At 37.5% G+C, this 258,689-nt stretch overlaps 1 protein-coding gene and 1 non-coding gene across 4 annotated transcripts; both read left to right on the plus strand.

Annotated features, from left to right (window-relative positions):
• The first annotated feature begins 64,777 nt into the window (after positions 1–64,777).
• TRNAV-AAC (transfer RNA valine (anticodon AAC)) lies at positions 64,778–64,850 on the plus strand. The gene has a single exon. It is a non-coding gene; the product is annotated as a tRNA-Val (tRNA).
• A 31,290-nt stretch (positions 64,851–96,140) lies between these two features.
• Positions 96,141–236,354, plus strand: RORB (RAR related orphan receptor B). Of its 3 annotated transcripts, none has more exons than XM_050329313.1 (10): positions 96,141–96,566; positions 193,953–194,038; positions 198,455–198,596; positions 201,531–201,932; positions 217,624–217,745; positions 218,964–219,096; positions 220,862–220,969; positions 221,882–221,992; positions 226,321–226,433; positions 226,899–236,354. In XM_050329313.1, the coding sequence occupies exons 1-10, from the start codon at positions 96,560–96,562 to the stop codon at positions 227,052–227,054; spliced, it is 1,380 nt and encodes a 459-aa protein (XP_050185270.1). In that variant the 5' UTR covers positions 96,141–96,559; the 3' UTR covers positions 227,055–236,354. The 3 variants fall into 3 exon arrangements, with proteins under 3 accessions (XP_050185270.1, XP_050185272.1, XP_050185273.1); XM_050329315.1 differs by having other exon boundaries at positions 96,474–96,566; positions 198,466–198,596; XM_050329316.1 differs by lacking the exon at positions 96,141–96,566 and adding an exon at positions 126,786–126,840 and having other exon boundaries at positions 198,466–198,596.
• The last annotated feature ends 22,335 nt before the right edge of the window (positions 236,355–258,689 follow it).

Consider the following 258,689-nt stretch of genomic DNA (forward strand, 5'->3'; position numbering starts at 1 on the left):
TAGAAAAATTAAAATGCTCTAAACAACTTTTCTTTAGCTTTGAAATATATTCTGCCAATTTCTTTAGCAGTATTTCTGATAGATGTGTCTTGTCCCAAAAGTTGTGAATGGGTTTATAGAGGTTTTACTTAATATACAGATTAAAGATTTTACTTAATATACAGATTACAGATTCTTGATTTGACTGATCATCTTGTTTCTTACTCATTTCCATTTCAGTTTATCTCAAAATTGCCCTTATACTGTGAAGATTTTAAAAACTGATGTTATTTAGGCTAGACTTATCCTAATTAGTTAAGAAAGTACTGTATTTGGGAATTTCATCTTACATAAATCAGCTAAACTTCAATAATCAATCATCTCCTAAGCTCATCTCAACTAGTAAGCTTTAAAATACAGATCACTCTTGACTTTCTCAGAACGCTTTTTTTCAGTGCATCACAAATAAAGATGCTGTAAAAGCTCATATTATAGTTAAAATTCAGTTGCCAGACAAGTGTGCATCCAATATAAGTATGTTAATGATCATCTTGTGTGTGTAAGTAATGATTCAAGTGTTCCACTGGGATTTTACATAAACATATGGCTGAACGGTCTTCTACTCATGCAGCAAACTGACGAGAAGTGCTCCTATTTGTTATTAAATATAAGCAGGTATTGTTATGCACTAAGACAGGAGGCAGATTGCTTTCCACCACTGCCTTTCACCACACAAGAAAGCAGGAAAACAGCAAGTGCCTTTCAGCTCACCTGTCTGTTAAACAGAAAAGCTGGAGTCTAAACATCCTGATGTCTCATAAGACACTAAGAAGCGTCTAAACCAATTAACAGGAACCTCCAGCTGGTGCCTTTACTAATTCTAGTCCAGACTCTAGCTGTCTATACTGGAAGTAACAGAGAAAATCCCACAAGCCTGTTAAGTGCCTTCTGTGGAGGTCAGCAATACCTCCCATACCACACAGACATTTTGATGAGCTATTGCAATAAGTAAAAGACCATGTAGACCACTGAAGCTGGAATATATATTCCTTGACCTCCACCCTCCAAGGGACCCTAGTATCAATGGGGGAAGAACTTTTTTCCCATGGTTTCTGCCTCTAGCTATATAAGCAACATTAATCACAATCCAAGTAAAAGCATGACTTTCCTGGAGCTATAATCTATACCTGGTAAAAAACTCCATCTGACTTGTGAAATTATTAAGATGATGAATATATCATTTCCTTGGCTTTTTTAAAAGATATTTCTTACTGAGTGGATGTGCATGGAACACAAAATCCCCAAGAACTATGAAATATGGAAAAAACGTTTCCCTTTTTTTACTTATTGACTATCTCTTTTTCTTTCAGAAATGGATCACAGCATAGGTACTCATATCATTGTAACTAGGTGATCTGTAGTGGTTGCTATCACGGTGTTGAGCTGGATGATTTACTATAGAACCCAAGACTTGAAGGAACCATTCTGTCCCCTTCGCCCTTTTTCATTTCTCTTGTTCTTAGTTATGGCTTGTGCATTATTCATGGTGACCTTTCAACCAGAAAGCTTCTGCTACCAGATTTGTAAATAGAACATATACTATCTGCAGCAAGGAACATTTGGGCCAATAATTTTTAACCTAAGAAGTTTATAAGGTGCTTGAATATGGTCAATATAAAACTGTTCTGCTGAAGTAGTTTTCTGCATGAGAACTATAGTCCAGGTTTTCAAACCATTGTCTACCTATCACTTCCATCACGTCTGAGTAATCCTAAGAATACTGTAGATTTTCTGTATAAATGACACAAAAAGCCATGTTCTTCTAGCTGGCTCCGTTCCTTTTCCCAGCTTGAGTTTTATCTTTATTTTTTACTTGCATGCTCTCACCTCTGTGAGTACCTAATGTGCATTTTAATGTGTCAAATCTTCTGTAAATTGACTGAGGCCAGGGACAGGGGGAGGACAGGAGGAGCAAAGAGAGAAGCAGGAGAATGGAACCATATGCAAATAGTATGCAAATAGTAGGAAGCACATTTGTTTCCAGTAGTTTCCATGAGAAAATTGTACCTACTGGGAGTCTTTACTTTCATTATTAATATATTATGAATACCTATTCTTTGGCTCTGTTACCAGAAATAGATTTGTAAGTTGTTGTATGTTTCATACAGTTCTTGCAGGATTTTGTCTGTAATAATGCAGACATTAATTGTCATTTAATTAAAAGGTGCCAATACCATGTAAAGAACACTTTATAGTCTTGAACCTCAAAACAGATGTATGGTTTGGAGTGTTTTCCAGAAACAAAATACTTTCTTTTTTCCGTAGATTGTAATTATAAGAATTGTATCTAAATACAAACTGCATGAAGAACTACATTAGACCCTTCATTTCCTATTAGCCTAAAATCTTTGCTGCCAAAAATATTTTAAGGAATTTGCAATGAGAAGAATCCTAGACCTTCAACAACACTTGACAGTTTTGAATCTACTGACTTTGAACAGGAATGAGATCTACAAAAACATTTCTCTAAGCTTTCATTAAGGTACCTCCGCAAACAAATGACTACCATCTTACCCACGATTAAATGTGTTTTTCCAAATGCTTTGTATTTTACCAGGTTCACCATGCATTTTAGAGGAGAAAAAATGGAACATGTGCATTGCTTTACTCCGCAGAGTGGTAAATAATTAATGAAAAGTAATGCAGAGTATAGCTTCTCTGTGTCTTAAAAATACTTAAGGTCCTAAAGTGACTGATTTCATTGGATAAATTAAATTATATGTCACATTTACAAGAAGAAATTACAGGACTGGACAAGGCACAGAACAAATGTTTAGTGATAATAATCAGGGAAAGAGGTTAGGAGGTGTGTAATATTTTGCTGTCCTGTGATAGTTATTGTGGACTATATCAACACACACACACAAACATTTTTTTCTCTCTCTCTTATTTAAGTTTACATATCCATTCTTATTGAATTTACAGCACCTCTGTTTAAAAGTATATGAAGCTGTGCAACGGATCTATCTTGAAATTTCACCATGTCTGAACAGCTTAACTGATGGCAGGTTGACAATTCTTTATGAATCAGGTTTTGATAATGCTTTCATGTTTCTGGTTTATGATGCCATCAAAGCTATCTTTTGTGGTATCACTAGTAGAGGTATTCTCGAGATAACCCAAACAGCAATTCCATGTAGATTTCAATGTCAGCATAAATTCCTGTATTACTAAACTTATATGAAATATTAACAGTGTTGTTTACATTTTCAAATACATATTTAGTGTGAATAAGTATGGTAAATCCCTTAGGCCAACAAAAATGTCCATTCTTTGAAAGTCAGAGGAAATTCAATTATACTTTAGGAATGTGATTCTGAGGCACAATTCATTAACCGGAAAATTACGAGTTTGATGGTAGTGTTCTAGATCAAGTAGATATCTATATGAAAAAGCTCAGATTTTCAAAATGCTCAGCACCTAACTGTTCTCTTAAAGATTTTCAAATCAGGTCATGCAGTCTAAACCTGGAGCCAAATGTGCACTGTAATGTCACATATATATATATATGCTTGTCATTGTCATATATATATATATATATATTTATCTCCTGATATCTGAAGAAAAATAAAAAGCCTTATAACATAGAACTAAAAACTATTCCATGGTGGTTTATCCTGATAAGAATAGGAAAAGTTAGTTGTTGTACCTGATATTTGTCTTCCTATCAAGTAACGTGGGATTAACATATTTGTTTTAAGGAAGTTTTTTGTACAGTCTCAATATTTTGTCTTCTTTACTAGACTGATATCAGAAGACTGATTAAGTGTCATGCATAACAAGATGATCTCATGTTTAATGAAAAAAAAGGTTTTGAACAATGAGTCCCTTTTACTGCCAAAGCTGTTTTCTCCACTGGTTTCATGAAAAATATGAATGAGAGAATGAGAGCAGTCTGGATAACAATATTGCCCCGGTCTTGGTGGAATAAATGCACGAGTTGCAGAGATATATAAAGTAGCAGTTGCAGCTGTACAAGGCACTACACTCACTGAAAATCAAGAGGTCAGCATGAACAAAGTTCTGCTGTTAGTCTGTTCCTGCTGCAAGTGATGGGAATTCTGGCCTCAGTCCAATAGACCACTGAAATGCATGCTTAATTTTGAGATTGTGAGTAACTCCACTGATTGCAATGACCTTCTAAGAAAGGGTCTTGGTGCATACCATAGAAAATAAAAATTAATAGCATGGTAATCTCCACTGGATAACCATTCCTTAAAAAAAATCCACCGTATTTTAAATCCAAATTGTTTAAAAACCTTCAGTTGAGAAAAGAGAATATGCATAAATTAGCTATACTTTAGCCAACAGAAAGCACTGTTTTAAATCAGTGGAGCTTCCTCAATGTTGTGTATGGAAGGAATTGCTCTAATTAACTAATCAGCAGAAATATGGGGTTTCTACACAAGAAAAAAGGAAATCTCCCATTTTTAACCTGTAAATCCAGCAGGTTTTGTTGTTATTGAAGCTGAGAATTTAAAAAACCTGTTCTAAAGAGTAGATATTATAAAGTGTTAAAACACCTTTAGACTACAATGAAGATATGGTGGGGTAGAATCAACTGTAAAATTATGAGACTATGAGTTAAGTTTTATGAGGAAAAAACCTTATACTTTGTACTTCTGTAGAATGTTATTCAAATCCTGAGGAAACATGTTTTTGTCAACACAATGACAGAAATGCAGAATTATAGTTGCTTTAATTAATTGTCACCTGTCAAATATTTAATAGGAAAAAAAAGACATTCATATGGTATCCTAGAGAGAAAAAGATATCTTTTTTTCCATTTTCTATGCATTCTGATAATTAAACTGTATCATGTGGCCCTAGAAAAAGGCTTAAAATTACTCTCAGAAAACTTAACTTGAAAACAATGGATTCAACATATGTCTCTTAGTGACATTGCTACTGTAACTTAAATTGAGGAACTTGCCCCATATTGGATGAGAGAAGTGTGAATAACGAGAAAGTACCACATCCTGTATCTTGTCATTCTCACTTATGTTACGTGGCATAGCTCAGTATTCCATAATAACTGGTTTTATTAGCACTTAAGCCATTTTTGTATTCTTACTTTCAGAGCAGTTGATTTATTTCCAAGATTTATAGTATTTTTAAAAAGAAAGGACTTGCAAATATACTTTATCATAATTTCAAGCTTAAAAGTTTTCAGTGAACAGGTGATTGTCCTAAAATCTAGTAAAACCCCTGAAGCATTCATATTCTGAAGTGTTCATATTCTAAAGTGTTTGTACTACCTCCTTTAACAGAACTATCTCAGTCAAGGGAAATCTTCACTTAAACTGAGTAGTTACCTTTAAGGTCACTGATGACTCATTTGATGACTCCTCATTTGTTGTAAGCATAATTTATGTATTTTAATAATACCACACAAAGCCTCTACATGACACCATAACATAAACTATAAAATTTACATATACTCTTTGTTATTAAATCCTTGTAATCTTACATATAACTGAGACCTGTATTATATTCTTTTCTCCAAGTCTGACAAATAGCACTTTATGCTGAAGACTCTTCATCTAATTTCTGTCAGGAAGGAAAAAAGGCTCAGAGGAAAAAAAATAATAATATTTGCAGACATGTTATATGTAAAATAGAATTCATGGTATAAGACTATTTGTTATGGAAGCCTATGCTCTTCAGAAAAGATACATTATTCCAAGGACTCCAATTTTACTTTACTGATTTTTTACAAAACTGTAGGTGAAGAAATTACAATAATCTGAAAGTGGCGTGGAAAAGGTAATGATTATTGAGGTCAGAGACAAGGGATGAGTATAAGTTTTCCCCAGAACAAGCAACAGCTGTTCAAGAGGTTCTCTTTCAGCTCAGATTGTAGAATCTGAATAGAGTCCATCAAAAACAAATTTTGGAACTTATCTTGATGGGTTTTTTAATAGAGATAAAAAGTAGATGTACTATGATACACAGGAAGAACTGGAAGATCTTGAGGGACATAATATATATATAAATATATAGAGAGAGACTAATGAGAACCACTATTATAAATTGTATATACATAATATAGGAATGAGAAAGTGAGAGAAAGAGAAAAATATAACTGGCATGACCAAGATTTTACAATAATTCACCTAAATAATTAAATGAAAGGTGAATGTCATCAGAAAAGATGCATTATGCAGTATATTGCCAGCAGAACAACTAGTTGGTTTAATACTGCAGAGACTGGAGTACACATCTTTAGAGCATCTACTGTACAGCCAGAGAAAGATCCAGACATCAACAAAAAGACAATTGAGTCCCACAAAGAAGACTAAATGAATCAGGTTATATTATTCTAGAAACTGTAGATTTATTATGGCACATTATTAGTAGCCTTATTGCACAAATAACATGAAAGGAAAGCAAATATTTTAGACAATAGCCATCTGAATTTTGTAACAAAAAATATTTTTTCCTCTTGAGGTCACACAGGCAAGGAATCAGTAGGATTCTGTCTACCAAAGGAGTTCTAAAAGATATTTTCAATACAAATTGCAGGATTTAAAAAAAAAAATACGCAAAGCATAGCAATGTTATGACTAAGATCATATGTCTGCTAGAAAACAATACTGAAGATCTACCTTGGGGGTTTGGGGAAAAATTCCTTCTCTGGTGCTTCTTGGAAGAAAAGGTTCTTATACCAAAAAAAAGAAAAAAATATCAGATTTTCAGGTATGGAAAGTCAAGCTATATAAGTGTTTCTCTGCACCTATTTAAAAATCACAACTTTTTTGCAGACATTATGCATAAAATGTATGACAATGCTTGACAATGCTGAAATTATCAAGACATAGTTTCATAGTCCTTATTGCATGTATCCATTTAAAACAGCATGAAGGCTGTCTTATTTAAACTGGGAGTGGAGTGTTTGTGTACAGAGGTGCATTACCTTCTCTACACTTTTTTTTTTTCCCATGAAAGCATGTAATGTGCTCTGCAATCTGTGAAATCAGTATGTGATGCTCATTGCTGAAGACTGTGATTTATAATGTACACTGCTTTAGAAATCATTAAATAATTCCTAATTCACTCTGTGGTGAATTAGCTCAGAGAGATTATTTGGAATCTTTTGACTTTAGTGTGAAACTTAGAAATAGATTCACTTGAATATGGGAAATAATTTTCACTAAACACTGAGGTATGATATGAGGCCACTGGAGTATATCTTGGAAACTGAGAGCTAACAATGGGAGATTACATGTTTCTGTCTCAACCCAAATACTTACTTGAAAACAGGTTGGCATCCAAGATGCACAGTTGTAACTGTTCTCTATTCAATCAGTACCTTTTTTTAGCTTTCCTCATTATGAAAAAAAATTGCTCTGGCATATCTCAGGATGTTTTGTTATATACAGAGAAAATTCATTCAACTAAACCAAGGCGTAGACAGAGACAAAACTTAGTGCTGATGGAGACCTCTGTAAATACATTTTGGGAATTCCACATATGCTATGCAATCTTTTTCAAGTGTCATTTCCAAACTGAAAGAGTTACTATGCCTTCTGGTTCCTGTTATGACATCCTTTGAATAAATTCTCAAATTTAGGTTCAAGATATTTTGACATGATTGGGAAAATGAACAGATACAAAATGTGACACTAAGAAAAAGCGACTTCTGTAGTGCGTAGTAATATATGACAATGGGAACGTTCTTCTATTTTGATATCTAAAAATAACAAAAATGACAATAGCAAGATGAGGTTAGCAAAGAAATAGAATAAATCAAAATGCTTTTGCTCTGCTCTCGTCTCTAACTTGTCTCTAATTTTCTTATCACTCTAATTTTTCCTGTTATCTCATGAGAGACTAGTCACTGCACTTACTACCAAAATAATCAACATATTTTCTGAAATATGGAGGGGTTTAGAAAGCAACCATGAATTTACTTCATAGGCCCCTTCGCTGTCCAAGCACTGCTGCAAGTGATCTAGACTTAGAGGTCATGCTTTTTGTAACGCCAGAAGAGGTGGTGTCACAGCTACAGATGTGGGGGAGATGGGAAGTTGCAGAAGCTGAAGTCAGACATTAAAATGAAGGCCAAAAAATGCATATCTGTGTAAAGGAAGGCTACCTTCCAGTGTAGTTTCACTATTTTGTGCCAGATGAGACTGGCACAAAACTTAAAGGATGTATCTTAACTAAGGATGGAATGGGTAGAAGGGGAAAGGCAAAACAGTACTTCACAAGGCTAATGTTAGAATCTGAATAATTCTTTCAATTCTCCTGTTCTCCTTTCCTCTCTCTCATTTGTTGAGGGAAAAGGAGGAAGCTGAAGTGTGAAGCAAAGAACAGTGGTTGAATTGAATTCAGGAATACATGATGCATTTTTGTTCCTATAAATATAAAATAATTTTAAATTTACACAACTTTCGTTTTGTGCTTAAATAAAGTGCTGTTCCAATTGCCAGGTTTCAATGTACAAGTTGATGTCTGGCTGACAAGACTGAAGTTAAGAATCTGACTTGAGTCACTTATTTCCATACAGTATAATCTCAAATTGGATGTTAAAGAATGAGAGCAAGAGATGACTAAGTAGTATTTCATTAACTGGGTCTTCAGTCCCTCTCTGTGGCAGCAAAAAATGTTACCTTTCATATCAAATTATTTGATTGCATTTCACCTTACTGGGAACAGAATACTTATTGTATTGGTCAAAGTTACGAAAAGAGATAGTAGAAAAATCTATCTGTGAAATGAGACAGAAATGAGACAGCTCTTGAAATGAGACAGATTTTTGCCATCTTTTTTTTTTTTTTTTTTTTTTTTTTTTTTTTTGTTGATGCTGTGTAATTCACGACATCTAGATCCATTTAAAAATATTCAGTCTGCAGCTTCATCTGCTAAGGATAGTTTTCAGACTCAGAGCTAAATTGCTGAGCAGTGCTAAGGGATGGAAAATCATTGACCCTGGAGAGAAGCTCTTGTCTGCAGGAATGGGTGTACTTCATCACGGATGCAGTATGGTTCTGGGTGAGTTTCAACACGCAAGTCACCTGACAACCTGTGAGCTAAAGCAGAGAGGCCTGTGCTTGGATGTCAAGATTGCTATCCAAAGCTTCTCAAGTCAGAGGTAAGACCACTGAAAGACATCATCTGAACTGCGTAAATACACTCAGCATGTGATCCATTATTTTTTTAATTTAAACAGATATTATTTGTACAGTTAATGAGAAATCCTTCCCAAAATACTAACATTATGAATGCTACAATTCCTTTTATTGTGTACAGACAATCAATAATGGATGCGCTCAGATCTGAATCAAATGAGATGATGCACTGCTTCCCCAGGAAGCTTATGCTCTAGTTGAAATACAAAGTATTTCAGGCACAGACAGTACATGGTGTGCCAGTACAAGGTGTTCTGAGGTAAAGTAGGAGCTGACCTGTTCCCCTTGTTCTAGCTCTGATAGATATTCTCTGTGTACCTTCTAATTTCCTCATTTGTACCGAGTGTCAAAGCAAAGCGAGAATGGTCGTTCATTCTTCTTTTTTAATTATAGAGCCATAAGAATTATCTCAGTTGCAGGGAGAGGATGAGGTGTGGCTGATCAGCATGTTACTGCAGAAAACAGCATGGCTATATGCATCCCTATCCAAGCATTTAACTGCATGCCAAAATTCTAACTGCAATACATGAATGGTGGTTTTAAACACAGGTTTGGAACATGGAGGACACTCTCAGCTTCATTTTAGAAATTTTGAGATCTCATTAAATTCAAAAGAGATGTGTAAGTTAAGATAATATGGCAAGTGCATACAGCATTTGAATGAAAATATGTACATGGTACTTTTTGAATTTTTATAATTTACGATTTCACACATCCTTAATACATTTTATGAATAAAACATTGGTGCTTGGGAGCAGGGGGGCATTTTTGGGGGGACTCAAGCATGGGAAAATATAAGACATCTTCCACAACTTTGTTTTATCCAGAGGTCTCCAAGATGCCTAGCAAAAAAGATAACCTTTATTAAAGACAACACTAACAACATTCTTTATTTTCATCTAACCTAATATTGTGACTGATACTAGGATAAGCTTCTTGACTGTATCTTGAAAATATATTCGTAATGACAAACTAGTGTGACACTGCACAGATCCTGCCATTCATCATTTGTTTTAATATAAAGTGTTAAAATTGCACTATAGAGACTGGTTCTAGTTCTTCTACCAGAATAAGGGGAACAAAATATGTCAGAAATGGAAATAGTAAACTCTCTCCTTATTAGTTTCAAAAAATTATATGCTTTTTCAATTTAGGAGGAGACATATATAGAAGTTGTAAGTCCCTGTAAAAGTGTGCTTTCAGTTGGATCTCGATAGAGCTTGTGCTTCTTTGTGAATGAAACCTCCCAAGGAAAAAAACCCACCAAGCAAAACAAGTTGCAGTTATACAACATATATTTTTGGCTAAAATGATGTGAGGTGAGAATGCTGCTTCAATTACAGGCAGTAAAAAATAACTTTGCAAAATCACACAGGAAGTCCTTATTCGACACCTTGCTTTGCTCTTTCCATTTCTTTGAGTAAATCTGACGTTATAAGCATAACTGATTCTCTGAGGAGCTCTTAAATAATTTAAAGATGCTGAGCCTCATATTCTAAAGGCAAAAGATGCTGACATTATTTTAAATTAGGTTATTTATACTTAAAATGTCTTGAAGTGCATTTTGGGGAAATGAAGTTTTGCTACCCGTGCTTTTTCTGGGAGATACTATGTGCAGAACAATACAGACACTGCAGGTAGAATTATGTCCACATACACTTTTTGTATGTTTTGAAAAATATTATTAAGCACAATACTCTCTTTTTCAAAGATGAGCTTGAAATATCTGTGTTACCTTCTGGAAATGTACTAGGTCACATAGGTTTTTTTGCAAGTGATCGTAGCCGATAAAAGGCAGACAGTGTTCATATCAAGTTTTATGAATAATTAAAAATATACACCAGGTAAAATTGTACACTGGTCTTTTTGAGAGATGTTTTGAACTCATTGAAAGTCCAATTTGGCTTTTTTTTTTTTGTACATACACAGTACCATTATTGTTATTTTTTCTTCTAACTTTTAATTCTTTATGGTATTTGCCGCAAGCAGCTGGCCTCTGTCTTACTCCCCTACGTTGCTCTCAGATGTCCTTCAAGTCATAAACCAAGTGAGAATGTGTAAAGAAAAGATGCATGGATAAACAAAATTTCCTCTTTAAAATATGGGGAACACTGAGACAAAGAGTTGACACTTACATGACTTGCTTGTGAAGTTTATTTTTATCTTCTTATGGCTGTTTGGTAATACTAGTTTAACAAGCAGAACCAAATAAACCCTTAGTTTCCCTGAATCCCTGAATCAAACCAAAACCAAAAGTGACCCCAAACTGTTCTGACTGCACTGCTTGCTAAAGCCTAATGCATTCTGGGATTGGGCATTTGCCAGTTAGCTTATTGATCATGTCTGATAGTGCAGACATGATCAATAATGCCAAAAGTCATGTATCTCCATATCAAATGCCATTGCATCATCTATGAAGCCCTAGAGAGGAAAGCATACTACAAAAGCAGCATACTATGCTGCCTCACATTTGGATATTAGCTCAAAATAAGGAGCTTTTAAAATCACAGCAAAGTCAGCATTACTGTATTTGCCATCAGATTTTGTAGCCATTGGAGTTTACCTGATCTGCAATTTCAAGCTTTGCTCTGAAATTTGAACAGCTAAAACTGTCTTGTCTTTTATTGTAAAGTGGTACAACTCTCCTGTGTTCAATGCCTGAATAGGAAAGACAGAGGAAATATGTCTACCAGTTTAGTTTTCACTTTGCAGACATCCCAGGAGAGAGGACAAATTCAATGTTAACATAAATTCATCTGTAACATTATGAAATAGTGTAATTAATGTCCTATTTGGCCACAGAACTTTGGGAAATGAAATTCAGGGAGTAGCAAAGACTTCTCCTGAGCAGTGTAGTTGCTCTGCACCTCTTCATCAGTCCTCGAGATACCTTACCTGATGGCCAACCTTGATGCTGGGTATGACTAGCAAGAAATGCAAACTAGGTATCAGAGAGAAGGAGATGGAGCTCAACATCGCTTTGAGTCTTTGATAGTACCCCATCCATATTTCATCAATTTAATCATTTCTCTTGCACATTTCAGTGCAATCAAAATCCAGTATTCTCAAAGATGGTAAAACGCAAACAACCAAAGAACTAGGAGTACATCCCTGTTAATGAAGTTGGCAGACAAGGTAATGGGATTCTAGATGACCCTAATGACTGTTGTCACTTATTAAACAGTTTGAAGAAGAGAATTACTTCCATCACAGCAACAAATATGCCATGCCTGTTGCACGCTGGCTAGACTTGGACTAAACAGATTAAAGAAGCCCTAGGATTAAAGGTTGCAAGCTCAGTGACCTGTAAACTGCAACTTTCTGAAGTTATCCAAAAGGAACTTCCACTCTGGTCAGTGCAGCAGAGCTGCAATTATAATTTCTTGAATGAAACTCCCTTTTTTGTTGTGAGTAGGCAAATACCTCATACACATGGTCACACACAAGAGTACACACACAAAAACAGCATTATCAAAGGAAGACATTCATCCTGCATACACCATCTGGCAAAATGGAATGGAAAGCGATCTGCGCTTCTGCATAAGACTGAACTTAAGATGGAGATTGTCTAATCAAGAGGTAATGCTGAAAATTTGGCTGCAAGTCTTGGAAGTCTAGGCGGGAAGGACAAAAAAGAAACTATTGAACATTTTTGTATTTGTTAGAGTCAGTATCACAGATAGGAATAAAAAAAAATATTGTTGCCTTAGGCATGCTTTCAGTGTTTTTTACACTCAACATTTATTTTGTCATTTTCTGCCTGGGTCATTGAGCTGGTTTGTCTCTAATGGTTCACTAAGCTTTGACTACTGTAGAGATGATGGTAATTTATTTTACTGTAGTGATGTCCTGGACTGGAGCATATGATGGTTCTTTCAAAGTACCAAATAAGGTAAATATCAGTTTCTCAGCTGAGATTTATTCCTGGATTAAAAAAATCACAGCACTGTTAAGTGGAAGATACCAGTTGAGGAGGACAAGAGATACCAGTTTATTCAGGTATTTATGGTCTGTTTTGGATATTTGGTGTTTCAGATATCTTGACTTGAGATTTAAGTCATGTGTAAAATGCAGAGATATATCTGAGTTGGAATTAAAATGCAGACAAAATGTTATTTGAAGCCAGGGAGTTGTGGAGACTCCATTCCTGGAGATATTCAAAAGTCACTTGGACATGGCCCTGGGAAACCAGCTCTCATTTGCCCTACTTGAGCAGTAGGGCTGGACCAGGTGATTTATAGAGATTCCTTCGAATATCAAAGATCCTGTAATTCTGTCTCTCAGTAGTCAGATGTTGAGGTTGGTTGTGAGGATCGGAACACAATGCAAATACAGATCACTGAGGTGGCACTGTGTGTTGTTACCATGAAGCAAAGACCTTTTCAAATATTACCTGATTTTAAGGGCAGCAATAGACCAGACAATACCTTGAGACTCTGTTGAAAGTACAGAAGTGTACTTTGGTGGGTTTTTTGCCATTGACATCATTAAAGATCTCATATAGCAAGTAATTTAAATAAAATTACCTTCTGGTGATGCTGAAATCATGGGGTAAGTAACACAGAGAATTTCAGTATTCTTGCAACTCATCTCATTTTTCATTCTGCTCTAGCCAATTCACATACACATAGTCTTATCCCCATTCAATTAATTATTTAATTAATATTGCTTTTTCTCATAATGATCAAAAGTCTTTTCTCTTCCTACAATAAGTAGAAGTAGGATAAATTTTCAGCTAAAGTTGTTGTCTAATATTATATATTGTTGAGGAAGTTTTTTTGTGCCCTACAGCTGTCCACTATCCTAGGCCCACTGACTGTTTTTAGGCTCCAATTTTTATAAACCATACTTTTTTTGTGGAGGAATTATTGAAAGGCATAAGATTAATCAGCTGAAGAGAGCTAATTTGTAAATCATTGCTTCAAAAGATATTTTTAACACATTACAAGTGTTAAAATATGTTTCCTTTAAAATTAGTATGATAGTTAATATTGTTGATTTTGGATAATATGTTTCAAAATATTTGGTATAAGTTGTCCCAAACAAACAAAAAGGTCTCCTAGAGTAAGTAAGTCCTAATACAGTCAACTTCAAAAGAAAATTCCAGCTACAGCAATTTCAAGAGCTACACCAAAAACATTACTGTGAATATGTAGCCTATTAGTAAATATTATTGTATTGTTATTGTACCAAAATGCATTTCCTACCTTAATTGAGTAAAATTGTTCTAAAGGAAAGGTAATAGCAAGTCAGTTATCTTAATCCCAAAATCCCCAGAGAAACCATGAAAGTATACAGGAATAAATGGAATAACATTAATACCTACTTTTGCTATCTTTTGCCTTTTTCCAGCCCACTTCGCTACTATTCCAGATGCTATCATGATGGGTTTGGAGGACATAATTTCTGCCCTTGTGGCATTTAAGCCTTTTGTTTTTACAAAAGAGAAGTTAAAATTGGGAGGTTATATTTCCTTGTTTTGAATTTAGAAGTAAAATTTTAAAAGTGAAATGGGCAGAATGAATGAGTTTTAAAGTTGTAATGGTGTTGACACTAGACCATCAGAGATAATCTTGAAAAATCTCAAAAATAAAATATATTTGAAGTTAAATTTCTCTCATTTCTTTCATTTTTAAGTTCAGCTTTCGTCTTAAAGATTTATTGCTCATTAATTAAATGATTTGTGCAATGATACATTTTTTCTGCTCAAACAGGAGTGAATTTCAATAGTTGGTACACCACAATCATGCAAATTTATTGCTTTTCATATTCATAAACCCTACACCTAACATATCCAGCTTCACAGTCTCACTAACAGACCTCAAGGGTGTACAACTAAAAAAGAAGGCATAGTCAGCAACTACATTACACGACTTTTTTTTTCTTAAGAAACTCTTGGAAAAGTTTCAAAAATTTTAGGAGAGCAAATTATTTCTGCCAAGGGCAGGAACAAAGTTTGTAGTCTTCTTAAATACTGACAGAAACAAATTCTTAGTGCTTTTTGTCTTCCTGTAGAGAAGTGAGATGACAGCTTGGCTAGTGCTTTGAAATGGTTGCCAGCACCAGTGTAATACACAAAGATGGTTTTTACTGTTCTTTCTCTTCTCTGTTCTTTCTTTATGTCATTTCTGATTTACTTGGAATCAAATCTTGGTCCTAGTGAGTTTTCACAGTGATTTAAAAGAAATCAGATATTGTCCCATAGTTTTTCAATACATGATTCAGTAAAAGAGAACAACAATTAATTGTCTGATTAGTAAATGCCACTGTACCCTATTCCAAGCCCACTGAAGCCAATTTGCTCATTGACTTCTACAGCCACTGAGCAAGGCCATACATTTGAATTCATCATACAGACTACAAAAAAATATAGATTAGATACCTAAAGACTAACATCCCTTGCACACAAAATAGTGCCAAAGAAAGGGCTCTAAAGTTAGAAACAGAAAAAAAAAAAAAGTAAACAAACTATATCCAACACAAACTAATTTTTTTCTTTCAAAAAACCCAGGCTGTCATTTACAATATTAATTAATACACCTAGTAGTTCCTAGACTGAGTTACAGCATTTAGCCACATGCAAATCAAGTTCTCCAGAACTCCTAAAGACCACAAATGATCACAAAGCTCTGATAAGACCAAGTGGACATATGACTGAATTTGTGTTTTCCAGTCAAAAACAGTGAAGAAGTTTCAAAGTTAGGGCTTGACCTCAAATAAATCAATCATCTCCTCCTGCAAAGACTCTTTCACTGTTCACATCCTTCTGGATCAGATGAAATAATGTTTTGCTTCTAGGGATATGACAAATCATCCTCCATGGAAGATTCTGTCACGTTTCTCATAAGCTTGACATCCCACAAATGAAAAGCTAGGTGCTATATAGGGTTTTTTTTTATCAGCGTTGTCTCTTTCAAACTTGTGTAGGTGTAAAATAGAACACCTGAAAGGAAAGTCAAGCCCTGGAACAGCAAAGCAGTATCATTTTGCTCACTGCTGTTTTTCTTCTGTGCAGTATTCCAGTGGTGATAGCTCTTGTACTCACTCTGAATGAAAATGACAAAGCATTCTATATGCTTTGGGCTTTGTACTTTAGGGGAACACAGCCTTTTTTCTATATTAGACTTCTGACACACACAGCTGCTTCCAGCTGCAGAGGCAAAACATATATGTTGTGCTGGTTGCTTCTGTCACGTAACTTGATCTATTGAATATATGTGGTACAGTTACACAGTGCTGTGTTGAAAGGTTGATGCAATCTAAGGCAGATAAATAAAGGAGTGTGAGCTGGGAATTTTCTGAACTGCTCATAGTGACCACGAACCATAAGATTGAGTACTGAGTGTAAATAAGATGCTGATCTGTTGTCGATACTCACCCTCCCCATCTACTGACTGGCTTTATGGAAAAACAGCACATTTCAACTATAACAAATTCTCCCACTTCCTTGCTTGCTGCTTCAAATTGTCAGACAAAGAAGGCGGGGGAATGTTTTCCACATTAAAAAAATATTAAAAATACTCAGTATTTTCAAGAAATTATGCATCTAGATCCTGGTGCTTGGTTGGGAGTAAAATTTTGTCAATCATCTGTCTATCTTCATAATGCAGCAGGGTGGTCCTATGAAAAATGGGTTTATAAAATACAGAAAGTCATTGAAATTAAATCTTTTTTTTCTTTTTAAATATTTATCATTTATATATATATTGGAAAATAAAACCACAACAATCTCCTGGTGTAATGTAATAATTATAAAGCTCCTTTCTCCCTGCACACACATGCATGCATATATACATATATAGCGAGAAACATTTAGAGCTCTGATTTTCAAAAAATTCCATTTACTTTCCAGCAAATAATTCTATTCCAGAATAATTCTTCTAAGGCATCCAGAATTTACTTTTATAATCAGAGGTACTGAGCAATAAATTTGTTGGAGATCAAATGCGTTCAGCTACATGAAAAAGACTGTGATATAAACTTATTAAGGCATTACATGAAAGTGCTAGAGAAGTACTCCAATTTAAAAAGGGACCAGACAAAACACAAAATTATCTCCTTGCTTCCAGGTAGAGTGGAAGGTGTGAATGTCAAGATGAATGTGACAAAATGTTCTACTTCTCCAACAAATTGAATAGGGTATACAAAAATCTGGTGTCTTTTTTCTCTTTTTGCATGGGATGAACAAATATATACAAATTGTTAATGAGTGCCAATATTTTTACCATAAGGCCATGTGACCTACATGGACCATTTGTTTTGTCTCTCATTATTTATTTTATTACTGATATCAGTACATGCATGGCCTGGAAATGAATATCAGCTTTATCTGGACAGATATAAAGCTTGTTTTCATCATGGCTGCCTTCTGTAACAGTCAATGTCCTCTATCCCATTTCAGTGACATGCCTTCACTCTGGAAATCATTGGCCCTTTATCCAGATTACTCAGTTTCAGGGTTATACATCCAGTGTTTTTGGAAGGACTAGACTGTTGCTGTTATTTCCCACTTAAAATAGTCTCCATTAATTACCACAAATATTCTCTGTATGATATCATTGCAAATGTCACCCAAAATAGTTTACACCTCACATTTATATGTGGGCTGATTTTAGAAACGTTTGCAAAACAGACACAAAGGTGAACTTGATACCACCCCTGCTGCTTTATTATTTGCTCTTAAAATTAATCTAACAAAAATATTCATAGAATCATGGAATCATTAAAGTTGGAAAATATCTCCAAGATCATCAAGTCCAATATATATTTCATTTGTATGTTTTTGGTTTTATCATTTCTTTCATTCTCTTAAGACATCACCCAGATTTTGCTGGTAATAGTAATCTAATGGAGTTCAGATACAGCAGTTTCAATAGTCCACTGCTTCCTATGGAAAGAAGAAAAAGAAAAAAAGCAGGGGAGTTTGGGAAATCCTGCAGTTCCTGCATAACTTCTCGATTGTGGAGCTCCATACATTTCAAGTTAATCACTTTCAGAGTTATCCATTTTGCTTTTAAAAACTAGGATAACATGTAGAATGCACAGCCCAGTGTTCTGAAAATTTAAATTCGCAGGCTAGGGAGAAACCGAGCCCTGACACAGATTTTCTGTATCACTTTGGCCAAATAACTCATCCATGTGCCTACAGCTTTCTATTCAAACAAAAGCCTTACACTGAATCAACAGGAATATGTCATCATACTTGAGAAATGGCCTTAATCTTCCTTTGTACCTGTTTTTCATCTCCAAAATGGGGATTAGCAACCCATCCCTAACTACTTTCACTGTCTCTCCTATAGGGCATATCATTTGAACATAGTAATACACCGTCACCCCTAGCTCTCTTTACATGCCAGTGATCCCACAAAGACTCGAAGGTGAAGTAAGCTCTAAGGTGATTTAAATATAAGGTGAATGAAGTGGCAATGGCGAACCTGCATACAAGTAAACTTGTCCTTGGATACTAATTAATATGAGTGAAGATATTCTTATCAGGGATGCAGTAGTATAGGTACTTACAATAGACTGTTTTCATCAAAAATTAGGGAATGGAAAAACTTTAGAGAGCAAGAAGTGTTTGATGCTCAATGACTGTTATAGTAAGTAAATTGAACTCAGTGATCATCAGAGTTCATAATAGGCTGGAAGATTAGATATACCTCATGCATATAGCTAGGATTAAATACCTGTCTAGAGGTATTTAACATCATTTGGTAAAGCTATCCTACATCACTTTAAAAGATTTTTTTCTCATCTTGTTTTTATTCCATACTCCTTCCATTAAAGTTTTCTGCAGTTTTTGTTTTTCTGTCCTTTTCATTGGTTACATAATTGTGCAGTGCATTCTGATTTAAAATGTTCTTTGAAAGTAGGAGCATAAGAATCACTTCTAACTTATCTGCATCAGACCAGCCATTTGAGGGTATTCAACCAGCTCAAAAAACAAGTAATTTTTAGCAGAATATCTCCTTGGTTCCATCATCAACTTGCAACTGCTAGACCTTGTTAGACAGATGATAATAAAATTATGAATGTGTCATGCCTCTAAGGCCACTAGTGGTCATACAGTACATGGGTACACTCAGTAAAATAATGGCAAACACTTCTGTGGACAACTTCGTTCTCTGAAAAGTCTTCTATCTAAGTGAAGAAATACTTTTGTTTTTAATGTGAACTCTTATTACAATAAATTGCCTTCTAGTCGCACAGATCTTTCATTAGAAGTTGCCAAACTGTGAGAACATTAGGAATCAAAAATCAAGGACAAAGAGAGAACATACTCTGAAAATAAAACCATGAGTTCTAAGGGTTTTTCTGTTTTGGATCGCATATCTAACAGAATGCTGTACTGCAGCTAGGCTAAAGTTAATCAGCTCTCATAATCTGTCTCACAAACTCCAACCACACACAGTGCAACTTAATTGGGATGTTAAATTAGGAACTGGTTATCTGTACTACATAATGAATCTATTATGAATTTCACATCATTCTCCCATCCAAAATTAGCTCAAAATATCATAATAGATTTTATTAACTCCATGCATTCCATGTGTGGGTTTGAGTCAAGGCAGTGGGGGAGAGTCTACTTTTTATAGAAGTCCTTATTAAAACCTGGACAGCATTACATGAAATTGATTGTCCCACTTGAGTCCAGTCTAGTCTTGTAACAAGTATATGCTGGGGTAAGGGAACTTAAAAGGTTGCACAAAGGATATAGAGATATATATTTCTCTTAAAGTTGGCTGCTTGCATCCTGAAAGAGGCAGAGATCATGACCTTTGAAATCAAAACCAGAATATTAATGAATAAAGTATTAATCTTCTTACAAAAACTTACAACTCCATTTTAAATTAAGTAATTAATTCACTTAAAATAACTTTCCATTAGTTCTTCTCTGACACTTGAAATTCCATGTTTGCATGCTAATAGTGACAAAGATTTCCAAATATAAGGGATACAATTAGGCACCATCATGCTAAAGTAGATTTGTGGCTTTTCCAGTTTGAAGAGTTTGTCAAGTAGAAAATATTAACTAGTGAAGTCAAGGTATTTGTTTGAGCTGTGACAGACATGATATCAATGTCTTTCATTCCCATCAAGAAAAAGGAATTCCACACAAAACATTTTCAAGGACTTAGGGTGTTCCTTGGGTAGTTTTTACCTAGAAAAATCTTACTCATCCATTGGACACACCAGCAAACTTCTGGCTACCTTGTTGTATGGTTGTTACGGAAAGAAAGAGAGAGACTAACTCTTTCAGTTATTTCAGGCTGACTAAGAAATCTACCCTTTGAATGCTACAAATAAAAACACTGAGATAAGGAAGAAAGGAGAAAGCATATTTTTTCTCTCTCCAAACTTCTTTACATACATACATACTTGCATATTAAAGTCTGCTATTTAGACATTCAGATCTCGGAGTTTCATTTTTCTATACCAGTGGTCATTTCAATTCAATTTATTAGACATTTTCATTAGCTTTTCTTTAAGGACCACTTCTAAGTGGTTTGAGAAGACAAAAACATTGGTAATATGGGAGAGGGTATACACAAATGACAGAGTAGCACAAAAACAGAGTTAATTTCATCACTGACTATCACTCTGCTAGAGTTGTATTAAGCATGCATTTGGCAAAACATAGCTAAGGATCAAGGAGATGAGATGAAAAAATATCTAGTAGTAACTAGATTCAAATCTTAAACAACACCTTAAGGGCTGAGTGTCAGAGCTTTTGTGAGTGCCACAATTTCAATATTGCATCCCTAGCAATAAAGCTGAGATAATTAAAAAAAAAAAAAAAAAATTTTTTTCCAATTTATTGCTAGACTATCACTCCAAAAGCAAATCAAATTCTCATCTCATTCATTTGAAATCAACTTATGTGTTGTACTGGGAACAAATCTCTTAAACTGCCCATTATTTGCTACAAATTTTCACCTCTCCATATTTTCCAAGATTCTGTCTACATGCAAATATTTTTCAATATTTGGCAATATTTTTCAATTGATGCTTATAATAATTATGAGACTACTATACTATAGCTGGAATAAAGTTGACAGTTATGTGCTTTATCTTTAGTAGTGGACAGTACGTCTCCAAAATCATGCTGTTTCACACTGTGGTGAAAAACAGTCTCTCTTCCTGAGGAAAGAAAGTGAGCTAGCACAGAAACTATATAAATGTTGTAATAATTGCACTGTCTTATAAATCTTCTGAAGTGTGGCATTTTGTTTGTAATACTGCATGCTCATTGCTGACTGAATTTATGTAGATAATCTGACTGCAGATTCACAGATGTTGTGCCATGTCTTGGTATTAACCAAAGAGGAGTATGAATAAGAAAGAGCCCCATATTAAAACGGAGGATCACAGAAATAATTCTGAATATTCTTGAGATATTTGTTAAATAGATGGTAGACAGCCCTTACAGTAGTCAATATAATGGTGAAATACACCCAGCAAAAACACCTTTCTGGTGTTGTCTTCTAAGCTGCAGAAGTAGCTCAACCAGAAGTGTGCCCAGGTTTTAGTGATGCTACTGAAATTAGAACTCTATGTTTGGGGAAATCATTCCTGTTGGATAGCACAGAAGAGTGCAAACTACAAAATTATTCAAATACTCTTCATCCTTCAGTTTTTAGAGGAGTTTTCCAGTGTTTCTTTGAGATAAACTGAGAGTAATCGCTACAAATAAAGTGTTTCCCCATAATTCTCCAACACTAAGGTAGAAAATACACTGAATGCTGCAGATGCTGAAAGTAAAAGTAACCTCTAGCTATGTAGGGACAAGTTTTATTACTGAAGTAACATAACTGCTTAGTACAAAAAATAATGACAGATGGCAAACAGAAATTTAGGAGAAAGGTCTCTCACAACCACCAAGGGAAGGATGCAAGTCTTGGACTCGTAAGGATATTTATTGATCAGAACACCACTGCATTAAAAGACAACCAAGACTGTAAAGTAAAGCAAGAAAACATTTAGAAGTGCTAGATTAAAGTGGCATTACTATTAATTTATCTGTATTGGTTTGCATGGCACAGTTTTGGTACTGGAGAGCAACAGGGTTGGTTTCTATCAGTAGTTTGTGAAGAACTGCAGCCCTTGGGAAGGATTTATAATGGAGAAGTCCATATCAGACTATCTTCTGTGGGATTAACCCAAATTTGGAGCAGGAAAAAGTGTGAGGAGTCCTCCCTCTGAGGAGGAAGAAGCACCAGAGACAGATAGATAGCATATGATGAACAAAGAGTAGCCCCAGTTCCCCATCCCCCTGCACTGCTGGTGGGGAAGTGGGAGAGAACCAGGAATAAAGTTAAGCCTGGTAAGAAGAGAGGGGTGGGGGTTTGGTTTTAGATTTTTTTTTCTTTGTTTAACTTCTCATTACTCTTCTCTGATTTGAACGGTAATAGATTAAATTAATTTCCTCAAGTCATGTGTGTTTTGCTCATGATGGTATTTGGTGAGTTGCTCTCTCCCTGTCCTTATCTCAACCCCTGAGCCTTTCATTAGGTTTTCTACCCAGATGAATTGAGGAGTGACAGAGTGGTTCTGGTGGGCACCTGTCGTTCAGCTAGGGTCAACCCATCAGATCATCTTCATGTGTGTGCCTTAATCACATGATTATATGCTATCTTTTTTCTCCAGACTCTAGCTTCATTCAGCACTCACAGCTCAGTTGCAAAGTCTCTGACGACTGTCTTCAAACTGAAGACATTTTTTAAAAATATGTTGTGCTTCCATTGTGTGTGAAAGCATGTTTTCCCCATATTTTAGAAAATAATAATAATGGCCAGTCTTCGCGAGTGAAGATCCGGGGAAGGTCTTTCCACCTTCCAGCCTGCGCATTGGATTTTTTAGGTGAGACACAGTGTGCGCGGAACTGAGCCCACCCTTTAATCCTAAGGTTCATCTGCCAGGGCCAAGCGAGCTTGGACGGTGGCAGTGAGGTCCTTAGGACGTAGGTGGGTTGCCTTTAAGGGCTAACGAGCCCCACCTGCCCGGGATTTTAGAAAATACTCTTGCACAAAGTGCCTATCTGTAATCTTTCTTGACCCAGTTCTGAAGATGGACTTCCTATGCAGTTTGTCTTTTTTCAGTAGCTGAATGTCTGTTCTTAAATGAAGTGAAGCATATATTTGTTCCTTTGACAAATCTTCCAAAAACAAGTGTGGCTTGTTACTGAACAATATATTTAAAAAAAAAAAAAAAGCGACAGAGGAAAAAAAAGAAGAAAATTAAGCATTTGAGTCTGAATTTACCAGTTAACATTTGGCAAATTCAAAAACATTTATAAACCAATCATGAAACAGCAATTCTAAACTTAATTACTGTTAGGAATTCCAGCTGTACGATAATTATCTACTGCATGTGGAATTGAGCATAAAGCTTTTTAGGTAAGGTGGAAAGCCTGTGAAACAGTGTTGTGAACACAAGAAGTATATGTGTGTTCCACAGAGAGTAGATAGATACTTGAGAAATGCACCTGTTGAGGTCTGTTAAACAGGTGAAATAAATGGCTATAAAGAAAACATCTAGATTAAAAATATCCTGAGAGAGCATTAGCTGGGAGAGAATTGCATTTTCTCACCTTGCTCTAACTCCTTCCCAGGTCTCTAGTTAACTTTTTGTCTTCAGACTAGACTATTCTCCTATTTTTGCCATCTCTTTGCAATAGCATTACCTGCATATTGGGCAGAGCAGAGCCCAGAGGGGTTGTCATTGTCACCCAGAGGTTGTCCAGGCCAGCACTGAGAATGGCATACTGCAGATGCTGAGTTACAACTCTGGTGCCCTTCTTGACCCCAGACGTGTTCTATCCATCTGGAGGTTATCCATCTTTAGGAAATTAATCATTCTGAATGCTCACACCTGGACACTGTCACCACCAGTTCCCTTGTGTGTGATTAGGATCTTAGCCCTTGCAGAGCAAATTGTGTATATTAGTCACAAGAAGGGGAACACAGCTTGGAAAGACTCTTAAGCCTCACCTCCTCACCATGACACATTGCTTTACCTCTGTGTCTTAACTCCTTTTACATAATAACTATGGTGCTAGTCTGTATTGATCTGAACCAGGAGCTGTCATGTTGCTGGTAGCAAAGACAGGCTTAATAAACTCCTGCTTCAGGGAAATGGTTCCAGCCCCAGCAGGAACTGTGCGAGGAAATAAAGGCAAGACAAGTAATATTCACGTGTGGACAGAAAAATCTAGGATGTTCCAGAGTTTCCTTTCATATTCCCACCATCAGATGGAAAACAAAGAGTCTGAAGTGGCTGGCTACTTTTCTGAGTGCTTCTAAACAGTTTTATGCATTTTATTTCTTAGACAGTTTAGTGGTGGTGCAGAACACCTTGACCATTCCAAAATAGATTAGATACTTGGACATGCTTTAGTCAGGAAAAAAAATACAGCCCAAATCTGATATATTTCAACCTACACATACAGAAATAATCACAGCAAATGTTATTCTAAATACCCTAGAGTGGCTATAGCTCTCCAGTTACAGGCACTTTGGGAAACTTACTTGCTATATGAAGGGAATTTTGAGAGAAGAAACTTGAAGATCAGCAGGACAAAAAGAGGAGAATTACAAGTAAAAGTTGACAAGTTGATTGTATATAGTTTGACTGAACAAGTGCCAAAGAGTAAAAATAAAAAAAAATATGATCACTTGATGTTGTGACTACTATCACAGAACTGAAGTTGTTATCCACAGCTGTTAGAACACCTAATTTAGGGGTAGTAGAATAAAGCTTAGAAAAAGATCAGGAAGCCTACTCTGGAAGTGACATCAGGTGGATTGCAGGTCTCCTAGAGTTATTAGGAGAGGTTTCAGCACAGAAATAATTTAATATTTAACTGGCAAGGTTCTCTAGAATTCTGTCATCTTGTATTAACACAGAGAGAGGCTGGATAATCTTACAGAGCTTTCTTCAGTACGTTAATGTAGGATAATATAGGATTATATTTTTTCCTTTCATCAGGTACTTCTTGAAGCAAGTTCCATAAGGAAACAATGGCTGTGGAACTCTTCTTTTGAACCTTCTATGGAATTCTTCTGTTTAAAATTCACTCTCCTCTTGTACATTAAATTTCACCCTGCTATGTACTACACATATTTTTCCTATGTTGTAACAAAGTCTGTGTTTGATGTAGTCTAACCAAATACCTCTTTCAAGTGTTAAAGTAAAACTTACACAGCATACAAGGCTTCATATGTGTTGTTTCTGAAAGACACTGGTAGAACTATATGATGACAACCAGAAAGACAGAAAGATAATGCAGGACATTTATTTTGTAAATTTCCTCTCTGATAGCAAGAGAAAATCTGACTTTACTGCAGAAGAAATGACTGTTCCTGTCTCTTGTGTGCTTAGCCACAGTTCGAATTTACCACAAGGTCCAAACTCAGAGGTCACTTGTAACAATATTTGACAAGTCAATTAGTTAGACCTCACTGCTAAGAGAGCAAACTCTTTGCCATCTCACACACCTTTCCCAGACTTTCTTCTTCAAGCTTTCAAGCAGGCACTAATTTTCACTGCATCTGTAGGGCAGAGAATGCATCAGAACATTGTCCAGAAGCAGTAACATTTAAGGGCCCCTGCAGTTTGGTTGCAGCTTTTTCTGTGAAAAGTAGGAATTAGCTTTAGCAATCTGAAGGGTAACTCCACTGCAATAAGCAAAATTATGCAAGTTTTGTGAGACTTTTCATGTTAAATCAACATTTTATTCAATAATAAGTTGCTTTATAGGATGTTTTCTCAAGGTAGACAGTGTTTAGATTTTCTATTTTAATAGATTGTGAGAAAAAGTCTTCAAGACACTGAAGCAGAAATTACAACATAATGTTTCACTAAATTCTTTTAAAATTGTATGCAGCATCCTGATTTAGGCATGCTTTGGGTGAAACAGGTATTCTGGTTAGGACACTCAAAGCCTAGAATCTATACCTATGCTCTGAATTCCACAGATCTCAGGATATGACACATCCAGTTTTCCACACATGCATTTTGCACGTGATGTTGGGTTGGTTTTTTTTGTTTAAACTTTGAAGTTTCTGTAAATTTCATTTTACATGACCCTATCTAACCCAACTCAAAGAGAATCCATCCCTCTGTCATGAAGTCCTAGAAGATTAAAATAGCCAATGTAATTTTAATTATTGAAACAATAAATGATATTTATGACTGAATGACTGAAATGACTGAAATGACTGAAAAAGCCAAATTTCTATATCAGTGCATTATGTGCAAAATCTTGAAGTTTTCACAGGAATCTAATTATAATTATGACAGTTAATATCAAGTAATACCATTTACTTTAGCATCAACCACACCATGGTACTTGGTACCAGCATTTCTGAACAGCTTTACAGTGATGTGGATAGAAAGTATCACAAACTTTCATGACGTTTCATGACAGAGATATGCATATAGTACAACAGCCTTTCTCCTTTCAAAGAGAAAGAGTTTGAAATTCTCTTCAAAAGAGGAGAACATACTGAAAAATATGTCAAAGGTAAGCACAAAACCCAAATGGGTCAATATCTAATGTTCTAGATGAAGTAAGTATGGGGATAGTGAGATCAACACATTGATTATGAATCTTGCAGTCCCCTTGGAAGTGGTCAATAACACCTGGTGTGACAGTGTTAGGATTCTACATCTGAATCTTTGTGGGTTTTTTTTAAACACATTCCAACTAATTAGCTAAAACTTAGGTTCCTTATAATTAATGAAACATGGACTGTGAAGTGTTCCCTAGAAAGCTGAAACTGTGAACCTCTCTTAAGCTTTCTTCTGTTTTGCCCATGGTTCTTCATCTACTGTTTTGCTGGGTTACTGTTAGACACAGAGAGAAAGAGTTATTTGTGAGAGAGTGTCATCCCTGAGGATGGCCATACTGGACTTGTAGAGCATTCAGAACTGTAATTGCTGCATAGCCATGCACAATTTGATGTAAACAAAGCATTTTAGTTCAGGGTGCCTGGGTACACTTCTCTCTGTAACAGTAGGATGTATTCTGGGCTATTCCAAATCTTCAGCTTATGTGATCAGTAAAGCTGCATTTGTTCATCAAAGCTATGCCAATTTAGTTGACACTGAGTAAGGAGTCCTAAACGTTTGGAGGATTTGTCTTAATAATTTGATGATCAAAACACTCATTGATTCTACACAGTAGGTAAAGAAACTGCTATTAAGCACATCTTGCATTAGGCAGCATTGCCTTTGCATGAATACCATTTGGAGAAGGTCAAAGCTATTCCAGAGTGTATATGTTTCCTGAGAAAGGGCATCCCAACAATATATTAATACATAGTCTGGATCATGATGAATCAATGCAGTAATTTCACTATTGTGAGCCTGCACAATAGCGAAATTAGTGGGCGAATGATACATAAATCAACAGATGGGGCCTCACAACATTCATGCTCTTACTCTCTCAACATGATCTCCACTGAATTTCCCTTACTTATTGTCATCACTTTCAACACTGTGTGATGTTTTGTCTATTGTAACTAACCAAAAAGTGTTTTGTTAAAAATAGTCCTCTCCAGACTATAACACAACAAACACATCATCAGTTTCTGACTGAGGAAAAATTCATAGATTACAGTTTGTTGATTTTGGCCACACAGCAGTAATTCTGATGGTTTGGCAATTGGTTGTCAGCACTGAAATGTCTGTGGTGTAGAGCTCTGTGCAACTTTGTTCAAGCCGTATCTTGATGAGATGAATTCTAATGAATCCCTCCTCTACAGGCTGAGGCTTAATCCCTATTCAGAAGGGATTAGTATTCAAATTTATCCTAGAATCAAGAGTGATTAGCAGTCCACCACAAACAGTATGTCATGGACTATTCACTGGAAAGCTTGTGACATTTCTCGTTTATTTCTCAATTTTTATGATATTCTTACAGTTAGTAGGGTGGCCTTTCTTGCTGTTGTCATTTGCCATTAGAAATTATTGATTAAAATGTTGTAAGGGGCTGGTGGGGGAAATTTCAAGACTGACTGCACTGTGTAACACTTAGCAGCTGTATGCAAATTACAAGAAAAGTTCTTCATTTCCTGGGGGAAGGTCAATACAAAATCTGGTTGGGTGCATTGGCTCAGTAGATGTAGTTTTGATCCTGCCTGTCTAAAGAAGTTTCTGATGGGACATTTGATCACAGTCATGCGCTACAGTGGCAGGCTTGTAATGGAGCATTTGACTGAAGAAGTCTTGCAGATGGATGGCATGAGTAGTCATTCAAAGCACTTCTTAAGTTCCTCTCTTAAAAAAGCGGAGCTAGGTTTCTTCCAAAACTTAGATAAGTTTGAATCACCTGAAGGATTAGACAGGACTAGTTCGAGGAAAACAGGAAAAGTAATACAGTTAAGTAAGTGACCCATCAATCAATTCAAACTGGGAGTGGTTGCTGCTGTGAGTCAATTAGTTCCCAAGCTCAGAATAACCATTTTTAAGTGAAATTTTGTCACAGGAAACTGTATTGTCTAATGATCTCATAACGGACTCCAAGATTTTAGATGTGCATTTCAAAAGCACCTTTCTGTTTCTTCCTTTTCCTCCACAGTCTATATATAAAAAAAAAGTACAAAAAATATTTCAGGTTATCTTATAGGGGGTTTGGAATACAAATAAGATTAATATTTCTTCCATTTCTGTTAAAAATATAAAAGGTATACTGTTTTATTACATAGTTGTTACAATTTGTTTTCCTTGTAGTTTGATTCAAAGACCACTAAAGTCTTTCTTTAATCTCAGTGTTGTGTCAGATTTAGTACTTAAGAATGTTGAAGGAGAAGCAGAAGAATGAGGAAGGTTTTTAGGTCAGCAAAAATGACAAGGGACCTGATAAGTTATTGGATAAAAAAAGAACAATGATATTGGGAATACGTAAAACAACAACCCAGTATTTATCATTTGCATATTGATGCTATCAAGCAATTGTTTGATTCCATTCATTCTCCCGCATACCAGCATGTAGACAACCAGTAGGGGCCCAATATCTTATGGATGTATGAAACATTTGATATAAATAAAAATTGTGAGCAAGGGACAGTAAGGCAGGGCATAGAAGCATTAATGGTTGTCCCTCTCCACTTAAGCTGGAAGTTGTCATCTGTAAAGCAGCATGTGATGCTGCTTTACAATTTCTTATACATAGCTTTGGGGTTGTGATGTTTCCTAATCTCAGATGTTAGGTGAATATAAATTCTTTGTCACCCATCACCACATTTTTAGGAGTTTCTGTCATGCTGGTGTTGTGCTTATAGAAGCAGTAAGGAGTTAACGGAAGGCTTAAATTGTCAAATGTGTCACATAAGTACCTTAAAAATGTAGTTTGCACATATATACTTAGTTTTTACAGACTCTTAAATTAGATATAGGTCATGGTCAAAGTGAACTGCAATTTATGTACAGAGAAGGAAATCATGTTCTTAGGAGATGCAAAAACTAGGTTACTCCTTTGTTGCAATGAGTTTCAGCTCATTTTGGGATCTTTTCTGTTAAAATATTAGTGCTTTGAGGGCAACAGAGTACAGAGAGTCAGATTCTGCACCGTTGTAAATTAATTTACCTCAGCCAAGCATCAGTATCATCAGCTGGCAATACCACCTCTGCATACCGCTGATTAGACTGAAGGAAATAGGACAGCCAGGCAAATTGAAAAGCCATAAAAAAGAAGAGAAAAGCTCTAGGTGCTGTGACTTTCCTATTATAGGTAACTATACTGCATCAAATCCCTGGTCACACCAAGGCCAAAGCCAAATAATTGTGGATTAGGTGTGTCCCCTCCCCCTGTATAGTCTCCAGTAGCAGCCTCACTTGAAAGCTATGTTTAGTTAAATAAGAAATATTGTACAGCTTATGTTGGAGCTCTGGAGCTATACCCTACCACTAGCAAACAATCATTTCATACCTCAGAACATAGAATCAGATTATATTATTTCCTTAGTTTCCTGAATGTTACCTTCAGGTCATGAAAAGTTCTCCCAAAAATCAGCTAAGATATGAGTATTTCAAAATAAGATTTAATTTATGGAAGATTCCTGCTTAAGAAAAAAAAAAAAAAAAAAAGGAGAAAACAAGGAATGCAAATGACTGAAGAAATATAATTAGCTTGGAAAACACTCTAACACTCTGAAAAGAAATGAAAAATGGAATTTTAGTTGGAAGTAACTGCCCGTCAAGAGTAAAAACAGTTTAATAGACCTCAGGAAAAAAAAGAAAAAAAGGACTGAATCACTCACAGTCACTTGTCTTACTGTGAACAAGGACATAGCTCACCTACCCAATAAAGATGAGCTTTATCTTTGTCTGCTGTAAGACAATACAGTTTGAAAAATCAGTGTGGCCCACTAGTGTTAATTGTCACCATCTTCATGAACTCCAGCAGAAACAGGTTTTTTAACCCATGTCAACACACACATCACTGATAAGACTACTCTAGAAGCCCTAACAAGTGAGAAGGATGAGAACAAGCATATCCCTATAGCAAGAGGTGGGTAGGGAACTCTGGTAACAGAAGAGACCTCTGAGATCATCAAGTTCAACCCCTGATCCAACCCCACTGTGGTTACTAGATCATGGCACTCAGTGCCACATCCAGCCTCACCTTAAAAACCTCCAGGGACGGTGAATCCACCATCTCTCTGGGCAGGCCATTCCAATGCCTGATCACTCTCTCTGTAAAGAATTTCTTTCCAGTATCCAACCTAAACCTCCCCTGGCAGAGCTTAAGCTGTGCCCTCGTGTCCTACTGCTGATTGCCTGGGAGAAGAGATCGAACTGGCTACAACCTCCTATAAAGTAGTTGTAGAAAGTGATGAGGTCACCCCTGAGCCTCCTCTTCTACAGACGAAACAACCCCAGCTCCCTCAGCCTCTCCTCATAGGATTTGTGCTCAACTGCCTTCACCAGCCTCATTGTTCTTCTCTGGACCTGTTCCAGCACCTCAATGTCCTTCCTCAACTGAGGGGCCCAGAATATGGTGAATGAAAGAATAAGGAAGAAGAAGGAGATCTCTAAGTCATTTTTGAAACCTGCTTTTTGACTGCAGTCTATGCACTGGGCTAAAACTATCACTCCTGACTGGTTAGATCACTTAGCAGCTTCATCTTTCTCACTGGAGCCTCATACATGGCAAAATACCATCCAAATGCGTGTTGTACTATTGTTTTGTTAAAAAAAAAACCACCAAAAATAATGTGCTGTCCTGTGTGCCCTCAAAGTATTCTTTGTCCAGGTAGAGTGTGTCAGAAAATCATAGAATCATAGAATGATAGAACACGCTGAGTTGGAAGGGACCCACATGGATCAACGAGTCTAACTCTTGGCCCTGCACAGGGCACCCCAAGAATTCCACCATGTATCTGAGGGCATTGTCCAAGCGCATCTGGAACTCTGTCAAGCTTTGTTCAGTGACCACTTCCCTGGGGAGGCTGTTTCAGTGCCCAACTACCCTCTGGTTGACAAATCTTTTCCTGATATCCAATCTAAACCTTCCCCAGCTCAGCTTCCTGCTGTCTCCTGTCACTTTTCAGAAAAAAGAAGAGATCAGAACCTGCCCCTCCTCTTCCCCTCAAGAGGATGTTGAAGATTGCAAGGAGATCTCCTCTCAGTCTCCTCCAAACTGAACAAATCAAATGACCTCTGCTGCTCCTCATAAAGCTTCCCGTCCAGACCCTTAACCATTTTTATTGTCCTCCTTTAGTCACTCTCTAATAAGGTAATAAATATATTTCCTATATTGTGCAGAGCAGAGCTGGACAATCCCCTCCCTTGACCAGCTAGCTTCGCTTTATCTGATTCTCCCCAGGACATGGTTGGCCCTCCTGGCCGCCAGAGCACTATTGTCTCATATTCAACTTTCTATCAACCAACAACCCCAGGTCCCCTTCTGTGGGGCTACTCCCTAGCCTCTCACTCCCTAGGCTATACCCACAACTAGGGTTGCCCTATCCCAGGTGTAGAATTAGGCAGAACCTTTATAAAATTCATATGGTTGGTGATTGGCCACCTCTCTAATTTGTCAAGGTCTCTCTACAGGGCCTCTCTACCCTCAAAACTTTGAGTTGACAGCTCATCCCAATTTAGTGTCCTCTGCAAACTTACTCAGTATTCCTTCAACTACTGCATGCAAATCTCTAATGAAGATGTTGAAGACATCTGAGGCTGAGGATAGAGCCCCACAGAACCCCACTAGTGAAGCTTCTCTCCTCTGCTGCAATGATTTTATTTTCATTTATAGTGTTTCTGGATACATAAAAAACCTAGAATCAAATAATCATAAAATGATTTAGCTACATTCCTTTACTGTGTAATTATTGATTAATTATTGATTAATCTTAGTTGCTAAAAGTCAATATAGCTAAAAAGGGAAGTAAAGGAAAAGTTTATAGGAAAGTTTATAACTGAAAATGAGAAAAATCTTTATAATTGTAAATTGCATCACTTAGGTAGTTAAAAAACTAGCTACTCTGAGACAGACTGGGAAGGGGAGACTGAAAGATTGTGTGTGTCAAACTCTGCAACATTGGTTACGATTCAACCAGAAAGTTTACTGCAATAACGTCTTCTGTGCTCTTATGTTCACGTGGTTCAAGTGGTAATCTTGTTCATTGCACAAGTAATACTGATTGTATCACAGATGCCTCACAGTATTTGGAGTAAATTTCCAAGGTTTTGCTTACATTACATCCTGATGGTGCTGCAGCTTGCTATACTATTGCTAGCTGCTATGGATTATACTGTTTCTATCTCCTGACCAGGTATTGATAGAATTTCCTCTATGTAATTAATGAATGAGGAGATAAAAATACTCCACCTGCTGCAGCACTCATGAAAACTGAATTAATGAGTAAGGAAGAAAGGGAAAAGGAGTCTCAAGACTTCATTGTACTGAGCAAGTAAGATCAGTTGCTTATTTGCCTCAGCTCCTAATGATGCTGTTTGCAAATGAGTTGGTTGCTTCCTCAATTAGACCACTAGCAGACAGCCAATGCAGAGAAAATTATGCATTACTATGATAATCACTGTATACCGTTAAAAAAAAATCCTGTCTGTCATTAAGACTGTGATCTCAGGGAAAAAGCTTCATACTCAATACTCCTCTGTGTAGTATTCAAGAACCATAAACTGCCTATTAAGATACACAGTGGAATAAAAGCATTCATGAGAGTTTTGTAGGTTGTATAGATTGGTATAATTGACATATAATTCCAGTATTTTTTGGTTTTAATATGAAGGAAAATCTTTATTATATTAAGCAGTTTACTTTAACAACTGTAAACTTAGATCTAAGCTTTGTTACTCTAGTAAGATGTTGAGAAAGTTTCTCAGACTTTATTTCAAATGTTAGTATTCTTTATTTGAAACATGTTATATGCAATCACTTCTTGACTTAAAATTAGATCCATTAATTCTCCCTGTTTTGTTTAAATGAATGTGAATCTTAGCAATCCAAATCTAAACAGAATCCATGAGTAGTTTATCAAACAAACAAGCAATCACGTGTCCTCTCTAAATAGGTAAGCCTTTCAGCATACTCTGCAAAGTACTTGAACTGTGGACCTAGAGGGAAATCCAGAGGAATATCCAGAAGAAGTCCAGAAGATAGTGATTGAAAATGTAGTTACCATTTCCGTTACTTATAGAAGGAATGTGTCTCAGCAGCCAGGTGGATGGAAATGTAAAGACTTTTACATTTTAAACTCTCCCATTTTAAAACTAGTTTAGCAACTTTTTTTTTCAAGATCCACAGAATTCTGAAGACAGTTTTGCAGCTGATTTTTTGAACTAACACTTGCAGTTTTCAGTGAACAGTCAGGAACTGACATCTGCAAGCGAGAGTTCTCACACTCAGCTACTGACTGCCAGCAGTCTTTCCACTTTCATTTCCATGGAAACTGGGCAAGGAAAGGTTGTTGGGTTTTGGGGGGGGGTTTGTTTGTGGGGTTTTGGGGTTTTTTGTGTTTGCTTTGTTTTTGGGATTTTTTTTAATTCTTATTTTTATTTACCCAACCACTTAACTTGCAAGGATGAGTATTAGCCCAGAGCATCCAAGAGAGTTCATATATGACTGGTGCTTTTAGCAGACAGAGTCTAAAGCTTCCTCAAGATCTCAAGTTCATTGACTGGAGTTCTCTGTTGTGACATTTTTATCCTTTTTGGTTTTGTCTCAAAAGCTTTGGTGTTTCAGTAGCAGTGTTGCTCCTAAGGTGCGTAATTAGCAGAGGGCTGGTAGAAGGATGTCGATTTCTTCTGTAGAGCTCTATACCCTATTTCTAAACTCTAACCACTGAATCTGTCCTTGTTCCCTGCAGTTAATAGCTGAACATCACTGAAGACCCAGGTCCTGATTCTGAATTAATTTTTTTCTTATTCAGCCTATGCAGTCATATGTCTTCACTGAATCGAATTAACTAGTCCTAGATTTACCTGAAAATTTGATTCAGATTAATTCCATTTAACAAACATGAATGTCAGCGAGTACTTTGGAAACCATTGTACCGTAGCATTTTGTAGTCTTCTCAATGACATTACTGAAACTGCCCAAACATAATATTACTACAAGTTCTAGAAACCCACCCACTATAACCAAATTTACCTCCATGAATCTATTTAGTTTTGCACAACAGTGTTTGAAAAAAAGAAATTTTCTAAAAAAGAAGAGTTATCCACTTTCTTAACAGCCTTTGTGACAGTGTTGGATCTCATTAGTTTACTGTTTTCAGCAGCCTAAGATATTAAAAAATTCCAAAAGTGGCTGGATTAATCAGATGTCGCTGAATACGATAAGATGAATAATGAAAAAAGCAACCAAGAACCTATGGAAGTATTCTGATGATTGGTAATAAGAAGTTTAGCAATTATTTGATCATATTGTGAATAATTAAAAAAAATGGAAATTTATTCAGGAAAAATGTCAAAATTTGTGTTATGAATAATTCATTATGAATAATTCATCCATCTCTACACTATATAGAAATGTTCTTGGTATTCTGCACATACATTTATACCATTACTTTAAAGTTTCATTTCCAGTGGCTCCAGGCAGTGTTTAGCAGCTGAATAAATCCAGGATGCCAGCAACCTGCCAATGCAAACCAGAAGACCTAACAAACAATGCTTGCTGGTGACAGTCCAATTGACACATTCACCATACTAGGCCAGTCTATCATGGGTGCACAAAAACTGTTGAATGTGCTCCCTTTTCAATGCTGGTTGTTGGAGTCTTCAGGGAGGGCTTCAGGCATAAGTAGTCACTACATTTGTGAAATTGTATCCCCTGTTCACATGCAGAAACATTTCTAAGATACCATTCTCCCCAACTTTGTCCTGCAGGATTGTTATTTCCCTCCCTGGGAGACATCTCACTGTCTGTATCACATTGAATTCAAAAGGCCCTTGTTATACATCCTGCCTCGTCTGTTTTTTTGAGCTGCTCCTGAAAACTCGGAGACCAGAAAGCCACCTGCAATTCAGGAACGTGCTGTATGCAGTCTTTTCAAAGATGAGTTTCCCATTCATTACTAAAACCCATCATGCTCTTCTTTGGTATAGTATACTGTGGGCTCCCATATAATCATTAGCTATATTTTCTTGGAAAAGAAAATAATATTTCTGAGTTGCTTTACATTTGCTGCACCAGCTTTCACAGCTCCTATTCTAGGGAAGCTGTAACTTGAATGCCTCTTTGGACAACAGTTGTGACCTTAAAGTCCACTAAAAATATTTTTACTTCAGCCTATTAGTTTCATTACTATTTCTAATCTACACATTGCTGCACACAGTAGTGTAAAACATCACAAGTTTTTTCTTTATAAGAAAACATCTAGGTTAGCACATGTAGTGCATACAGAGATTCTTTTCTAGATGCAGAACAGCAGATAACAGAATTCTACAAATATTTCCGTTCTACACCAGTTTTGATGTTTCAATGATAGTTCAGTGATTTGAATAATTGTATTTTAGAAGGAAGAAAGTACGGTCATTTTTAATTCCTTTTTCAAAAATGTAACCTGCACTGGTGCTGTTCTCTATCAGATTTCCCTTTTATGTAATTTTGTAAGTTTATTGTGATAGCATTCAAAAGGCTGTGCCTGAAAAGTTCTATAACATATGGCATATATTTAACATTGCTTGTGAATTAAAAATAACAGCCTGCCATCTGCCATTCTGAGCAGATTTTATCAAAGTTCTAAATGAAAAGCTCAACAATGTGAATTTTGTCAATTAAAATATGAAACACTCAGGTTCATGACAGGGTAAAAGTGTTCAGACTTACCTTACTTGAACTTGAATCACTAACAGCTTAGCCTCAATGTTTGAGTACTCACTTTGCAGAGGAATAAAACATCATGCTAAGCATAAGATCAAGTCATGTTTTTAGAAAATATAAGCTTCATAAGTCTGCCAATTGCCTGTTGGTTTATCATGTATGAACTATTTGAAAAAGTGTAATATTAGTAATTTTCATTTATTCTAATTAAATAAATTAATTAAATAATTTCTATAAAATGTCATAAAATCTTTTCAGTAGCTATTAGCTGATAGGTCTGTAGTTTTTGCTCTAATAGAGAAATACAGTATCAGCAATACCCCCAGTTTTCTCTACTTATTGAAGTTACAGTTACTAGTAACTGAGCATTGACTCATTTTTGGCTCCACATTGTTTTATTTGTTTTGGGTTTTTTTTTTTCTAAGCATGTAGATGTTTTTCCCTTTTGTGGTTTTGTGGGTTTTTTGGTGGGTTTTTTTGTTGTTTGTTTTTTGTTTTTTTTTTTTGGTTTGGTTTGGTTCTTTTAACTAGGTAAAAAAAAATCCATTTTAAAATAGAAAGTCAAAACATTTCATTTTGAAAATGTTAACAAGAAAGACCAACACTTTAGAAAGAAATCTCCCACTCCTTAATCTCATTAAACTTTTGGGGTAAAATTACGCATTAACTTGTCAAAAGATGTAATGTTAGCCTAGTTAATACTGCCTGCCTGTAGTATTCTGTGTTTTTGTGACCTTCTGACTTGATTATTGCAACTTTTTACCTGAACTACTTTCAAATGGGGTGCCAGCACTTGACAAGAGAGAGTAGTTTCGGAGTTTTGTCTCCACCACCAATGGGAACCTGTTCAATCTAGAATACAACTTGAAATACACACTGGAACAGTGCATGGTAATAGGACCAAAATTTCATAGCTACTATCAGCTCAGCTCTGGATGTGTTTTCTGTTGGATGTAAATCCTTTTTCATTTTCACACTGACTCCTTAAATTCTTTGCTCATTTTTTAAATTGACTAAGCTTTTCGATAAATTGAGAAGAGAGGGAGGAAGCAGCACCTTTTGTTTCTACTTTTAATATGAAACAGTACTTCAGATGTCATTGTGATACTGTACAGTATCCGAAAGAGTACATAACATCAAAAAGTTGTGTCACTAAGAAGAGAGAAGCTGGTCAATGTTTCAGTCAGTTGCTCCATCCTTTACTCATCTATGATATCATATCATACAGAAAGTTACTAATTCAAGTGAAATCAAATAAATTGCGTATATGGGTGTTGTTAACTGAACTTTGTCACCTTTAATTGCCCTGAACTGTCATATACTTTCTAAAAGAGGGATTCAAGAGCAATGTCTGGAATCTGATTGCTACAAAAAAGTATCCAGTGTTGGGGAATCCACCACTTCCCTGGGGAGATCATTCAAAATCGCTGATTGTTCTGATTGTGAAAAATTTTCCTTTTTTGTCCAATCAGAATTCCCCCAGGAGTAGCTTGTATCCATTACCTCTCATCTTTTTCATGTGACTCGTTGTGAAAAGAGACTCTAGATAAGTTAATTTAAATTCAATGCTCAGTTTGCTTTCAGCATTTTTAGTAAAACTTCAGTGACTTCAAAGAATGTAATAAAATTAGGTTATTATAAAACAACTGTAAGCAAGTTCCAGATTTTACACAGAAAACCTGGGTTACCTTTTTGAGCAGCATCATGAAGTAGGGAGTACTGTGTTGCAACTCACATATGACCTAGTCAACTCTACCTTAAACAAGTCAATATAGATTTTATTTTGATTTAGGTAGGAAAGTGTTGGAGGAATAGTTATGATTGATCAGCTTAAGGAAAATAAAAGTTTTATATTCTTTCAACACATAGAGCACAGAGCATGACTCCAAATCATTGGATAAAAACACAACTTCTTCATAAAAATGAGTTTTCTCTCAGTGAAGGTGCATTGGCATCAGAAGGTGTCTGGTGATGAAAATCTTTGAATCAGTTACTGCAAGACAGGAAAAAATGGCTTTTCAAAAATGAAGAAGTAATTCAAAATTCACCCTCAAAACTGAGGGAAAAGAAAAGAAGATAAGAATAAATAGGAAGACCTTTTATCAGACACTCCAGAAAGCTCATACAGCTGCAGGAGCTGTGATTCCCCCCTTACACACTCTTTTGGAATACATTTTGATAAATGTATTGGATCAAAATCACAGCTAGATTTTTTGTCAAATTACTGCCTGTCTGTGATCACTGAAGCCTGACTGGAATTTAGACTGTGAAGGAGGACTTGAGATAAGACTATCAAATAATCATCTCAGGTCTCAGGAGAAGTAAACAAGGCCCAGGGGCTGGTGGAGAAGAAGAGGTTTAGTTGTGTAATGATGAAATCTCTCCACACCAAACCAACACACACGCTCCAGGAAGACCATGTATACACAGGACATTCATGTGAGAGGCAGCTGAGAAAGGGTCATAAACCATCAAACCACCCAAAACGTCCCCCCAAGTCATTCCTGAGGCCTTCCACCACCAGAGGACTGCATATGATCCAAGTGAGGAAACAAATCCAGACCCTGTCACAAGAGAGTGAAAAGACTTCCCCCATCCCCAGGGGAGGTGCCTGGCATCTTCCAAATGAATATTAGTCCACTGGACTGTATGTTTTGGGGGACCCTCACTACCAAGTAAACCAGAAGAACCAGACAGATGGGATGCCACCAGGTTCCATGGAATGGTAATACATTCTCTATTTTAAGCTCTCTCTGCCACTTTCTTTCTTCCCCACATTTTTTTTTGCTATTTCTTTCTCTCTCTCTTTCTCTTCCTCACATTTACCATTAAATAAAACCCATACTATTGACTTTGGTGTCTGCTCTTGTTTGTACCTAAATTCAGGCAGAGGTATTTCTAATAATTTTAATAACTGGATCATAACACTGTTCCAGTGCTCTGACACCCCCAATGTAAAAAGATTCTTCCTCATGTTGAGGTAAAATTTCTTATGTTTTAGTTTATGCCCATTGCTCCTTATCTTGCCATTGGGCACCACTGCAGGGTCTGGCAACATCCTCTTGGCACCCAACTATGAGATATTTTTATGGATTAATGAGATTCCTCCTCAGTCTTCTCTTTTCTAAACTAAAAAGGCCTAGCTTCCATAAAAGAGATACTTCAAACCCCTAATTATTTTTATGGCCCTCCACTGGTCCCTCTCCAACAACTCCTTGTCTTTCTTCTGCTGAGGACTGTGTCCAGTCCGGAACTGGACACAGCACTCCCAGGGTGGCCTCACTAGGGCCAAGTAGAGGAAGAAGATGCCCTCCCTCAACCTGATGGCCACACTGTTCCCACGGCAACTCCTGGCCACAGGGGCACACTGCTGGCTTATGGTAAACTTGTCACCCACCAAGACTTCCAGGTTCTGCTAGTAGGTCAGCTCCAACCTGTACTGGTACTTGGGGTACTTGGTACTCCCCAGGTGCAGGACCCTACACTTGCCTTTTTTGAACCTCACTAAGTTTCTATCCAGCCAATTTTCTACTCTATCAAGGACCTGCTGAATGGCAGTACAGCCTTCAGTTTTGTATCAGCAGGCTTGCTGCTGAAGGTACACTCTATCCCTTCATCCAGGTCACTGATAAACATGATAAACAACATTTGAGACTTAACAAACTCTTTTAATCTCATCATCTTTTCAAGATATACTTTTAATATGGCAATTTAAAAGGCCATATCAGTTGCAATGATGCTTCCCACACTAAGGTATATGGGCAAAGTTTTGGTGGTAAAGGTTCTGGAGTTATACTATGAACCTGTAGAAACAGCAACACCAATTGTGTGCTGAAATAGGTCCCCCCCAAAGGGAGCTGAGAGAGGTTCATTTTCTTTGTTGGTTTCAAAAGTAAAGGCAAATATTACAGAATTAAGGTATTGTTTAAGAGGGTCATGGTCAGGTTTGTTTTTTTTTTATTTACAGGGTTTTCTTTCTTGCTTCTTTATTCAGAATGTTGCTACATTTCAGAATGTCCTCTGCTATGGGGTTGAAAAGGAACCCTCCACAGGCACCTTTTTTTGAATCACATTGAAATTTAAATATACTTGACATTAATTGCTTATTAGTTTGGATATAGAGAAACAAAAAAAAAAATCACAGAGGGAATCCTAACTCACAATGCACCTGTAGGTAAAAGAACAAAAGTACCTATTTTTAGAAAAGAACAATATAAAAAATCCCAAACAAACTAAAACAAAAACCTCCAACCAAATAACCCAGCTTTGGCAATCAGAAGCAAAAGGTTCAATTTTCATCATAGTAATTTTTGGGAACATATCCATTAAAAAAAAAAAAGAGATGAGTTAATAAATTCAGGTGGTCTTGAATCATCACTAAGTGCTTGTTTTGGGCTCCAGCATTTGTCAAACAGCTCTGCTAACAGCTCTTTCCCTTTTTCATGTCTAGTGTGTTGACTTCAGACTACCTTGAGATAGTGGCTCTTGGGTAGTCCTCACTGAAAATTCCAGCCTATCATCTCTGGCAGCAATAAATGGTTAAACCACAAAATACTTTCCAGGATGAATTAAACTCTGTTGCCTATTACCAGAAACAAGTTGAGATAACTATATTTCTCGTAATTCGAAAAGTGAACAATATGGAGAAAAGAAAGAACTCAGAGAATGAGTTATCAATATCCAATGTTTGTTCTTACTCTGTCCAGAGGCTACTAACCAATAAAAATGATTTGTCAATGCTAAATTCTAAATGGTGGATCCCAAAACCAATAGGCCCTAAAGACAAGAGATCTAACAATAAATTACGTGTAAATTCATATATAGTGAAATATCTCGATAGTCCTCTCCACTTTCCTTCTGCTCTATAGAAGAATGTTTAGAATTTATCTGGAGAAGGATTTATGCATTTCTCTGAATGGAGATGTTAGCATTCCAGTGATCCTGACTCTTTCTTTAGCTAGTTACTCTGCAAGTGAATTCACAAAATGTCATTCAATCACTGCAAGGACATAAAATCTGTTTCTTGAACCTGCAGGTAGTAGAAATGGAGTACAACAGGTATGGCCTGCTGCTTATAGCAGTTCTCCCAAACACAAAGAGCCATCCAGCTTGACTGCTGCCATTAGTGGGACAGCACCTGGAGATGTAATTTACAAGAAGTCAAACACACTCCCATCCTTTCTGTTTCCCTGGTGGTGCCTTTGCCTCCCCTATAGCAAAAGCAGCTCCCATCACATACCAGCCCCTTAGTCTGAGATGACAGAATTCAGTCATCTCTCCAGAACAAAAATGCTAAACTTACCATGAATCTTAATCATCAAACACTTTGCATTCAAGTATTTAAATGTAGTAGGTAATGACAGTTTATTAATACATTACAAAATCAAAGTAATTATTTTTGAAATGTTAAGATTTTTACTTTTTTCAAGAAAATTAAAAAAATTATTCATTTTTTACTGTTCTGGTCTCATTTTTGCAGCAGCCAGTATGTTCCCAGAAAAATGTTTTATTCATTTTTATTTAATTAAATTACACTTTAGAGGAGGAAATGCTTGCTGAAAAAAAATTTTCACTGAATCCTAGGAAGACACAATGAAAAACCTTGGATTCAATAACAAATCAGCAAAGCCTAACTTCCTGTATATGTAAAACCAGCAAGCCTCAAAAGTAGATTTCCTTTTAAGGCAAGAGATTGCTGATTATTACTATTAGAATTTTGTCAAAACAAGCCTAATTCCTACCAGTGCTAATGATTGGTACCTATAGCCTTATGAGAAGCACAGCATAGTGCCAGTTATCCCACCTCTCAGCAGCTTTATAGTGTCCATGGCCCAGCAGTACTTTGCAGCGTTAGGCATGCTGTGCCTGAGACGCATCTCTGTAACTGCACAGAAAATCTAGGAGTGGTGAGATATGACAGGTGGGTGACTCCAAACTGAAAAATCTATACTGGAAGACAAAGATATGAAAAGATGTCAGAACTCTTAAAGAGAAAGAGTAGTAGAAACCACTGTGTCACCACCTACTCTTAGTGTGATAGTAGGATATGCTATTAGTTGTATCACATAGGCTGTTCTCTGTAATTCACCTGGTCCAAAATAAGAGGTTGTTGTGGTTTTTGTTTGTTTGTTTATTTTTTGTTTTGGGGGGGGGTTTTTGGATCTATACACTGTGGCATTGCAAAGGGACTTCTGAGAAGATTTACTTGCTTTAAATCCTGTAGCCACTCTGAAACAGTTTGTCATCAAGAGATCGGTTGCTAGCAATAGTGACAGATGTTGTTTGAGTTTGACTGGTTAAATTGTTCTCTCTCTCTGAAGCAAAGTTTCCATTAAAAGACATAAAAGTTTCCCTAAAAAATGCATCTTACATTGCTAATAGGTACATAGGTTTTAAATAGCATTTTTCCTTGTATTTATTTCACATAAATTTCTGCCAACTAAATTATTTTTCCTTTGTATGATATAAAAATGATATGTTGATAAGGAACATGTTTTTTTGAAGGAAAATAAATCTTTTCCCTGAGTAGTTTAAAAATATCATTCAGTATTTTCTACTGTTTAACAGTGGTGAGACTACCACAGGTTGAACTAATAAAACTGTAAACCAAGGGTTCTGGACAAGTTTAAGAATTAATGATTTCCCTTTTGAGCATCTGTTCTGATCTGCTTAGATGCAAAGAGGAACCAGGTTCTAAAACATTCCCATAAGCAAGATTAAGGAACAAATGAGGCCAGATGCTGGATCCCAAAATGGTAATTCAACTTTATTTTGTAACACAAAAGAACAGAGAGAAAGAAGGAAGATAGAAAAGTAGGAAAAACTAAGGGTAACGGCTAAAAGCACAGGACAGGAGTTACCACTATCATGAAGTGCTGCTGGCTTGCAAGCTGGTAGATCTCCATGGGGCTTCTTCCCTGGTGGCCTTCTAGCCTCGGAGGAACGAACCGAACCAGCAGGGGAACAGGCTGGCAGCAGCTCCCACAGCAGTCCTCCAACAGCCCCCTCAGCAGTCCCCAGGCACAACCTTAAATCATCTTCCTGTGGGAGCCCCCAGGTGCCCACTGGCCAGTTCCCAGTATCCGAGCAAAGGTTGCCTGGTACTAAGATGGGCCCTGAGGGTCCATTGGCTGGTTGCCCAATCTCCAAGCAAGATCTGCCTGGCCTACCTTATTTGGGAGAGTAAGTCCTTGCCATGTTCTTGACTGTAACAATCTTTTTATCTTTTTTGCTCCTCTGCCTGTCTCTGATGGCTTTCTAAGTGCCTCCTGGAGTTTTTGCAAGTAGCTCGACTCCTATAGCAGCCTAGCTGTGTCATCAAGGCTTTTTAGCTCCATGCTCGAGACAATGGCCAAGCAGATTCCATCTTGCAATCAGTTCATTACAATATCTGCTCCAAAAGCTAACAGACTGGCGTGAGTAATTGCTGGTTTATGCAGTATGTGAAGACAAGAAGGCTTTAGCAGGAGATGTAGAAGTCCTCTGCTATATCATTCAGTATAGTTTTTGTGCGTTGCAAGAAAAATGAGGGATATATTAAGATTTACCCCAGGCACTGAAAATTACTGGACTTCTTATCCATATAAACAAGTCTGCCATATAACTCTTGTAGCTAACATCTAAGACATGTTGTGTTAGGACTTGGTAGCATAGTGTTGCACAGAGATAAACGTAACCCATACTGATGATGCTGGAATAAAAGAAATTAGATTCTTAAGTCCCCTTAACTGTTCTTGTTAAATTAAATTTTAGTTTACAATTCTCCTTCTAGAAGCTAAAATAAGTTGGGTTTTTTATTTAGTTCCTACACAAAACTTTCTGTTATATCAATTAAAATAACGAACAGCCAGTAGAAGAATAAATCAATTTGTAAATGTTTTTCCTAGAAATGTATTTACCTATTTGATGCTGCTGGTGACCAGAGATAGCCAGAATCTAACCCACAGAAATTATGTTGAGGTATGCTTCAGTATAAAATTGCACAGTAATTGTAATTCCAGATTCTGTTGCTGGTTTTCTGTACAGGTGACATGTAATGCATTTCATTTTCCTTGCTGACATAATCTTCATACTCCTGTAGGTCTCAGTTGTTTTGTACGCCCCAGTAAGGAATAACAGGTGACCTTACAGTGTTACCAGTACCATTAATATACCCCAACAAAATCACATACAAAATATGCCTTCTTGTACAAGAAAACAGCTTGAAACACAAACATAATGTAATATCTTTGAAGGCTAAAATTTATTACATTTGTTGGAGAACAAATCAATAACATGAGGATGTTACCAAAAAGCTGTGTTTGTATCTGTTTAAAATTCAGCAATATGTTGCTGATGGACTCAGACCAGTGGAAATTTTTTTACAGAAATATCCACCATGGGCTTTTAATGTGACTTTAGAATGGCAGTACAATAACCCTATGATCTGTGGTGGGTATCTGACTTTAAGTGCCAAAAGAAATATATAATGGACATGACAGACAAATACAGTGTATTTCAGTCAAGTCATGATGTAGGATTGATTTACTACAGAACACAGAAGCAGTGCCAGTGGTTGAAGATCAGAAAAGATTCATACTGGACACTTGAGGCTTTTGAATTTTTTTGTGTTTTCTGTGTTTTTCTAACACAGTTTTTCTGTGTTAAAGAGCTCCTGTGAGAAGGAGGAGGCATGTCTGACTCAAAGGGGGAAATAAAAGTGTCTGTTTTGAGGTTTATTGAAATATTTCTCTTTTGTAAGACAGTGTCACTTTGGTATTTGCCAAAAAAACCTCAAAAGTCAAAGAATCACAGAATCATAGAATATCCCAATTTAGGAGGGACTCAAAAGAAGGGAGAGATGCCTGCCCCTCCAGTTCCCCTCACAAGGAAGTTGTAGCCTGCAATGAGGTCTCCCCTCAGTCTCCTCCAGGTTGAACAAATCAAGTGACCTCAGCGGCTCCTCATACGGCTTCCCCTCCAGACCCTTCCCCATCCTCACTGCCCTCCTTTGAGTGCTCACTAATAGCTTTACATCTTTCTTATATTGTGATGCCCAAAACTGCACACATTATTCAAGGTGAGACCATACCAGTGCAGAGCGGAGAGGGACAATCACCTCCCTGGTTTGAATGAAGATGATTTGCTTGATGTGCTTCAGAACACAATTGGCCCTCCTGGCTGCCAGGGCACTGCTGACTCATATTCAACTTGCCATCAACCAAGACCCCCAGGACCCCTTCCACAGTGCTGCTTTCCAGCATCTCATTCTCCAGTCTGTACAAACATCCAGGGTTGCCCAATCCCAGGTGCAGAATTTGGGACTTCCCCTTATCTCTAATTTGTTGACATCTCTCTACAGGGCCTCTCTGCCTTCAAGGGAGTCAACAGCTTCTTCCAATTTTATGTCATCTCCAAACTTGCTATCAGTTGTCTGGCCCTCTGGTTCCAGAACCTCAGACCTGTTGTAGAAAGTACCAGCCCTACCTGCCAAGTTCTGAGAAAGAGAAGGAACCTTCCTCCTTATATGTGAAGTGATCTGATTCCAGCCTTCATCTTTAACAGACCCTTGACCAACTGTCATTGACTAATTACTCTGCAGGCTTCTGAATCCATTGCTTTTGCACTACCATGGAGGTTCAAGACTCCCAAGAATCTTGAGACTGTAGCATCTCTGAAAATGATCATTTTATCTCTTTCTCATTTGCTCAAATACTACGTAGCCTGTTCAGTTCTTCCTATAGTTCCTTCATCTGGCAACACAGCTCCTCAACCACAGCTCTTTGCTCTTCCTTACCAGCTACTGAGTCTGTTTACTGCCACTGGTGGGTGCTCCCAGACCCAGAGGGGAACCCTTCCTGCTCATCCTGCCTGTGCAAACTGCTGTACCAACTGCTGTGCCACACCCTCACTGACATGCCATGCCCCTGTTTGTCTGCTCCTGTTAGCTTTGCTCCAAGTAGCTTGTGCTCCCTGGAGCCATTTAAAACTCCATTGGTTGCTCCGGCACCACCCTCTCCTCGCCTGGTTGGCTGCCAAGGGCTTCTGGGTTGTGGCAAGGCATAGAGGCTGTTGCACATGTTTCTGAACTCATGAACTCTCCTGTACAGCTGGATCTCACTCCATGGACTTCCCTATTTATTCAGCTTTGGCTCAGAGCAGTGTCATTTAATTGACAAATACAGTTTCCCCAACAGATTTTTCCCTTTGCAAGACAATGCCCTAGTCAAAAGAGGAATCATTCTGGGGTTTTTGCAGTAACTGGACAGATTATTGTACAGAAAATAAGACCACAAATGTAACTAGTGGAAACATTCATGTGAGGGGCTTGCTTCCCAAGTCATGAAGACACTACATAATGCCTCTGCAGTATTTCAGAGCATCCCTGGAATATTGCTTCACAACTAGTATTTCCAGATTTTTTTGTAGGAGCAAAGCAGAGATTTCCTGTTCATGCTATTGTGGATAGCTGCATTCTCTGTTCTTCCCCTGTATTTCAATCCAGGAAATATGAATTTAGATTTTACTCACATTCAAACATAAGTAATTTTAGTAGGGACAACCACAGATTTTTACTATAATTTCACAAAATTCCTTTGTTAATAATAGTAACAAAGCAAGAAACTTCCTAGCAGATCTGCAGCTTAACAATAAAGAAGTAGTAGGATGCAATTGCCCAGGCTGATCAGTGTGTCCTACTCTGTACACTGAAAAAACCAAAAACTCTTCTGTAATTCTCCAGAGGGCTCTTCATGGCAATGGATACCTTACCAATGAAAACAAAAGACACTGATGTGAAAAGATCCCTCCTTTATATTCAGTCTCAGTTCTGGTCCTTCCTTGGCACTTTGGCTGCACTCCAAAGGTTATATACAGTAAATATTGATCTCACTGCAAATTTAGAAACAACAGTTTGTAATCAGCTAATGATTCTAATTTTCTTTCTTTTTATTTTTTAATTATTTAGTTGAAGGGCTTTTTCCGTGACATAAAGAAGAATAAATCTCCTTTAGAGTTCTTCTGTGTTCCTTTGGAAACTGCAAGAAGTAACTTCTCTGCAAAATCAGTTGTGTCATCTATTATCTTGTTTCATGCTATTTTCATGAGCATCTTCTGATCCCTTTTTTGCCTAATGTGGAGACTTTGACAGTGTCAGTAGTGACACTGTAGAGGACCATAAGCAATTTCTAGATTTTATGAGAGTAATTTGTTTCTGTTGTGACAATATAATCCCTACTGTAGAGGAAATGGGGAATAGAGAATGGTATCACATTTATAATAGTATCGTGATTTATAGGGGCATGTGTGCAATCTCTAGTAAACTGGGACACGCCTTTCTTTGACTGAAAAGACAGATCTGTATCCTGTCATGCTAATACACGGCTCTAGATGTGTAGCTTAATGAAGCAGAAGTGTATTGTGGGGTTTTAGATCACTGTGGGGATTGTTTTGTTTTATCAGTGACTCTAGAACTTGTGAAGAGCTTCTTCACAGTTGTGAAGAGCTTTTTTCCTTTTATTAGCAACTTCATCTTTTTGTGTATTGCAACCTGCCTTTCCAAGAATTTTCATTTCTATGGAAAAGCACAACATTAGGCCAAAAACTAGTGTGGCAAAGCGCTATTCTTTAGTGTGGAATTCACTTTTCTTACATGGAGATGAATTCTTGTATTCTTGTGATACCTTCATGGTCCCATACCTGTTGGCATTAAATGTTATGCCCTTTTACTAACACAGTAGCAGGCTGTGCTGTGCTTGTCCTTTTGTGCACTGAGTGCCTCACTGACTTTGCCTGGGCACCTTCTTGTGACAGGCTGTGTGCAAGGGCTCATAATGTGACCTCCAACAAATACCAGTAAAATTAGAAGTGACAGAAGCATGAGTGGAATGGGGCATAGTGTGTGTTCAAAATAGTAGTAGAATGCTGGCAATTTTTGAAGGGAAATGTGAAGAAATCAGAGCTCCCTCTGCTCCCTCTGCACCTAGACCACTGGGTCATGTTTGCCATTTGATTCATCTAAGCAAGCTCACACAACTCGGCTGACAGTCACAGTTCAATTATGTTTGTTTTTCTGCTAGCACTGGTGACTTATGTCACTACCGCAACAAAAGGAGAGCTTCATTGAAGTCAAGAGGCACAGCATGTGATTTTTACAGGAATTGGTGATGGTAACCTAACTACATTTGTGTTCTTAATAAAGCCAACCATTTTAGAAACAGACAGGAGACCTATAGGTCAGAGGATGTGTGCTTCAGCTTTGTATATTGCAGTACTTGCCATTTCCTTCGAAATAAGATAGAATGGTGAAGTGACCCAAGTAAATAAGAGTCAATGAACCTTTTAGTTTGTTCATTTCTTTTCGTGATCTGAGCTTTTCCTCATGTACAAGTGTCCTAATTTCAGTCAAGGAAGGCAGAGCTTGGAGCCTTGTGGGTATGTCTACGCTGTTGTTCTTCATCACCCACGTCATCACCGTGGGGAGGAATTGAGATTCTCATTTCCAATAAGAAGGAGGCATGGCTTTGTGTGGAGGACAAAAAAGGGGGCTCACAGAGGGTCTGCAGCCATTTTGTCCTTTTCCTAGGGGAGTAAGAGGTGAATGGAGCCATGAGGTAATGCTGGTCCCAACCAGAGTGTTTGTCCACCATTGTTTTTTCATTGTCTCCAGCGTGGGGGAAAAATGTAGACATAGAGGGTTCGGGGGCCATTTTGTTCTTTGTCTCAGGGGACTGCACTGTGCCTGGTCAGGTTGGATCAGTTAATCAGTGAGCATCTTTTGTATGTAAATAATCCTTTTTTTGTATGTAAATCATCCTCTTTTTGTATACTTGTGTTATTAATATTGTTGCTGTTACTGTTCAATGCTTTATCATCTCATTACTATTTCCAGCAAATCGTTCTTATCTCAACTCTGGATCTCTGCCTTTTGTCCCTCTCACCGGAGGAGTGGGGGAATCTAAGCTGCTGTGCGGGGCTTAATTTCCAACGGGGTTTAAACCACAACAACATATTAAATTTGTCTCCTAAACTTGATTTGAGGTGGTTCTCTGCCCAGTTCTTGACTGCATAAGAAATGTATAGAAATGAACATTGGTCTGTCTAGCTTTCAGGCAAAGAAAACATCCTGTTGTTTTAAAGTGAGGCTATACATTTGATTAGTTTGCATGTCATCCACTGATTTCATAATTGAGAATGCATCAGTTAATACCAATTTCTTAGACAAATAACAGTCTTAGTGTTCTCTAACTGGATGTCACCTGCTAAGGTACAAAGCTTTGGCTAAAGTTCTCTCTGTATTAGTTATAAAGCAGAAAAACATATGCAACACTCATGGTAACAGAAAGCAAACTGAGTTTATTGTTTTCATTGTTGAATACAACTGAGCAACATGAAATATTAAATAATTTAAAAATCAGAACCAGAATTAAAAACTTTTGCTACTTTATGACAGTTTAAACCTCAATAAATATAATTGTGTTTACTTTTGCACAATTATTGGTCCAACCACATCTATAGTCTATCATATAAAAATGTTTTACATCTACTGAGGACATTTTCACCAAGTGTACAGAAGACAGTGATGATATCTTATCCCTCCAAATACCGTACCTATTCAATGTGTTATCAATAAAAGGCTGAAGTGTTCTTTTGGAAAGCATTGTAGCAAACACACAGACAGCACCACCAAAAGATTTGTCCTTAAACAATAATTTAATACAAAGTCTATTTGTCTTTAAACTAAACTAAATTTCCATACAGAGAATTATTTCCTTCAACCACATTTCAAAGTAGGGGACTAACCTGATCACTCCAGGTCATTTCCCAGAAGGAAGGCTTTTGTACGTCCAACTGAGTGGCAGATAAAGAGTAGGAAAATTTCTACCTGTAGGTTTATGTTGGCCTTAAAGTGTCCTTAAGGCTTTAAAAATTTTGCCTGTAAGACAAGACTAAGTAATGTAGTTTCATTTTAAAGAAATAGTATGTAAATAAACAGGGAAACTATTTGTTGCTATAAATGTGATCAAACAGATGATCTGAAGGACTGGTGAGATGAAACAGAAGTTAAAATGGTTACTTCTCTAGAGAAAGTATCTCTTTAGAGAAAAGAGCACTTTAGAATATAAGAAGTATTTAACTTCATAGATTCTTCAGCTTCAAGCAGAAGTTGAATTTAATTTCATTGATTTCATTCTAAATGTTCGTGATATCTAGAAGACATTAAGCAAGCCATGTCAACAGCTCCATCTTCATGTCTGAGAGTCTGGGGATTTTCAATTTATGGTTTCAATCCTTTTCTGAAATACTTTCTTAAATGGTCCAGATTTGTTTTCTAATTGTGCTTTTCATGTATAAGCTGGAATTTTTCATTTTAATGAATTTGAGCTGTAAAGACAACAAACCCAGCAAATAATATGATGAACATTTTGAAAGGATCTGGGGACTTTTTTAACCTCATTTAAAGTCTTTTTCTTATGCAAGGTGTTATGTCAATATTAAGCCATAAATGAAATGCTTGGTGAAGTTATCAGCACAGTATATACCTGAGTCTATTAGGAACTGCTGGAACTGCTGTAAATTCAGAGTTACTTGCTGAGTTTTGACACCTAAACATATGGTTATTTTCTGATCTCAGATTGTCTATCCAGCAAACAGAAACATCTCCCCTAAGCTAAACTGGCCAAAATAACAGGCTAACAATTTGAAGTTTGTGACCTCAACAAAAACACACACACAAAAAAATTCAAAAAAAAAATCAAAACAAACAAAAACCACAAAAACCACCAACCAAACAAACAAACAAAAAAACCAGCTCTTCTCTGGATTAAAACGATATTGAATACTGGTATTTGATTTGATAACATTTGCAGATGACACCAAGTTGGGGAGGTAGTGCTGATCTGCTGGAAGGCAGCAGAATTCTGCAGAGGGACCTGAGCAGTTTGGATAGATGGGCTGAATCCAATTATATCTTCCTGCAGAGAAGATGGTTCCAAGAGTGTTGGTTGATATTAAGGATCACTTCCTCCAGGCTCAAGAACAATACATCCCGATGAGGAAGAAATCAAGCAAAGGGGACAAGAGTCATGTGTGGATGAACACAGAACTCCTGTCATTACTCAAGTTAAGCAGGAACTATACAGAAGATGGAAGCAGAGTCAGGCCAGTTGGAAAGAATATAGAGAGGTTGTCAGACTAAGTAGAAATGAGAAAGGGAAGGCCAAGACTTACCTGAAATTAAATCTGGTCATGCACGTCAAGGAGAACAAGAAGGGCTTTTCCAAGTACATCGATAATAAAAGGAAAACAATGGATAATGTGGGCCCCTTACTTACCAGGGAGGACCCTGGTAAGAGATGATGTGGAGAAGGTAGAGTTACTGATTGCCTTCTTTGCATCCATCTTCACTGACAAGATCATCCCATAGGAATCTCTGACCCAGGAGACTCTTAGTCAAGATGGATTGGGTTAGAGATCACCTAGGAAAACCTGGTATCCACAAGTCCATGGGCCCTGACAGGATGCATCCATGAGTGCTGAGAATGCTGGTGGACATCATAGTGACACTGCACACCACCATCTTTGAAAGATTTTGGGGATCAGGAGTGGTGTCTTAGTTTAGCAAGACACAAATGTCCACCAAGGAGGGTGTGGGGGCCAGAAGAGAGGAACCACCGTCCTCCCTCCACATTTCTACAACTTTGAAATTAGGAGGCTTCAGGTGAAAGGTGTGGAAAAGGAAAATAACAACTCTTTATTAACAAACCCAAATAAACAACAATGGTGCAACCAAAACTTTCCAAAGAAACAAAACAAAGGCCTAATTCCCCAGCCTGGGGGGGCAGGTAGAGGGGGGGGAAGCCCATAGCAAATCAGCAGGGGGGGCCAAGGGCATTTTTTCTTTCTGGCAGCTCAACAGCTGCTCACAAACACATGAGCAAATGGTGGATCCATTGCCAACAATAGAAGGGTCTTTTTTTTTTTTCCTCCAGTCGCAGGACTATGGTGCTATCTCGGTTCAGGCAGTTGCAACAAGAAGACGCTCTGATAATACAGCCTTATGGCCCGGGGCAGAATACCTCACTCCAGGGTGGTTGGTCTCTCTCTCACAGTTGTTCTCCATGTGGTGTCTGGGGAAAAAGGGAGAAAGGAAAAAAAACTTCACCTCAAGTGAAAAGGAGAGCGAGGGCAGCCGAAAACTGAGGATGTCTGTTGCTCTGTCAGTCCATGGACAAGTCCTCCAGACAAAGGGGCTTCTGAGGTGTGGCACTGGATGGTTGAAAAGAAAAACCTCCCTCCACTTCCATGCTGCTTTGCACACGGCCCTGCACCTTCTTCCTTCTCCTCACCCTGAAAAAAAATGGATGGGAGGCAAGAGATTAATTTTGGAGAAAAAATTCCAACATTTCTTTTCAAACCTATAAGTGCCTCCGGACTGAAAGAAAGCAAATATCTTCAAAAAAGGCAAGAAGGAGGACCCAGGGAATTACCAACCAGTCAGTCTCCCTTCAATCCCTGAAAAGGTGATGGAGGCAATCTCTATCTATATGGATGACAGAAGGTGATCAGGAGCAGTCATCATGGATTCACTAAAGTTAAATCATGCACAACCAACTTGATTGCTTTCTGCAATGAAAGAACTACTTGGATGGATGAGGGGAGAGGATTGGATGTTTGACTTCAGCAAGGCCTGACACTGTCTCTGACAATATCCTAATAGGCAAACTCAGTAAGTGTGGATTGAATGAGTGAACAGTGAGGTAGATGAAGAACTGGCTGAAAGTCAGAAGGTTGGAATCAGCAACACAGGCTCTAGTTAGAGGCCTGTCACTAGTGGTGTCCCTCAAGGTTTAATGCTGGGCCCAGTATTGCTTAACTTATTGATTATTGACTTTGTTAAAGGGGCAGATGCCTTTTCATCAAGTTCTCTTATGATAGAAAGCTGTGAGGAGTGGCTGATACCCCAGAGGACTGTGCAGTCCTTCAGAAGGACCTCGTCATATTGGAGAGATGGGCAGAGAAAAACTGTTTGAAGTTCTACAAAGACAAATATAGGGTTCTACATCTGGGGAAGGATAATCACAGGCACCACTATTGCCTGGGATATAATCTGCTGGAAGGAAGCTCCATGGAGAAAGACTTGGGAGTCCTGGTGTGTCCATATGGCCAAGAAGGCAAATGGTATTGTGAGATGCACTAGGAATACCACTGCCAGCAGGTCAAGGTAGGTGGTAATGCCCTAGTAGAAGGGCTACTCCAGAGTCCACATCTTGAGTGTTGTGTCCAGTTCTGAGACATGGACCTCCTGGACTTAGTCCAGCAGAGAACTATGAAGATGATTAAGGGACTGGAACATCTCTTTATGAGGAAAGGCTGAGACAGCTGGGCTTGTTCAGCCTCAAAAAGAGATGACTGAGAGGAGATCTCATCAATATGTATAAGTATCTGAAGGGAGGGTGTCATAAGGATGGCACTAGGCTTTTCTTAGTGGTGCAAAGGACAAGAGGAAACGGGCAGAAACTGATGCACAGGAAGTTCCGTCTGAATATGAGAAAGAACTTCTTTATTCTGTGTGTGACCGTGAACTGGAGAAGGTTATCCAGAAAGACTGTGGAATCTCCTTTACTGGAGATATTCAAGAACTTTCTGGACACAATTCTGTAAAATGTTCTTGAGCTTGGTTGAACCAGATGACCCCCATGGTCCCTTCTAACCTTACCCATTCTATGATTCCATGATTCTGTAATTCTGGGAAATGCTTCCTATGATCAAGAGTATTTTGTAGAAAGCTGAAATTAATAAGGATAGCTCCCTAAAATTTTTAGTAAAGGAAAATAAAATCTTCTTCATGTGGTATTCTTTTTATTTAGAATTATCTCCTCCAATTAACCATAGAATTCCTCTTGAAGATTAACATTCTTTAAATTTTTTGAAATTTGTTTTAAGTTGTCTATATAGTGGTGATGAAAGACAGTGAAGTTTTGTGGAATAAGGTGTGATGAAGGAATGGGAAGGTATAGAACTGTAGAAAGAACACATTTTGCTAGAAGTCTAAAAGGAGAAGATAACCTGTAGACCTGTAGTCCAATAAAGAAGAACAAATGAGAACAAATCCTGCAAATGAAGATTAGGAAGTGGATATCAGGAACAAGAGGTATTTTTTATAAAAAGAATAATACAGCAACGTTCATTTAAAACAGTTGCAAACGCTCATTTGAAGGGCCATATATTTAAGAAAAATTTTTGGTATAAAGTAGGTAGCAGATGCAAGTTCTTGAGAAGTCTACAATGTTAAGTTTAGAGTTAAGTTTATCAGTCAGGCAAAAAAATACCATCAGTCAAATTAAAACTTTGTAGAAAAACAGGTAGGAAATGAGGTGTGAATTTGAAAAAGCACTTCAGTAAATGTTGAATTTCAAGTCTGTCCATAGTCCCGATTTGAACTTCCATGAAAAAAAAAGTGTTTTCTCCATTTCAAAATCATAAACCTTCAATCACAAATCATCTTTTGTATAACAGTTGTACAGATACTTTAAAAGCAAGCATAATAATTTTCTGTGCATATTTTAAATGATTCAAGCATCAGCTTTTCAGTCTTCAGCATATAAAAGAACTTATGCAAAAACCTATTCTTAAAAAGTAAGGAAAGTAGTTTGAATGTTACAGCTATAATTACTGGTTTTGTTATCCAGAGAAAGAAAGTTGTAGAAAAGGAAGTTATTTTATGGCTGGAAATAAGCAATGAAATAAAATACACCAAAATGTTTTGCAACATAAAATCAGGCAGAATATACATAAAATTATAAAAGACAGTGACCAAAATTCAAATAATATAGGCTGCAGGATATTGTAAATATCTTTGCAAACATACTGTGACTATGACTTTGAGTGTCAAATGTTAGAGTTTGAATTTCTTTAGCTTTCAGTATGGTCAAAAATAATTCTTCATGTAGATCTGTAGTACACCTTTTTCTCTCTAAATATTAAACTACTAGGTTTGCAGTGTAATTTAAGAGATACAACAAACAGGACTGATATTTGTGAAATCTTCACTTACGGTCCCAACTGCTTTCTGAGCCCTGCCACAGAATCATTTAAGAAACAATTAGGAATAATAGATGTTGCAATATGAACAATGAGCTCACACTCACATTGGCTGTGTGGGCTCTATGACTGTGTTAAATTGAGATCGGTGAGCTTAGACCAAACCTGAAATTGGACAATTTTGTCCTGGAGTGATTTAGGATGGAAAATGGATGCTGCTTCTTGTCTTATTCCAGCTGAAAACAAAAGATATATGCTACAATTATTGTGTCTGGGTTCACTGGCCTCTGGCAGGAAAGCAATTCATTTCATAACTGTCCTACAGAGGGTGGCAAGATTTTTTACCTTTTTTCTCTCCATTCTCTGCATTTCTGTATTCCAACCACTGGCAAGTCCATACTGACAATGATCAAATCAAATGAGAATCAGATACATGCGACCATTACCTCTAACTAACTGCTTGCCTTCATTTTGTTTTAGCAAGGCAGGGCAAATTTTTCCCTTAGAAGAATTTTCATATGTAGTGTGAAATAAAACACACAGAAAACTAATAGTTTCAGAGGAATTAAATTAACATCAGTCAGAGCTCAGGAACTGCATTTCTCTTTGAACTTTCAACTATGATGTTTAAAGCAGGGTAAGGGAAGAAAGTTCACAAGAAACAGACCATATTGACGGCTGGTATAAATCAACTCTTCTCAAGCCTTTTGAATATGCTGATTTAAACAAAATTTTGTGGTTTTGCCATAGTCTTCCTAAACTGTAGTTTCTATGTAACTTCAGATGGGGATATTTTTGTTCAATGTGGCAAACAAAACTTCTTACTAATTTTTTCAGCATATGTTGTTCTTCCTCTCCTATTTGTGCTTTTCTGTTTTTTTCTTTAATATGTCTTCTTTTTCACTTGGTGATAGAAACAATCATGATTTGTATTGGGTGATTTTCATATGTCAACTTTACTTGTTCTTTCATATGCCATAGTCAGCTCCCTGATGCATTTTGTCCTGGTTCCAGCCAGATCAGGGTTAATTTTTGCAGTAGCCAGAAGGGGGCATGGCCAAGATCCAGAGGTTGTGCTGTACCACCTCACATGGTTCCTGGAGTGGAGGAAGGGACTCTCTTCTGCAAAGAGTTCTGGTCCAGTCAAAAAAAACACAGTGAAGGGAACCGTTGCCTATTATAAGGAGTTCCTCTGTGAATCACTTCTTTCTTTTAGGCTCTGACATTAGTGTTGTTGTTACTATGCATTTTCCTATCTCATTGCTGTTTCCAGTAAATTGTTCTTATCTCAGCTCATGATTAGAGGCTCCAATTCTCCTCTCCATCCCAACACAGGGGAAGGGAGACTCTGCATCCCAACACAGGGGAAGCAAGAGAGCAATGCATGGTTTTCAGAATCTCAGTGGGGGCACTGAACTGGAGAGTACTATTCCTAAGTCATGACATGTTTCCTCTCTGATGCGAAGATATTTCTTAGTTATGATACGTTGAGGGAGAGCTGAATATAGTCCCAGCTCTTCAAGGAAGGTGACTTAGCTGCAAAATTGTACTTCAAAAAAACATGTTCCTTATCAAATTGTACACTACTGTCTAAGCCCCATGCATTCAGTTGAACTTCTCATCAGTGGAATATTACATGCAATGGTGTCAGTAACTTGGGGTTTTGACAATAGTCTCTGATTCTAGAGTCTCTGATGTATAGAGTATTGATCAAGTCATTTCATTGTAATGGAAAGTAAAGTACTGTGGACCTTATAGAGTTGTGTTCCTAGAATGGTTACTGCCTAATTTTTGTAGGCAGACCCCAGAAATTCTCTAAAAAGGTGCAAGAGCCTAGTAGTAATATCTCAGTAGGTCCCCAGACTTACTGAACTGCTCAGTCTCATATCCCTAGATTGGCAAGCAGACATATTATGTCACCAGAATTTATTATCACCAGGAAGGTTAAAGAAATGACATTTTATGGCAAGGATTCTATTTATTTTGACCATGTGAAAAAGTGTCATATAAACTTCGGTCCCCTCAACCAGCAAGTGAATTTTCTGTGTTGTCTTCTATCACAAAGTCAGCTGAAAGAAAAGCAAGCAGGAGAAGTCTGGCAACAGGATACCCGGACCTATAAGAATGCAATTAATGCTTTCAGTAGGTTCAATCCTACAAGACCCCAGGGACTTTTAAATAATGAATAAAATATTACTAACAATGATGAGTTAGTTATTCATGGCACTGTTTTCAGACATAAATTCAAAGACCCTTTCCTGTTGAAAAGATATCAGATAATAGAAGTTGATAATTTTAATTTTTTTAGCCCTTCTAGTGTGCATGCACTTAAAACTTCCATTAGAGCTTTATCTCTATTATACTAGTATTTATTTCTTAATAAGGACTGCATGATAAAATAGACAGTACACATGTTTTTCGTTTTGCAAAAGTTATTCAAAATAATAATTTGGTATCACTAGGAGATAAATCAGTTCTCTCTGTTTCTTGCATTTAGGACTACTGTTCACTAACATCTGGCTTTTCACATTTAATTATATGGGTATCTCAATCCATTAGCTAGTATCTGTTGAAACATAGTGCTCAAACAAGAAGGTTACAGGAGGAAATCTTGCCTGTTATATACTAAGTCAACCTAATAAGCTTACAAGACATTGGAGCTAGGACTTCAAGATGAGGTAAATAAAAATCTCATGTCTGTTTAGGATGAATATGCTGTGTGGCTACCAATTTAAGGACTTTGAAACTGCATTTTACTCTTTCTATTATTAATAGTACTTAATAATAACAATTTGAAGTTACAAAATGGAGTGGAGACATATATTTACAGCATATGAGACAGGTGTGAACCCATGCTCTCCAACAGAAACATAATCACGTAGGTTTTTCAGTTATTTAGGTTTAGTTCCTTTATGGAAATAAAATTTAACTTTAGAGACATTTTGAGGATTGGCCTCACTGTCATCTGATGATAAAATGATCAGATTTGCAACCCAGCTGCAAGTCACAGTAATAAGTTTCCATGGCTCTCCTTATGTTAGATCATATGTTTTTTCTTGTGTTTCTCTGACTTTTTAACTTGTCTGGTAGGTATATAGTGGGAAATGACAAGAATTGGAGAGAAAAGAAGTGTCTGCCATTGAATCTTCCTGTGCCTCTGGCTACAGCTCTGATCTGCCCATATTCCCACATTGTTATTAATTATTTCTATCTGAATCTATTTCTCTAGCAGCCAAAATGGTTTAGATATTATATCAACATTGGAGAAGGGCACTGTATCTACCCTGTCTAGTCTTTTAAAAAATAAAATCTATCCATGATAGAATCTTTACTAAATGTCAACACGAGTGAGCAAGCAACAGTTTGGGTCATATAAAAAATAATTTTTAATTGTTTAATTGGATATTTTGCTGGGAAATTTTCTCCTGTAATGTAGAAATCCTGATAAAGTTAATATCTATGAAGTTATCAAAGCAAATTGATAAGGCCATTTCAATGGTTCTTTTAAACTATAGAACCTGCTCGGTTTTTGTGAAGTAAATTTATGTTCCCTGAGGCAATATGGAATGAGTAGTCAAGAAGAAAACAAACATTTTTTTCATTAAAGAGGAAAAATCATTCATGAGCACTTATAAAAGATATCATGAATTTCCTGGTTTATAAGGACCCTGTTTTCAAACTTGTCTAACTTCACATCTCATATCAATGGCTTAAACCCATTGCATTCACATTCTAATTTAAGTGGAATGCTCTCAGTCCCAAGTTACAGAACAAACATAACATAGTTCTGTTTTTCCTTTCACATTCTTTTCCAAGTAAATTCCCCCAAATTCTAATGTTTAATCTTTAGTTTGAATACAGTTTGCTATTCTAAAAAGCTGCCATTAGCAGGCACAAAGCTGAAACAAATTGAAAATTATAATAAATATTCTACTGTGTTGATTTGATTTGGTCACCTTTGAAAACTAACCAGCAGGTACTTGGAATTAAAAACAAAAACAAAACCCCACAAAAACCTTTCACAACTTATAGAATGGATTGGATTGGAAAGGATATTAAAGATCATCTAATTCCAATCACTCCCTATCACAGGCAGGGACAACTTTCACTTGACCAGGTTGCTCAAAGCCCCATGCAAGCCAACCTTGAACTCTTCCAGGGATGGGGCATCAACAGCTTCTCTGAGCAACCTGTTCTTGTGCCTCACCACTCTCACAGTAAAGAGTTTTTTTCTAATACCTGATCTAAACCTACTCTCAGTCTGAATACATTCCCCCTTGTCCTGTCACTACATGGTTATTTACATACTCTCTCTCTAGCTTTCTCACTGGATCCCTTCAGGTACTGGAAGGTCACAATTATGTCACCACAAAATTCTCTTTGCTCCAGGCTGAGCAATACCAATTCTCTTAGCCTTTGCTCATAGGAGAGGCTCTCCATCTCTCTAATTATCTTGATAATTCCTCTCAATTTACTCCAACAGGTTGATGTCCTTTTTATGCTGAGGAGCCCAGAGCTGGATGCAGGACACCAGGTGAGGTCTCACCAGTGAAGAGTAGAGGGGCAGAATGAACTCCTTTGACCTGTTTCCCACACTGCTGTGGATTCAGCCCAGGATACAGCTGGATTTCCAGGCTGCAAGTGCACGCTGAGGGTACGTGTTGAGGTTCTCATCCACCAACACACACAAGTGCTTCTAGGTAGGGCTGGTCTCAACCTGTTCACCCCCCAGCCTATATTAATACCAGGTACAAAGTTGACCAGTGCAGGCAAAGCAGTGCTTGCTTGGTATGACAGACAGTCACTACAACTATTGAGTTGCTGGAGCATGTGCAGAGAACAGCAATGGAGATGGTGAAAGATCTAGACCACAACTCTTATCAGGAGCAGCTTAGAGATCTGGGCTTATTTAACCTCAGAAAAGAAGGCTAAGGCTTCTCTCTACACTCTTTTGAACTACATGAAAGGAGGTTGAAGACAGGTGGGGATCAATCTCTTCCCAATAGTCTCAAGTTATGCCTCAGTATGTTTAGGTTAGATATTAGGAATTTATTTTCATTGAAAGGGTTGGAAGGTATTAGAAGAAACTGCTCAGAGAAGTGGTAGAGTCACCATCCCTGGAAGTGTTCAAAAAATATGGGGATACGCAAGGACACTTTTAATGGTGAACATGGCGGTGGTGATAGTTTGACAGTTGGACTTGATGATCTAAGAAGTCTTAATGATTCTATGAGAGAAATATTTCTGAATTTGCAGAATTTAAACATAAATTTCTCATCCTTTTTTTATGTTTTGTCTGGAGGCTGTTTATCTTGCCTTCAGGATGCACTTGAATCTAAATTCTGTTTTCTGCCTTTTGTTGTCTCATTTCAGGGGAGTAGAGGAAGTGAGTTTGCAGTGCAACTCACACTCTTGAAATACAGTTCTACTCTCATGATGGCAGTTTCTAAAGTTAGTCACTCTTCCCTGCCTTTTCCTTCCCGCTCTTACCTTCTGGTATCCCTCCTTCCTGCTCACGCCTTCTTTCCCTCCATGGGAATTTCATCTTGAGGTGTTCCTTTCAGACCAGTGATACTGCAGCAGACCTACCTGGCTAGGAATAACTTAGAGAGTGAAAAATGCATAGAAATATTAAAAGTAGGTATTTATTTCTCTTGAAGTTTTAATAAATCAAGTCAGAAAAATCTGCAGTGACTTCTTGCCTAAAGATTGGGAGCCAAAAACCTCCAGACAAATTTAGTAAAGAAAATATAAGATAGAGAGCCTTCTGGCACAAGGCACAAGGTCTTCTGGCACAAGGAGTACACATGGTGTGTAGGCACCCCCATGTCCAGGGGTTCCACAATTTACGGTAGTATCAATTCAATCCCACAACTGTCTGCCCCCTAACTCCTCCCCCCAGTATGCCTCTTCAGAATTGAGTTGGGGTGTCCTAAGACCCCTGTTCTTCCTTATCTTCATCTTCTTCATGGCACGTATTGTCTTTAAGTTTCTCCAGGGTTCTGGTCTTAAAGGTTGCTTTGACTATAATGGTATCTTATTGTTCAGACCTGGGGTGCAAATGTTCTTAAAGAAAGTGAAGGCCTACCTTGAAAGGAGTCTAAACAAGCTTAAAGAATTTAGAAAATTCAATATGAAATGGGGGTATAGGGTACGGTGAGTATTTAACTACAATTCTAGAGTGTGACAGACTATACAGCTACATTAAAATCTTCAAAAACCTTAAAATCCTAAAAATTCAAAGGCATCAATTAACACCACAGAAAATTTGAAACCACAATAAAGGAAAATGATGTCAATAAGATAAAGAGTAGCAAACCTAGAGTTGCTGTAGTCTTTTACAGAAAATTAACTTGGTCTTTAATTTGAATATTGTCCCTAAATTGAGTCCCTGTAGAAAAGGTTTTATCATTTCTCTTTTCATGGCTTTAGCTTTGTTTGAGTAGGTAGGCATGAGAAATACGCTACAGCTCATCTTAATGTATCATTGTAGTGGATTTGCTGGGATGGAGTTGATTTTTTCATAATTAGGCAGTCTGAATAGTTCTGTGATTTAGAGTGGTGATCAAAACACTGCTGATAGGACACCAGTGCTTTAGTCATTGCTTAATAGACTCAGGAGACATTGGGGCATCTAGAAAGGGATGAGCATTGTGTTTGCAGGATGGACGCGATCAATCGAAACCATTGCACAGGTTATCCTGTGAATGCAAAACATACTGTGATCAAAAAAGCCAGGCACATAAAGTTTTTATTGATGTCACATAAAATGAATACTGAGATGCTAATATGGGGAGGTCTAGCAGCCTGATTGTATCACACTAGGAGGAGCTTAGAACAGTGAACACTATTACCAAATGGCTGAAAACATAACTCATCACCCACACCACTGCCTGAAACACCTTCCTGGGCTTGAAAAACAAGCCTGTAATGGACTGATTGCAAGATGGAGTCTGCTTGGCCAGTGTCTCGAGCATGGAGCTAAAAAGCCTTGATGACACAGCTAGGCTGCTATAGGAGTCGAGCTACTTGCAAAAACTCCAGGAGGCACTTAGAAAGCCATCAGAGACAGGCAGAGGAACAAAAAAGATAAAAAGATTGTTACAGTCAAGAATATGGCAAGGACTTACTCTCCCAAATAAGGTAGGCCAGGCAGATCTTGCTTGGAGATTGGGCAACCAGCCAATGGACCCTCAGGGCCCATCTTAGTACCAGGCAACCTTTGCTCGGATACTGGGAACTGGCCAGTGGGCACCTGGGGGCTCCCACAGGAAGATGATTTAAGGTTGTGCCTGGGGACTGCTGAGGGGGCTGTTGGAGGACTGCTGTGGGAGCTGCTGCCAGCCTGTTCCCCTGCTGGTTCGGTTCGTTCCTCCGAGGCTAGAAGGCCACCAGGGAAGAAGCCCCATGGAGATCTACCAGCTTGCAAGCCAGCAGCACTTCATGATAGTGGTAACTCCTGTCCTGTGCTTTTAGCCGTTACCCTTAGTTTTTCCTACTTTTCTATCTTCCTTCTTTCTCTCTGTTCTTTTGTGTTACAAAATAAAGTTGAATTACCATTTTGGGATCCAGCATCTGGCCTCGTTTGTTCCTTAATCTTGCTTATGGGAATGTTTTAGAACCTGGTTCCCCTCTGTATCTAAGCAGATCAGAACAAAGCCTCAGGGCAATAAAGCACTCCATTATAAATCAAATCAAGCTATGGTACTCAGAGATACCTGGGCCTGTCACACACTAGCCTTTAACTGAACAGATAAAAACTATGCTTAGAGTGAGGTGTGCTGGGTTCTTCATGCATTTGGGATACAAATCCAGCAGAGGTCACTTGTCTGATTGACACTAGAGAGTCTGCTAAACTACCTGCTCCTGCCCAAACAAAATCTCTAAGATATTGTGGAAGGACATACAGTCCCTATAGTGCACAGTACTGACACTTAGGATGTATAGATTAGTCCTTCCTTGGGAAAAGGCAAACCAATTCATGTGATTCCTTTTGCCTAAGGACCCTGATAGATAAGACAGAAGGATGGGGAAGTCCATGGTGTGGAAATCCTGAATGAAAATAATCCATGGTCTCAGTTGTATGTTATCATTGCTGTGAGATACCATAGTTCTATATCAAAACTACCAAAGGAAGAGTCACACAAACCAGTGGAGAAAGAACTTTTTAAGGAACCAGGCAAATGCAGATCCAACAGCCCAACACAGCACACCACCTCTCCTGTCCTGAATGACCATCACAACCAGTGAAACCAGTGGAACTCATCAACTAAATTAACTGAATGGATATTTGAATGGATATATGAATGGGGATGGTCCACGGAGGGAATGAAGGGAATTACGTATCTGAATATGTCAAAGAGTAGGAAAGAGTGTGGAAGTGTCTTATTAAAATGGACTGAAAAATGTTGTACATAAGCACAATACAAATGATATGGAATAAGGTGGAAATTGTAATAGCATGGAGCTACGTGGCCCATACAGGGATGTGGCTTTTGTGACACAGAAAGTGTGTTGATACTCACTGATGTTTTAGTTAATACTGAATAGTTCTTGCACGGCATCATAACCCTATCTATTTTTCTCTCTATCTATTTCTCTTTCTGACCTGTTAGAGAGAAGGTTGGCTGGGAAAGGACACAGCCAAGACAGCTGACAGTATTAACTAGATAATTATCACCTGCCATAGAATGTCATGTTCAGCAATAAAGGATGGAGATGAGTGGAAATTTTTCCAAAGTCTCTTTGGCTTGGGAACTGGCTGGGCATTGATCTGCTGGTGGTGATGGATTGTTTTTTGCATCATTTATGGGTTTTTTTCCTTTTTTTTCAAATGTGTTTGTCTCAACTCACCAGTATTTTCATTTTGGCCTTTGGACTCTATCTCACATGCCACCAGGGGCGGAGTTAGTACATGTAAGAGTGCAAGTGTGTGTTCCTTAAGTAGCTTGCTGTTGAAGGCACAGACCTGAATGGAAGACTTAGACTCTAACTCCTTATTGACTCACTTTAGAAAACGATTTATGTTGAAAACTTATATTCTGTGGAGAAAGCTTGCATGCTGTGTGTAGCCATCTCTATATTGCTTAAGGGTCTTCCTCATTTTAGCTGATAGGTGTTCACTGGAGATGATGTTGAATACTGGGTGATGTCAGTCAAGGAAAGGAATTTTCAGCAATTAGATTTTTTAAATTGTTCTCTTTTCTTCTAGTGCAACAAAACTTAAACTTTTTACACAAAATAAAAGTTTTAGAAAGATATTTGTTGTTAGAGTATAACAAATTAGGGAGCCCCTGGTGGTCTAGTGGTAAGGGCGCGGCGCTAACACCACCGAGGCCCGGGTTCGATTCCCGGTCAGGGCCACTCCCGGGCAGGTGGGGCTCATTAGCCCTTAAAAGGCAACCCACCTACGTCCTAAGGACCTCGCTGCCACCGTCCAAGCTCACTTGGCCCCGGCAGATGAACCTTAGGATTAAAGGGTGGGCTCAGTTCCGTGCACACTGTGTCTCACCTAAAAAATCCAATGCGCAGGCTGGAAGGTGGAAAGACCTTCCCCGGATCTTCGCTTGCGAAGACTGGCCATTATAACAAATTAGACTAAAATCTTTGCCTTGAGGGAAGAACTAAAATTTGTGTTCTGAACATGTTTTCTATTAGGTCTGCAAAGTTAACGCATGGGGAGCTGGATGGCAATAATGGTGGTGGACACATCTTCCCTTTCCTTGTGAAATGTCTTTTCCTTTGCACTCAGTCACCTTTAAAAATATTTTGATTGCCAAAATAACAATAACAACAAAAACAAGATAATGATTGGGCACTAAGCCCAAAAGTCCATTATTTATAAAGCTTTTTTTTTTTTTTGAGAGGAAATTACTCAAAAGTAAAACTCTGTAATGATGATGTTTTCTGTAATGGATGTAATAATGCCAAAATTACAGTAAAATAATAATTCATAGTTTGAGAAGTTAAAATGACACAGGTAATTGTTAAGTAAACAAATTATTAAAAGAAAATTGAATGTCACACTGAAAAGATTAGTTAACACACACAGACACATACATGCCTAGAAAGCAGCTCTGTGGAAAGGGACGGGGGGTTCTGGCTGATGGCCAGTTGAATATGAGTCAGCAGTGCCCTGGCAGCCAGGAGGGCCAAGTGTGTTCTGGGGGGCATCAGGTAAAGCATTGCCAGCCAGTCAAGGGAGGGGATTGTCTTGCTCTGCTCTGCTCTGCACTGGTGCAGCCTCACCTTGAATATAAGAAACATTAAGCTCTTGGAGAGTGTCCCAAGGAGGATAAGAGCTTAGCCTTTAAATCATCATTTTTCTCTCATGAAAAAAGTTGATGCCTTCCTCACTGACCTCTGTACTCACCACACAATACATTTATACTTGCTTAGAAGCTTTGATTCAGGTTGTACAAAGTAAAGGGACATCCCATTCTTAATTGACCTCTGATATCTCCAGCCCATTCATCTATAAGAAGGGAAGAAAAAAGCAGCATTTAGAGTGAAAGTTATATATTCTAACCTGTTATTAAGTATGGCTTACTTATTTAGCAGTCTTCTCTGCCACACACTTTTCATTTCACCCTTTCTTCTTGTTCTGTCTTTTGACTGAAACTGTTGTGAGCATGGTGCTTTTTCAGTTTATATGTAAGTTATTTATTTTGCTGAAAACACATACAGCAGAATTTTTGTACAGTACAACACAATATGGATTGTTCAAAAGCAGACTACTTGTATATCAGCACATACAAGCATATCAGATAGTTTCTCAGACAGCATCTGGTGTTATAGAAGTACTATATAATAAGAAACATGTGACAATAGAAGCTATTTACTTTCTGGTGTATATTTAAGGAATTATCTTCAAAGTCACCCGAGTTACTTCACAATTTATTCAGGTCTTTGTGAGAACTGAATGTGCCAATACTTTGATTTAATTAAGTTTTTGCATATAAAATCAAAATGGACTACACTTGCTTCAGTAGTATTTCAGACTACTCAGTAACAACACACAGGCAATAAATCTGGCATTGCATGTGTAGAATATGGAAAGTTCTGATGAGAACCACACAAAACCAGACATGGACCCTGGTTTTGGAGTGCAACCTGTGAAAGAATGGAGAATCATTTCAGAATAGCACAAGTCTGTTTGGTCTCATTCCTCACTTACTAATTTCATTTACAGCAGTGAATCCCAACTGAATCTTGCAGAGTTATACTAAGCTAAGTCAGTAGGGAATTTGTGCCAGTGACTTTAAGAGCATCCTTACTCATCTAAGTGAGAGAGTTAGACTCACAAGTCTATCCAGAGGTTTATTTAAACCAATTGAAATAATATTTAAAGCAGTCTTTCATTTAAAGAGAACAATGCATTCAAATTTGAGAGAATAATATTCTCAAGAATGGTCATATTGGTCATATGGCTCGAATTATATTACATTCCTTCTGATATCTGTGTATACAAAATATTTTTTTTCTGCCCAGGAGTTCAGTATTTAGAGGCACTATTCTTTATAGATAATCCATAAGTCAAGTTAAAAGTACAGTGTCTAGATCTAGATGATCTACAGTATCCAGATCTAGCTGTCATGCAGATATCAGCAGAAAGGCTCTAGGACTTTGGAGATATTAGTGTATCCACCACTTAAACTCACATCAGAAAGCTGGTTCTTTTACAACACTTATGCAATTTTTACCATTAAAGTTCACAAAACAATATTCAAAGGATTCATGTTGTTAGTCATCTGCCTGAAGCATATAATTACCTCAACCTTAAACATCACAGGGATTTAAGAATATGTTCTATTGTCAGTTATGCTGATCTAAATGCAGAATCGTTTATGTGAAGTCTGTGAAATTAATCCAAAAGTACATATGTGACAGACAAGCATTTCCTATCTCATCTCATTTGTTCAACACTGACTACCAGCTTGGAATTTTGCAGGATAAATTTCAATGGAGCATAAAGGTATTCAGCATTAAGATTACATAATTTAATCACCTTCTGACAGTGAGGAATGGTTCCAAAACTTTGCAATATTTGGAAATCTCAGGCTGGCACAATGGTCTGTTTTGGGAATTTATGGTCTTCATTACCTGGAGAATCACTGAACCTCCTCTAACTTATACCTGCTCTGAATCAGTTCCTTTATATTCTCCAGGATTACAATTTTTCAAAACATTTTAGCTACCACTGCTGGATGAACAAAATAAGGGTATTACAGGAGAGCTTTAAGATACAAAAGTATATTCAGCTCTGGTGCACAAGGCATGATATAGCCCTAGCCACCTCCTATTTCACCTTTATCCCTTCTACATGTGCTGTTGATAGTGTGAGCAATTATTTCAGTTATGAGATAGGAAATAGTTCTCCAGAAGGAATAATATTTTCAAGACTGACTTCTTCTCTTTTTTGAAGAAAATGGTGATTTTTAGAGGTGCTTCAAAGATACATTTGGACAGGAAATTAGGACTGGATAAGATGGATAAAGAGTCTGCTGATTAAGCTTTTTAGCACCTCTTGCTGATTAGTGTTATAATGGATGTTATGGTGGGTGATAAAAGTAGCACTTTTATCACATGTTTATTTTAACTGGGTGAAAGAAGATGAAAGCTCTAAATGCGTTCACAAGTAAGTAGCACTGTGTTTATGCAGTTTCTTTTAAAAATCTCAGCCTATTTAAAAATAATACATAAGTCCAGCAGAAGATGCTACTGTTGAAGGTTACAGAATGGAATATGAACAACACTATCAATTTTCCTCTGTCACACGGAGTTTTTAACTTATAACAAATTGGTTTGCATTCAATAAGAAAAGCTTAGTGGTGGATCATGCAACCGGACTTGTCTATCTCGCATTGGCCTTTTTAGCCATCAGCGTGCTTGTAGCAAGCGTGGGTAGAGCCCTTCTCAAATCTTCGTTCGCGAAGCCTAGCCATGATGATGAGTGGTGGATCAAATTTAAGTTCAGGTCAAAAAACTGCAGTAGTTAAAACATTTTTGAAGATCGAAAAATGATGACTGGTCAAAATCTGCTGACAGAGTTAATGTGTTCTTTTCATTTATCTGTTGCCTTCTCAATTGACTTGATAGTCCAGAACATTTTGGTTTTAAATTATTACCCAAAGAAGTAAAAATATAAACCTAGGGGCTACTACAACAGTGAGGGGCTATTTTTCAATTGTAGGATGGAACTTACATAATCCACATACTATTCAGCAGCCATATGCTATAAATTGTGTCTTTCTATTATAAAATATTTAACATAATGTTAAGCATATAGTAAAGGCCTGCATGTTTGCCTGAAAAAAGATGTAATGCCACATGCTGCAATTGCAAAATGCAGTATACTCTTCTGTGATAAGAAACCACTAGTGCAATTGCCAAATGAAAAAATTAAGTCAGTCTTTCTTCCAGTTCTCTGTCAGTTAAGACCTTCTTGACTCAAAATCACTGTTATATTTTAAGTGTTCACAGAAATGTATTAGAAAACCACTAAGTGTTGGAAATCATTGCAACAGAAATTTAAAACTTATTTACTTCAATGTAAATACTACTATTATCTGACAGAGAATTTCACTATTGGAGTGAAATTAGGTGTTGTGGTCTCATTACCTTTCCTAGTGAAATTTGAAATATGAAATATGTTGCCATCCAAGTATAGGTTCATTTTTTGAGCTAGAATGTGGTGACAATGTTACTGCTGCTACCAAAACTGCTTTAAAACAGCATCCAAGGGATAAGGGGAAAATATCCTAATCACAAACGTTTTTCTTTCCACAAAATTTTTATTCAGAAACACAGAAAGGAAAAAGAAGCCCAAAATAAGAAAAGAAAGTCTTTTTCATCTGATGGTGTAAAACTCAAAGTGTGACTACATGTCCATATGCTCCTGTGATGTACATGCTTGTAAAGCATACAGAGATATTCTTTAAAAAGTGTAGTCTGTGCACTGTCTATAAATCTCCCCTTGCATATTTGGTGTATTTCAACAGAAGAAGCCTTGCAAAGAAGATCCTTAAAATGGACTGCATACAAACAGTAAAAGTGTGAGAAAAATCATAGGCCAGGGCATGTAAGGTTTTACCACCAGTATTGAAGCCCATCTCACAAAACATTTGTTTAAAAAGGTATGTTGCTGGTTAGCAGGCTAATCATCCATTTAACTGGGAAGTATTTACAAAATAAGTCCCCTCAATTTTGTAGTTCATAGTAACATATAATGATAGTGATAAAATTAATAAGTGACTGAGGAATCATGTAAAAATCTCATGAAGAATTCTTAATGCAAAGTCTGAAACATCACGTCTTACATGTATTCACTTATTAGATTGCTATATCCTAGCAATACAATAAAATGAGACATATTTATCTGCAGTTACCTTGACACATACTGACCGCCATGTTATATGCGTACTCATCAATGATTAAATGAACAACACCGTGTCGTTACATCTTTTTTTACTAAGGCTGGATTCTAGCTGATATTGAAATACTTGCCTATTTCCTAATCCAAGTAGCAGAACTTGATCTGTGCTCATTACTATTGGCTTTTGGGATGCTGAAAATTTAACAGAATATTATATTCTTCAGTAATTATGTTCATTGAGTTGTAGCATTTTAAGGGCTAAAAAATTCAAAAACCTAGTCTCTAATGGAATACTGGATTGCAAGGGAGAAATTACAAACCCTGGTGACATGGAGGTGAGACCAACATGGAGTATCTCCACAACAGTGTGGACAGCTGGAGTTCATGGGGCAAACTCATGCTGACTGGTTTTCTGTATCACAGAGGGAACAGACACATGATGGAACAGCTGAGTGAAGAGGAAAGCTTGGTGCAGGGTTGCAGATCTCACACAGAGTCCTTGGAAAGTTGTGGCTACATCAGAGAATGACTATCTTGCCTGCAAAAGCCTATGATGCTGGGAATGTAGTGGCAAACCATGGGGCATTCAATTGTACCCCATGCAGTGCTATTTTCTATAGTTAATCTTTGTGTGTCTTTCCCTTCTCCCATGTAAAAGCACACAAAAAATTCAGATGCCATGCTGACTAACATCTTTTCAGTCTTTTGGGAAAAAGATGTGCTTTTAAAGTCCGTAATTTTTTTGTTTCCCTTCCTTTAATTCATAGTCTTAGTTGGGACCCTTGATTTATGATCTTGTGGGTTTATAGGCAGGGCTCAACACATCTTCACTTAACTTATATTTTGCCCCTTGTTTGTTTTGGAACAAAATCTCAGGGAAAAATAATAAAAGAAATAAAGAAAAAAATACACCACCTATATTTCTAGCATCCCAGTATTGAAATGTGCTTATACTATTTGGAACTTCTTTTTTACTTTTGTGATTAAAGACAATAAGAAGTGTATTGGCTGTTGTATGCAGCGACCTATCACCATTATTATTCCTTTTCTCCTAAAACTCTCTTCTTTATATTTTTACTAGTAATCTGCCATTACTTGCTATAAGCATTTTGCACAGCTATGGTTTTTTTCGAGAATGGTGTCAACATCGTGTCAATTTGCTACAGTAATTGCTGAAAATAGCCCATCCATCCCTGTGCTCAAATAACCCCTAATAAAGTGTCTCTCTTGATCCTTTCCTGTGTTCATTCCCTTGGGAATTCCTATAGCTATGGCTATCCTGAAGGCAAGAATCTGCTGCCTGTAGGGAGGAGGTGGTAGCTATTTTCTCTGTCATTCCTATAAGAAGCCAACTCAACAATGCTACTGTTCGTTAGTAACTTAAAATATCTAGTTCTTCCAAACCAGTCTCAGATAAATACAAAATAGGCATTCCCTGCAAACTGAGTTCAGTTTTTGAAGAGTAAATAAACATTTCATTAAAATGGTCTCACTAAAGACCGGCAGAGAGATCTGAACTGAACTGTCACCCTATATTAGTCACACTCATAAATTCTGCCATGTTACAGTGCTCACTTGCAGTATCCCAGAGAGCTTGGAGGAGGCAATTCTTCAGGTTTCCCTCTTTTTGTCTTGTAGTTTTGTCTGGGGGGAGGTTATCATCTTCCTTACAATGTCCAGTATATGTTTCCATCAGTAATGCCACACTCGCTTTGTGAACATGTAGTCAAATACTGAACCTGATAGCAATAATTTCCACTAGGCCAGTGCAAATATATATTTTTGTTAGGAAGACTGCTATTTTTGTATTAGTTCTTCTCAAGTCTCAGACACAGGACTTCTGATGTTGATGGTTTTCTGGCCTTTTGGATTCTTTTTCCCTCAATAGCAGTGACAGTGAATTCAGTCCTCACATTCTCTTTGACAGTCTGACAACTGATATCACTAGGCCACAGCTAGGAGTGGTTTATTACTTTTAGTAGGATTTATTTAATTCAGCCTCACAGTCTAGGGCAGTGGGGGAAGAGATTTAACTCAAAATTAAATTCTTGCAGTAGTCCTTTTAGTCTAAGAAAAATGGGTGAGAGGAATATGGAGAGAGGGCAAGAAAGTGAGATTGGAAAAGCATATAATGTGAATGTGGTTATTAAATTCAATCAGTCATGGAATTGCACAGGGTAAAACATGTATGAAGCAATAAAATAGAGGAAAAATAATATCAACAGACCTTTTAATACATATGATAGGGTATGAATAAAACCTCAATGTCTGAGATTTTACTGGAGTACTGGATGGATTTTTTTTCAATGTCTAGCATTCAAAAAGGAAAAAAAAAAAGGAAAACCAGAGCCTAGATGAATAAATCTTGAAAGTTATCTTTTCAACAAAAAATCCAATAGAAACAGCTTTTTATTAAATAAATGTTACTTTACTTTACACAACTCAAATGCCACTTTTTAAAAAAAATTATAAGGAAAAAAATTGTGATGTTTTAAAAAACAGACAAAAAAGTAAGGAAGGATTAATTTGAGTTTTTCGTCGCTTACTTCTATGAGCTCGTGTTAAAAAAGTTGTGTAAATAGTGAAAGTATAAGAGCTGCCTATTGCACTCAAGTATTCAGAATTCAGATACTGTTCCTGGCCCAGTCCTCTTGACTGATCAGGAATTTTCCTCTCTAATCTGGAGCATTAGAAAGCAATTGTTTCTTTCACATAAACTCAAGTCCCAAACAGGAAAGTTTGATGTTGCCTTTCACTGCTCATGTTGGAATTAATTTGTTCATGAAAACCAAACACAGGAAACAAATGTGATAGAAATAGTTAAACATAATTAGAAAATGTGCTAATCTCTACCTTTTACATAATTAATATCAGAGGACTTTTGTTAGTCTTTCTCTGCATTGTATTTTTTTGAATTGGTGAACTTTTCATCTCACTACACCATGAACTATCAACTTCCTTTGATATTTCATTTGGGTTTTGGGCACATGGACCATCCAATTTGTTGAGAAAGCGAGCAGTGCTTTGTAAAAACCCATAACAGCTTCCTAGCCCACAAGCAAGTTGAATGTTCTTTCCCTGCAGTGCTGCAGAGTGCTTCACATTCACAGGTAACCCTTTCATGTTTATGAAGTTGGTTGTTTTTTTTCATTAATAAGAAGTTTGATGAAAAAAGCAAATAGTTACCTAACTGGGATATGCAGCATCTCCTTGAAAGTCAAATGTGATAGTAAAGAATAGCCTCAAATAATAATATCAGTAAGACAAAATTGCTCTCATGACTGTGCTTCAAGGATGTTGAAAAAAAAAGAAAATGGGATTACCAAAATATACCCCTTTTGATATTTCATGCATTCCAGGTTAATATCTGCAGTGAACTCACCGTGAACTTACTGTCAGTTGGTGAGGTGGCAGCAGCAACAGCGACTGAGGCAAGTCCAGAAGTGAACGTTGCATCGTGCTGTACAGGGAGATTCCTGAACTTGAGGACACCTGAGCAACAGCCCAGAGCCATTTGTGAGCTTGGAAGCCCTCACAAGCCAATCAGGCATGGAGGGGTAGTTGCCAGGAGCATCCACAGGAGATATAAAAGGCTCCAGGGAGTGTGGCATGGTATCTCAGCCAGAGTGTGGCACAGCAGATCACAAATACAGGCCACAATCTCCTCCCCAGTATCTCAGGAGAACTTAGGGAGTGAGCCATCACCCACCCACCTAGAAGAGAACTAACTGTGGTCTCCACTTAGTCAAAAGCCACTGTCAGAATGAATGCTGTCAGATGTCAGATGGATCTCACACATCAACATGCAGTTGAACAGATCTCCCAATGCAGTGAGTGCCTGAGCTTATCACAGATGCTGGTGGGCTGCAGAGACAATACCTGTTTGAGGTGTGAGTAGGTGGACTATTTGCTGGCAGTGTTGAAAAATGAAGTCAAGGAGTATCAGAGAATGTGAGAGGGATAGTTCACTGAATGGTAACAGGTGCACCCTGGTGGAGAACCTCCAGCAAAAGGCGGTCAAGCTGCAGGAAGCGGTCAAAAGACTGAGAGGTATCAGGGAGGTTGACAGAATTGGACAGCTGGTTCTAAGCCCTAATGGTGGGGGCAATCACAGCACTGAGAAGAGAGCAAAAATTCACCCCATGGCACTCATGGAAGAGAGGGATGGCATTACCACAGAGGGTTGGGAAGTATTGAGGGGAAAAAAAAAAAAAAAAAAAAAAGAAGAGGAAAGGAACTAATAAAAAGAAGAGATTCCTTCAAAACCAGACATTCCCACTCAGTTGGATATTCCCAAACAGAACAACTTGGTAGCTCTGCAGGATAATAAGGCAACACCTAGCACACTGGAAGAACAACCAGAGATACCTGGAGCAGCCCAAACCGCTTTGCAAATTCAGAAATTAATAACACCCAAGAAAAAGTAGTAGGTGATAGTAGTGGGTGACTGTACTTTGGAAGGCACCAAGACACTCATCCATCAGCCTGACCCACTTTTGAGGGAGATGTGCAGCATTCTGGGAGCCTAGATTAGGGTTGTTACTGAGAAGCTGCCAAGCCTAGCTAAACCCACTGATTATTAACCACTATTTCTGTTCCATGTGGGCATAGGTGCTACAGACATCATCAGTCTGGGAAGCACTAAGACAAATCACTAGAGAGCCCTGGAACATGTGGTAAATGGCTCTGAATCTCAAGTAAATTTTTCATTTCATCATTCAATTCTCTAGGTCTAAGGAGGGGTGTTCAAAATGGCCAGCTGAATTTTGCAGGTCAACAAATGGTTAGAACAATGGTACCGTAGTCAGGGTTTTGGTTACTCAGATTATGGGACTTGCTTTGGCCAGTCTGGTCTACTGGGGGACAATGGGTCCATCTGACATGGAAGGGAAAAAGTATCTTTGGTCAGGGACTTGCCAGATTGGTGAAAGGGGCTTTAAACCAGATTTTTTAAGGGAGGGGGTAATCTATTCATCCCAATTCTGCCTGTAATGGATGCCTGGAAGAGTACAATGGCATTCCAGATACTCCAGGCAGCAAATCAGCTTTATCTGAGGCCTAGATCAGACGCCTGTACACAAATGCATGTAGTATGGGGAACAAACAAGAGAAACTAGAGATGTGTGCACACCTACATGGGTGTGATATCACTGCAGTCATAGAGACACAATGAGATGACTCCTATGACTAGAGCATTGGAATGGAACATTTTAGGCTTTTTAGGAAAGACAGGCTAAGGAGACTATCCATCATTTTTTTAAAATCATAGCAGTCAGGTGAAGTCCCTGAGGACTGGAAGAAGGGAAATAAAACACCCAATTTAAAAAGGGGAATTCAGAAGACCCAGGTATGGTGGGTTGACCTTGACTGGACACCAGTTGCCCACCCAGCCACTCTATCACTCCCCTTCCCAGCTGGACAGGAAAGAGAGTATGGTGGAAAAACAACTTGTGGGATGGGATAAGGCAGTTTATTTAAAGCAAAAAGTAAAGTGGAAGCTTGCGCATGCAAAAGCAAAGGGACGCAAAAGATAACACGGTTTATTCTCTACTTGTCATCAGCAGAGATGTCCAGCCATTCCCAAGAAACAGGGCTCCAGCACACATGACATTTCCTCAGCAGGCAGCCTTTGGAGATAATGAATGCCCAACTTCCTGCTCCTTACCTCAGCTTTTATATCTGAGCTGACGTCCTATGGTACAGAATATCCCTTTGGCCAGTTCGCATCAACAGGCCTACTTGGGTCCCTTCCCAGGATCTTGCCTCTTCAGAATAGGTGGCCTTCTCTGAGCTTAGTCAGCACTTGAAATGAGAGTGTCTTCCCAATCACAGTAATTTTAAAATCTACTGCCAGTATCAGTCTGACTTGGCAGATAGTGCTTGGATGTGATGATGATTAAAGGTGGTAGAAGAATAGGCAGAGTATGAAGCCCAACTGAAGATGAGATCTACAGAGCATGTTTGCATCTTTTTTCACACAGGAGGAAAAAAAAGACTTTGAGAAACCTCACATAAGTTAAGTTTATTAGGAATTCATGCCTTACAAACCAAATCAGCCACTACAGGAAACAAGTTGGTAGGATAACAATCTCAGAGAAGTGCTTGCAACTTTTCATTTGTTATGCAAAATTAACAGGAGACAGGGACATGCTCCTCAAAGAGGAAAGAACCTTCAGGATTAATAAAATTGTGTGCTCTATTGTACAACAGGTGTCTTCAGAGGGGAGGAAAAAAGTACTACTTGAAATTATTTTCTACTTTAATTTCACAAATGATTGTCAGCTTTTTACCAAATCATGCAAAATAATTTCTTTTAAGTGTTTGGCCCCTGAAAGTACATATTGATAACAGATTTCTTAATTGAGGCATTACGAAATCAACTTTCTAGTATTACACATACACAATGTAATTACTGGAGCATTAACTTAGGTGCTTTTTTCAAGGCTGTAGAACAGTTTCAATGGATCTGTGTTTCACAAAATGGACTAAGAGCTGTGAAAAATCCACCATTTGGACAAAAATGGTTTGTGCTGAGTCACTTGGTAAAGACCATAATTGTTATTTTCATAAGTTGAAGAAAAGTCCCGTTAGTTGCACTTGGATACTATGGTGTTGAAAATGGTCCCAGCTATGAGAAGTATCACAAAAAGAAAGGATTTCTGAAATTCATAATAATAGGAGTATTAGATGACCCAATTCCATCAGCTTTTCATCATCTAAGAAGACTAAATGAAATGAGGGGAATCATCGTATAAGCCCATATCTACTGCTCTTTCTTAGCCACTGTTCTTTACACCTGAGGTGCATATGAATAACTGACTGATAGAAGTGCTTTTCTATCCAGTTGTGTCTTGTATAACAAAACTAACAAATGGAAGTTGTTTCTAAATGCCTGAGTCTTCCCTGAACAGATATGCAATGTAATCGAGAGATAAAATTATTGCACTAGAATTCAAGAAAGTTGAGATAAAAGTTTATCTCTCGCTCACAAACCTCCTTGGGTGATCTTGCATGTGTCCCTTGGATAAGTATTTGTAAGCACATAAACACTCCTGCATCATCTGTGAGGAAGAAAGGTACTTAATTCAAGCTTCTGGTTTAGATTTCTGGACTGTAAGGCCTATTTTTTTACATATCATCCCTCATCTAGTTTTTGGAGGTGTCTAAATTTTTTGACATCTGTACTACTCCATTCTCTTCCATTCTATTTTCTTAACTACTTTTTTTACATTTACCTCTCAAAACAGAAGTCCGGGGATATTTTGATTAGCGGTTTAGTGGTTTTCAATAATTTCTCAGTGTTAGATTACATAATCAGTTCTTACTTGCATTTGTTCTGACTCTAGCATAGCTTCCTTATCCTCAGCAGTGCTCCCCAGAGAGGCGTGCTGACAATCGCACTGTGCCATGTTGCTGCAGTGGGAGCAGAATCTGCCCCGTGCTTACAGGAACCCAGAATCTCACTGTAGATCACATCTGTTGTAGAAGGTGAAAGGGTCATTATTGTATTGATTTTTAGAGCTTGAAATGCATGAATCAGGGTCCCCAGGATTATTTATTTGTACAAGTAAGATTATAATTTTAAAATTCATTTTTTTGGAGACTTTTGTCTCAGTCAGAAATTAAAGTTTTTAGTAAGAAAGTCAGTAGCCTTCTCTGTGACAAGACCTCCATATGGTCTGTAATATGACTCTGGATCCTAAAATCAGTGTGGATTAGCATAGGTCTCCTTAATTAAAAAAGGGAGATTAATGGAATACCTTCTCTAGAGGTAGCAGATGTGAAGGGTAGCAAAGACACATGCATCATAAGCGAGTCACATCATAAGGGAGGCAGGTTTGGGAGATTTTATTCAGTAAACTCTTCCAAATATTTACTTAGTCAGGTGATAACTTTGGTTTCTAAAAGATTCCTAACTTCATCAACTAAGATGAATTTTTATGAAGACAGCAAAAGTTAACCCTTGGCAGTAAAAAACTTAAAAAACAAACAAACAAACAAACACAAACCAAAACAACTACTTGAAAACTCCATAAAATTCTGACTTTTCTAACTCTGAAGTTTCTTTATACAGGAAAGAAGGAAAAGGTTGCCCTCTTTATTAAATTTATTCTAGTACAACTGAAGAATACAAAAAACCCCAAGCACATTTGGCTAATCAGAGACAAGATAATAAATTTGGGAACCGATTCATTGTTTTTGTTAGAAATAGTTGTAAAATTATGAAAAATTGAGGAAGGAACACATTACATAAAAATGAACTTGCAAATAGGGATAATTAAATAATAAATAGAAATGCCTGGTTTAGCCAGTTGTAGTTTTGCTGGTCTTGGATGACATAAATTTCTGCACCACACTCAGGGCAAGTTGTACAGGGGAAAACATGTATGTACATATTTGGATTAAAGTTTTTTAAAGAACAAGAGAGAAAGAGAGACATTTCCTTAAGACAAAATATCAATTTGTGATTCCACAAATAGCCAGAAAAGTCACTTCTTCACTGAATTAACTCTTTTTTATTATTATTATTCCTTTAGCTGATTATTGTCCTTTCTAGATATTCTTGATTTTCCCTTTTTAAAGAATAAACCAAAGAAATAAAGTGCAAAATGAAGAATGTAGAAGACAAATTTAGAAATTGTTAGAAACACTTGCTTTTCTCCCCAGCCTTCTCCCACAGAGAGGTGGTTCACCTGAAGGAATATCCCTGTCTGTGCTCAAGCCACCTCTCTCCAGAGCTAGCCCTGTTCCTGAAGCTGTCCCTTTCAGCTTTACCATTTTCCCAGTGCCACTGTTTTCGCAAGGCTGGTTGCTTCCCAGAGAAGTTACCTGATCCATCTTGCTCCACAGTACCAATGTCACAAACCAGGGAGGGAAAGGGGCAGGATCAGCCTGTCTTATAAGCAACGTAGATTTTTTCTGGATTAAAGTGCCTCTTTGCCCATATTCTCAGTGCAAGTCAAAACTGGAGAAACAGTCCTTTAATGTTTTGCAAATACAAGTTTCTTTCCCAACAGAAATTTATCTTTTCTTCTCATGAACTTGTGAATTACTTAAATATTGTCATGTCTTTCCTACAACTGTGAATATTGAAGCCAAGAGAGATGACTCAGGATAACCTGAAAGGCAGTGGCAAATAAAAGGTAAAATTCAAAGCCTCCTGTTTTTCAGACCCTTCTGAATTCACTGGATTATGATACCTGCAAGAGTTCTTCAGTCTGTCTCAGCATTAGGAATGATGCTGTACTGTTTTCCACATGTGATCTAAATTAAACCAATGTGCTACCATATAGCTTTAAAGATGCACTTCACAATGAATAAGCTTTTAAAGTTTATTGAAGGTGCTTAATCATTTTTGGTGTTTGTTTTTTTTCACATAAGTTTTTCTTCTCCTCCTTGACATCCCATACTATGGCAAATATTCTTTACCTAAATCTTGGACGATATGTGGGCAATAATCTAACCTTTTTGAGAGGATAATGCCAGTCTTTTCACCAAACAAATGTCCCCTAAAGACTGCAAAGACAAACACCAAGGCTGAAATCAGTAACCTATGCCATCAAAGGCACCTTATTCTTTCAGAAAGCAAAGGATTGTATGTGTATCTTGGCACCTATAACTTTATTAACAAGACCAAAATCTTAAAGTTCTCCTTTATATAGTATCTCAAGACATTTTCACCTTCTTTTTATATATAAATTAGCATATGGGAAACTACAAGGAGCTTTCTATGCTGATGTATTTCTCTTCTGAAGTCTCATTTAAATAATCTGACCCATCTCTAATGTGTAATTGGCAACATCACTCTACATAAGTTCATCTGTCCCTGTTTTTCCTTAATGTCATAGGCACTAACTGCAAAAATATTTGGTATGATTTAGATCTTAGTCTAGACCTTACTTCCCTTGCTTCTTTGATAAAACAGCTAAATTTTAGTTTACGTTCATTGTTTCCCAGTGATTTTCATTGCCCCTCATTCCCCCCCCTTAACTTTTTACAAGTTAAAAAACTTGAAAATTTTGAAATAAGATATTTTATTTCTAGTATATGGGAGGGAAATCAAGTTGACATAGAATTATGTTTGGGTAGTTATGCCAACCTAAGAGTGAATCTTCATGTGCTGTTCCAGCAAACTGTTTGCGTGTCAGTAAAATGAACTGGATCAGGAAACCAATATGGCTGAAAAATAACCATTTAAATCATTACTCCACATCATGCTGTTTTCATGGTAACGGAGGTGACTCAGAGTTTTCCAGCTTTCAGAGAGATGTTCTAATCTACAAGGCCATACCATCATGTTAATTTCCTCTGGTAGAAAAAAAGCTGTATTTTTGCACCTTAAAATGGATCTGGAACAACTAGGAGAGTTCAAAAATATTTGTGAGCACCCACTAGATGTTAAACCTGCATTGACCAAGTTATCTGAGCCACCTGAAAAAGCAAGAGAGAGAGCAACCATAGGTGTGAAAATACTTTGAAAATAATATGAAAGTTCATCTTATTCTTTCTCCTTGTGTGCTTTTATATATACTCAACATAGAACCTTTATCACAATGGATTCAGGCTCTATGAAGTACAGTGGTCTGTGAATAAATAATGTTCTTAGTCTTTTACAACCTCCCTCTAAAAATAAGAGAAATCTGTTTCTGTAACCTCAATGTAAGTGTAATAATGCTTTTGACCTTTTTTTCCTTTGTAGTATAAGGATTCTTCGTAACTCCTTTGAATTTTCCAGCTTAATGAAGACATTTTTTTCTGAAAAAAAAAAATCAAATAAATATGTTGAATGCTAATAGCCTGTGTGGTGTTTTACACAAACAACCTACCCCAAATAATTTTTCCCAGATCTTTTAATTCACACATTTGAGATGCTAAAAATATCCTGTGTCAACCTTGAATGCAATGCTGTCAAGTGAGATACATAAGAACTGCCAATTAAAAAAAATGCTCTCAGTTTGTTTGAAATGCAACATTGATATCCACTGTCAGTCAGGCTATTTTTTTTTTTTTTTAAGAATGAGATGTCAGGTGTTAAAGGAACTAGACTTTATTTCAAATAAAAAGGAGTGAATGAACATATATTACATACACTGTAAGTCACAAAAACTGTTGTGTTACACTCACAGTCTCATTTCACTCAAGCCATTGGAATCACTTCAACTTTTAGTGTTTTTACAGAAAGCAATGTTTGTTCCATAACAAGACCCATTTCTCATTTCTGTAACTCCTGTAAAATGGGAGAGCATTTCTTTGGCAAGTACAAACAACAACAAAATGCAGCTGGTGTATGGCTTGCAGTTTCTGGCTCCTAAGTCCCACTGCATTTTGAATAAAGTGCAGAGTACACATTAATAGTATGCAGCCTCTCCTTGCAGCACAAGTCGAAAGGAATGTGCTGGAGAAACGCAGCAGGGGTTGGTAGAGATGCTTATTGTATAGAAATTGTCTTCCTTGAGACTAGTGACTGAAGAATAGACACCAGCTAACCATCTTTGCTCTAAAGCCACAGAATAGGTGGAATTTGAGGTGGAAAGAAATCAACTATACCTCCCATACAAGAAAAAACATGAAGCAAGCATTTAATCTAAGATGTTTACAATTTAGTCATCATTGATTGCTGTATTTTATTATATAAATTTAATATTATCAGCTAGTTCTGTAAGCCACCACAATATTTTATCTCAACAAGTCAAAAATTAAAGCTTTTTTTTTTTCCCCTCTTTGAAGCACATCATATACCTTCCATTTTAAAACAGAAGTTGCATACCAAAAATGCCTCACGTGGTTTTGGGAACTTTAATATTTTCTTTAAAATGTTAGTTTGAAAAATATCTTTAGCATTGTACTGCTAAACTGAGGGAATGAAGATGATCTTCACTGAAGAGTATTTTCCACTGGGGACTCCACTGGCATTCAGTTGTCTCATTTAATTATCACTTTCCTGATTCAACCATTATTCATGAGCTTCCTTGTGTTCTTAAAAAGCTCTAAGCTGTGCTTGCCAATGTTATGGCACATTATGAAGCACAGTTATGCAGCAAGAGGGAGGGGGTGATAATGCATTGGTCTATACTACTGGCATATTTTCTGTTTGAACTCCTTGGCTGCCAGTGGAATGCAGAGCTCTTTATTCAAAATCTGCTGCTGTTTCTTAAGCATTGTGCTGGTATTATGATGCTTTGCATTGCTTCAGTAAAATACAGCAATACTGAAGCTGTATGAATCGCTTGCATGGAGTTTACACTAGCTTCCATTTGACTGCATTTCTCTTTTCTAACAGTGATGAAAGAAAAGCATGGAGAAAAAAGTTCCTAATGGATGCAGGGAAAATACTCCTGGGTAGATTTGAGATGAATTTTAATTGGCATCAGTTTTATTCATACATGAAGCCAGAGCATACTTCATTTCATTTCTTGGTGCCCTCTCTGCCTAATTTAAATGTTTAGGTTTTTAGCCGAAATATATGCTGCCAATTTACTAGGTTTGCATTTTTACTAAAAATACGTATGTCCAAGGTAGTCAGACTAAAGAAAAGGACAGAAAGTCTAAATTAAAAACAGCTGTTCTCCTAAATGTGCCTCAAATCATGCCATAGCTAATTTAAAGATCAACAGAGCAACTGAAATTGTTTAATTTCTGTTTTAACCACTGAATTTAGTTTTTACTATCAATAATCCTGTGGAAATTAGTTATTAATGCAGTTAACACTCCAGTTTGCTGGAGTATTATCTACCCTTGGCTTCACCCTATCATATTAAGTTTAAATCTGTAACTTTTTAATAAAGATTATTTTTTTATTATTGCCTAAATATTGAATTGGCACTTTATGGGCACATATATAAAATTCAGCATACAGTTAAGGTGGAATATTTTTTTACTGAGAGTACAGAAACACTGCAATCATTTTTTATTTTCAGATATGGAAGGTATAACCAGGAAAAAAATCTTAGCATGTTTCTTATCAGTCTTGTCTCAAATACAAACAAAAATCTGATTCTCCCAAACTTATTGTAGGGTGAAAGGAAATATCTACTAACATTTTCTACATGGCCTGGCTGAAACATTTATTATTTCAAATTCCTCTTTCAATCATGTAGAGCTTAAATGAAACTATGAAGCAGTTTGAAACTAGCTGCAGTTCTGATAAATTCAGCAGAGTTGCTTTTACTTTAAGTGTCAAACAAGTTTGAATTTGGCAACAAATTATACATTAACTGAATGTTTACAAAATTCTGAAGTCTTCACTTAGTCAAACCTTTCCTTAATTTCAGTAGGGACAGCAATATTACATGAGTGGGAGGTTGCTTAAATAAGCATTAACTTCACATCCAAAGTATGAGCTATGAATGAATAAAACAGGCCAGCGCCTATTCAGAATTACATCAGTGTAACTAAGAACAGAACTTGGCTCCACGTGCTTGGTCGGTGCTATATTTGCTAGTCTATGAATTGAAAGAGCTTCTGCAACTAGGATGTGCCAAGTGAGCAAGTGCTGGAGCTGTTGCACTGCCTTTGCGCCAGACTTATGGACAAAGCTACTTGCACAAAACCTGTATCTCTCCAAGTGAGGGACCATCAGGACTGATTTCCGTGCTATAGGTCATTTCCAGGTCTATATCCTGTGGTGTAGAGCAAGATATTCAGCAATTCACACTAAGAAAGTAAGACAGCAATGAAAGGGATAAGTTTTAAAGACAAAGCCACAGTCAGTTCAAACGATGTGAGTTTAGTTTGGACACAGTTGCTTATGTTTCTAACATGATACGCAAAAACTGTTGCTAGTGCTGCTTTACAAAAGGACACAGTGAATTATTCACTGCTGGCAAATTTCAAATTAGTCTTGCTTACTTTGTCTAAAAATTATGCTTTAATTCAAACAAGTCCCTGTGGAAACCCTATGGATTTCATTGTAAGTTCTTTCTTTCTTTATACTGCATAAATATGTTTTCCTGTAGATTTTTTTCATTACATTTACTGAAGTCCATTCTTTTCTTCCTAATTTTTGAAGAGAAAAATTTTGATTTCTTGTACTTTATTTTTGCTAGCTGTCAACTAGTCAAATACGGCTGACTCCGTAAATCTTTTTCCTTAGTGTTCTTGTTTTGAATAATAGCTTTTGTTAATGTTTAAGGCAATATCATGTGGCTTTAGGCTCTGTATTATATTCAAAAGTTGATTTTTAGGATGTGATTTTATATTTTTTTAAAATTAATACTAAAAATAGTGAATCAAAAATTACTCTTATGATAAAAGAGCTTTTGTTTTCAATATTTTTTTTTTAATGTAGGATATGCAGTTCAATATAACAAGTACATGGCCTTGCTTAAATTCAAGTTTGACATGTAAAAGAAGCCTTACCAAGAATACCAACCCCCCTTTTTCTGTTCTCTAGTTTTCCTTACGAGTCAGTGTAATGAATGGGTGGTGCAGAATTATAGAAAAATTACACAAGCAAGAATTACTAACGTAAATAGAGGTCTTATTTCTAAATTTTACACAGTAATCTTTATTCTAGGCATTGTATTTTCTTTTACTTATTAGCTTATTTACACCTTTTCTTCTTAAGCCAGTAAATTATTATTTCTCAGTTTCATGGATAAATATTTGTTTACCTGGGACATTAATTTAAAATGCCCTCTGAAGGAAATCTGGGATGACAACTGCATAGATCCTCAAATCTCAGTAGTTTTCTTTCTGAGTAGTAGTTCACGGTTTTTCTCTGCCAAGTACCGATACAGGTTTACTTCATACTTCACTTTACTGAATGTTTTGCTTTGGTAGTGCCTATATAGCTTGCAATATCACAGATAGTTTTCCTTTCATTCCATACGATCAAGGAATCAGTGCTATATGAAGATATTTCTCAGTGACGTCAGGATTTAACTCTGCAAACAGAGCATACTAACTAAAAATTATATTTCTACAGCATGTATAAAGAAAATTGTACTTCCTTAAATACAAAATTTCATGGTATTTACTATGTATTTAGAAAAATGTATTTTTCAGATCCTACAGAATGAGGTATCTGTTGAAAATATGAAACCAAACCCAAACATTTTGTCTGTGCAGAACTGGGGGAGTGGAAGAAGGAGGAGAAGCACAGAAAATTTAAAATTCAGAAAAAGCAGTTTTCACTGGAAACAAATTTTTTTATGCACCACAAGTACAAGACAAGACCATAAGAAGTCTTTACCTTCTCCATATTTACCCTTATCATTGGAAGTCCTACTGTGCAGAAGAACACATGCATCATTCCACTGCTTTAGGCAGTCTCCTAGATATCTGGGACCACCTAGAAATATAAGAGTCATGGAATTAGATCAAAAATTCTATAGCAAACCTGTGGAAGGTCTCTTACGCTTGGGGTAGTTGTATCACTAAGAAAATATCACAGCCCTCTGAGTTGGTTGGAGTTCCCTAATCAACAGCGGCTTCACTTCTAGCTCTGTTTCAGGGCTGTAGTCTAGTTATAGAAAATCCTTCTTCTGGTAGACCTGGATGACATTTCCCAGACATTAGGACATTATTGACATTTTTTTTAACTGCTACTTCCTGGTATGAGTTTAGCATCAGCAAGAACCTAGGAGCAGCCATACACTGCATACATACCAAAGTATATTTTCAGAATGCTGTGGTACGACTGCCTATAAGTAATCATTTTCTTGCTATCTCCAGAGAGGACTGAGCTTTGACTGGTTTTGGCCAGCTCATTCCTTCTTAACCATGCTGGAAGTCATCATGAGATGTTGCACAGGTAAAGCTAAGCATCACATACTTGCCAGCAGCATGAAGGTACTCCTCTTGTGGTTTACGTAAGTTATGTAGGGAGCTGAAGGGAAAGAAAATTGATCGTTGTGCAGGGTAAGTTTTTACATTAGGCATCAACTGATAGAGATACAGTTTTGCAGGCAAGACAAACATATGATCAATGGCTGTAAAATGCTGCAGAAAGGCCTAATAGAATGAGAAGAGATTTAGTAGAGCAAGAGTATAATGTCCAAGGACAAAACAGTATTTATCAATGTTGACTTCATGTCTTGCACTGAAACAAAATAGTTTAAGATTGAAACAGAAGCCTGGCCTTTGGCTTTCCTTAGCACAGGTATATTTAGGCATGAAAGGTTTGATTCAAAGGTTTGAGAGAAGCTGTTCCAAATCTCTCACATGCAAAGTGGCTGGACAGGGGGATATGCAAAAAGGACTGGCTTGATTTGTTTGTTTGTTTGGTGTTTGATTCTCTGTATTTGGAAAAACTAAAAGTGGCTGCTTCTTTAAAGAAGATGTCTGCTTCAATTGCATGATTTGTAAGACTAAGGAAGCAACATTTTTTTTTTAATTTGTTGGGTTTTTTTGGTTTGGTTTTTTGTGGTTTTGTTGTTGTTGTTGTTGTTGAATGAAAAGAAAAATGAACGTAAACCTACTATGACTTCCAGAACTCACAAGGTACAACTTGACACAATTGTCATCTGAATGTCTTCATCATCCTTTTGATTCCTTAGAATTATTTGTTTGGAGTTTTTTTTTTTTCCTTTAATTTTGAAGAGGTTTGACAGTGTTTGACATTATTTTCTTATATTTCTTGATAGTGGACTCTTTTAGTATCTTCCCAATAAAAAAGAAACAGTGAGTATGGCAGTTTAAAAATGTCTATAATATAACCTAATCAATGTTGATACTATACTACCAAAGTTTTCTAACATAATATTTTTTCTCCTAAAGACAAAGCGTTTTTAAAATTAGTTTGGCACATACAAAAGCATACAAGCATAATACTTGCACATTCTAGCAAGCCTTTAGAATTATAGAAATTATCATACTTTATCATAAATTATCCAGGACAATATTTATTTTCCAACAATGGTAAGCACTGTACTCTTTTATATGCAAATAAAAAAACAGCTTATAGTTTTCTTCAAGAGCTGAAAAAAGAAGTTTTAAGATATTTTCCAAAACCTATGACTTATCATTCTTCAAAAAATCCCTAATTCTATGGATTCCAAGCATTTTCAGTCTGATCAGACTACTGTCGCTGCACAGGGTAGAAGTAACTGTGTAACATTTGCAAATTCCTCTAAAACGCAAAAGGTCTATAAGAAGCATCTTGTTGCCTCCCATCCCCTCAGTATTCCCTCTCGCTGGTCTCATCACAGTGATGCTTGCAGTGTGCTGGGCAGAGTTACAAAAAACATATTATACAAAACATGATGTAATTCAGTAATAACTAGGGCTCCAAGGTATTATATAGAGCTGGTAAAGATCTCTCTTATTTTTATTTGGTTTTATTTTGTATTTCTGTGTCTATTAGTACTTATCTTTCTCATTATCCTCTATCCTGCTGTTCTTGTAAATAAGTGATTTTAATACAAATGCTGAAATACTATGCATAATAGATAGGAATATGATTCTTTGTCCCACATAAGGTAGATCTCATTTCATGAGTTAAAATGATAGCATTTATAAATCAACAAAGATTTGGAAAGATAACAAGATAATAAATATTACATTAATTTCAATTAGCTGTTAACAAGACAGTTACTTTTGCACTTTTCTGTTTCTCTATGTAAAACTAATCTAGGGTTATAATCCCTAATTTGTGAATATGGGGGGTTAGCCTCTCTTTTATTTATCGTTACTGTTTTGAAAAATGTGTCCCTGCTGTTCTTCCATGAATATTTTCCAAATGTTTCAATATTTTGTCTGTTAATTGAAATTACTGTTATGTTTTCATACTCCTTAATCATTGGGCCTAATACCTCCTTGTACAGTTGTCCCCTGCCCACCTGCCAAGGAAGTTAATGTGTTCTGACACATCAGCCTTCTCCCTGCAATGCAGTGGCAACCCACCATAGGCCTGGGAGACACAGGATCTTGTTGTTGTGACTGGCATTAAAAGTAGAGACACTTGCTGGATTTTTATTCTGCCCTGTTAGCAGCAGTAGTCTTGAAGTTGTTAATTTCACCTGAGTCTTGCAATAATTGTAGGTGTTTGGAGGTTTAGTTTTCATTGGCAGACATGTCCCATTATAAATAATGAGGTAGCCTTCCTTCAGAAATGCCTCATTTCTTTCATGTCATGTAGAAGTTTTTTTTCATGACAAAGGATATCAAGATCAAACTCAAAGCATTGCAAGAACGGCCACATTTCACACAGGAAAGTTCTGAGTAAGGGGGAATGATATAATAATAATAATGGCCAGTCTTCGCGAGCGAAGATCCGGGGAAGGTCTTTCCACCTTCCAGCCTGCGCATTGGATTTTTTAGGTGAGACACAGTGTGCGCGGAACTGAGCCCACCCTTTAATCCTAAGGTTCATCTGCCGGGGCCAAGCGAGCTTGGACGGTGGCAGCGATGTCCTTAGGACGTAGGTGGGTTGCCTTTAAGGGCTAACGAGCCCCACCTGCCCGGGAGTGGCCCTGACCGGGAATCGAACCCGGGTCTCCGCGGTGATAGCGCCGCGCCTTTACCACTAGACCACCAGGGGCTCCAAGGGGGAATGATATAATGACTAGGCAAAAGTTAATAGAATAAACTGTGCATTTGTAGTGTATTGTATTATAGCATATAATATACATTATTACATTTTTAAAGTATATTTTATTATATTATATGGTGTAGAGTAGCTCTAGCACAGCTAAGTGTTTTTTTTTCCTGTGCCTCTCCTCTGTTGGATATCTTCTGCATAAGAGGTATTACATAAAATACTGTGTAGCAGCCATGTCACAATAGCATGAAGTGCAGGACAGACTGCTAAACTTGCCCATGTAGCAGAACAAAGTTCTTACAGAGTAAACTCCGTGCTATCACAGCTTGAGTGTTGCCAGTACCAAAAATACTTCATTTTAAGCTAGCTCACTTCTTTACACTACACAATGTCTTAGTGGGTTTTTACATTTTCCTGTTCTTAGGATTAAACCAAAGATACCAGTGGAGAACATTCACAATTTGCCAGGTGCAACTGGCCATTCTGGAGACCTGAGATTTAAAGGAGCATTAGCTCCTTGGTCTTGCTTACTTGTGTTCAACTTATGCATTTATCCACCCATGAGCCAGATACAGCTGGAGGTACCAACATCTTTAATATTTGAAATACTTAAGTGTTGACCACTTTTATGTTGTAGCGACACACAGCAACAATAGCATGGACTGGTATATGTGCCAAGAACACTTTGTACCAGCATTTATTAGTTTCAAATACATCTTACAAGAGCTTATCCTTGCATATCTGTTCACAAGTATGACCATTTTAGAGTTTTTGTATCTTTTGTATCTTTATATCTAGAAGGTATCTCCTGGTCTCAGTCACATTCATATCTCACTACAGTGAGTACAGCAAAAAAATTTTGAAAACAAAGCAGGTAGTGTTTATGAGCTAGTTTATGTTTCTCATGCAAATATCTACACATCCTAGGTAGCTTACCCAAAATGTATAAAACAAAAGGAACATTTAAAATAATGCCACTATCTGTATTAGGTCAACATGGAAAGATTTTCTTAATATCAGAATTGTAGCTAAATAAGCATTCTGACACAGATTTTAATTCAGAAAAGCACATAACCACATGTTTAATCTTAAGCATTTGCATTAGTACTTTCTCAGATCAAGACTTGCTAAATCTGCCTGCCTCGTATAAGGGGTACAGCTGAGGACATTTTTTCCCTCTTGAGATTGGCCTCTGAACTGGAAGGAAAAATTAACTACAAGAATTAAAGTGGTGTTAATAGCTTTATATGAGAATGACCATTTTTTTAATGAAAGTGGAGCATGGATAGTCACTTCTGCATTCAGAGACTGTTTTTGTTATCTGGTGTAACCATCTTGTTTGCTTTGCATTGGACTGTAAAGGTACCATAACAAAAATATGGGAAAGCAATCTGTAGGTTCTTTTATTCTCTTTAAAGATATACTTTAACATCAAAAAATCTGCTTTTTAGGCTATGTATTTTAAAAAGCCTGATTCTGTTCTCATCTCTTTCAAAAAACTAGGCCAGCAATAGGCACTTTGAATATCCCCGGCTTTAGTGTTTGGACAGCGTTTAAGCACAGTTTTTTCCAGCTATCTGAAAATAAGTGTATTCTGGGATATCAGTTTTAAAGGCAGCTGTGTGGAAAGCAATTTTATTTTTTTCCTGTAAAAATAGGAGGTAACTGATGTATATCGTTTTCAAACTGTAAGGAGTATATACATTGCAAATAGGTAGCACCTGTTCATTAGGGTTTTTTTATGGATTTCTTTTAGTTATTCTTTACAAATATAGAGGGGAAAAAATAAGAAAAGCTTTGTATATATCTCAGGATTATTGTCATGTAGTAGGTAGGTATTCCATGATGGAAAAGATTCTTTTTGTATCAGGTCGTTCTATAAATGCCTTCAGTCAAGAAAGAAAGAAAGAAATAAACAAACAAACAAAGAACAAATGTACAAAAAGTTAGAAGAAACTAAAAAGCCGCTTTGGAATAGAAGCTCTTAAGCATCCTTAACTGTAGCTGTTGCTACGAGCTACAGCTAAAGCTGTGGCATGCAGAGGTAGATTCAATGTGCAAGGCAGATTAGTCTAGAACAGAACACCAGAAAGGAATACTCCAAAAGCCACAAGAAGGGCAAAATATTGAAACCTGAACATTTCTCACTTGAGTGAAAATTTGAAAGAAATACGTATTATTCAGTTTAAAATCACCGAATACAGTCATTTTAAAAATGCTTAATCCAAATTAACTTTTTACAACCAGCCCATTCTTACTCTGCAGGTATACTAACTTATTGTAACATAATAATATACTACTGAATGATCAAGAGAAGATTACAGATTACTCATTGTCAATATGTTTCGTACTTCTTGCAAAGTCCAGGATGTTAGACCCTTTAAATTTTGCTTTTGTTTCATATTCTTGTCATTCTTTATATCCAGGATTCCAGTTTCAGTCATAATGTGCTGAAATGAATACACAACATTTCTGTTTTCCTTACTATTACCTTTTTCAGAAAAGAATTACTAATAAGCATATGCTTATTATTTACATCCTTCTTATAGTGAAAGGTTGATCTAAAAAAATCATGTAAACAGTTGTGATATACTAAATAGTATGATTTTCTAAACAGATATTAGCACAGAAGTAATAGTGATCTATTTTGCATACAATGAAAAAATTACAATTTTAGAATAAAAGTTTTGGACTTCTTTGATTTTAAAATTTAAAACTCTAGTGCACAAATATGAATAGGAAAGCTGGGATTCCACCTGAAAATTAATTCATTTCCTGGTGAATAAAATAAATATACTCTGGGTTGCTTTTCTCTAGTGAAACAATACTAAAAATTGGAAAAATCAGACTGCTTCCATTAGGCAAAAAAAATGTTTATCTGGGAGGTCACCATCCATTTAAAGGAAAAAATCATTGTTTGTAATACATCCTTGCTTGTAAATTACTTCATGAGAGCAATACACATTCAAAAATACTCAGGTTCTTTTTCCTGAACTTTAGCGTCTGGTGCCTCAGAGGCTGCTAGAAGGAGGATCTGAAGGACTGATCTGAAGGTAGGTCTTCTGCCTCTTGCCTCTTTCCTAAAGCAATTTTTTTTGCCCACTTATTCCTTCTTATTTTTCTGTTTCCTTCACTGAAGACTATTCTTGGTCTTGGGTTGCCTCAAAACAAGTTAGTACCTCTTGAACCTGCCAAGGAAAGAGAAAGTGGACACAAGTCTCAGAAGGTCATTGCCTCTTGGAAGGTTCTTCTGCAGGAAGACAGACTTTCACTGCTACCTCCTCCCTTCATCAACATTCAAATATGCTGCAGTTTCTCCAGAGCAAACTCCAGGTCATTTGGGCATAGGTACTATTGTCAAATTTAGTTCCTTCCCTGACTGAATTTTATAACACAAGCTATAATTTCAAGTTTTTGGTGTTCTAGGGTTAATGCAGCTCTGACCAGCAATTACATCCCTACAGATGGTTTTTTCAGTTGCTGAGCATTTTAGGGAAACACTGGGTGTTGGGTGGTGATGGTGTCCTAGTATCTCAGCTAGTAGTATCCTTTTTTGTCCAAAGACATACTGAAGTGGGACATTTTATAAAATGATCCAGTGATTGATACTGCATGTAAACCAGGGAAAGTCACTATACAACTTCTGCCATTAGGGTAGGGGAGAACATAAAGAATGAAGTGAAGCTTCAGAAACACTTAAAAAACCAACACATTTGTAAAAATAAAATTTTTATATCAACTATGCAAATTTTATAATAAATTCCAAGTATTATAGAAAAATCAGGTTTTAAATGTCAAGAAGTATTTGCAGGAGTCAAGATTCCTTCTTTGTGGCTAGGGATTGCTTTTCATCTCACAAGACAGAGGAAATACTCAAGTATGGTTTTTCATTTTAACTTTTTCAAGTTTCTGGTTATCCTGTCATGCATAATGCATTACATGCTTAGCCTCTAAAACTAAATTGGCATAATTAAAGATTTTCAATTGCTAAATGTTGCTTCTGTTTGTGTCAGGACTTTCTAGGGCTGCTTTTAAAACCATTTTACTGGTTTGGAAGAAAATGCACAGATCTTGAATTAAATAATATTCTGTGGAAACAGTTTAAATTACCTGATGGTTAACAGGTTTTATAGGAGATAAAGATAGTATAGTGTATGTGCATATTTTCCAATTTCAAGCATAAAGAAATAGGAGAAAATTTAGAAAGTAAATCTGAAGTGAAGAATCTGTGAGAGAGCTCAGATTCCTCAGTCTATCGATAACTCCATGCAGAAGTCATAAAATGAAAAACTAGAAAGTCTTCCTCATGACTTAAATAAAGTTAGGAATGTCTGGCAATGAAGTTGTATTGGTTGGAGACAGATGAGACGAAGCAAACTGTGACCAATTTTGTCCCTATTGAACCTAAGAAATAAATTTTGGCTATGGGATGCATCTGGCTTCCTTTCATGTCAACACAAATTAGCCATTGATATCAGGGGAATGAAATGGGGCCTGCCTGACACAGTTTGTTTTGACTATTTTCTATTCAGTACTTTCTAATGAAGCAACTAAATTTAGGCATAACTTGTTGCAGCTCTAATGAACATATTGCAAATTATTAAAATGATAAAACTATGTGGCCTTAAATATTGTCTTAGAAGATTTGTCAGCCTTGGGAAAGGAGCTAATGCATGTGAATATTGTGAAAGACAATTTCTCATTATTATTTTGCAGTGAAAATTTATTGCCTATAATAGGCTTTTTTATTTGTAAAATATTTATTTATATTTTAAAGTAAACCAAATTATTTCTCATGTTTTAACTCTTTTTTCTGGTGTTTTCCAAACTTTTTCTCTGAAGCACTTATCTGAAATAAGAAAAAACTGAAAAGGCTCTCTTTGAAACCAAGGATAACTAATATCTTACAAGAATATCAGGCTGAATTGTACTACTCAATTTATTTAACTCCTGCAGATGTGTTCAGTTTTTAGATATTCTATAAATTCCTGTATGACCTCAGATCATGTGGCTTTCTTGTGTGTTTTTTACCTGCTTCAGCATATAAAAGTTTAAAGCAGCCCTATATTTTGAAATAAAGCATCAGTAATTTGCCTTATTCTCACTCTTCACATATGTTTATTATATGTAGCATTTTATTGCCATCATTACTAGTGTTTAGTAGATAATCTAAATATTAGAATAAATTTCAAATTTAACAACTGGCTCCAGCTAGTGAAGATGTTAGCTCAGACATCATTATACATAAATGATATTAGAACATGACAGATAAGTGAACTAAAAATCTACCAGGACTTCTGAAAATAGCTAAAATAAAAATTGCCAGTCCATATGGTAGTAAGAAAAATAAATGAAATCCAGGGGGCAAATTATGTCAGCTTTGTAGACAGGGAAAAAAAAAAAAAAAACAAAAAGGCTCTTAATCAAAATCAAAATCAAGCTAAGAGAAAATAAAGGCATTTTTCTCCTCCATTGTCAAAAGCAATATAAATTCCCAACAAAGATGCAGCAGTACTCAGTGCAATAGAGTAAGGTATTCTGAATGCACTGTATAGCAAGTAGACAGCTTGTTATTTACCAGTCAAAGTTTTGACTGGTGTTAGGATGCAGCTTTAGAACAATTAAATCTAAAAAACATATTGACATAAACAAGAACGACAAGACTCAGAATACGAAAAAATAGCCATTGTCTCCTCTTGAAATTCATCTGCATTTTCTTCCTGCTGCTAGGAGAGTAGCCAGTAGGGAAAAAAAAAATGTCCTGGTTGCAATACACCAAGTAGATGGAATCTCTGTTCTCTCTCCCAAGTTGCTTTTCTAAAGCCACAGGCACTATTCAGGAGCTCATTAAGCTTTCACTTAAATTCTATATTAGATATTAGGTAAATTATATCTATTATGAGACAAGATGAAGATCCTATAGTTCCTAACTTGCTTTGCAAAGTGATGTGTGAAAGTTGTTTTACTGCAGTTACCTCAGAAACTTTTGAACATGATGAATGGGTTGAAGAGATGGCTGGTGGGAAAATCTGCAGAAGAGAGTCCCAGGGGCAAGCCTGACTGCTGCCAACCACATCTGCTAAAATCCCAATTAAAAAGAAAATATGGCACTGTAAATTCCTGGTCTTGTGAAGTGTGGAGATGGAGAACACGTAACTGATATTGGAAGATATGCTGATATAAGTACAGTAAAAACCAAATAATTGGTAAGAGTTTCTGGATGAGATCTTAAGAAAATGCTCTACATGAGTATTAACAACTTTCCATGCAGTATATAAAATGCATAAATGCAACTGTGGAGAATAAAAATCCCATCTAGTATCTTAGGAATTAAGAATGATTTTTTTTATTTTTAACTGACTGTCTTCACTACAGTGAATGCAGTTAAAATTCATCATGGTCAGGCAAATCTAGAAGTTTTCAATATGGGCAGAGCTGATTCTTCATATCTTTCTCAGTTTCAGCTCAAACAGGTGTTTTCAAAGAGGCTAACCACAAGAACTGCTTCCTTTAACCTGTAACCTTGTTTCCAGAAATAAAATGTTGCGAGTTTGCATCATGAGGGCACACTTTTGCCTCTTCCCTAAAACAAACCTTAACTTTTTCAGAACAAAAGAGATCTTACCTTTGATCTCCTGCATAACAGACCTGATAGAATTTAGTCTGATAATTCATGTAGGAAAGAATAAATCTATTTTGGCAGATCCATATTTAAGAGTATAAAAAATATAACTCATTTTATGAGGTCGATATTAATAATTTTGTATGGACATAGTTCAATTAAATCAGGGGTTTTCTTTTTCATTTTAGGCTTGGAATTAGGAACTGTGAACCTTGGTACCAAGGACTTGTTTTTAAGATGACTAACTGAGATGTGCTGTGGTTGTGTTGCATGATTTAACATATAGCTGAAAAAAAAACCCAAAATCATAAAAACCAACAATACTCCGCGTCCCCTTCCCCTCCAAATTGAAAAGCTCCCGGACTTTTGAGGGTGCTTGGTCGGTTATTTTGGCTTCTTGTTTTGTGGTTTTTTTCCAGGGGGAAAACATCACTTAATAAGAGTGGGGTTTTTAAGTCACGAAAAAGTCCTGCTGCCTATGGAACAAACCCGTTTCTGCCGAACCTTTTGCTAGTCTGACACAGGGAAAAATAAACTGCTTTCGACGTCCAGATTCGCTCTTTAATGAGAAAATGACTCACCACGAAACTTTCCCACTCTCGTCGGAAAATGCGGTTCCCCGATGATGGTCACGGCGGGGAGACCGAGCGCTTTCATCTTTCTCCCCGGAGACACTGCCTCCCCACTAACAACGGCACACGAAGTGACTGATTTTCTGCGCCAGTTACTTTTCTCCACAATCTCCAGATCTCCGCAGACCAGATCCATTTCTGTACCACCACGCCCAGCTTCGGCTGCCGGACAAGACCCGCCAGCGGCCAAGCACTCCCAGGGGGAGCAAAAGTTGCCGCGAACGGGCGTGCGGGGCGGGCCGTCCCGGCGCGGAGCCCCGGAGCCGCGCACGCCCTGCGCGGCCGCGGCCGGGGCCGGGCCCAGGGCGGGGGCGAGGGCCGGGGCCGGGGCCGGCCGGCCCGGGGCCGAGGCCGGGGCCGGGCGGGGGTGGTGGCGGCACACGGGGCCACCCGCGGCGGCGGTGCCGGGCGGGCCGCGTCCATTGGCGGCGGCGCTGACAGCGGGCGGGGCTGTGCCTGGGCGCCGCCCACCCCCCGCTATAAGCCGCTTTGCCGCTTTCTCACTGGGTCTCATTTTCTCTCCGCGCGTCCCTGTGGTTGCGCAGTGGAAATCCGCACCGGGGAGCTGCTGAGGGGCGCCGTTGTCATGTGAAAGCGCACATGCTCTACCATCCACGCGGCACCCCCCTCTCTTCTGCCTCCGCGTGTTTTTTCTGTTTTTTCTAACGTAACTCCTTTCCTCCTCCTCCTCCCCTGCTCAGCCACCCGCCGCCGCTCCGCCGCCCGGGCGACCCCCGCTGAGGCTCCGCGGGGGCAGTCGCGGGGCGGCCGCCCCGGAGGATTGCGCCCGGTGGCGGGCAGCCCGCGGAGCCGCGCCCCGCGGAGCCGCCCCGGAGGGTATGGTTTTCCCGGCGGAGCAGAGCTGCGGCGGCTGCCGCCTTCGCGGGTGCTGAGACGGGATCGGTGCGGTGCGGCTCCCGGGCTCCCAGCTTCATGACTGCGCGGAGCGGGGAGCCAACACCATGCGAGGTAAGCGGGCCGGGGGGGCGACCCTTTTTTTGGGACAGCTGCTGCGGGGGCTGGAGAGAAGGTTTCGTGCTGGAGGAGACGGTCCGGGGGAGAAAGTTGATGGCTCGCACCCGCTCGCCGGCGTGGCTGCTGCCCGCGTGATTCCCGCACCCGCGGGGGCCGTGACCCAGTCCAAGGTACCTTCCACGGTAGAGGGTGGGTCGACATCCTCTACGTACCTGTGCTAGGAAGTCCGGTGCCGCCCCGGCCCGTGGCAGGCAGGCAGGAGGGTGTTTGACAGTGTCCGTGCCGTGAAGTCCCCACCTACAGCTGCCCACTGGCCGCTCTGGCCCTCGGCAGGTGTCCCGTACGGCAGAACCCTGCAGCTTAGTCCAGGGTCGCTACCATCACGGAGAGAGATTTTCCCTTCACTCCCTAAAAGTTGTTACCTGGACTTTTTCGCTGGCATAGCTTTGTTCCCCAACCGACATGCCGCCTGGGGATCCCCATTCCCCGTGGCTTGCTTAATTGGGCGGGAAGGGTTCCGCTGCCCAGGAACCCCTTCCCTATGCCCGGAGTTCTCTTCGGCCCCCTGCCCTGTGCCGCCTGCGGAGCCCTGTCGTGGAGGGCAACCGGAGACTGCTCCAGGGCTTGCAGCCTCACCCGCTGTGGGTCCCGCAGGACAACACACATCATCCTTATCGACGGGACGCTCTCAGAAATGGAGAGCTGTTGGGCTGCTTGTCCTACAAGGCCGGAGGGTCGTGCTTTATGCTGCTGCCGGGCGCCCAGGTGGGTGTGGAGGGTTGCGGAAGGCGTGGGAATGCGTTGTTTCAGTGTCTCCAGAGACATACTCTGCTGGGCCCCATCTCCGGGCCAGGCGACCACGCGCACCGGGGCGAGAACAATCCCTGCCAGCCTCGAGCATCCGCAGGGATTGCACAACTCTTCCGCCCTCCCATCTTCCACATTCCCTTTTATCGCCCAGTTCTTCAGGGCGACTGCTTGCCTCACTCCACGGCGTGGTACAGGGACAAAAAGTAGTCTCTACCGGGGTGTTGGAACGGAGGAGAAGGCCTTACGAGGAGAGGGACACGCTCCGGGTTGACAGCGACATCGCGTGCAGATTTCCTGGGTCTCCAGTTTGCTTTAATGACGGGGGACGCGCTAGAAAGAACTTCTATCTAAGATTTCAGATTGTGGGATGCCAGCTACTGTAAGAGTGTGCGTTAACAGCGCTAACAAATCACGTGCGTAATTTGCTTTAAAGAAATTGTAACTGTGACATTTGTTCAGAACAACTTAAAAAACCCTTTTCCCCCCAGCTTTCTTAGGGTGTTTTCTGTGGGCCATCTGGCAGGAACTTGTTTAACAGTGTTTTTCTTAAGAGCAACAGGAAATTGAGAGAAAACGCTCAATTCTGTAAAGTGGTCCCTATTGCAGCTTTGCTGCTTGGGTTGGGGTTTTTCTCTTTGTCTGAGGGGTTTGGGTTTTTTCTTCTTGGTGCTTGTTTTTTTTTTCTCGGTGTGTTTTTGTTTGGTTGTTGTTGTTGTTGGTTGTGGGATTTTTGTTTTGTTTGTGGTTGGTTTGGTCTTTTTCCTTCACCTCCCTCTGGAGTGCCTCCAATGCAGGTCAGTGGGGGTAATTTTTGAAACGAGCCCACCCAGTGCCCCCTGGGCAGGAGCCACGTCTCCCGTTCTTGCGAGCAGTTTGTCCACCCGAGCTACGGAGCCCAGGCTTTTCCTCCCCCGCCTCGGGTCGGCCCGTGCTGCAGAGTGCAGGAGACCCCCTTGGCAAGGGTGAAGTGAAATGTCCTCCCTCTTCTCTGACCTTTTCCTTTTAAACAAGGCCCAGGACGGCTGAGTGGTGCTGGGCAGGGAGAGGGAGACGGAGCCCATTGCGCACCTGACGGCATCACTTGCGGGATGTGCCCCAGCACTGCCACCCTCTAAGCTGTGCTATCACCTAGTGTTCGTGAAAAGGTGCTGCTCTTCCCCTAGAATGCAAATTCATATTTGCATTGTATTTATGCTTGCTCAATAGGAAATTTACAGGTGGGGGAAAAGAGCTGGGATGGAGAGAGGAGAAAACAACAAACATACAACTTTCATCCTTGTTCAAAACTCATGTGCAAGAAGTTACTAAACTTATGCTTTGCATCATCTTTAAATTGACGTGAGAACAGTGCTTGCCCACCCCTCAAATGAACAAGAAAATTGTATTTTAAGTGAGCATCTGTCCATTGCATTTGTGGCTTTCCAAATACAGAAAATTAATGAGTATCACAGTTCACAGATTGTACACTTCTGTGATTTTGTGCTTTTAGAGAACTGTAAGCTTCTTACAAAGGTGGAGTTGTTTTCTACTGTGTTATATTTGTGTTGGATTTGAAGGAGGAAGCTCTCTGTCTTGTACATGTGAGCTCTTCCTCCAAACTTTCCCAGATGAGCTGTGATCCTTCCAAGGTGCAGTTGGATGCAGTCAGTGTAACATGCCTGGGGTGTGCAGGCACTACTCTAGTTTCTTACTTGCTCCACATGGAAATGGAGGCCAAAGAGGTTCTGAAAGTACCTAAGTTGTGTTACTGCTTTCTGCACCCCAAAGCATTGGACAGGGGATGTCAGTCACCCCATCCCATGGAAGCACAGTTAGCTTTGGGGTAATCTCAGCTGTTGTGCCAGTACATTAGTCATTGGTCCTGTCCTATACAGAATAATAGTTTTCTGTACTTCAAATCTTGATTTAAATGGATCGTGAGCATTCATAGCCATGCTGCCTTACATCAGAACAAGGTATAGGAAACTGAGCATTTGTTGCTTTGGAGCTCTCATTGGATATTTCCCTCTGAACTGGAAATGGGAAGTTTTGGAGTTGAATGACTTCTTTACCTCTATTTTGTAAAGGCAAACATAGGTATAAAAGAAACTTACGATGAGCGTTTGTCACCATCTTCCTTCCATCTGTCCCAGTTCTGACAGCATCCTGTGAGGGAGTTAAGAGCATAGAAGGTGTACTTCAGGATATTTTTTATAAAAAGAGGACAGAAGATGTACTAAAATTATTGTGCTATTTAACTAAAAAAAAAAAAGAATTTTTTTCTTGCAATTTAATTTTTAGTAAATTGATTTGTAAAGTTTAAAGCTATTACAAGTTATTCAATTCTGCATGTAATGCATCTGATATGCAAACATGGAAAAACCACTGTGGCAAAAAAACAGTGTCAAAACACCTACTTTTACTCTGGGAACATGCTACCTTTACATACACAAAAGCCATGTTTGTGGTCTCAACAATTTGAATTGTGAAACTGACATTAAACTAGTCATATGCAGGTACTCCATTATTGAAAAAAGTAATATCTGAACTTGTAGTTGGAAATCTTACTAAAAAGCTATATATTTTATGTTTTCAAGAAAAGGCACTCCACAAAACCCTGAAGCCAAGGTATTTGAGCAAGTTTTTCCGAGTAGTTTTCTCTTGTTGGTGTCAGGAATGAGAAATAACACATGTTATATGATGATGCATAGTTATCCATTTATGTAGCATCACTAAAATATTTGTAAGGAATTTGAAAAGTGTGATTGAACAAATCTTATCTGCCGTATTTCTGAGAGAGCTTATTAAGTAACATATACAAATAGTTTGAAAAACTAAGAAAGTTCTCCTTAACTGAATAAATGAGTACAGGGAATCTTTTTAAACTCATTAACTCAAAATAAAATTATTTCACAAGTTATTCCAGGAAAAGTAAATGCAACTCTATTTGCAATCTATAATGTTAATATCCTAAAATATATCAATAAACACACTGACTATTTAAAGAGAATATCATAAGGGAGCAGAAACTACTGATTTTAACAGACTTAAGACCATAGCAAAACCTAATTGTCATCACAGTGTAGTGCATCCAGCTCCTACTAAACTGAATAATGTTATTTGACTTTATTGAGATTTCTTGTTATGTGATAGAATACAAGTTTCTGGTGTCAGGCTTTTGCAGGTAAAATTTTAATAAATGTCAGTAAATGCTTAGAAAATCATGAGTCAGTAATAAACTGTTACTGTGTCACATAATCAAAAAATGCAAACTTGTATAGTCTATATACACCTCTCCAGAATGAACAAAAATTAAACCAGAAGCATGAGTACCTCAACCTCAGCAATGCTTTTACTTTATATTTCATCGTATTTACACTCCAAATAATATCTTCCATTTGTCTTTAACTGTTGTATTACGCTATGGTGCTTGGGGCAGGAGTGAAGTACACAATGAAAGTTCATCAAAAGAAAGCTATATAATTTAATACCATTAGAATTTTTCTCATATAATTTTTTTTTTTGCCAAATTTTTTTTCATAGAAAAAAGTCTGGTGGCTGTTAATTTAACAGCTATGAAAATATCACGTTCATTGGCTGGAAACAATTTCTCTTTTGTGATATGGAAAATGTCACACATCCACCATTGGTCCTTTACAAATATGGTGAGAAGCAGTAACTTGGTATGATTGTCCAATTTGACAGTACAGTCATGATTTCAAGTAGAGGTCACTTAAATTGTGTTTTGTTGTTAAAAACTGTTATCAGCATTTGGGGAGTAAATCTTTCAGATGAAAATCCCATATCTTCTAAGTAAACAAGAATTCTGGAAGTCCTAATTTGTGTTTAAAGCATATTTGTGCTAATTTGGGCAAAGTCTTTAGCATGCTATCAAAGGTATTGCTATATAGGATAGTGGCATATGCCTGTTCAGAAACATATGGATCGTATACCTTCAGCAGTACTGAGTGTTATTAAATGGTTTGAGGAGCTAGGATTGCCACAGTTCAGGCACTGGTTACCTGATAAAGAAAAACAAATCAAAGGAGTGAAATATTTCCAAGCAATCCAAGAAATCCTACCTCTCAAGTGCAATGAATTCTCAGAAATCAAGGTCCGTGCTATGAAATGGAAGAATGTATGCTTTGTAGCTGAAGATGCACAGAGGAGTAAATATTGATGGAACTAATCATCAGCTGAATAGAAATGAGATTCATCAGTGCAACAGTATAATGGGTTATGTTAACCAGCCCTCTTGTCCATACGCTGCCCTTTCAACTCATGACCCTGTCCATTTTGCTCTTAATGAGGGAAATCACAGGTGTTCTAACGGTATTTATGGTAAATTGGACTAAATATAGTAGTTGTATAGATAAACAGTTGTAGTTACATAGGACAAAATGGAAATTATTGAAAAAAAAGGAAGAAAGTTTGAGCACTGCTACACCATCGTGAGGTAACAGTAGTGCGTTAGTGGTTATACATTGTTTTACAGTTCTAGGGTGCTGTCCTAGATCACTTACTGTTGAGCTTACTAATAAACCTTGTATATCAAGTTAAACCAAAGCGTAAATTTTAAAAACCTGATACATTTGAATTTAAAATCAGTTTCTTTAAAGAGCATTTTTAACAGCTTGTACTTTTAGCACAGTTGGGGCTTTCCATTTCATAGACAAGCTATAGATGTCAAAATGTTGTTCTTTGTGCTTCGTGTTTATGAAGATCAATGTTGTTCCTTCCAATTCTGTATGCAGTCTGGGCAAAGTCTGCAGTGCAGCTTTGAGAGTAAGATATCACACAGTGTCACTGGGGGTGGCAGACAGAAGGTGCCTTTTGGATTGTGCCGTTTTCCTTTTTGTTTCTAATATTGCTTTCTTGAGCGTATTGAAAACTCTAATTTATGCACAAGATTGAGAATACAGTACAGCTGTGATGGCCTGGTCCTTGTTTGACTGAACAATGCTTACTCACTTGAGTGGTCCTATTAATAAGACATTTGGCCCTCTGCATTTTTGCAGTCTTAGAACTATTTTTTATAAATCAGAAATGTTTGCGCTTAACTTTGCCAGACACATTCTGTTGAAAATTTATGCAAACAGAATAACAGCTGTTTCTGCCTCTGCTACAAGTATATACGCTAATTTAGTTTGACATGAATGTTGTTATTTTGCTGTTAATTGTGAATTATTTTGTTGAATTGCCAATTAAAATACATCTACACCATTTTTATGGAGGATCTACACTTTTATTACTGCACAAAAATGCAATAGATTTTTTTAAATCTTATGTTTATCTGGATCTTGGCCATTTAAAACCACATACTCATTAAAGACTAAGCATCAAGTAATTATCCTTATTCGACAGACAAACTAATTTAGAAAGAGTTATTATGGGCCTTCTTTATGTGAGTAGTTCAGTGAGATTTTGATGGGACTACTGTCATAAATAAGGCAAGCTGAATTTGAGGCTGTTTATTCTGGGTTGCTTGGAACCCCAATGACTTGACATTGTAAGCAGCATGAATGATTATCAAGGCTTATAGAGAATCAACATCATAAGAAGCATACCATGTTAAAAAGTCTTCTTGCCCTGAAATTTCAGTAAAAACAAAATCACCTTCTGCTCCTAACTGCCTACTACTCTTCAGTGCTTGAATACAGCTGTTGGCTATATAAATATTTGCTGGGAAAAGATGTTGGTAAACATGCTACATGTTTTCTCTGCTAATGCTGACATATAAAAAGTATTCAAAAACATTGTTCTTCTGCTAATTATTAATAAACTGTTTTGATTAATTGTTATGCTTATGCTCATTGCTGCATTATTGCTAATAAATAATGGCCAAATCAATCTTGAAGTAAAGATTAAGAAAATAAATATATTTGTAATATATGTAGATATGAATAAGCTACATAGGGTAATAAGCATTTGAGCATGGCTAAAAAAGCGGTATAATTTTAAGATTAATTTTGGTGATTATTATAAAGTCAGTCATTAAAGCAGTTTGTCTACTTATAGTTGTTCTGGAAGTGGCCTCACGTTTAACTGCTTCCTTTTAGTTATCCATGGTCACTGGGTCACTTAGGTTTCCTGAACACAGCAAACACCTATCACAACAAAGTTATTCTTTTTAAGACTCATATTTCTACTACATTTCTACTACTATATTTCTCATATCCATGGTATTTATAAGTGACTTTACCCTTCAGAGTAACACTTCAAAACAACACAAGTTTTTCCATTGCATTGAATCTTTTTCACTCACTGAAATAATCCTTTAGACCAAAAATGTCTTTGCTCTTATAAGTAATGTATCTATTACATGTTTTAGTTGTTGGGTTTTTCTGAGTGAAGGTGTTCTTGGGGGGTGGGAAACTAGATCAAAAGAATACAAAGAAAAAGAAATTGTTAAATTGCAGTTCGGTCTACTGTCAAAATAATGAGCTGTCAAGAGGGTAGCATATTGTGTTTTGTTGGTCTCAGGTGAAATTATGGTTCTCATAAAAAAAACTTCAAATGTAAAAAGTAGAGACAAGGCTACTTATAAGTCAGCAACTCTTAAATTACTATTCCCACTATAACAGGAGGTAAAGTGTGATAGGCTTTATGCACTTTGATAGTTTGCAGAGGTTAGATTATTTAGTGTGCATTGCACATGGAAAGCTTACACTTGTTTCAAAGATATTTGAAAGCTATAGACTCAGACCTGAAGCTGATGGCATGTATCTCTTTGTTAGCTAGCAGACTGAGAACTGTGGAGTAAATAATTTTACAGAAGATTTACTGGAAATAAGAATCTTTTGGAGAAGGACAGTTCAGTGAATTTACTATATGTGAACTGTGTAAAACTGGGTTTAATGAAAGTAAGGACAATATTTTCGTTAAAAGTGCTGTTTAGAGCCATTCATACATGTTGTCTTCTTTTCCCATCTTGAAAAATATGTCTGATTTTACTAGATGATGATAAACTGCTGCCAGTTAAATTTTTGATCTAAGGGCCTGCCACAGAAATGCTTTTTGGAAATCCTGATGCTTTGCTGCAAGTACATTTTTCCTTGATCATTTGTGCATGTCAGAAGTGCAGCACTAGCTTTACTTCTCTAAATAAGATGGAAAAATGAAAGTAAATGTTGTATTTCAGGTCGTGACAAAGTAGTGAAACCAGTGATCTGTTGTTTCCTTTTTATATTTGTCTGTCTAGAAGAAGAATGAAGTGGCAACTAGCTATGAAAAGCATTGCTTACTTCAATGCACATTGTTTGGGGGATTTTGTGCAGTATTTATACAATGAATTTATTTAGTATTTAATTGAAATGAAAGGAGAGACCTTGTACAAGACCTGAGGCCAGATATTCAAATGCAGTGGCAGCATAAATATGAACAAATGCAGCACAGTCTAGTGGCACAGAGAAGTAATGGCATTAGAGAAGAATAAATTAATAAGGCACAATGCCTTCATCTTTGTGGAGAAAGGAAACTTTTCTTTCAGAGAAAGTTCCACTGATGACCAAGCAGAGATTATTTTAGTTTGTTTAGGAATTTATATTAAACCCTTTATTGTTTTCTTTCAGTGCATTATACAAGTGATCCAAGTACTGATCATTACCAGTATCTGTTAGCAAGCCAAACTTCTTTTAAATAACACAAACCATTCTCTCTATAGAAATACATATGGAAATGGAAAGGTGACACCAGGAGCACCACCTTAACTGTTTTGTTTAATATATGGAAACCTATAATAAGTATCATACTATAGGTAGTATGTGAGCAGTACTGCACCGGTAATCTTTATTAGATATGCCAAATAGAATAATGGCAGATTAGCACTTAAAAGCAATGTTGCATAATATTGAGGAAAAAAAAAAAAAGTAAAAATAAGCATCATTTTTACAAAATTTTATCGTTCAAAAATCTATACATTTTATTTAGAATACTAGTTTCGTCTTAGCCATAGCCAATTTTGGAAAATTCATTTTATATTAATCTCTCGTATGATTAATCAGAACAGTGAGGAAGAATAAAATAACAATGTCAGTAGAGGCAAAGTATGGTTGATTATTATCCATTGAGAATAATTTAAACTGCAGATTTTTCCATGACATAAAGCATGTCAACATCATTTTCCACTACAACTTGGAAAGCAATTCTATATGCTTATGAAAATCAAATGTTTATTCAGAACTGGTTGAAAATAAAGGCGTTACCAGTGTCATGGCAGGCGTTACAATGTTAAAGATGAAACCTCAAAAGCATCTAGTAACCTTCATAATTTAATTCATAATTATTATTTTAAAAAAATAAAAAAAAACCAAACAGAAACAACGGGATTGCGTGCTCTGCTCTGAGATTTTGATAAGCAACAATAATCACACAAAGATTTTTTTGAGAAACTGTTCATATGTGACAGTGTTTCAAGCAAATGTATGTTACAGTATATTATATCAACTGAGTGAAATCTTGTCTGCAGAGCTGTGTATCTTTAATTTTGAAACAGAATTCTCTATAGACTTGGCTGGAACATTTTACTGTAAAACTCATGGTACAATATGTCTCACTGGTTGTTTACAGCCCACTGATTTTCAGAAAATGGGAGAGCTAATAACTTTTGAGTTCAGTGGATAAGAGGGCAGAGAACTTCTGCTGTCTTAATTCAGGTACTTATGCAGAATTTGCTTTCTTTGTTTATCATTGATTTGAGTTTGCCAAAATTCCAATATTTATTTTTGAAAACACCATTTACCAAGATGAGTTCTAAATCAGCAATTCCTACAAACTCTAGTGGGACTGCCATGAAAACAGAACACGAAATAAGACCTTTTGCAGCAAGTTATTTTCAGGCTTCAACAGAATTGAGAAGAAAAAGATTGTACCAGCTGCATCATAAAACTGAAGGAGAAAAATGTATGCTTTAACAGGGTGTTTAAACAGCAGCAAGAGAAAATGAGGAGGAAAAAAGATGATGAATTTGTATAAAACCCAAACTAAATAGAAAGGGTGCTGTTTTGAAGGAGACAGAGTGATGTGGAAAAAATAAGTGGAAATGTAAAGGAAAAGAACAGGATATAAAACAGAAGAGAAAGGAGATGAAAGGGGTTTTTTATGTGAACAGTCCTGTACTACAAAATGCTGGACTTTTCAATTTCCACTCATTGCAGAAGGGGTTAACTACAGTGGGCATGTGAGAGATGAAAAATGAGAAAGAGAAAGAAAAGTGTAAATAATATTAAAAAAGAAGAGAAATAAAGAAAAGTATGAATGTACAATATGAATGTATTCATTGTGCTACTTTCTATTACTTTGTGTTACAAGTAGATTTGTTGTAATGGGTCTTCAAACTGTTTGGTATTCAGCTAAACACTAACATTAGACATCCATTCCCATTCATTTCACTATGTATATCTAGAGCTACGCTACTCAGGAGTGCTGCAAGTGGGAACATCACATATACAGTTATGTAAGCTGTCTGTACAAGTTTGGCATTCACGGCACTTCAGCCAAGTTAGTATTTCACAAAATTAAAATGTCATTTGCAAAATACATCCAAACCTGATCTTTTTAAACTCTGTATCAAATCAGATTTGGGGTTTTCTTTTCTATTTTCTTATTATTTTCCCGTCCCTCTATCTTTCTCTGTATTTTTTTCTGTCACTTTTGTTGAAAAGCAGTACACTCAGGAAAGCACTTGACACTGAACTTCATTCACTTGTCAGAAAATGTGTAATTGGTTCCCTAGACCATGCATCATACAGCTCTGTGTCTTACAGAAAGTTACTTTGTTTTTTTCAACCTTTTGTTTCTTTTAGTTTACCTTTGGTTGGGATACGCTGTAGAGAAGAAATAAACAGTTTTTTAAATCTTGGCCAGGCTACATCTCCATCATGTACCTCTATTACATTTGTATGCCTGTAGCCTTGGAAATAGAAGAGGTCCTTGCAGCTGAATCTTGCTTGTCAGAACCTGCTCTTTATCTTGTTTAGTAAAAGAGTATACCAGTATTTTTCAATTTATTTTTTTGTTTGTTTGGTTTGGTTTTTTAACAATGATCTATTATGTAGGCTTTAACTTTTGGAGATGGTGGAAATATGTAGCAGTAAAGAGATAATGTTCAGTCTAATTACAGCATAACATTTTTTTATAAGACAGAAATAACATCTTTAAATCTTTTTTTCATGCTCAGAAGATAAACGGGGAATGCTCATGTGATGCTCTCTATTTCTACAAGACTAGAGTGATTTTTAAGTATATAACCTTGACTAACTTTTCCTACTGTAGCAGCCCCACAGAAGTTATTACAGAACCAAACAATTGCAGAACTCTCTATGAGAAAAGAAAAATATCTCAATTTTCAGAAAACTGCATTGGTAGTGTAGGAGGTACATTTACATGAAATCTCTTGATTTCCCACATCCCTCCTGGAATTTTCTGTAAGTCCTAAGCATAAAACAGGCAGAGAGCCAAGCTGTCATCTGTTAACATCTATTTCATCCTCTCTCAGGATCAGTTGAGCTAGAGGAGAGTGAATGTCTCAGAGGAAGTCTTTATGCTGTTACAGAAATGTTTAGGAATGCATCAGGTTTTGACCCACTGTTCATCTACATTTTCTTTGGGCAGTAACGAGCAGCAGAAAAAAATCGTTTCAGGAAAACAGATGCTATTAAATGCATATTGTGATTTTTCATAATCTCCAAAAAGCATTTTTGATACATGCTTCTCTGTAGAACAAGAAAAAGGATGAACCCTTAGTTTACTGTCAGGAATAATATAAAATGTTTAGGAGTTATATTTCACTTAAGGAATCACTATTTCTGTGGACATACTAATCATTGCCTAGCAGCTGACTTAGGAGTACTAAACAGTATTTTACTTACTGCTGAGAAAGATAACTTAAAAGGTTTTGGATTTTAGATGTATGTGCAAAAATGTTTCATCTTTCTTGAGGAAATAGGTGATATTTTGACACAGTTATGCATAAAATGCTTTAACAATACCTTAAAAATTAAATAATGTTGTTTTCCCATTTAAAAAATCCTTTCTGTTTACAGTAGGAGATAGATACTCATCCATGCATACAAATTTACCTTAAATATCTATGTATTTTTGTAGTTTATAATGAAGATGGAAAAGAGGAACTAAAAATGCCATATTCCAATCCTATTTGTATATTAAATTTTTCTCTTAAACCTAAGTAGTTGATGTATGCTTATTGGCTTTGTCTTTTATTGCAGTTCACCTTTTAGATTTTTTTGTACTGTATTCATTTAAATTCCCACCTCCACTGCTCTTTGATTACTTATTGCTTCTTGGTATTTTTCATACTCTTTTAATCTTTGTTATTCCTAATTTTGTGAGCCTCTTCTGTCACAGGTATACTGGAAGACTCCATAGAGAAAGGCTATTGAATAGGTCTTAAGGATGAACTTGGAACATGAACCTTCCACACTGTTCTTTAGTCATTAGAAAGGCAGATTGAAAAAGACCTTGTAACTCTCCAAGTCTGTAACCAGACTAATCTATAGTTACACACACTCATTAATGCTTTCTGTAGTGACATTTAGCAGACATTCATATACAAGAAAGCAAAAAAACCACGTTGAGTTGTGTTTATTTATTTTGTTCTCCTGTATGACTGTTTCTACCTCTGTGAGAGGTAATAGTTCCTCTTCTGTTGTGGATACAGTCAACAGCTTTGTACAGTAAGAAAAAAAAGCAGAAACTTTGTGCTATGACATTTTGTCAAATTAATTAAATTGAAACTTTGCTAGGGGGCTTGCTCTATGATGCCTTCACAGATGGTGTATTCTTTACTTGAAAAAGGTGCCAGATTGATGCTTCTTCTGTACCCTGAAAAGGTTTAACACCTCTTCCTGAAAGAGCTTTTGGTATGCAAGTAGTTGAATGGATGAGGTGACTGAATGGCAAAAGTCCGTGTAAGGTTGATCTTGTTTGGTGCAGACCTAGTGGAGGTCTAAGGAGCTGAACTGCCCATGGCAGTGGAGCTCTCTCACTCCCATGCCTTTTCCCCACTGTGCCTCAACAGTGACCTTGAAAGACCCTTTTCCTGTGGCTGTTAGAACCTTGGCCTAGCCGCTGACTGTGCCAACAGGGGTGCCAATTAGAGCTATGTGGTGGGTTTTGTTTTTCCTTTTTAATGAACAAAGTCCATTGAGGCCTAGATTGACACCACCAGCTTACTTCATGCAGGCCACCAAGTGCCATGGCATTTTTATTTTGCTCAGTCACTACTGACCTGGTGTTGAACCTTCGTCTGTAATCTGTATACAGTCTCTATATCTATCATTAATTTTAAATTGTTGCATGTGGTAAAAGACACCTGCTTCTGAAGTAAGATATGTGAATAAAGCATAGTATTATGTAACAAATATGTAAAATATCTCGGGTTGCTCCTTGCAGATAGATGCTGAATTTAACCTTGCTGTTATAAAATTCACAAATTTTATGGGAATTCTGAAGACTCAACCAGGCATACACAAAATTAACAGCAGGAATGACAGGAGCATTAGAATTTTATATAAAATAAAGAGGATCTTATGTGTTACAATGAGCTTTTTGCAATCTAATGTAGAAACAGGAGAGTCTCTATTCTGTTTCGTGCTTCTTGTAAATGATCTTTGGACATTTCTCCTTACCAAGGACCTTTCTGTCAAAAGTATTTAAGCATATTCAGACATATTACAAACTTCTAAGATTTTAGAGATAGAAAATTGAGTTGGAAAATGAAGTAATTAAGTCATAATAGGGCTGTAGGTTGGACTGTGGATATATCCTCTTCAAATAGCTGTCTCAATGGTGAAAAGAGTATGTATGAAAAAAGTATTTTCAACATATAAATGTAAACACACACACATATATATATGTGTGTATATATATCTCCATGAAGAGGTTATAGAAAGAATTATGTAAGTGGTGAAATAGCTTAGCAAGTAATGCCAAAAAGAAAAAAAAAGTATTCCAGTTCAGTACATTCATCTGGCTGAATTTCTGAGAAAAAGAGAAGACTAGAAGCAGGGGGGGCAAGTGTATGAGTGAGTGTGAGTGATTTTGTAAAGAATTCCATGTTAAAGATGGGAGAACTGGGGGAGGGAGACACTTTAGCCTCTCCTTTCAGTACTTCTCCCTCCTGAGTACATTTACTTCCATCACAATGGGCTAGAAGAGATCTTTGTTTAGTCCTGCAGTGCCCCTGAGACCTAATTTAGCTTTTATAGCAAATTCAAAAAGCAATAGAGTGAGCAAGATAGAGCAGAACAAAGATGTGAGTTTGCACCACAGATATTGATACAGTGAGTTGCTTCTGTAAATCCTTTAAAATAAATTCTCCTGACTTGGATTTTCTGCTAAAGGAGGGCAGAAGTTTAGAGATGCACATTGTTTGATTTATTCAGCTGTGGTAGTGAGGAGATGGTATTAATGTGTGTTGTAGGGCAGCAGTGGCTTTATCGCTCTTAAATAAGAAGTAAAAAGACAAGAAGAAATGCATCAAAAATTATTTTGCTCCTAAAAATATGGGTTTTTATTAAATCATGCTGTTAGAAGCATATACTGAGTCTAATTCTTTGAACATTACAAAAACATTTGCAGGAGTCTAAAAACTTAATGTATGACATTTCTTATTCCTTTACTAGAGTGACTTCTCTGTATTTGAGAGTTCAGAATGGTTTTGCCTTCTTTTAGGGCAAAATTCTGCAAAGTCCATCTTTGGCCCTTTAGATTTAGGGCCATCATGATGGTTTTGCATATTTTTTTCCTGTAGTTTGCAGGTTGATATTTTCATAATGAATGAAGTTGTATTGTGTGTTCATGTACCCCAATGAATCTTACCCAGTAGGACCCTTTACAACAGAGCGTTGACATCAGCTCTGAGTCACACTACAGATGTGCCTTGTGATTATCGCTGTTTTAAAAGCACAACATGAAAAATTCAGATGTGGGGGAAATTTGCTTTGGAATAATGTACCATTCTGTTCTCAATGCACAAATAATGCTTAGACATCTTGAGTTATGGACAGCCAGGTAATATATTTTCGGTTAAAATGAGATGAGATTAAATGAATCACCTGTTCGTTAATTTAACTTGAGGTGTTATTGGTACTTTTATGGCTGATCCAGTTGTCCTGCAGGTTTACACTAACATTTCCTTCAAAGAATATTAGATAAAACATAGGCTTGTCAACAACATATAGAAAGCTGGTTTGAGTCAGCGCAAATGCATGCATTTAAAAATGCATGCTTTTAAGGAAGTGATATTTATACTTTATTTATCATCTAATTTCAATTTGCTTCCTGTTCCTTCTCTGAAGAGCTCTCACTAGTAAATATCCTACTTCCACAAACTTGTGCCCGCAAAGGCAATCACTGGTTTGTGTGACTTCACCTTGCTGAAACTTGTTGCTGCGGTTGCTAGGCAGCCCCATTAGAACCAGCCGAGAGCACAGAGCAATTCCCCTCAGCAGCAGATTTCAATTAAAGATCTGGATATACAGCTGGTTTCTTTGACTGGTCAGCTCCAGTAGCCAAATGAAAGGCTTTAAGAGCTGTGCTGTGCAACAGCTTGATTCCTTAAGGTTTTCTTTAGTAAATTCAGGCTGAGTATCTTAGAAAAATATTTAAAGAGATAATTGAGCTGTTTGTGTTTTCTCTTGAATATAGCAGTTTAGAGGGGAAGCTACTGTTGGCACTGATAGGTTTTTTCCTTCATTTTCAAAGTAGATTTTATCCCCTCTGTGGTAGGTTGAGGAGAAAACCAACTGAACATGAACCAATGGAAAATCCCCTTTTAATCTGTTGTGTGATTAGGAATCTGTCAAAAAGATCCTGTGCAATGTTCTTTTCTGCCAAAGAAGGAAGCATATGACACATTTTTAATAACATTTTGGGATCTTGTTGGAAGAATTACATCTTAAGCAGTATTAATCTTCTGAGATTAATGAAGAAGCTTTGGGATTAACAGATTACCTTGCCATTTTAAAATAAAATTAAAAAAAACTAATAAAAAAAAATAAAAGGTCTATTTTTGTGCGTTGAGGAGTTAATGGGGAACTCAAAATTTAAGAAAAGAAAATTATTTTAGAACAATGTCTTGGTGTGTTGAGTCACAGCTGGAAAAACCTAAGTGACCAGAGCAGATTTTGGGATCATGTCAAAATCTCAGTTAATTGTGATAATTTGACTAAATGAGAGATTGAAGAAGCACTTTTGTAGACGTGGCTGTCTTGTCTTGCCGAAGTGTAAATACTTCACTTTTGCCAATCATGTTTGTGGGCAGGTAGGACAGAATTTAGCCATTGACTTCATGGTGAGAAATATTTTGTGTCCTCAATACTCTCTTAACATACATCTTTCTACCAAAGATAATGCAGAACTTCCTTCTCCAATACACACTAATCTCAGCTTTGCTGTTGCTGCACTAGTGTTTTCAACCAAATTGTGAAAATACATATTATTTTAGTCTTTCTGTTGAGAAATATTACTGAAGAAAGAGCAAGTATAGTGAAATTTATTACGATTTGTATTCTGATCTGTTTGCTGACCTGCAAATCTGTAATTTTCCTTAATTTACCAAAGTGTTACTGTGAAGATTTTCTGCAAAGTATTTAATTTCATTAGAGGGGTGTCCAAAGGCTCACTCTCTCACCAGTTTCTGTCCAAATGCAAAGCATGTTCCTATACTCTGCAAAGAAAGAAACCCCATGTTTCCATTTTTAGGTAACCATTTGGTTCTTGGGCCATGTCTAGGTTGTTCAAGGTCTCCTAAAGATTTCCTGAAGTTTGTTTCACTCTTCCACTATTTCTCGTTGCCAGAAATGGTCTCTAGGGTACCATTGGGCTGGATACCTAATTCATGAGCTCTCCAAGCATCTGTATTGAGATCATCATAACCCTTCATACCCAAAGCTGGTGCTGCATACAAAACCCCATAATGTACTTCATATTGTGTCTTTGCTGTCTCATCTAATGCCGTTGTCCATCCATTACAAGGTTTCTCTATCATCTTCTTTGCTACCCTATGTGGACTTCACGTAGTCTGCTGGAGGTCAACATAGGTCAGTAGCATCAAAGAGGCTTGTCATGGAGGGATATGGGGAATTAATCTCAAGAAAATAATTAGGACATTAAATCAAGAGAGAGGAATTCCAAGATAATACAGTCACTCAACAGGGGCCAACAAAGCTTATTATTGACAAGTAATTGACAAGTGTCAAGTACTTTGTCTCTCCTTGTTCAGACTGAAGGTAAAGAACGAGTACAACTCCTCTCATCCTATAAAAAGATAAAGCTAAATAAAAAAACCTACTTATACTTAAATGTCTCTGTTTTGGTTTTGTTGGTTTGTGGGGTTTTTTTCCAAAAACTGCTCAAAGCATTAGATAAGGAGTATATTCTTGGTACAATGTGTAATGCTGTGAAATTCAGTACTTGTGCTGAAGACACTAAGGTGAAAAATGGACAGTAGCAAAATAAGTATCTTCTACTGTGGCTTTCTGCAAGACTGCTAAATTAGTTGTACCTCTGCCTCCATAGCAAGCAGTATTAAAAAAAGCTCTTGTCATCAAAGACAGATGTATCTCGGTCCAGTTTAAAAGTAAGGATTTCCTTTCCAGACACTAAGCCTGGATGGAAAAAAAACAAAAACAAAAAACAAACCAAACCAAACCAAAACAAAACCCAAACAAACAAAAAAACCCAAACAAACAACAAAAAAAACCCAAAACCAAACCAAACCAAAACAAAAAAAAACCACCCAGGAAATTCCCTGCCAAAAAGCATAGCATCCAAACTCTTCTAATGGCTTAAGGGTTACTGCAGTGTTCTCAGCCTTCATTTTTACTGTCTAGCCCATCACCAGACTAGTTATACTAGGAAACTATTTTTGAATATTACATTGGTTATATCTCAGCAAGATCCTTGTCTGGAATAAAACTATGCCAAATACTATGAAAATAAATCATCTTTCCTCTGTTTACACACAGACAGGAGGAAAGGATAGGCATCTTTTTTACCATGGTAGCCCAAATGATGATGAGCTTAACATGTACGAGGGTAGAACAGGCTGAGATAATGGTCAGTGTCAGTCCCATCAAGTCTTTGCTTATTCAGAAAAGATGGAGGGAAAGAGGAGAGAGCAGGATGGAGAGGAAGGTCAAGATTGGGGTCAGATCAGGTGCTGTAGCTATGAATCACTCATGGAATTTAGCCCACTGTTTGTACTCTCTAATGTCCTACCTCTGGGAGAACCTGAGAGGGAAGAAGGCTTCAGAATGCAATGTAAAATCACTTTATTCTCTTATCTTCTGAGTGAAATATTCTCTATTTCATCTCTATCCTGAAACAGTCAAAAACTTTTTTGAGGTATTCAGCATCTTTCCCTCTCATAAAATCTAAGAGCTATGCTAGAAAGTTGTAGTTGCTATGTGCCTTGTAGGAATGGTGTGATATCTTATGTGTCAGGTTTCATAGTAATCGTGCTGCTAAGACCACCAAATGGATACTGCTGACTTGATTTTTGGCCTATGGTAATGATCTTGGAGGGAGGAGATCGTGTGAAGTCAGTGTTGTGCTTGCCCTTATGCAGCTTTCAGTCTTCTCCTGATGACGCAAAGCTGAAGTCTGTCTGAATGATCCTCCTCAGGAAGCAGTGTTTAGTTTTGCTAGGAGCCAGCTACAGATAGGCCAGGAAAGACTGACTATGGTAGAAACAGAGTTGTTTATGGGTACCACTCTGGGATATAATGATGGAGTTGCTATCAGTGGCCAGTATTTTGAAGACTGCTCGTTCACAGGCTTAGGGATGCTGAGCAAATGATGCTTTCAGATATGGCCCAAGGCAAAGATAGTATGCACAACAAGGAGGTTTTGCCCAGAGGAAGTTTAACAACTGTGTTCTCACAGGACATTGTAGATGCAGTTTAGAAATATTATTTGTTATTTGAGCTTTTCACGACACTGCTTAGCTTCTTTAGGTTTGCAAACTGAATGGGACTAGGTAGGAGAGTCTTGGGACACTCAAAGAATATGCTATGATTGACAGACATGTTCTGATCAAATAAAGACAAACAGGGAATTGTAGAAGCACTGGATGTCAGAACCATACTAACAGATGTAGGTATTATTCTAATGCTGACCTTCGTGTGGCTGCATGGTATACGTTCCACTCCTTTTTTCACGTAAGCAGGTCAGTCAAGCATGTCTCAAGTCAATCAAGCATTTCTAAAGTAGCAAAATTAGGGTTCATATAGAAAGCAACTACACTGACCAACATTATATTCACCTGCTAACTAAACCACAAAGAACAAAGAGATAGAGAGGTAACTCTGTAAGTCTGCTATCTGTAAGAAATATTCCCTGTATTTTTTTCAGAATTTCAAATTCAACACAGGATCACTCTGGTAACATGGGTAACATTAGTAGCCTTATAAATTATGATTTTGTGATATCACCTCAGTTAAGAGGAATAGATTTGTTAAAAGTTTCTGAAGTACACATTTGAAAGGCATAGCCTGCAGTTGGGCTGGAGGTGCTTGTGCCCCATTTACACTCTCTTTTAAGATTCTTCTGAGGATAATAGTGTTTCTGCTGAGGTTAAGTCATTACCTTGTAGGCCTGAGGTCTCCTTCCCAGCCTAACTTTGTAGGAGAAAGATGAAAAGAATAAATTAGGGCCAAACTGTTTTCCTGCCCACTTCTTGTAAAGCATTCCAGCCACCCGTTCCAGTTTTCCTCTACTTTTGCCTGTAATTCTCTTTTACTAGTCTCTTTCTTTCATCTGAGTTTTCTATGTTCTTCTCTGTTTTCAGTTATTTTTTTACTCTTTAATCTCCAGATGCCAGCTTTTGTCCCTCAGCATGGATTATTCCTCCTCTATAGTTCTAGCCCTAAAAATCGTGACTTTTCACTAGTCATAGCTTTTAATGGTCAAGTTGTATTCCCTAACCCCCTGAATCTCCAAAGGTATTGCAGGATTTCTAATAAGATTAAGTTAGTTTCTTAATGTTTTCATCAAGGATGTGTCTGTGAAATTATAGTGTTTTATCCTGGCCTTACATAGCTCTTTGGTTGGTTTTTTATACGGCTTGTATTCAAACCAGTGACCTCGGCGTTATTAGCACCATTCTCTAACCAACTGAGCTAATTCTTAGTGCCTGTACTTCTTGAAGGTTGAATGTTTTAAAAGAAATTGGTGATTTCACTGTAGTATCTTACTGATTTTAAAGATTTACTCTGTCAAAGCTACACCAATATTTTTCTTATGCCATAACAACTTAGATTATTATCCACCAACTCATTATAAATTCATTTTGACCCTATGATAGGGGTCAACTACAGTACTTGGACTCTAAAAACCTCCTCTTAGCTGCAGAATCCTTAAGTTCTGTGAGCCCATTTGCTTTTGACATTTACGTTCTTCAGAAATTCAAAGTTGCTGGTTTTTCCTGCTTTTGTTTACATCTCCCCATGTTTAAACACTCTACAGTGCCAAGAGTGTTCCTCCATCTGTGTTCTTTTGAGGATCAAATCCATGAATACACAAGGATATACCTAACAGAGCAGGCTGTATGCTGACCACAAATGGAGAGGGAAGTGATTGGGGATTTTTATATATTAGGGCAGAGTTAAGAATAATTCCTCAGGACCCTAGTAACTGTGATCATGTTCCCCCTCAGAAGAGTACTGTAATGAGATTACTGTGGGCAATTTATAGCAAGAAGGGAGTGGAGATGTTGCCAACTTACTTTTTGATGCTCCTCATTTATAATACTTCTAGATATTCATTGGGTCAGAAATAGGGCAAGCATGACCTTTTAGCCCCGTAAAGCATGACTAAACATCCAAATTTCATATTCAAACCTTGGATCTATTTTCCAGATTTGAAAATAACTGGATAAAATAGGTAATGAGTCTGAAACTGAAGCAAGATCTTCCTCCCCGAGAGGCTTGGTGACAGTGCTAAAGAACCATGGTCGCTCTCATTCTTTTTTGATCTTCACCTTACTTTTCCCTTTTAATAGGGAGCAGATAGTCCAAAAGTGAACAGTGACACGGGGAAAAACTAAGAATATTCATCACCCCTCATAATGTTTCTGAAACCTCACTGAGTTCATAAAGGTGAGTATTATGGCCTTAGTTGCCATACCACAGCAGTAAAAACAACTGTCGGGATTTTCAACTTGTATTAATCATCACTATTCTGCTGTAAATGTTGAAGTTGTGATAATTTATCCAGCTAGTAATTTGCATGAATGGGTGAGTTGTATTAATGTTTTTAAAGATTATAATTGGAAATGCAGTAAGAGATCTCTATCAAAATAAAGTCATCATTCACTTTTAATGGAATGATGATGGTGTCTCCTAAATTTACATCTTCAAATGCCAAAGAGTAAACAAAGATGTTGAAGGATTATCAAAGTCCTAAGAAAAGAAAATAGATAAGAATGACTTATTTTGTTTGAAGTGTATTGTTGCCATCATTTTTTTTCCATGTTCTGTAACAAGACAAACTGTCTTAGTTCCCAGTTATGTACAGTGTACGTATCCGCATTGAATACGAGTTCACAAAGTCAGGCTTGGTACAAGTGTTATGATAAATGGCATGGCTTAACAATAGCTTCTGCAGCATGGAACAATGCTGTCCTCATAGGGACATCCTAGCTGTGGATGGTGATTCAACAGAAGAGCAGCAGGATTGGGATCTCAATCACTTCTTGTCCTACCACATCATCAAGGTACTGTTGAACATAATTGCCCAATCAAGTTAATGTACCTTAATTTATGGACCACCCTGTATAGCAGATTGTTCTTCAAATGGTCCCCTTTGATTTCACTGGAGACATTAGAGTAAGAATGTAATCCTCATTGAATGCAAGGATTATTTTCATGTCAGAATATATGGGATTTCTGTCCCTCAGCTCATCCCTTGTACTCAATAAAGATATTTCACAGAAATTCAATGGGTTTTATTGTGATTTCTCCTCAACCATTAGATAGCAAGTTGAATAATTTATTCCTTTATGTAAACTAAACTTGATCCTCCTGCCTGACTTCGGAGTAAAGTCACTCAATCTTTCTCCATTTGCTATTTGTAAGACAAAGGCAGAGGGTACCCAAAGATACACTTACCAGGTGAGCCTTGCATCTGACTTCAACAGAGATAACCAAAGACTTTTTTTTATGTTTAAAATTCTGTTCCTGTAAGAAATAATGCCTTGGTCCTGGCAATTAATTTATTTCTTCCCCCTCCCCCCCCCCTTTTAATACTCAGGACAATGTCTCCATGAAGGAGAGAGAGATGCAGTATAGAATTACTACTTGCATATTCCTTACATTTTCTCTTACTTAGCTCTGAATAACTCTCCACTTTTCCTTGTGCCTCATTACCAAGTTGTCTCATTGCATCTCAGTATTTCAGATCCTTTCCTTTCACCAATTTTCTTGTCTTTTCTGCTGTTACTTGGTTGTTTCCAGCTATTTCTGATGTGGTGCTTCCTTGAGGTTTGAAGTAAACTTGTACCAAAGAAGTTTTCCTCTGCCAATTAAACCTCTTTCGTATTAAACATTTACAACCTGTGCAGCACAGCCTGTGTTTAGATATCTCTTATAAATAATAGGTAGTATTTAATTATAATTAATTAATATTAGGTAGTTTATGTGTAATTAATAATTAAAATATTAATTATATATATTAAATATATTTTATATTATAATTTAATCTAATTACTAAATAATGGGTAATTAATAATAGGTAATATTTGAAGAAAATACTGCTTTCCATCGCTTAAAGACTGTTGTTCAGATTATGCATAGCTATCTGAGGTAATATATGCAAACCTGGTCCTGTATTTTGTGTTGCCCTACCCCTTCAGTGCCGCATCCTTCTTCCCCTGCCAAGCTTTCCTTGGCAGTGCAAGCCTATAACTCTTCTCTTAATTTCTCTTTCCTCAACACACTTCACTTACCGCTTCAGACAATATGTCTGTTATTAACCATATACTAAGTACGTTGCTGTGTGTAAACCTTTTAATGACACCTGTCCTGCTAACCTTCACTCTACTTCTTTGGATCTTTTCCCTAGGTTAGTAACTGTTCTTATTCTCTTATCTCAGAGGTGCTTTTGTGATGGACCTGTTGGAAAACTGTATCCTAATTGTCTCTCTCCAACTATGATGATATACTATCTAAGAGACTGTTTCTGTATGTTAGCAACATTTACTAAAGGAATCACAAGAAATTTCATTAACGGCATGCCTACCAAATTATGCTCTTTGTTAGTTTTCCAAAGTTACTCTGTAATATTGGTTTCCTCTTGGGGAAATCTGGCTGAACAATCATAACACAGTCAAACATAAAAAGGTAAAAACACAGAGTTTCTGACCGAATCACAGATGTAGTAAATGTCTGAAATTCTGTTGTTACTACATGAAATCATGATCTCTCTAGTAATCTGAAGTATTTGGATAATGAAAAGTTTCCATTCGGTTGCCTGTGTAAGAACCTCCAATCTAGAAAAATATCAATTTTCTATATGGTTTTGATACTTTATTAATCATTCTACTGCCTCTTTACCCCTGCTTTTATTTCTAAAATTTTTGTTGCTGTTTCCTTTCAATGAATACTTTTCCACTAGTAAAATATCCAGTATTAACTTGTATGCCTAAACTGCACTTCAGTGAACCATCAAAAGGTTATCTTTTCTGCTAATTGTCCACAAAAACAGTTTTCTAATACCTTTCAAAGTACGTCAGCCTCTGTGATATTTTTTGTAATGTGTTATTTAGGATTGTGGAATCATATCATGATCACTTTGCCAATCAATTCCTGTCACGTTTCAGTTAGTGACTAATAACCCCGAACCACCGGTAAATGGGTTAGAGCAATAAGATGGGAGGCTTTTCTTGTATTTTGACTCACATGTGTATTTGAATTACTATCTCATCTCCAAAATTTTCTTATGAAGTTGAAGGTGATGGGCAATATGTTCAGAAGATGCACTGGAGTCAACTTTCTAATGCTGTTTTCCCTGCTACTTTTCAGCTTTATTCCTTTGTAAGGTAGGGGCAACAATTGCTATACTCCTGGGACATTTGGATGTTAGCTTGCTAAGATCTGCATGTTGTTATGTCAGTGCCGGGGTATTTTTAAAGTTGCTTTTACTAGATAGGAGATTTTCCGATGGGGCATTCAAACATCAGTGGCTGAAACTGGATGCAGCCACCACTTTAGCCCCACACGTATTACATACTGATACAAACAAAGAGTGATTACAAATAGAAGAGGAAAAGTTGTGGTGAGGAGAAGAAGGAGGAAAAGCTCATACTGAAGTAGGCAGGGTGGCATTAAGAACTTGCCAAAATAAAAAGTTACTGTCATAGTTCTGAAACAGACCACACAGTGAAGTTATCTGGTATTTGATTGCCTTTTCTTCATGTTAGTGTATTGCCCTAAATAAACTATCAGGACTTTTCTCAGAACCATATCTAAAACATTTGGCTCATTAGACATAAAAAGGCTTTGTATTGGAGTCTTCCCCCGTATTTTTGGCACATTTAGTCTTTCTGCCTTCAGTATGGCATAGAGTAAGGGCCTTTTTGCAGGCCATCAGTATTTTGAAAGAGAAATATGTGGAGAAGGTATCAAAATGTTTGCACACCAGAGTACATTGGGGCTTTTAAAAAAATTGTTATTTTTATTTTAATCAAAATTGTGTATAATTTTAATTATTAGAGTTTTAATACTAAATTCTTAAGTGTTTAATTGCACTGACATTTAGTCTCTCTTAGCTTTCCTTAATTGGCCACAATGTCTTGGGAGAATTCTAAAAATTTTCATTGAAATCTGTGTCTTTTTTGCCGATTTTAGTAGCTTTGGAGTATTTACTGTGTCACAAAACTCTGCATTGTGATAAGTATTACTGCCATCAAGAGACCTAAGCAGATACCTATTATGTTTTTTACCGTAACTCATAGTATTTGACGTAAGAAACTGTTTTATGGAGGAATAGGTTCAGGCTGGTAATTCATTATTTTGCCCCACTATATTCTCTGTCTGTATATAAAGGTTCCTGCTGCAGTGATTTTGTTGTGCCACAATAAAGGTTTAGACTTACACTGTGATGTAAGGAGAACTTGTTTGTTTGTTCTAACCAGGATGTGGAAATATGTTAGTTGCCTTTCATTCTTACCTAATATTGTTTTTCTTTTGTAAAGTCACGGAATTTAACTTTTCAGCAGAGACAGTGTTTTTTCATAACACAAGGAAGCTGCACCCTTTTCTATTGCAGTTGCAAAAACAGAGATAGTTCATAAACTTACTTGTCTCAAGTTAGAAAGTTGATTAGAAATTTCAAAACATAAGTTTCAAAGTTTCATGAATGCACTTAGTACATAGAGTACATAATACAGTTAAGATGTAGCATTAGAGTTTGTCAAGATGGAAGTTTAGAGTCTGTCAAGGCTCACTTATATTGTCTGTAAATAGCTGAGGTTGGTAATTCTGTTTTAAATACCTAGTAACTATGCATATTAAGCAATGGATTTCTTTGCTTAATTTCTTCATTTTTTAAAAAAAAATTTGTCTAACTTAAATGAAAATAATCAGTTCAATATGTCATAATTACAGAAACATTGTGTAGTTGGAAAAAATACTGAAGAGGAAAGCAAAATAAATTTCTGCATTACTGTGTATTGGAAAAAACTCAATAAAGTGGAAGACAGACATTTGATTGGCATATCGATTTTTCATTAATGCATAAAGGTTTGCTTACAGATGAAAAATTGTGGCAGCAAGTAGGGGCTTTGAGGTCCTTTTGTGGAAAACAACAGAAGCAGGAACACCCATCTGCCTTAGTCCTCCGGTTCATCTGGTGAGGACAGAAGTGACACAAATCGTTTTTGTTTCTGATATTAAGGAGATGAGTGGGAAATGCGTGGTTATTTTGTCTTGTTTGGTGTATGTGTGTATCTAAATCTACGGAATTAAGGCAAATTATCCTTTTCTATGCGATTTCTTCTGTATTCTTAAGCACACAAAATGGGACTGCAGTTCCCTTCAACTATTCACATTTAGTTGTTGAATTTCCTCCATAAGTAATCATAATCCAAAGTCTATAAATTGTCCTTTCTTTTTTAATATTTGATATTTAAAATTCCAGGTGGACTCTTATTCACTTATTGTCTTTCAAAAATCTGACATATGGTACAGTTTCTGTTTATTAAGCAATGAAGGGTGTTCTAGCAAGTGACTTTCTAGTGTAAGTATTCACAAATTCAAAATTCCTTAATGTTCTTTTATAGTTATTTAAAATCAGTTGTTTATGGAAGTTAGTAATTTTTTTTCTAAAATATTTGTGGAAAGTGAGTTTGAAAACTGCACAAAACCCCTGAAATTAAATACAACTTTTTTTCTCAAAAATATTTTCTAAAGACATTTTTAGATATTTATCCATACTGCACCTATATAAAATTCTCTGACAGAGCTGCACACAGAGAAATGCTACATGAAGAAAAAAAAGGAATTGCAATTAATAACCACAATAAATATCCTGATCTTGTACCATTGTGATACATAGTGGTAATGGGGAGTTGTTTCTGTGACCTGGTACTGTGGTACATGAGCTTGCTCAGTGCTCTAAGGGCATTTGTCAGCACTTTTTATATTAGACAATATAAACTTAATGTCAGGGTAATAACATTTCGTTTAATTGAACAGTCATTTACTTAATTTTTTAGTTATGATTGAAGGGACAGTATCACACTATTTCTGACACCAATAATGGTTGCTGAGTTGATGGTTTTGTAACAAATAAATAAATAAACCATCCTTTTCTGATCGTGATGGACAGACTTCATGCTATGCTCATTGTAAGCACATTTGAAATAGCTACTCTGGGGAACTTGGAGGAAGTACTAGGAAAGTAACGTGGTTCAAATCTTGTTTGTTTCCCTGTAGAGATTACTTAATGCACAAATACCTTTCCAATCATTTACAGTTTAGTGTGAGTTTTGAAGAACCATCTCTATTGTTCTTGCTCTAAGTGATTGGGAGGATGGGCTCCTAATTTCCGCTGAGGTTTAGCCTCAGAATTCCCAAAGGACTTCAACACCCACTCTGCTGCTTTATGCATACTTATATTTATAAAGCTTCCTGGTCCATACAGATGCCTAATTTTTCAGAAAAAAATTAGAGTTGCCAGGTTTCCATGGGAATTTTTATGAATTTGACTATGTAGCTTTTAGCCCCACAGGTTACATAGCCACTACTGAGGACAGTAATCAAGCTGTCAAACCTTTTAAAACATTATATGAAATATATCTTGAACTTCTCAGGGTTTTTACTGTCAGTGTTCTGTTTTCAGAACATTGTGGCTGTGTGTTGTTTTTAGCAGTTTATAACTAATTCCTGACAGTTTGCGTATTTCCAACAGCATTTTTATGGTGGTTTTATTATCTAAATGAGATTGTCATTAAAAATTGAACAAGCATTGTTTGACTTCTCTTTGGAAGAACAGCTCTTTTGAGACATTTATTAAACTTTACTCCATTACAGCCGTTGTAATTAATATAACAGGAGATCTGGCAATTATGGGAAACAAACAAGCAGAAAACCAAACAAAAGCCCACAAATACTTTTAATCGATTTAGAGGGTGCAGGTGCAACTGAATAATCAAGAGGGCCTTCTGCCAGTAGGTTAGATGCAGACTAAACATGGCATTTAGACCTCCCACCTACAAGGCTCTTCAGTTCCATTCCTGAACTTGTTGTCCCATCATGAATGAAAGGCAGGCATTAAATTTTGTGCAGAAAGGTTTCCCTTGGGTGGCTTATTTATATACAGAAGACTTTTTTAACCTATATGGCACACAGCTCTGTCAGCTGGGTGCCTGAAACTGTATGGCATGTGGCGTGTCATTTAGCACCTCAGGCTGCTGGTCCTCTTGGGTCGGATACAGGGCCTGACTTGCTCCTTTTGGCATTCAAACCCATAGCATGACAATCTTATGATGATAGAGGAGGAATGAGAGCACAACAAGCATGTTTTGTGACTGAAATTGCACTAAAAATGTAGCTCTTGATGCTTAATTCAGTAGTCGAAATTTACATAGTTTGATGTTCCCATACAAGTAGATCTTGAGTGCAAAGGACCCAGGATAGTACTGCAGGAGGAAGAGGGGAAGTCTAAAAGATGTATTTTGACAGCTTGTCAGTATTTTGACAGTAAGACCTTCCAGGAAGAGTAAAACTCAAAATAGCAAAAGAATTAATAGGAAACTGTATATGTTAAAAATAGTTCAAAAGCTGGAAGTTTCTGAAAGAAGGAGAAAATAAAACAGCAACAACAAAATAAGTGCTAGAGAGGGAGGAGAAAGATTAAGAAGTCTGAAAACTGGATCTCAAAATTATTCATTATAGTAAGGCTATATGAGAGGCCTAAATGGCTGATAGTATTTCATTGATATAAGAAAATGGTTTTGTAGGAAATTAATATTTATTAATTTCATACTAATTCATGTAACTAAGGAAGACTGGGGAGATCCAGAAAAAGTCTGTTTTGACATGGTAACCTAGGAGTTGTCTGGGAGGTCTGTGCATGCATTTACAGACAAAGCTCCTGCAACTTTACTGAAAGTTCCTGCAACTTTTCAGGCTGCATTTAAAGTGAATTCTTTGCAAAAATATCTGCACAGTGCTTTCGTATCAGGATAGTGCTTCTAACACTAACTAAGAGCCTAGCTGCAGACGAGCACTGAATAACTTGGTAAAAAAGCAAGAGGGCTGCTTCACACCAATGATCATCAATAGCACCTAGATTTTTCAAAAGGAAAATCATAAACCTCCCTACTGATTGTGCTGAAGGTAAACCAAACATAGGCCATTTCTCATTTAACAGACTGTATGGACACTTATTCCTAAATATTAATATCTTCTTATTTCTAGCCTGCTAATACTGAGATATTTCCGAGCAGTTGCATGGACTCTAGGTTTCAAATACACAGCTGACAGAATAAGGTATGTGGAGTTATACAGATCTGTCACTTTTACATAGATGAAGATGAGCCATTGAACTTCAGTGTCTGGGTATACAAATCCAGATCCTAGCCCTCTCTTCAGTCTTGCTCATGCACAAACACAGATGCACGTATGTAGCCTGCAGGCAAAAGTACAATGATTGCTTCTAAATCAGAGTTCTACATGGCAGAATAATGAAATGCATCACAGGATCTTATAGTTTTCATAATGCTTACCTCGAGTTTCAAAACGAGTGTTTGTGCTGTTGCTTTGTTTTATTTCTGCTGTGATGAAGGCAGTGTGTTAGCCAGAGACTGAGGCACTCCTTGGGAAAAATCTAAGGGAAAGGTGTTAGTGACGTCCTTCTCCACATCTCTTACAATATTATACAAAATAAGGGAATTTCCCAGTTCTTAACGCGTAGAGGAGTGTATCAGAAAAGAAGGTTTAGTTGAGACATGACTCACATAACTGGATTGTCTCAACTAACACATCAACTATAGTGAATGTGGTATGGCTGTTACTAGCCACTACACTGAAATATGTGTGATGTTGGGGGCTTTGTTTGTTTGTATGCTTTTTTTTTTAAAATAGCCAGTGGGGATAACATGAAATAACTAAAAAGGGCAGATTTTCCCAGTTGGGTCTTTTGGTTCAATGGCATCATTATTTCCTTTTTCCACATTGTCATTGCTTATACAATTTTAATCTTACTTTTCAGAAAATAAGTTGGGAGGGATTGCAGGAATACACTGTGATTCTTGTTTTATAGGAAGCTTGGTAGTAAACAAGACTACTAAGCTTCCTAGACTATTAGATATCAAGTAATATGCATTCTTTTAAAAAAGATACAAAATTAGATTTCTCATTAATAAATAAATCTATGTTAAAAGGACAGTGTTGCAGCAAATTGTTTATTTTCTGTGACATGAAGAACTTTGTGGTGGTGAAGTCAGTAAATCTCAAGCCCTTTCATAATAGTCCATGAACGCTCTCAGATCACACCATTTAAAGAGCCAAACCTTAACACAAATTAGATCCGATATGATGCTGAACCCTCTGCAGGGTGCTGTTACACACAGTGGCTATATTGAGAGAAGTCTGACTGACAAAGATTGTCTTACATAAAGCATGTTACATAAAGTAGCTCTTCACCTGCTGGCATACAGGACTCTAAAAAGTTCTGCAAATCACCCAGAGTTTGGATGTGTCACCATGTTTAAGTCTGTGCATGTAGCATGTGAGATGTTATAAGCGCATATGCACTGATCAAACCTCCTAGTGTGGTTGAAAAAGCAATCAGTGAGGAAAGAGAAGCCTGACTGTTGAAAAATTTGGCAAATACTAGCTTTTGCCAAAAATACTACTGCAGTTTTAGTATCTGCACACAGCAAACAAGAATTTAACATGTGCATGAAAGATTTTGGGTAGTCTGAAATGGAACAGGAATCTTCCTCCATATGCTGGTATGAAATAGTTCATCATTCTGTATATGATGATTAATGGTTATTATTTTTTTATTTTACTTTTTTTTAATTGCCAGTATGCTGAAATGTGCAAGAGGAATTATATCTTAGCCTGCAAGCACATCTCGTTCAGCTCAGCTTAGCTTTACAGCTCACAGGCTCTCAGCCCATTAATCAGGAGATGGCACTCCTAAGTGGTAAACCTGATGATACATATTAATATTTATGGTTTTGCTATACTGTACTTTTGCTTTTGCTATACTGGGAAAGAGCAGTGCTGTCTGTCAGTATGAGCTAACACCTCTTTAAAGCTGTAAACTGACAAGCAGCACACTGGCATTTTTACTAATTATTTTACCAAGCTGATGACAACTAATCAAACTAAGCTCCCAGGCGGCCTGCCTATACAGTGGTGGCACTAGTTGCTTTCAGTACCTACTTTGTGGTTTTAGGAATTTTCTTTCCCACCAGCATCTGCTGAATATAGCATATTTCTTGAATGCAGATCGATTTACTAACCTTCAAGGAAAAACAAACAATTGTAAGGTCAGATCAAAATCTTCCAGCCTTCAGATATTCTTTTATTTAACACAAACAAACATTTTCAGTGGAAGATAATGGGTCATTTGGAAATCAGGTTAAGTGCCTAGGTATGTGAGTATACATATGTATGCGTGTATATATGGAATACTTTCAATGAAGTAGTGCTTTTCTATACAATATTTCAGTACAGTAGGACTTTGCCTATAGCTGGGTACTAATCCTACCAGCATTTTTAAAATAAATCTCTTCAAGTGTGCAGACGAGTATTCTTTTTGAAATATAGGGGTTTTTTTCTGTGTGCGGTTTTGGGAATTTTTTTTGAAAATTTTATATTTTAGGAAATGATGGGGTTATATGTGGCTACTGGAAAAAGGAACTGTTAGAAATGATGACTTTTCACATCAAAAGTTAGAACACCAGTTGACCTTGAAAAGCAGAAACTTTTCTTCAGTGGTCTGAAGATCTACCACTACCCTTATACACACAGTCCTTGAGATTTAGTCTGTGACACAAATATGGATAAAGCCACTTGTGTGAAATTTCGTTTGAAATATTCTACCTTGAAAATATTGGCTCAGCTGATGTTTGGGTCCATGAGTGCAGAGATTTTTGGTAGCTCTTAAACTTCTGTAAAGTTAGCACTGCATGATGAAATCGTTGTGATCTTTTTAGCCGAGCTGACAGGATGTCTCTCAAGCTGAAAATAAACTGATCCAGTGTGCTGAAACCAGATTCCAGGCTGTGCATTCTGTCAAGACTATTTTTCCTTAAGCAGCTCTCCCAGTCCTTAGTCAAGGAAAAGTATATGTAGTGCAGTAGATAATAATGCATCTAGTGATGTTAATTTGTTCAAATGATAAATAGCGGATTGGGAATATTCTCAATTGCCAAAATCTAATCACTGTTACATGAGAGGTTCAGAGAAAATCTGCCACCAGAAACTATAAAGACATACTTGAAAGCATCTGCAGCTTTTTTGTGTGTATGTGTATCTATATATATATATATATATACACACAGTTATATGTATTATTATATATAATATAGATTAATTTAAGTATGTATACACACAGAGAGACACGCATATGTTTATAGAACTACATCTTTTCTGGTCATGTTTTGGGCATTTTCCCTCACTTTTCTCTCTGTTTGAACCATTAATTGTCGATTCATTCTATAATATCAAAACCAAAATAATAGAAGGGTTTTATTAATCAAAAATACTATAGATTTGATATACTAAATATTCTTCTTTATGTTGTGTGATCATACATTTACAGTGCTTGTGTAAAACTCCATCATGTTCCCTTAGGGTGCATGTATGTAGTCACACACCACTCCTTTTGCTAAACCTGTTGTACATTGACTCAACAAGCTCTGGTTAAATGTGAGACTGCATTTCAGTTGAAAAATTCAGGAAAAATAGGTTTCTATGACAGCTGTTTTACATACCAAGTACAGTGTTTAGTTCTGTGTGAAAAAAAGTGTGAAAAGTACTGCAACAGCACCAACAGAGCACCTTAGTCTCTTTTGATGTACTCATTTTCTACCACCTTGATTCCTCATCATACTGCAGTACACAGAAAGATTATGCCTGCACTGTGTATGGGATTTACCCTTGATGAATCCAATCATTTCAGCTTTCACAAAGAGCAAGACTCCAAAACCAGAATGACTTTGTGAAGTGTTTACTAAGCTTTAAAACCCAGCATAACGGGCATGATTAAATATACACTGATGACAAACAAATATTTCTGTAAGGAACAGCACAGCACATAACTGTTCCAAAAGTTTACTGGTTTTTGCTGCTGCTTTCAGGGAAACTCAAAATGTGCACAGTTTTTTTCTTTCAGAATTTGTTGGAGTACCAGAAGAGCTCCATTTAATATTTATTTGGGATTTTGTGCCAATTTATTGTAAAATAGTGTTCTTCCAGTGGAACCCCAAATAAAAAGACTCTTGCAAACAATAACACTATTGTGCTTCAGGTGTGAAGGCACTGCTGAACTAGCAGCTGGTTATTTCACTCCGTGGAACATACAGTTGTTTTGCTTTTTGAATACACCATAATGACGAGTGACTGATCCATTTTATGGTCTCCCATTTAAGGGACAAACCACCAATGACCAACTTTGTATGCTATGATTGCAGCAAGGTCTCTCTTTTGAAGACTAGCAGAAGCATTCAGGCAAGCAGAAGCATCACAGCTGCGCTGAAAGAGCACCTGCAGTCCTAGCACAGTTCTCCATGTGAATGATGTGATAAATGCCTTGCCCAAGATCATGCTGCAAGTCAGAGTCAAGTCTGGAAATATCATTGAGGAACACTGATTCTTTGTCCAGTCATTGCAAACTGCTGCATACCAGCAGTTACCTTAATCTATACAAATGAAAACTAATACAGCTACTATTACACAGTGGGGAAAAAAGGTAAAATACATTCTACTGGTATACCTTTGATAAGTGGTAAGGAATGCGATATTCTGAATGGAGTCTTCTGTCCATCAGCAATAAAGCAGCCTTTAAGCAGTATAATTAAATACACTTGATACAGCTGATATTATCTTCCTAAAGACTCCTTTAGCTTAAAAAATAATAACTGAGAATAAAAAGCACCACCACGAATGGGAGACCAGCAGCCACATTGCACAGGAAGGCCTAGACAACATTGTCTAAAAGCCCTGAAGAAGGTCAGACGTTGACCTACATTTAAGCCAGCACTCTCAGTTGTGCCTTGTAGAAAAGCAAAGAGAAGGGCTGGGAAAGGCTTCTGTAAATCTCATGTGCCTGACACCTCATTTTGTCAGTTTTATGCCACTACAGCTCTATTGAAATCTCTCTATGCTTTATTGTTAAAGTATTTAAGTTTACTTCTCAACTTTTACATCCAATCTGCCTATGGTCAAGAGTCCTGACAAAACACATATTGGAGAGATTGCAATGAAGAGAGTCACAGGACCAATTGCAAAAAAAGAGAATGGAGCGAATAAAGAGGAAGGAATAGAGCATTAAATCTGCAGGCACCCAGCACATTCTTCTTCATACTGTTCATCCCTTCTTTCACTCATATGTGTTTTTATTTTTGACTTGGAGTAGATGCCACATGTAGCTTTCTGTCAGCTCTCACCCATGTCTCTAGTAGAGACATCACAGGATCTCCTCAGACGAGGGTAGATTTGCAGAGACAAGAAGGGCTCTTCTTGCAGGTTACATGAGGTCTGCTTGGGGAGCCAGATATTTGAGCAGAGACTGTGATTTTCTTGCATTCCCACCTCTACCTGAACACTCTACTGGGATAAGCATAAACCATCTCAGTCCACTGAGGTATGTTGGTACATGGCAATGCTTGCACTTAAAATGTTAGTGTCATCCAAAAGTGTTATTGCTGGTTGAACACCACACTAACAGGTCGTCTAGACAGGCTTGGTTTTGTCTGAGAATTAGCCTGCTCAGGACCTACCTGATTGTAGCAGTAACTTTGCAGTTTTAAAGCAAGCCTTAAAAAACCAAGTAGGCCATTGTTCATTACTTCAAACACATCATGAAGACCTTCTATCTCCCTTCAAGTGGGGGTTCACCTTCATACTGTTATAGCAGTGTTTGTAGTGTTAACAATGCTACTGTTTTGTGGGTTTTTGGAAGTAACACATTTGGCTGTACAAAATGTCTTCATTACTGACAATGCCACAGGAGAGGTAGGCACCTGCTACCACATTGTGCTGTGCTGGACTGTGTTGTGAGTGCACTGCAGGGACAGGGGGAGATTATGGAATAACTCCAGAACCACTGTGGCTGCCCTGGAAGACAGAGCACAGCACCACAGAGGTTCTAAAGAGTGTTTTTTTCTCCAAAAGTGGTTGTGTCAGGACATACCTAGATTTTTGTCCTGTTCTTTTAACCACAAAACTAGGCTTAGAATTTGATTTGGCAGCCACCCTAACATAGCACTATATGAATCTAGGCAAGGAACAGATCTATCACTGTATCTGACTGATCTCTCTGCTTATACACGCTGACAAATTCTCACCTCTCCACATAGATTAGCAGGCTATGTACCCAGTCAATCACACATAAGTGGTGACAGCACATCACAAGCTTGGCATTTTGAAACTCCAGAGTACAAGGTAAAACGCTGGTTTTTTACCTGAAAACAGCAGCCTTTTCTGTTCCAATACTTTTTACCACACTCATCCCTGCAAACATCCTTTCACCAGAAAACATAATTTATTTCTCTATCTTCCAAGATATAGAAAAAGGTGCAAAGCAAGAAAGTAATAAAACAAGCCTTTCAAAATTTTCTGTAATGATTATTTCTTTTCCTTTCACATATTTTTATTCTGTCACCTCAGGACTGATTGAGAAAGAAATTCCTCTTTGATATATTACCTTAAAAATGTCAAGGTGAAAACCTCAATGTTGAGATAAAAAATCAGGTATGTGAATTTACAGAGAAAGAGAGATGGTCATGGGAAGAATAGTATAGATATGATAAATACCAGTAGTAGTATTTGACTTCAGAGAAAATTGAAAATACATGGTTTGGTTTTACAAGCTAGTGGCATGGGTAAGAGATATTTTTAAAGTAGCTTTATATGTTACATTGCTTTTCTGTAGAATTTGAATTACTAAAATGCTTGGACATGTCAGAAAACCCATCCTAGTTAAAGTCTCTGGCTGTCATTTAGAGACACTTGGCCAGACATTCTAGAAAAAAGGTATTTCAAGGAGCTGCTGAAGAGCATGTGAATTTTGTATGTTTTCATGTTGAATTAAGCCACTAGTAACCATAGAAATAAGGATATGAAATTGAAATATATAGAACTTCAGTTAAAATAATAAGTAAAAGAATTAAGTGGACTTTCAACCTTTTTTATTCTTGACAAAAGCTATGGGGCACAAAATGTACTTATTCTCCCTTACATGAGAATATCAAAAACCCTGAAAAATAGTTGTGTTGGTTTTCTTATCTCCTCTGAAAATGTTATTTGAAATAAATAAGTTTCCACATCATAAAGCTGAGAGGAGATTTATAGAAAGACAAATTAATAAATAAGTTTATAAAACTTGTAAGTTTTATAATTTTTGGGTTAGACTTGTTCTTCTGTTGCGTGATATGAATCTAATGGAGATCTACCCATGACATTTGCAGCATGGGATTATGAAGTAAAGGCTATTAATGACATTGCATTCAGTATGATGGTTCTCAAATTTTTACTGATCATTGTACCTAATATATTTTCAAATTTTTTTGTGGATTACTGTTGAGCCCTAGCTGTAAACTTTCAATTTAAAACTTTCTTTAATATCATATGAATGAAAATAAAGAGCTAACTTCCTGCATAAATAAAGTGGAGCACCTGCAGGCTGCTAAGCATGAACTCACAGACCACTCAGCAATCTGGAAACTACAATTTTAGTGGACTTATCTAACAATTATTATTTTTTTTATATAGTTTGCATATAATTAGCTAGGCTCAACTAGTTTCCTAGACTGTCATCCACTGTCTGAAAACAGTTTATTGTTGGTAGAGATCAAAAACTCCAAGTTGGACATGAAACAGCTCTATCAAGAGAGAGTCACTGCTTTCTGAAGTGCTGGCATGAAGGATTTCAGAAAATACCGCTCTGTTGTAGCAGTCTGTGCAGTGAGAGTGACTAATAAAAGAACACATCACAAAGAATGGTTTTGGTCACTGAGACTGACATGGAAGCTAGGCAGTCCTTTGATATTAGAAAATTCATGTGTCAGAATAATAAAAGCTTTGAAACCATCCAGTATATTAATTCTGCAGGGTGTATTGTTCTGGATCCCTGGTTTGCTAGGCCAGAAATGGCATTGCTTGTGCTGATGATCTGGGCTACCAGTGCAGCAAGGAGAACATATGCTTGCAATCACTTATTTTCTTCATGAGAGGTGAAGCCTCAAAGCTTCCATTTATTTAATGAACATAACAGATAGAAATTCTTAGTTCATCAATGTTCTTTGGTATATACCTAATTCTGGAGCCTTGGTAGAAGTAACATTTTTAATTGATATGAAATAAGACATCAGCTCTGAAATTATTATTGCTGCTTTTTCTATTGTGAGAAATAGTGTGGTTTTGCAATGTTGTAAAGCCTGAAATGATGTGGCCATGTTCAAAATGTCCATATGCCAGTGGTTCTAGGAGGCTATTTATTAAGCAAGGCAGCTCATAGTGGATAACTCTGAAGGCAGTCAAAGCTGTTTGGGATTAACCTTCCCTCTGTAAGTTTTAATACTTAACTTTGAAAAATTTTTTTTTTATTTTATTTGGCAAGATGTTGGAATTATTTTGTACAGGACTTGGAGAACCTCAGGGAAATGCTGTTCAGCCAGTGGTGAAATTAGCAGTTAAAAGTAAATAAACAAATTCCAGCCTCCAGAGGTGTTACCCAGTATGTGAATATTTATAGAATGATACATCCTGTTCTCCTCAATTCATGAGGATGACCTGCTCTGAGCAGGTGGAGAAAAAAAATTGAGTCTCAGGTGAAGAAAAAATTATAAGACTCTAAATGCTTATACATAAAGCAGAGAAACCATCTACTGAGGAAAGACCTAGAAAAGGAAAACATGAGAAAACATGGGTCAGCATGTGAAAGAATGGAGGGACTCTAACGAGCACATACGTTCTTGCTATCAAATGTACCGTGATATCTCTTGTGTAATTCACAAGCATCATTTCTTGAGAACCCACCATAGCAAAACATAAACTAACAAAAAAAATCAAAACACCACAATGCTAGTGCTATTTACTAAGGAATACTGAAATATCAATCTATCTTGAGTTCTCAATCTGATTTCAGATCTCTAAAGATTTAAATAGAGGAGGAATAACTTAATGCTTCTGAGGCTCTCTTTCCCAGTAGTAGGACAAGTCCCTTTGGCAAACGCTTCTCATTCTTTTTGACCAGAAATGTGAAGCACCTTTGGGTGTTCCATAAAATTAATATTATATAAAAAAGAAACTATCTATGCAAGTATAGCTTGTTACAAGCTGGCAAGGTACTCTCCAGCTAGTACTCAAAAGTAGGTGGTTTTCTTTTTTTGTTTTCTTGAAGTGGGAAGAATAATTATCTGTGTGACAGAACAAAATTTTCAAGAAAACCAAAAAAGTAACATATTAAGTTGTGCATTTACTGCCAAATCATGGTGTAATCTGAAGAAGTCTAGAACAGGTACTTTGAAGACAAAGTAGCATCACATAAACTTCAAATTACAGAAGGGAGAGGGACCTTCATTTTAATCTTAACTACTTGTTACTCAGCAAGCTTCCCTGTCCAAGATCAGTTTCAGTTGCCCTTTCTACAAGCATGCTACAATGCAAGACTTGGAAACGCTGTTGTAGATTAATATTGCATAGCTTAGTATGGAAATTACCCATATGCCCTGCTCTTTTCACATTTTCTAGGTCAAAATAGTCGCAATGCAAGAAAACCAACATTAAAAATCGTAAGTCTGAGTCAAAACTACATCCTGTTCTTTTATGTCACAGTAGTAAGGGAAACACATTATACTTTCTTAGTCCCCAGATGTTTCCTTCCAAAAGATAGAGGTAATCAATGGGATAATTTCTCCTCAAATTATTTCCATTTTTTAAAAGGCAAAGATGTTTTCAAAGTGTTCTTATTTCTAGGTGTTCGAGTGGCTGAACCACCTTTCTTTTTTTATCTGCTTCACCTTTAATTGCTGAAGGATGTTCTAAGGTATTTTAAGTTCCTATATTTCATGTCATGTGCTTTTTGATTCACTGGGAGATTTGCTGCGTCTTGTGATTACATTCGCAACTTCTGCATCCTTTAGGATGGAGGAAAATACTATCATGATGCTCTCAGTTGCACTGAAGGCAGTACAAAGACTGAGAAACAGAATTGCTCGAGGACTTCCAAGATGTCTGTGACAGATGGATTATTTAGCATGTGCTGTGTTTGTGACTCGTGGACACCCAACCGCTGTGCAAGGAAGAGCACTGGTTCTGCCTGGCATCTGAGGTCAGCTGTGCCAAAGAAAGATTCTGCAGTAGGGTTCTGGTCAGGATATAAAACTTGAGCAAGTCCTCCAGAATTATCCCAGAGAGATGCCTGGACAAGATCTGAGTCTTGAAGAGTGTGAAATTTGGGGGAAAGAGAAGTATTACTGTTGCCTGTGATCTTTAAGTCATTGTGCAAATCTGTGAGAACATCCTACAAAGAAGATAATCACTACCCCCAACAACTGCAGATACACAATCAAACAGTCATTGGATATGTGCTAGGCAGAACGTAAATTGTTTGTTTATAAAAGATTCCTTTTTCCATGCAATGTAAAACGCCTGTTGTCCTTGCTCCCTTGATAAAGTATCTATTTCTTGGTAAGCTTTTTCAGGGAACAGAAAACCTCACTTAGGAGAATAGCTTTAATTCTCCTTCATTTGACTAAGTCAATGAATAGTTGGTAATATAAATCCCTAGGTAAAAAAAAAAATCAAGTTCACTAGTGTGCTTAGAAATGGCTTACGGTTTGTGTTAGAGGAGGGGGGCTGAAGTTGAGGGGCTACATTTTGCTTTTAGTTTCATACTAATTCCACTGAAAACAGAGATGAAACTGGTTTTGGAAATGAGTGCAACTGAAAGTCCGATTTATATACGTGTTCCTAAAAACATAAAATAGGAAATTATCATAAATATCATTTCCTACATTAAAAAAATGATTTTATACTGGCATAAGCTAAGAGGGAATCAGGTCTCCTGTCTTTATTGTCCTGCAATCATACACTTGCTAAATTAAGTTTTGATAACCTTTAGTGAGATAAGACCTCTCTTTAGCTCCTTTCTGTTTTGCACATAAGTAACAATAATGTGGGGAAAAAGAAGGGGGACCAAAACTTTTGGGAATCATGTAGAGCTGAAATGCTTTCCAAGATTAAATCATAAAATTCACATAGTCATACCCAACCAATGAACAGATCTCTAGAAACCTTAAAGTACGTTATATAGTGCCAGGAGCTGGGTTATGCTGATAAACGGTTCAGCATTCATAGATTAAAAACTTGTAGTAAGATAGTACTACTTGACAGTGGACCATTTGGTGTCCTGAAATATTGATAGCTTTTATATGCATTACAAAAGGTCATAAGAAAAGTTCTGTGTTCTGATATCATCTAGGATATCAGGGAGTCAGGAAGTCAGTGTTCAGTTCTCTATTCAAGAGAAGGTGACAAGGTGACTCCAGAGCCCCCTTTTGACATGAATGATTCTGTGATTCTACCAGCTCTGTAGCTAAGCCTGAGCAGAGACTTGTGAAATTCTGGGTGTTATTACATCACTCTAAAGAATTAGGACTGTCCTATATGGAAGGAGGATATAAAGCTTGTTGGACTCTCTGATCCTACATGACATATCCTACCTTTCTAAGTGTAATGCAGTTTAATTGGTACCTGCATAACTTTATTTTTAAAATGTGATTCAACCAATGAATTGTGACTTTAAAAGATGAAGCCCTTTTTTTGTCATCAGAGGAAATAAGGTATATGAAAAGATGTAGGTACTTTGCCATTTGCAGATGAACTGCTCTCTCTTTAAAGATCTTCCCTCTGAACCAGTAAATATGCCTGTAATGAGGACAGTCTATGCTATAGCATCCAGATATACATCAAGAGGTTATGTATTGTTCTAGCCAGATGAGGAAGAGAATAGAGGTTTTGCATAGTATTTCAATCAAAGTCTGTGTTTAGCTTCCCAGCTCACCAAAGTTTAGGGTATTTTGAAAGTTTAATATAAATACTTTTAAACAAATATTATCATTTTGGTTTTGGTTGTTTATTTTCCTAAACAATCCAAGATAAATTTTGTGCTAGATTCTGTAAAATGTGGTCATGCATGGATGAAGCATGGACAGAAGCTCAGACTACTAAAAAGTTGCTATTAGCTTCTTAAATGTCTCTATCTCAGGTAAATTAAGACCTCCAAGTGCCATTTTGACCATATGGTACTTCGACAGTACAAAACTATATCAACTTCAATCTAGAAGTCATTTATATGGGCTAGATTTGTGCAAAACACGTAAAACTTTTGAAAATTGTGTGTATTCTTAAGAATAATCTATAAGTTCTTTCCATCATCCTCACTGATTGTGCCTGTACCATAAGAAAGATTATATAGGTCAGACAATAATCTATGTGCTTTGTTTGTTTTGTCTTGTCCTACAGCATATAAATATTTTAATTTTTCTTCTGCTGTTAGTCTTCTTTTTCGTGAATATTCAGGGTTGTAGTCACAGCTTCACCTAGGTGGTGTAATTTTGAGTCCTTCCTCCTCTGCACTCCATGGTAAACATGAGGACAAAACACACTGCTACTGAGATTTAATTTCTTTAAAATTGCATTTAAATATCTTTAAGAAATAAATGAAGGGCCATTATTCCTTTCACAGAATACTTATCTGATTGAAACTTGTAGATAAGTTCCTTTTTTGTCAAAGAATGGATTAATGCGGATAGTTCAGAAGAAATAGAAAGTATCTGAAAAACTAACCTGGCTGTTCTGATGGTCCAAAAGTACTTAGGCAACAAAGACTGGGTGACGTTTTCTTCCTTCTTCCCCAGAGAGTTTGGGTTAAATGGTGTTACACAAAATCTTGCTTGTAGTTTCTCATTACTACTCAGGTTTAAAGTGAAAAAGTGTCATATAATTGTTCTGGGGAACATATAAATGGGAAAAAGCTGAAGCTAAGAATACTTTGTAGGACAACAACAAAACCAGATTGAACCTTGCTTTCTTTCCCAGTTCCTCTTTTCCCTATTCCTTTGACTGCTTGATTTCGTGATATGCTGAAGATAGAACATAGTCTGCCTCTTAGGCAAGTCTGAAATCAGAGCTGGCATGTGGTTTCTTTCAGCCTGTCAAAGATGCAGTATGCTGTATTCTACTCAACAATGCTGCTCAATACAGCATATGACTGTAAATCTTTTTACATACACTGCAGTAGAGACCTTTGTCCCTTATGATTTACCAGGTTTTATTCAGATGTAAAAGGACTCGTGTTCAAGAGCTGTTTCGGGAGGAACTTAACTAGTTGTGAGAGGGAGCATAAAACTAAAACTCTGTTATTAAACAAAAAAAACAACAGCAATTACAAAAATCCAAACAAACAAAAACACACAAAGAAATAGGAACAGATCAAAATTTTACTTTTATGATTACTGCAAAAATTCTGCATGCATTTTACTTACAAAATTGTAAGTCCGGAGCTGATAACTGGAGACATAACTCTGAAAGCCTTTGTGGTTAGGAAGGCAGTATTTTGTTTAGTAACCATGCTTTTTAATTGCTGAAAGTTTTTACTGTTTATACTACCACATAATCAAGCTAGGGCTTGGACTCAGTTTTTTAAAAGTAACTGCCAAGAAGAGCTAATAATCTGTGTTTAGCTGCTTCTGAATGTAGATATGTCAGGGCAGCTTGTGTATGTCAGAAAGAAAGAAGGAATTAGTATCTATAAGCTTACCAGAAGTTTCCATAGAAGACATACATCAGGCCAACACTGCTGAATACACAGTTTAAACATTTAAAAATATATATTTAAGTCTGAAAGTCCTGTCAGTTATTGTATTTTTATTGCCAAGATTTAACTAGACTTCACTAAAATCATGTATTGTATTGCTACTAAGTGTCATCTATCTTCTGCCTATATGTCATTTCAACCTAGATTTCTGAATAAAGCATTTTGGAAGAATTAAACCATGGAATTAACCAATGCTACACTAAATTTCTGACCCATTAAAAAGCTTCTTATAGATCAGTTTGAAAAGATTGTACCAGGGTCTTTATCATACTTAATGCCAACATCTCCCTGGAAGCACAGGGCAGATTTCCTGATCTCTGCAGAGTGAGAAGACTTAGCTGGCCAATGGAACATTTGTCCCTCCTTATAATAGGTAAGTTGTAAATATAAATGTTTAAGAAACTGCTGATATTGCTATTGACCCCTACCATCCAACATGCACAGGTCAATCTCTTGCTCTACAGACAGCTAGGATAAACGTAAAGTACAGAAAAACTCAAATAGTCTGAATGTGGATTTAAAGAGGAATATTAATTTTTTAAAAAATGGTTTCTTCATTTGCACAGTTTTAAAAAGAAGAAGAAAAAGAAAGCCTTGAGATGATTCAAAAGCATGTAGTATCAAAGGAGACATAGGGACTAAGACAAACCCATTAATACTCTAAACATGATGCTCCAGTAAGCAACAAATGCAAAATGAATGTGATGAATTAACAGTGAATTAAGAGTTTTCTCTTGGTTGTTTATTAATTGTCCTAAAAAGACGTGAAAATGCAGGGGAATGTATTTTGATTATACTTATATATTTATGTGCAAGGCAAAGGTTTGGAGGTTTTTTTTGCATTGCAAAGAAATATAAAGGAAAAATGCTGGGAAAACTGTAGTTAGAGGATGAAAAATTGCGGGAATATTGAAATCAGTGTTGTTTGATCAATAGTTAAGTTAAAATATGACCTATTTTATGAGTTGGTGAATAACATTTGCACAGGCATAAAAGAAGCTATACACTAGAACACAGCATTTGGGAAATGTTCAAATTCTTACCACATTTAAGGGATCATTTCTTTATATAATCATCTGAAGCAGAGTTAATTTTAGGTAATCCCTCTACAGTGCTTGAATTTGTAAAAACATTCGGCTCTCCCCTGCCTACTCATCTTGTTATTTATGTGGGCTTCATGCAAAGATAGGAATTACACTCATACTGGGATAATTGTATAAATTTTTCACAGGAAAAATTTATTACAATGCATATTGTGCTGTGTGCTGAATATATTTGTTAGTATTATTAACTCATGTTAACAGTAAAAGTTTGGGGTTTTTTTAAGTTTAACCTTAAAAATACATCTCCAAGTAAGAGTTTAAGTGTTTAACTGTAATTTGCAAGCTTTAGGGTGAGTTGCTTTCACTCAGGGAATGTAATGTTCTTTTGTTCCTGGCCAGACAATGTCTCCATAAAACAACAGAAATGATTCAGCTGGCAGAACGCACCACAAAGGAGTGAGAAATTTTAGTTTCTCTAGGAAAAGCTGAAACATGGAAGTTTTTCAAACTGAAATGCTTTTTTCCTTTTCTTACCTCTTTTTTTTCTTTCAAAGTGGGACTTGGCCTTGAATTTACCTTAAGCCCATCTTGCTTATAATCCTGTAAAATCTTCAATGGAATCTATGATAATTTTAAGTTATTAAATGTTCCTGTAAGTTTATAATTTCAGCTACTAAGAGTTCAGAGGCTGTTACCAAATAAAACATTTCCTCTGAACACCATTTATTCTCACTGGAAGTAATATCAATTTCTGCATTCCTGTAGGTAAGTGTGATTTGGGCACTGTATAAAATCATACACATGTTCCACTGTGCATGATTTTAGCAGTAACTTTCAAGTTTAAGGTCTTCAAATGGCTTGATTTAGTTAAAACTAGGGACTCTAAATACCACATATTAGCTAAGGCTTGCTTCCAGATACAATTCTGGGGGAAAAAAAAAAAAAAAGTTTTTGTGCTTTGTATTCCTAGAAAATCCATAGAAGAATCAAGAGGTAGTTTTGAAATTATACTGTACTTTTACTTGCCTTTCTTTTGCGCATTGCCATAGTTTTTTTTCTCTTGATGATCAAAAATTCAGGAATTGCTTAGCAGTTTAGCTAAGTATAAAAATGTACAAGTGTAGCTCCAAATATCTTTTAAAATATAATTTAACTCTCCTTGAAAATATAATTCCTAATCTTCTAACCATTTCAATTAACTTCAGTAACTTTTACATGGCGCTCAACATTTTTAGGATTCTGCATTTTGACATGAATTATGTGTTCAATTAGCTGGATTTCTGTTCATTTGAGTTGGGTTTTTTTCACTCCTCCATTTTGATCAGGTCATCTAACATTTTGACTACCTCTTAAAATACTCTGAAAGCTGGCATCTGCAGGTTGTTGGTATTTCTTGCAGAAATCTTCTGTGTCTTGCACATGTCTTTTGTGTGCAAGAACTGAAAGTGCCAGAAAGCAGGTTTTTTTGGCTGATGTGTTACAGGTGTCTGCTAATAAAACACTTTTGGAAGTTTTTAACTAATAGTTTTTATTTCAGTTGATTAAAATTTCTGGATGTGGTAAATTTGAAAACAGTTTATAGTGTTTCAGTAGCAAAACATGCTAATCCTTTTTCATATGTCACTAGGCTCCTTTGTCCTCCCATCTCTACACCTAGAAACACGTATCAAAATTCAGCCTGCAGTTATGATATTGAATATGTATGATGTGGTAGAATGCAAAATTAAGTATAATTCAGCACAGGCAGCATTTTTTGGAAAATGAGTGAGTCAGATAAAAACTGCTTCATTTCTGTGTTTGGCTGCAACATTTATTTACGCTAATTTTCTAGAAATTAAAGTTAATGCGATGATGATGATAATATTTCTTATTTTATTTAGTGATACAGAAAAGTGACACAATGAATGTGGCTGTAAACAGAACTATCACTTCTTCTCTCCAGAAAATGCAAATAGAATGTAACAAATTTCTTTTCATAATAAGTAACCTATAGCTTTCAATCTTCTGTTCATAATTTAAAACAAAATATTTTTTAAAAAGCAAATTAAAATTGTTCCACCGTTTAATATTCTGGGGCTTTTCAAATACTAAATACTTCTCTGGCCCATCAAGAAAAAAAAATATATTGCAATCATTTCTAAACCTCTGATGTTCTGGAATTCATGCTGTGAATCCAAACAATGAAATTCATTAGTCTCAACATTGTATATTCATAAATGAAAAATTCAGAAAAAAACCCAAATGCTACATTATGTCCTATCTATACATGCAAGCTCTCACCATCATATACTGAAGCCTGTGAAGATGCTTTACAGTGAATTTTTGAAGGGGAGGCTAGGTGGTGGTCGGAAACATTTAGAAAAATTGTCATTGTACTGCTGGTTTGCTGTGAAAGTGGTACTGTATTCATAAATAATCTAGCCTATGGATATTATGATAATAAATGTACAGGATTATTATGTATTTGCATACATGTGCTGGTTAAATGGCTTAACTATACAGTTATAAACTCACTGCTCATATCTTGGAAAAACAAATGCTTTGTGTCTGTTTGGTTTTGTTTGCTTGTTTTAGTGTTTTGTGGTTTGTTTGGGTTTTTTTGCCTGAATATATAGTAGAACTCACTAGTAACTAGTTTAACAAATTATGCAAAATTTTGGTAATACCTTCTATACTAACTAAAAAAAAAAAAAAGCTTATAAATTACATTTTTAATCTTGTTATTCTCAAATGTGAAATCATAAAAGTAAACTTGGCCAGGGACTCAGCTGAGGTAAGTTAGTAGCTCCATTAAAGTCAGTGTAATACTGTTGCACTACAGCTATGAATCTGAGGTCTGGAGTTTTACTTTACATTGCAGGTCAAGTACCTGTGGTCAGATACACACATTTGGGTGATGACAGGCCTCACTATCACAGGCAAGAATTGGAAGGTAGTCTGCATGTAGGGAAGACTTATAATAGGGACAGTGTACATGTTAGAAGGCCAAGACCACCACCTTACTCCTCTCATCCACTGCAGTGATTCATATCTCTTACAATTATAGAGAGAGGAATGCATGTTTAAGAGTGTATACAGAAGCATACACATAGATTTGCATTATCTAGTTAATATAATAAGTCTTCTTAAATTACTGTAGTCTTTTACACTACAATGCAAGCATAAAAAGTATTAAACAAAGGACCTTTAGGAAAAATGTTCCTGTTGTTTCCAGCCAATGGTACACATGTCATTTGTAAAGTATTACTTAGTCTCAAAAAACTGTCACTGGGGGAGGGTAGGGAAACCAATTCTGCAAAAACTGATTTTCATGGAACTAAGTTTGCTCTACAGAGATCCTAAGTAATTTTTTTGCTTCCTCATACACTGTCATGTATTTGGCCAATATTCAAATACATATCTGACCATAATCTACTCAGTTAAATTACAAGCAGATCCAAGTGACTTCCACTAGATGGAACCAGATTGGCTCCTGCCTGCTTCTTTATCAATATAAAGTATTTCAGCTACTATAGGAAACCATGTCAAATGAATCCCCTTGGACATTTACCAAGCTACTCATTAGTCGTAGGTGACCTTTCCTTCCATGGTTTTAGCCCTCTGCAAGAGTAATTGATGAAAATAACTTTTTAGTATAGTTAGTTTTAAGTTGAAACCAGAGAAATTAATAAATGGAATATAAAATATGGTAGGATCAGAAAATCAATTGTCACATTGAGCTGTAGTCATATAGTGAACAAGGTTTTTGTTTTTCACAGCTGAAAAAGTTTGTCCCACCGTTTTGCTTGCTTGTAGCATCGGTAGAGAGACATGGAGTGACTTGTTGTTTTGTCATTATATTAAAATAGAAGAGGTTTTCCAGAACATGACCAGCACTTTTCTTAAGGTTCATATTGCATATGGGTTCATTAAACAATTAACAAAAATGCTATGGTCTGAAGAATTCAAAGACGTTTTCTGAAATAACCGTGATGTTAATTAAGTTACAGGATTTGCCTGGGCTTGACTCTAAACTCTGAGAGTGCCCAAGGATAGAGGGCGTTATCACTCTTGGAATTAAGTTGGGACCCGACACAACAAAGATTTGGTCACTTGGAGAGCTTCATACTTTTCAAGCAGAAAGTTAAAGCAAATGGAAAACTGAAAACTGTGTTTTCTGTAGTATAATCATCTAGTAACTTGTAGGGCTCAGATGGAACCATCAGACAGGAATTAGAAACTATATTGATAAATGCTGAATTGAGAACCAAAACTGTTTGTCTCATTGGCAAATTCAGTTGTATCTCTATTAAGTGTTGTTATTATTGAAGTGCTATTAAACATAAGTTAAAAAATCTTTAAAGTCTGAGGGAATAAAAGAACCTTTGCCTTACATTCCTCTAAATTAATTTAATGCATCTGTAGGTCCTCAATTTTGTCATACTGTAAAATCAAATCTGAGGCATGATGCAGCAAAATAAGGTAGTATTTCAATGAGATAGAATGTACTGAAATCACTTTCCCTGCACCAATGATGATATTGGTGAAATAAGTTTCACAACTCTAAAATTTTGTAAAGCAATTGATTTTAGTTTGATTGAGATTTCTAAATTGAGCTGATGAAACATGTCCAGAAATTTATTTTTTTTTTCAATCTAAAGATGTTTAATATTCAAATTCAAAATTGCCTCTGGGAACAGGTACACCACATGTACAAGGATAGAATATTTGGACCAGAACCAAAAGCCCTGAAGAGGGAAAGTGAGAACTAGGAAAACCTTCTCCTGTGGCAGAAGGTTTTTTTGGAAACTAAAGTAGTCAGGTGGACTTTGAGGAAATGTATTTCAAGTCTCTACTGCAAGAAGTATGTCAGTATTAGTTTGAGGTAGCATAAGGCTAAGTGGGACAGAATAGCCAACAGATGAGTAATGAGGAGATCATCTTCATTATGAGAGGGCAGAGATTTTATCTTTAATTAGAAGACAGGACAGAGAATTAAATATTGCTACATTCATATGAATTATTTACCCATGTCCTGAGCTATTCTAAAGCTGATACATCTCTCTGGCATATTTTTCACAGAATACTTCTAAAGAGTGCTTGAATTTCCTATTACAGAACAAGTAAACCTGTGAAATACCCAAAATACTTACAGGGTAGCAAAATGCCTTCCCACTGTATCCAAAACAACTTCAGCAGTCCTTCACAATCAGTGGATTGCAGTAGATGAAGTCAGGTACCTGGCCAGGAATGATCCAGATTAGACTCTTCTGTTACTTGAATTGTCAGTTCAATTGATGGTTTCGGTTTCTGTTCCCCTATTTAGAACATATGCATTTATATGATGATTTGGCAGATCTTGAGAGATGAAGCCATGTGCTTTTATTTACGTTTTTGAGACTTTTCAATCTAAGCAGGTATTCTGTAAATCAGTCTGTCATTCAACGCTCCTTTCTTCAGACTTCACAAACTGTATACCACAGCTTTCAACTGTGTGAAGAGTTTGTCATACTGAACAAAAGTGGTAGCTGCTCGTGAACTATGTTGTGAACAGTTCACAATATAAACGGTTCCGGAATATTTTTAGTATAAAGTTCCAGGAGTATTTTTAATATAAAGTTCCCTATGCCAGTGCCAAATATGTTGACATTCAAAGTTTGAAGAATGACCACATCACTTAAAAATGTGTAACTTGAAATGCAATCATGCAAAACTTCATATTGCAGTTCTCTTGAAATTTCTACACTAACAGGTCAGTAACTCTAGGCATAAGTGCTATCTGATCCCTAGATTTGGATACAAAAATATGTCTTCGGTGTTTTGTATGATATATGATATATGTATGATATATGATATGACTGTACATTGCGGTTCATTAACAGTTTCTTGAACATTAATACCATGACCAAGAGATCACAGGTCTGAAATTACTTACTCTTTTTTTTAAGAATTGCTGTTTTATTTACTGAAATGACATATGGCTTTAAAGCAATTATCTTAGAAATATCCCTTGCAGTGTTAAGAAGCATGATCTCCTTGTGACTTTGCACTTCTTAATTTGTTAGACACGTTAAAATACCAAGGTCTTATTGAGACAATAATTAAAATGCCTGTGTAAACGCCTGATCTTCTTTACTTATGAGTAAATTTTTGGTGCAGTCAACATGTAATGCAAAATATTTTCAGACCAGAAGAGGTATATTAAATAGTTCCATTGTGATCTTTTCATAATCTTCATCCTTCTGAAAATAGGGAAAACTTAGTCTGCTATCTATCTGCTTTCTGACCTTTTAGAAAATTTCAAGGGTGCATGGTTAGAAGGAACAGATGAAAAGGGAGGTTATTTATATCCATTTCTAATGAAAAAATCCAGGTTGTGTACAATTTTCATCCAGAAATGTAACAGAGAATTCTTTCTACTTATAAACTATAGTGCCATACAAACAGCTGTAATCCTTCCATATAAAAATCTTAGAAACATGATAAAACGTCAAACTAAATTAAGGGTAAACAGCATCCTTGTTTCTTAATATTACTTTGTCCGCCTTAATTCTCTGTATCCCTGCATTGCCAGCCAGGCAATTGGCAATTAGGTCCTCTGGCCAGATAATTGGGAGAGTGACACGGGACTTAAAACAGCAAAACTGTACTGTGGAAGTTTGGTTTCCTCCTGGTAATTAGTCATGTCTTATGTAAGCGGTTGGATTTCAGCAGCTTAAAAATGGACATCTTTTTATACTTCATTTGGTTGTTGCTAACTGAAATGACACAAAGTTGCAGAGTTTAAAAATACATACTAGACAACTGAGATGTCTGGTCTGTTTCTTTTACATAAGGACTAGATTTTTTCACAGAATAGTCTAGACGGTGGCAGAATGAACTGAGGCAGCAGCCCACACACAATTTGGGGAGCAAATGCTTAAACAGGTTTCCAAGTTCTTCTCCCACCCAGCGATTTTAATGTGGAAAAGACTAAAAAATTCGGAAGCATCTTGAGTCCCTCTAAGCACAAAGTAGGATAGAGACAAAAGACAGCAAGTGATTAATCCCATTATTCTAACCTTTGATAGTAAGGGCACCCTTCTGTGACTCAAGGTGGAAAAGGGAATAAGGAGAGAGCTGCTTGTTAGTTTCTACAAGCCAGTTCTGGAAAAGTGGAAACAATTTGTCATGAAAATCCTGATAAGGAGGGATATAAACACAGAGTAAGTGCTCATAGTCTTCCTGAAAGGAGAAAGGAAATGGCCAGCCTGGGTGAAAACAATCTGTAAGCAGAATAGTATATTGTCTCTTATCAAAGGTGAATAATTTCCAGTCCAGAAGGGAAGACAAATATTTAGAATCTGATGGACCAGACGACAAACTGTCCAACAAACAAGTCATTGTACTCATTGTTCAACTTAAAGCATCTATAAAAGACAGACTTCAAGATCATCAAATCATGTGTATTAGGCCAAAGAAGACCAGCGAGTTCTAGGATGTAGGGTTTTTTCTGCATTAAATAATGCACATGGTAGCGTTTTAGCATCAATAAACTAAAAATCAAATGAGCTAACTCCAGTGATTCAGAGTTGCAAGACAGAAGAGCATGCAGATCTCTCAGGTGTCGTTTTGCTTTATTTTTTCTGCAAGATGCAGAAAATGCAATGCATAAGTGGGCTTTAAATGGACTACCCTCTGAATATCAAAATATTTGCCAATAGTTTACAGCACTGTTCTTATGACCAAAGCTTTTCAAAGAGTGAGGCTGTAACTTGCCAGAGGAAATTATACACTACTCAGAGTGTGACACCAATGAACAGTGGTTTTAGAAGGGAAACTTCCAAAAATTTTGTGCCTGCAGTGTCCATGATCAGTCAGGTGCTCTTTCTTAGTGTGAAAGCATTTAGGTATGTCCACACTGCACAGAACAGTGCTGGGTTAGAGCTTGACAAAAGCTCAGGTTAAGGCCAAGGTACTCATACCTACGTGGCAAAGTATAACTGTGGGGAGACCTGTCCTGCCTAGTTTGCCTCCATGTCTTCATGGAAAACTGTCTATAACCCCTGAAAGTGTATTCCTGTAATACAACCATTTCTCTGAAATCTTTTGGGAATTATTGACTTAAAGTGTTTGATAAGTATAATTCAAAACACAAGAAGAGAATAAACAGGCAGTTATGAGTGGAAAAGCTGGATTAATATGGAATATGAAGTTTTGGTTATTTCATCTCAGGCTTTTAGAGAAAGAGAAAGTAAATGATATGTTGCTGACAGGATATGCAGTAATGGACTGGAGAAAATAATTTTTTCTAGAGGAGCCCTTCAGGCATCAATTTCTGTGCTGACCTTATTTCATATTACTGTTAATGACTGTGGCATGATTATTAGGGATATACTGACAACACAGAACTGTGAGGCTTTATTAATCTGGAGAATGTTTGGGATCAACTGTAGGAAAAACTATACACATGGCCATAAGAGGAATAAAAAGGGGGTGAAATTATGTAACACAAATTTCATAGTCTATACTTGAGGATATAATGACTGAAGTCCTGCAGTGTGGGAACTTAGCTCTGGAAAATTTGGTTTATTTTGTTCATTTGGAGATGGTTTTTAGTTTTCAGGTGAGATTCCAGAGAAGATTTAAAATATATATGTCATATTGACTGATTGCAATAAGGTTCCCCCCCACTGCAAGACTTCTCAGTTTTCCAGTATTGCAGTATATATGTCAGTTTCCTGGGATCTTTGAGATCAAGATGCAAAGACACTGCTGCAGACACACTTTGGTCTGTTCCTGTGTATAAAACACTAAAATAAAAAGATGCTATGGAGCATCATGAACCCCAGAGCTTCATGAACTTTTCCCTCAGGACAGAAGAAACTCTACTTTATATGATTAAATACTCACTAGTCTTAAAAAGGAGGAATGCAACTCCTTAGGTAGATAATGGGAAATCAGCTTGGACAATCAGTCCCATCAGTGATTCTTTACAAGTCTGAATAAAACCTTCAGACTTTGAGTATTTTCCTTCTGCTTTAATTAATGTTAAAAATTTGAATATTTGTTCTTAGGGTTTTGTTTTCTTTTGTTTCATTTTATTACAATTAGTGGTATTATTATTTGCCAATAGCCCGCGGATAGACTATTAGAAACAATTTTTTGCCACTTATTTTCTATTTGATTTGGTCAAAAAACAAAAAAAAATCTAGCCCAGCTACTAGCAACCTCAGTATATAAAAATGCACAATTATCGGTTACGTACTTTGAATCCATCTTTTCCTTCCATATTTTTAATCTGTGTATTTAAAAGGAGATTTATATGGGAAAAAAAAATCCAGTCATTTTCCTAGCACACGCATTCTTTCAAATCTCAATTGCTATGGGGGTTTTTGTTTTGAAGAGGGTAGATGAGACCAGAAACCAAAAAAAAACCAGCCAACAGCAGCATTTGTGCATGTCGTTTTAACTAACTAATTTCTCTATTAATCTTTTATTTTAGATGGCAGCTTTCACACTTTTATTTATTTCACTTAGCAAGTGAAATGCAGAGCCCCTGTGAGTCTGATCTGACAACCTTCACCACAAAGGCAGAGCTCCTGTTGTTAGACAACTGGACTTAATGATCACAGCAAGCAGGATTGAAATTTTATTGGTGTGCTTCTGTGTGATTGTGACAGTGTTGACACTAAATCAAATTCAATTATCAGGGGCTTGCTAATGAGTTATAATGCTTTGCAAAGTAGAAAGGACAAAGCATTTTGCAATCTCCAGCCTGCAGACTAGTTACTCCCAGTGTTAACAGGGCAATAGCTTAAGGAACCACTACAGGATTTTCTCCCTAGATTAATGTTTAAGAGTGCTTTGCTAATGAATCCCTGAACAAATGTGTTGTGTGTTACTGGAGAGGGGGGTGACAGGAGAGAAAATATGAGCAGCTTTCTTGTCCTCAATTGCTCTTGAAGTGATTTATAACCACTGTGCAGCACAGCAAGCAGTGGAAACCACATCAGCCAATGACAACATGGCTGAACAGAGTATCACATAAGGAAACGTGCCCTGTGAGCCACCAGGCCTAATGCCACTGCCCCTCGCACTGTGCTAGTGAGTGTTGCCCATCCCAGGAGTCTGCAGTTGGCAGCATCCTGCAGCAGGTGTATCCCTGGCCACACCCAGCAGAGCACTTGGGTAAGCCTGAAGGCTGAGGCCATGGGCCTCGAAGCCTTGGGGCCTAGGAGCCTTAGCCAAGGCTGCAGCTCTCAGCATCCACTAAGGCCAGGCTCTGTCTGGTGAACAGTTAGACAAACACAGCAGTTTTCCTTATGTAGCACCCACCAGGGCAAGGTGGAAGGTGTGTACTGTCTGCCTCGGGGGCTGTTGGACCTAGCTGCCTTCATTTGTGTTCCATTTACTGCTCACTCTGTAAACCTGTGTAAATGAGGTCTTTTGGAGAAAGAGCATATCAATATGTATTTCATAATGTACAAATGAGGTGGTCCCCATTTAAATTACAGAATAGCAATAACAGTAATAATTTCCCCTTTAAGGTTTGCTGACAAGTCCAACATTTAACTCTTAAGCAAATTATGTATTTCTCATTTAAACTGAATTGTCTCTTTTGTAGTCCTCTATCAATATATCAGTATTAACTTACAGTGATATTTAAATTTAATGTTTTGAAATATTTGTATTCCCAGTAGATTTGACATCTCTCTCTGGTTTGTGCACACACTTTAAGTTAATGAGTATGAATAAAATCAGTGTTATATCCTGATATCATATGACTCAAATTTTAACTAACTATAACTTTGTAAAATTTGAATAATTTGGACTGATTTTTTTTCCCCCAAAACTGATGATTTCCCTATCAATAAATGTTCCTGGAAAATTTTACTGAAGTATTTCAGTTAATCCCAGAATGAAGTTGTGAGGACAGAACTTCACGTTGTCCAAACTGATGTCAAGACCAAAACTAAACTGTGTGTCACTGTGTAATTAGACTCTTCAAATTTGCTGTTTTGCCTCTGAGCATACATATGCCTGTTGTGTTAGCAAGCATATATAACACATTATTTATGGCAGCTAATAAGGGATTCCAAAGTAAATCTGGAACCAAATCCAGTAATTTACTATCTCAGTCCTCTCCACTGACATTTTCTTCTGAGCTGATCAGGACACTCATGCCTCCGTGCTACAATTCACCATGTCCTGACTTTGCTTTGTGAGAACTATGCTGTACACCAAGTCATCCAAATCATCAGAGATATTAACGTAATAATAGGGGCAAGAGTAGGGAAATGCCCTTTAACCCTTAGCATCACATTTCGGAGCAAACTACTCTGCACTGGTGCAACCCTACTTTAAGTACTGTGTTCAGTTTTGGTTGTCTAATTATAAGAAGGACATCAAACTCCTAAAGCATGTTCAGAGGAGAGTGACTAAGACAATGAAAGGCCTCAAGGGCCAGATATAGGAGGAGTGGTTGAGGTCACTTGGTTTGTTCAGCTTGGAGAAGAGAAAGCTGAGGGGTGTGACCCCCATTGCAGTCTACATCTTCCTTGGGGGGCAGGGACCAGGCAAGCACTGGTCTCCTCCCTCTGGGGATCAGCTACAGGACACAAGAAAAAGAATGAAGCTGTATCATGGAAAGTTCAGATTGGACATTATAAAAAGGTTCTTTGCTGAGAGCATGGTCAGTGACTGGAGCAGGGAAGTGGTCAGGTCACCAAACCTGCCAGAGTTCCTGGAGTCTCTGAATGACACTCTTAGTTGTGTGGTTTAGTTCTTAGTCCTGCCAAAAGCAGAGAATTGGACTGCATGATCCATGTGGGTCCCTTCCATCTGTAGATGTTTTGTGAAACACTGATGCTTTGATAAGAGTTGCCTGATTCTCAGACATACATATCCTTTCATTATCATGGAGATGCAGGTCAGGGGAAATACATTTTGCAGTTGTGCTGTACAGGCACTACATTGCTTTTGCAGTACATTCTTTGTAAATTCTCTTTATACTGGACCTATAGCAGGCTTGGAGTAAGCAGGATTTTCTCCTGGAGCTGACCAGGGCTGTGACTAGAGCTGAAATCTAGGAGTCATATTGCTATGTCCTTTCATGAAATAATTCTCTTCAAATTGTGGCCCTTAAATTGTCTCCTCTCAAAGATGATGCTGCCTAAATCAAGGGAAGACTGGGTAACCTTTTCCTCTGTCTTTTCAAGGTGGGGGATTTTAACCATCAGGACTTCAAAAATTCACTGTTTCTGCATCAGATTGGATTGTTGGAGGTCTCTCACATTAATACACAGCTATGTGCAGATATTCATCTCTATGTGTAAAGATGAGGGGTGAAGGCCAAACTCCTTGATGGCTAAGTGTCTGCAATTTTGGATCACCAGTTGGGGTTGCTATCCTGCCTACATGAGGACTGTGAGAGACTTGAAACATTGACCTCTTTTGTTGGAGCTGAATGTCATTCTTATTGACAGCTAGTTTTTCTATAGCTTTTGATGGTTAGGAAAAAGCAAACATCTTAAAATTAACAAATCCTTCCTTTCAGTTTCCTCAAAACTGTTTTCATAAACAGCTGACAAATCAATCTTAGAAGGTAAACCATCTAATTAAGGAAACTTTTGAACAAGTTTACTTCTTTTATTTTAACATATTTTAATATATATTCTTATATTTACTCCCTCAGCTGCTGCCTTTGAAATTTGGCATATGCTTATGTGGTTAATATACTATAAAAATAAGTACATTTTTAATTTTAAATATTTGAATACTAATGAATTTTAAAAATAATAGAAGGCTAATGAGAAAATTAAGAATTTTCTTTTCAGAGCAGTATTGTGTCATGTGTACAGTAAATAAGACCTCAGGCCAAACACTGAACAACGAGCAGAAAACAAGCTATTGACTCATTGTTTTTCAATGAATACCATCCACCCTATATATAATGTGAGGTAGAGTTCTGTGGAGAACATGATTCAGTCTTGTAATTCACAGCTGTATCATAATGCATGCACACCAGAGGGGAAAATTATTTCTGGTGTTTCCTGTCTTCAGAGAGTTTAAACCCTCTTCTTGTGTCTGTGTTTCGCACATTGTGTAGCATGAATGATAACATTATAAGGCCAGGAGATGGTTTGATGTGGTCTAAATATTCAATCAGGAACACTTGGAAAATACAGTATTTTGCTTCACCAGTGAATCAGATGATATTCTACATCTTCCATGGATAAAGAATAATGCAAGATGAGACTAGAGCTGCAAAACTTTTAATTTCTACTCTAGCATTTTAAATTCATGATTGCCTTTGGGCAAATCACTTTATCAGCCTCTGATCTTGGATGTGCTGGTGAGCCTGAAGTAATTCAATCCAAAACAAAGGAGTTGAACTCAATTTATATGACCACAACAGATCAAAATCTATCTGTAAAAGTGCAATGTAAGAGCTAAAGGGGTGTAATTATTATTTGCTTTATTTAAACCATTAAATTTTTACTGTCCTCACACAGAATTTTTGTAATTATTATGAAGTTTAACCTTTACTTGTTCAGAATGTTTCCTATTCCTTCTAAAAGATGGCAAAACAAATAGTTTTTGAGGAGAAGATAGTACTTTCTTTCTGTTCCAACAGTATTTCAAAAATAAGATGCTATTTGAAATATCTCCTATAGAGAGAATTGTTTGGGGGAAGTATGTGGAATTGTTGTATTGAAAACAAACTATAGCATCCTGCCATCCTTGAGTAGATTGCATTGGAACCTAAGTGCTGCATTTTGTTTTCATATAGTGATTACTTTAGGTTTTTCCTTTTGACTTTGTGGAAAGTTTCATCGTAGCCCAGGAATTATGTTTTCCATACAGTAAAGCCTTCCATCTATGAAAGGCCTGCAAACAAGTAAAGCCTCACAAGTAAAGCCTGTCCTGAAGGAAGAAAAAATATCTATGATAATTAACACTTAAAATTACGTAACCATTCAAGCAGCAGAGCTCCATGTTTTGGCTCTTACTTTCCAGATCTAGCTACATCACTGCCTCAATGGAGATAAAAGGTCCACAGAATAGCTTTAATTAAATCATGAGTTATGAGTCAGTTTTAGACCTCTGCTTAGAACAGCGACAGATACGTACAGTGTGGATAGTCCTGCAGAAAGTTTTAATTGCAGTAACAAGACTTTGGTTTTGTCTAAAGCCATAACAATGTGAGATAAGGCAAAAAAAGGTGGAGCCATTGATGTGGTTGCAAGCATATGGATGGTTAGGAGGGGGAAACGCCTTGACGGGTAAACACATTGGAGCCATTTATAGAAGTAAGAGAATTACAGAGGATTTTTCTCAGGGTTAAATCCTCTTGTATTGAAGGATTAGGTTGCTGTAGTTAACCTGATCATAGGTAGGCAGCAGTGTGAGTAGCAGTAATAAAGTAATTTTTCTTTTCTTATCCAGAACCAAAGTGGAACTGGGCTATAGTCGGATGACTACATATAAACCATATAATCCTTCTTCCTTCTCTGCTTTGCTTCTATCTACCTAAAATGTTAGTAACAAGTAGATAGCTATTATGAAGCAAATTGAAAGTAACAGGTTTGTTCATAATGAAATACATTTGATAAACTATCTGAATGACTGTAATTTCTTATTTAACTGAAAATGATTTTTTAAATGTTTCTTTATTATGACCAGTCCCTGAGGAAAATCACTGATTCAGACTTGGTCCATCTTCCAAAATGGAATTTTAAATTGTTGGCTTCACTGTTAAATATTTTAGAATCTTAGTCTGTTGCTATTAGCTAACTGATCCATTCTTCTACTGAAGAAAGGCTGCACCTCCATATAAACTAAGCGAGCATTGTGAATGGGGAGCACTGGCAGCATTTTAAATATATTGGTCAATGGATTTATTTTATTAGTTCTGCTTAACAGCAGAGACTTGAATTTTGCTTTCTCATGGTTGCATCCATGCAGAACTGCAAATAAAAGGGATGCTTCCCATTCCCACTGAGACCGCAAGCATCAATACCCAGTATAACATGAGGTCTGGAGGGAAGCTAGGGCAGGAGTCTCTCTCCAGACAGTTGAAGCTGAAGCAGTATACTCAGATATAGTAAAAACAGGTAGGCAAATTAGGATTTGACCACGGTTGTTAGAGGGAAGGTGCAACAGCAGATCTCCTGGGCTCCGTATTGCATGCTGATTGTGCCAGGCTTTTGGAGGGGTCCAGATTAAAACTTGTGTAAGGCCCCAGGCTCACCTCACAAGCTCATAGAAGGGATTTTACATCAAAAAGATACAAGATCCCAAAACCTACCTGACAGATTTTTTTAAGGGGTCCTCAGTTGTTTTATACTTTGAGGCTACATGTGGGAAAAATGCTACAACTTTTTGCAGGAGGTCAAAATAACACACTTTTACTGGCAAACTTCAGAAAGTAAGGGAACTTGGCAAACGTTTAAAGCAAGCATTCAAATCAACATAAAGCATTTCACAAAGCAGTGACTCAGTGACTTAGCAAGTTGCAAGTCATACAAGCTTAAGTTACCCAAATATCAAGAAAAGGGAATTAGGAGAAGAAGTAGCAGTGAAGAAAGAGAGACAGACACAAAAAATTATAGCTACCACCTTAGTTCACACATAGAACCAACTAAGCCCAACCCAAGAAAAACAGGACCACAACCACACAGAGGTTTTGTGCCATGATTTTTATCTGCTCTGCCCTCCTGGGGCCACCCCCCTCCCCCTAGGCGGGCCTTCCAGTCTGCCCGCCTTTCTGAGGCTGGATTCCAGGGGCTCCAGGTGATGTGGTGTGGAATTTCAGGTCTGCCAAAGGATAATAGCCTTTCTGGGACTGGGTTAGGGGCTCTGGGGAGTGTGGTGTGGGCAGTGCTCCTGGTGTGCCAGTGACTGACAGCTGCACTGCAGACTCTCAAGGAGGTGGGGTATGAGCAGAGCACCGTTCCACCTTGCAGAACCTCACCTGCCCCTTCCCCCACACACAGACTTGTTTTGAGCCAATAACAACTTTTTTTGATTCTCTCACATCTTTCTTCTCAGTTATCAAGCTCTGCCATGTGCTTTAGAAGCAAGTATTAATCAATACTGAAATCACAGATTTTTGGTGCTACTTGTTCTACAACTTTGTATGTCCACCTGTTTAGTTGATATTGGGAAGACCACAAAGGCTGCAGTGACTCCTCTGGATCTTAGCAACATGATACATCAGATTCTTGGACACTTAGCAAAAAAGTTGCTGAAAGAGTTTTTCAGTACTCCTAGAGCTAGGGATAAAACCAGAGTCTTCTCCTTCCTGTACATCTCCCTGTTTGGAAAGAGATGCTTAGGCAAACATGCGTCTCTAATTCAGATTTACTAGCCCTTGCAAATTCAGGCTGTTCTTCCTCAGCTAGAAAATAAAGCAAGTCAAACAGCATCTTGAAGTGCATTAAAACTGAACCGAGGAGTTGAGGAAGTCAAATGTGATTAAATGTGGAATGGCAGTTTGACCCCATTTGTAGTTATGACTGAGCCCACCCTGTGGTAAGTGTTCAGTGCCATCATTTCTCTGGGAGTTATTAAAATTCATCACCTATAAAATATTAAGTGTGCAAATACTATGAATCCTCAAAGTTCACTCTGTCTTAGACAGTGGGTCTGATTGTAGTTTTTCTCCAGAATGGCAGGAAACCTTGGGTGTTTTGAACTGTTCTTAAAATTATCTGTGTTGGTCACTGAGTTGTTTTTAAATCTTTTTCTTGAGATACTGAAAATGTGGTAAGAGCCGTTCAAAAGTGAGCTGTATGGACCTCTGTTCTTTCTGAAATGCAGGGGGTTAATTTTTTTACTATATGATATGATTGAGAAGTTCTAATAAGCAATATTGGATGGATTCTGTTACAGATTGGTTTTGTTTCTCGACTTTTTCCCATATCACCAAGAATTTGCAGTATACTAAATCATTATCATCTTTTCCTCATACTTCTTAAATATTTTTCTTCCTTGGACGACTTTTGTTTCTGTACCTATTTCTCTGTAAGTCAGTTATCAAAGCAATTAATTTATTAAACTGTTAACTTGAGTTCTGTTACCATGTCAGTTCAAAATAAAGGAGGTTCATTGTTTGGATATTTTTTTATTATTATTACCTGATAGCAACTTAGAGAATTTCTAAAATAAACAGTTGATGATCTGTTTTGTATGTGAACTTATTGTTTAGAATGAATGTGTACCTAAAGGACTGAAGATCAGGATAGTGTCAGGCAGATGAAGATCTTTTACATCCCACTACCCTTTCATTTGATCTAATAGAAACAAGCATCCTTTTCCTGAGATTTGAATGAGAACTCCCAGAACTTGGCCAATATACATGTAATTAATCTATAAGACTCTACCTAACATGTAGGCAAGAATCAAAACTGCCTCCTAATTTCATCGTACAGACTCAGTCTACCTACATGGTAGCATAAATAACAACTGTGCTAATAAATAATCCCTGGGTGGTTAGTAGAATTGAATTTGTGGTCACAGTGATATACACAGAAATCACTGTGTATTTACACTTTCATAAGTACAAATACACTTTTTGTAAGGGAGGGAACATGGATACAAATGGAAATCAAACACACTGGCTCGCTTTTGCATCACTGGGGTCAATACTCTATGAGTATACAACATGTATGACAGCTACTCATACATCCCAATAAGTGTACGATTAGTTGTCATGGCTTGTAGCTTTTGTAATATATGTCAATCTTTTACAATTTTACAGTATATCTAACTGGTTACAAGAAATAAAAATGCACGTGTCCTTGTACAGCTGGCACTCTACTATTTAGTTGAATGACTTCTGCTTTTAACATTTAATTAGCTGTTTTTCTGTGATAGGCATAAGATAATTTTTTTCTTAGATGTGTGATTTGGCCTCATTTCAGAAGCAAGTAAATAAAAAATGGGCTACATTTAAAATGTTGAGTCCATGAAAACAGTATAACAGTAGATGAAAAAAATATATCTTTTACTGCTTTCAGTACTCATTGTGATGTATTTTTTACAAAACAAGATCATGCCTACCAAACTGGAGTGTTGTACTATGCACTGTAAGCTTCAATGAGGTCTCTTCTCGTAGACCTAGGAACAAACTGGAAAAAAGCAATCATCTAGTGAGGGCTGAGGACATGTAGAAGAGACTATTCTAGTTGTCACTGCTGTTGCTGAATTTCAGAACTTGACAGTTTATTTTTGTCACCACCAAAATGCAAGGCATTTTGTTAACATTCTGTGCCGTTATGGCTATGATTTTTAACTAAAGAAAAAAATTTCTTATAATTTCCCAGACTTGAGTAGAATTGTTTACATAGTTCTCTAACCACATTTCACCTGCCTGAGTGAAAAGTGTGTCATGTTCTGCAAGTGATACTTTTAATTTTTATGTTAAAAACTTCACTGAAGGTCAAGTCTGTAGTTGCTGTCAGGAAAACTAGAATTAGATGTTGTACGGCTTGTTCCAGTAAGTGAAGGACAGTTACTTCATCTCTATATGTCAGCTACATAATTACTGAGAATTTCATGCCAAGGAAGGGGATAGGACACATGACAAAGGAATGTATGTAAGCTCTGTGAATGTAACAGAGGATATCACCAGGGCTTGAAAAGCTCCTGTTTTAAAGGCAGTATCCAGGTATTAGTATATAATACTAATAATGTAAAAAAAGGATCCAGTCAGACCCCTATGATTCCGTTTGTGTGTACAAAGCTATTGGTGACAAATGAACTCTCTGAAAGTGAGTGCATTTAGAATGGTAGGATTGAGAGAAAAAGTGCATGTGTAGCTTTACAATGCTATTTTTTGCAAGGTTTTTTAGAGAAAAGCTGAACTTCAGTGAAGTTTTACATATTAAAACTGGCAAGTGTAACCAATGCTACTAAGGTTTGTTGTGTACAGAAGATTAAGGATGGCAGGAGCTATGCAGTAGCAAGGGAAAACATGCTAAATAGAGTACCTATAGGTTGTTTTTCATTATTGCACAAATGTATAGGTGGAAGGGAGAATAAAGCAGCTCACCATTAACCTTTTGCAGAACAACAAATTCCCCACATTCTATGTATCCCTCTCAAAAGAGATAGACCACAGACAATAAGGATGGTTGCATTATGCTTTCCAAGTGATTTGTGTATCCACTGTTGTGCAATGTAAGCCAGTCAGTTGAATTTCTTTAATCTATTTTAATTATTCCAGGAAAATTCAGATCTCTTAGTCAGACCCCACTTAAAAGCAATAACTTAAAATATGGGTGACTTCATAGAAATTTCATAGACCATTGTGAGTTGGAAGGGACCCACAAGGATCACCAAGTCCAACTCTTAAGTGAATGGCCCATACAGGAATCAAAATCACAACCTTGAGGTTAGTAGCACCATGCTCTATTCAACTGAGCTAATTTCAGGACTTGCAGACATTTATATTTACACTATTGGAACTGATGCTCCTTTCCTACTCAGCCTGAAGGCAATAATCAGTTATTGCATTGGGGAAACAAGATCTGTGTGGTTGCTAAGCAGAATTTCACTGACACAAGGATTGAAACCAGCTTCAGATTCACACTATAGTTATAAAGAAAATATTTACATCCTGTGAAGAAGCAGTGATTATTTTCACTGGAAGAAAATATAAAGGAGAGAATGTTACTTAAAATATATGGGAGTGACATTTATCCATGAATGAATATCATAGCTGAGAGCCAACTTCATAACAGAGAAACACTGTAGGAAGATATGCCATGCAGAGCAGAGGAAAAAAGTTACTTGTAAGTCAGGAGAAAAAATAAAAAAAAGATAATTCATACGGACAAATGTAGGAAAGGAAAGCAAAATTTTTGCATGAAAAAATTACAGTACCTTTTCAAGCAAAGGAAGCATTTCAAACCACATCTGGAAAAAATATTTCTGGTTTGGAGTTTCCTAAGTAATTCCAAAAGTACACAAGCTGAATCAATGTGTTTTGATATTTAAAAAGCACTCTGTGCTTTTAAAGAGGGGAAAAAAAAAAAAAAAAAGAGACATAACTTAGGTTGAACCTGGTTTTGGTAATACTCTTGTTCAGCTGTCAGGCCAAAAATCAAGTCTTTTATTCTTTTCTGCAAAAGGAGAGGCTAAAGAAGTGTCTTACTCCCTTCCACCAGGAACATGAGCAGCAGAGGATCATTTTGGCTTATCAAACCTGATTTCTTTTTATGACAAGGTAACTCACCTAGTTGATCAAGGGAAACCAGTTGATGTAATCTTTTTTTATTTCAGTAGAGCTTTTGATACTGTCTCTCATAGGATCCTTCTGACAAAATGTCCAGCACACAGCTAGATAAACACATCATGTGATGGGTGAGCAATTGGCTCATGGGTCGAACACAGAGGGTAATGGTGAATGGGGTAACATCAGACTGGTGACCTGTCACTAGTGGGGTTCTGCAGGGCTCCATCTCAAGCCCTGAGCTCTTCATTATCTTCATAAATGACTTGGATGCAGGACTGGAAGGGATACTAAGGAAGTTTGCAGATGACGCAAGACTGGGAGGAGCTGTTGACTTCCTCAAAGGCAGGGAGGTCCTGCAGAGAGACCTCCACGCATGGGAGGACTGGGTAATCACCAGCCATAGGAAGTTCAACAAAGGGAAGCACCAGATTCTGCACCTGGGATGGGGCAACCCTGGCTGTTCCTGTAGACTGGGGAATGAGATGCTGGAAAGCAGCGCCATGGAAAGGGACTTGGGGGTCCTGGTCAGTGGCCAGTTGAATATGAGTCAGCAGTGCCCTGGTAGCCAGGAGGGCCAACTGTGTCCTGGGGGGCATCAGGCACAGCATCACTAGCCTGTTGAGGGAGGGGATTGTCCCACTCTGCTTTTGCACTGGTGTGGTCTCACCTTGCATATTGTGGCAATTTTGGTTGCCAAAATACAAAAAAAATATTAAGCCATTAGAGAGTGTCCAAAGGAGGACAACGAAGATGGTGAAGGGCCTTGAGGGGAAGCCGTATGATGAGTGGCTGAGGTCACTTGGTGTGTTCAGCCTGGAGAAGAGGAGACTGAGGAGAGACCTCATTGCAGTCTACAACTTGTGAGGGAAAGAGAAGGGGCAGACACTGATCTCTTCTCTGTGGTGACCAGTGGCAGGACTTGAGGGAATAGCCTGAAGTTGTGTCAGTGGAGGTTAAGGTTGGAAATGAGAAAGAACTACTCCTCCCAGAGATGGTTGAGGCCCTGAAACACGGTCCCCAGGGAAGTGGTCACAGCAGCAAGCCTGACAGAGTTCAAGAAGTGTTTGGATGATACTCTCAGGCACATGGTGTGATTCTTGGCATGTCCTGTGCAGGGCCAGGAGTTGTACTCAATGACGCTTGTGTATCCCTTTCAACTCCACCTATCCTGTGATTCTGTGATTTATCATAATTAACCTCAGGAAACTGTCTCGATATTATTAAGTCTAAAGAGTGAGGACCTTTTTTAAATTATATGTATTTTTGTATATATTCATATGTGTGTATTTAAATGATTAGATGTTTAGATACATTTTTTTGTCATTTAGGGGTTTTTTTTTCCATATAACCTGTTTTAAATTCGCGGGGTTTTTTTGTAAGTTGTTACACTTTATTTTGCAGCACATTAATACTGGCTGTCAGACAAAGAATATAATGTGTTAAATAATAGTTCATCTGACCCTGTGTGTATTCTGCTGTCTAACAGTGAAGCATGAAATGTTTTTTAGATGTCTGTTTCTCTGCCTACTGCTTGCGTATTTGGGTTGGAAATGCTGGGGGAAACCTCAAGAAAACCCAAGTTCTCAGGGCAGGGATTATGTGAGCCATCACTTTGCTCTCAGGCTCTACTTCTCTGTTCCTTTTCCCATCTTAAAACTCAGCAAGTGAAAACAAGACACCAAAAATTACCTGAATCAGTCCATTAAATTCCTGGAGTTATATATGAAGTGTGTGCCTCTGGAAATGGACACAAAAGTACTTTCTAAAAGTCCTTGATGTTACTCGGATTTGTGTTTATTCTTGCCTAGTGCTCAAGGTTGCCTAAAACATTGTGGGGAATGGCAGTGACATACTGTCTGAAAGGACCTCATGAAGATCATCTTGGATATGACTACAGCAATAGGAGAGTAGATATTATCAAAGACCAAACATAAATGAATGTGGTACTTTGTACTTCAGCAGAGAACATTTGATTAGTGCAATCATGTAGGGTTATCTAAATCTGTCAAAGTGTAAAGCTAGTCAAGAATATATGTTGTTGTCATTATCATTTTATTGACACTTTCTCTGTTTCTCTCCCTGGAGTTCTGACGCTTTGAAGAAAATTTTAAAATGCAGAAGGCTATTCAGCCAAGCTTGTTTGTGACCTGTGTTGGACTTTCATCATCCCTTTGGTTTTGCACTGGGGTAAATAAATACTATGGGCAATAAACGTGCTCTCATGTGTTGTTATCAGTGGACTAGATTTTTCTTTGCTATATACTTTTAAAGATATTTATGTGTTTTTAATATAATTAAACAATAAAATAAGAGCACAGCTTTCACTCTGAAAGGATTGGCTAAACAGGATGTTTTCTTGTGAACATATGCTGGCTGTGACCAGTGATTGCATTGTGTCTCAGGTGAATTCGTAGAATTATAGAGTGCTTTGGTGTGGAAGGGACCTTAAAAATTATCTAGTTCCAAGACTCCCCACTGTGGTCAGGGTTACGTTCCACAAGACAAGGTGTCTCAAAGCCCCATCCAGCCTGGCACTGAACACTTTCAGGGATGGGGCATCCACAACTTCCCTGGGCAACCTTTTTTATCAGGCACTGGTAATACATAATTCTCATATAATACATACTTATTCTAATATAATTTTTCAGTATCTACATTAAAATATGTACTTAATATGTATTTCATCTGCTTTATCTCTTGAGAAAGTAGTTCTGAGCAGAATTTTACTGTTCATATAGAATTTAATGTAAATAGCTGCATTTGTTCCTAAGTGGCATTTTGTAGCAACTTGCAATTTTTGCAAAGGTTCCATTTTTTTAAGAAGTCCTTTGGAATAAACAGTATAAATATATTTGTAGATTATATCAAACTAGAGTAAATTGTTTATTGAATTGTTTGAACCTCTTCTCAAATCTTTTCTTTCCTTCCTTGTTTCACCTAAAGAAAATCTTTAGTAGTTATAACTTGTTTCCTTAGGACTGAAATCTCACAGACCACAGCTATATATATATATATTTTATAATAGGGTATTTTTAGTTTATTTTTGTGCAAATTGCGGATCATTTTTTCTTTTGAGATTGTTCTTTATCCTAGTCATCCCCTGATGTGGATTTTGTAGCATTTCTCCCTCTTCTGCTGAATTATTCTTCAAAGCCTGCATAACTCTTAAGCTTCTTTTCACAAGAATATTTCTGTATGGAATATCTCTTTTACTCAAGATTTGATACAAAAATCACACAAAACGAAATTATTATTTGATTATTTAGATAACATTTCAAAGTAATTTACGATAGACTTCCTATACTGGGAGAAGCATCCACTGTCAATGAAGCATTTTAAGAGGTTCTTTGAAAAAGATAGTACAAAAAGAGAAAGTGTTTGACATATTTCCTCCGCTGTTCAGAACTTACTGGTTCTTTCAAAGTTTCTAAATAGAGTGTCTAAATACCACCAGGGAGGCTTTTCTTGCCATTCTTCTAGAGTAAATGAAAATTTAATAGATTTCACTTGGGCCTTTTTCTAACATCATATCAATAAACTGTGGCCCATGTTCAGGTCATCATTAGCATGAACTTGTCAGTCTGTCTCTGACAATTAAGATGATTTTATGCAGTGATGATTTTAATTACCATTTTTCCCTTTTGCTCTTTCAGAAAAATCTACTTCCCTTTGGGCCACGTTCTGCTTATGAATATTTTTGAATCTGTCCAGTTACTATTAGTTCTCTGTATAAATATACCCTGGGATTTTTTGTTTGGTTTTGTTTGATTTTTATCATGAAAAATACAATTTTTGAAACAACGAAAGTAAAGCAAAATAAAGATTATTTTTGAATATTGGAGGGGGAAAGACAAAATGATTGTACCCACTTTACTGGTCAGGTTCTGTTGTGGTATCTTATTCAAGATGAATGACCTATTACTTTGTATATATTTCCTGCAAATCAAGTTTTGGCACTAGTCACTAATTCTTTGAGAAAATAATTTTTTTTCAAAGTCTGTCTTTAAGAGTGGAGATTGAAATCAGGCATGCAAGACCAGTTAAGTAGCTAACACTGCAGAAGGCGTTCATGCTAACTGTATTTTATTGGTAGCTATACATGCATATTCCTAAAACCTTCTCTTGCCAGCTTAATTTTCCATATTGGTCCAATGCCACATAACTCTTGTAAACATTAAGCACATGTTCCTTGTGAAAAATGCCATTCATTTCACTCCATCTAAGCATCCTGGTGTTCAGCAGACCAATCCAGCACAATTTTTTTTGCAATTGCCATGAGTATTTCCCTTTGCTCTGTTTTTCTGTCTAAGAAAAACTCAAATGGCTGAAACATCTACATAGTTTTCTTCCTCCTATTTTTATCTTGCTCCCTGCTTCCCAAAAAACTTAATCACCATCTTTGCTGAAAAAAAACAGTGAATTAGTGAGATAGAGTTATTTCTTTTCATGGGATGCATATCTTTATCATGAAATACTATGTTGTGAGATAAATTTGTCTTATCAACTAACAATATTGATGACAAGTTGTCCTGGTTCTAGCCAGGAAAGTGTTAATTTTTGCTGTACCCAGAAGGGGGCATGGCTAGGACCTAGAGGTCACCTCATGTCATTACCAGAGGCTGGGGAAAGGAAGCCTCTTCTGAGGAGAAGGGTCTCCTTCTAGTTGAGAAAGTGTGGCAGGGGGAGCTGTCAGATATTGTCTATTGTTGGGGTGGGGCAAAGGTGGGGCAGGTGGTTCTTGTGCATCACTTCTGTTCTTGTGCCTTCTGTCATTAGTACTGTTCATTTTCTTATCTCATTGCTGTTTCCAGTAAATTGTTCTTATCTAGACCTGTATATCTTTGGTTTTTGTGCCTCCAGTTCCCCTCTCCAGTGCACTGCAGGAGAGAGGAAAGGAGGAGTGGCATGTGATTTTACCAGGAGTACTAAATTGGAGAACACCATTACTAAAGCACAACACAAGTGATTGTCCAAATGCACTAAATGTTTATTTAAAAATGCTTGGGATAAAAAACTGTAACTTTGTACTGGTGTGTATAGATGTAAGATTACAGCTAGGAATGTAATTGTCCTTTGTCTTTTCTCAGACAATAGAAATAAAATATTTTAGTGTGACGCTACAATCTTCAAACTACACGATGTATGCTTCACCTGCATTGCCTGCTGTGATGGTTTTGGTCTAGGCCTTCCTGGTAACCACCTCGTAACCAAGGAAGTGGCCATGTACCCAGTATTCCATATGATTTTCTGTAAACCAGAGTATAAATAAGTTGGAGATTAGAGACCTCTTGTCTTCTCTTCCGGTGAGGTTCGGGAGCAGTTGGTCCTTGTGTTGGTCTCACTTATATGGAGGCTGAGACCTGCAGCGACCGCTGGTCTGCCATGCGGGAGGTTGGATGATCTTGTGTCTGGCGATCTTGCTTTTCTGAGGGATGTGGTGAGATTTGTTTTCCTAGTTCTTTATTTTGCTAGTTCTTGGGTTTGATTGTGCACATCTATTCTGCTTTTGTCCCTTTTTGTCCCTTTTTTCCCCTTTCCCTTCGAGGGTGTTTGGATCCCCTTCACTGTGTACATAGTATTTTAATTGTATATAACTGTAATATACGTAAATATATATATTTTTACATAATTAAATTGATTTCATGTTCTTCAATTTTTATAGTTTTATTCCTTTGCCCTAAGAATGGAAGGGAGAGGGAAGGAGTTGTTACTGTGAGTTTGGGTATTTGGCAGGGAGCCACGTCCAAACCATCACAGATACATTCCTTTCATGAGTTCTGTAGTCAGAAATTACAGTGTGTTAAGCTTGATGTTTATCATTAAGAATTTTACACTTAAAATGTCCAGAGAGGCATGAGGTGTACCTGTCAATGCGTAATAAAGGTACCTCAGAAACTGAAATTTCCTGTTTGCCAAGCTAGCAATGCATAATGTGTTAAATTTACATGTTACCTACCTTGCACACTAGTTGAATTACCTCTTTGAAGTTGCCCATACTGTATCTGTCAAGAATTATAAACTGCTTACAGATGTGACTATATGGCATTTGTTCATTTATGTGTCCAGAGTACTCTGGACACTCATAAACCAGCATTATATCTTGGAGCGGTGAATTTTGTATTTTGTATTTGAATCTTGTATTTGGGTGAAAAATGCATACAATCTGATGATACTAAACTGGGCTGATACACCTGAAGGCAGTTCTGACATTCAGTGGGTCCTTGATAGGCTGAAAAATTGACTGGAGAGAAATCTAATGAGGTTCAACAAAGGCAAGTGTAGGGTCCTGCACCTGGGGAGCAATAACCCCAAGTACCAGTACAAGCTGGGGGCTGACCTAATAGAGAGTAGCTTTGCAGAGAATGACCCAGAAGTTTTGGTGGGTGACAAGTTTACCATGAGCTGGCAGTATGGCCTTGAGGCCAGGAGGGCCACTGGTATCCTGGGGTACATTGGGAAGGGTGTGGCCAGCAAATCAGGGGGTATGATCTTTCCCCTCTACTTGGCCTTAGTGAGGCCACATCTGGAGTACTGTGTCCAGTTCTGAGTTCTCATTGCTTGGTAGCTAATGAGACGAGGAGACCAAAAGACAAAGAGCTATTGGAGAGGGTTCAGCAGAGAACCGTGAAGATAATTAGGGATCTGGAGTATCTGTCTTGTGAGGAGAGACTGGGAATTGAGCCTGTTTTGCCTAGAGACTCATAGAATCATAGAATCATGTTAAGAATGTTAAAGTGTTGGCTGTATAACTGAGAACTTTCAGAAAAGAAAGTAGCAAGAAAGATTTGATCATAAGAAGGGTAGTTGGGAAGCTAGCAGGGAGACATCCCAGCTTTTGCGAAAAGAGACTGAGCAACATGCAACAGTGCTAGTTTCATTTGTTCTGAAATCAGTAAGAAAGAGGAAAAAGAAAAGACAAAGAAACCCTAGTTACTGTTTTCTGAATGCCTGTAGACATCTTGACAGAACAAATGATTTAAATTCATCATAAACCTAAACTGGAGAAACACATGATCCATCCCATCTTTTGCACTACCCAGTACTACACTGTAATTTAATTACAAGCACTCTGCTAGGAGTAAGAGTGGAGGCCTATAGTAAAAGGTAATCTCAATTGTAATAGCTGTTCTCAATACATTTTTTATCATTTCAGTGTCTATGATCCTGTTGAGAATGTATTTAGGTACATTACTTACTCAAAGGATTCTTATGTCATGTCTGTCACATAATCAAAATTTGCTGAAGTGAATTTATCATTGTGGACCCGGATTATCTGTCTTTCATACATAGAATGGAGATGAGTGTTTGCCGTTGGGTAATTCTTGAACGTGGGATGATCTAAGGTAAATGTTTGCAAATGCAAATTACTCAAAGTTAAATTAATAGGTATTATTTGCTAGAAACCTTAAAGTACCACATGACCGTCTTGTTTAGAAAAATTAGCTGTCATCTGGAATTGAGATACATTGAGAATCACAGAATCACACAATCATTTAGGTTGTAAAAGACTTCTGAGAGTATCAAGTCCAACGTTTGGCTGTTCACTACCTTGTCAACTAGACCATGGCACTAAGTACCACATTCAGTCATTTTCCTGAACACTTCCAGAGCAGTCTGTTCCAAGGTTTAAAAACCATTTCTGTGAAGAAATTCCTCCTGATGTTCAACATGAATCTCCCATAATGCAGCTTGAGGCTATGTTCTCTCATTTAGTCACTACTTGCCTGGGAGAAGAGGCTGACCCCCACCTGACTACAGCCTCTTGTCAAGTAGTTGTAGAGAGCAAAGTTGAGGCTTTCGGTGTTTCTCCCTTTCCTAGAGGCCTCCTCTGATGTTGAGTCTGTTAGATAATATCCTGCTGAAGCAGTGTATGTGGCGTAAGGACAAGTGAGGATACAAAACCAGCAGATATGGGAAATTGAGAAGTGCAATATCAGTGAAGAACTGTGACAAGAGTCATCTAAAACTCCCTTTTTGTTTGTTTTCAGTGATTTAGCTGTATTTGCAGGAAATTATTAAATGTATCAATAAAAATAGAAGGTTGCATAGTATTAATTCTTGCGATTGCAATCAGTCTTTCAACTTTATGTCTTCTTTTGGGGGGGATTTTTTTGGAGATAATAGAAATTCTTTCTGCAGAAAAGATAATTTTGGAAGTTGCCCAGTGAAGATTTGTTCTCTTATAGCTAGTGACTGACATTTGGATTTGACAGGAAGGAGAGGAGATTTTGCATTGCCGCAAACTAACTGTTAGTAGCATCCACATTTGAGAAATCCTTAAGCAAAGAACCTGCTGTTACGTGTAAAAGATCTAACTACATTTTGGGAAAAGAGCACAAGTCACTTGAAGAAAAAAGATCCATATTTTCTCCCAGACATGTCTTTTCTTTGCATGCTCTTTAAAGACTGAACTGTTTAAAATAGGATTGACATTATGTAATTATTTGCCTCCTAGACTGTGCTAACTCAATTTGCTTTTCATTCCCAGGTATTTAAAAGACCATTATTTTCCCATCAGATTTTGCTGTCTACCAATTAAGGCTTTAGTTCTATGATGTGGAGAGAGAAATTTGTTACAAAATAATTCAGCTAGACATATTGAAAACATCTGTTTTGAATTGCATTTCTTTTCTTTTTTAATATTCATGATTTTTACCAGATAAAAAAAATTTCATGGCATTTTTAATAATGTTTTTCAGCATTTTTCTGCAAAGCGAAACATTTGTGTCTGAATTCCAGATTTGTTTAGTAATATTTGCTTAGAAAGTATGAGGAAAACCTCCAAATACTGCAGAATTTTATGTTTCCTTTGCCTTTTTGGCTCTAACAACTAAAGCTACAATGAATAAGAGGACATCAGCATCAACCACCTGAATTGAAAATACTAATGCTATTTGCAGTTATTCAGGGTCATCTTAAGTAATAAGAGCTATGTTAGTAAGGTCTGTCTCTTGTACAGTAATTTGAATTCAGGTCATTTTCTTTGTCTCTGGTTGTGGGAAATGGTTGCACTTTTGAGGTGCAGAAAATCATAGTAATTGCATTATGCATGAGACCTGTGCAAAGGGACAGATGATACACACTTTTCCTTACCCAGAAATAGCATTTGAAGAGAGATGAAAAGTGGGTAAAAGGTCATTATAAGCAGACATGAGTATACTGTACCATTAAAACATTTTTAATAGCAATTCCCTTTTTGGCAACTGGAATATGACTGTACTTCCATGTTTAAGAATGCAACAGGCGTATTTTAGTACCTGAACTTGATAAATACAGTTGTTCTGCTGTATACTTCATTTAACTTCTTAAATTACGTTCTCAGTCTCAGCACCTATAGTGGGAAATCTTTCGAGTACACGTCTTGTCTAGATAAGTATCAAAATTAAAACTTCTAATAAAAATATTTTATTGTATCTTTTTTTACTGGATTCTTAGATTTCATCAGCTATTCTACCTCATTAGGAAGTACCAAATTTGCATCTAATCATTTCAGTGTCTTCATCTTGTATTTTTTTCAACAATCAATATACACTAGTAAAGAAGGGTTATATTTCATGGTCTAGGAGATCAGAATCCTTTTACCATATATTTCTGTGTTTTATGAAGATGAGTAACAATGCTAGTGAGTTATTTTTTGTCCTTAGCTTTGTTTATTGGCTGCTTTTAGAACGTAAAGCCAAAAAAGTACACTCAACATAATGACAGCAATGCAACAGTGATGAAAATTTACTGTAACACCACTGTTCTACTAGTGGCCTCTTCCTTTCTTACAGCTTGTTCTCATTTCTTTTAAAATGGATGTATGAAAAGCTTCTGACAAGGATGTATTATTTTATTAGCATGGCAGGAAGCTATACTTGTAATTCACTTGATACTGCTCTTTCCTTTTGTTCCATAGCTGGTGATAAGCTTTATCAGTGATGAAAAGGATGAGTGGCTCTTGTTGAGGGCTCTCACCATTTCTTAGGAATGTGTTTTGATACATTGTTCCTACTGTACCAGTATACATTTACCTAATTACCTAAATGTCCCTGAAGTTCTGTGTGGCTTAAACATTTCACACTTCTTGGGCTGCAGAGCTGTTTGAGGTTTACAAGCTATTGTGCTTTGTCTCAGATGTAGCCACATCCCAGATACTAACTGTTAGGCATGGCCTTACAAACCAGCTCTACTTTACCTTTTAAACAAAAGGGTAAAGCTTTAACAAAAGAAAAAAAAAAAAAAAGGAAACAAAAAAAAAAATCTAGGATGACAAAGCTGCACTCAGCTGCATTCTGTTTAGCCTTAATGAAGTTACAGCTGATGATGAAAGTTTTGTCACAAAATGTCAGGTACTTTGGGCAAAGAGGCAAAAACATCTCTGTAACCAGATGTTTATATTTGGTTCACCTAATAAGAATATAATATATGTGTAAGAAGAGCTCATTCACTACTTCCCCTATATTTTGATATCACTAGTATAATTTTATTGATTAGTTGCTGTTGAGAAGGAACTTAGGTAAATTTTCAGAATGAAAACATTCCTCAATATGTCGCCTGAGCACCTAAGATACTTTTTTTCTTCTCCAGCTTTTGTGTGTTACCAGTTCAAAACCAGACAGACCCAGTGCCAAATCACTGGACTGCCTGTACTTTGTAGAAACATTTCATCACTTCATACAGCTTTACTAGTCTCGCTTTGAGTGAAACTGCTCTCAAGAGACAGGTGTCTGAGTACCAAAATCTTAGGAATCTCAGTTCTTTGGTATGTTTTTTTTCTGGTCCTAATGTACCTCAATGTTGATGAATATTTTTTCATGTCTCCAGTCTGAATAAAGCTGTCATACTGACTGGAATTTCTCTCCATTTCATGCCTTCCTGGAGGACTTTCAAGGACAATGCCACAAACTGTGTCATATGTTTGAAGATCCTGTTGAACCAATAACTAAAATAACAGCACAGTACACTGAGTAGCTTACACTCATGCAGTTACCTGTCTTCTGCCTGCAAACAGTCATGGTCTTTAATTAATAATTAAATTTTTTCACTATTTTTAATTTTGTTGAACTCTGCATCTATCACATGTTGTGCTTGGAAACAGAAGTCTATGGTAGTATTTAGAAAAATTATTTGAAAGCACTCACTTTTTCTGTCAAAAGCACAGTCTGTGTCTTCAGGAGTGCAAAGGAGAAGTGCTGGCAGAGATATTGAAGCAAAGTTCTGGGCTTCTTGTTTTAGACAGGTTTGACGTTTTGTTGTGTATTATTAATGAGCATGAGATTCACGATTGGAAACCCAACAGTGATGATTTCTTTGTGACTGGCGTTATAATGTGGCAGGAAGTGTTCTTGTTTGTGAAAATTATTTAAGTTTAATGTAAGAGACAAGATCCCCAGTCTCCCCCAAGCTAAATGGAGCACTAATTCAGATGCCTACTGAAATATTTTTGTTGTGTTTGTCACTGCACATCCCTGTTTCCAGTATTTGGGCTTGACAGACTGAAGGGACATTATGCAAGGCTATCATACAGTTCAGAGGCAGCATTCTGCCTTATGCTGTCAGTTAAATACTGTTTGCTAATACATGTAATGAAGAGGTCCTGGAGAGAATTTACTGTTTCCTTAAAGTAAAGTGGAAATACAGAGGTCTCAGACTCTATTGAGAATAACAGTTGTGGCCACTGAGAGATAAATTGTCACACTTTATAATAGATTTACAACTAGACGTTGTGGTTATAGAGCACATTGGACTACATTATAGAAAAACAGAGTGACACAGCAGTTTATGAGAATAAAACCAGGAGGTTTTGTTTCATATTTTACTGTGAGTATTGAAGAGTAAAGCTTATATTTAGATTCTAGAAAACTCTTGAAAAGGTTTCCTTTTAATATGACTGATTTAATTATTAAACTTGCATAAATCCTTCTGTTTTGTTTTTTAATTTTGTTTTGGTTTTTAAACGTGTAGTCACTACTCTTAACAGCTCACTTCAGTGATTCCAGAAAAATATTTGGGTTGCTGGTATTTTTCCTTTATAAAGAACCATGGAAAGCATTTTACTCTTCCTTAAAGAGAAATTAAAAACCCGCTTAAATTTATCTCTGCATTTCTTGTGAGACATGAGTCTGTAAAGCACAGCTTTCCTTAGCAGGTCAGACCAAGTTCTCAGGAGACAATGTGTTGCTGCAGAAAGCTGAAATTTATTGTGGACACACAAAGAAAAGAGAAGAGCAGTATCAAAATAATTTCTCTAAATGGTCGTAATTTAGGGCATGTAGCTATTTATCTTACACAGGTAAATAAATCTACTTTTAAATATCCGAACTATGTAGTTCATATTCAGATTATTAAACAAAAAGCAAGTAATACAGATCCATGCTTTCAGTTTGAAAGCAGTCAACAAAGTATTCCTGCTTCTCAGAAGGTGAGTTGCAATGAAGAGGTTTGCTGGCTATTTAAATTACAGTAAAAATATCAGTTGGGCAACCAATGAAGATTGGAGCAAAGTGAGGTAGCTGAGACCGTCTATTGCCTTGTAAATGTGTGTGAATGTGGAATCTGCTTCTTGTACAAGAATGCTGCAATTTATTATATACTGGATGTGAGGTGGGAGTGCTCCATTTATCTCTAACTTAATTTGAATTTTGGTGGTACTTCTGATGATCTCCAGGCACAAAAAAATACACCTAATATGTGTACTGCTAGAGGTGGCCACACCACTTCCAAAAGAGACTTGTTTTATACACCTTACTGATGGTACTGATAGTTGCAGTCACACTAGAAAAACTAAATTGACCTGTGGAAATAATCAGTAGTTCCACAGGGAATAGCCAGTTACAAACAACTTGTTCCAATGCTAAAATCCAATAGCAAGAGATTGACACATGAGATGTGGCACACAAGGTTAAAAAAAAATGAAAACAGTGACAACTTTTTTTGAAAATCACTAGTTTTCTAAACCAAAAGCTTGGTAGTCTAATTAAGTGACGTGTGAAAATGTGGACTTTAAGAGTATAAAATACCTGACTCAGTCCTGAATGTGTTTACCTGTGACTTTCTCTTTACATGTGTCTGGGACATGGAATATCCATTTTAGGATTTTTACACTCCTTAGAGTGTAAAACAATAAATAAGTGGTGAGACAAAAAAGTCACTCAAAAATCACAGTTCTTGCAAATTTCCTTGGGGAAGTATAATAAAAGACCAGCTGAAAATCTGAAGCCAGCACTTCCAGTTTTGTTCAAAGATACTGTTTCCTACACGTCCGGGGCGGGGGGGGGATGTTCAATTTCTCTATAGATAACACTGGTCCTTAGTTCTTAACACTCATTCAGTGTTTTTCAAATACCTAAAGAGGTCATTTCAACAGAGGAGGTCTGTCACCTTAATGTTACAAGGTTGTCTAAAGATCCTTCTTTTCTGCACGTAAGGGTATAGCCTCTCTTATCATTTCTGAAGTCTTTGAACTTAATATTCACTGCACAGTGGACCTTTAGAGCATGCTCTATCTCATTCATGGCTCTCCTTTACGCAGTCTGCTGTGATCACTTTTCACCAGAAAAATAATGTGAAAAAAACCTGACAGAAAACCCTGCTACCAATTTTTTGTGCTAATCCTTCTGCCATGATTGGGGGAATCACATCCGTATGATACTATCTATATGCTATCATATATAGCAGGTCTTATTAAAACACCAAAATTCTTGATACATTTCTATTGATTTTCCTTTAAACCAGAAGGTAGCATCACCATTTTTGTATCTTTAGCTTACAAGTGGAATAGAACTTGATTCACATTGCTGAAATGTCCTTAGGGCTGCATAGACTTAGATTTACAGATCACAAGATTTCAGGATACAATAAGACTTTTCTCTATGTTATGTATCCACAAAGAAGGAAGGCTAACATCCAAAATGGCTTTTGCAAGGTAGATCAGTGCTGTCATGGCTGAAGAATATACAAAGCAAAAGAGAAATCAAGGTTCACCTCATGACATTCTCCAAAGACAGTACCTACTTCCTAAAATGAATGAACAGAAGCACCTTCTTTGAAATTGTGCAGGGCCACAGTTAGAAGCAACAGTTAAGACCAGGGGGATGTAACATATGCAGCCTTCAGGAGGAGAATGGTACAGTGACTTACAGCCTCTGTAATAGCACTCTTTATTTTTTAACTGTTGTGTAATGTAGGAATAAAGGAGAAAAGGACTTGACTCGCATGAATACAATTTAGCACAGCTTCACTAACTTCAGCAACCCTGCACCAGTTCATACCAAATGAGGTTTTGAACCAGTACAGTCTTACCCATGCACAGACACACACACTGTTTTTTTTCATTCGCTTGCTTGGCAGACAGCTGGATATGTTTTGATAAAACTACCAAGACCAGCAAGAGAAAAAAAAATTTGTCTGGAGGTGTGTTATGGTATAGGAATGGTACTCTCAATTAGGTGTTCCCACTGAAACTCTCCATTTGCCCCTCGCTCACTCCCCTCTAACCCTTCTCTGCCCCCCTCCCCAGTTTGCAGAATGGAGAGGGAAATTGGAGGCACAAAAGGTGAAGATCGCAGGTTGAGATAAGAACAATTTATTGAAAACAGCAATAAAATGAGAAAACAAACAGTATCAGCAGTCATACTAATGACAGAGGGTACAAGACAGGTAAATGATTCATGTGATTACTTGGAACTGACCACTGTTACCTGACCACTCCCTCCAGCTTGGAACTGGCATTCACTAACTGTTAACTCTGCTGTGCTTACTTGACTAGAAGGAAGCCCTTCTCACCCTAAGAGACTCCTTTGCCCCCCCTCCTCCAGCAATGACATGAGGTGGTATAAAATAACCTCCAGATCCTAGCCATGCCTCCTCCTGGCTACTGCAAAAATTAACCCTGTCCTGGCCAGAACAGGACTTTACCCACACTTTATTCTGTACCATCTGCATCATACCCAGATCTTACACCTTCCAGCTATACACATTTATATACATGTATGATGAACGCTGAGGTGGATGGGGAGGGGGAACCCTGGCACAAGAGGCTTTTCCTTTTACCCCTTGCTCCGAGGGGGGGAGTGCCCCCTTCCCCCCAAGTCTCCCCCTGCCACGGCACCTCATGGCCTCCAGAGAGACCACCGGACCGTCAGTCAGGCAGCAGGGTATGCATGTAGAGAGAGTTTATTCAAATTTCCCGCAGCATATAAGGCTTCTGGGAGGAAGGGAGGTGTTACAAACCAACCAATTACAAGAAGGGGTTAACAGCCAATAGATGAGTTTCCAGTTATCTCTCAGACATTCCAAAGGTACAGTGAGGGTTTTGGGGAAGAAGAAGGGTTACACAAAGAGTCACATCACCATCTTGGAAGCATGGTCAATTTAACAACATTACAAACGTCTGCATTCTTTTATATGCTAAAAGCATACTGCAACACATGTATACACAGGCACAGGTGTCATTGCCATAGTCAATTACTGTCCCTCCAAGATGTTTGTTGAGTTCATTTAGTCCATGAACGTGGGTTCTAGCCATCCTAGATGTCTTCCAGAACTTCCAGGAAGGCTGGTGTGCTGTCAGCTTGTTGCAAACTGTATCAGGAGTTCATGACTGGTTATCTGGAGCAGTCCATACACACAGTAGTTACGGCATCCAGTGGTAGTGTCATTCAGCAACTACTATTATAAAATTCAATATTACAGCCCTTGCTTGAGACAGGACTGATCCAGGTGTCTTCTCTGACACCCTCCTCATATGCACCACAGAAACTTTATCCCCTTTTATGGTATGTGGGATCTTTATCCCCTTTTATTATATCCCCTATTATGGCAGGGCCAGCTTGATTTTTGAGAGCCTTTAATGTTAACTAACTAGAGGCCTTTGCTTAATGTAGATCTCAATGTTTAAAGGTCCCACAACCCATTGCTTTCACACTGGTTTTCAACTGAACAGTCCATTGTACTGTTCAGTTTTCTCAGAGGCTGGGGCATGATAGGGAATAGGATATACCCACTCAACACCATGCTGTCTGGCCAGGTGTCTATGAGGCTGTTGTTGTCCAACTCAGTTCTTTCTGAGGTGCCGTGCTGCCACAGGACTTGCTTTTCAAGGCCCAGGATGATGTTTCAGACATGGTATAAGGCACAGGGTACATTTCCAGCTATCCAGTAGATGCTTCCAACACTGTAAGCACGTAGTGCTTGCTTTTGCGGGTTTGCAGAAGTGTGATGTAATCAGTCTGCCAGACCTCCTCATATTTATATTGACACCATTGGCCACCATACCACAGAGGCTTAACCTGCTTGGCCTGCTTGAGTGCAACACATATTTCAGAGTTACGGATAACCTGGAAAAGAGCGTCCAGGCTTAAGTCCACCCCTCAATCACAAGCCCATCTATAGATTACATCTCTTCCCTGATGACCTGAGGTGTCCTGGGCCCAGTGAGTGAGAAATAATTCACCCTTATATTGCCAGTCCAGATCCACCTGAGACACTTTAATCTTGGCAGTTTGATCCACCTATCCACTATTGCAATGTTCTTCAGTAGCCCAACTCTTGAGTACATGTGCATCTACACAACTTCTCTACCCTGGCAGAGATGTCTGGCTACAATTCAGTAGCCCAGATGGGTTTTCCTCTATGCTGCCAGTTGGCATTTTTTCATCAGTCTAGCCAACCACACAGCACATTTGCTACCATCCACAAGTCAGTCTAGAAGTACTGCACTGACCATTTCTCTCATTCAGTGATACCTAAAGTTAGCTAGGTGGCTTTCAGCTCTGCAGCCTGACTTGATCCACCTTGTCCCTTAATAGCTTCTGTGACTCACTGTCTAGGACACCTTACAGCAGCTTTGCATTTTTGATGTATATCTACAATATGCAGGAATCATCAGTCAATACAGTATATTGCTTTTCATTTTCTGGTAGCTGATTATATGGTGGGGCCCTCTCACCACGTCTCACCTTTTCCTCCTCCTCTTCTGGTGATAATCCAAAATTTTCACCTTTGGGCCAGTGAGGCTGTGTTTCCATCCCTGGGGCAGTTGGTTCCAGGTGTACTGGACACCCTTCCAGGTGAAAGCAAACTGGCCTGCATTCTGCTGCCAGAAGAATGGTGAAAACTCATTAACAATACCAATGGTGGCACCATTTTACTGCCTTGGACTCCAGTTCCTACTGAAGTTCCAGCATGTCCTGTACAGCAGCACTCGGTGATGGTGTGACTTCCTTCAGGCCACAGTAGTCTGCTGTCAGTCTCCACTCTCCGCTGGACTTATGCACTGGCCATATAGGACAATTAAAGAGTGAATGAGTCTTGCTGACCTCTCTCTCCATGTTCATGGAGACATGGCTCTCCATGAATCATCTCATGGGTGGGGGTCACTGCATCACAGGTTGATGCTGTGTTGTTGCTGGTGCACTGCTGTGATAGCGATCAATACCAATTGTACTTCAACCTTCAGTAGTGCCACAGCAGAAAGGTCCCCTGAGAAACCAGGCAAGATATTCAGATGTCTAATTTCCTCTGTCTCCACAGCAGCTATCCCAAAAGACCAATGGTGCCCTTTTGGGTCCTTGAAATACCCTCCCCTGAGATAATTTATATCAAGACTGCGCAGGGCCTCTGGACCAGTCACAACGGGTGTTTTTGCAGTTCATTCCTGGTCAGGCTCACTTCACCTTCCAGTACAGTCAGCTGTTGGGATCCCCCCTGTCACTCCAGAAATTAAGATGAATTCTGCCCTAACATATCTTGGTGGCATCAAGATACATTACACACTGGTATCAAGTAAAACCTTATCTTCTTGTGGGTGTGATGTACCAGGCCATTAGATCTACACAGTCAAATAGATTCAATTGTCCCTTTCCCCCACATGACTGGAGGAAGGGCCCCTCTAGTTCTAGTCATAGTACTTGTTGCTTACGCCTTGTAAATATGAAATGGAGGTCCCTTCGAAAGCATCAGAAGTAACATCAGCCCTTCTATTCTGTCTGGGGACTTGCCCACTGGAAACTACATTTATCCTTGAAGAATTTCCTGAGGTGGTTGTCCTTCCTTTCAACTCACATACCCATGCTGCTAGGGCAAAGGCAGGTTTTCCCATTTAATTGAATTATAGAAGGATAGAATATGTTGAGTTTGTTCCTGACCCATCAGGAACATCGAGTCCAACTCCTGGCCCTGCACAGGACATGCCAAGAATCACACCATGTGCCTGAGAACCTTATCCAAACACTTCTGGAACACAGACAGGTTTGTTACTGTGACCACTTTCCTGGGGAGCCTGTTCCAGTGCCCAAACAACCTCTGGGTAGAGAACCTCTGTCTAATTTCCAGCCTAAATCTCCCCTGACTGAGTTTCATGCCATTTACTTGAGTCCCGTCACTGGTCACAAGATGAGGATGTCTGTACCTGCCCCTCCACTTCCCTACAATATGTAAAGATATTTTAGACTGTAGTGAGATCTCCCCTCATTCTCTTCCAGGCTGAACACACCAAGTGACCTCAGTCACTCCTCACACATCTTCCCCTCCTGACCCTTCACCATCCTCATTGCTCTCCCTTGGACACTCTCTAATGGCTTAATATCTTTGTTATATTGTGGTGCCCAAAACTGCCACAATATTCAAGGTGAGGCTGCCCCAGTGTGAAGCAGAGTAGGACAATCCCCTCTCTCGATCAGCTGGAGATGCTTTCCCTGATGCCCCCCTGGGACACAGTTGGCCCTCCTGGCTGCCAGGACACTGCTGACTCATATTTAACTGGCCATTGACCAGAACCCCCAGGTCCCTTCCCTTCCCATTTGTGCTCTCCAGCTTCTTATTCCCTAGTCTATCTAAAGAACCAGGGTTGCCCCATCCCAGGTGCAGAATCTGGCACTTCCCCTTGTTAAACTTCATATGGTTAGTGATTGCCCATCTCTCTAATTTGTCAAGGTCTCTCTGTAGGGCTTCTCTGGCAACCCACAACTCCTCCCATTTTAGTGTCATCGGCAAACTTACTTAGTATTCCTTCAAGTCCTTACTTCCAGGTTGTTAATGAAGATATTGAAGAGACGTGGGATGAGAATGGAACCCTCTGGAACTCCTCTAGTGCCCAGTCACCAGCTTGATGTCACCCCATTCTCTATGGCTCTTTGTGCCCAACCTGCGAGCCGGCTGCTTACCCATCACATAACAGTTATCCATCTGTGTGCTGAACATTTTGTCAAGAAGGATCCTGTGAGGGACAGTATCAAAAGCTTTGATGAACTCCAAAAAGATTACATCTACTGCTTCCCAGTGGGTTCAGCTAGGTGGGTTACCCTGTCATAGAGGAAATCAGGTTGGGCAAGCAGGACTTCAGCTTCATGAAGCCGTTCTGTCTGTGACTGATGACTGCATTGTCCTCCAGGTGTTTTTCAATATTTCACAGAATAATCTTTTCCATGATTTTACCAGGCACTGAAGTTAAGACTGACAGGCCTGTTGTTTCCATGCTCCTCCTTCTTGCAAATTGCAATGATGTTCGCCCACTTCCAGTCATGTGGGACCTCTCCACATTCCCATGACTGCCCAAAAGTCATCAAGAGAGATTTTGTGATGACATCACCCAGCTCTTTGAGGATTCTGGGATGAATCCCATAATGCCCCGTAGATTTGTAGGGATCCAGCTGTAGCAGCAGATCTCACACAAGTTCTGGATCAACGTGAAGGTGATCAATCTCACAGTCACAGGCCTCCAGCTCAGGGCTCTGAGATCCCCTTGTTCCATCATCTCTGTTGAAGACAGAGGCAAAGAAAGTGTTAAATACTTCTTACTTGTCTCTGTCCCTGGTTGGGAAGTGACCATCCTCATCCTGTGGATGAGGTTGTCCAGTGTTCTTTCTACACTGCTTTTTGCCACTAATATATTTGAAAAAACTTTTTTTTATTGTCCTCCACGTTTCTGGCCACCTTCAACTTTAGCTTTAGTCACAGGAAAATTACAATGGCAAGCAGCATCTCTGAATTGTTCCCATGTCACTTGACCTTTCTTCCACTGGGCATACACCTTCATTTCTTGCCTTATTTCCAAGAGAAGATCCCTGCTTAGCCAGGCTGGCCTTCTGCCTTTCCTGCTTGACTTCTGATGTTTGGGAATTGCCTGCTCCTGTGCCCATAGGAGGTGATCCTTAAAAGGTGATCAGCACTGATGGACCCCAGTACCTGTAAAAACATTTTCCCATGGCACTTTACTTACTAGTTCCCAGAGCAACCTGAAGTCTACTCTCTTCATGTCCAGAGTTGAGGTTTTGCTGGCACTTTTCCTCCTGTCAGCAGAGATTTTAAACTCAATTGCTTTGTAGTCACTGTGACCAAGATGGCCACCAGGCTCTGCTTCTCTCACAAGATCTGCTCTATTGACAAGCAGCAGATCAAGGAGGGTGTCTTTCTGAGTTGGCTTCTTTAGGACCTCTTCCATAATGTTGTCATCTAGGTTTTTTAAGAATCTTTCCTCATGTCCTCCCTGTGCTCACATAGGAAAAACCACACAGTGCATACCCTCTCTCAAGCAGGGGGAAACTTGCTCCCAATAAAAAACACTGTGGCCTGTACTGGTGGTGCATGGGTTGTTTCCTTTCTAACTTCCTTAAGTCTTTCGAATCTGTCCACAATCCTGGACAGTCTTTCCACAGCCAAGGCACAGGTCAGTAGAATGGAAAAAAGATGTTCTTCAGAGTACCAGAGTCAGCACTGTTTGTTCTCCTTCTTGGCATATGATGATGGCACACTTCATACAAACTTCCACCACATGGATTGTGTACACTGAACCTCATCTGGATATATAGGAGACTGCTCATTATTTGAATCCCTATAGATTACCTATAGATTAGCTAATTCTCTCAGGTACTGGACAACTTTCTCCATGGCATTCTACCCAGCTAGGCACACTGCTAGATTATCCTTGAGAGAATACCTTTCCCTCAACACTTGACAGGAGTTACCTTCAAAGGCAGAGAGTTTCTGTCCTATTCCCAATCCCCTTGTCAATACCCACATCCTGGGAGAGGGATCCCAGTTGCTTGGCTTCACTACCATCTAGTTTCATATCGTGGGTTATGGTATCCCATCATCAGAGCAGCCAGGTCACCAAGGGCTCACCCAAATTGTGGCTGAAATCTTTGTGCTTATCTTGCAGCTCACCCAGGGATAGGGATCTCTGGCATTGCTTCTTCCTCCTGTTATGAGGCCCTACTTCCTCTTCATTCCTCACTAAGCGAACTGATTTTGTCTTGGATTTCTTCTGTTGTTTGACATGAGAAGTTGTTCCTCTGGTTCAGCTGCAGTTTGAGTGGCTATGGTGCCTGTTGGTCTGCTTTCCTCCTCCTCCCCCTGAGCGTGCCATGCAGTGACGAGCAGTGCCATAAATAGTAGCCAGGGCCCAGCACATCAGTGTGCCTCTCTGTAACTGCCACAGCATTTTTCTTTCAAATATTCTGCCACTTTATCAGGGTCCTGTAGTTGTTCAAGGATGAGCTTCCAAACCACTGGAGCAGAATAATCCTTCAAAACCTGGCCTATTTTCTCCCATATTACATGCCACTCATGACTATCCACCCTCAGGGCAGATCTCTCAATAACCTTCCTTGACTCTGTGTGGTGTGACCGCACTGAGGAGATCCAACTGATTTAGCAGCAAGAGCATTCTTTCCTTAACATCCAAAGGGAATTCAAATTTCTCAAAAGCTGTTGTAACAGGCATGAAGGAGGAAAAGGGGGTGAAAAGCTGGGGAAAATCTTCCTTCCCTGTTCCCCCCACAGGCTGAGTATGATTATTAATGGATTCCCAAAGGTAGGAGAAGGCAACACTGAACACACATCCCAAATGACCTTCACTGCCCTTGATGTTATCATGTCATAAACTGATATTCCACAGTACAGCAATAAGGCAATCCCGACCCTGATCCCTCCTCTGAAAAAGAGTACTGGGATGGCCATGTAATTCATATATGGAAACATACACAGTGTTAGGTACCACACCCACATGGACAGACCAAGCAATATTGTGACCAGTGGCTCTGGACTTACTACAACAAATGCTTAGATTGAATTTGTTTCCAGCCCACTGTGCTCAGATCTGTTGTTATCTCAACTATTCAAGCAGCACACTGGGTGCCAAATTAGGCTGTCATGAGAATGGTACTCCCCAGTTTAGTACTCCCATTGAGATTCTCTAAACCACCTGCCACTCACTCACTCACATGCCTCACCCATTCTCCTTCTACTCCCCCCATTGCAGGTTGGGACGGAGACTTGGAGGCTCAAAAGGCGAAGACAGTGGGTTGAGATAAAAACAATTTACTGGAAACAGCAATGACATAAGAAAATGAGCAGCAACGATACTAATAACATACTGTATGAGATTCATGTGTGATTGCTTGGAACCAGCATTACCTAACCTCATCCTCCATCTCAGAACTGCCAATCCCTCCACCAGGTTTACTTGACAAGAAGGAAGCCTTTTTCCCTGAGAGAGAATCCATTCCCTCCTCTTCCAGCAATGATTTGAGGTGGTATAGAATAACCTCTGGGTCCTGGCCATGCCCCCTTCTAGCTACTGCAAAAATTCACTCTGTTCTGGCTGAAACCAGGATGGGGTGCATCTTGTGTCTGCTCTTAACGAGAGTAGGTAGCTAGATGGAAGTGAATCCCACTGTACCTACCTCATAATCTCTACATTTGTTATCTCTAAAGTAATGGCTGGGTTGTCTTTGGTTTGGCCAAATAATTTTTACCAGAGCTATCACCCAAAAAAGATTTTATCTGCAACAAGCTGAAGGACTCGCTGAACTATCAAAGTGCACAGGGTGGCTTCAGCAGACCACGTCCTTGAGTATTTGTAGTTTCTCCAAAGAGAAGTAATACCTTTGACTACCTTTGTCTTTCAGGAGGATGTTCTTAGTTTTATGGGGTTTTTTAAAATCAGTTTCTGTACAACAACTTTTATAGCTTATTTTCATTCTACATTACTGAGATAAATTGTTTACGTTCCTCATTTTCGTAGTTAATCCTGTGATTGCTTGTATTATAAGATGCTATTAACTGCTGAGTAAATTAGACTTATGAGGGAATTAACTCATTTAGGATTCCATAGTGCTCAGTGGTGTCAAACTCCTGCCTTTATTATCTCAAAAAACTATATCATATTAAAAAATCTATTTTCTGTTGAACATCATCAGGCAGAAGTGAACACAGGCAACAGTTAAAAAGAAAGCAAAGCAAGAATGATCCCTTTTATTCATACTGCCTGTTGGTTCAGGCTATTAAGCCAGCTCATAAGACAGCTTCTTGGTCAAAAGGAAGCTAGCAATGCAGAGATGTTAGAGCTTGATTTAATCTGTGCTGTAGATGAGTGGAGTTTTCATTTTATATTTGTTCAGCTCCTGTAATTATTCTTCAGTGCGTTTTTTTTTTTCAGATGAGAGTCAGTGGGGTACAATTCCATAAATATAAACTTAGAACTGAAAACTATGTTGTATCATTTTATTTCTGTAAGAGTTAAAATAATGCCATTTTCTTCTGAAACTGAGGTCTCATTACAAAATATGAACATCGCCTTAGACTTCTGCATCCAAACTCTGCCTGCCCTGATGCTTGTAGAGGAACAGCACACCCAACAGGACATTATTTATTAGGCTGCTAGTCAAATGGTAATTCTTGACTTGAAGGTCAGTGTGTCTGGAATCATTGCTCAGTACCAGTTATATATATAGTACCAGTTATATGTATATCCTGCATAAGAAGAATCGGTAATATTTGGCAACAACCTGTTGATTTCTTTCTGACTCATGGAGAAATAATTTTCAGTTACACAAATTAGAGAGGCAGAAGAGGGGAAAAAAAAACCCTTAAATGTTTTTAATTTCTTTTGGCCATTTCTTTGATCCGTGATTTTTATCTGAGAGGAAAGTAGTGCGTCTAATGGGGAACTGTAATATTTTATGGAACAGTGAGACTTAAAGACCTAGTGAAGCAATCAGTACTTCAGCAGCATAAAACTCTGTTGCAACAGAAGGAAAATTATATATCAGTTATTTACCCAGTTAAGAAAAATTATACCACATAACATCAAAGACTTCCATTAAAGAAATAATAGAGGGCAATTCCTATTTTTTTTACCAAGCCAGGGAATATATATTCATCTAAATGCAGCAGACCAAGAATTTGGGGCTTTAAGATTATAATCCGACAGCAATACGTGTAGCCTATGTGACTGGTTTAGGAACAGACATTTAAAAATAGCTGTGTAGTGTTTATGCAGATTTAAGTGAGTAATTGTAAGTAAATCACTTACATCCTGTTTCTTACTATCCTTCAGATAATGCTTTCCTCATTATTGGAAAAATATTTTTTCAGCCTGACTATTCCCATATATTTGTTTGTTTTCTGTACTTTTCCTAATCTTCAATAATTCTGCTTATTTTCATAAACTTCTGAACTCTCCCCTAATATTTCCTCTTGCATTGGTTTCTTTTGTTTGAAAATTCCTCAACTGTTCTATCTAACCAGAACAAGCATTCAAAGCAAAGTGGCTGAGATGGTAATATGGCAATTTTAAACTTTTTTTTTAATAGTGTGTGGGACTAACAGTCTTCTGTGTGTATCAGGCTTATTGAATCTTGAAAGTTAAGTGTTTTATCTTTGGCTTGAATTCCAAGGGAATGAATAGGCATTTAGCAGGACAGAACTATTACAATCTGAATCATTCTTATTTCAACAAGTTCTTTATGCAGAAGGTTAGGACACAAGAAAATAAATTAATGAGGAAAGGTTACCTGGAAATGAAGTAACCTCACAGAGCTCTTCCTGCAAAAGAACCTGGGAATGTGTAATAGGGAGGTGAGGGGAATTTTTTCAAAGCACAGAAAATCCACAAAAACTCAGAAGGGAAAAGTGAATTAGTGGGAAGCAATGCATTTAATGTATTAGCTGTCTTGTAGAAATGCTCTATGCCTATGCCCTGTTTTGTTTTGTTTTGCTTTTGTTAGAAAGCTTTTGTAAATCCTGCAGTGCTTTGTGTTCAACTGTACTGCATTTGGTGCGTAACAGCCACTATATGCCTTTGCAAGTGTACCCTATGAACCAGGATGCAATTCTAACCATTATAGCAGCCTATGGGGGAAAAACACTGGAAGAAAATTTACTTTTTAGCTCTGATTGCAAGTAGGGGTGTCATTTTGCAAGATGGGTGGTTTATCTGTAGTAATTTAGGCATCATACATCTACTATTCTAATCCTCCATACCTTATATTATGTCTGAAATGAAAACTGATGCCCAAGAAGAGCTGAGATTTATTTTCAGAATTTACAGAAAAAATGTTATTTTTTAAATGAATGGACTGGAATAAGAAATCCATTCTACATTAGCAGAGTATCAAAGGAAAATATTTTTTCATTACTTGGTTCCTCCAGCACTCTTCTTCCCTTCCTTAATGAAATGGAACAGCCTGTGCCTTTATTACTTCTTCCATTTAATCTTGTTAATGCAGTCTGTTAAGACTCCACTTTTGCAACAGCACAGGTGTAACTGTGAATAAGTAGGCTAGTAGGAAGAATACTCTTCTGCTCCTGGAAGTCTTATTTATTTACAACAATATGTGTGACATTCAACCTAAAATAAAACCTGATGCAACTGGTGAGTTGAAACATTTTTGTTCTTCACTTCATTGACAGTATGGGGCATTACAGTGAAAAATAAAAAAGGAAATATTAAACCTGCCATATCAAGTGTACCTTTGAGACAAGTGCACTTGAAGTTTTACTAAGATTAATTCTTCCTACTGTGTTTAAAAAGATGGCAGATTAAATTGGTAAGTAGACAGTTGGTAAGTATAAGATTTTTTTCAGACAGCAACAGATGCAAATCCAAGAATATCTCCAGCTGATTTAAATGCTTTTCAAAAGATGGGACAAAGATTTTAAATAGGAATGTGCAAAAGTAAAAATCCAGAGTGATGATCAGAAATACAAAGAAATTCAAAAAGCTCTAAGAAGGCAACATCAGGAGGGTTTCAGATTCATTTCAGGCAGAAATCACTATTATTGTTTGTTTGTTCTTGCCTGTATCTCCTATAGTTTTGCCTTTTAGGATTTGTATTGTGTCTAATATGTGGGGGAAGGTATTGCAAGGAAAGTGATCCAGGAAAATGGATTGAAAATGGTTTTTTTTAACTGTGATGGCAGTCACACATAGTCCCAGACAATGCAGCTTAGATCCTCATTTTGCAGCACTGCTATAATCCTACCTGAGTGTGGTGAATTACTCATAATTTACCTAGTGCAACTCAGAACCAAAATCTGTAGCAGCAGAAATACAGTTCCCTATACCTTCTTTTCCTCTGACAACCAGTTTGATGATTTTCTGTCTTAAAAATAAAATAAAATTAAATTAAATTAAAAAACAGCTCCCATTTTTAAGAAAACTTTTGCTACTGAATCATGTTGATTCACAAAAATAAATATATAAACTATGCTTATGTATTCTTCCCTCTCAACTTTTCCTTGAGCATTGCAAATCGCTGTCTTGGCAAGAAGCTTTAAGCTGTAAAACATTTAACATTAAAAGCTGCATTAATTAGTGTTTTATCAGTACTGCAAATATACGGTGTATTTAGCTTACTAAAATGCTTTGTATTTTTAAATTGCATCATGCCCTGTGGTTCACCAAAGTATTGTTAATCAAAGTATATGACTGCAATAGTCATATATAACCAGTTAAATTTTTTCTGAAGATAACTTGCATAACACAGTCAGAAAACAGTATAATGAAGCATTCTTAATTGTAATGGAGAAATAAATTTATATAGATTCCAGAAATTAGAATCATTCCACAAAAAAAGGAGTGGTGAGGGTCAGGAGGAGAAAAAAGCAGAAATTGACAAGAATTTTCCTTTTCAATGTGCAAAATAATCCTTTGTACTCCCCTGTTATGCTATTCCCACATCTTTTTTTCATGGCCCACATTCTGTGGTGCTTGATATTCCATGTGTAGGTCTTCCTGAAAGTCCTTTATCTTTTCTGTAATTAAATGTACATGTTCAGGTGACTCAGTGTATACACTTCTTCACTGGTTGGTGCTAGGCTACCTTTTGTGATTAATTTTCAGAATTGGATGAATGAAATCTCCCAAGACTAAATTTACTAAAATGTAGTAATTGTGATATTTGCTTGCTACAATAAGTGATGAAAATTCATGCTGTGGATGTAATATTTGGGAGAAGCTGAGGATAATTAACAGCCATCCCACATAATTGTGCTGTTTCTTATACCTCTCCATCTCAGGTGTTGGTGCAGCCTTTATCATCTCTTTGTAGCAAGTGCTTGAGAAGCTGTTCGAAAATAAACATTTGTAGAAGGGGAATTAAATAGGATTATACTTAAAGCCTCTGTTTCCAGAGGCTGGCTTCAGGCTCAGTTCAGTGACAACTATATCATGAATATTCAAATTCATCCATGTCAGCTGGTTCTGTAAGGAGTCCTGAACAGTGCAACAGTCCTCATTTCCCTTGAAAATTTTGCATGGCATAGAATTCTGGGTTTGAGTGTTACTGGAAGTACAGGAATCTGTGGACATTCAAACAAAAGCATGCAGGTAGGGTGGGAGGAAAAGAAGGATACAAAAGATTGTCAGTGTGCTGCAGCTCCAGTCCGATAACAAAGAGCTGGAGAAGAGGGTGTTGCCACAGATAGAGCTAAGAATAACCACTACACCTTCCTTCCACTGCAAGATGAAGTTTTAAGTTCATTTCCATCCCACTCCAGCAAGCAATAACACTTGTCTGGGTAAGGGGAAAGATAAGGTCATGTTGATCCCACAACCTTGTAAACAGGAGGTCTTCACAGCACGTTTCTGTCACATCTTTCTCTGTGCTGCTTGGCTTTGTAACTATACAGCAAAAATCTGTGCATATCTAACATAAAGAGTTACCGCTAAGTGTACTATAAGAGTATCACTAAGAGTACTCTATGACCATTTCAGCCAGCTTCAACAGGCAAAATGGACTGGAAATATTTATCCTGGTATCTGAGCTTTTCCTTTGCCAAGTTCATTAGTTCATTTATCCAGAAGGGAAAAAAAAAAAATAGCTCTCTGAGTAAGTACGATTTGTCCTGCTAAATGCCTGATATATAGTAAAACATTTGAAATGAAACATCCACAAATTATGACAAACAGTTTGGCAGGGTAAATACTAATTCTCATAGGAAAGACCTTTGCATATGTAGTGTATTTTCTATATAGGCCGCTATTTTTTGACCAAGTGCACTTTTACTCTTCAGAGAGTTGCACAGAAAACATGGTCATCACTACTCAGCCATCCTGACCTTATATAAACACTAGCTAAAGCTGCTAGAGATTATTTGCTGAACAATGGATCTGATGAGCTCAAATATAAGATAACTTCAGTAGTATATTTGGGATTACCATAATAATCTCTTTAGGGAAAGTGTGCAGTATCAGCAGCTTGTGTCTTTGAGGGAAGTAGGAACTGGACAGCATTTATTATATACTTTCTCTGTATATTCCATTTATATTATAATTTTTATTATAATATTTCCCTGTGAATAGGACAAGTTTCTGAGCTCTTTGTGGGGCCCAGGACAGGGCCTTGATAATTTTATTAAATAACTCTGTTTTAATTCACCTAATGAGCCCAAATCATCAGACCAACATGTTTTTGACGTATCATAACTTGTTTTACTATAGCACCATCCTTTGAAGTTGCACACATAATTTCCATTAATTTGAATTACCAGGGAAAAGTATTCATAGATTAATGTGGAGAAGCCCATGATGAGAGACAATGAAAATATTTCTATACAAATTTACAGAGTGCTAGGTGAGCTGTCAAAGTTTACTGATCCTTTGACACTTCCTGATCTCTTTGAGCACAGCCTTTCAGGGATAAAGATTTGAGCCGTAGCTTCTGACAAGGGGACCTGAGTTCTGTCTTTTTCGGATCTGGACAGTGGGCTGTACTTTGTGTTAGTCATCACTACCCAGCAGAGGATACAGGTAGTTCTGTTTCTCTTCTGCTGCCTTCCTTGCCTGTGAGCCATCCCCAAAAAAGTCCAGGACAGCCTTAAACACTTGTGCTTCTAATGCACTTCAGCCACTCTGCCTTGTCCAAGTTAAAGAAACAAACAAGCCACTAGGTAGCAATTTCTACACCTTTGGCAGGTTCCTAACCTTTCAGTGTTTCATTTAGTGCTGTGCTGACATTCTTGGCAAAAAAGCTACACAATATTTGCCTGGAGTCCAGGAAACTGCACCACCAGCACTGTCTTGTAATAACCCTGTGAAAATCCAGATTTTCTATTAATTCACAAGTGGTTTTAATAAATTGAAATCATCAGTTCCACAGAAAATAAAAAAATACTTATGATCCAAAATATATCCTTATCTTACTGCTCTTCAGACTCCTGTGGTTCTTTTGCTCACAGCTACCTTTTCTTCATGGAGAATCATCCAGCCTTGCAAATCTTGCAGCTTTTCTAATTGATTAGTATAGTGAAATTCATCTTGGAGCAATTATCTCTAACTTGTTTTAAGCTTGAAGTCCTTTGCTTCTATCTAAAATGTGATAGAAAAGCTAGGGGTCCAAAAGCATTTATTTTAAAACTAATGTATCCCTTGGTTTAATAAAAGATATTACATCTATCTGAAAATCTGATCTATATTCTTGGCCCATCACAAGCATAACAACTTTTTACTTTTCATAAATTGTTAAATAACGCTAGTCCATTAATTCATTGTAGTTACACTTTGGAAAGGAAAGAAACAATATTTGAAAGAACATTTTTTTCTTATTTTGGTTCCTGTTGTGATGGGAAAAGATTGTTATACTGTGCTCATTTTTTTCCTTATAATTTCACCTTCTCTGTAAGGGGAAGTAATCTGTGTATACCATTCTTTCCAGACTTGTTCCAAAACTACTGTGTAACAATAAGATACAAAAAGGTCTGATCATATGAGCAATTAGGAGAATACCTTTAGCTCATGCGAGATAACTTCAAAGTCTGTATCTACAGTGCAGAGATAAGCATATTTCTTGGTATGCAAAAAGGCTAATAGCATGTAATTTTACAGACATTGTCATGCATATTTCTAGGTTTTTATCTTTTAGTAAATTTTAAATGCACACAATAAGGATGCACAGAGTAACTACATAAAGACTTTTCATGAAAAAACGTCAGGTTTTAAAATGTTCCTTTCCAATAGCCTTTAGAATAGCTGTGCAATCAAAGGCAGAGTTGATCTGTAAGAAGTATAAATATACAATTCAGCTTTTTCTTGATTTTGTGGTTTGGGTTTTTTTTGTTTTATGGGGTGGGTGTTTGGTTTGGTTTTGGGTTTGGTTTGTTTATTTTTCCTCCACTGGAAAATCATAGAAGAGGAAGGAGAAAAGAAAAATATCACCAAATAACCTTCCAAGCGACATTGATTATAAACTAAAAAAAGTTCTAATAAGAGTGTAAGACAATTGCATATATTTATGGAAAAAACATTCTTTTTTAACACTAATCTGTCCCACTTCTATTTTGAGCCATGATCTATCAGATTTCTCAATATCCAGTATCACTTACCTTGAAATTTATGACAGGTTTTTACATATCCTGTACAGGTCACATCTAATATGCTTGACCAATGAGATATAAAGATATACAGAACTTCTCCTTGAGAATTTGTACGTCTCTACTCATGAGATGTAGAACTGACATATTTGGGAATCATCAACTTTGCTGTACATGCAGAGAGTCTTTTTGCTCTAACGAAGTCTAGGTCCAGACTCACTGTCAGAGTTTAATGTATCACTATCCAAAAGTGCTAAGATTTTATGAAAACATTACTTTTCTGGGAGAATTGCACCATATTTGCTTACTCTGATGGCTCATTTGAGGTATAACTGACAGCAAATGTATCTACAGACACACTAATTAACATTAAGTGGCATTAATTAACTTGAAGAGATATTACTAACAGTATACATCTCACTGCATGACATTTGACAGTTCAGAATTTCAAATTTCAATTTGACATTTCAAATTCAGAAAATTAACAGTAACAGATTCAGTTTCAGATTCATTCCTAATTTCACCAATGTAACAACTTTTGTAACCTGATTATTTTCCTCCTTTTAGGATAATCAACTTTTTACCCATGTGTAAGCTTTTTGCTGGTAAAAAAAAAAAAAAAAAAGAAAAAAAGAAAAAAATCTCAGTGTACTTTTATTTCTCTTGGGGCAGCATTTGAGAGAATAGCTAATGCTTGTTTTGAAGATGTTTTTAATTACATGTGTGTTCTTATCCAAGTTTTCATTTCAAATATATGAGAAGACCTTGTATTTGCTTCCTTGATAGAATTCCACTCTACTTCTTGTTATTCTGAGAGAGTGAATTAGGTTCCAGGTGGGACTCCTGTCATCTGCCGATTATCATTATCGATCATATAGAATTAATCAATTTCCATTGTAGCATTATAATTTGTAGAGTGTGATGTGAAACTGGAGGCAGTTTGCACCCTTAAAGAACTTTCAACTTAAGTGTAAAATAAGAGATGAATACTGCAGGGAGATGACCCTGTGATGCTGAGGAAAGAAGCTACATCTGTTGATAGGGAGCAATCACAATGTGGCATATTTACAAATATTATAAATGTTTTGTTAAACATCAGGGATGGTGGTTTTGGAGGCTCCTGTCTCACATCTTAATGTGCTTATTGAACAAAGAGACTCAAGTTGAGTCTGACTTGAAAAGAGGCAGACCTTCAAAGTGGAGCTAAGTAGTTTTGCACTTATTCGTTGCTCATGTTTAATACATTCAGAGAAAATAATTTCTATTCCTGTGCTTCTGAAAGTTATCATTGTGGCAACTCCGCTATTGTTCATTCATTACTATTTTGCCTCAATATTCAGAAGTGGTACTTAGTCAATGCATTTTATATTTGTAAGAAATTCAGAAGAAAGCTGCTTACTTTATAATAGCTATAAAGGAAGTTGGAAATATCAGTTGCTAAACTGTTGGTGTAATAGGTGAAAGAAATAAGAAAAACAACATAAATTTGCAGGTGGATAAACTAAGATGGAATGTTCAAAAGTTGTAGTAGCTTCTGAGAATGATTAAATCTGCAAAAGAAACATGGTACATTCTGTGTAATTACAGTGTCTCAAGAGGCTTCTGGGAATACAACTGCTTCATTTTTTTATCTGGCATTTAAAATCAATGATTCAACATTTCTGTTACAAATCTCAAAATTGTTCTGCTGCTCTGTGAACAAAAAGAAATGGTTACGAGACAGTAGGAAAGTATACTTTTCCAAACTTACTCAAATGCTTTCTGTGTTCTAAAGATGCTGTCTTTTCTGTGAGCAATAGTAGCAATTTCCCAGACACCCTTTAGTTACTAATTTATAGAATAGTTATTTGTGAATAAAGGTTTGAATTAACTGATGATTTTCAAGTCTAAAGCATTTGTTACTTATCAGTTGAAACCCAGAGCTTTAGCGTTTAGGGACATGATCCACAAATAGTTACCATGAATGTAGAGCTTATAATTGCAAGTCATGTATGAAATTATTGATTGCTTACATTGCTAAATGCAATGAGTGTCACAGGATTGATTCTTCTCTCTGTTCCCATCAGAGTTACAAGTGGTATATGCAAGTCACATTAAAAGTACCTTCATATTTTTGTTGTGTTTTGTCTTGTCTTGTTTTGCCTCAAGATTTCCTCACATTCTCACTGCAGTTCTGCCTCTGACATTGACATGTCTTTGAAACTTGTCAACATAAAGCAGCACATGGTCCCAGAGCTAAGCCTTTCTCCTTCCCCCAGACTCTCAAGCAGAGATCTGTGAGCAGTTACCCAAACTAGCCTCTCAAAACATCAGTGCCTGGAGGCATATGTTTAAATATTTTTATTATCTCAGTGGGGATAAGGTATAGGAATTTTTGAGCAGAATCAACCTGGCAGCATTTCCAAAGAACTGCAGATGCTTCTTTGTAAGGAATTCCCTCAATAAGGGATTAGGAACAATTTGAAAAGTGGTTTGCTTGCCTAAACCTTTCCTAAAAATGTGCTTGATCAGAAACAGCATCTCAGGAAACAGAGCTCATGGTCATGAACTAAAGTCTCTTTAGCCATCCATGAAAGTTCCTTGTCCCTGGGTTATTTTGGGATATGCTGTTCTGAGGGAATAGTTGCTTGACTTTCCAAAGTGGAGGGCCTGCTAGCGTTCACCTTGTGCAGTTTATTTTAGTACCATCTCTGACAGTGGTATTAGTATCTTTGTGTCTTGAAGCCGTAATCTGAAGGATGTGAAAATTTCATCAATTCTACTTTTTTGAAAAATGCATCAAAATATGCCATGTAATTCTACCTCATCAAAATGGAAATGTGTAAGAAAGGAAAATCTAGATTATTATTCAGGATGTCTAATGACTGTCATTAGCAATAATGATTACAAAATTAATTAGTATTAGAATTTTTTTTAAAAAGAGAATATAAGAAAAACCTTACTAATTGTGAGACATCTTAAACTTTTGAAGTTTTGTGGGATATGACAGAAACTACATAATGTGAAGCATTTAAAATTTGCCACACCAAAACATTCAGAAACACACATACAATAGAAAGTAGTTTTATATTGTTCAGGGTTGACCTGGTAATCTACTCTTTAGCTCTAGTTTTCAAGATCTTCATTTGAGAAAAAAAGAAATTAAATAGAGTTATATACTCAAAATATTTGTCTTGTTTTCTCTTTCAGCACAAATTGAAGTGATACCATGCAAAATCTGTGGTGATAAATCCTCTGGAATACACTATGGAGTCATCACATGTGAAGGCTGCAAGGTATGAGATTTTAATACAGCATAGTCATCAGCATCTGCATTAGCCTCAGGAATCTCTGTACAATAATACACTCTTACATGCTTTCAAGCAAGTGGTGCCAAAGACTGTAAAGCCTACTGCTGATAGAGACGCATTTCATGCCTAGTTTCACTAGATGCTTTCTTTTTTATCAGACAGACATTAGAGCTACCTCCTTGTTTGAAACATGAATTAACTACATCTGATGCAGTGTAAGTGCTGATACCAAGGCTGGCAACTACAGATCATACCTATTCTAACTGAAATCAGCTTGAGAGATGGATTTCTTATCTTCTTTCCTATACAACCCATGTAGCGTTAAAGTTGGCACGTTATTTCCCGTCAACATCTTAAGAACTTACAGGTGTGAGTTTGGTCCTGTTTTATCCCCTTTGCATCCCTTGCAAACCAAATTGCAGTCCCCAAAAGTCAAAATGCTTTATATTATGAGCAGTGTAAAAGGACCCTTGGTCTTCTCCTGCATATGCTTTAGTGCAGGGCAATGGTTGGAAATTGGAGATTTAAAAAAAAAGATGGGGATGCATAAAACTGTTCCATGCTGCTTAATCATATTAACATATTATCTCAGTCACTAGATCAAATACCACAAATCAGATCACAAGCCAAGAGAAAAAAGGCTTCAGTTTTCAACTTTAAAAATACTCTGTGATTTTGTTATCAAAGGAATTATATTATTATTCATGGAAAACCAGAATTTCATACTACATGTTAGTATTTCAGTTTTGATTGTAAATATGAAATTGCAAAGATAATGAGGCAACATCTCTGATTTCTTCTATGTGGAAACACACAAACTGGGACACTTGAAAAGGAGTGTCTACTAGTAGAGTGAAATACCAAGTCTGTACTTACTTAATGCTTTACAAAATTCTAAAACATCTGAAAAATCTGAAAATTTTGGTGCTCCCACTCATTTGCAAAAGATATATTTTAGTGCCAACACATTGAGAAGCAATAAATTGGTAAAGTTCAGGTTTCTTTCAGGAACATTAACAATTGTAAGCAGAACAATTTGCAGTGTGTCGCTGTCTTATTGTGACATTAGACTAGGAATAAGCATCTTATTGTTATGATAACGTAACAGGATTAAACTAATTGATCTGATACTGCAAAACTGGCACAAAAGCTACAGAAGAAAATTGTTTCAAGCAGAAAAGGAACATCTCTCAGTACTCATTGCCCACAGAGCAGTTAGGGGTATAGTCTTCTGTAGAAGTAATTGGGGTTAATGTTGGCCCTTGTGTGTGCCTCAAGAGGAGATGATACCACTCAGCTCTGTGAGTAGAATGCTTATTGAGATAAAGAGCTTCTCTTCCACTTATGACAGTTTTAACCCTATTGGTTTTGTGCCAGTTTTGCAGTATCAGATCAATTAGTCTAATCTTGTTTTGTGAGCCTGTGTGAAAAAAAGATGTCAGTTTTCACCTCAGTTCCACTGGGAGACATCTCAGACTGTCAGAGCTCCCTGTTAAGGTAAGCACTGTTTCAGGAAGTGCAGCTCTGCTCTTCATTTAAATGCTTAGCATTTAAGAAACCTTCACTTAGCCCACATAGTAATAACTGGTCATTTCTGACTCCTTTTGTCTGAATATGTTAGAAATCTGACATAATTAAGAATGGAGGCCATATGTGGAAGAAAGAGGCTAGAATCACTCCAGAAGCATGCGCACAGGTTGAGCCACGCACCTGATAGCCTCAGCATTTCAGGACACAGCATCCAAGAATTACACTGCCAGTGGCGGTGGTACAAATTTCAAGGAACAGGAAATGCTTGAACTCTGTGTCCCTACATTAGCTATGGTGCTGCAAATCCATATTATAAGTTCTTAAGGATCATCATAAATATTACTGTTGTTTTGCGTACATGCCTGCATATGCTGAATAACCTGCTGGACCCAGTTAGGAAAATTGTGTCTCTGCCAATATCCTTACTGAAATTGTAAAACCTGAAGATAAATTTCCATCCCATCTGTTTCCGTGGCTGTTTCTTTGCTGAGAAGCCTTTTACCCTCTCTTTTGCCTACCCCCAGAGCAAAGTACTTGCTACCATTGTTTTGTCATGATTTAGAAGGCAGTTCACATGGCCATTTCCTTTCTCAGACTGACTGTGGGTGGTGGATGAAGTGATTTGTTCAAGATGCAGAAGGAGTTGTTGTCAGTGTTGGGAACACTGGGAAATCTGTCTTTAACTCTTTAGCTCCTCAGTAATGAGCTGCCTCTTTTTTCAGGCAAAATTAAATTATTCTGAGTAAATATAGCCAATGCTATATAAAGATTCCATAAAATTGAAATGAAAGGATTATCTCTATAAGAGAACATTTAGATCTTATACTGGAGAAAAAGAGCACAAAATTCTCCTCAGAAAAATTAATTATCTGCTGTAAATTAATTTTGTTAACCCTTGATACATAATGTGGTCCTTTTTTCTTAAGAGGAGCAAGGAAGAAACAAACAGATTCTTCTGAGATGAGATCAACCTTAATGGGAACAAAAAGCACTTCAGAATAAGGCACAGTCAATGCTAAATGGTTGTGTGGGGGTTTTTACCATCTTTTATTTAATTTGTTTTCTCAAATCCATATTGACATAGATGCTGCTAAAATCTGAACCTTTGAAGCAGAATACCCTTTACAAATCAAAACTAAAATTGGCTGTAAAGTTCAGCAAAGAGAGTAAAAATATCTGGTATTAGCATCCATTTAACCTGAAATTAAACACACCTCCACAGTTTCAGGAAAGTTTTGGTCAGCTAGGCTAGAGCAGTTCCCACCAGATTTTTTCTGAGAGTTCACCTAAAGGACATCCATATTCTCAAAAGTGCAAATCATAAAACTTATTTAGATTTCAGATATACTGTAATCACTGGTAAAACAAGCTCTGTTCAGTTCAAGTGAGCCTCCTTATGCTTGACTTCAAGAACTAGTGCTGCCAGTGTTCTTAGTGAAACACAGTGCCTGTCGCCTGTTGCTACTGACACACTATAACACACTCATTTGGTTCTCCAGGACTTGAATGAGAATTCAGGGATAACCTTTAGCAAGTAAATCGAGTCCTGACATCTCTGCTATCACTCAGTATTATCATCCGTCACTCTGTACGGAGATACACTGTTTTTTTCTGGTAAACAAAGCCAGCAGTTGCTTTCTGTCCTTCAGCCCAGAAGGACACAACCACTTGAGTATCACTTCCAATGACTGGTGTAACTCCAGTAATGATGTTACTGTTCTTTTAGTCCTCATAATCTCCTGCAGTGGCTAGGCTGTCCTTCAGCTTTCCCACCACACACCCTGCAACTGTTTGCATCTAAAGGTGCCAAACTTGTCAAGGAACTTTTCTTTGATTTTTTTCTGTCTGGACTTACACCTCCTCCTGACCTTTTTTTTATTATTAATTATTTATTTATTTATAAATATATTTATTTATTTTGGGTTTTCCTCACCCCCTGGTTTCATTCCTCTTGTCACCTCTGCTGTTTCGTGTGCCTTCTACCATAACAATGTCTTTCAGCACAGCTTGTGGCACAGCTTCTAGCAGCTGGGAGCTCATAAGGACTTGGGTATATATACTTTCCCTCTAGCCCTCAGATCTCTAGCCAAATAGCCCGCAGCTAGCCAGAAAAACCTTCTAGGAGATAGAATAACCACACATTTTTACACAGATAAAATGGATAATGCTATATTCTATTGAAATGGAAAGTGTCCTTACTTTCTCATGGTAGTATCTAAAGGTGTTGCTTTCTCCTTTGTGTGTTGTCTTTACTTGATACAGTCATTATATCCTAGTGCTTTTGTGAAGCTTGAATTTGAATTACTTTTCATTCTTGAAGCGTTTAGCCCCTCCAGATCAGATCAACACTTGCCAGGTTAAATTGAAGAACAGACTTCAGCTTCTAATGCTATGTGTACCCAGTGACAGTTATGATCAGTCTCTTCATTAAAAGAAGAAAATAGTAAAAACAAGTACTTTTAATTCACCTCTTTACAAATGCTGACAAGCTTTTCTTCTATTAGGAGCAAGGGTTAAATGGTACATGATCAGTATTGCACAATAAAAATGCATTCTGTAACATTATTTGTTTGAGTTTTAAAACAGTAGAATTACATTCTTTACAGAATAAGCACAATTCTACTTATAAGTGAATGTTATTTAATTTCACTGTGCAAGGCCACCATACCTTCAAAGCCACAGCATGAGTAGCATTGCACTAAATAAAGAGTTTATTGTAGTAATTTTCACGGTTCTCTGTGTGTGTGTGTGTGTGTGTGTGTGTGTGAGTGAGTGTGTGTGTGTGTGTTTGTCTGTCTGTGTCTGTGAGGGAGGGTGTGTGCACATTCACATATATGCTCATGGTAATAGTTGGTCTCTCCTTTCTCAAAGGGATTCTTTAGGAGGAGTCAGCAGAACAATGCATCCTACTCCTGCCCAAGACAGAGAAACTGTTTAATTGACAGAACCAACAGAAATCGTTGCCAACACTGCCGACTGCAGAAATGCCTTGCCCTGGGAATGTCTCGAGATGGTAAGGAGTAAAATTTGTGCTTCATACCTAAGCCCTTTGAAACTTTTCTTCAATTCTGACTTACTTAAATTCCCTGTAGATTTCTGCAAAAAGAGAGAGGAGAAGCTTCTTGCTTTGTAGTGCATGCACTGTGAGACAATCTTTTCCATTTGGTTAGCAAAAGAGGCTAATTTCATGGAAAGGGCAGGGAAATAACAAAATGGAGAGTAGTATTATTTTAAAACAGAAAGAATCAGAAGTTAAATGTGTGATTCTGATCAAAAGCACAAAGCACTGATAAGTCACCGCTGGAGAGGTGGGTTTGTATTAAGCATTATATTAAACATTAACTTTTTTTTTAACATTAAATATTGATGTGTGAAAGCTTCCCTTTCCTTGAGATCTCTAAAGGTCTGTGACAGTAACTAGGCAGTTAAACAGAAAATTGCATGTTGATAGCAATAGAGCTTTCTGTTGGTTTTATTCAGAGCACTTAATCAAATATTTTGGAGTGGGAAAAAAAACCCCAAACGTTTCTTTTACCTGCACACTGCCTCCTGTCCCTGTCTGGGTCTATAAGGGAAACATTTACTAATTAAGTGCTGAAAATGGACCCTTTGCCAGAGGAAAGCTCAACAGTGTATCCCATCTCAGTATCCTGTTCTTGAAGAGCTCTGGTCCACCTTCAAACTGTGGTGTGATGAGCCAAGATTGCATCTGAGAATGTGCATCACAACAAAGCTGCAGGTAGTGGGAGGCTTTGGCAAGGCTGCCCACAGTTGACTTCCCCCAGCCACCACTCCTCATGCAGGGGGTTTCCAGCTTACAAGCACATTTTAAAGAGTCAGAAAGTATAAGAAGAAAATGTTCTCTTTTTTGAAGGCAGGTTATAATAATTTCATTTGCCTGGAAGCATTTTTCTTTCTTTAAAAGTTTACACAAAATGTGTATTTTAAAGTTACCGGTCACTGATGGACAAGTTACTTAAAGAGCTATTTCTTTAGATGATTCACAGATTATAAACTTGTTTTAAATTTGGACTGTATTAGGTCTTCTTTTACCAAGTGTGTCTCAAGTCTCACTGAAATGACTTGCTCTCCAGTCTCACAAATTGGGGAGGAGCCATGCAGTCTGGCTTTTAATCCATTAATTCTTTTTGGTCCTAGCATCCAATTTACTTGACACCTTAGCTCCTAATTCTTCACAGTAATTAAAGTAGTAACATTTCAGTAATTTAAGAGCACATGATTTCCTCCTAGAAGTATTATCTTCCAGTGATTTAAGGTATTACAAGAGCATTTTAGTGTGACAGACAGCACTGTCTTCTCAAGAGTAATTTGGGGATCACTGCATACAGACAAGTGATTAGTCCAAAAGCATCACTTTATTCTCAAGTAGTTTATGTATGGGTGTTTAAAATTAACAATATTAATAGCTTTTGCAAATTTAAAATAGAATTTTTTAACAGAAAAACTGAATGTGATTTTTACCTCTTAGACATATGTAATAGATTCATTTTTATAGTGCAAAGGCAGGATGCTAATTGACAGTAGCTGGAAAATCCAATTAATGAATATATAATCAGGATAAACAGTATTTGTTTTTATTACCAAGGCCCTAAATTTGAAGAAAATACACAATTACATTATTCAAAATACAGTCATTTTATATGTCCATACAGATATACAGTGCACGATGGACCGATTGCAGGAGCAGGCTGAGTTCATGTGAGGAGGCTTGCAGCCTGAGTGAAGGACTGCCGGTAAACTGAAGTTGGCAATAAGAAACAATTTTTACACCCTCTTGGTGTAAGAAAAAGTGAAAAGAAAGGGAAGAGTCTGCCATCTTCTTGTTCTGGCACTGTATTTTCATACTCCTGTGCTAGTAAATGTGGGGATTCTGAAATGACCCCATTTTGAGATGGACTGGAAATACACATTGTGAAAACACACCTCATAATAAGTAGAAATATGTGTTTTCAGAGCAATGTCCTTTTACCTGTGTTGTGACTAATTCTGCTGAATGTGTCCCTCATTTGTTTTAGAGCACAGTGAACAACTACCTTTGCTCTAAGATCCCAAGATCTAGCCCAGTAGAAGATCAGAATTTATAGACTCATGGTGCGGTGGGGAGTGGGTGGAGAGATAGTCAGCTATAATCTACTATATATGTAGGCTGTGTCTTTACTCCTTCTAGTTCCATAGCAGTTAGCCTGTAATTTTTGAAAATTTCGGTCTCAGTGTAATGAACCCTGCTTCTGTGGAAAGTGGTTTGCCCTCTAATGTTTTCCTCCCTTTCTCATTGGAAGTAGTGCATGGGTTTGTGCATGGAGATTATGTAAATTGATTGTGTAAATCCCTAAGATTTCCTCTGTGGAAAAGCTAACATTCTGTTATTCTGTTACTTTCCTCTAGGTTCTAACTCTAACCTGTAAGATTATTTTTTTTAAGTGTGAAGATAACACCCCATTCTAAGGATGTGATAATAAGGCTTTAAGGCTCGTTTTCATCCAGAGTACTAATCTTGTTAGTGTACTGTTTTAAAGGTTTGTGAAAAGTTAGTAAATCACATGGGATATTAATCTACATGCTATTAATTCCATACAGCTCTGAGTTGTTGTTCCATGGAAACAAAGATATAAAAGGATGCAGTTTTTTAACATTCACAGTGAGAAGTAAGTTGCTTGACTGAGGCCCTCCTGTCAAATAAGAGTCATTGTCAGTTTGTAAGTTCAAGCACTTAATACTGTTTCCTTTATGAGACACATATGGTGTAAAGCTTTGCATCCTTTCTTATTTCCACAGAAAAAGATGTTTCCACAGCAAAATTAACCCTGCAAGTAAATATGTAAAGAGTGAGGGGGTTGAGGGCAATCAAGAAAAAATTTGAGCTTTACTTTTCAGCTGTGAAATCGTGCCTTGCTTTTCAACTGTGAAATTGTACTTTGCTTTTCAGCTGTGAAATTTGGAAGAATGTCCAAAAAGCAGAGGGATAGCTTGTATGCTGAAGTGCAGAAGCACCAGCAGCGACTACAGGAACAGCGGCAGCAGCAGAGTGGTGAGGCAGAAGCCCTTGCCAGGGTTTACAGCAACGGCATCAGCAATGGCTTGAGCAACCTGAATAACGACACTGGCAGCACCTACTCAAATGGGCACGTCATTGATCTGCCGAAGTCTGAGGGTTATTATAATGTGGATTCTACCCAGCCCTCCCCAGACCAGTCTGGCTTAGACATGACTGGAATCAAACAGATAAAGCAGGAACCTCTCTATGACCTCACCTCGGTACCAAACTTGTTTACCTACAGCTCTTTCAACAACGGGCAATTAGCACCAGGAATATCCATGAGTGAAATAGGTAAGGAAATTTCTATTCCTGTAGTGCAATGTGTACATATAAGCTAAGCTCCAATGCTGTCTTTACCGAAATGTTATATAGCCATTCCATACACAGGCACACAATAATTATATGTTCACACGTGCATGTATGCACACACACAAACAGAGAGTAAAGGAAAGAAAATCAGCCCGGCAGTAATTGACATAATATCAAGACAGCTCTGTTTTTACCAAAATCTGCAAAATATGCAGTTTCTTAAACCCAGCACTTCATGTTCTGTTTATGAAATAGAAGCATCAAAGCAGGTGACGAATCAATCATAACCAAGTGATAATTAGGAGTGGGGAGCTTGTTTTAAATGAGCTCATTACTAGCAGGGTTAAATGATCTCTTCAGCCAACCATCTGTATTCTTGTCAACACCCAGAATCCCCACGGCAGCTAATTCTGGGATATTTACTGTGAAAAAATACCAGCTTGCTACTTCTCGTGCATGGATGTCAATGCAGACCAAGTTTACTGAATTTGTGAAGTGTACAAACTCTGAATGTAGTTGCTTGGATACTCCTGCTCTGCCTGAATGCCTTGGAGAACCTGTCTCTTGATTTCATCTTTGAAAAGTGGCAGAGACCTCTCTGTGAGATGAGACTGAAAGGCAACAACTAACAGTGATTCTTCTCTAAGGAGGATTTCTGTTCACCTAATGCTTCTAACTGTACTTCTCCAAAGCCACTGGAAGAACTGCTTCTATTATAATGAAATAACATGAAAGAAGATTGGCATCCTAATTAGGTACCTCAACACTCAACAAGTGAAATATGCTGCACAGTTGTGGTTGAGAATATAATCAAAGGGTAACAATTTGTTAATGGAATTTAATTAAATAGAAAGAAGAAGAAGAAGAAGAAAATCGTATTCAAGAGCACTCTTAACAACCTAATTATTTTCACATCATAAAACCGCTCTATAGTTCTGGCCTAACCTTGCTGCCTCGTGGATGTACAAGTACATCTGTAAATTTATGTGTGTGCTCAGACCTACTGAGGACCCTGGAGATGTGGCCTCCACTCAATATAGATTGCAGTAATGATGTATGTAGTAGTTACTGTCTCATAAAAAAATGAAGGTGCAGCTAGAATCTGTAGTATGTTTTCTACCCATGGATGCTTATGTGTAGGAGGATATATAACGCATTGTGTGCTTTAGTTGCAAACTGTGCACTAGAAAGTTATGTTTTTCTGCCACTCTGTTTATCAGGACATGCTTTATTATCACATTTGGCCTAGGACTGTCCAGTGAAGTCCTACACCCATAGTGTAGGATCAGCGAGGAATGTCTGTGCCAGCTTCTCTCTCAGCTTTTGTGGGTGTATGAATATTACTTACATGTGGCTTGTGCACAACTTAGTCCTTAGGGAGGATAACAGTACTGCAAACCACCTGAGAGGCAATTTAAACCGTCCTTAAGAGCTGTTTCCCTGCATCCCCCATACCAAAGGGAAATGTTTCCAGAGACTCAGAGAAGGTCCAGAAATGTGACAGTTCTGATAGTCCATGGATTACAGTTTATACTCAGTTACAGAAATGAGTCCAAATATCCTTAGTGGCTAAAGGATCCCACTGAAGTCAATAAGTTTTTTTCACTCATGAAGCTTTAGAAAATCATTTAAATTTTATCTCTTGCTGGTTCTCTTAGAAATAACTTACCATTCTTAAATTTTCACTAAGTTTTTTGCTCTTCGAGCCCTAAACCGACTCCACATTTTCCAGTCTTTCATCCTGTGTGTTATCTAGCCAGTGATCACCTTCTCAAGCATGCAAGGCAGGGAAAAAAAAAGAGTACAGGGAGCAGGAGATAGGAAAGAGCTTGATTCTGAACTGACAGCAAAATTCAGATGCTCTGGAATTTACCTCTTTTCCTTTTGAAATTGAAACTGGGGATCCTAAATTGCTTGGATTTTACCCAAGTACTGCTATCTGTCATTTGTGGCACCTACAGCAGAGGGGTAAGGGTGACAGTGAGAGATAATGTGGTATAACGAATCAGCTGATACAACTGAAAAAAACGGAAGAGATATAGCATAAAATACTGCAATTAGTACACAGGCAAGTGATATTTTCAGTGTTTAAAAACAACCAGAAAGTACCTCAATGCTACAGCGGATTGTTGGACTATCTGTAAAGCTGAGTCTTGCCGTCAAAGTAGGAAAACTCTAAGCACTGGGATGCATTGATTTCATATTATAATGTTCTTTAATTTCACTGCAGAATTGTATCTTACTCCAGTAAGATTTGGAATAAACTCAACTCATGCTAAATAAAAGTTACTGCCTTAACTGTTAGAAGAAATCATAGAGAATATATAGGAGGTATAAAAGCTGTACTGTGCCTGATAGAAATTTCTTTGTACCATCATGCCTTGTGATACACTAAAACACTGAGTATCCCAGATCATGTTGGTTCTTTTCTGCACTGATTATTTTCTGGTTAATTTCCAGTCTTAGTTTTCTTCTGTCTTTAAATTCTTCAACTACAGATTATATATATATGTTTAAGCACAACCTCACTTGTCACTTGCCTGATCTTGAGTGCAACCATCCTAATTTTTCCCTCATAAATGAATGTGTGGGATTCCTTTCATCCTTGAGCTTCTAAAAGTTGCTGTAAGGTCTCCAAGGGACAGACTTCTTCACAGACAGCCCAGAGCAAAAGTAGCCTTTGCAGCTTCTGCATCTCATGTCAACCAATATCCAGTTCACATACTCCTTTGGTGTTAATGCTTAGCTTGTTTAAAACTCACTTCTCTGCAGTTTTTATTACGATATAATTGACTGCACATTTCCAAGTTTGAATCTCATTTTCTCTTATTTTTCTAACCTTTTCAATCCTGTTACAATGTGTCTCAGTCTTCACTGATGCTTTGTGACTTCTTTCAATTTAGAATTATCTCTTAATTTAATTAGCATGCTATGAACCTTCTCTTTCAGATTATTATGAAAATGTTAAATGCTTGTAAAACAAGTCCTAACAATGGTCCCTGCTGACTAAAAACTTGCTGCAATTGCATATATTACTTTAGTATTTATATTTGGCCTGCTATCAAGCAGTAAGTTCTCTGAAAAATCCAAGTAACAAGTCTTCCTTTCCCTGTCAGTTTGATTCAGTTATAAAAATAATATTTTCTAAGATACTCTATAACGTAATTTGCACATCACTTACATTCTTTTCTTCACATGTTAATTTTCTAGTTCCACCAAAAAGTAATCTAAATGGTTAGAGCTACTTTGATCTTTAACAGTTCTATGCTTTAATTTGAATGTGAAAGTGTTCTTTTTCCCAAATGTACATTCATCTACAGAAGACTTTGTAGTGGAAATGGAAATTGTTCAACTTAACAGTTTTGAAATTCAAAATTTTTTGCACAGCAACTGTTTCAACACATAGTATTAGAAAGGAACAGCAAGAAAAATATAGCTTATCTTGCACTGCATGCTTACTAGTATCTCTATATACTGTGCTAGCAAGTGGGGTTTCTGGAGGAGTAAGACATGCTGACAAGTTAAAGTTATATAGAGCTTTGTCACACATATTTAGCATACTTATATTCCTTCAAATGATTTAAATAGTTCTGGGTATAACTGCACATTATCTGATCACTGTAAGAAGCAGGATAGGAAATGTGTCCTATGGAAGAGAGTGTTAAATATAACAAAAAATTATTTTCAGACACAAATTTCTCATGTCAGAGCTTTTGATGGAGAAAAGTTGTAAAATCAGGTAGTTTCCCATTAGACTCAGCCCTAGTCAGTGTTCTACTTCCTGTTAGAAAAAGAAATTCAAAGCATAAAGAAATCAGTCCAAAGCTCATAAATAAACATACAGGATCAGAGCCTCAGCTTGGCATCAGCTGCATTTCCAGTCCAGCTCCTTTTTCCTTAAAGAGAGGTATTTTTGTCCTTAACTCAAGGCATTTTGTTGGAGACTCAATATGGAGTTGGGTGTGCAGAACACAAAGTAGGTCAGGTGCAGTGACCAGATGAGTTGGGCAGGCTCTTTCTCTATCTGTCCAGCTGTCCCTGGGTGACATGATCCAAGTGTGTTCCATCAGCCAGTGATGCTGCCAGCAAGGGAGACACCCATGTCCTGAGGGTGCATGCTGCCAGGGACCTCACAGAATGGTCCTGTTTCTCCCTGCCCATCTGAGAAGGCAGAAATTTCTCATATCATGGGGATTTCAAACTGTGAGATGAAATCTATTTGTTGTATCAAAAGCAGGAATTTGGTCATTTGCAGAGTGACTTTCTCCTCACACAAGTGACAGAGGTCAGCTGGTGTTGGGAAATTCTAAAGTGAGAAGGGAGCTCCTGTTCCTGATAGCAGTGCTTCTCCCAAGTGTTATTTTAAATTAGCATGTATTAAAGGTTTATTTTTAGTCTTGATGAAATAAAGACCATATAGTTTAAATATATGTGCATAATATTATCTGTCACTGAGCTGAACATTGCATTTTCCTCACTAAAGATTTGGCTCCAACCTTGGTCTGTAGAAGTTATTCAAAAGGCTTCCCTGCCCTAACTACAGTTGAGATTAGCAGCCTATGATTTCTTAGAGACAAGATAAAACTATTAGCAAATACTGTTTCAGAGAAAAAAATTGGGTAAGGCTTCACTTCAGGTCAAATTGAGGAATGCCTTATTGCTGTGTATATTTAGGTAGTTAGTAAGGCACCACTAGAGCATAAAGGAGGTCACATAGCCCGGCCTCTATAGTTACAGAAAAATGTGGGTTTACAAATATTTACATGATGTTTCTTCGACATCAGGGCTATTTGAAGGTACCAGTAGCTTGGAGAGCTTCTATTTCTACCGAAATTAAATTAAGGTTGGTGAGCTTGGGTTTGATCTTCTCTTTTCCCAGCCCCTCTGACTCTGCTCTGTTATGTATGTCTTAGGGACAGACACCTATATGAACTGGAAGAGGCACCACCTGCCCTACACCATAACGCACAGCTCTTTTGACCCAGACACTTGACTGGAAAATGACAATAAAGGAAAACCTTAAAATTTATTAAAGATTGACTCAGGATAGGTATGTTGAAGACAAGTCCTCTTTAAAACTGCAATTGACACTCTGTGCATATGTAATTTAGTCTTAATTTAGCTGGGAGAATACATTCATCTCAGAACCACAGTGAACAACTTTATATTGTGTAAAGTTATTTAATTTCCACTGCTGGAATATCAAGCAGGAGCTTAGCATTTAGTTATTTCACTGTCTCAACCTGAAGGGAGCTCTTCACCTGTAAACATTCTCAACTCCTCTGCTGAGGACTGGTTTGAAAGTTATTCCTCACCTTTCTCCTTTCAGCAGAAATCTTCCCATTAACTTTAAAAGAGTTTAGTTTGTTCCTCCATGCCTATACTGCTCATGAGTTTCCACAAAACGGTATGTTACATATGCAATATATATGTCAGCATCAGACTGATGTCTTAAAAAGTCTGCTGGGCTCTGCTTTTGAAAGTTGTGAAAGCACTTCTCCAATGATGAGCATTTCCTATTATTATTCTTTAACTCCCTTCTCTTTATCTTCTGGGTTTGTTCCCTGTGCCAGATCAAGTGTTAAGGGATAGGTTACTGAACACTTATTCATCAGTTAGATGCTCTTTAAAGGGACACTCAAAATGCAATGATCTTTGTAACTAAAATCCATACCTAAAGTGACATTAGCAGCAATGTTTTATGTTCCCTTTACAAAGCCACCACCCACCACGCAGTGAAACATGATGTTTTTGTGACTGTAGTCCTGTGTAATGTTCTTTCACCTCTTTTTCTAGGCCTTAGTTTAATATCTCTTCTACCAATCTGACAGTAAAAAGTTGCAGGGCTGTTGTCGACACCCTGACAGCTGTACTTGAGAGGAGCAATGTTGCCACCTAGTGAGCATTTAAGATGTGCAGCGTGTGCGTTTCTGCGCACATACCTTGCGGGCACTGTATCTTACCAGCATTACCTATTTAAAAATGACAATCAGAATAAATTAGTATTTCAGTTCTGTACTCATTTCAGTTCATGTGACAAAACTTAGAACTTCTACTTGTTTTACAAATTAATTAAAAATGTGCATAAAATGGTACTAAAAACAATTTTAAAGCATCACAGTATAGTTCTTTCAAGTGAGCACATTTCTAATCCATTAAAGTAATTGTACAAAATTACTCCTTTTCTGCAAAGAAAAGAATGTTTTCTTGCATGACCAAGCTTGACAAAATATGTTCATTCCATTGAAAATAAAAAAAAAAAATTAAAAATCAACCATTTGTAGCAGTCAAGATACGTAAAATTACACATCATATATCTCATATGTTACCCTATACCATGGCAATATTCTTAGAAATAATACTGTGCTGTGAATATTGTCAGATTAGAAATCACACTAAAAAACCAACATAAATCTAATGGTATAAAGAAAGAGCACTAAGTCATGCTTTTTCTGCCGGTTGTAAGAATAGCCTTTTGGCTGATTCTCTGTTGTATGCTTTGGAGCAGAAATTTCAATAGCAGAAGAAATGGTAACAGGTTTTCTGCAAGAAACCCTCAAAAAAAGAAGGCTGGAGCAAATGTCAGAGCACAGAAGGCCTGGAAGATAGGAAGGAAGTGTGGTGTTGTCCAGGGTTGTCTCACTCACAACCTGCAAGGAGGCAAACTGCAGATGAAAATCAAGAGGTCAAGGCAGTGATGCTTTAGGAATCACTGTAGTATATGGAAGTGGCATGCTATCTGCCAAAATTACTTGGTTTGAATTAGTGATTATATGTTGCTTTCTTCTTCATGTGAGTAAGCTCTTTATTGGTTTAGTGTCAATGCTCCCTGTCCTTAATGTTAGTGTATGGTGTTTCAGGGCAGTCAGCACTAACAGTGTGCATACTTGTACTTTCTGAGAACTTAATCTGGCGTCTATAGTGCATTTCTTTGTCATTCTAAACAACATTAATTGATCATTCCTTAATCCACAGGCACAAGGAAGCCAACCAAAGTTTGAGTTTACACATTTTTTTTTCTTTTCCCAGTACCCATGCAACATCCTAAGTTTGACTTCCCAAGGCTGTAGTTCACTGTTCACCTTCTGTCTGGTAGACTTCATCACTCACTTCATGCTTTTCACTGCTTTCCACTTTGTTCCTGAGAATAGTGTAATTCTGCTTGGTTTGCGTTTTGTGATGCTGTTCCCAGCTCCATAGGTAATGATGTCTTTCTTCAGTCCACTCAATTTCATATTTTATTTCATAGAACAGCAACAATTATTTTATACAAAAGTGAAAAGATACGAGAAAAAGTTGAAGTGAAATGCATGGAAGAGGAACATAGATGTGTGTAGTGGAAAAATTCAGTGCTACAAGATGTAGGGCTCAGACAAATGCTAAAATTGATTATCAGAATACAGATTTTACAGTGCATTAATATTGCACAGATCAAAGTCACATGTAAATGGGAATAGTTAAAGCAAGATATTAAGGCATGGAGCCCTGTCTTGTGTTCCTTTTTGACTGGATGAATATTTTTTCTTTTGGTCTTGCATTGCTTATGGTAATCAAATTGTTTCACTTTCTGGCACTATACGCTAACACCATTTCAATAAAACTTATTTGCCAAACTACAGGAAGATAGAATAATTGTTGAATATTTTATTATTACTTTTTAAAACATTACTATAGATAGACTGGTTAAATCTTTACAAAAAGTGACTTTTAAGCCTGTAACAGTGAAACAAGCACTAAAAGATACATTAACCTCTTCTGGTCTTTTGAAGACTATGACAGGGCAAACCCTTCCAGTCCTGGTTTAAACCCATTAATATTCCAGTTATTCCACACATATTTCTAGGTTTAATAGAAAACAATTTCCACTCCAAGTAATGTTTACTTAATTGTAAAAAATGAAACCACTTTCTTGTTTCAGAACAGTCTCAATTTCAATATAAAGATCCCTTTGTGTGAGCTGTGCTAGAAGAAGCTAGGAAACAGATCATCTCAATAAATATTTTATAATTATATGGTGCCTTTAGAGTCCATGTTCCATAAGCTCAAGTTATTGCCTTGGTTAGTAGTGCCAATTAAGTGATTTCTAATTAGTACAAAATATATGTTTTTTACTAAATTGGCTAAGACCTGGGAGAAGTATTATTAAGTAGAGACCTTTTAGCATTTATAAAAAATCCTCTAGGATTTAAAAGAGTTCTGTGTCCATTCTCTAGGTTCATTAAGATAAAGACTTTCAATTGTACTGGCATTTCTAGTAATTTATTAGTGAATAAATTATTTTTAGAAAGAATTTTTAGAAAGGCAAATGAAACACTGATTTACTTTGAAGGAGAGAGAGGACATAGACAATTCACAGACATAACATTTACTCTTCATGACAGTAACCGTCGAATAACTTGAACATAGGGAAGGATTATTCACAAACTAGTTTTAGCACTCCTAGTCTCATATGAGTGGTTTTGTGTTTCATACCATCTTCTTAGGCTGCATATTTTATAGTACTACAAATTTATTAAACAAATAGGGGTTATGAAACTTGCTAATATGTTTATAATAATTTTGAAAGGGAAATACTCTGTGCATGATAAGAGCTGAGAATGCCAAGGAGAGACAAAAAATGTAATGAGCTTTTACAACCACTTTTAAGAAAAAATGTTCCTATTCTTCTGTGGAAAAAAAAGTTCAGACTTTTCAGCCAGTTAATTTAAAAATTTGGGACCTATTATTCATGTTTGATAGCAAACACAAGACATACTTTTACTTTATTACCTGTGCTGCTGCCTCTACAACTGTCAACGAATTTTTTGATGTAATCTGTGCAATTAAACCAGTTTTCAAAATTTTTAATTTTGCAGTCTTAATGCCCTTGAGTCAGGGTGCAGAATAACATCGATCCAATGCTATGTTGGCAGTTTTTTGGGTCTTAAAACAGAGATTTTATTTAGAATACTTGGCTAGAGTTTTGATAGTTGTACAAATTGATATGCATGCTTACAGCAGTCAGCCAAAGCTGTGGTGTTATTGCAGCATTAATTCAAAGTGGATCCCTGTGAGAGCTCAACTTAGGATATAAGCTGAGATGAGCTCTTAGCTACCCAACTGGATCCTAAGGGTAAGTGGCAAATTAAAGATTCATTATTCATTTTAATTGAAGAAGATTATCAGTGTTTTAGGAAGCACACTTCAAAGTTCTTCATTTCCCTGTGCAAAAGAAGGGAACGCTGAGAAGAAACTGGAGCTTCTCCTGAGAAAAGAGAGACAAATGAAAGAACTAAGGAGCCTGTCGGAAGCAAATACTGCCAAGTGCTGTTGATAATTTCTGCTTAACAGGCAAATTTTACAGTTGGTGAATGTTGTGTGCAGTCCGTGGATTGCATCCATCCCCACCAGCATTGGACTTGACCTCAAGTTGGAGGTTTTTCTCAGTATTCTACATTTCTAAATATTGCAAGGAAATGCATGAAAAAGGCAGGACTGACTTATCAGTTGACAATAGATCCCCGTGGGTCTGCACTATGCTGATTTTGGTTGTTGCTATCTAGGTTGCAGTGTTTGGTTTTCTCTATGTATTTTGGATTTCAGCAATTCCTACACTGCTGACGCAATAAATGTTTGAGCAATTGTAATTTTTTTGAGAATGTCTTTTGTGAGGTAACTGCTGAAATCTAAAATAAAAAAGTACAATGGGAGGGTGGGAGGAAGAAAAATCAAACCAAAACCAAATAAACAGCAGAGTAGCCAAAACTGGAAACAGAAAGGGTCATTTATTATTCCAGAAGTGGTGAGATGTAATCCTAAATTCGTGTGAGAGGTATATAGCACTTTTGCAGTCTTTCTGTCTGCCCAATCCTTCTGTCAGGGCTGTCCAGTGCTTCCTTAGCTGCTGGTCCCCTCCTATGAAAGGAAGCAGTAATGTCAGACACTTGGGTTCTAACAAGTTTTAGAGAGGAAACTACTTAAGAGGCAAAGGGCAACCTCAGCGAAAGGCAGAAACTGCAACCAGTCCCATGTTCACCCCAAAAGGCGGTGGCTCCTGACCAATCAAACTGACCAGACTACACATTCATGGTGCCTATTACCCACCCAGACATCGGGAATGGAAGGCCATTTCTTTTGCTGAAATGGCACTGTTCTCTTTGTGGTCCTTCTCAACTTCCTGGTATACAATTTTCAATTTTCAGCTGCTTCTGGACATCTACTACTATGCATTAGACCTTTTTTTTTTTTTTTTTTTAATGCTGCATTGCAAAATCCCATTTAAATTATCTCCCTATTCATCTGGTACCTTTCAGGTCCTCGCTAGCAGTACCCCAGCTGCTGTGACAGGAAGGGCAGCACTCCCCCAGCTGCAGGGAGTGGGGGCCAGCCTGACCTCTCAGAATTCTGCTCTCCAGCCATGCCAACCAACACCATCTGGGTTTCCTTGCCACCCCTAAGAAGAGATGAGTCTCTACAGCTAGAATAGTGGGCCATTGTAGAAAGTCAGACAGATATATACAGGACAGGAATGAGGTTCAACAAGGCCAAGTGCTGGGTCCTGCACTTTGGCCACAACAACCACATGCAGCGCTACAGGCTGGGGATGGAAGGCCGAACATGAGCCCAGGTAGCCAGGAAGGCCAATGGCATCCTGGCCTGGATCAGGAACAGTGTGGCCAGCAGGAGCAGGGAAGTGATCCTTCCCCTGTACTCAGCACTGGTGAGGCCACACCTCAAGTATTGTGTCCAGTTCTGGGCCCCTCAGTTCAGGAAGAATAGAGGTGCTGGAGCAGCTCCAAAGAAGGGCAGTGAAGCTGATGAAGGGTCTAGAGCACAAGTCCTGTGAGGAGAGGCTGAGTGAACTGGGGTTGTTTAGCCTGGAGAGGAGAAGGCTCAGAGGAGGCCCTATCGCTCTTTGCAACTTCCCGAAAGGAGGTTGTAGCCTGGTGGGGATCAGTCTCTTCTCCCAAGCAACAAGCAATAGAACAAGAGGTACAGTCTAAAGCTACACAAGAGGAAGTTTAGGTTAGACATTAGGAAGAAGTTCTTTACAGAAAGAGTGACTGGACATTGGAATGGGCTCCACCAGGGAGGTGGTGAAGTCACTGTCCCTGAAGGTTGTTAAGAAGAGACTGAATATGTCACTTATTGCCATGGCACAGTTAATGAGGTGGTTAAAGGTCAAAGATTGGACTTAGTGATCTCAGAGGTCTATTCCAACCTAGGTGATCTTGTGATTCTGTGGTTATTCCATGGTGCATTTTGTTTGCGTGCTTCTGATTTTTCAAGACCTCATATTAGTTATAACTACTGACTGTTTTCTTGATTGAGTAAGTTGTTTCTGGAGGCAAATACTTTTTTTCTGGATTTTATTTTTAATGAAGCACAGCGTTTGCACAAAAAGTGTCTGCTTTCTAAAAAAACTTTCAAGGTACCAATATTAAGAAATCTTCAAATTTAGAGCCAATCTACCTAATGCAAATGCTTCCATACCCTAGTGCATGCCAGAGTTTGGGCACGGGGAGCATTATTTTCTGTGGACTATGTTTTCCAGAAAGAGTCAATCTACCAGGATGTGGTGTGAATTTCAGATTCCCTGTTATCATTTAATATCAAGTTATCATGATGGACGGTAGGAGGTTTAACCCTAATGTAATAAACCCGGTATAGAGGCAAAAGGGGAGGAGTAAAGCACCTAATCAGCATTTATGTCTGCATTTTGTGTCAGATGAGCTTTACAAATTCTGCAATTTACAGGCTAGAGTTGTTATACTTCTGGTGGTGTACGGAGGCTTAGGCATTCTTTCCATTAGAATTACTAATTTTCACTCAATAGTTGCAGCAGTTGGTGCCTAGAAAATAAAATGTTGCTGACTTTGATTCTCACACCTCTGTGGTCAGAATCATCTCTTTTGTTTTCCTTTTCAAACAGCAAACCTTGCAAACCTGCTTTAGCTTATGTAAATGGAAGCTGAAGCATTTCAAGGAGACATGAAGTTCACATTGGAGTCACACAAATGGAATTGCCTTGTGTAGTCCTTGCAGCCCATCCAAACAGGATTGCTAGTTGTGTACATGCAGTTTTTCAGTGAAAGAGAACCTTTGAAATCTATGGCCTAAGATTTTTGAAAGCAAAATAAACTAAGAGTCAAGACTGATAGGTGAAGTCACTGTAATAGACTCTAGCCTGGAAAAGAGGAGACACATAGCTGTTGATTATCTCCCCAGCAGGGTACCTTCACAGGCTTGAGGCCACAGCCTCTTCATCCAGGCAATCTCTTTCCTTCCACTGTGTGTAGATGTTTGCTTGCTTTATTCATTGTCCATTTCTTTCTAGTTCTGCTAAAGGAATTAATCTGTTGAAGTCACTGGTCAGCAACTTTCAGAGCTACCAGGTCTCACAGAAATTTATCATATTTTGGGTACAGCACAGTACCTGTGACCAGACAGGTTTACATTACACGTCAGTACATTATTCCCAGTGGTTTAGGAATGTCTTTCTGCATGGGATTTGCCAAGACATGTACTGATTCCAACTTCATTGGCAAAAAGATGCTAAAATCTGAAAATGTGAGAAAAAAAGATGTCTATGGTCTGTGAAACCCTTTGAGAGTGACTTTCTTGGTTCTGCCTGCATGGGATCTTCTGTTGCTGGACCATCTGAGAAGCCAAGACAAGCTTATACTTATTTTACTTTTTGCATCATACCAGCTGTGCCACCTAGTGCATGATGTATTTGCGTGAAGCTCCTTCGGGGGACTTTAGCATGGAGTGTAAGCAAGCAGGCTCCTCTGCTGCTTAGGCTGAATGAGCAGTTCCCTCGTTCTCTTAGACCCAGTGTACCCTTTCCATCACACACTCAATATTGCTTAGCCTGTGGCACAAGAGTTTCGAGTCTGTCTTGCACCTGATTCCTCTTCTGATGTCAACATTCAGAGCTGCTGCTTGCTGTGATTGCTCCAGGCCTTTGCAGATCTAAGCAGGTTTTAATGTCAGATCAACATAAGCGCAAGAACGTAAGGAAAAGATGTATGAGGGTAAACACAGAATGCCATCCTACAAAACCCTGAAGAGTTTCTGAGTTCTTTGTTCCTAAGGTAAATACGTGAATGGTAGGAAATAGGAATGAAGCTGAGGAGCTTTGCAGTAATGGAAACCTTTAATAAAGTATGTTTTGAAGTCAGTGAAATCAAAAGGTCTTGTTTTCAGATTGTTGGCATAGGTCACCTTATCTGATTCAGAATCTGTCTATGCAGTAATGTGAAATTATTACATTATTACATATGAAATGCTTACATTTATTGTAAGCATTTTCTCTATGCCAAGAGTGTGAATAGCCTCACAAATTGTAGCTTGTGTAACAAATTGTGAGGCTGGGAGAGCTGGGCTAAGAAGCACAAGAGAGAAAAAGACCAGACAGTGGCTGCAGAGAGCAAAAATCCTTCACCTTTGGGACTGCAGAATTGTAATGCAAGTTGAAATGTTGCTCCTATGCTGTTTCTTTAGATACAAGGCCTAAATGTTCCTCTAATCATATCTGAGTTCTCTCCAGTCAAATCCTTCTGGAAACATAATTGACAAAAAATATAGCTTGAGTTGAACTTCTGCAATTGGGTTTACAATAGCTAAGGATGTTTCCAGAAAGACAATGTACTTAAAATGTAAATAGAACAATCTGGGGGCAAAGTTCTGAATTTTGATCTTTCTAAAAAAGGTAGGTTTTGCTTGCATTTCTTGTTTAAAGAAATGCAAATAAACCTCTGTTCATCCTTTTTAAAAATTGTTTAAAATCATAATCCATTTATTCCAAGATGCCCATTTATCTCTTAAGATTTTTATTATGAAAGGCAACAGCTTATTATCATGTGTTAAGAGTTGCATTCAACCTTCCATAAAAGAACAGTGGGTAGATCACTGTACTAACTAATATACACTCTTGGTTATCTTTATACCTGAGTCAATTCTTCCATCAGGAAACCTAAAGATAGTGTTGACCTTTAACGGGATACCTGTACAGATTCTATTGAGCGGGTTTTATTTTTCTATACAAACCTACAACTCATTTATGTTTTCTTCACCACCTTTCCACTGAGTCTCAGCTTATTAACTGTGACAGTAGCACAGGCATCTGTCCTTTGAATAACACTCCTATAGCAGTGTTTACAGAGAGCCTATACATGTTTACATTCTTTCTTCAGCTTTTCTTCTAGCTGACGTTTTTAAATTCAGTCAATATTTGTCCAAAGAGACAGTCTTTTTTTGGAACTCCAAGCTCCAGATCCATACACTCTGTGCAAACTGTTGAGGATGTGAACAAGTAAATGATGGCATACTTAGTTCTTTCTACTTCCCATGCTCAGGTTTGGTTAATGCATTGCCAGTGTTCTTTCCTTTTTTTGACAAATGTTTTCTGTGCAATGCCAATTCTGCTACAGGGGCTTCAGTTCACTTCTGTGCCTTTGCCTTTGTTCCTTTGTTTGAAAGTTTTTTGGCTCAAGCAATGTCTTCAGGCTGAAGCACTGAGCTTCATTAGACATGTAGGCCCAAAGTCACAAAGTAGGAAATAATCAATTTTCTATAACATGTTTTATCAAGACATTTCAACTTCCAGTGTTAATGAATTCATACTGCAGGTTTTGTGAAAACTTTTTAAGCCACTCAAATGGCTTAAAGGGCAAAGGTATACTTTAAAATACTTCCCTAAGAAGTTTACTCCTTGTTTCAGTGTGTTTCCAGGGCAGCACTGAATGCTTCCCTCTCTGCTTGCATCTTGCAATTCGTGTTGTGAAGTAGTTTCTAAGGCTGCTGTTTCAGGACAACTTTAAGGTAACTTAGTGCTGTATATGAGATCTATGTCCCATATCTCTCCTTCTAAAACCCAAGATATTAGTTTTAATTTTCACCCATTACTAAAACCAGTCTCCATGTTCTCACTTATCAAACTAAATCAGAAATTGATCCAGCTGAAAATTACCATGGGAAAAAAGATACTTGTTTCCTGTTTCTTTATGAGTCATCCCAAGGTAATGCTAATGTCTATGTCAAGTTTGAGCAGTCAGTCAATTTCTGTGAGACCTGGCAGCTCTGAAAGTTGCTGACCACTGACTTCAACAGATTAATTCCTTTAGCAGAACTAGAAAGAAATGGACAATGAATAAAGCAAGCAAATATCTACACAAAGTGGGAGGAGAGAGATTACCTGGTTGAAGAGGCTGTGGCCTCAAGCCTGTGAAGGTACCCTGCTGGGGTGATAATCAACAGCTATGTTCTTCATCTCCTCCAACCTAAAAGAGTCTAACAGATACTGCACAGGCATAAGGCAGACAAAAGTGCCTGGGTAACCAAATGGCAAAAAAATGTCCAATTGACATTTATTTAAACACCTTAAAAAAAAATCACCTTCTGAATGAAGATTCTGTATAGTTTAACAGGAATGATTTACTACTGTGATGATCCACTGATCCACTGTGTACAGATCCACTGTTTATCAAGATCATTTGGCTTGGCGTACTGAAACACTTTGCAAAAATCATCTTCATAAATTAAAAAAAAAAAAAAAAAAAAAAATAGGAGAAAGGCAGCATTGGAAAGAAAAGATTAATTTTGTTTGTGTGCATTTTCCAACAATTTCAATGTTTTCAACATTGTGCTGTTGCAAAATCACCGTTCACTTTTTTTATTCTCCTCTTCACAGATCGAATTGCACAGAATATCATTAAATCTCATTTGGAGACATGTCAATATACAATGGAGGAATTACATCAACTAGCGTGGCAGACCCACACATATGAAGAAATTAAGGTTTATCAGAGCAAGGTACAGTCCCGTAATATGCTTTTTCTTCTACTTGAAATTGTTTACAGTGTAATTTATTTAGCAAGAATACACTAATGAGTTTCATATAAGTCAAAATAGGCTTCTAAATATCTCTGAGGAACTGGTTACTGAAAGCAAAGGAGTGTCACTTCAGAGAAAGAAGCAGCAGTTTTCCAGCATATTGGCATATTTGTGTTGAAGCTTATGTACGGTCATGGAATCCAGTTTTCCATTTTTGTTATAACAGATCTAAAACTTATGCAGAGATCCAGTTGACTTTAATGTGATCATGACTGGATTCGTTGTTTTAAGGATTTTAAGAAAATAAGACAATATAACTTTGTTTCCTTATAATATAAAAACCATATCTGCTTTTTATGTAAATAACAAAAAATCTGTCACTTATATACAATAGATAATGACAAACTGAAAGTAATCCTTAAATTGCACCTATTCAAGATTGGGTGGAAAAATCATCTCATTGCACTACAATTTTGTTCTTCCTCTGCGATTCTCAGGTCAAGTTCAGCCTGTTTTCCACTGGTACCTCTTCAGATGTAGTCCAGTCAACAGAAATCTCTGTGCCTCTTGCACTATTTTCATTAGCAGTCTTTGGTCAGAGTTCAGTTGGCATGTTATGTGGTGCCATGTCATGTCAGAGACAGAGATTCCAGCTTGTTCTTTGAAATCTGAGGATCTATGGAGAGTTAGCAGGAACAAAAGAACATCCATTTATGTTTACATGCTTGTGTGTGCAAGGGAAAAATTATTATCAAGGAATCAAATTTTTATGTAATCCATTTTCAGATGGCAATGCTATTTTAATTATATATTACTTCACCGAGCAAAAATATTCTTTTGAATAACTTAATATCATTGTGCCACTTCTTACCTAAGCGTACTCTGGGATGGTTACATTTTTTGTGCTGCTATCCTGCACAAAAGCCAAAGTTAGAATGACATTTTAGCATGGGGAAATGCATTCTGATCCTTTGAAGAGGAAATGCCAGAGTTCAGATGATGGTGCAATCAACTTGTAAAACAACCTTCTAATGAAAAATGCTGGGTACATTGAGAAGCAGAGATACTGCTAGCTCTGCCTGAGAATGGGAAAGGAGTCTGGGGAGTTTTCCTGCCTGCAAGGCCACCTGAAGAACTTAATGCATTGATGTACCTGCTTGCTCACCGCTTTGCTTTTCATGTGTGTTTTCCCGGAAGACCAGAGAAGCTCTGTGGCAGCAGTGTGCCATTCAGATCACCCATGCTATCCAGTATGTGGTGGAGTTTGCAAAGCGCATAACAGGCTTCATGGAGCTCTGCCAGAATGACCAAATTCTCCTCCTTAAGTCAGGTGGGTAAACACCAGAGGCTTGGGACTGGTTTAGCACCCAGCACCCTAGAAATGTGCTCAGCTGTCTTGTTCTGCATATCATTTTAATTTTGAAGGAGCCCTAATTTAAATTTAAAGGGGCTCTGACATGTGCCTAACTCTCTTTCATTAACCCTTCTGTATTTTTCCACATTATTCATGTTACTGCTTTGCAATCCCCTTCCCTCTACAGTCGGTTGCAGTTATTAAGTGCATACATACACACAACCATTGCAAAAACTGCAGTCTCCAACCTGACGTGGTGGAAGGACCCTGCAAATTGAGCTGGTCCAATCAGTCATCTGCCACCCCATGAAATCACTCAGGCCTGCCTCTCTGGTCATCTCTAATCTTTTTAATGAGACTACAGAAATACCCTACAGCCTGTGCACAGGAGGGAAAATCCCTGCTGGTGCCAGTTGGTTTCAGAATAAATGAGAGCAGATTACAGCAGTGTGCTCCAGCCATGCTCTCTGTGCATGCTAGGTGTGCATAAGGGCAAGGGGGAAAAGGCTTTCCTTACTTGTCGAGGAACTTGATAATTTCTGACCTTCGGAAAAATCATGACAAGATTTATCATGACTGTGCAGTAACACTGCCAAACTCTGGAAAACGAAATGGCATGACCAAGTGAACCACAAGAACCGCAGCTGGTAATTAACTACATTTACCCTGTCATATCAGTTTCTTGCTCCTTTCAAATGTAAAAGGTAGGATACTGTGTGAGGCAGCTCATTAAAGCTTAAGTCTTCCTGTTTCAAGAGAGATCTCTTCCTTAAGGCTGAAAGCCCATGTTCAGTACTCTGTACACAAAAGACTGCAGCTCCGTGTGGGGCTAGACTCAGGTGGGCACAGGTGCAAAGGGAAGTGATACAGAGACCCTGGGAACACACAAGTAACCTTCTGGAAAAAGGGGGTTGTAGCACAAACTTTTAAATCTCGTATTAATTTTGAAAACTCTGTAGGTACCAGTGCACCCCTAAAAAACCTCCTTCCTTTGATTGGCAAAGCTGACAACACTATTGCACCTTCAGGAAAAGATACATTTGACTGTACTGTCAGAAAACACTATTAAGCTTCAACATCAGGTTTTATTTTCTGTTCTGCTGTTAACACTGAGTAGGAGAGTCAGGACTTCTCTCTCAAAAGCATGTTTGCAAGAGAATCCTCAGATTCAGAGTTCATTTTACATGACATTAGGATTTAGTTAAGACATGCTTAAAATTTTTCCTTTCGTTTTCGCAACTGCATATTTTTGCACTTAGGAAATGATATGCAAAGATAAAGAAAAAAAAAGTTAAAACTATTTTAGGGATGATCTTGACAGTGCCTTAAAAATGCTTTGTGATGATCTCCCTCTCTAGCCAAATTAAGCTGGGATTTTTATACACATTGAATGAAGATGCTTTTTGGTATTAAAAAAAGGTTTAATTGTTAAAAATATTTCAAAGTGAAATTATTTGCCCAGATCGAAACTCATATTTAGTCCTGGGGAATTCTTTTGCTGCAAAGGGGGAAAAAGTCAACTGAAAGAAAAGGTTAGACTGGACCAGAAATGACCCCTTTCTACATGCAAAGCAGACATAAATATTTTTTCTGTCATTCAGAGACATATAATCAAGATGTCTTCAAAGAGTGTCTATCCCTGCTGATAACTCATGTCTTCCTAAATATATTCCTGCCATTTCCTACACTCTAATATTAGGCAGTAATATATGCTTCCTTTGCTCTTTTTTCTGTCTGATAGGCTGCTTGGAAGTGGTTTTGGTGAGAATGTGCCGTGCCTTCAATCCACTCAACAATACTGTTCTGTTTGAAGGAAAGTATGGAGGAATGCAAATGTTTAAAGCTTTGGGTATGTTGCTCTTCTTCTTTTCAACCAGTTACATTGAGCCACATAGCGAGAGATTTCTCTTTATGAAAATAGTGACCCACAATGAAAATCTCCAGTAAATGTTGAATCCCCAAGCCTCAAAATGTCTAGTCTGGAACAGAAAACAAAAAAAGGTGAGTCCACTAGCTCTTAGCAGTGATAGGTATTTTTCTCTCATAAAAAAGAGCAGCATGAGGGTTTTTTCAAATGGATTTCTTTGCCGTCTGAAGTTTTGATAAAACATGAGTTTATGGCAGGAGCTGAGCTGTTTATCTTCACTGTTCAGTTATGCTTGATATATCAAATCACTCCTACTAATTGTGTCCTGCAGAAGGCAGGATGTATTTTGCCCATCCAATAGATATTATCAGAAATTTTTCATGACCAAAGTCAAAGATTTGAGATATTTCCTTCAAATGTAAATATCATATTTTTATACATTTTTCTTATTGTGTATCATACACAAAACACTCTGTATAAGATTAAAGCATTTATGAATGTGTATTGGTTGATTTATTTTGGTCTTTATGATCTTTTCATAAATTTTCATAAATATTTTTATTTATAATTAGTAAAATTATATACAGGAAAATTATCTAGTGCTGGTCTTTCATACCTCCTAAATTTAGTATCTATCTAGAAATAGCAATACTTTCCACATTGGGAAAATAGTGCTCTCTTCTAAGATGTCTGTGCAATTTTTGTACTTGCCCCTAATTCTTGATAATTTTTTGCTTCAATGTATGTTTTAGTGACATTTTCAGGTTAGGTGGAATTTTAGTAGTTTTTGAAAGGCAGACGTTCACTCAGAACTTTTGTCACAAAAACAATCCCTTTTTATGGCAGGTTAAAGAGCTAATTTCTAGCATTGATTTTGTCCTCTTTGGTCTGCAGGCTCTGATGATCTGGTAAATGAAGCGTTTGACTTTGCAAAGAATTTATGTTCCTTACAGCTGACTGAGGAGGAGATTGCCTTGTTTTCATCTGCTGTTCTGATATCACCAGGTAATTTTTCATTCCAAACACCACACTGCTTGTTTTTTCTCTTTGGCCACCTCTATTTCTACCTACTTAAACAGATGTTTAAGCTGTATTAACCAATGTTAAGCAATGTATTAAGCAATGGAAGAATACCTGAAATACCTCAAATACAACTCACTCTCTGTTTGGTAGGCATTAGGAATTACACATACTGGAAGTAGATCCGAGAGTGTGGGATAACAGACATGGAGCAGGATTGAGGGAAGAAGCAGTGCAGGCTGACATTCCTCCAGACCACATACAGAGAAACATGGTTCTCAAGGAGGTACATGTTTCTCCTAACTTTTCTGGGAACATAAACCTCACAGCCCAGAGCAGGTCATATAGCCCATAACTGTGATGGGCTTTTTCTGTGGGAATAAGAACATGAGCAGTAAAATCTATACAAGGTCCTGTCTGAATTAAATTCCAGGTGAGATGGTGTGATTATAGGTGCAACTTTATGCTCTTTCCATGTCTTCATATTGTAATTCTGCCCAGGCATGCATGCATTTAAGTGAGTGACGGCTGGCTGACTACAGAAAAGACTCGGAAGGTGGATCTAGTAGACAAGCTCACAGTTTACTGTGGGATTTTTAAGTATACCTCAGGGAATGTAGATACCCAGTTTCCTCCAAGGGTAACCTCTTGAAAAGCCTTACAAAAAAACTCACCATGAATTATTTCTCCAGTTTTTTCTGCTAAAAACTTCCTCTAGGTCACTTTGCCCTTTTGCACATCTGTGGTATAGATTATGATAGAATTAGACTAGCACAGATGGTGTCAACATGTTCATTCTCATCATTAATGACACCTACTGAAAGGACTCTACTCCTTTTTAGTTTGACTTTGAGCAGTTCTTCCCATCATCTGTGCAAAGGTGAAATAGTTGAGCTGGTGGCTCTTCATGGTGTTAGGCCAGGATATTGCAGAGATAAAACAATGACCATTTCCACCTCAAAAGTGTCCCAGCTGTGTGCAGGTATGAGAGTTGCCTGTCACTATCCCCCAGAGGTCCTGACTTCCTCTGGGAGAGCAGACTTGCAGTGTCATTGTGGTCCCTGCTCATCAGCCCTCCCTCAGTCTGAAAAGACACTGTGAGTGTGACAGAGAGATGTGCTTGCTCCTGGAAAACATCAGATGGACACAAAAATTCTGATTAATTTCTGTAGTACTACATCTGGCCCTTTAGTTTGGAAGCAAGAGGATACATGCAGTGTCTCCTATTCCTTTTTAAAAAGAGAAAAAAAGAAGCATAAGTGCTTGATTCATGCAGACTGCTTATTTCTCTAATCTGTGAGCATGTGTAACTTTAGTCATAAAACACACAGTAAGAAAAAGGCGGTGGGCTGCAGCAGCATATACATGAGTGAAAGCAATCTCTCTTCCATAAAAAGCAAATTTGGACTGAGTGGGAAGAAAGGGAAAATAGTCCAGATTGAGCTGACATTGAAATTTGCCATTTATTTCCTTACAAAAACGATAACAAAAAACAAACTAAATATTTCCTTCCACACTAGATGTTCTGCTTTCTTCACAATGAAGAGTTTCATTATGGAAATATCACAGAAGTACTTGCACCAGTCCTTCCATCAATTAATATAAGCTTACAAAGATTCCTCATGCATATTCAAGGGTTTTTTTCTACAGAAGTCACCACCCTGAAAGGTGGCTCTTGTGCCCTTGATCTCAGTGTTTGGGCAGTTTACAGAAAACGGAGTGGTTCCATAGTGAGTAAGGGACCTAAGAACATCCGCTAATAGATTTGCTAAGGTTGCAAGGTCCAGTGCCAGACCTATTTTCCATCTAATTCAGAGCACAAATCCAGATTTTCCAGTTTGGAGTATGTAACCACACTGCTTGAAGGTGATTCTTTAACTTGATTTCTGATTTCAGAAATTAAACATTGTAAGAGTCCATAAAGTTTGCAGAGGCATCTCTACCTGCAAACTTGTCAGAGCATAATTCTGACTTGCCATGTTCCTTCTTTCCATTTTAGTTTTTGAAAAAGCAGCTGTTATAAGCTTTCTACATCTTCTTTCCTACACTATTATCTAATCTAGTGGGCTGTGCACTCCTTAAAGATACACAAGTTCAACACTCAAAAGTATGTAACTGAAATGCTGCTTCCTTTATGGGTAGTCACTCATCTTTTGACTTTTTCCTGCATTATTGTGAATAAAGCTAGAGTTACCTGGGAAATTCCATCCAAATTTGCAGATGGTAGAAATCACATTTCAGGGGGTAGAAACCACATTTTGGGAGACAAACTTAACATGCATTATAAAAATTTTACCTGGCTCTTGCCATGAATTTAAGAACTCCTGTGTAATATACAGCATACTTCATGACAGGTGAGGGATTAAACCTGTCCTCTAACTGCCTCAATTTATTTTTAAGCTTATTTGTGTAACAGAAAGGTAAATACTTTAAGGATAGGCCTCTATGATAAATCTTTTTGGCTCTAGATTGCCACAATAGGCATTAATTTAATGCTGTTGAAAGACGTGTTTTTTCAATAGCATAAATTTTGGCACCTAACCTGTGAAGTCTAAATATTGCTCTGTGCTTATTGTGTAGACAGTGCACGTGCTCTCAGTTAATTCTGTTTCTATGGCCACTGATGGCACAGGATCCATTTGCTGCAGCATGATCTTCTAAGCTTTGCATAAAGATTATTTTCTTTTCTCAATCATCTGTTAAGTAGCTGAGGTTTAGAATCATAGAATCATAGAATTAACTGGGTTGGAAGAGACCTTCGAGGTCATCAAGTCCGACCCTTGATCCAACCCCACTGTCATTACTAGATCATGGCAGCACTCAGTGCCACATCCAGCCTCATCTTAAAAACCTCCAGGAACGGTGAATCCACCACCTCTCTGGGCAGGCCATTCCAATACCTGATCACTCTCTCTGTAAAGAACTTCTTTCTAATATCCAACCTAAAACTCCCCTGGCAGAGCTTAAGCCTGTGCCCTCTTGTCCTACTGCTGATTGCCTGGGAGAAGAGACCGACCTCCACCTGGCTACAACCTCCTCTCAGGGAGCTGTAGAGAGTGATGAGGTCACCCCTGAGCCTCCTCTTCTCCAGACTAAACAACCCCAACTTTAGTTTTGTCTCTTTTCACAGTATTTGACAGTGAACACTTTTCATATACCCCTCTCCACAGAGAGTCAGACAAATGACAGAATTGTATTCCTCCTGGGATGAAATGCTGCTTGGCTCCAGCCTATGTGGCATCTGTGCTCACTGAAGCAGTTGACTTGTATAGTTTCTATGGGTTATTTTAGTGATGGGGATTGTGTGTGAAAGAACTATAAAAGTAAAAGGACTTGTTTCCTGTACTTTTCAATTTGCACATGAAGATTCATGCCCTGTGATAAAATAAAGTTTTGTATTTCCTATTTGAAAGTTAAAATCTATACCCAAGAATTGGTCTGGATTGAGGGACAAAGAAACAAATTTGTAGCGTGGAAAAACAGAAAGTTCAGTAGTGCTGCAAGCAAACTGTATTAATCGTTTTGGACTGTCTTGTGGTCTACTACTTCACTTTATGTTTTTCTCCAAAAGCTATGACTTGTGAGAATATAGATCTCAAGGACAACCTCCTGAACTTGGGCTTTGAGTTCAGTAGAAGCCATATGGGTTTTAAACATCTGTATCTGTAACTGTAATTCTCCCAAATACTCTTCTATTTTGTGTTGTTTAAAAGAGGTGTATTTTTAAATAATGAGAAATGTGCACTTCAAGACATTCAACAACTCATAAATCTTTTGAATTATTAAAGAAATTCTTTTGAAGGAAGCCATGTAGAATGTATGTAGAATATATTTGGTCTCAAAATTTTAGCCTAGTAAATGATGAGATATATTTTATTTAAATAATTGTATTCTCTTATTTTCAAAGAACTGTTTTGATCAATGCTTATTATTTATGTATTAAGACACTGAGACAACATGACATGTTTATCACCTAGTCAGTATAAAATTAGAAGAACACTGATTGTACCAAGAGAGAATAATAAAATTGTTGGGCCGTGTTTCATTTCTATTCCCATCTTTATACCTAACATCCTGTTAGATGCAGAGCCAACATTATGTTCCTGTATGTTTTGTATACGTTAGTTAAACACTCAGGTGATCCTTTAATGTGTCAAAACACTTTGCCTCTGAAACCATGTCTTCATTACCCTGCAGTCCTTCCTCGTGAGAATTATGATTGCTGTGAATGCTTACCAGCGTGGCACACTGTGTGCACCATGAGCATACCTCACATCTGCACATCCTTTACCTCTTGTTTTCCTTTATCTCAGATCGAGCCTGGTTAATAGAGCCAAGGAAAGTCCAGAAGCTTCAGGAAAAGATTTACTTTGCACTTCAACATGTGATCCAGAAGAACCACCTTGATGAGGAAACACTGACAAAGGTAAGTTATTAAAACAAAACACTGAGCACTCCTCAATTATGACTCTTTTCTTTTTGTAGCCATTTCTACATGTGCTGCCACATTAACATAAGATAAACGTAGCACAATATGTGCTAGCAGTGCTTAGGAGAAGATAGGCTTGTTTGATGGTTGTCCGTCTTTCCTCTTACTCCATTTTTTATTCAAAATGTTAGTCATTTTAATTGATACCCTATCAAGAATGAGACTGCTTTAAAAAAATAACCCTCCTTCTAAATGCATTTTTAGCACTTGGCTAAAACTTCTGGGACAATTGTTTTTAGGCTTTTATGATAAGAAAAATGTCTTGTCTTTTGGATGGAGCTTAGAGTATTTTATTCAGTTACTCAGCAAGATGCTAACAGTTCATTTTGGAAACTGTAATTTATACAAAATTTGCTTCTTTCCTCTTCCTTTTTTTTTTTTTTTTATTTTAATGTCTCACAGTTAATAGCCAAGATACCAACAATTACTGCACTTTGCAACTTGCACGGAGAGAAACTACAGGTATTTAAGCAATCTCATCCAGACATAGTGAACACACTGTTTCCTCCATTATACAAGGAGCTTTTCAATCCAGACTCAACCACTGGCTGCAAGTGAAGGGGATAATAGAATTTTCACGTAGTCATGGAATGCATCACTGTTCAGACAAAAAGAAATGTTTTCATGAAGAACTTATTAAAAATGTCACTACTGCAACACTAGGAATGTCCTGCACTTAATAGAATTATTTTTCACCGCTACAGTTTGAAGAATGTAAATATGCAACTCTGAGTGGGGATGTAATTTTTCTCTCTCTCTTTTTTTTTTTCTTTTTTTTTTTTTTTTGACTGACAATGAAGATACAAATATAGGACACTGTGTGTTACCTTTTTTTTAATTTACTTTTATTGGGGGATGTTTTGGGAGACAGCTGTTCCTAGAATTTTATTGTAGATATACATGAGAATAGAGCAGTACTTTGCAGTATTACTCTTGCTGTTTATTGTTCAAATATTATTTAAGGAAATTCCACTTATTAGATTGCCTAGTTCTATGTTTTTAGATAGTTTAATGCATGTGGAAATTTGTAACTGTCTTGGAAATTATGGTGCATATATGGAATACACACATATATATATGTGCTATATACTTATATATATCTATATGAATATATAGATATATATATATATGGAGGTATTATATGCATACATGCTGTAGCTTAAAAATCACATGCCTACATTTAAAGGATGCTCAGCCCAGCTGTAATGTATTTCTTAATCTCCAAGTAATGTATTAGATTTATTTTGGGCAATCAAGATTTGCTTTGCCAGTCAAGAGTTAAATTATCAGTTGCCAGTGTGTAATGACAGGATCACTTCTGAGATATGTATAATGTAGTGCATGTGTACTGTATGTAAATCAAACATCAGGAATGTAACAATGGTGCAAAAGCCTTGTCTGGATGATTATACTGGAGAAAGGAATAGTTGGGTTTTTTCTATTTTCTCACTGTTGCAGGGATAGAGCATATATAAAAGTGAACATAGGACCTGATGTTAGTAAAGTGTCTGGAGTAAAAATGTAGACTATCTCATATGTACATTTTTCTGATTCCACACATTTTATTTTATATATATTGCTTTGAAAAGTAGTTTCAAGTCTTGGTTTGTTTTTTGCTGAACTCATTAGAAAGATAGGTACTAAGCTCAGTGAAAACCACAGCAAGCCTAAAATATGGCTCTGAAGAGTAGTGGCAGAGGGAGAAAGGGAGGGAAGGAGGAGGAAAGTCCAAGTGGGCAAAGACCATGGTTACAAAGGCCATATAACTATCACTGTTTCTGACAGTCATCATCTAGATGGGACTGATAGTTTCCATTACACACATACATCTATGTATGTTTGAAACACATGCATATATGTATGTATATATCTATATGTATGTAACTGTATATATATATGCATATAAGGGTTTATTTTAGGTGCATTTCAGGAGGAGAGCAAAGCAATGGGGCTTTCTTTTTGCCTCTGAATGGACTGTATGTGCATTTGATTACAAAACCAAAGGCAAACACAGAGGGGAGTGGAAGGCTGCCACGGACTTAATCTTGTGGATTAATTAAATTAATTAGCAGTCATGATTCATATATCTGAAGTCTGACAGTGATATAAAACACAGACTTTTTAGCTATAGAAGACGGATTCAGTTTCTGCTACAGCTCTCTTTACCACCCCTTTTGCCCATTGTGAACTTTTCCAGAGAAGTATCCTCCTGGGATGCCAACTGAGGGTGTAGAGCACAAATAAGAAGAAGCAGGCAGTAAAGAAGAAAGGAAGTGAAGCCAAGATCACAAGCAGATACCTTTCTTTATTTCAAAACACAGAGGCCAGTACAATCTGAGACAAGGCAAGGCGAAGCATGTTGGCAGGGAGGCCACAGGACCCACCCTCTGCCCAAGCTCTCAGCAGGGCAGTGTCACAGGCAGCCCCTGGGATACAGGTGGGCCCTAGGGTGCGTGCAGAAACTTGGTTTGTTGCAGCGATAACTTACAACTTGCACAGCTCTGGTCTCAATCTTCTTTTTTCTGCATGAGCAAGTAATTCACTGGCTATTCCAAGTATTTCATGGACTTTTCCCTTGACTTTCATCAGTCAGTTTGCAAGTTTGCATACAGGTATCATGGCAGAATCGAGTGTAGACAAGATCACAGTTTGTTTGTTCTATTCTGGCAATGTTAGGACAGGTACCAGAGTGGTTACAAACTCTCAGCTAATAAATGTCTCTCTGTAGGTCCATTACAAAGTGTTGTCCATTAGAAAAAGTGTGTACAGCAGATTTAGTTGTGCTGAGAATTTTGTTGAAAATATGACATTCTCTTCAAAATTACTTAAGCCTATAGAATAGCAATTACTAAAATATCTTTTTTTCACTCTAAATTCAGAGCACATTTCTCTAGTGATCACGTTAAAATGTCTTCAATTAACATAATGAAGCATTGCTCTTGATGCTTTTTTATACCACTTTAAGACTGACATTCCTTTATAAGGTGATTTATCTGTTTGCAGCCCCTTTTGCATGGCAAATCCATGAAAAGACCAGAATTCCACTTATTTGTAATATCAAAAAACTTAATTAACTATGTCTGTCTACTGTTTGCGTGGATTTGTTTGGGAAAAAAATTAGTCAAACTGAACTCTAGAAGTGCTCAGTTTTAACTGCAGGGAACTCATGTTTTCCTTGTCTTTTCCAACACAAGAACACACACATATATATTTGTTTGAAATATATTTTAAATCTATTTTCAGTATATCAAAAGTAACACATTTAATCAACCCATAGAAATACAGAATAAATTAATAAATACTACTGTTCATAGTGATGACTAATAAAGAGGTTTGTCATGTTTAGAGTCCTCCACAATTGCATTTTACATTTTGAAAATGTTTTGTTCTTTTCAAATTAGCTAATTGTTCCTTGTGATTTTGAATTATTTCTTAGTCAAGATAATCAAATGGAGATTACCAGTGTAAAAGACATTATTTAATCATTATCTGTAGGGCTTTTAATCCTTAAAGCACTGTTGTTAAATCACTGCAGCCTCATGACCTTTTCAATCAGTTATGACTACAGCCACATTTTAAAGATGTGGAAATTAAAGAAGAAAAGTTAAACGACTTGTTAGAGACCACAGAGATAGCAATATTCAGTTCAGGAATAAAAATGGATTCTTGCCTTTTGACCTAAAAATACTAAAATACTAGCATACAAAATCTTCATTGCCATTCAAACAATTACAAATATTGCCAACTAACTTTTTTACCCTCAAGTAAGGTTAATTATCAGCACCTTGCTCTGGTGTTGTTACTATTTTTACAGTATTTGAGCAAATAGCATTATTGTTTATTTGGAAAGTGAAAATTCATTTTCAAACATTATTTATTTGTGGTAACTGTACTGTAACTATATTTTATTTCATTTATATGAAATTATATTCATTTCAATTATATTTTATTTCATTTTCTCTGATTTGGGATTGGCCATGTAGCTATAGTACCTCTTTTGCCCTTCATTGATGGAGTATAGAACAACAAATAACAATCACATGCTACAGGCTGGATTTTTGGGATTGGTTTTGATATATAGTCATTTACACTTGAAATTTCAAGTTCTTGATACTGGATTTCACATGTGCAAGTTATCCATAGACTTTAAATAATAAAATGGCATGAATTCTAGTAAATAACTTCATAAGTCACTCACAAAATCATTATAGAAAATATTAGTTCTTGATTTTAGTTTGTTTTGGCTTTCATTAGTCCACAGTAATGCCTGAAGCTCTTCAATTAAATCTCTGAAATTAGAGTTTGTCACATCTTGTTTCTGTGGTTATGTTTGTTAATTTTTTTTAATGACAAGCTTTTCAAATGACAGATTTTTAAATGATTGATTAACCTGAAACCTATAAAAAAAAAGATATTTAAAACATAATACGGAAGCTACTACTTCTACAATTGCTGTCCGATAGTTGAACCATATTGATCAAAATTATTCTTGGCATTGAGGAAGCAGATGTAGGCTCTCAATTATACTACCACAAAGACTTTATCTTGGTGTAAATACCACTCTTGCCTGCTCTTTGTTTAAAGAATTACAAGATTCATATTTCCTTCTAATGGAGAGATTGCTTTAGCAATTGCTAGAAAAGAAACATGGCAGTAGAAGGCACTTCAGTTGAGCAAACTTATTTCCGAAAGCAGTATACGTTTTTTGGTTGACTTGTAATAGGCAGCGTTTAGGAATTTCTTCTGCAAGTTGTCAGATTCCCTTAGCTCTAACTAGAGTCACTTGAAAACTGAGGCATGTCAACACCACACCGAAGGTGTTCAATCCATCACAAGGTCAGACGTCCCTAGCCTTAAGAGGTCTCTTATGAGTTTTGTGGAACAGAAGGCAGATGTTATTCTCATACTTGTATTAGAATGTTTTGACTTCATGCTTCCTGTTCTTCTTTTCAGCGCAGTTTATTTTTTCTATTACGCCTTGGGTACCAATGCTGTTTCAATACCTATGCCAGGTTTTGGTGCTGCAGATGGAGCAGCTGCCAGACCTGCCTGTGAAGATGAGCTTTATTATGTGATTTTCTTTGTTCAGTTTCATGGTGGCGGCTTTCACTCATATATGTTTCCCTTTGGGATAGTTTGCAGGGATTTCTGATATATAACTTCTACTCAAAGAGGGTGCAAAACTGCTCCTCTGTGCTAGCCTCTTGGTCTCCCACCACCAGGCTGTGGGAACTTCTCCAAGGCTGCAGCAATCTCAGAAATTGGTCAGGCAGCTTGGCTAGAGATGTGCAGTTGATGGCTCCTATTCCTGTTGACTTTTCCACCTCTCTGAAGCTGTACTTCAAAGGTAATTGGAAAGATGTTCAGGTGCCCCCACTCCTCTTCCCCTCTGACTCTTCATTGATTGTGCTGTTTCTAGAAGAGTCAAGGTCCAACCTGGAAGGTGGTTCTTAGTTTCAGAGTCATTGTCTGTTGGGCATCCCAGGAATATAGCACTTGGCAATAAGATCAAACTGAAACATTGAAGTTGATGTTTTTGTCCAGATTCATTATGTTTAAGCACATACGAAGTGGGAACCTGAGACAGAACAGTTTGCTTTTCCCTAGCCATAACAGAGTAGTGTATTTATACCCACCAGCCTGTTCCAACCCTTTCTGCCTCCACTTTAGAAACTAACTCCTGTCTCTGACATCCATTAGGAACGGTGTGTTGGAGACCCCCTCCTCTTCTTTACTTTTTAAGTTTCACACTTAAATGTAATTGTAATGACAATCACTGCTTGATGCAAATGTTGCACTCTATGCCACTCAGGGATATTTCATTACTAAAATAGCTATATATATATAACAGAATAAGGAAGAGAATGTTAAAGGCTTTGGAGAGCATGGGTTGAGCTGCCCAAGTAAACATGACCCAGACAAGGCTTTCAAGCCAGTGATTTAAAGTAACATTGGTATAAACTGAATTCATTGTCAGCATTTCCTCAGCTTGTTCTCACTTCACTCATTTCACAGAAAACAGAGTCCTCCAAAACCTTTCCAAACGGTCCTTTTGGAAACAAAATGTAAGTGAGCTTTGTACAAGTTACTGAATTTAGACAACTGACAAAAGAAAGTGCAGTTTAAAAGTACTGAGTTTATGTACATTAACGTGAGCTTATACTCAAAATTGCTGCGGGCATGTAAGAAGAAAGGTTAAGACATGGAATAAGTGTTAGTTTGTCAGCAATGATAGGAACACTGACCTATGATATGGAAAAATAACTATAAAGAACAAGTAGGTATGAACAAGTGGCTAACAGCTACAGTTTTCTCTCAGGGATGCACAGAATCATAGCTAGCCTAGGACCCTGTAGCAATGCTGCTTCATAGTACGACCAGTCCCTTTCTCAACTCAAGAGAACATTATCCGATTTTATACTGTGCTAGTGAACTTCCTAAAATTTTGGAATGTGCATATCCCTAGCTTTACACCACATGTTTTCTATATATCTGTCATTACAAGGACACACACAGAAAGATAAATTGCAGTCAACTATATTGCCAGTCATTAAGTTAATTTCTTGTCTTCACCCAAGAGGTTGCCATTAGCTCTGAGCATTGCTCCTATTATCACAGTGAGTATGTATGTTTTTTTATTCACTCCATCCTCCTACAACTAGAGGACAGATGGACAACTTCAAGAGGTGGAGTGGCCAGCATCCCTCTGCATCAAGGTTTTCACAATCATAGTCTTTGCCAACTGTTCCATTGCAATTTATATTTTAATCCTTCAGGTTGTTGCGAGCCATGGCCAAGTGACTGAAATTCTTGTTAGCATGATTCCTTCCCATTAAAAAGGACAATCTTCTGGCCAGAGGATCTTGCCTTTCTTTCCTTTTCCTTTTACTCCTAGCTCCTAGTGAATGAGGCCTTGAGTGATAAATATTCATCTTTGCGCTTTCTCGAAGTTGATCTGTACCTGCAACCTGCAAGGGAGGCTCCACACAAGTGGTAGGAAGCAGACTCCTTCATTCTTTTCCTTCATGTCCTTACTTAGCTGTGTTGTCCCTGCATGCATTGTCCCTGAAAGACTGTATGACAATGAGCCTGACACCCCAGTACTTTATCATCCCAGAAGTGGTTTGGAGCTATAAAAGCCACTTGTGTATGCAGTCTGCAGACAAAAGTCATTGTGAAGAGACCTAAGATTTCTACAGTGGTAGCTCACAGATAAGTAACTCTCCTTAAAAGGCAGCCTGAATGTCCAGTGACATGGTGGTTGTGTCAGTGTCCTCCAAGTGATCCTTGCATTTCATTTGTGTTGAGAGAATAAGGCAATGAACAAAATGCTCTGGGAAAGGAGAGATATTTCCTGGGTGTTACTGCAGGCGGCGAGGATAATGCTGCTCATAGTGAGTTCAGTAACACGATGTACTACATTTACATATTTTCATCATTCTTACAATTCAATCACACCATACTGGGAGAGTGAAAGAAAACGTCATTGGATATAGCAGCAATAAGTAAATTATAAGTGTTTCTTTGTAACTGTACTTGCAGAAATTGTTTGCTTTGCACGTGGTCTTCTGGACAATAACATAAAGAAAAAGTTTCATCTAATGTAGATATCACAGTGGTTTTGCATATTTGTTGAATTTGTTGGCTATAGCTGCTAATTTATAAATGAAGATACTGCTGTTGAAAAAATTGTTTGTGCTTCAAGAAAATGCTGAGGCCTACGTTTATAACTATACACTGGCAGCAGTAAAGTATGTTAAATTAAGACTGTCTGGAGAAAATTTAAAAAATGGCTCCTAGTTTTCTATATTATGAACATGTTGACCGCTTATTTGGGCAACAAGAATGAAACTGCATTGAAAAACAAACAAGGGTGGATGGTTAACCACCAAGAACAGGAAAGAACAGGCTTTACCTTGAAGACTGTTCCAGATAAAACCAGCTTATTTAAAAAAAAAAAAAAAATAAAAAATAAGGCACTTAAACTTGTCTTGATTAGACACACAGCTTAATAAGTCAAAGTAACTACATTAGGCTGTTGACTTTGGGGATTCAGATTCAGATGCACTACATTTGTGGGTTTTTTAATGTGTCGCTTCAATGTCAGAATCAGGCAAAAAAGGTGTTTTGTTGTTAGTGAGATATGCTACTAATCAGTTAACCCTACCGAGTGTGGACTACACATTCTCATGCAGTATATGGGGATTTATTCGTGCACTTATTTTTAAAAAGCCACTGAGTAGCATAGCTAGTGAACTAGCCATGATAGTCCTTGCCTCTCGCGTGACTGCAATGTGACCTCTAGCGCGCTATGGGGAGCGGCTCTGTGATTGTACTTGTGGCAACAAATAAAGCACAACTGAACTGTAAGCCGATATTAACACTCAGATAAATCAAATGCATTGGGTATTTTGAGATTTATGCTAATCGCTGTGAGATAATTCCCATGTTAAACTAATTACTCTGGTTGTAATGAATGGGCGATACAAATAATATAGGAACCAGAATAGCAACAAAATCCCTTATTTTACAGCTGCACTCTCTGCCTCATCTGATTAACACTAAAGAAGTTACTTAAAAACTAAACAAACAAAACAAGAAGAAAGAAACCTGATTATGTATTGTAGAAATGTAGAAGACAAATAAAATATTTTTTCAAATGTAATTACTTTTAATATATGCTTGTGGAAGGTCTGATTTTATGTATGCTGTCTCTGTAATTTTTTGCTGTAAATAACTTGGGACAGTGAATACACTGATTTTTCTATGTCTCTGTTTAAGCATAAGACTTTGTAATGTGTTTTTTTTTAAAGAGGAAAAACAACAAAGAACAAATTATGTACTTGCTTCCTTTAAGTGTAATGTACTCTTCAGTTTTTATGGAAACTGATTGTAATAGATAAAGCCTTTTGACCAGCTGTTGATATTTAGTGTATGCTTCTGTTTGTAATTGGGGAAAAAAAATATATGGGACCGTCAATGAAACATGATCTCAGTGAGTCTGTACAGTGAGTATTGTAATAATTCCTGCAGACTGCATTTGACTAATATGGTTTGAAGACAAGTTGCTCAAGCAAATAATGCTTCCTTACAGCATATGGATTTATGAATCCTTCTAGTATGAATTATATTAATAGAAACATTTCTTTCTTTCCAATAGGCAAAATATTTTTGTATATCTTTAATTTCTGATACAAATTTGAGGTCAGGTCACTCATTAGCTGTAATCTGAAGCCATAACTGATCTTCACCAAATGCACATTTTAAAGATCATAATGGAAAAAAGAAATTATGTCCAGTTTATCAACAGCTATAATACAGGCAGGAGCATAAATAACAAGCAAAGTATTTGGATGCTTTTTTGTCATCCAAATATGACTTTAATGGCTAGTATTTTGTGATTACCAATTTATAAAAAAAAAAATAAAAGCATAATTAAGATAGATATTTAGATTTAAATGAAGCTTTCTAATATTTTTTAAATATCCCTGAAAATGCTTCCTCGCTTTTAGGATTAAGAGAATAAATGATTTTTCATATACTTCCCACTTTCAAATATCTAATGTTTTTATCCTATTTCCAGTTCATTTTGTTAGAGTGAAGTGAGATGTTAAGACCCAGGATCCAAGCCCTGAACTATTTGGTGCTTGGCTGTAGCTATAATGTTGTAAATCAATTTAATTTGAATTTTAGGGATATGTTGTTTTCTACTTGGTAAGCATGTTTACCACTGTTGGTAACACACAGGAGTTGCATTGCCTGTCAAGAAGTATGATAATAAACAATCTAATAAAATATTAATAACATCAAAATTAACCACTCTCAAAAGACAAATAAAAATTCCTTTTTAAAATCAAATGCCTCATAGAGTCAACAATGATTTTTTTTTTTTAATGTTTAATTGTGTAATAACTATAATGTATCTTAACTGGCTTGTAGATGCAAAAAGCAAAACTGCAAATGAATCATGACGTACTGGGTAAAAATCTGGCTCCACTGAAACCAGCAATTTCACTGATTTCAACATAGCCAGGAGTTCATCTGGCATTTCTACATCTGCAATTTTCTTCTGATCTTTCTCCCTTGTTTAATATAACTGACCTAATTTATATGTATGTGAGTAAAAAGACAGCCTGATTCATTCAGAAAGTGGCCATTAAGGGTTTTATTTTTTAGCATGAGTTTTATAGGACCAGCATCCCTGTCAAATGCAAAGGTTTGATATTAATTTAGAATGTAATAGATTTTTGGTTTATGTCCTGTAAATTATTAGTTCAGCACTGTTAGCATTTCACAATAATGCACACATGATTTTTGAATGTTTTCTGTAAATGACAATCAATGTTGCTGAAATTCCTTTTTTTAATGCAAAATTTAAAAAAAAAACTATTAAGAAAATAAATTATGTTGTGGGCTTTTTAGGTTGGCTTTTTTTCTGTCCATTTAAACAACCTGTATCTGTCAGGAAAAGGTACAATGTGTGCATTTCCAGAAAAGAAAAAACCTTAACATCATGTGTCCCTGCCTACAGCAGGGAGATTGGAGCCTGCTGATCTTCAAGATCCCCTTCCAACCCTAAACATTCTATGATTCTATGATCAGGAGCCCATATTTATTTTCAGGTTGTCTCTTAATGAAAGAGTTAGATATATAGCATGTTGCTACATCAGCTGACACCAAAATTGGCTCTGCTTTGCAATTTAAATTAGAACTATGCCTTTTGAATATAGAAATTGCTATACTTCATTTATTTCTCTATTTATTTGGGGGAAAGCCTCAGCTCTTAGAAAAGCAAAACAACACAAGAAACAATTGTATGTAGGCGAACTGCACAGTAATGTAACAGAATGTTACCTTATTTAAAAGAAGACACTGCATTTAAAATCATAAATATCTCAATTTTTTTTATGTTTGTGTATGTCTAACTGTCAAAGCTGTGGATAATGCCTTTCAAAGATACTGTCTTTTCATTTAGAGGACCCTAAATTCAAAGTAAAAGGAAATTTAAAAAGACAGTTTTATTAGGACATTTTACAAACTCTTAGGCACATGTTTATAGTGTACTGACTTCAGCAGGCTTGATGCACACACCTAAAGTCAGCTATATGTTTAAATGTTTTTTTGAGTCTGTAGTAAAATGATTTAGGGTAAAAAGATAATTTTGTGGAATTACGAAAAATTATGGAAAATATGGTTGTACTCCCTGAATTAAATGCGGTCATCTGAAAAAAATTCAGACTAGTGTAATAGGGAATTAATACATAAACATTCATATTTCAGACATCATGAAGCTGAACAGTTTATTAGCCATGTGAAATAAATTGATTGTTGTATTTACGTTATTTTGAAACAAGGTTGTATGAAAACCTTAGAGGGCACAACTTACTACACTGTTGTGCTGGTTAAATGTCAGTGTAAATGTCAGTCTTCACAGGCCGACAACAGATTTACTCTAATGAGTATGAACTATTGTATACATTTTGTACATTGCAGGTTCTCAAAGACAGATGAATGAATATAGGCTTTCAAGAAAGACAACGGTGAAATGCATTATACAAAGTAACATGAAATAACAACAGCTGTCAGTTCCAGAAGAATTATGTACTTACAGGTGTTCACTTGATTACAAACCCATGTATCATGAGGTATCATAGGTGTATTCAACCATGACTTATCATGCACTTTGTGCAACATCTTTATAACTGTCTCATGAAATGTGACCAACATCCTAAAAATAGTCCAGCATTTGTATTGGATAAACCAAAATCTGGCTAAGCAATTTTTCTGCCCCTCTTCCTTCTTACTCCTTCACTGTTCATCTCACTTCCCACCCCCATACCCAAAGGAAATCTTGCAAACAATCCTCTGAAAACTGGATTTCACATTGATTTAGGAGGACAAAGACTGCTTTACGATGACAAATTCTGCTGCAGGTGCAGCTGTAATTCTTGCCTTACTTCTGTTCCTGGAAAATATTTGCTTACTTTCCTATTTATGCAGGAGTTTTATCGTAGTTTAATGGTCTGCATATATGAGAGAAGTGAGATTTGCAGAGACTTAAGAGGTTCAATTAGTCCTGATGAAGGGACTCTGATCTCAGAAGGGTTTAATTCCAATTATAGTGAAGAGTCTAGTAAAAATATTATCTCCCCCTACAGACATGCATAAAAAGTGAGTACTTAGTTATGATTCTTAACAAATCTGAGCAAGTCTTTCATCTGGGCATTCTACCTGTAAGGGCTTAATTTATTTGGCCAGAAAAGTGCATTGGTCCTGTTTGCATTGCTCTTGGTTACCTTGTGTGACCTCCTCCTGCTGCTCCTCATTTTTCTGCAGAATATGGACATTTTTAATAACCTAAGGCAATTGTGATGGTGTTCAGGTGTCCATAGAAAGTTTAAGCACACAATATCCATACTTCATATGAAAGCCAGGAATTTTGCATGTATGAAAGTAAATTGATTGAACGCTATCAGTGATTTAGAAATAATTGCTGTGGTTTCCCTTCAAAATCCTCACCACAGTAACTGCATTACAGAGCTTAAGAGAGCACTTCAATGATCAGTAGATTCAGCCCGGTCCTAATAAAGCTGTTGTGTAACTGTGTGAAGACACTTCCATTTCAAATAATTAACTAATAGCAATTTTGGGCAAATGCTGAATCTGTCTGGAATTTCTTCAGATTAAGAAAAGGGGTCTTATCAGAGGGCTTTAAAAATTGCATCCTCCATCCCACTATTTTTGTTACATTTTGGCATTCAAAAATGCATTCAGTTATAAAGATAGCATCGATAAAATTGCAGTTGTGGTTGATAAGCCCTGCAACACTCCTCTAAATGACTCAGTCTCTGATACAGGCAAGGTTTAGTATGCTTCTTTGTGACAGCTGATGACTAAACACTATGAAGTTTATGCTGGTATTACTCCCTTACTAATAAAATTTACTGTTGGCTTAAAGGTTAGGTCTGTCTTTATTGGGCTTGTAATTTCCACTCTTTGTAACTTCTACTGCTTCCCTAATTTTTTCTCAGGCAGTGTACTTACTGTTATACCAAATGGAAGATAAGAGCTGGTGAGGTCATGATGTTAGGAGTCAGCTCATCCCACCTTCACCTTACTTTCTCTAAGAGACCATGCTGTCCTAATCACTATGTTCATCTTCTCAGTACAAAAGAAAGAGGAAATTTCATTTATTTTTTCCAGGTTGCAAGCTGTTTTTATGCACAGTGCTTCATATTAAATATTTCTGGAGACACTCCCATACACGTGAGGGCAAATAGAAGATTTCTCCCTTTTATTCCTCAGCTTATGTGTTTGCCTGCTATGAATGTTGAACTGCCACTATTTCTGTCTCTTCCAAAGGCCCTTTACCACCATATTATTAATCATCTTCTCTACCTTCACAGTTTCATAACACAGAGAAGGTTGAAAGGCATGCTTTTCAAGTGTCCCTGGAGAGTTAGAGGCTTTAGCTTGCATACGCTTTTTAAGGTCAAACCCTATACAAAGAAATCAAGACCTCCTCCATGAAAATAAAGCTAAATGTGCTTAAATAACTATCTGAATGTGGCTACCCAGGCGCCTTCAGGAAGTGCAGAACATTTTAGCAACCAAAATTTGTGCAGAAAAATGCAGCTTTAACAAATACCATTATATAGACAACTGAGAAGCCTACTGGAAAATGAGAACACCACCAAGTTTAAACACAATATTTTGGGAATGCTGAGTCTGACTCATTTTAGGCAAGTAGATGATTTGACATCTGTATATATATTTAGCTGTTTCTTGACACCTTTAAGGTATAAGCACTGCCTTCATCTTTACTCTAAGGTTTTCAGATGTTATCAAATAAACACATACTATCTTGTCAATCACTACCTCATTATCTTGCTGCCATTTCAGCTATTAATAAAATACACTCTTCTCTCTGCAGTGAGTTATTTTTCTAGTCTTTCAGAGTGACTTGTTCTGTGCAGATTAGTCTGAACTGTAACAGCTTTTACATCCTTAAGGGGAAATCATGCAGTTCTGTGATTTCACTTGAACAGCATGCTGAGAACCTGTGGCTGTTCACAAATCAGGATTTAAAGTTGTCACTCCTAACCTTCAACACTGCATGCTATAGGATACCCAGCTGTACTAAAATATGCACCATTAACACCTCCTCCAAACACTAGCAAAGCAGAGATATCATGCCTTTTACACACCAGTGAACCAAACTAATATATTTCAAAATCTTTCTATGAAAAAGGAAATCTAAACTTGCCAATTTTCTTTTAATTTTATAACATTGAGTGAGTGCAATGAAAATATGCTTTGCACTTTCAGAGTTGTTGAACCTAAACTCCCCTCACAATATGTTATATACTAAAAGCAATTTGAGGGCATTTGTGACTCAAGCTAATAAAAATGTATTCAGTCAAAAGGATTAAAAACAATTCAATTAGATCTAGCATTCAAAATTCTCCCATGGGCATTGTTTTCCTCCAAGGAGTAGTGCATTGAAAAGTAATAGAAAATTATATAAATATGGTGCATTTATTTCATTAAATTTAAAAGAAAATGGTATGTCTTTTTATGGTATTACATAGAAAGACTAAGAATCAGAACACACACCACAGAAGACCAACAACAGAAGTTCTGTTTAAACTTCTTCAGTCGTTTGAATGCTGTGTACAACTCAATATTTATTACCAAAGGTGAACCAAAATGTGCCCTTCGAGTGCCTACATCAAAAGCACAGGCAATAACTCCAGTTCCTCTATTTTAAACTTAAGTACTTGAACCACCTGCTCTAATGGCTCTGTTAGCTGAGTTTGCGGCAATAAAATTATTTGCCAATATCTTTTTAGGCTGTTTTCCAAGAAATTCTGTTTCCAGTACTGTGTTGGACTTGGATCTCTGTTTGAGCTGCTGTGATGTTCCTTCCAGTTGTTCCAATGTTACAACATGGAAAGTCACTGACACTCTAGTCTCAAGTCACAGTAAAAATATTTATTTCGTCCTGTCTCTAGCACAGTGATGGAGATAGGAATGCTTCACATAGGACCGATCCATTTTCTTCCATTAGGAACTATATTAAATAGAAAAAGAACCCATGCAATCACATGCCTCAAATATCATCATTTTGGGTTTTTTTTTAATAGATATTTTAATTTTTTTCCTGATTCCCTTAGAAAACATTCATAAGTAAACTGCAGAGTAATAGAATTGCAGGAAACAAGTAAGTGTTGACATATTTGAGTCAAGAGCAATCCTTTTATAGGAATATTAACACATATTTACTCTGAAATCAGCAGGTTTACTTGACAGTGATGAAACTGGGTGCAGAAAATTATCATATGAGTATGAAAATTTATCTAAACAAATGCATATAGAAAATATATAACTTTAAGTGTAAAATAAAATAATGGCAGGTTATAAATGTTTATAGCTGCTACCAAACATTTAACATTTTCTGCACAAATTCAGTTTGTTTAAGCTAAAAAGACCTCCCACTGAAATCTAGACACTGGCTTCACAAATCCACAGAGTGAACAAAAAACAGTGTCCTACCAAGGTTGTTTGCTGGATTTTATTACTTATCTGCTTTTGGCCAAACAGCTTGAAGATCAGTATGATAACAAACAATCATTCAGAGCAGATAGAAAACTTTTTATCTTATTATCTTTCATCATCACATATGAAGATCCTTTATCATTCATCTCAGCTATTGAAAACTCTGGATTAAGCAGGAATTTCCAGCCCATGTATCAAACACAAGACTTCTAGAGTGCTGGTCTGTGTTATTGCCCCTGTGGTAGTGCTTTTTAGCCCTGGAAAGAGGCTGTAAACAGAAGCCCTGGAAAGAACACTCACTGAACCTAGGTTAAATTCTACTTATGAAATTTAGACTACTTCATTAAGTAATTTTCATAGTCTCCTATTTCTTAACTGCAGACCAGACAGCCCATAAAGATAAGGGTGTATAGCATCATTCACCTGAAACTAAAAGAAACATTAGAAGAAACATTCATTCCATCACATCTGGCTGAATACCTCCATGCACATGCTGCAGCTCCAGCAGCGAGACAGTATGGTTGGATTGTCATGGAAACATCTGGGTAAGCTCCAAAATTAATGCTTTGGTCTCAGAGACTGTGTGCCATGTAACTCAGTCAGCTACAGGTTTGGCTCATCAGTGCCGCTGGGAGACTGTGTAACATTCCTGAATAAGTCACAGCTTTCTTCTTGCTTCCTTATGTTTTTCAGTTTGTTGAGAAGCAGCTGATGGAGCTGATGGTGGTTAGCCTGGAGAAAACAAAGCTCAGTGGGGACCTTATTGTTCTGTACAACAACCTGAAAGGTTGCAGCCAGGTGGCAGTCAATCTCTTCTCCCAAGTAAAAAGTGAGAGCTGTACCAGAGGAGGTGTAGACTGGATATTAGGAGAAAGTTCTTCACTGAAAAGATGATCATTGGAATAGGCTGCCCACGGAAGTGGTGGAATCGCCTTTCCTTGAAGTACTTAAAAAGCCTGTGGATGTGGAATCTAGGGACACAGTTTAGTGGTGAACACAGTGGTGGGTTAATGGCTAGACTCAATGATCTTAAAAGTCTTTTTCAGCCTTAGTAATTCTACCATTTTATGTTTTCCAGCAGTGCCTACCCTCTCAGTGAACTAAGATGAATTGTGTTTTTTGGACCAAGTAGTCCCAAAGGGTCTTTTGTTCCTCTCATTAACTCTAGGAAGAATTCTGTCTCTGGTCCTAATCTTTTGATGAGGGCAGCTGGAGGCATTTAAATCTCTTGGGTCACCAGCATCCACGGCCCCTTTTCTGGGTGTTATTGATTGTGGGAATGGCAACAGTGAATGAATGCTGGTCCCTTTACCATGTGGTTCACAGGCTGATGAGTTAAACACAGCCCTCATCATCTCTCACACTGAGATTTGCTAGGAAGTACCAGTCAGAGCTTTTAGGTTGCACTGTGTCAAGAGAGGCTCCTCCTAGAGCATATAGGGTCCTTGCAGACACCACAATGAGCCAATGAGCACAGTAGTTCTGCTCAATAACCAGGGCAATGTTGAGAAGAAGCCTCCAGTTCCTGTGGAACCGAACAGAAGCATACAATGGCCTCTTCTGACTACAACATCTATGGAGGAAGTTGCTGCCTCTGTCAAAAGCCTTCAGTCTGAGAATGGCCAAGTTATCATAAAGACTCTTAAACTGCTGTTCAGTTTTGTCTCCATGCCATCTCCTAGATTCTTTCCAAGTCACAGAGTCAGAAACATATAACAACATGAGAGGGTACAGGAAAACAGCTAGGAAATAAAGTAGACAGCACAGTATCTGGAAGGTTGAGGACTCTAATATGTCCCCTCAAATGTGGAACAAACAGTTTCACTGGCCAGATTTTATTTCTTCACCTTGCACTCCTAGGAGAAGAAAACTCTCCTCTCACTGCACCTTCATCATAGAAGAACAATTGCTCCAAATTTAATGCAGTCCATATTCAAACCAAGTCTGCCTGAATACAAGAGGCAACAAGGTTTTTGGCTGATATTAGTAATAGTCTACAGTAGACATTAAAGAATTTCACAGGAAAAAATAAGGGGAAAAAAACCCCCAGACTAAACCCAGTCTTTTTTAGTCATAAGCTTACAATTAATAAATAAATAAATACATCTGGGTGACTATCACCTTCAAAAGCCTTGAAAGAAAATAGGTTGCATTCATAGCTGTATTAATCATGCTCAATCTATTTCCCCCTCACTGCAAATCAGTTCAGTTTTCAGCTAACAAGAAAGGGTGCTCCACTTGAGCTGACAAACCCTATTCCCCCTGATAGGAGAGGCACTTAGCGTGGCATTACCATCATTACATCCCAAGGTTAAAGGCAATGAAACTCCAGGAGTGACAAAGTCAAATCAGTTCAATTGTCTGATTGTTCATACTCATGAAGTGGTGAGGCTGGCAGGGGATCCAGCATAAAACCTAGGACTTTCCAGAGGAGCTCCTTTAAGGTAATTCATTGCCCTCTACAGTAGCTTAAATCAGAATGGTCACAGTAAATGTGGCTCCTGACATTTATTAAGTGCAATATTAGCAATAGCCAGCTGCTAGGCCAGATGTCAAAGGTGCATTAAGAGCACTTGGTTTTGATCTAAATCATTCTGAAGAAGTAGAATGGATTTGGCTTTGAGCAATGCAATAAGAAAAAGATTGTGATTAATGAAGCAGTACACGTTAATAACATAAGTTGACTCCCGCTTCCTTCTCTCCAGTATTTTCAATGTCCAAAAGCAATTGTTTTACTTACCAGCCTTACCAGGGACATGTAAAATGTTAATCATCAATCTGTGGGCCATTAAAGAAGTGCGTTTTGCTTTCTCAGCTTGAAAACCAAGGGGGAAGGATAATAGGTTTGGTAAAGAGAGCTGTTCAGATAATGGAGAAATTCAAGGAAAAGCTATCACAGAGTCAGCATGGGAGCTCAGTGCCATAATCCTTTTACTAACCTGACTTCAGAATGTAGGTGGGGACTGGAATTCACGATTGAGACAGAGGAAAAAGTGTCTTTCTCTTTCCTGGGATGTTCTAATTCAGCATGGCCAGGAACAGCAAGGGAAGATAGAAGTATTTTATTCCTTGTGTCTTATCATTTGAACAGAGGGCACACTGTCAGAAATAACTAAATTATGTCTCCATTTTTGGACATTAACTAATGAAGTAAAATTCATGCAACTGCAAATTCAGGATAGAAAAATAAATAGAGTACAGAATCTAGTAAATTGTGCATATTTATAACAAGAAGTGATGAGTAGAGCTCTCTCTCTATTCATGGGATGGATGCAAAGACCATCATGCATATAAAACATTTTTGCATAAGCTTGAGCTTGGAAAATGGAAATGACTGACAGTATTTTGAACAAGCTTCATGCAGTTCTATAAGACATTTTGTAATCTGTGTATAAATACCACTTCTGTTTTTTCCAAGGAGAGGAAGAGGATGTAAAGACATCAAGAATTACTGAGAGGTGGAAGTTCTGGAAAATAATTAAAAAAAAGAAAGGAAAAGAAAAACTATTTTTCACACCTGAGCCACACCTTTCACAGCTGCTCTTTAAAAGTGATTGATTGGTTTATTTTGTGTATTATACGTCGCATTTCAGAGCTCATTAGCAGAAAGCCTCAGCTGCTCAAAAAAAATCCCCTGTAGCCCCACTTTGAAAGCTGCTGCAGTAAATTCATCTGAAAATACAACCATTACAGAAATTCTGTTATCACATCAGAAAAACTTACTTTAGCATGTCCCTGAATGAAACCACAGGCTTACAGAACAAGAAGGGTTTAGGTTCAGGTGGAGTTAGCTAACTGCGAGGCTGTGCTTCCTAATGTTGCAAGGCTGGAAGTAAAAGATTTTCACCTTTCTCCTTCTCACAAACTTTACTTTCTTAATATTTCCATATATTTTTGGTCTTTCTCTAAACTGGATAATAAACATGCATCAGGACTTTTGCGTTTGCAATGATTTTGAGGTTTGGCTAGGGGTGGTATTGTTGGGGTTTTTTTGTTTGGTTTCCCTTTTTTTATTAAGACACATGCTTGCTAAAGGGAAGGTAATCTTACAGTACCTTAACTGGAAAGCTGGCACCAGCACTGTCTATAATCTATTCCTTGTTGTGGAGCCTGCATAGTTCAACTAGTTGTCACTGCTGTACCCTTGATTTCCATTTTCTGAGGAGAAGAAGGTTGAGATCTCTTTGTAAGCTTGTATTTCCCTGTCCAGAGTTTCTCTTTCCACAAGCACTTGGGCCACAGGCTCTTACAGATGGATTAATCTGTGAAGAAGGGATTTGTACCCAAATGTAGCAAAACACCAAAATTTGTAGTTTATAATCTAATTTCCCAACAACAGGCATAAGAGTCTCCAAAACCTCTTCTAACAGGAATTTTGTTGTTGTTGTTGTTTTGGTTTGGTTTGGTTTTTTTCTGTACCATTGAGTCTGCTTATTTATAAGAAAACAAAACCAAAAATCTAAACTTGTGCAATTGGAGTATTTGTTTATGTAAACAGTGCTGGTTGATGTAGTGCCAAGAAGCTATGGGATATGAGATTTGCAAAAACGTAGTCCTGTTTTCTCATAGTTAAAGTCCAACCTAACATAAGTTATTTCGAAAGTATTTGGAAACCAGGCACAACCACTGTGCAAGTTATGTGCCTGATCTAAAAATCGAACTGAAGGTTTTAGCACTCCAATAAATAGAGATCAAATCAAAAGGTTAAGCTTTGCCAGATAACAGTACATGTTTCTGTTTGAAATAAGTGCTTTTTTTACCTTCTGTATTATTTCAAAAAAGAGGTGGCTGTTTGGTTTGTCTACCTTTATGGAACAGAGATACCAGCAAAAGACAGTTTAGTCACTTTAATCCTACCATAAATATCTGAGTGTAGAAGTTCTCTCCTTGGCATTTAAATGCAATCTGTAATGAAGAGTACATCAGATTTTTAATATTTTTCAGCAGAAAATGAAGAGTAGTATGTATTACTCCTGCATGGAGAGACCAATTTGATCCTAAAGTCTTATTTTAAACAGTTTTAGAGTAAGAAAAATGAAAATTTCTTCTTTGCAGCAATGAGATATGGCAAAAAAAAGCATGTGGAAGGTTCATGAAATGATTGATGTATGAGTACTTCACTGTTTATTACTGGGGTGTTGGCCTAACTAAAGCAGATTTCCTGGAGAGCCAAGGTTTCCCTCATGCTCTGGAAGGAACTGTGTATGCTACTCCTTTCAGGATTAAGGAGTTTGACAAAAAGAAGGTCATGTAGGCAGACCTACCTGTAGTAAGAATTCTGTTCGAGGTATACAATTCATAAGGGACAGAGAGAGAATCTGCCAAAGTAAAGTCTTCCTATGCTGATTAACATTCTGGTCACACTTGGAACATTGAACAGAGAGGTTTTCTTTCCTATAGTAAATGATCCTGTTTCACAGAAGCAAGCGGGTCATTCTGACACTGCCCCTGAGAGAGATAACATTCAGCTTGGTCAAGAAAACAGTAATGATATTGTTGTAATAAGAGTTATAGCACTTACAGCAGGTATTGACTGGAAGAGAGCAACCCCAATGAAACAGCTGAGAAAGAAATTTCAAGGGAGGGTTCAGGAGGGACAAAGGAAATCATGCTGCCTGCTAAAGATTACATTATCTTTTTTCAGTCCCATACAACATGTTAGTCCATTTCTAGCTGGTGAGGAGTGGTAGCATGGACCATATAAAATGAAGATTGTGGGTAAGCATAATAGTCTGAGATTGAAGTGAAGGAAGCTGGTAAGGGATATAGAAGATCCTTGAAAAACACATCCTATTAATTATAAAGTGATACTAGAGTAAGCCTTCTATCATAACAGTGCAACACACTAAGGAATCTAAGGCCTGATGCCCACCTAATGGCAGTCAATCATAGTAAATCAAAATCTTTAGTGGTTGTGGAGTAATTACGGTTGGGCAGCCCTGAAATGTTGGTTTCTGATTCTTCCTCCTGGTAATTGAACACATGATGGAGAAAAGTACAAAACTTTTAACTATTCTTGTGCTATTTGAAGCTTCCATGGATCTGGAGCAACATTTAAAAGCCACAAAAAGCACAATTTTATCCTTATTCACATAAATAATTGTGTTATATTAATTAAATGGGAGCAAGAATGTATCCTGGTGAAAGTAATTATCTGAAATTTGCTGGCACGCAGAGGGTAAATAGCCAGCTGTCTGACTTCTCCCTTGGCATCTCAAATGTTTCCAATTAGTGTACACATTTGTTCAGGAGAAAAAGACAGCAAATCCATTCCGGGTTGAAACTTAGCCTATGCAGTTTGTTTTGTAGTGACCTAGTATGTATTTAAAGGCTAGTAACATAGATGTGTCTACATAAATTTAATCTGTACATCAGAGCTCTCCACACACTGCCATACACGCTCGGGCACAGTAGTAGGTTTTTCTTCACAGGCATATTTGCAGTGAGAGTCCTATAATTGTAATATATGTGTCATAGTTAAGTAACTACAAGAGTTGATGATGTGTGTGAGGAGCGATAATTGTCTAACTTGAGGAGAGGCATATTTTCCCAGTTTTGATCTTGTCTTTTCCAGTAGCTACACATTTGCATTTTATTAGACTACACTTGAACCATCTAGAACACGATTGGTGTTCCATAAGTAAAAGTTCATTAAAGAAAAGGAAACATTAAAATCCAAGGAAGTATTAGCCAAGTACATAATACATAAGAGAGCTGAAACTTCTAACAGGACTTGAAGCTTTTCCTTCTGTCTTTGTGAAATCTATCATACAATGCAAGACATCTGACAAAATATTTGGAATACTGTGGAATTCAGGAAAGAAAAGCATTTATATATCTGATACAAATCAAGGTAATAAATACAAGTTGGCTTGAAGCTGGGTGGTGTTCTTTGAAATATGGGATTTCTATTTTTTTTTTATATTGTGATTGTGCTGCTAATGTCCTTTCCAGATGGTACCACCTGTCACACTTGTAGCTGGAATGTATACAGGTTCCTTAGGCTAATGATGAAGGACTATATCTTTGCTTGAAGCTATCTGTGATTTTCTGTGGCTCAGGTTTGTTATGGTAAGGCCATTTTTACTCATGCAGAATACACAGGGGTCATAAAAGTTTTGTTATGTTGGCTAATCTTGAAATCAAAACAATTGAGAGAATCATGTAGATCTACATGAACTAGTTTCAGCTGACAAAAGATGGTCAGTCACTACCAGAAATACTCACGATGTATTAAAATACCTCTGAAGAATCTACCTGACAGAAAGTAATTCGGTTCTTTAAGTAAGAGGTGCGGTACATCACAGCAAATACTTCCATCCTTCAAATATTAAGTTAATCTCATGTTTGGCTTTGTAGGAAAGCTAATACAATATTAATAGATTAAGATTTAGTCTGGATTCTGAAGGCAGAAGCACCTAAGTAATTCTGATACTCTTACATTTTAGAGTGGAAGAGTAATATATTCTGGTTTAGATATTATTGTGTCTTCACTAGGTGTTCTTTCTTCAGAGTGAATGATGGAAATTTTTGGAAATTCTGATATTACACAAAAGTTATGAATGCAAGTGGGTCTTAGGGGAGAGGAAAACAGCAGGAAAGGTTCAGAGAGAGGGTTAGATAACTAAAGAGACAGATATTTTACTCAAACACTGAAGACTGGTTTTAAATACTGGTTCCACTGAAGTCAATGGCAAAGTTGTGGGCTTCCTTTAGGCCTGCTTTTTAATGTAAATTGTGTTAAAATGATGCCTTTAATGAGCAATGACATCTTGAGAGTCCTCAGTTCAGAAGACTGAAATGTTGCTTTTTCAACTACAGTGAGACACTGGAGTAGGACAGGGACCCAACATGCCAGTCATCAGATAGCTTGCCTCAAGGCTGGTAGTAGGTGACCTCAGGAACTGCAACTAGCTGGTCTGGCTTTGTATTAATGTTAATAAGAAGTTAGTTGCAGACTACTTGTTCTAGTCAATAGAATGAGATTAAGCTTCAACGTGCTTTGGTGCTCAGACATTACTGAGATAGCTGCCAGCCTTTGCTCTTCAGATGTCATAAAGTTTCAACATGCTGGCCTATTTTAAATCTCAAAATCCAGATATGAGAGAGGGGGTATTAACTGAAATCATATCCTGTCACCACCTCTAGTATTATTATGGATGCAGTCTACAGTTGGGTCACTGCACTGTTCTGCTGCTTAGGATGCAACAGGGTCATTTACTTCTTCAACACTTCTTCAATTACTCCTTCAGTTAATTATTCAGGGGCAGTGTGAAAATAAGTATTAATCTGTGTCCCACATTTGGGCTCAGGAGTCATGAGTCCATAGGTCAATTTCTGTCCCAGTTTGCCACTCATAAAACACTGGTAAAAATTAATAGTTACATTCAATTTAGCTGAAATGTCCTATCACTAAACATCTCTAAAGTGATTACATAAAGTCTGTTCTTACTGGTCCTTACTAGGTCATCTCTGGCCAGCACTGAGTATCTGGAGGTCAATGCTTGTTTATGGTTCAAATTTCAATCAATACAATTGTTGATCCAATTCACAGAAAAAGAACATCCAAATGTTAGCAAAATATGTGTAGAGCCCAGATAGAGAAAATTTCTGAGCTATTTTTATATGTAGACATGTTAAACCCACCCGCACAAAAACTCATGGTTTTGTCAGAGTAATTTAATTATTATTCCAGACTGCAAGTCAGATGCAACAGATATCAATCTATTTATTATCTATGCTGCTTGCAGATTATCTGAGGTCAACTATATAGCCACAATTTTGTAGTGGAAGTAAATAAGTAAATGAAAATTTTCATGCTTAAAGATGTATTCAGGTGAAATACTGCCTCAGTCTTCTGCTGAGGAAATTGATGGAGATCAAACACTGACAAATTCTGTGATCTAATATTCTTTGAAGTAACATGCTGATACAGATCCCCACAGTTTTATGGAAACTCCCCTCTTTGACCATCGAGGAGCCACCCTGGCAATCACGCTTACTCTACCTGAGCTAGGACTGAGCTAAACTCACCACACTCACAGTCAGACCAGGTTGCCTCACTGACTCAACCCTAAGTTTTCCATAGCAGAGTCTCCAACTTCCCAACCCTTAAAATAATTAAATCTTCGTGCAATAACTAACAAAATAACAGCTTGAGCTTGGAACATTCAAGGAGGGACCCCAAACAAAGGAAACCCTGGGCTTTTATACCCTTACAGTCTATGTGTGGTAAAGTCTGGGGGTTGTGAGCTCCTGCTGTGTCTCTGAGTGTCCAGTCACCTGGCCAGCACCGCAGGGCCCCCTTTTGTGCAAAGGGTCAGCAGTTCATGGCCTCTTGCCTCAGGCTCAGGCTCAGCCTTCTGCTCCCCAGAACTTAACCTGCAGCTCGCACAGTGTGCCCTAAATGATTCCTCAACAGCTGCCAGTAAAGGGCAGCTACTGTGAGATTTAGTTTGCTCTTTGGGATTAACAGAGATCAGTTCCCATCACATCTGCATACAGAGCAGTTAGCTGCAGTCAAGCACAACTGCACTGCCTTGAACAAAGACCACAAAAACAGAGCGACTTATCTGTTTTTGTATTAAGTGATTACCTGAGATTGAGCACAGGAATTCAGGCACAGCCTGGAATTCATGTTGCCTTTTATCTTGGGAGCTGAGGCCCTCAAGCTTGCTTTTTTGTCTGAACCTGCTCCATGCCTGGCTAGACCCTGACCTGTAGCCTCTGCTTCCCAGCTTGACATCAGACCTGCAACATTGCCTTGCAATTGGAGCTGCTGGCAGCAAGAAATACATTACTGGCAGGAGTGAAGCCAGCACAAATTGTAGACAGGGTCTTCTAGGAGCCCCACAGCAAGAGATGTAGTAGACACAGGTTGAAACAAAGGAAATTACAATTAGATACATTAATAAAAAGCAAGAGTGATCAAATACTGGTAGTGGCTGCTAAGAAAACTTGTGAAATCTCCATTGTTGGAAAAAAGCAAAATTTACCTGGGAAAGGGTGTGAACACCATGTAATTGTAAAGGCTTTGTGCAGAGAGTTGGACTGGACGAACTTCAAAAGACTCACACAGACTGAGCTCATCTATTTTTATATGAACCAAGGACAGTCCTGGGTGTCATTTGCTCTCCAGAGATCGTCCGAGGTCAGTGGGAAATGTAATTAGATGCAAAATGGTCATTGAAGCTCAGCCGACTCCCATTGCCTGACCAGGGGTCATTTCAGGTCAACCTCAGAGACAATAATCTATCCAAGGAGACATGTAAGGTCAATCACAATCCTTATTTCCTGCCTAGCATCTAAAGTCTAGTTTCAATCCTATGAATTTCACTGGGGTAATCTGAGGTCTAACTAAATATAAATTCAGTGTGAAAATATCCCACATATTTTGTCTAGGGTCATCTGAGATTAACTTGATATGCAAACAGTCGACAAGGGCACCATTTGACATCAGCAAAGTCCTTGTGTGGTGCATAGGAGTCAATTGAAGTGAACATGAGATCCAGTTAGATCTCTAGAGGTAGTTTCAGGCTTTGGCAACCTGAGGTCATTTGACATCAACATGAGAGCCACTTATCTATTCAGAGGTCTTATGATCCGATTAGTGACAGATGCCTCTGCCACAAATTAGGGTTCAAATGAGAGCAAATGGCAGTTCAATAATACTAACCTTGCAACATTAAGTGTGTAGGAGAAAGAGAGAAGGAGAAAGAGAGAAAGGGAAAAGGAGAGAGATAATGCAAACAAAAGATAGTCTCTATCCGTGGATCCAGTAGCATCCCATTGGTCCTTCTTCACTTCTTGGTGGTGGGGTGGGGGAACCCTGTTCATTCTTCTGTTGGTACATCCAGTGCAGAGAGGAATGTTGGGTCCACAAGGTCCACCACTGACTATCAAATCTTCTTGCCATTTATACCTTTTAGCAAACAAAGGAATTAATGTTTATTGGCTACCAGTTACATAGTTCTCTTATTAATTAGTATTCTATCATCTATTGGTTTAATGATTCCCTCACTTTTCATGCTAAATAATCTGCATGCTCAGTCTTTCTCTTCACTTGAGCCAGTGGATTTCTTGGATCAGTGGGCCATGAGTTGGTGGTTGCCATCTCTCTCTGCCAGGATTACCTTTTACCCAGTCTGAGCTGATTTCAGCACAGTTGTGAGTTGGCTTTATTACTTTCTTCCTTATCTTGGGAGCTCTGCCAAATGTCCTTGTGGGCAGTAAGTTCTGCATTCCTTGTATCCACTATCAGTGATGCATCCTTCTTCCCAAGCTTTGTTAACCATTCCATAGGTCCTAACACCTGGACAACAGTACCACCTTTATGCAGTCGAAATTCTGGATATCCAGACAAGTGTATTTGGGGAGCTTTGTGGCCATTGGTGGTTGCAGATGCTGTCTGTTCCATAACTTGGGATGGTCTTTGTTTGACCAGTGATAGGTGTATGAGCAATTGCTTCTTGTCATACAGTCACAGTGGGAAAATTTCGTTTGGATGCATTAACCAGGATGTGCTAGCCAGATCTTGCCTCTGCCAGGCCTAGAATTAGCACCTTTGTGTCACAAATTCCTCCATTCAGTGTTTGAGACAGGCAACTGTGTTCTTTAACTCCAAACAGGCAGTCACTGAGGCCGATTATCAGCCTCCATTACCATCTAAGGAGCCATTTGAAATCAACTTATAATACAGATAGAGGATCTAAATATCATTTGAGGTGAATATGAGATCGAAGTAACTGCTTGGGGTCATTAAAGGTTAAATGAGAAACAATTAACTGGCCCATGATCCCTGAAGGTCATTATTGCCACTCTGTAAGGTCATTTGAGATCAACTTGAGGGCTAAATAACTGCTGTAGGGTCACCTGAGGTCAACCTATGGGTCAAATAACCTGTCTGGAGTAGGGTTTATCTGGCATCATCATGAGACCTGGGTATATGCAAGGTGTTGTCTGAGGTCAAGTAGGCCCTTGTTCGGAGGATAGGATCATCTGAGGTCAACTTGACATACAATTACCTCCACAGAGGTCCTTTAAGGTCACCACTTCTCTCACGTAAAGTCTGCTTTCGATCCAATTAAGCAGTCAGGTTTCATTTGAGGTCAACCAGAAAGTCTGCCAGGGTTCATGTGAGGCCAATGCAGCCTTTGTTCAGTGACAAGTGGTCATTTAAGGTAAACTTGAGGTCCAATTAATTGCTTGATTTGTTATTTGAGTTCAACCTGCCCTTCATTTGGTGCCAAGGGGTCATTAGAGTTCAATCGCAGTCCTTGATTCCTGCCTGAGATCATCTGAGTTCAGTCTGAGATGCAACTCTCACTGCATGGTCATCTAAAGACAACCCTCATGGTTGTGGCACATATCAATTACAGGAAACACGAGTTAAAATTACTTATGAGAGTCACACCAGGTTCAATTGGCCTCATGTTTGAGCCCCAAGGCTCATCTGAGGTCAACATGCTAGCAAATTAGATGAAAGGGGTCACCTGAGGACAACATGGAAGCCAGTGATCTGCTTGGGGTCATCTGAGGTCAATGCTGCACTCATTTGATGCCTGGGGTCAGCTTTACATGCAGAAAATTGCTCAGGGTCACATTGGTCCTTGTTTTCATTCAACAGGGTATTTAAGTCCAATTTAGAACCAACTAACCTGCATATGTGTCATCTGAGATCACCCTTAACTCCAATTAGCTATCCCAAATGATCACTTGGGGTTACCCTGGCCTCCTTTGATGCCCAGAGGGCACCAGAAGTTAACACAGACCACATTTCCTTAAGGTCACTTGAGGCCAACCTTAAATCCATTTAGGAGAACAGGGGTAGTTTGTGGCCATTCCTACCTGACCACCCCAAACTTCCCTTGCTCTGCTTGATCAGTTGCTGATCTGACCATTTGGTGCTCAGACATTTTCAGAGGTCACAAAACACTTCAAATTTCATAGCAGGGGTCATCTGAGGAGAAGTATCTCATCTTTCATCATCAGGTGAGACACTTATTGAAACAAGGCCTCCTGGGTACGTTCTATGTCTTAGTAGAGCCTGACTCATGCTACAGACCACAGAAACTAGATGACATTGTCAGTATCTCTGGGATGAGAGTTCAGGCAGGCAAAAATAGCAGGAGAAAAGCTCAGAAGTCAGTGTGTGCTCTCTGTGCCTCAGCCTCCCCTCTTCTTCCTCTTCTCTCTATCCTGTTCTTTCAGCTCCTCCAGCATTCTGCCAGCTATGAGTAGGTTGGGCTGCCTGTACAGTGTCAAACCTAAACCTTATTTTTTCAATGACAACCCAAGAAATGGAAAGTTCTGGCCATCTGCCTAAATCCTTGATACAAAGAATGAGCTAGACTTGCTTTAGGCAGTAAAGTCACTTCTTTCCTGCAAGACTTTTCTCTGATTTTTGTTCTTGAACTTAAGTGCTTTATCACAACTGAATATCAGCATCTAAATAGACCCAGATTATTTAAAACACTGGTTTATTTGCTCTGTCCCTGCAAACAGAACCAGTGTTAGCTAGGCAAATGAAGAGAGCATTACAGTCATTTACACACTCCAATAACAAAGAGAAAAATAGCTTTTGCTTGGTTTTAGTTTGAAATTTTTCTTCCCCAGTATAGGTACCATAAATTAGGATATCAAATTCTCTTCCACAATAATTCAAGGTATGACAAATACACTAAAGAAAAGCTGAAAAGCAATAACAGATCTTGCAAATGGTCTGGCAATAAGGTAAGGGCTGACAACTCTGGTGTGACCACAGTTGATGGAAAGGCCCAGGACACTCCAGATAGGCATTTCTTTATCTCTGGAAACCATTTTTCAACAAAAAGGGTTTGGTATCAGCATTGTGACAATGGAAAACAGATGTAAAAGGTAGATGATATAAAATAGATTAGACATTGAAGTTCATGGAATGCTGGTTTTTTATATCATCTCCTTGTTTACACTGGTGGCTATACAGGCTTTTCACATTACAGAACTAGAATCATAATAAAAAAATAGGACTGTCATATTAAAGCAATGACATGTATTTTTCTTAAATTGGCAGCAGTGATTTGGCTTATTAACTACCACATTTTCTAAGAATCAAGCATGCAGCTCAACTAAAAAAATATTCAGAGTTTATTGAATAACTAATAAGTAAATAAAACATCATAAAACACCTACCTTCTTCTTCCATAAAAACAAATTTTGTCTTAAGAGGCAGATGTATAAATAGTCTTGCTGTAAATATATTAACCATAAGAACAAAAAGTAATGCTACTACACAATTAAAAGAGGAGCTGGAAACCACATGATAAACATAGAAGTAATACATGTTTCTTACTTTGAGATTAATAATAAAAATAACTGAGTTATTCTCAGTATGTTGCTTTCACCTGTTTCCCCTAGTGGTCAGAAATATATTTCATTCTATAGCTATCAAGAAACAGAAACATTTTTAAAATGTTCTTTTATTCTCTTAAAACAGTATGAAATAGATTGACAAAACCACAAATACAAATCCATTAGAAAATACAGATGTAATATCCCTTTTGACTTTATTTCACTAACAATAAATGAGTAACCTCAAATACACCACAATTTTTAAAAAAGCCTTCCTGAGTATGAGGTTTATTCATATGTTTCATATGTTTAAGCTATATCTCTAATGCAGCACATGCCAGAAACACATTTTGCTTTGAATAATCCCAAGTGAATTCCTAAGTAAGCTCTTTTAAGATTATATTAAAATGTGAACATATAAATACTCAAGTGTGTTTGTCTTGTTTTTTACAAAACTCTACTGCATCACTTATCCGAACTAAATAAACAGGTCTTTTTTTTTTTCCTGAACCCACCAGAAGTATAAAATAAATTTCTATATGTGCTTTTCAGCATTAACAAACATTGAAACTAACAATCAGAAAACCCTATGGTTTGACGCACAAGTTTTCCTCTTCCACACTAGTTGTCAAGCAGCTGCAAAAAATCCCCTGACCTCCATACCTTTCCTTCCATATGTACCACAGTTTTAGCATGGGTGGGGCTTGCTGTTGTTCCCATTAAAGGCTGTTGCGTGTGTTTCATATGTTCAGTGGGCATGGGCTCCAATCCAAGGTCACTATTTGGACACCAAAAAACAATTTAAAGAATGTACAGGATTTGTGGAAAGACAGACACAAAGGACTCGAAAGAAATAAATATATTTTTTCAAATTATTTTTGTTATAATTTATTACTGGACTGTCAAAATGGAGGTCAGGGTGGTCTTTAACCAAATACTCAAAACTATACTTTAGTGAAATGTGAATCAGCCCTCCCAAAAATGCAAAAAGAAAAGTGAAGCATAATTTATTAACTAGCAGAATCACTGGATTTTTTCAACTTAGTGTCTCCATGCCTGGAAAAATTAGGATACAAACATACAGTGGAAGACTTTCCAATGCCTCCTTTTTTTGTTTTATCCCCTTAATACTTCACAATGAACAAAATTTAACAGCAATCATATTTATATCACCTATACTTTAACACAGATTATTACCTTGCAAGGATCCCCTATTTCAGTGGAATGTAGTATGTACCTTGACAGATTCTAACAAGAAGGAATAAGTAATCTACACTGAGCTACATGTTGTAAGAACTCTCACAAGTATTGCCATGAATGCAGAAGCCACTCACTGTTGAAGGCAACAGGAGGGTTGTCAAGAAAAGATCATCATGATTTGTGTATACCTTCCAAACTTACAAAGAAAAGAAAGGTGCTCAGGCCCAGCCTGGCGTAGAGTTTATTTTTCGTGTCTAATATATATGGGTTCAGAATTTAAGGCTTTGAGGAGAGTAACACTATCAGGCCAGGAGTTAAATCATCCTTGACTTTAAAGACGTATTTATGTGTCATTTAACTTAACTGAATTTAAAGGCATATTAATGGTTAGAGACCCTTTAGAGAAAGATCTGTCTGTAAAGTACATATGTATGCATGTAAGCACATATCCCCATAAAATTAGATTTTAAATGATACACATGGGAAGCAGAACTACTACCTTATGAGCAAAGGGACCAAAATTACAGATCATCAGTTTATAGAGATGCAATTAAACTACCTCTTTTCACAGACAAGCTAAGTCTTCTGATAGATTTACTTGCTTCCAAAAAAAAGCAAAATGAAAAGTATAATCTAATAGGGGAATATGTGGGGGGTTCCACCAGCATTATCTTATAAAAAGCTATTTTTACAAAGAAGAAAAAAAACCAGGAATCTCTTCTGACCATTTTCAGAAACTGCAGGCATCTCAGATAAATGCCTTCATTAATATCATAATCAATAGAAAAACTGAGAACATGTAATTTCCAAATCCCATGTATATGTAGACACTTACTAAATACATGAAATTAATCATAGATCATAACAAAAAGCCCCCTTACATATTAAAATTTGCTTTCAGCTATGGTAGAAATATGATTGTTTCTTATTCAAGCATACAGTTTTGTAGTGACTGACATAAGTGTTTCTACTCAATATGAAAGTACAAAGTTGCTTTAATGATACCTGTGATCTGTAATAAAACACCAGTTGATTTAGAAAAATTTCTGCTGAGTACTTCTTTTCAGTCTTTTTTCTACAAAAATCACATTGCACATAATTGATTTT

This window comes from Myiozetetes cayanensis, unplaced genomic scaffold (assembly GCF_022539395.1).
Source record: "Myiozetetes cayanensis isolate MyiCay16 unplaced genomic scaffold, myiCay2020 scf4, whole genome shotgun sequence".
Classification (NCBI taxonomy): Eukaryota; Metazoa; Chordata; class Aves; order Passeriformes; family Tyrannidae; genus Myiozetetes; species Myiozetetes cayanensis.

Excerpts from the sequence above, each read along its gene's own strand:
- RORB (XM_050329313.1), top strand. Across the intron at positions 201,933-217,623 it reads AATATCCATGAGTGAAATAG|ATCGAATTGCACAGAATATC; the intron begins GTAAGGAAATTT and ends TCCTCTTCACAG. Across the intron at positions 217,746-218,963 it reads TTAAGGTTTATCAGAGCAAG|ACCAGAGAAGCTCTGTGGCA; the intron begins GTACAGTCCCGT and ends TTTTCCCGGAAG.